At 37.8% G+C, this 288,358-nt stretch overlaps 3 protein-coding genes across 22 annotated transcripts in view; 1 reads left to right on the top strand and 2 right to left on the bottom strand.

Moving 5' to 3' along the window:
• Positions 1 to 152,402: 152,402 nt before the first annotated feature.
• SYBU (syntabulin) lies at positions 152,403 to 270,464 on the top strand. 17 transcript variants are annotated; one of them, XM_025394295.1, is made up of 9 exons: positions 195,258 to 195,471; positions 198,130 to 198,249; positions 199,440 to 199,520; positions 201,288 to 201,489; positions 225,187 to 225,384; positions 257,985 to 258,087; positions 264,146 to 264,349; positions 266,468 to 266,617; positions 268,439 to 270,271. In XM_025394295.1, the coding sequence occupies exons 3-9, from the start codon at positions 199,497 to 199,499 to the stop codon at positions 269,544 to 269,546; spliced, it is 1,989 nt and encodes a 662-aa protein (XP_025250080.1). In that variant the 5' UTR covers positions 195,258 to 195,471; positions 198,130 to 198,249; positions 199,440 to 199,496; the 3' UTR covers positions 269,547 to 270,271. The 17 variants fall into 17 exon arrangements, with proteins under 17 accessions (XP_025250082.1, XP_025250076.1, XP_025250083.1 ...); XM_025394286.1 differs by having other exon boundaries at positions 201,285 to 201,489; XM_025394297.1 differs by lacking the exons at positions 195,258 to 195,471; positions 198,130 to 198,249 and adding an exon at positions 152,403 to 153,060.
• Positions 196,035 to 200,039, bottom strand: LOC112630124. Its single transcript, XM_025394305.1, has 2 exons — positions 199,938 to 200,039; positions 196,035 to 199,040 (listed from the first exon to the last, which is right to left on the bottom strand). The coding sequence occupies exons 1-2, from the start codon at positions 200,032 to 200,034 to the stop codon at positions 198,640 to 198,642; spliced, it is 498 nt and encodes a 165-aa protein (XP_025250090.1). The 5' UTR covers positions 200,035 to 200,039; the 3' UTR covers positions 196,035 to 198,639.
• An 8,743-nt stretch (positions 270,465 to 279,207) lies between the features above and the next one.
• EBAG9 (estrogen receptor binding site associated, antigen, 9) overlaps positions 279,208 to 288,358 on the bottom strand; it is a 25,184-nt gene continuing 16,033 nt past the window's right edge. For 3 of the 4 annotated variants that reach the window (XM_025395221.1, XM_025395223.1, XM_025395224.1), the window contains exons 5-7: positions 287,358 to 287,465; positions 283,442 to 283,533; positions 279,208 to 279,926 (exon numbers count right to left, since the gene is read on the bottom strand). In XM_025395221.1, the coding sequence (XP_025251006.1) occupies positions 279,806 to 279,926; positions 283,442 to 283,533; positions 287,358 to 287,465 (321 nt within the window). In that variant the 3' untranslated portion in view covers positions 279,208 to 279,805. The remainder of the gene's footprint in view (positions 279,927 to 283,441; positions 283,534 to 287,357; positions 287,466 to 288,358) is intronic. The other variant, XM_025395222.1, reaches the window with a different exon arrangement.

Below are 288,358 nucleotides of genomic sequence, written 5' to 3'. Positions count from 1 at the left end.
ATCAGATGGCTTTACTGCTGAATTCTATCAAATTTGTGAAGAAAAACTAACACCAATTTTCTCATACTGTTCCAAAATAATGAAGATGAAGGAATTCTTCTTAACTCATTCTGTGAGGCCAGCATTATCCTGGTACCAAAAACAGACAAGAACGCAACTAAAAAAGGAAACCAGAGGCCAAAATACCTGTGAATATGTGTAAAAATTCTCAAAAAAATACTAGCATACTGAAATCAACAACATATCAAAAAGATAATACACCATGATCAAGTGGGGCTTATCCCAGGGATGCAAGGATGGTCCAACATATGCAAATCAATTAATGTGATACATCACATCAACAGAATGAAGGACAAAAACCATATGATTATCCCAATAGACACAGAAAAGGCATTTGATAAAATTCAACATCCCTTCATAATAAAGCTCTCAACAAATTAGGCATAGGAGGAACATATTTCGATGTAATAAATGGCCTATATGACAAACCCACAGTTAGTATCATACTGAATACAGAAAAGCTGAAAGATGTTTTTCCTCTAAGAATTGGAACAGGACAAGAATGTCCACTTTTATTACTCTTATTCAGCTTAGTATTGGAAGTCCCAGCCAGAGTAATCAGGCAAGATGAAAAACTAAGGCATTCAAACAGGAAAAAAGGAAGTCAAATTGTTTCTCTTTGCAGATGACATGATATTTTATATTGGAAACCTATAGACTCCAATATATCAATGTTATATATTGAAAAACCTAAGGAGTCCACCAAAAAATTCTTAGAAGTAATAAATAAAGTCAATAAAGATGCATGATAAAAATCAACATACAAAAATCAGTAATAATTTTATGTAGCAATAACAAGCTTTGTAAGAAAGAAATCAAGAAAACAGTCTCATTTACAATAGTCATAAAATAATAATAATACCTAGGAATAAGTTTAACCAAAGAAGTAAAAGACTTCTACAACAAAAACTATAAAACACTGATGAAAGAAATTGAAAAGGAGACAAATGAATAGAAAGTCACCCCATGCTCAAAAACTGGAAGAATTATTATAGTTAAAATGACCACACCACCTAAAGCGATCTACAGATTTAATGCAATCCTTATCAAAATTCCAACATTCTTCACAGAAATAGGAAAAACAATTCTGAAATTCATAGGAAATTACAAAAGACTATAAATAAAGCAATCCTAAGCATAAAGAAAAAAACCGGAGGTTTTGTAATGTCTGACTTCAAATTTACGACAAAGCTTTAGTAGTTGAAACTTTAGTATGCATGATATTGCTGTAAAATAGACACATAGATCAACGGAGCAGAGTAGAGAACCCAGAAATAAATCCACATATTTACAGCTAACTGATGTTCACCAAAGGTGCCAAGAACATGCATTAGAGAAAGGGAAACCTCTTCAATAACTAGTGCTGAGAAAACGGAATATCGATATGCAGAAGAATGAGACCAGGCCCCTATATCTCACTATCTACAAAAACCAATAAATTGGATTGAAGATTTAAACACAAGACCTGCAATTATAAAACTACCAGAAGAAAATCTAGAAGATATGTTTCAGGACAACAGTATAGGCAAAGATTTTGTGACTAAGACTTCAAAAGCACAGGCAACAAAAACAAAAACAGACAAATGAAACTGTATTAAACTAAAAAGCCTCTGCACAGCAAATGAAACAATATAGTAAAGAAACAATCTGTAGAATGGGAGAAAATATTTGCAAACTATTAATATGACAAAAGACTAACATAAAGAATATATAAGCAACTCAAACATCTCAACAGCCAAAAAAAAAAAAAAAAAAACTTATTAAAAAGTGAGCCAAGTAAAAATGGCCATACTGCCCAAGGTAATTTAGAGATTCAATGCCATCCCCATTAAGCTACCAATGACTTTCTTCACAGAATTGGAAAAAGCTGCTTTAAAGTTCATATGGAACCAAAAAAGACCCCGCATTGCCAAGACAATCCTAAGTCAAAAGAACAAAGCTGGAGGCATCACGCTACCTGACTTCAAACTATACTACAAGGCCACAGTAACCAAAACAGCACGGTACTGGTACAAAAACAGAGATATAGACCAATGGAACAGAACAGAGCCCTCAGAAATAATACCACACATCTACAGCCATCTGATCTTTGACAAACCTGACAAAAACAATAAATGGGGAAAGGATTCCCTACTTAATGAATGGTGCTGGGAAAATTGGCTAGCCATAAGTAGAAAGCTGAAACTGGATCCTTTCCTTACTCCTTATATGAAAATTAATTCAAGATGGATTAGAGACTTAAATATTAGACCTAAAACCATAAAAACCCTAGAAGAAAACCTAGGGAATACCATTCAGGACATAGGCATGGGCCAGGACTTCATGTTTAAAACACCAAAAGCAACGGCAACAAAAGCCAAAATTGACAAATGGGATCTCATTAAACTAAAGAGCTTCTGCACAGCAAAAGAAACTACCATCAGAGGGAACAGGCAACCTACAGAATGGGAGAACATTTTTGCAATCTACTCATCTGACAATGGGCTAATATCCAGAACCTATAAAGAACTCAAACAAATTTACAAGAAAAAAACAAACAACCCCATCAAAAAGTGGGCAAAGGATATGAACAGACATTTCTCAAAAGAAGACATTCATACAGCCAACAGACACATGAAAAAATGCTCATCATCACTCGCCATCAGAGAAATGCAAATCAAAACCACAATGAGATACCATCTCACACCAGTTAGAATGGCAATCATTAAAAAGTCAGGAAACAACAGGTGCTAGAGAGGATGTGGAGAAATAGGAACACTTTTACACTGTTGGTGGGACTGTAAACTAGTTCAACCATTGTGGAAAACAGTGTGGCGATTCCTCAAGGATCTAGAACTAGACATACCATATGACCCAGCCATCCCATTACTGGGGATATACCCGAAGGATTATAAATCATGCTGCTATAAAGACACATGCACATGTATGTTTATTGCGGCACTATTCACAATAGCAAAGACTTGGAATAAACCCGAATGTCCATCAGTGACGACTGGATTAAGAAAATGTGGCACATATACACCATGGAACACTATGCAGCCATAAAAAAGGATGAGTTTGTGTCCTTTGTAGGGACAGGGATGCAGCTGGAAACCATCATTCTCAGCAAACTATCACAAGAACAGAAAACCAAATACTGCGTGTTCTCACTCATAGGTGAGAACTGAACAATAAGATCACTTGGACACAGGAAGGGGAGCATCACACACTAGGTCCTATTGTGAGGAGGAAGTAGAGGAGAGGGATAGCATTAGGAGATATACCTAATGTAAATGATGAGTTAATGGTGCAGCACACCAACATGGCACATGTATATATATGTAACAAACCTGCACGTTGTGCACATGTACCCTAGAACTTAAAGTATAATAATAATTAAAAAAAACTGAGCCAAGGATCTTAATAGACATTTCTCAAAAGAAGACATACAAATGGTCAACAGGTATATGAAAAAAATGCTCAACATCACTAATCATCAGGAAAATGCAAATTAAAATCCCAATGAGATATCACTCCAATGTCTTAAGATGGCTATTAACAAAAAGATTAAAAAAAAAAAAAGTGTTGATGAGGATGGGCAGAAAAGGGAACCCTTGTACACTTTTGGTGGATGTATAAAGTAGTACAACCATTATGAAAAAAAGTATGGAGGTTTCTCAAAAACCTAAAAATAGAACTACCGTCTGATCCAGCAGTCCCAGTACTGGATATTTATCCAAAGAAAAGGAAATCAGTGTATCAGAGAAGTACTTGTACCTTCATGTTTATTGTACCAGTATTAACAAAAGCCAAGATATGCAATCAACCTAAGTGTCCATCAAAACATGAATGGGATACTATTCAGCCATAAAAAGAATGAAATTCTGTAATTTGCGAAACATTAATGAAACTGGAGGTCATTATGTTTAGTGAAATAAGCCACGCACAGAAAAGCAAATATCACATGATCTCACTCATATGTGGGAGCTAAAAAAGTGGATAACATTGAGCTAAAGAGTAGAAAGGTCATTACTAGAGGCAAGGAAGGGGAGTGGAGATGAGAGGTTGGTTAATGAGTACAAACACACATTATATAGAAGGAATAAGTTCTAGTGTTTGGTGGCACAGTAGGGTGTCAATAGTTAGAAATGATAATGTATTGAATATTTCAAAATCACTAGAAAGGAAAATATGAAATATTTTAACACAAAGAAATGATCAATGTTTCAGGTGATGTATATCCTAATTACTCTGATTTGACCAAAACATGTTATATGCATATATCAAAATATCAAAGAGCCCCCATAAATATGTACAATTATTTTGTATCAATAAAAATGCTCACTGTCAACACTTCTATTTATTTGGTATACTTGAGATCCTAGTGCAGTAATGTCAGAAAAATAAACCTAAAAACCTCTACAAAGAAGTTATTGCAATTAGTAAGTAAACAATTGAGCCAGGTGCGGTGGCTCAAGCCTGTAATCCCAGCACTTTGGGAGGCCGAGACAGGCGGATCACGAGGTCAGGAGATCGAGACCATCCTAACATGGGCTAACATGGTGAAACCCCGTCTCCATTAAAAAATACAAAAAACTAGCCGGGCGAGGTGGCAGGCGCCCGTAGTCCCAGCTACTCGGGAGGCTGAGGCAGGAGAATGGCATAAACCTGGGAGGCGGAGCTTGCAGTGAGCTGAGATCCGGCCACTGCACTCCAGCCTGGGCAACAGAGCGAGACTCCGTCTCAAAAAAAAAAAAATAAAATAAAATAAAAAAAAAAACAATTGAAACACATTTTTAAAAGACAGCACTTGTAATTACATTAAGAAGTCAAATATCTAAGAATAAACCTAATTTAATATCTGCAAGACCTCTACACAAAAAATAACACATCATTGAAAGAAACTAAAGAAACCTAAATAAATGGAAGACTATACCATATGTTAGAAGATTCAATAAAGATATCAATTTCCCCCAAAACGTTCACACGTTTAATGCAATTCCAATCAAAATCCAGCACGAATTTTTGTGAAAACTTTCAAATTATTTGTAAAATAAATACAGAAATACAATGAGTCAAAAACAGTTATGATCTGATCCTCTTACTGAAGATAAACCTGAAAGATTTCCCCTCTCAGATATCAAAACTTGTTTAAAAGCTACAGTAATTATAATAGTGTGGTGTTGGTGCAAGGATGGACTAGTAGACAATGAAATAGAATAGAGAGCCCAGAAATAGACATACTTGTTTTCAGTCATATGACTCACAACAAAGGTGCCACTACAATTCAGTAGGGAAAGGTTGTATTCTAAATAAAGGTTACTGGGCCAATTAGATATCCATATGGGGAAAAGCATAAACCTTGAATCCTACCTTATAACATACACAAAAATCAATTCCAGGTGGATTGTAGACATAAATGTGAAAAGGTAAAAATAAAGTTTCAAAGTCATCATTATCTAACAGAAACATAATGCAACCCACATAATGCAATTCTCAGATCTATGCATAAAAAGATAAAAAGAAACAGTGCATTAAATTTTAATAATGTATTTCATAGATTATAAATTAATATATTTATTGTTAATAATGAAATTATTATATTAATATTTAATTGATTAGGTTATAATTATTAATTATGTTACTATAATAAATTGTTATATTAATATATTTATATATTTAATATATTAAATAATATAACACATCAAAAATGTTATTTCTAAACATAGTCAATGTTAAAATGTTAACAAAATATTTTGTTTATTATTCATATTGTCTTTGAAATGTACATTTTATAATTATAGTGCACGATTAAACATATTTCAAATATTCAACAACCCTTGTGACTAGTGACTACCATATTGAATAGCACAGCACAATGCAACCTAGAAAAATATCATGGTGGCCTTAGAGTGGGGAGAAGCTTCTCAAATAAGCTCCAGAATAACTGGAGATAAATAAATTGCATTTAAATTATTTAACTTTTGTAAAATGAAATTTAACATAAAAGTGTGAAAAGGCAAACTGTGGGATGGGTGGAGATATTTTCAACACTTATAACTGATTAAATGTTCCCCAGATTATATAGGAAATCCATAAATCAAAAGAAAAATAAAAAATCAGATTACTTGATATAAAAGAAAAAAATAGGCCAGGCATGGTGGTTCACACCTGCAATCCCAGCACTTTGGGAGGCCTAGGCAGGTAGATCACCTGAGGTCAGGAGTTCAAGACCAGCCTGACCAACACGGAGAAACCCCATCTCTACTAAAAATACAAAATTAGCTGGGCATGGAGGCGCATGCCTGTAATCCCAGATACTGGGGAGGCTGAAGCAAGGGAATCACTTGAACCCAGGAGGCAGAGGTTGCAGTGAGCCGAGAATGCGTCACTGCACTCCAGCCTGGCAGCAGAGCAAGACTCCCTCTCAAAGAAAAAAAAAAAAAAAAGAAAGAAAAAAGAAAAAAATAAGAGATTTAAGAGGGCTGTATTAGTCAGCTAGCTATCATGAAAAAATACCTCAGACTACATGGCTTATACAACAGAAATCAATTTCCTCACAATTCTGTGGCTGGGAAGCCCAAGATCAAGGTGTTGGCCAATTTGGTTTCTCGTAAGGGCTTTCTTCTTCCTGGCTTTCAAATGGCCTCCTCACTGTGTCCTTACATAACAGAGAAAGAGAGCTCTGTTTACACGTCTTGTAAGTCTTGTAAGGACACTAATTCTATTGGTTCAGGGACCCTCCTTTAGGACCTCATTCACTCTTAACTACCTTCATACCCTGTCTCCAAATTCTGTCACATTGGGGGTTGGGGCTTCAACATATGAATTTTAGGGATACACAAACATTCAGTTCATAACAAAACACTTCACAAAAGAGAATATCCAAATGATAAATATGAATATAAAATATGAAAATGTGTTCAACATCATTTATCTTCAAAGTAATGTAAATTAAAACACAATAAATACCACTGTGCACCTAGAATGACTAAAATGAAAAGGAAAGACAACAACAAACATTGACAAAGATATGCAACAACTGGAAGTCTCATACACATTTCATGGGAGTATAAATTATTTCAGCCACTTTGAAAAATATCACCTACTAAAGTTGAATATGTGTGTATACTCTGACTCAGAAATTTCACAATCGTATGTTTACCAAAAGACTAACAATAGCCACATTCAAAAGCAATGCAAACGTCCACTGACATAATAACATACAAATAATTTAAGGTATATTCATATAACAGTATGCCACAGAACAATGAAAATGATTAAGCTATTTGTTATTCGATTGAATTCCCAGAAGCAGACTCAGAGACAAGAACTCAAGTTCAACTGATTTGTATAGAAGATGACTCCAGGAAATATTACTAGAGGGGTGGAGAAATTAGACAGGAAAGGGAATCCAGCCAATAAAACATACATTAGCAAGCCAGTTATCATTGCGAGTAAGTGGAACTTAATCCCACTGGGGAACTCTGAGACTCATTGTCAAACACTTGCCTCAGAGTTATGTTACCCATGGAGTGGGGGAGCTAGGGTATTTATACACAAACTTTTGTCAGGCTTTGATTGAGATCTGCTAGATGGTCATTAATTTCTCTGTATTTCTGGCTTTCAGGTGCAAGAGGTGAGGCAAGACAGCCCCCAGGCAGGTACAATTTGGCCTCACTCACTATAACAGTGGCCTGAAAAAATGTAGGTAGAGAGTAATGTTAGTCTCTGCCATACTTCTGCCACGTATGCTAACATAGATGAATCTCACAAATATTACATTGGAAAAAAAGTCAAAAACAAAAGAGTACATAGGTATGTTTCCATTTATATAAAGTTCAAAACTAGGGCTGGGTGTGGTGGCTCACACTTGTAATCCCAACACTTTGGGAGGTCAAGGCAGGAAGATGGCTTAAGCCCAGGCATTCGAGACAAGCCTGGGCAACAAGGTGACGCCTCATCTCTACAAGAAAAGTAAAAAATGAGCAGGGCGTGATGGTGTGCACCTGTGATCCCACCTACTTGGAAGGCTGAAGTGGGAGGATTGCTTGAGCCTGGGTGGTGGAGGCTCAAGCAATCCTCCCAGTCTCAAAAAAAAAAAAAAAAAAAAAAAGGCAAACCCAGGCAAAACAAAAGTGGTAGAAGTCAGGATAGAGGGAAGGAAGGAGAGGAGATTGGAAGAGGGCACAGGGAGACTTAGGGATGTGTATGATTATTTATTTTTTGACTTGGGTGGAGAGTACACAGAAGTATTCACAGTATGACAGATAACTCGTTGAGCTATACACTTATAAACTGTGCATATTTATATACGCTTGTTATTTCCAATTTAAAAGTTGACCTTTTTTAATGGAAGAGGAAATAGGGAAATCAAGTCAGCATTTCAATGCAGGCTGCCTATGTAATAGCAGTCACAGTTAAGGCAGACATTTGTATCACGAAATAGTGTCTGGAAAATGAAAATCTCTATCAACACCTCTCACTCAGCTCACTTTTTCTTGTTCATCAGAGCAAGTAGTTGGGGGCAGAAATGTGGCATTCCATTTACAGAGGAACTAAAATCACATTTCCTACTCAGTGGCTGTGGTAACTCCTGAACCATAAACAAAAACAAGAAAACAAGGCACTCCCTCTTTCTACCTATGGCAGGAGTCGCTTCTGTGCATGTTCAGCCAATATTTATTTCACTGATTCACATCTAAACCAATATCTTGCTCCACAGGTATTATGCTTGGTCTGAGTTGAGCTGGGAAGGCTGGAGCTAATAGACTCACCAGGTTTTTCCAATTCTGAGATTGATAAGTTGGGAAGAAATGTGAAGAGAGGGTTCTTAAAGCTCAGGTTGTTGAAATCAGCCAGGATGGGACAAGGATTCTACTAAAGAGCCTTAGTAAAGAAACACCCACTTCCAGCTGAGTCTGGAAGCTAAGCAACTAATAAAACATTTTGTTTTTCCAAAGCCAAGATAATTAAGTCCATGTATGGTCCACAGTTTATTTATCTAGGTAAGTCTCAGTTTCTTGCCAGTAATAATATGCTTTGATTCTAGTCCCTCGCTTGGCTTTTCTCTCTAGTTTGTCTAAAAGTCAAAAGCAGCTGTGGGCACACCAACATGGCGCATGTATACATATGTAACAAACCTGCACGTTGTGCACATGTACCCTAGAACATAAAGTATAATAATAAAAAAAGCAGCTGTCAGGAACTTTGAGTTTACAAGGACCATAGCACTAAGACTAGACTAGACATAGCGCTAAGACTAGACCTGAGTTAGCTCCTACCTGGAGGTTCTAAGACATCATTATAACCCTGCCTCTTGGTCTCTTTTCCTTTCTGTTCAACAGAAAATATTCAGGCATTTCACCATCTCCACTGTGCTTCAGGTAAGGAGAAAAGCATATAGTGTCTATACACAGAGTCAGTGTGACATGAGGCTTTTAGACATTTGGTAAACTCTGGTCTGGGATAGAACATAGTTTAGAGGAAGAAGAGGGGTTCAGGAGTTGGAATGTGAAGCAGCCACAGGAATTACTTATTTTTAATTTTTAACAGTTTAGCTCGTGGCCAACTCCCAAAATAAAATATCCGTGCCTACCACACCCTTCCTGAAGTTAATCCCTGTGTCACTAATTTCCTGATTTTGCGTTGCTTTCTCATCCAAAAAAAGAAAAATCGACTTGAAACCAACTTGCTGTGCAGTCATCCTCACTCTTCAAGCACCAGTTAAGAGCATTTAGAATACAGGGAGCACGGAGGAAGGAATGTTGTCTGTTCATTGCTGTGTCACTAACTCCTAGAACAGTGGCTGGGACATAGGAGATATGAAATATTAGTTTAAATAAATAGTTAAACTATTAAAGTATATAGTATAATTTTCTGATTTAAAATACATTTTAAATAAAAATCTTCCATCATTCTCCATTCCTCCTGAGTCAAATATAAAATTACTCTCCAAAAAAAGGTGGGGGGATTGAATTATCAATACAGAAAGAGACTCGAACTATTTCATGATTCTATGAGCTTATTTCAAAGATGAGATGCTAGTACTTAAAGAAGGCGTGCAGACTGTGCAAAGTTCCTTGGCTACTAAAGTCCAGGCCTATAGGCAATTCCAGGCTCTCTAATTCCAGACAAAAGGTTTTTGCATCTTGCCTCCTGGGCTTTTCCTCTGTAAGTTACCTGACCTACTCAGCACACAATGCCACTTACTGTTTCTAATTATTTCTGAATTTAAATAATACTTCAATCATGTTGACCTTCTCTAACTTGCAGTTGAAATGTTATATAAATCTTCTACTTGCTGCAAACACTGTGGAAGAGCAATTTTATAGCTAAAACAGTCCTGATTTTTACCCAAAAATGCAAATCTCATCCGAGGTTATTAAATATTGAAGATGAAAAATATAATTCAGTTCCATTACCCGTGTTTTCAGTTTTCTGAGTTGACCTAGAAAAGTTAGAAATTATTAAACTCTGGAGGAACCTCCAGAAGAGGAACTCACACCAAGATAATTTGTCTTTCAAAAACAAACATCACTCTATTACTTTCTTAAAAGATTTCCTCTTGAATACAGAATTTTGAGTGCAGTAAGAAAAGGCATCAGAAGCCCATACATTAGTAATTCTCTAACTTCTGAATGTTTAGTTTATTTCAAATGTGAAATATATCACTGTGAAAAAAACATTTATTTTAATGAGAAAATTCCCCAAGAGAAGAAATGTTTCTTAGTAGCATACTGATCATTTAGAACTCCCAGACACTGTACTGTACATAACTTTTGACACTCTATGTACAATTCTGAAATTTCTAAGAACCATAACATGAAAAACTATTGAGCAAATGTTATAGTCTCTACATTTTGTTTTCTGCAATCTCTATTCTAACCTAACTTGATTATTTTGTTGTCATTGTTCATGCATTTTTGCTAGCTTTTACATTTCTTTTTTTTTTTTTTTAATTATACTTTAAGTTCTGGGATACAAGTGCAGAACATGCAGGTTTGTTACATAGGTATACATGTGCCATGGTGGTTTGCTGCACCCATCAACCCATCATCTACATTAGGTATTTCTCCTAATGCTATCCCTCCCCTAGCACCCCACTTGCTGACTGGCTCCAGTGTGTGATGTTCCCCTCCCTGTGTCCATGTGTTCCCATTGTTAACTCCCACTTATGAGTGAGAACATGCAGTGTTTGGTTTTCTGTTCCTGTGTTAATTTTCTGAGAAAGATGATTTTCAGCTTTATCCATGTCCCTGCAAAGGACATGAACTCATCCTTTTTTATGACTGCATAGTATTCCACGGTGTATATGTGCCACATTTTCTTTATCCAGTCTATCATTGATGGGCATTTGGGTTGGTTCCAAGTCTTTGCTATTGTGACTAGTGCTGCAATAAACATATGCATGCATGTGTCTTTATTTAGAATGATTTATAATCCTTTGGGTATATACCCAGTAATGGGATTGCTGGGTCAAATGGTATTTCTAGTTCTAGATCCTTGAGGAATTGCCACACTGTCTTCCACAATGGTTGAACTAATTTACACTCCCACCAACAGTGTAAAAGAACTCCTATTTCTCCACATCCTCTCCAGCATCTGTTGTTTCCTGACTTTTTAATGATTGCCATTCTATCTGGAATGAGATGGTATCTCATTGTGGTTTTGATTTGCATTTCTCTGATGACCAGTGATGATGAGCTTTTTTTCATGTTTGTTGGCTGCATAAATGTCTTCTTTTGAGGAATGTCTGTTCATATTCTTCACCCACTTTTTGATGTGTTTTTTTTTCTTGTAAATTTGTTTAAATTTCTTGTAGATTCTGGATATTAGCCCTTTGTCAGATGCAAAAATTTTCTGTCATTCTGTAGGTTGCCTGTTCACTCTGATGATACTTTCTTTTGGTGTGCAGAAGCTCTTTCGTTTAATTAGATCCGATTTGTCAGTTTTGGCTTTTGTTTCCATTGCTTTTGGTATTTTAGTCATGAAGTCTTTGCCTATGCCTATACACTGAATGGTATTGCCTAGGTTTTCTTCTAGGGTTTTTATGGTTTTAGGTCTACGTTTCAGTCTTTAATCCATCTTGAGTTAATTTTTGTGTAAGGTGTAAGAAAGGGAAACTTGATCTTAATTCCATTTACTATAACTATAATGATGAAGCAAAAGATATTATTTTTATTAGTAATAAACTACGTTCAAGATGAAGAGGATCAAATCCAAGATGTAGCTCCATCAGAAAAGAGAAAATGTGTCTCCCTATCTTAGAGAGTCGGATCGTGAGTGGTCTTGTAAGTTACTGGTACAATGTTCATTTTAGATATAATGAAGCTGAATCTGGTGTTCAGAGAGTTGAACTGACTTTCTCTCCAAAGATGACAAAATCTTTAAAGCAGCATTTAATGACTAAAACGACAACCAACTGTTCCCTCCCTGCTTCCTCTCTCTTATGTAGTTTTAAAACTTATGAATTTTTATTTCCTTACACCTTCTTTAACAAATTGGACCTATCTCCATTTAAAAAAGATCTCGGCAAAGATGACAGGAAATGCTCAGTTTTGTTTCATCAAATCGTGATAGCCAGACACATTTCCTAGCAATCTATATTAAACACAGAGCCGTAGTGTTTGCGTTTAAAATTAACTATGAACAGTTCTGACACATAAAGAGGTGCTGGTTGTGCTATTGCTGATTCCCAAATGGGATGACAGGAGAAATCAACTCACAAAATTGGATGCTTTTGGATTTTTCCTAATAGTCTAGAAAAATACTGTGGAAGAGATAGTACACAGTAAGTAGCTGATCCAATAAACAAGACCACTTTGATACTTCTCTCATGTGACATATAAGCAGAAAATGATGATTTAAAATAGGAAACAGCCAGTCTTAGTCCCTTTTCCTTCTACCTGAGTTGCCCCTAATGATTTCTCTTTTTCTTGGAGCCCCAGAAAACTTGAACTCTCACAGCTTTTAGATACTTGACTGTCATTTATTTCCTGGCCAAAGAGTTTATTGCACAGGAATTGAATAATACTGAGGAGCAAATAGTACTCTAGCTCACATACCTTATTTTCATGTTTGTACCATATATGGTCAGTATTTATATTAGACCAATACAGTGGGGAAAATATAATCATAAATAAAACAATTACTCTGCCCTGAGGAATCTCAGGCTACCAAATAGATAGAAAGAGGAGAAAATAATACTCATAGCAGCAAGATGGGAGGATAAAAACAATTCTTCTTGAGGGAGTCAGGGAAATCTGCACAGAAAAGATGATATCTGAGTTTCGAGTTTAACATTAAGAAGGGCTTTGTCAGGTTAAGAAAGATAGCATAATGCAGTGCAGTGGACATTAAAAAAAGTCAGCTGGGTGATGCTCAGAGAGGGTGAATGTACAGATAGGGAAGAAAATCAAAGTTAGGTTGGGAACAATTTTTCATACCCTATTCAGTTCAGGGGCATAATGTTTGTTTCAAATCCTTCATGATACATTCAGCTGGGGAAGAAATAAACTCAAAATGGCTTAACTAAATAGTTATCTCATGTAATGAGAAAGATGGAGACAGGCCCTTTTCAACATAATTAATCTGAAGACTCATCAACACCATCAAATACCTTGGCTCTTTTCTTCTTTCGTTTTAGCTGTCTTTAACATATTGGCTTTGGCCTTGAAACTAGTCCCCTCATAGTTTCAAGATGGCTGTCCTCAACAGATATTCCTCTATGGCCATGACCAAGAATTGTGTCATATAACTATTATTCCTAAGTCAATTAATAGCCAAGGGAAATGGAATTAACGTGATTAGCTTGAACTAACCAAGATTTTCCCAGTTTATATTGAAATATATTACCTTCAAATACCAAATTAAAATTTAAGTTTTGGTAGGTAGCAAGGAAGAAATACAAGAAAAGTTAAGTGTGTTACCTTCAAATACAATATTAAAATCTAAGTTTTGGCAGATAGCAAGGAGGAAACAGAGGAAAAGTTATCAGACAGTGAAAAGATAGTATTTGCTAGAAGACCTTAGCCAGGGAGAAGAGAGCGACGAGCAATGACCAGCCAGACTCTCATTTAAAAACAAGGTAGGTTCTGGTGAGGGATGTTGATAATGGGGGAGGCTATTCATGTGTGGGGACTGAGGAGTAAAAGGGAAATCTCTACCTCCTCTCAATTTTGCTGTGAACCTAAAACTGTTAAAAAAAATAAAGTCTTTAAATAAAAAAAAAAAAAACTAGTAGGAATCATATCTGGATACAGCCCATTTCGCTGAAAAGCCAAGTTGTATAGAAATTTAATTATCTTAATGTAATATAGCTAATTAATAATGCAAATAAAGACACTTTGGACTAAAATATGATTTAGTAAACTTGCCAAGTTTCACAAGAAGATTCAGTCCTCTTTAAGTTTATTTATTGTACTTTTAGGAGTAGTTTTCTACTTTTTTTTCTAATTTTAACTGTTGCAGAAATGTTGCATGTAAGGTTTCACTTGGGCATTAATTTTCTACTTTACTAAGTATTTGTAGAACGTAATACATTTAGATACAATACACCTTAAATTATTTTTGCATACTATTGTTTATTTTGTTTAAAGTGGTTTTGTAATAGCTTTATTGGGGTGTAATTGGCATGTAATAAATTGTACATATTGAATCTGTATAATTTTATAAGTTTTGATATATGTCTATCTGTGATGCTATCCTTTTTTCAGAAATGTTATGATTTGGGGTTTTATATTTAGGTCTATAATCAATTTTAAGTTACTTTTGTTATAATACAAAATATAAATCAAGGGTTTTGTTGTATATAGATAACTAGTTGTTCCAATACCTTTTGTTGAAAAACCATCTTTTCTCCTATTGAATTACCTTGGCATGTTTGACAATAATCCCTGGATTTTTGGATAGTTTCTACTGCTACGTCTTCAAGTTTACTAATCTTTTCTTCATCAACATCAAATCTTCTTTTAATCCAAGGAAATGTGTTTCTCATATCAGATATTATATTGTTCATTTCTAGAAGTTCTACTTTGGGTCCTTTTTATTTTCTATATTTTTATATAACAAGCTCCATATTTCCTCTATATTCTTGAATATATAGAGTATTGTTAGCATAGCTAATTTATGTCTTTGTTCACTATTTCTAACATCTGTGTCATATTTGGATCTCTTTTACTGATTATTTTCCTTTGCTCATTATAGGTTGTATTTTAAAGTTTGTTTCCACAATGGGTAATTTTTCATTTGATACCCAATTTTTTTTTTTACACTTACTAGATGTTGAGTAATTTTATGTCCCTATAAATATTATTGAACTTTACTCTGCTAAGCAGTAAGTTGCTTGGAAAGAATTTGATTATTCTGAGACTTCCTTTTAAACTATTTTAGCCTGGACCGTGCAGCCTATAATCTAGAACAAATGTGGCTCCATTAGGGAGGAAAGGCCATTCTGAGTTCTCTATGTGTCCCATAAATTATGTAGTTTCCCACTTTGACTGGTAGATATACCAACTACTCCCAAACCTGTGTGAGACCTCAAGATTGTTTTCCCTGCTTATTTTAGGTATTTTAAGGTTTTCACCCACCCCCTACCCCTTGAATAAAGTAGTTTCATTATATGCATGTGCTAATGCAGTACTCAGCTGAAGACTCAAGGGAGACCCTCTGCAGTTTACCTGTGAGTTCTGTCTATCTCTTGCCTCTCCAGTATTCTTTTCTTTTTTTTAAACTTTTATTTTAGGTTCAGGGGTACATGTGCAAGCTTGACATATAGGTAAACTCATGTCATGGGAGTTTGGAGTACAGATTATTTGATCATCCAGTTACTAAGCACAGTACTTAATAGTTATTTTTTCTGATCCTCTTGCTCCTCCCACCCTTCACCCTCGAGTAGGCTCCAGAGTCTGTTTTTCTGTTTGTCTCCATGTGTTCTTATCATTTAGCTCCCACTTAAAAGTAAGAACATGCAGTATTTGGTTTTCTATTCCTGAATTCGTTTTCTAAAGAAAATAGCCTCCAGCTCCATTCATGTTCCTGCAAAGGACATGATCTCATTCTTTTTTTATGGCTGCATAGTATTCCATGGTATATATGTGCCACATTTTCTTTATCTATCTATTGATGGGTATTTAGGTTGATTCCATGTCTTTGCAATTGCAAATAGTGCTATAATGAATGTACGTATGCGTGTGTCTTTATGGTAGAATGAGTTATATTCTTTTGGGGATGTACCCCGCAATGGGATTTCTGGGTCAAATGGCAGTTCTGTTTTAACTTCTTTGAGGAATCACCACACTACTTTACACAATGGGTAAATGAATTTGCACTTTCACCAGCATTGCATAAGCATTCCCTTTTCTCTGTAACCTTGCCAGCATCTGTTATTTTTTGACTTTCTAATAATAGTCATTCTGACTGGTGTGAGATGGTATCTCATTGTGGTTTTAATTTGCATTTCTCTAATGATTAGTTATGTTGAGCTTTTTTCCATGTGCTTGTTGGCCACATGTATGTCTTCTTTTGAAAAGTGTCTGTCAATTTCATTTGCCCAATTTTTAATGGGGTTGCTTGGTTTTTGCTTGTAAATGTGTTTAAGTTCCTTATACATTCTGAATATTAGACCTTTGTCAGAAGCATAGTTTGCAAATATTTTCTCCCATTATGTAGGTTGTCTGTCTACTTTGTTGACAGTTTCATTTGCTGTGCGGAAGCTCTTTAGTTTAATCAGATCCATTTGTCAATGTTTTTGCTATTGCTGCAATTGCTTTTGGCATCTTTGTCATGAAATCTTTGCCAGTTCCTATGTCCAGAATGCTATTTCCTAGGTTGTCTTCCAGAGTTTTTATGGTTTTCAGTTTTACATTTAAGTCTTTAATCCATCTCAAGTTGATTCCTGTATATGGTGTAAAGAAGGGGTTCAGTTTCGATCTTCTGCATGTGGCTAGCCAGTTATCCCAGCACCATTTATTAAATAGAGAGTCCTTTCCCCATTGCCTGTTTTTGTCATCTTTTTCATCCCCCTAGTATTGTGCCTTGTGAACTGTAGCCACACTGGCCTCCCCAGACTCCCAAACTCCTTAACTCAAGATGACTGCCTCATTCCACTTGGCTTCCACCTTCCTGAGCAGAAGCTTGAAAACTCTTTCCAAGTGGTAAGCTGGGTCTGTTGTAGGAGGCACCTTATTTGTTTCCCCTTCCTCAGGGAATCACTCTTCTGGACTACCTGATGCCCAGTGTCTAATAACTACTGCTTCATATATATTTTTACAGATCTTTTTACTTGTTTCAGCCGAAAGGGTAAATCTGGTCCATTTTGTCTGAAAGGGGAAGTCTACTCTAGACAGTTTCAATAATTAGTCTAACTGCTTAAAGCCATGTCTGTATTATTCTATTTGTAATGTATAGTTATCATTCATATTATTTCTTATGGATTCATTAAGTTAGTCTATTTCAGTATTCTTGCTTTTTTGTGAATTTTATGTTATTTCGATTTTATATTATTTTGTTTCATCTGTAGGCTTTGTGTACTATGTAAATTTATTAGCTAGCCAATATCTATGAACATGTAGTAGGGTCTTATGGTTTGGATACTAATCAAGAAAGGTATTCTCCAGGACAGAACTAATAGGATATATGTATATATGAAAGGGAGTTTATTAGGGATAATTGGCTCACATGATTACAAGCAAAGTTCCATGGTAGGCAGTCTTCAAGCTGGGGAAGAAAGAAGCCAGCAGGGGCTCAGTCGGAGTATAAAAGCCTCAAAAGCAGGGAAGCCGATAGAGCAACTTTCAATTGAGCCCCCAGCAAATTCCTGGTATAAGTCCAAGAGGTAAAAGGCCAAAGAAGCTGGAGTTTGATGTCCAAGGGCAGGAGAAATTGAAGGAAGCATCCACCATGGGAGAAAGATGAAAACCAGAAGCAATATTATCCCACCTTTTTCTGCCTGCTTTGCTCTAGCTATGCTTGCAGCCAATTGGATGGTGCCCACCCACATTCTGTCAGAGAAGGATCCCAGGAATAGTGAAAAGAATAGCCAAGAATAGTGTGCCTGAAGTCAAACCATCATACCTGTGTATGTAGATAGTCAAAGGGGAATCTATTTGCTGATTGTTGACAAATACTGAGTCTGAGAAGCAAGTTTCATCAGAGAATGATAAATATAAACAACAAAAAACACTGATTAACCTCTTAGTAACACCCTGTGTTTTGTTGTGAAAGGTAATTCAAAGGATGAGATGTCTCTAAAAGCTATTTCAAGATTGAGGACATTTCAGGAACACATTTGGTGTTCTTGGGAGAACACAGATATGGTACGTGTGAAAAAAAGTCTAAGTTATAAAGATCAAACTGAGATGACAAGACAACTGAATCAGATAAAAAGAAAGATAAGAAATAAAAGCAGGAAAATCTCTCAACCTATGTGATGATCTACAGTGGAAAATTTTTCTAACATCAGCTCATCCTTTCATTCTTGAAATGAATCCTACTTGTCCATAATGTTTTGTTCTTTTATTATGCAATATTTTTACAATAAAATTGCTGGTGTTTTAATTGAATTTCTACAATTGAAATATTTTCATTTGAGTAGACATTGTTTTCCATTTTTGCACAAATTTTCAGATTTTAATATTAGAATTACATTAGATTTCTAAAAGAATTGTGAATCTTTTATAGTTTCTTTATACTTTGAGACAATTTAAATATCAGAAATTGTTCCTTGAAGGTTTACAGTCAGAGCTGGATGATGTTTTTTGTTTGTTTGTAGAATATGGAAAAGAGGTATTTATTTGTCATTTTTATCAATTCTGTTTATAGTTTTATTTTAGTCACATTTTGAACATTGCTTACTGTTAATTCTGGATAACTCATCTTCTCTGAAAATCACCCATATAATCAAATTAATTTAAATTTGGCACAGAGTAAACTATTTTCTTATAATTTGAAAATGTAACACAGTGTGTGGTTATTTTCTCTTTTCTATTCAAAATATTATGCATTATTGTTTTTTATTGGTAGTCCTAAAAGTTTGTTCAATTGGCCTTGTCACAAATCTAGTTCTTAGATTTCTTAATTCTATTTATCAATTATTTTCTAATTTACACAGTTCTGTTTTTATCTTTCTGAATTCTTTCATTATGTTCTTCTTAAAATCTTCTTATATAAGCAAAATATCAAAATTTTTTATTTTCTTCTTTCTTTTAAGTAGCTAAGTTTTAAAAGCCATGAATGCATCTCTTTGCCAGCATCTTATAAGAAAGCTTGTCATTTTCATTAACTTCTTTGCATCCTGTAATAATGATTTTTATTTCCCTTTTGGTCCAACAGTTATTAAAATTATTTAAGATAATTCTTAAATTTAATTTTAACTTTAAGTTTGTTATAATCATTAAATTTTGGTAGCCAAAAAATACATCCAATATGGGTTCTAATTTTTGGTATTATCGGGTTTTCTTTTAAAATAAATTTTATGTATATTTGAGGTTCACAAAACAAAGTTATGAGATATATATAGTAGTTAAATTATTACTACAGTGAAGCAAATTAACATGTCTATAATCCGACATACATTTTTGGGGACAAGAGCAAGAAAATTTACTTATTTAACAAAAACACCTAATAAATTGTATAAACTGTCATCGCATTTTGTGCATTAAATCTCTAGATTTGCTTATCCTACATATATGCTACTTTGTAATTTTAACCTACATCTCCTTATTTTATTCAAGTTTTCTTCGAAGGCAAGATTTATCCTATCTGTCACTCTCTTGCCACACACTATTTTCTTCATCACATTATCCTATTTAACTTCTTTCACAACGTTAATTAATTTTTGAAAATAACATTCTTCTATACTTGTTTATATGTATGTTTTCAATCACATTTCATTATAAAAGAGCCTTGCTCATACTACTATGTAACAATATAGTGACTATTCATAATGAATAGTTATTGCTGAAGTGAATATGGACAATCTTGTTTTATTTCTATAGACAATTTAAAGTAATACAAATTTCTTGTTCATTGTGTAACTATTGTCTTTAAACTATGTGTATAATTTGTGAGACATATGAAGTCATCAGAGGAAAGAAAGCAGAGAAGACAAAAAGAGAAGGGTGCAAAGACATGGAATAAACCTAAATGTCCATCAATGATAAATTGGATAAAGAAAATGTGGTACAGCTACACCATGGGATACTATGCAGTCATACAAAAGAATAAGATCATGTCCTTTGCAGGGACATGGATGGAACTGGAGGTCATTATCCTTAGCAAACTAACACAAGAACAGAAAACCAACTACTACATGTGCTCATTTATAAGTGGGAGCTAAATGATGAGAACACATGGACACATGGAGGGGAATAACACATACTTTCAGAGGGTGTAGGGTCTTTCAGAGGGTGTAGGGTGGAAGGAGGGAGAGGATCAGGAAAAATAACTAATGGATACTATGCTTAATACCTGGTTGATGAAATAATCTGTACAACAAACCCCCTTGACCCACATTTACTTATGTAACAAAGCTGCACTTGTACCCTTGAACTTAAAAATTGAAAAAAAGTTTTAAGTTAAAAAAAAAAGTATGGGAGGATTCTCTCCTAAGGTAAGATTTCAATCTGGCAATCAAAAGTGCAGCTTGGAATGGACTTGAACCCTGGAGGCAGAAGTTGCAATGAGCCAAGATGGCGCCACTGCACTCCAGCCTGGGCAACAAGAATGAAACTCTGTTAAAAAAAAAAAAAAAACTAGTAAACAAGACCCAATGATCTATTCCTTACAAAAAACACACTTTACCTATAAAGACACACATAGATTGAAAATAAAGGGATGAGCAAAGATATTCTCTGCAAATGGAAACCAAAAAACAGCGGTAGTAGCTACACTTATATCAGAAAAAATGGATTTCAAGACAACAAGTGTAAGAAGAGACAAAGAAGGTAAGCATATGATTATGAAGAGGTCAATTCAGTAAAAGGACATAACAATTTTAAATGTATATGTACCCAACACTGGCACACCCACATATATAAAGTGAACTTTAGAACTAAACAGAGACATAGACGGGACTTTAATACCCCACATTCATCATTGGACTGAGTTTCCAGAGAGAAAATCAGCAAAGAAACACTGGACTTAATCTGCACTATAGACCAAATGGACCTAATAGATATTTATGGAATATTTCATCCAATGGCTACAGAATATACATTCTTTTACTCAGCATGTGGACCATACTCAAGGATAGACCACATGGTAGATCACAAAATAAGTCTTAAAACATTCCAAAAAATGAAGTAATATTAAGTGACTTCTCTGACCACAAGACAATAAAACTAGAAATCAATAACAAGAAGATTTTTTGAAACTGTGCAGTCACACAGAAATTTAAAAATATGGTCTGAATGACCATGGGTCAATGAAGAAATTAAGAGGGAAATTGAAAAATGTCTCAAAAATGATAATGGAAATAAAACATATCAAAACCTATGGGATACAGCAAAAGCAGTACTAAGAGGGAAGTTTGCAGCTATAGGTGTCCACATCCAAAAAGAACAGAAACTTCAAATAAACAACCTAATGATACATTTTATAGAACTAGAAAAACACAAACAAAACCCAAAATTAGCAGAAGAAAAGACATAATAAAATTAAGAGCAGAAATAAATAAAATTGAAATTTAAAAATACAAAAGATCAATGAATGAAAAAGTTGGTTTTTTAAAAGATTTTTTAAAAAATCATGAACTTTTAGCCAGACTGAGAAAAAATGAAAGAAGTCACAAATAAATAAAATCTGAGATGAAAAAGCAGACATTAAAATTGATACTACAGAAACTAAAAAGATTATTAGTGGCTACTATGAGCAACTATATGCCAATAAACTGAATAATCTAGAAGAAATAGACAAATGCTTAGACACATAGAACTGGCTAATTGAACCATGAAGAAGTTCAAAACCTGAACAGACCAGTAACTAGTAACAAGGCTGAAGTCGTAATGAAAAGTCTCCCAGTAAAGAAAAGCCCAGGACCCAATGGCCTCACTACCTTATTATACCAAACATTTAGGGAAGAACTAATACCAATCCTACTCAAAGTATTCCAAAAAATACAGGAGAAGGGAACACTTCCAAATGCATTCTGTAAGGCCAGTATTACCCTGATACCAAAACCAGACAAAGACACATCAAAAAAAGAAAACTACAGGCCAATATCTCTGAAGAACATTGATGCAAAAATCCTTAACACTCAAAATTCAAATTTGACACTACATTAAAAAATTATTCATCATGATGAACTGGGATTTATCCCTGGGATGCAAGAATCATTCAACATATCCAAAGCAATTAATGTGATACATCATATCAACAGAATGAAGGACAAAAACATTATGGTCATTTTAAACGATGCTGAAAAAGCACTTGATAAGATTCAACATCCTTTCATGATAAAAACCCTGAAAAAACTAGGCATTGAAGGAACATACCTCAGCATAATAAAAGCCATATATGACAGACCACAGTTAGTATAATACTAAATTAGGAAAAAAATTAAAGTCTTTCCTGTAAGATCTGGATGGAACATGACAAGTTTTCCCACTTTGACCACTTTTACTCAACAGAGTTCTGGAAGTCTTAGTTAGAGCAATCAGATAAGAGAAAGAAATAAAGGGAATCCAAATTAGAAAGAAAGAAGTCAAATTATCCTTGTTTGCTGATGATATAATTTTATATTTGGAAAAACCTAAAGAATCTCCTAGAAAACTATTAGAACTGTTAAAGAAATTCAGTAAAGTTGCGGGATAGAAAATCAACATACAAAAATCAGTAGCATTTCCATATACCAATAGTGAACACTCTGAAAAGAAATTTTAAAAAGTAATCCCATTTGGCCGGGCACGATGGCTTAAGCCTGTAATCTCTACACTTTGGGAGGCCGAGACAAGCGGATCACGAGGTCAGGAGATCAAGACCATCCTGGCTAACATGGTGAAACCCCGTCTCTACTAAAAAATACAAAAAACTAGCCGGGCGCAGTGGCGGGCGCCTGTAGTCCCAGCTACTCAGGAGGCCGAGGCAGGAGAATGGTGTAAACCCGGGAGGTGGAGCTTGCAGTGAGCTGTGATCTGGCCACTGCACTCCAGCCTGGGCAACAGAGCAAGACTCCGTCTCAAAAAAAAAAAAAAAAAAAAAAGTAATCCCATTTATAATAGCCACAAATAAAATTAAATATCTAGGAATTAACCAAAAAAATGAAAAGTCTCTATAATGAAAACTATAAAACACTGATGAAAGAAATTGAACAGGACACACAAAAAAATGGAAAGAAATTCGTGTTCATGGATTGGATGAATCAATAATATAAAATGTCCATGCTACAGATTCAATGAAATCCCTATCAAAATACCAATCTACAGATTCAATGACATCTACAGCAGTCTACAGATTTAATAAAATCACTATCAAAATATCAATGACATGATTTACAGCAATAGATAAACAATCCTAAAATGTATATGGAAATCCAAAAGGCCCAGAATAGCCAAAGCTATTTTTAACAAAAAACATAAAACTGGAGGAAATACATCACCTAACTTCAAATTATACTACAGAGCTATAGTAACCAAAACAGCATTGTAACGGCATGAAAAAAGAAACATAGACCAGTGGAAAAGAATAGACAACATAGAAACAAATCCACGTATCTACACTGAACTCATTTTCAACAAAAGTGCCAAAAATATACACTAGGGAAAAGACAGTCTCTTCAATTAGTTGTGCTTGGAAAACAGAATATACATATGCAGAAGAATGAAACTAGACTCCTATCTCTTACCATACACAAAAATCAAATCAAAATAGATTAAAAACTTAAATCTCTCAAACTATGAAATCATTACAAAAAAACATTGGGGAAACTCTCCAGGACTTTAGTCTGGGCAAACATTTTTTGAGTAATACTCCATAATCACAGGCAACCAAAGCAAAAATGGACAAATGGGATCACAACCAATTTAAAAGCTTCTGCACAATGAAAAAAGTGAAGACACAACCAAAAGAACGGGAGAAAATATTTGCAAATTAGCCATCTGGCAAGGGATTATTAATCAGAATATATAAGGTCCTCAAACAGCTCTATAGGAAAAACTCAAATAATCCAATGAAAAAACATGCAAAAGATTTAAATAGACATTTCTCAAAAAAGAAAACACAAATGAATGGCAAATAGGCATATGAAAAGGGGCTCAACATCATTGATCATCAGAGGAATGAAAATCAAAACTATAATGAGATATCATCTCACCCCAGTTAAAATAGCTTTTATCCAAAAGACAGACAATAACAAATGCTGGTGAGGATGCAGAGAAAAAGGAACCCTTGTACACTGTTGGTGGCAATACAAGTTAGTACAACCACTATGGAGAACAGTTTGGAGGTTCCTCAAAAAAACTAGAAGTAGAGCTAACATATGATCTAGCAATCCCACTGCTGGGTATATACCCAAAAGAAAGGAAATCACTATGCCAAAGAGATATCTGCACTCCCATGTTTGTTGCAGCTCTGTTCACAATAGCCCAGATTTGGAAGCAATCTAAGTGCCCATCGACAGATGAGCAGATAAAGAAAATGTGGTACTTATACACATTAGAATACTATTCAGCCATAAAAAAGAATGAAGTTCGGCCAGGCGCAGTGGCTCACGCCTGTAATCCCAGCACTCTGGGAAGCCGAGGCAGGCGGATCACAAGGTCAGGAGATCAAGACCATCCTGGCTAACACGGTAAAACCCCGTCTCCACTAAAAATACAAAAAATTAGCCAGGCATGGCAGCGTGTGCCTGTAGTTCCAGATACTCAGGAGGCTGAGGCAGAAGGATGGCGTGAACCCGGGAGGTGGAGCTTGCAGTGAGCCAAGATCACACCACTGCACTCCAGCATGGGCAGCAGAGCGAGACTCTCTCAAAAAAAAAAAAAAAAGAAAAAAAAAAGAAATTCTTCATTTGCAACAACATGGATGAAACTGGTGATCATTATGTTAAGTGAAATAATCCAGGCACAGATCTCACTTATTTTTTGGAGATAAAAATAAAAACAATTGAACTCAATAAGATATATAGAGAATAGAAGGATGGTTACCAGAGGTTGGGAAGGGTAGTTGGGGAGTGGGAAGGAGGTGAGAATGGCTAAGGGGTACAAAAAAAATAGAAAGAATGAATAAGGCCTAGTATTTGATAGCACAACAGGGTGACCATAGGCAATAATAATTTAATTGTACATTTTTAAATAACTAAAACTATAATTGGATTGTTTGTAACACAAAGGATAAATGCTTGAGGAGATGGATAATCATCACCATGTGATTATTATGCACTGTACTCCTGTATCAAAACATCTCGTGTACTCCATAAATATATACACCTGTCATGTACCCACAAAAATAAAATAAAAATAATAAACAAGTGCAGCTGGTTTTTTTAGTTTTAAATCTTTGTCTCTTCTAGACACAATATCAATAAGGAACCTAAAGCTCTAACTTTTCCAGCTGAAAGGGTATGTGGTTAATGGCTTCAATTACCAACTACAGAGATGAATTCATATTTACTACACAACAAATTTGGGCACCAGGGTGAGTAAGAGTATCATAAGTCATATACTACTTAGTCATGATCAACCTTCAATACCACATTAGCTATTGCAATCTCCTGCTATGACAGGCTACTCTGAATGATTTGATTTCAGTTTGTCACACAGAACAAATTCTAACATAACCTTTGTCTTGTACCTCCCACCAAAGCTGAACTCATTGTCAAATATAATAATAGTGTGAAGAAAAGTCTTCATTTATTCTGAGTCAGAATACCATAACTGTGGAGAGAAGGACTGGTATCCCAAATATTAAGCAATTAATTTCAAAAGTTCTTTGACATTCTACCTACAATTTCAAAATCAGTTGATCAGCTTGGGGCTGTCATAAGTGTCTTAGAAAAATGCATGGCTACCTTCATAGTAATAATGAGAAAAATAACTGACAATTTACGAGAATTTAGGAAGTACCAGGTACTATTCTCAGAAATAATTTAGTTAATCCTCACAGCAACTCTATGCAATTAGTTCCATTTGATATAGAACAAAAACGAAACTGTGGAGCAGAGATGTCACAGAATTTGTCAAAAGTTAGAGTAAGTGGCAGTGACAAGGCCCAAACCCAAGAGCCTGGCTCTAGAATCCCTGCTCTTATCTATTACACAATTGTCTTTCAATTTCTCAATTGAATTATTGCCAATGAAGTCATGATAAAAGCAAGCTCTAAAAAGAGAAAAACATTTCATGTAAAGTTGTTTACTATTCTTCTGATTTTGAAAGTAAAGCAGAGAAGGGTAAACAACGCCTAGTGGGAGGGGGCAAGAAGGCTTCTTCCAATCTTTTCTTCTTTGAACAATTTTCATAAGAGTTCTCACCAGTGACCTTAGGCTTGTATTGAACAATCAATTTTTTTTCAAAATCTCTTCCACATACAAGACTCACTCGATAATGTAAGAAAATTTTAGTAAAATGTATAAGTTTATTTTACAGATATATAGTGTATCTACGTAAATATGTAGACAGATGTAGGAATCCCAAATCCACATTCTGTCTCTAACCAGACATCCCTCCATGAAGCATCTCTCAGTGATGATATTTATGCACAAAATACAAGGAAAGGGAGATAAATGCTTTACTTTTCATCTGGGGCTTTGATTTCAAACTAATTTAGTCTCCTAATCTACTAACTGGATGCAGAGAAAACTACTTTTGCTGTATCTAGAGGCAGATCCATGTCTGGAAACTAAATCAGGCTAAACACACTCCTTGATCCCTTCACACCTAAATTCACACCCAAATCCTCAATCTTACCATTTAATGGCAAGCCTTATTTAGGACCCCCCTTTTATTGTTACTATTGCTCTTATACTTCCACCTGGGTAAATAAAATGGAAAATGTCATCTTCAAAGGCTTTATTTATAGTTCTCTGATATTATACCAGAAGCTTCCAGAATGTGCCAGGATTGAATAATTCAATTAACTTCATCCCCGAAGTTGCTCTACTAAGTTGAAAATTAATTTCATAATCTGCTTCTCTACTAGAATAAGGTGCAACTAATTTGCCCAACCAAGTTTAGCAGACAATGTGAACCAGATGATAGAATGTCCCAAATAACAGGATGCCCATTAAACAAAAGGCCCCGACCTTTATTGTTCATTGTAAAATTTAACCATATAAGCTCTTTTCTATTGTCAAGCTAATCTTTGTTTTTATGGAGAATAAGTTCTAACTGTGGATTTTCTTTTTCTGTAATTTCAAAGTATCCAAGAGAAACATCCTTAATTATCTCCAGTGAGTTCCAGGTATATGAAACTTAATAATAAAAACATCAATATCATACTTTGCATGATGACTTTGGCAAGCACTGTACTCATCACAGCAATCTGTCCAATTAGGTATTATTATCCTTATTTCACAAATAAAGAGAATCAGAGGGTATAAACTACTTTCAATGCCACATAGCTAATTTAATCTTACTCCCAAATTTTTTTCTTTCCCTTTGATTTTACTGCTTCATTTCAGCAATGTAATAACTCCCTTTATGTACTCAGAAGTATTTTTCCTCCTTCTCCCCTATTGAATTGATGAATGGAAAAGCCTATTCTCAATCACAGCATTTGTAAATGGAGGCAGACTATTTCTTCACCTTTGTGGCATCGAATAGAAACACTCTAAGAAACAGTAGAAAACTGGACTTAGCTATTTTCTTAGCAAACATAAAAATTATAACATAAAGTTCAAAATTTTAAATTTTGAAAATGCCCAATAAGAGGGTTTATCTAGTTTATTTCAATTAATTACATTTACTCTGTGGTGATTTTAGATATTTCCCCATTAGTATTCTAAAGTGTCCCAAATTATCACATTATGAAGACTAATTTTATATCATAAAGTTAATTCATTTTTTTAAAAAAGTCAATTTACCTTACTGAAGAAACTCATCATGAGTTGACATGTGCTCTATGTTATTTTTATAACTCGTTGGTGTTAGGTACTTTCCCATTAGATTTTCTTTTTACCTTGTCTGTGTTCTAGAGCTACGGGTACTTTTCTTCAGTGACACCTAGCCATTGAAAGTTGACATCCAGTCTCGATAAATCATCAGTCTTCCAATTTAGAGGTGACCACTGTGACTCTGGATTCATCTTCTAGTCAAACTTTAATGACTTTATGTGGTGGTTTTTCATTTCTTTCAACAACAGGTAAAGCATTTTACATATTCCCTTATTCCATCTAAAACTTCTGAGTCAAGCTAAGCATCTGCATTTACTCTCTAGTTGTGGATAAAATGTTTCAAAAGATGAATACAATTCAAATAAGAAAATAACCTTGTTCTCTACCAAATTCTGCTAGGCAGTGTATAGATTCACTCTATATGATCTCTCATGCTTCTTGAAAAAATAAAGTATAGGTATAAAGGAAGCACTTTCGGCCTTTAAAAAGAATTATCTGGCTTGCATATTGCTTAATTTTAATGTTCCCTTAAGAACCGAAACAGCACTGGGGAGTTTCCAAAATCCCACTTAGTTTGAGAGTTAGTCTGCACAAATCTACACTTAAATGGAGATTTTGGATATGGACTTCCTTAATGGAAGTTCTATATCAAGGACATATTAGGAAGAGGCTGAAGTTTGATGGCACAATATAATACTCTCTAAGAAGAAGCTTTTGATTAGAAATCTTCTTACAAGTTGAAGTAAGGCTTAATTAATTCTGAATCCTGTTTTTTATGATATTCCAGGATATAACTGCTTTTCTCGTATCAGGCCAGGTCTCCTTAAGTTTGAATAGGATTATATCAGTTTATTTAAAAATATGAGTCTTTTGTTTGTTTTATTTTAAAAGGTAAGTATATATGAATGAAGATAATTTTAATGCATTTTTAAGGTCTGCTTATTCACTTGGAATTTAGCTGCAAAAGTAGAGAAATCACAATCTATTTGTGAAGATTCATTTAAAATACAGTCTAATTTATATAGTTTCTAAGATTATGCAGTGTTAATAGAAGGGTTAAAACCACTATCTTCAGACTTAAGTTGTTCCAGTATAATGAATGTTTTTTAACTGAACCAATAAAATGTATTAGCTCTGAAGAGGATCTCTCAAGAATTATCAGAAAAAGAGAAAAATTAAGCTCCCCAGCTTTCAAGTGGGAGGAAAGTACTGTTTCTGGAAATTATCCATCTCCTTCTTGCTGTTTAATTAATTATCTACCTACTTTCATTTTTCTTTTCTTCTTTCATACTATTTCCTTACACAAATTATCTTTTTCCCTTGTTAGTTCTTTATCTTTCCATAATCTCTCTGCTGGGAAATGTGGACTTCAAGCTTGATTAGTAATTCCACGTGGAAATTTTCTTGTTATGTTACTTACAGACACATGCTGGAGTGTTGTATTTAAAGACAGATGGCAAAAATCATATGAGCACACCATGTGGCTAGTTCCGAATCCATCCATTTTCAGCTGAGGAGGCTAGTTTAAGCATCTGCAATCACTGGTCGACGAGAAAATAAAAATGGAGAAGACTGGAAATTTTCACTTGTTGAAGATGTGGTTTTATTTGTTCTGATACCAAAATATACTGAATTTGAAAGTTCTTCAGATGGTTGTAGTATAAAGCACTCCTACAGAGAAGCGACTGTTTTCTAAATATACATACCTTCTTTCTTCAGAGTGGGAATTTAAACAAGGAGCCATGAACTTATACAGTCACCTTAATGTTTTATAGTGCCAGCCAACAGAGGTACCCATCGTATAGGATTCTTCATGACTTCACTCCTGTAGTGACAGATTTAAAACTAATAATATCACCCACAGGCTCTTCCTTCTAATTGTCCTCACCTGGATCTTTAAAATTTGCTACTGCTGTTACATATGTAGTCCTGCCCTCATTGTGGCAAGAGTCAGAGACTCTCACCAAATAAAACAAAAACAAAAACAAACAAAAACCAAAACCTCTCCTCTGTTTCTGAGACTTATCCAGATTAACTTCTTTCTGAGGAAGTCCATTCCATCTGTGAAATCTTAACTACAAGGAAGGCCTCTCCAAAAAAGCTCCTTGCTCCACTGAGTTCCCAGGCTCTTTCAAGGGCATGCGTATCGCAGGCATCACTTACTCCGGCCATGACTCAGGTGACCCTGACTTCTCCATCTCAGTGTGAAAGAAGGCCTATGTACCCCATCACACAAATGTAAAGCCATCTGATTGTAACACACTAAGTTTATACACTGACATAAGCATACAGGTACACAGACATGCACACACAGAGTCACACACACACTCTCTCAATATTGATGCAAGTAATAATCCTGAGAGATGGAATAATAGACTATGAGAGACAAATATTAGAAGAGTTGAAATGATAAAATGAAAGAAAAGCCAAACTGTGGGAAGAGGTTATGAGCAAGAAAGACAAAAAGCATGAGAGATGGAGAGCTGAGGAAACGAGAAAAAAAGGGATAAAGAAGATCATCCTTAGGAGGAGACACATGTCGGTGATCAGCAAGGGTGTCAGAATGCACTTACAACCAGTTACTTTCAGTCCTAACTGATGTCTTTTACTTAGCCTTCTAGACTCTGCTAGTATAAAGCCTTGAACCTGCTCAATGACCTCAGAAGCTCTGAATTAAGTTTACCAAGAATGTTCTTGGAATACTTGAAGCATGAGTGCTTGGGGAATGTAAGACACAATCAGATGGGAACAAATCTTTCTCCAAACTCTCTCTTTTATATATCTTCTCTAGTCAAAATAATCTTTTCTGCAGTTCATTAATTCTGTACCTACTCTGTGCCGAACTGGTTCTAGATGTCATCTATAACATAAGTGAAAGGGCTCTTTATCTCAGAACTTTATAAAGACAACTAAAGAAATTTGTGACAATAACTGAGCCCATATTAGAGAACAAAACCTTAAAAAACATAGTTTTAAACATTTTGGCAGACACATCCTAAAATAACCCCCAATACGTTTTTAAGGATGTGTGATCCCCTTCCCAATTTACATAATCCCCTCGCTTTGAGTGTAGGCAGAACCTGTGATTTCTTGTCTATAGAATATAGTAAAAGTGATGGAATGCCATTCCCTTGACTAGATTACATATATGACAAAGATGATGGGATATCACTCCCATGATGACTCCACCTTAGCCAACTGAGTCAAGTCTCCAGGTGAGACCACAGCACTGCTGACACCTCAATTTCATGCCAGTTAGACCCTGAATGAAGGACCCAGCTAACCTATGCCCTAAGTCCTAACACAGGGAAAGCATGAGGTAATAATGTGTTGTCTTAATCTGCTAAGCTTGTTGTAATTTGTTACGCACCAATAGAAAACTAAAACAAACATAGTTATACATAAACCCATTATGAGTTGTTTAATGACAACCATCCTTGACGAGAGGCTGTCTTAATTTTAAAAGTTTCACTGCATATCATATCAAGCATATTTTGCAATGCTTACATCATGCATTAAGAATATTGTTATTGTAACATTTTTAGAGAGAATTTTTATAATATTACTTATTTGAGAATAAATATTTCATATTTTCCTTGTTATTTATTATCTATCATAAGATACAGCAGTTAAGTTGCAGTTAAACAAGTAAAATAATGTTATGCTTTGTGGATATTTCATTAAGTATTAATTCCTTTTGATTTTGCAGTTTTGTTTTCATATTATAGAGTTATTAAGTCATTTTTCAGGTTGCACATATATTTGTAGACCTTCCAAAAGTTTTCAGCCCTAGGAATTGTGCCTATATCACATAATGGATAAAATGGTCTCCCACAAAAACAAATTGTAAAAAAAATAAAAGGCAAGGTTGAGAAATACACTTCTAATTATACTTCAATAAGGATTTGTTGAAACATTTCCAAAAGTTTGGCTAAGAAAAAATTTTTCACTATTTGTTCTCCTCTTACCCATTTTCTCCTTCATAGCCTGACATAGTAGAATTGGCAGGTCATCCTTTGGGTGCAATCCCGATCCTTCTCCCATGTGAGTCTGCACTGGAATGATAGCACAATTGCAAAGGCATTCCATTCTTTCTGAATATAATGCTCAACATGATCACCCCAAGTTGAGTTTTTATGAATTACTTATGGCCCAGCTGTTCCTACTCCCATTAGTTCCTTCACAGATATGTTCAAAAGCTGAAGTGATGGAGATCTTGTCCCTTTTAATTCTCTGAAAAATGACTGCCTTAGTTACCAGTTTTCCTGGAAATGACTTTTCTAACTGGGCTACATCTTTCAGGCTTTCTGAACATTGCTTCTCTTTTAGGAGAAGAACTTGCTGTATGGAAGATTTTTATAAGGCTTTGGTAGGAAGAAAAAACCCTTCCATGGTTCTAAGTACCCCACCATCAAGTCACCTCCTACTTTCAATATAAACCCAATTCAGAAGTTATTAATTCCATAATGCCTTCCTCATTGTGATAGCAAATATCATCCTCCCACTATCCAAGCCAGGATCTTACTGTTTATATTTTTTGGTCAAATCTGTGTGGCCATGCTTTCTCAATCTTTCTTTAAAATCATGAATAAAAAATTAGAAACAAAAGAGACCTCTTGCGGCAGTTATCATGTACCAAAAGACAGAAACTAAACAGAACCTTCCCATTCAAACAACTAAACAGAAAGATATGGCAATAGATAATAAACTTGAAGATCATGAAGAGAAAGAGAGTAGCAAATGCATTTGAAGTACAACTTGAAGGAACAAAGCATGGCAGAAGATTGTTAGAAAGTGCCAGGAAGTTTTTGCTACATTCTAAAAAAGGATTGTTGGATGTGTTTCCCCATATGTCAGTAAGAGGCATACATTTCTCCTGGGTTGTACACCAAGTTACATATGGAGATAGGCCTTGAAATCATTCTTGGCAGTAAAGGCAAGATGTGGCAAAACACTTGCGCTATCAAATTGTCAGGCAAAAATATGAATAATAGAGTTTTAAAACATGCATTTTTTAAAATTACGTATGCTCTTGGTCAAAATTAAATATTCAACTACATCAAAAACCTTTGATAATAATTCTACAGCAATTATAATAATGATAGTCATTTGTTACATTATTTTACTTAGTAATAAAAGGCAGTATAATGCAATGACTAATCAACATGAATTTTAGAATCAGATAAATCTACATTGGAAATCAATTTCCTCCATTTACTAGAGAAGAGCCACTAGTTGGGTCAATTTGCTTGTTTCTAAGCCTTAGTATTATCATTTGTAAAATATAGGAAATGATACCTTTTGGGCAAAAAATAAAAGAGATAATAGATAGTGCTTATCACAGGGCCTAACATGTAGTAAGACTTCAAAATATGGTAGCAATTATTATCTACCTGAAATATCTTATAGAAAACAATTATTTTCCATTTAGATATAGTATCACCTCATTCCAAAAATTATGTAGTTTTTAAAACACATGTAGCACACGAAAAGGGAAAAGTGAAGAAATCATGAACAAAAGGAAAATATAGCCAAAAATAACAAGTTGAAGACATTGGTGAGGCAAAATGAATATTATAAAGTCATGTATATTTAGCTAGATATAATTCATGGATTTAACTCAGAACTGCCTAGAAGCCAGTGTAAAGAGGAAAACACAGTAAGTTATATATGACTTTAAAAATAAATACAGAAAGTTGTTGTTTAAAAGTAATTGAGATATTCTGAGAAAAATGCGCCATGTCTCTAGGTATTTATTAAAAAGGATACTGTAAGAGGCATAAAAACTTTCCCCAATTACTTTTCAACACTAAGGTGAATAGAAAAGTGTTTTAATTTTTTTATCACGTGCCTCAAGTTTGGTTAATAGATGCCAAAATGCAGTTCAGTAAAATTAAAACAGTGCAGTTTGGGTGTGTGGTTTTCTGATGAAAAACAATACATCAATAAGTCAGTCTTAGTAATAACCAACTTTGTATAGCACTTTAAAATCCTCAATTACTTTTAATTTTAATAGCTAGGTCAACCATGCATGTTATTCTCATTTTACATATAGGAAAACAGTCTCAAACAGGCTCAACGATTTCCCCAAATTTACGCAGAAGACAAGTAGCAAAGCAGAGCCTTGAACTCCATCATCTGTTTCTTAATTCCCTGCCATTTTCACAGCCCTGCTATTGAGCATCAGAAAAGCTGATGAGCTGAGCATCAGAAAAGCATAGAAAGAACTTCAGCCCCTATTGCTCATGGGATAGAAACCATTTCCAAGAGCGTTGTTTCCATACACAAAAACAAGATTTGAAAATCTTGCCCTGGCAGAGTCGTTTTCATGACACCAAATTTGGAGGGATTCCCAAAGCTAATTCTTAAAATGGGGGTCACCTATAAGCTATAAGAAAATAAGAACAATCATGTTTTTGTTATTTTCATGACACTTTATATTTCTCAAAAGATGTGTATATGATACTTTGTAGTTCCCTAGAGAAGTTTGCACCTGCAAAACAAAACAAGTAGTTTACACCAAATGAGATGTTCATCAAGCTTTTTTTTTTTTTTTTTTTTTTTTTTTGTAGAGAACTGCAGATAAGCAAGAGAAATTAAAATCTGATCATGGATGCTCTTAAATAAGATCCTTGTGCACAGAATAACCTTAATCAGTGGCCTTTTACAAATGCATCCACGTGGCATAGAAATTACTCATACATTGAGGGAAAATAGTAGGTAGCAGCTCACCAACTTGCAAGCTGACATTTCACGCACATGAAAGAAGAAATGGCAAAAGTGGGCAAAGATTAAACATTTTAAAAAGAAAAAAGAGCTAACAATCCATGCTCAGACCTCAGAAAGCATAAAGGTTCCCAACTGTAGTTTGAAAATTTCATACTGCTATTCTTAAATGCAACCCACAATAAAGTACAAAATCTGGTTTTAGGGAAAATATTTGCTAAGTTCTTAAATTATAGAATATTCCTGTTTCCACAAGATGCAAATATTTAGTCTGTCAATAATTAAGTTTCTGTGCTTCCTGTAGGCAGTTGGTACAGAGATAAGAGGTGGTGGTGTGAAACTCAACAGTTACTAAAACTGAGCCGCTCAGAATGAAAATGGGCTTTTTAAATGTTATTATCTAATACAGCTCTGAATATGACAATGACCTAAGGATTATTAATATAGAAAACATGTCATTTGACTCTAATATTTTGATCCTAGCACCTCATCTTCTACCAAGAAAATAACATAATGAGGTTGAGAGAATACATACAGAGAATTTAGCCAATTTTAACTAATGCTTTCCGGAACGGGTGTGCAGTGTACAAAAGGGATTTTCATTATCTGGGTGATTTGCACCTGATGACAGGAACCTGACTTCGCTGATTATTGCAGGCTTCCATCTGGTGGCAAAGCGCATTCCTTGTTCGTCTCATTCAGACTGAGCTCTTATGCCAGGGTCTGTTGGGAAACTATCTTGAAAACAATCAATCTGCCAAAGCCAAACACATAGCCTCTCAGCCAAGGTAAATAATTTCTTTGTGGTAAATCAAAACACCAAAGGATGCCTTAAAAATTTTTTTTAGTCATTGAATTTTCAAATAAGAAAATAGACCTCCTTTAGTAGGTATTTGGACCTACTATAATTGCATTTTGGAAGTTATTATTTTACTATTCAGACTGTAAGCTCAATTTTTTAAAGGTATGTGTTGAGTTTCTGCTTAAACAACATGGCAAAATATAATACTCAGTGTATAGCAATTATTGTGGTAATATATCCTGAAGTACCATACCTCCTCATGATTCTATATTTAACATGAGACATATGGGAATATAATGTCTTCTTTGCCTGTTATCTTCTTCGGCTTTGTTCCTTATTCATCTATGAACAAAGTTATATAATTAACAAAGAGTAAATTTATGGAAAATGTAATATTTTTATCTAAATGCTCAAGAATTTGGTTCCAATGGTGATGGAAAAGTTTATAGAAACACACTTGGTTCATTTTTTACTCACAAATTATTTTAGTTACCAAATATTGTTTTGACATATGGTACAACTTCTCGGTCTAAATGCAGACTATGCTCCTATGACAACCTAAGAACAAACACTTTTTCTTCTCTTGCCATTAAAATAGGTGCTGAGGACTCAGTGCCCGGCAGTGCCATTATTCTCATGGGCTCTGGATTGGAATGATAATATGTTGATGACAACTTAAAGCCTGATGACATTCTTTAGATTTTGTTTCTTTTCAAATTTGACAAGCATGGCTTTTAAGTTAATTCCTTCTTGTTCGTGTGTGTGTGTGTGTGTGTATGAGTGTGTCAGTTCATTTTACTTCGGTTCAACAAACATGTACAGACCATTCACCATACCCCAAAGATGGGGTTAGATCCTAGGGAAACCAAGACTGCGCTAGACCCTAGGGAACATAGTTTTTGTCCTTGAAGTGCTAACATTCTAAGAAGCAGATGGATATATAAACAGAAAGCTTTAATACAATGTGATAACTGCTACAATAGGAGGCTTTGGGAAATGCTACTCTCCCTTCGCTGAAGACAAGCAACTAAAGATAGAAGAGAAGCATTTAATTCAAACATGTATCTGAACAAGCACACACTTGGCCTTCCATGTAACTTCAGGGCTGCCATTAATCTGTATTTTCTTCTTGATGGTGCCTTGAAATATTTTCACTTGATCAAGTGATATGCCTTGTCTTACCTATGAAAGTAATTGCAGATGTAGATGTTTAGGGCATAATGGAAATTTAAGATATCACATAATCCAACTTCTTCATTTTAAAATTGAGGTAACTTAAGGTTAGAGAAGTCCCACCCAAATTCCTGTCCAACCCAGTTTAGTACAACTTTGATCTATCTTAGCAGCCCACCATCCATGTATCTACTCACCAGTTCCAAGTCTCCTTCCTAAGCAGGTTGTTATCTTCAGACCTGGACCATGACCATCCTGACCAAACTTGACAAAGCCCCCATCTTTATGTTCAAACTGAATTAATGTATAAATCATCCTTTTTCATTTTATTCTCACTTTCATTGCTGATGATAGTCATATATTGGCCTGATTAGATTCACAAATCTTTGACTTGCATGTGAATTTTTCTGTATGTGAATGTGTGTTTTTCTGAAGGAAGCCATAGATTTATTCAGACTCTCAAAGGTTTAATCACTCCCAAATATTAAGAATCAACTTACTTAAAATATTAAAAGTTGGAAGAATATGATTATTTGTGATCTCAGAAGTGAAACTGGCTCAAAGAACAAAATGCAATATTTTATAGCAAAAACCTGTGTGACCATGGAAAGAGTATTTGACTAGCCCATATTATATCATATCACTTTCTCTCTCTCTCTCTGTCATAGTCCTTTTAGTCCTGAGTATTCTCATCTGAAAAACTTAAGTAACATCTGGGAAATTTGGAAAAGTCACCATATTTCTATAAGCTTCCTATATAATAGAAAAAATAATCATTATTCAATGGACTGATCTAGTTATCTAAAAAATATTTACTGAGTAAAGATGATTATGGACCATCTTTGCAGATATATCAGTGAACAAAAAAAACCCCAAGATTCTTTTTCTCATAAATCTTATATTATAGGCTGTGAATAAATAGAAGACTAAACGTATAGGTAAAGATGTAGAAAGGCTGTAAATTGGGTATTGGAAAGTTTACAGAATTTTTATCTAATTGATCTTACTTAAAGTATGAGGCAAGATCTTCAGCTGAAAATAAAGTGTGAGAAAGCGGGTACAAGAAAGAAAAAGAAGAGAAAATGTAACATATTCATTTTGTAGCATGTGAGAGTAAAGTGTAGCAAAAATAGACAAGCAATATCAAGGAATCATTGGAGTTTTGTGGTTAAAAGTTTATAAATCTGCATGGTTTAAGACAAAGAAACAGAAAAAAGAGAGAGAAAAAGAAGAAAAGGAAAGGAAAAACAGGAGTTTTCACAACATACAGCTGTTTAGGTTCTGTTAGACAATAAGAGAATAACTGGATTTAGGCACAATTAGAATTCTGATAGATGCACACAACAGAGGAAAAGGGGCGCTATAATTTGAACTTCCCTTCAAAATTCATATTGAAATTTAATTGCCATTGTAACAGTGTTGAGAGGTGATTCTGCCAGAAGGGCTCCACCTTTGTGAATGGTTTAATGCCTTTATTGCAGGAGTGAGCTCTGATTAAAACTTGAATTTGGCTCATTGTCTTTCTCTCCAACTCATGTGCTTGCTTGCCTTTCTGTCATGGGATAACACAGCAGGCAGGCCTTTGCCAGATGCTGGCACCATGCTCTTGAACTTTCCAGGCTCTAGAACTGTGAAAAATAATTTTAAAAAATGTATCCAGTCTCTGGCATTCTATTATAAAAACAGAAAATCAGCTAAATTGGGGGCAAGAGAGTTGGATATTGCAAGAGATTGATTACAGTGATGCACTGTGGACAATTAGTAGGAAGAGAAAGGGGGGAAATTAGTGTAAGAAGAGTGAATGAGATGTTCCTATGAGGTCGAAGAATTGAATGAGTCATTTTTATCATTTTTAGAGGTGTTACAGTTCTCACAATAACAAGGTCTAATGACAAAAATAAACATGGGATTTGGCAGCTAAGGAAGAGTAGAAGAAAAAACCATCAGAGGTAAAGAGGTCAAAGAACTGAGAGGAAAGAATAACAGCCATTAAAATATGTCCCACAAATCTCCAGCTGAGGGGATCATAATTAACAGATGACCCCAGCTCCTGTGTACCAAAATCCATCACCATGCCACAACAAAGCCATACTTCCCACAGTTTTCTTAAAGCCAATGACTGAGTGCAGCAGGGATAAAAAGGCAGGCCCATTCCTGGGAGATGAAAGACCTCTCTGACAGGCAATTTTACCTCAAGCCTTCCCCCATTGTCCTTGAAAAGCTTTCCTTACAGCTGAACTGCAATTTAAGTTACTGTTATCAAACCTCTCTTCTTTCCCTCTTTCCTCGTTTGGGGTCAAACCTGTAGTATAGTCTGATGACTCTCAAAATTTCTCTTGAGTTCTTCCACAAATTTTACTCTCAAAAGCATTCATTCCCCTAATAAATTTTTATATGTTTAATCCTATTTTAGCTTCTTTTTGGAGGACCCAGACTAACACAGCAGTGTATTAGCTGAATCTTCCACTTGGATTTTGAAATAACAAAGAATAGTAAATAGTTAAGAAGATATAGAGGGAGACAGTTATCCGCATAGTAAAGTCTGCAAAAAAATAAAGACATATAATAAAGATTAAGAAAATGTCAAAGTAACAGAGAAAGGGCAAATAGTAGCAAAGTCTGATGGCATAAACTTTCAAGGAGGTAGGGACTCAAAAGTGTTAGAACAGTGGGTGAGATGTCTCTTATGAAGTCAAATAATTGACTGAGATAGGAAGAAAAAAGGTGTTAAATAAACAGACAAATTGTAAAGGTAAAACATTTACCCCAATTATAGGCACTGAGATAAGAATGTTAGGAAGAAAACACATCACCCATTAAAAAGGACCTAAGGAATAAATGGCACCAAGGGAAAGCCTGGATTTCTACTAGAAAAATAAGATTAAGGGAACAGGAAAAGACAAAAGTAGGATGAGGATAAAGAGAATATTCCTAATGACAGAAAGCACATGGGAAGAGTTTGGTAAGCCTATGAGGAAAGGAAGACTGGGTCAGAAAATGGAGAAAGATGGCAAGGGGGTTGGAGCAGTGCAGTGACGAGAGTACTAGTGATGTATGACATGAGGAGCTGAGTTTCTAATGGTGACCAGAGGAGGGAGAGATATGAATAATGATAGTATCTGACCTGAGAAAGTCTGCGATAAGGCAGATAAGTGGTTCGTGTTGGATGTTTCAAGACCAAGGGATAAGTGAACATCTGCTCAAAGAACTTTGGCCAGAACCATCAGTGGCTAAAGGACCTCTTCTCTCTAACACCTAAGTGGTGCTGCAGTCTGGGAAGGGGTAGATCTTCATGAAGCAGAAAACCAGGATAAATCTCTTTCATTAGTGACGGTAGTGTGGTGGCTGAAGAAGTTGTAGCACAGGAGTGATGGGAAAAATAAATAAAATCCTTACCAGATGACTTATTGTTGTGTTAATGTACATTATACATTATTTTTACTGCTATTGGATATTCAAAATAATGAGTGTTCATGCTACCATCCCTTTTTTCCCCAAAGTAACCAAGACTTAGTACTCTGCTTCTGGGCTCCACTGCCTCAGAGAATCACAGATTAGAAAGTGAAATCTACTGTACACAAGTGGTAACTTCTCCACAGACTTAATTTGAGGAGAAGATGCTTAAAGGAAACACGGGTGAAGGCTGGTGCTGAGAGAAGAAAACAATGAAGAAGAAATGTTCCCAGGCAGGGCAGGGTCTAGTGGTTTGTGGAGTACTATGAATGTAGATCCTTGATGGGTAATTCCTTGTGATATAACCATGGAGACCAAGAATGGATCATTAAGGGTCTTTAGTAACAAAGTATGTGGTCCCTGGACAGGATCTCTGGAGAATTCACTTCTAAGTTTGCAGAGAGCATCAGTGCTTGGTAAGCGATGGAGAGGAAAATGGAAGGTAAATTTTCCAGCAAAAGGAGCTATAAGAACAAGGAGGCCCACTCCACCTCCCACATCTTTCTATATCCACATAAGTACCCAAATTTGGAATATAAGGAGTGAGAAGACACTAAAACCCTTGACTGAGATTTAATTCCTTACCTCCTTGGAGAGCAGGGGCACATAGACATTTTATTTGACTTAGAAAATTAAACCAAAATAACATTTCTTGTACTGATGTATAAGGAGGAAATACTTATCTGTTAAACATATGAAAAGTCCTTGTAAGTTATTGATGTTGGTCAGTACTCCAACTCCTTCTCAGTCTTCCAAGGTTATTATCAAACTAGAATGTATTGAACAATTTTGATGTTCCAGGAGTAGGACATACATTATGTAATTTAATCTCCCCAACTTCCCTAAATAAGTAGCATCACCTCTATTTTTGATTCAAGGAAATGAGCTCAGACAGGTCAAGAAACTTAACCAAGACCACCCAGATAGCAGGATGCCAGTTAGGATTTAAGCCTACGGTTGTCTAACTCAAAAATTCATGCTTTCATTTCACCAGGGTGCTACAAAAAGCACATGTGAAAGTATTTTTGATGCATAAAAGATCCTCAAATGTAGCATCATTATTATGTTCAAGGCTCGGAGGATGACAGAACATAGGCACAGCATTGTCAGAGCTTTTTTATTCACTTCCAGGAATAACGAGGGGGCCTGCACTTTTGAAGTATATAACTTTGGGAGTAGCATGTAAAGAAATTCTATTTTTGTCTTAAAATATTATCATGTAATGGTCAAATTTGATTTTATAAAGTTAGTTATTCAGATAGGCTGTCATTAAACAAGCCTTAATTTTTTTAAGTGATCAGAGACAATAATAGAAGCGAAGTTATGTAAAACTAAATTTATTAGTAAACTTGTTTCTAATCTAAGGTGAAGAAAAAATAATGAGATAAAAATTGCCCTTTGCTGATTGGAAGAAAGTTTAGGGGAAGATATGTTGATCAATGTGTGGGATACATGTAAGAGCTATCATTGTTCTTCCAGATTTAATAATAAAAAGAAGTTTTTCACTTCAGAAAGGCTTATGAAATTGACAAGGTTTCAGTGAAATTAAACTTAAGGTTCAGACAGAGATTCAAAATTGTGTTTTAATTAAGTCTAGAAGTTAAAACTTGGTGTTAGTAAAAAGCAAATTTTTATGACACTAAAAATTAAAATGAATACTAATATTTATCCAACAGATGATTGAAAACCTATAACAGTGAAGTACTGTGCTGATACCAATTTTGCTGATATTAGCTGTATGGGAAATACAACTTGCCATTAGTGAGTCTTTAGTCCTTAGGACATTGCCTGGAATAGAGTAAGTACTTCATAAGTATGTATGTGTTGAAAGACAGAGAAATCTACCTCCTTCCCCTAAACCCATTTTCTGCTCTTAGATATCTTCGACTGGGCCCAAATTATAACTTAGATCAGTGAAGTTCCTAGTATCTTGAAGAATAAATACATCAAACCTTTGAATAAATTGTCCCATTCAAAATAGAATTTAAACAGCATGGCTTATTCACAGTAAGCATTATTGAATGTCAGCTATATAGAAGAATCTGTTACATTATAAACACAGCACAACATGTTCAACAATATCATCTATCTGGGCAGTCTCAGACATAAGAGATTCTCAAGAACATAGGGCCAGAGGAAGATGGGGAGAAAGAGGAGAGGGCAAAATCAGTACCAAACTGAGGAAGGAGTGAGTCCATTTAATATTTAATAAATAGATTCTCATCAAAATTGTCACAAAGATGATGCCCATGTGGTTATGACATGGTGTTTTGGGACCCAACTGTCACAACTGAGGTTCTGGAACTAGTAGCACCATAATCTCCAACCAGGAAGATACATAGAGCAATCAGAAGATTCCTGTATACTTGGTTGTCAAGGAAGAAATAGCTAATTTGCATGAGATCTATAAAAAAAAAAGATAAGGCCCTCAGGAAGATGATCCAATCTCAAGGAAACTGATCCAGCCCAATGATATATGGTTAGGGTCAGGACTCCAAGTCTAGAGAGGAGGGACACCATACAGAGTCACTACTAACACTGAGTGAGAAGAGAACCTGAGTCAAAATCCAGACCAGGAGCCTAAACAAAAAAGAAATGGAACGAGATAACACATGAAAATGTTTGGTGTTTTGAGCTACTCAGAAACCCAGAGTCTTGTCCTTGTATACTAGATTCCAAGTCTATGTGCAGAAAAGAACATAGTGGGACGGAGGACAATGGTGGTAGGGTAGGGCAGGAAGTATGAAACAGAAATAAGTCAAAATCAAGGGTCCAGTGGTCATTTCTAGAAAATCAGATTTATTCCAGTCTCCTAAGAGCCGTGTAGAAGATGAAAGAGGGTATAGAGAGGGGTCCTTTGATGAGGGTTACAAAGACATACACAGGCCCTGTGAAAATTAATTCAGACTCCATGGAGAAAATGGGTTCATAGCCAAAAACTGACAAGGGTCTCAATTTGGAATAGCTGGATAAGACAGAGACTGACAACAAATGTATTAATACCAATATAAATGAACCCACATCTAAACATGTTCTTTCCCCTTCAGAAATTGCCCACCCTAGACACTATATTTGTTTAAACTGAACTTCCTTATTTTCTCCCATTCAAATATAAAAGTAGACTGAAGAAATATAAAGGCAACCACTCATAACTGCTGTGTTACAAAGAAGGTGTAACAGAATAGGTTCAGAGTTGGCGACGAGAATGGAAGGTTTAGAGGCTCTCCGTGAAAACCAAACATGGCACAAGTATACATATGTAACAAACCTGCACGTTATGCACATGTACCCTAGAACTTAAAGTATAATAAAAAAAAATAATTAAAAAAAAAAAAAACAGAAAACCAAGGTCAGAAGCCGTGCCTCAGACTCCAGCTTCTGACTTCAATCCAGCTGTCAAGATTTGTTCATTCCTGGGACCTGCCCTCTATCTTGTCCAGAATGGATTATCATTTTCAGGGTATTATTATGCTTTTTTAAAAAAACTTTTTTATCACAATAACTTTCCTCCATAAAAGAAAACTCTTGCTGACATAAATGTTTGATTAGAAGCTTTCATATATTCCAATATGAAATGTTCCCTCTCAACCAGGGCTCATGAAATATACATCAAACAAGTTCTTTATGCAGCATAAAACAAATTTCAATACTCCTCTTCAAATAAAATAGTAACAATTTTAGACTACCTCTAATTCTTATCATTGGCCTCAGGAGGTAGCTATTATAGCCCATGGATATATAAGCGAATTTGGATTTTCAGTAAACTGATTCTGCCAGTCCTGTGAATCCAAATATAATCGATAACATTTTTTGTTTGTCTTTTGGTCAAATTATCCTAATGGGACATTTACCTGGGCGATTTTTCAGTCATCTTATAAGATTTTGCTAAACAATTCTTGACAATCCACTTTATTAATAATAACCTTAGTTCTCAATTACACTAAAAGTTCTGGTGCAATAGGATTCACCCTTCAGATATCATCAGCACTCATCCTTAAGTAATCTCTTCCGGTGTCAGAATTTTAAACATCATTTGTGGGGATATAACCGGGCATTTACATTTTTAACCCAGACCATCTTTTGAACTCCAGATTCACAGATCCAGACACCTATTCATCATCTCTGTTTGAGATACTAAGGCTTAATATGTCCCAAATTACACTCTAGATTTTTTTCACCAAGACTTTCTCCCCTCTCAATATTTTCTGATTCATAATATGGGAACTCTATGTTACCAATTGAGGCAAAAATCTTTGGGGACATTCTTGACCCTGAGTCTTTTCTCTTTCTTATCCAATCCATCATTATATCCTGCCAATTCTTATTTGAAAATAGCCCTAGAACCTAACCACTTCTCCCCAAACCCTACACATCTCTTCCTGAATTGCAATAACATTTATTTATTTACTTACTTACTTACTTTGAGACAGGGTATCACTCTGTAACCTAGGCTGGCTGGAGTGCATTGGTGCAATCTCGGCTCATAATGGCCTTGACCTCCCCAGGCTCAGGTGATTCTCACATCTCAGCTTCCTGAGTAGCTGGGACTACAGGCACGAGCTGCCACACCTGGCCAATTGTTGTATTTTTCTGTAGAGATGGGATTTCATCATGTTGCCCAGGCTGGTCTCAAACTCCAGGACTCAAGCAATCCACCTGCCTTGGCCTCCTAAAGTGCTGGGATTAAAGGTGTGAGCCACTTCACCAGGCTCTGAATTACAATAACCTCTAACATGTGTTCTTGCTTTCCTCATACTTCCATTCCATCTACACTGCACAAAGCAAGCAGAGTAAACATAATATAAGTCAGTTAATGGCATCTGTCAGTTCAGAACACTCCAGTGGCTCTTGATAGCTCTCAGAGTAAAAATTAATTCACCCAAATGCCCATCAATGATAGACTGGATAAGGAAATGTGGTACATATATGTTATGGAGTACTATACAGCCATAGTGGGTTTAAGCCTAAGGTTGGGAATGAGATCATGTTCTTTGCTGGGACATGGTTGGAGCTGGTAGCCATTATCCTCTGCAAACTAACACACAAACAAAAAACCAAACACTACGTGTTCTCACTTACAAGTGGGAGCTGAACAATGAGAACACATGGACTTGGAGGTGGGGAATATCACACACTGGGGCCTGTTGGGTGACAGGAAGGAGCAGGGTGAGCATCAGGAAAAATAGTTAATGCATGCTGGGCTTAATACCTAGGTGATGGGTTGACAGGTGCAGCAAACCACCATGGTACAGATTTACCTATGTAACAAACCTGCACAGCCTGCACATGTATCCTGGAACTTAAAATAAAATAAAGTAAAAATAAAATAAATAAAATGAAATGAAATTTACTATGACCAATCTTCTCTGCATACACTGGCACCTCGCTACTCTTCTTACTTTGTCTTTTTCTACTCTCCTACTTTTTCACTCTGCTCCAGCCACTGGTCTCCCTGCTGTTTCCTGATCAAACTAAGCAAGTTCCAGCTTCATGGCATTTGTACTTCTGTTCTCAGCCTTAATTCATTTAATTAGCAGAATAACCCTACTGGATAAGTACTACAATCAATTTCCTTACTTAGAATGTTTAGGAAAGCAAATTCTCAGGTCCCATTTGGAGGTAGGACTCCATCATCTGCTTTAACAAGGGCTTCCAGTGATTCTGATGCATAATAAAAGTTTGACAACCACTACAACACCTGGAGGCATTTTTAGTTCTTGCTACAGTAGAGCAGGGTGAAGAAGGCTACTAGCATCTCGTGGCCACAGATGCTGCTAAACATTGTATAATGCACAGAACATCCTCCACAACAAAGATGATCTGGCCCAAAATGTCAATAGTGCTGTCAATGTCAAACCCTGATGTAGTGTCTAGACCAGGCTTCTCAATGTCTTTTTTTATTATCATCTACCTAAGGCACCTTAGATATTTTTCCCCTAATTAACTAGCCCCCTATAAAATGTTAATACCACAGATACACAGTATATCTCTTTATGATCTGTCATCCTTTGAAGGGCCAAAAATCATTCTAATATCTAAGAAATGTTTTATGCTCCTAAAACCAATTTTCACTCCCATTTAGAACGCATGGTCTACCAATAACTAGAATCAAGTTTTAGCATAGCTTGAACAGAGAGGTTCTATGTGAAGAAAGACTTATTCTCTAGTAGATCTGCAGCACTCAGCTAATATGTAATAGCAAGAAATTGGGAAATGAGTTTGAATAGACTGTCAGATTGAGGGCTGAGAGTTTATTGATATAGTGGTACTCTCCCTTGACATTATGGTGGCCTTAGAGTTTGAATATGATGATGACCTGTGGTAATCAAGGTTGAAATGCAGAACTGCCTTGGCAGGGTAATGAGGAAAGGGTCAGAAAGGTGAACAAGTCAAAATGAAATCAGAAATCCATCGGCTAGCTATGTTCCATAAAAGGGCCTCAACAACACCTCCTTCACTAAAGCAATAAGGAGTGCATGAGTGAGGAAGATACCAGATTCACTGAAAAGCCTCATGGTCTCCTGTAAGCCAGGGTGATGGTAGGAAATAATCCTTGAAAACAGGCTTCGTAGTGTCAATGAGAATAACAGGATTCTGGTGAACATATTTTATTGCCCGGGAAAACAGAGGAGCAAGGCCAGAGAGGAAACCAGGGGGTCTTGACCACATGGATTAGTGACAATGGCTGATAAACCATGGTGTTCTTTGGAACAAGATGAATAGGCAGCCAATAAGGGCACTTCTTGACTTAACAATAACAACAACAAAAGGCCAAAGATACTTCAGGAAAGGGTTGCTGTAATGACAAGTAATTATTTCTTACCAGTTTCCAAATCTGAGCTGGTTATTGAGTCCCATCACTTAAAGATGAGGTCCACTTAAAAAAGAATCCTGGAATGCCACACCAAGTATATGCAAAAATATTCTCCTAATTCTTTCTCATAGAAAAGTATGGCCATTTAACAGAATAATTATACACTAGAAGAGGGATAATACCCAGATATTTTGAGGGCTATGATAAAGAGTTTGAGTTGACGTTGTTACCAGGAGACCCAAAGTACTATGATAACTCCTATTAGAGTCAGGGTCTATGGAGACCAACAACATCATACAGTGTGTCCAGTGGACTTTTCTGTCATCACTTCCCTAGGTCATTAGTGCAGCTGGCAGAACACTCATTGTTTTCTCAGTCTATGGATTAAGACCCATTATGATGGGAAAAGTCAAATGGAAACCCTAGAACTTTCCCCTAAAATAGTAAATCTCTAAAATTTAATTTTCTGGAGTAAAATTATAGAAACTAGTGTCAACTTCAGTGACTGAAAGTTTAATTCACTGATATGGTCATTGAAAGTTCCGATAAATCATGGCAGATGATGGTGATCCATGATAAGTCAGCTGTAGTGCCAGTCATATCTCCTGTGCAAAATATGATATCCTGACTAGAACAATCTACCCAGCTCTGACAATGGATGGGTATTTGTTGATCTGAGCAAAACATTTTTTAAATTCAAGCTGTTTGTATTCATCTAGGATATATACTTACTTTTTTGGCCCAGAGCTGTGTTAACTCTCTTGCTTCCTTTTGTTCACAAAAGGGACCTGGATTATTTTAACATTCTATAGAATATCAGATTTGTTTACATATTGATGGCACACTAATTGGACTTGGCAAACAGGAAGTGAAAATTACTCTGTATGTCCTTGTAAGACACATGCATGCCAAAAGATTGAGATAAACTCTATAAAGATCCAAAAGCCTTATGCTTTGGTGAAGTTTTCAGAGGTATGGTTTCCTTGGGCATTTGAGATATTCTCTATAAAGAAAAAGGCAAGTTAGTAAACATCATAACTCCTACAACCAGGCACAGCACTGAAAGGATTGCCCTGAATTTTGGAGGCAACATATTTCATGCTTGGAAACACTATTCCAACTCATTTATTGGGTGACTCGGAAAACTACCAGTTTTTGAGTGGGTCCTACAGCAAGAGAAGACTTGCAGTGAAAGCTTCACATTCTTTCAGGCCAGCAGATACAACAGTACCAGAGATACCTGTGGTAGATATGGACATTGTGTGGAGTCTCTGTCAAGCCCTCGAGGACACGCTCTGTAACATAGATTTTCTAAGATTCTCGAGCAAGACCATGCTTTCTGTAGCACTGATCACTTGCCACTTGAAAAGGATTACCTGGCATATGACTGAGCCCTAATAGAAACTAACCATAGTTAAGTGAGCGTGCAACTGGAACTACTCACCGTGGAAAGGGTATTTTCAAAACTACCAATCACGAGATCAGGGAGGCATAGCAGCAATCCATCATACAATAAAAAAGATAGTCAGCATTAGGCCTGAGTAGTTCCAACAGACAAAAGTAAAATAGAAAAAGAGGCAATACAGACCTTACTTCTATTGTATTAGATCAGCAGCAGTACTGACCAAGAGCAAGGGGAACCTACAATGAGTAGAAGAGGAGGAAGATAATGCCTATCAAATATGTGTCAAGACCAGCTGCCACAGCAACAACTGTCTCTTAGTCCACGAAACCTTCAGTTATAAGTCTTTTTTAGAGATGATTCCAGGCTAATCTCTTGAAGAGTCAGTAACTGAGTGGACTTACAGAGAGACATGAACCAATTTGGGTAGAGATGTTGATGCCATGTCCCAGAATCTCTCAGTCTACTCAGATTACCTGCAGTTGTAATTGAGATGGTCCCTAAAACACAAAAGGTTCCTACCTCAAGTGCTGATTCTTTCTGCTTTTCTGGCTGAGGACTTTCTTCAGGACAACAAAGCCTGCTGAACCTATACACAGGGTGTTGCTGAAAGCCAGGTAATTCTAAACCAAAGAGCGATGAGAGCTGATGGATAAATAAACCAATTTCCTCTTCCATTGGTGAAACAATACTGAATATTCTACATGGTTTCTCAAAAGATCCCCAGAGAAATTGAGTTAAGTATTTTTATGACTAGGTATTTTTCCTTAGTTACAGCTAAGGAAAGCATTCTAGGAGAAGTTCAGAAATACAGTGTAGGCCCAGTTCAGCACCTAAATGCAGATAGTTTTAATCAAGGTTTCATAGACTATTTTTGTATCAAATGTCTTCAAGATTAGTTCTATAGATATGAGGATCTTAGTCTCTGACATTTTGCCTCTGAAACTGTAAAGTTTAAGCTACCATTTAGCATAAAGAAAAATTTTAAATGTTCCGGGAACTATTACCATGAATTTGAGAAGACTATGCTTTGGGGAACCAAAAGATTTATATTGCTTTCTGTACATCCTTGTTTCAATCATTTTAGGAGGTATGTCATTATCTGTGGGGGGTGGCATTGCTCTGCTAGGCCTTTCCAAAGCCAACGGAAAATGGAGACCACTTTAAATTTTCATTAGCTTCATCATGCCTTATCCTGCTTGTCATACTGCTTGCCTGCTATTAGAGGGCAATTACTTGATAAGTTCTTTTAGAGGAATGGAAATTATAAATGATGTTCACTTAGTGGCAACTTAAAAATCTGACCTCATTTCAGGCCTAGAGTTCTTGCTACAGGAGAAGTCCAGAGAAAGAGGTTAGAGGCACCTCATCAAGACGGAAAGAAGTTAAGTTCCCGCTGGGACAGAACACTGTAAAAATTCCTAAATGACATCTTTCTCTCAAAACATCTGACATTTTGTTATTCTCACTCTTCAAGCGAGTAATCCTCACATTGATTTTTAGATTATTTAAACTACCTTCTAATATTAAAGTGACAAGACTTTACTGCTAAAATACATCTTCATTCTATCTCTACTTTAAAAAGACTTATCTGGGTTTGCAAATCATCATTTTTACTTTCATATGACTTTCTGTGGCTCTTCCAGAATACTCCCCACATTTTTACTGTTGAATTCCATGCCCATACTGACATCCCTTCTTCTTTAAGGCATAATAAACAGAAATAGCTAAGCCAAATGATAGCAGAGGAATCAAAATCAAAATTGTAAGAAGACTTTTCAGAATCTGCTCAGATAAAATAAAAACGTTGCTCCACCAAGTTGGACAGATGCTATGAACCATTAACATATTTAAACTTTGGGTAAACCCATTTAAGTGTTTGTTGCTTGCTTAAACTTGCCTAGAGGACTCAGAATTAAACACATATGCACAATAAATAGCCACTTCATTTGGGAGACAGGCATTTTACAACCAGAGAAGGAAATGAAATCAGGGTTCAGATCCAATGAATAAACGATATGTGCAAGGTGTATGCCATCACTGGAGAGACTCCTTAAAGAGATGCCACTCACAATCATACAAAAATTATACTAACCCTGTGCCTACCCAACCTCTCTGCTCCTCCCAGTATTTCTAGTCAACTAAATACAAGAAACACCATTTCATTTGGAGTAGGATTTCTGAGCCAGAGTCTCATCCTAGATGTTACTATTTTTTAAGGCAGTGATCTAAACACGCCGTGTTAGCATAGACTGGTGATTATACCAACAGCTCGAGCCAAGCTAGAGAGGCTGAAGTGATTGCACATCTGCTCTGACTTTAATGCCAGCTTTCATTTCTGATACTAAGTCCTCAGAAAGCTGAGTGTGAGTGCTTAAATCAGGTACCACATAAATTAATTGAAGTCAGCTAGTTGCAAAAAAACTCATCTAATCTGATATACCTCCATTTTTATTAGAAAGTAAAAAATGAAAATAAACTATCAATGGTATTCTGTTCTGTAAAATATGTTATTCATCTTTATGTTATTTTAACATTGGATAGTTGCAATTCAAATTTTTTACACATTTGAAAAATCATTTTCCTTTTATTAGATAAATCTGTATAAATGAGCTAATGGGGGGAAAATTCTGAGTCATTCTTTTATCCAAGAATGAGCTGAAGTGGAGTACCCTACTTCACTACTCCCTAGTTGTACAACCATGGACAGTCATCTAATCCCTCAAGGATTAGATACCTTGTTTTCAAAGAGAGGAGATTGTCCTAGGTCATTTACATGGGCCCTTCTAGCTCTACCATTCATGATTAGTCAATAATTATAAATTTTCTATTTTGACATCAGATTTCAAGTTATTGTATTGTATTCCAAGGCAGAGACAGAAGTTTCCTTATAAAAATGAGAACATAGAATTAAATGTTCACCCAGAAATATCTGTCCAAATTATTTCCCCTTGGTTTTGATACAGAACAAACCACTCAGATTTTCTAGTTAAAGCTGTAATTCAAGAGAGGCATAACTCATTTGTGCCACTATGTGCCTGGCACCATGCAATGTACTTTACACATATTGGCTCATTTGATCTGCATGACAACTCTGTGAGGATATCTACTCAGAAAAAATGAACAACTCATCATTTATCTTGCCTGAAAAAAGTGACTGAGGCCAGAACGGCTGACCAAAGCCCAGGCTCTTCAGTGCTGCATTATAGTGACTTAATTAGGGAAAAGAACACAGCATTACACTGGCACAGCCTTTCAGCAGGAAAATTCAGAAGCTTGTTTGGAAAAGTGTGTGTTGGTATTTCCCAAGGAGCAAAGAAGTATTAATGGATGTGCAGCAAAACCATGACAAACATCCTTGATGATTTACTGTTCTCCCAGTACACAAAGAGTAAGTGATTGCTTTAAGGACAGAAAACAAGTCTTATTTTAAAAATTCTTCTGATTTTTAATTTTTGTGAGTACATAGCAGGTGTATATATTTATGAGATACATGAGATGTTTGAGATGCATGCAATGTGAAAGAAGCACATGATGGTGAATGGGGTATCTACCCTCTCAAGCATCTATCCTTTGAGTTACAAACAATTCAGTGACAATCTTTAAGTTATTTAAAAATACACAATTAAGTTATTGACTACAGTCACCCTGTTGTGCTATAAAATAGTAGGTCTTATTCATTCTGGGGTTTTCTTTGTACTATCCCCAGTACCACCACCACCGCCATACCCCCACTACCCTCCCCAGCCTCTGGTAACCATCCTTCTACCTTCTATGCCTATGAGTTCCATTGTTTTGAATTTTAGATCCCATGAATAAGTGAGAATATGTGATGTTGGACTTTCTGTGTCTGGCTTATTTCACTTAACACAATGACTTTCAGTTCTATCAGTGTTGTTGCAAATGACTAGATCTTATTTTTATAGCTAAATAGTACTCCATTGGCTATACGTACCACGTTTTCTTTATCCATGCATCTGCTGATGGACACTTAGGTTGCTTCCAAATCTTAACTGTTGTAAACAGTGCAGCAACAAATATAGGGGTGTAGATATCTCTAAAACATACTGATTCCCTTTCTTTTGGGTATATACCCAGCAGTGGAGTTGCTAGATCATATGGTAGCTCTATTTTTAATGTTTTGAGTAACTGCCAGACTGTTCTCCATAGTAGTTGTACTAATTTAAATTTCCACGAACAGGGTACGAGGGTTCCCCTTTTTCCACCTCCTTGCCAACATTTGTCATTGCCTGTCTTTTGGATATAAGCCATTGTACCTGGGTTGAGATGATATCTCATTGTAGTTTTGATTTACATTTATCTGATGTTAAATGATGTTTGTTGAGCACTTTTTCATATGCCTCTTTGCCATTTGTATCTTTTTTGGAGAAACACCTATTCAAATCCTTTGCCCATTTTTTGATCAGATTATTAGATTTTTCCCTTTAGAGTTGTTTGAGCACCTTTTATATTCTGGTTTTTAATCTCTTGTCAGATGGGTAATTTGCAAATATTTTTCTCCTGTTCTTTGGGTTGTCTCTTCATTTTGTTGATCGTATCCTTTGTTGTGTACAAGCTTTTTCACTTGATGTGATCTCGTTTGTCCATTTTTGCTTTGGTTGCCTGTGCTTGTGGGGTATTGCTCAAGAAACTTTTGCCCAGACCAATGTCTTGGAGATTTTCCCCAATGTTTTCTCCCAGTAGTTTCATCGTTTGAGGTCTTAGATTTTAATCCATTTTGATCTGAGTTTTGCATATGGTGAGAGATAGGGGTCTATTTCATTCTTCTGCATAGGGATATTCAGTTTTCCCAGCCCCATTTATTAAAGAGGCTGTCTTTACTAAAGGCCTTAAGAGCAAAACTGTGGTCTCTCTGAGAAAAAAAAAAAAGTTCTGTCTCAAAACTACAGTATCAGCTCCAGCTCCTACCCAAGAGTTTCCAGCCTGCCAGCCTGCCCTACAGATTTCAGACTTGCCATCCATAAGTTAATTCCTTGAAATGAATACACACACACACACACACACACACACCCCACACATACATATATTTATAAATTATTTTCATTGAGGGAGATGATGGAACTAGTGTTGCAGTATTTCAAACTTAATAAGCTAAATTTCATTTGTCAAGATAAAGACAGCAAGGAAGAAGGCTAGTTGAGGTAGAAATAATGACTTTACTTGTAGACATCTTGAATTTCAGATACAGTCATGAATCACTTAATGACAGGGATATGTTATGAGAAATGCATTGTTAGGTGATTTTTTTCATTTTGCAAACATCATAGTGTACTTACACAAACCTAAATTGTATAGCCTAATACACACCTACGCTATGTGGTATAGCCCACCTCTCCTAAGCTACATACCTGTACAACATGTTACTGTACTGAATACTGTAAGCAATTGTAATACAATGGTATTCGTGTATCTTAACATATGAACATGAAAAGGTACGGCAGAAATATAATATAAAAGATTTAAAAAAAAGATATACTTATATATGGCATTTACCATGAGTGAAGCTTGCAAGACTAGAAGTTGCTCTGGATAAGTCAGTGAATGAGTGGTAAGTGACTATGAAGGCCTAGAACATTAATGTACACTACTGTAGACCCTATAATACACTGTGAACTTTAAAAACACCAACCCTTAAGGCTACACTAAATTTATTTTAAATTTTTTTCTTTCTTCAATAACATACTACTTAGATCACTGTATTTTTTTATTTCATAAACTTTAATTTTTAAAACTTTGATTCTTTTGTAATAATATTTAGCTTAAAACACATATCACACAACTGTACAAAATATTTTAAAATCTTTATTCCATAAACTTTTATTCTATTTTAAAAAATTTATTTCTCTTTTTAGTTTTTAAACTTATTTGTTAAAACTAAGACACAAACACACACATTAGCCTAGGCCTACACAGGGTCAGATTCGTCAGTATCACTGTCTTCCACCTCCACATCCTGTCCCACTGGAAGCCCTTTAGGGGCAATAACACGCATGAAGCTGTCATCTACCATGAAGACAATAACTTCTTCAGGAATACCTCCTGAAGGACCTGCCTGAGGTTCTTTTACACTTAACTTTTTTTTAGTAAGTAGGAGTACATGCTAAAGAAACAATCAAAAGCACAGTGTAGTAAATACATAAACTGGTAACAGCCATTTACTCTCAAGTATTATGTGCTAATTTTTTTGTTAACAACTAAGACACAAACACACACACATCAGCCTAGGCCTATACAGGATTATCAAGACACCAATGGGCAATAGGAATTTTTCAGCTCAATTATCTTATGGGACTATCATTGTATATGCAGTCTGTCATTGATGAAAATGTCATTATGTGGCACATGATTGCATATGGAAAATTCCAGCAGATATACTGAGGAGGCAGATAGAAATTTGAGTCTTATGTTCATCAGAGAAGTTATTCCAGTCAAAATATTATATTCAACCACAGTAAATGTAGTTTCTGGCTGCATAGATAGCCCATGTAACCTATATCTCTACAGAGACTGAAATTTACACATTACAACTCACATGCAAAACAAATGTCTAGTTCTAATTATTGTTTGAACATAACTTACCTTCAAACCAATTTTACCCTAAATGCAAAATTTGCCTAGTAAAGATAATTCACTGTCTTCCTATTTAAGGCTGTTTCTTCTTAAATAGCCTCTCAAGTCAGAGTTGAAACCTCCTGTCAAAGCTGTTTCCTCCCTCTTCTAACTTTTCTTTCCCTAGAGCACCTGGATAAAGGTGCAAGTTTAAGCATCATCATGACAGTAAGAAGGGGGAAGAGAGAGGGTTGTTTCTGTGGCCCACAAGGTACACTCTAGATTCTACCTGCCCTTCACTGAGACATCATCTTCCTGCCTTGCTACTGAATGTTCCATGCTTTTGTTTGCTTATAAATGAACTAGATTTACTCAAGAGCCTGATAAATCTGGAATGAAATATTAGGTAAGTCATGTAGTAGCTGCATGTCTTTGGAAAAGCTGCTTAACTTGACGAGTTTTATCTCACTCATCTGCAAAATAAGGTTCTTTCCTACATTCTAGGGTATAATGAAAGAAACCAATTGACTCATAGAGGTCCTCTTCCTACCATAACCATCTAAGCTATTAGCAATAGCCATGACTAGTGACAAACTTTCATGTATTAAACAGCATTCTCCCTATCAGAAAATCATGTGATAATAAAAAAAGCTTCTAAGTTATTTTCCTCAGCAGAGCCTCTATAAAAATACTAAGATTTAGGTACTGCACTGCTTAATATGTTCTTGTGTTTTTATAACATTATTTTTTAAATCATACTTCACTTTTTATTTATACACAAGATTGATAAAATAAAATAAATTGGTCATCTCTTTATAACATTTTATAACATTCTTCATATACATGACGAAGAGAGGAGAAAACTATGAGAAGACTAAATCTCTTAGTAGACAAACCTTTTTCCACAATCCCATGCACTTAGGCTGAAAGACAATTTTAGAAGACAAACACTTTTAGGATGACTAGACACAAGTAATCTTAGAGGTTTCATTAAAGGACTTCACCTGGGTGGTTCAACTGCCAAAGGCTGACTTCAATGGTTCTCATCTGCCAAGTAAACCAAATGAAGTCCAATCATTTAACAATAAAATGTTCTCTTTCCCTTTATCTCGTAGCTCTTCTACAGATTAAGCAAGATTTTTTTCATGGCAACCGATAATTAGCAAATCATACAAGAGACATCTGTGACATGAGTCGTGAAGTCATAGCAATGACATCTTCAAGACACCCTAGTGCTTCTCAGTGTTTTTCTAAATCCATTCTAGGGATGTCTGCTGATGGCTAACTGAACATCTTCAGTTTCAAAACACCTACCAGGAAAAGAAAAGAAATATCGTAGAATACAAAGAGGGGTGTGCTTTCTTAGGAAGCATGATTCTTGCATATAATAAAATTTTTTTAAATCAGGAGAATTATGGTTGTTTAGTTGCTGCTACCATTGTTGTTTTCTGAGAGCATGTCTTGCCTGCATCAGCATCACAGCTGCCAAAGCATTTTTAAATGACCCATTTTTAGGGGTGAGGATGAGAGTGGAATTGGGTTCCAGGCTTGAATGAACCAAAATCCACTATGAGATCTATTATGTTGACAGTAAGTACAGCCCTAGATTTTCTTGCCCAACCTCATTCATATTATTAGACTAGCACCTTCCAAATGTAATTCAGAGCCTGCCATCCAAACATTTTGAAGGGAGAATCTTCCACAGTAATAAATTATCACTTTTTCCTATGTGAAAATGCCAAATATCTCCCACCAGAAAGACAACTATGTTTGCATTTTTTCAAAATAATGTACTCTTGTTCTTTTATTCTCTTTTGCTCCCCTGCATATTTTCAGCTATTTTTCCTCCTTCTCAAGCCATCAGTTTTACCAGTTCCTTCATATGCATTTAACACTGAGCCTGGCAGTTTGCAGCAAGCAAAGCAGAAGATACAGGGGCAGTCAACTATCTGATTAAGGTGCGTATTTAGGTCCAATTAAATTTGCACTCTCACATACTCTTGGTGTAGTTGCAGATTATGACAATAAGAAATTTTAAAAATACAGAAATTCAATTTTAAAATGAAAAGGAATATGGCCAAAAAATTAAAATTAACACATCTATTAAGCTATTAAGTTCAGTCTCTCACAGTCAATAATACAATAATTTCACATATCAAATTAGCAAGCAAAAATTTCTCTGAATTGAAAATAGTGAAATATGCACACTTATATGGTTGGGAGTAAGAATTCATAAAATCTTAGTGTCATTATGATTTAGCATAATTTTTAGTATTATTAAGGTCCTTGATCTATTTTTACCCTTGACCTCAGTAATTCTACTTCTAGGAATGTATTCTAATAATCAAAGACACATATAAAAATTTATTTTTATTATTTGTAGCAGAAAAAAATTCAAAAATTGAAGAATGGTAAAGTAAATTCTGGTATATCCATATAATATATATTTTTTTAATTCTGGGGTACATGTGCAGGATATGCAGGTTTGTTACATAGGTAAACATGTGCCATGGTGGTTTGCTGCACCTATTAATTGATTACCTAGGTATTAAGTTTTACATGCATTACCTTTTTCCTAATGCTCTCCCCACCACTGCCCTGCCCCAACAGGCTCCCATGTGTGTTGTTCCCCTCCCTGTGTCCATGTGTTCTCATTGTTCAGCTCCCACTTATAAATGAGAACATGTGGTGTTTGGTTTTCTTTTCCTGCATTAGATTGCTGAGGATAATTGCTTCCAAATTCAACCATGTCCCTGCAAAGGATATGATCTCATTCCTTTTTATGGCTGCATAGTGTTCCACAGTGTATATCTACCACATTTTCTTTATCCAGTCTATCAATGATGGGCATTTGGGTTGATTCCACATCCTTGCTATTTTGAGTAGTGCTGCAATTAAAATACGTGTGCATGTATCCTTATAATGGAATGATTTATATTCCTTTGGGTATACACTCAGTAATGGTATTGCTGGGTCAAATGGTATTTCTGGTTCTAAATCTTTGAGGAATCACCACAGTGTCTTCCACAATGGTTGAACTCACTTACATTCCTGCCAACAGTATAAATGCATTCCTATTCCTCTGCATCCTTGCCAGCATCTGTTGTTTGCTAACTTTTTAATAATTGCCATTCTGACTGGCATGAGATGGTATCTCATTGTGGTTTTGATTTGCATTTCTCTAATGATCAGTGATGATGAGCTTTTTTTCATATGTTTGTTGGCTGCCAGTATGTCTTCTTTTGAAAACTCTTCATATCCTTTGCCCATTTTTTAATGGGGTTGTTTTTCTCTTGTAAATTTGCTTAAGTTCCTTGTAGACTCTGGATATTAGACCTTTGTCAGATGGATAGATTGCAACAATTTTCTCCCATTCTGTAGGTTGTCTGTTTGCTCTGACAATAGTTTCTTTTGCTGTGAAGAAGCTTTTTAGTTTAATTAGATCCCATTCATCAATTTTTGCTTTTGTTTCAATTGCTTTTGGCAATTTCATCATAAAGTGTTTGCCCATGCCTATGTCCTGAATGGTATTGCTTAGACTTTTTTTCTAGGCTTTTTATAGTTTTGGGTTTTAAATTTAAGTCTTTAATCCATCTTGAATTAATTTTTGTATAAGGTGTAAGGAAGGGGTCCAGTTTCAATTTTCTGCATGTGGCTAGCCAGTTCTCCCAGCACCATTTGTTAAACATGGAATACTTTCCCATTGCTTGTTTTTGTCAGGTTTTCCAAAGATCAGATGGTTGTAGATCTGCGGTTTTACTTCTGAGTTCTCTATTCTATTCCATCGGTCTATAGGCCTGTTTATGCACCAGTACCCAGCTGTTTTGATTACTGTAGCCTTATAGTATAGTTTGAAGTCACGTAGTGTGATGCCTCCAGCTTTGTTCTTTTTGCTTAAGATTGTCCTGGCTATACAAGATCTTTTTTGTTCCATATGAATTTTTAAATAGTTTTTTTATAATTCCGTAAAGAATGTCAATGGTAGTTTAATGGGAATAGCATTGAATGTCTAAATTGCTTTGGGTAGTATGGCCATTTTCATGATATTGATTCTTCCTATCCGTGAGCATGGAATATTTTTCCACCTATAATGATTTTTTAAAATCGTCTTTTAAGAGAATAAATATGTAAGAAAATGATCATATTTGGTGAAAAATACAGGCTATAAAATTATATAGAATGTTTATTTCCTTTTTGGAAATAAATTATTTTCTTGGTAATGTCTCTTAAAAAGTTATACTTATTTGTATATATGCATCTGTAATATAATATAATAATATAATGGTATATATACATATGTGTATAATTATGCATTTTAACTCAGTAAATAAATTTCTGCACATCTGTCTTAAGAAATGAATTCTTCCATATAAAAATATCTTTATTAATAATTATTAATTACTAATAATACTAAAAATATTAGAAATATGAATACTTGAGCAAGCAATAATAGAATGCAACCATCAAAGAAGCAATAAAGATAATACAATAACAAATGTTTGTAATTCAAATAATACTAGGCTGAAAAGATGCTTAATGAATATAATTACAACTAAGAAAAACAAGTATGCAGAGGAAACATAATAGGCTATAAATAACAACTCAAACCAACAAAAGTGGTTATATTAAAAATAAATTACCTTTGGGTTTTTTTTTCTATTTTTCTTTAGTTTGTTGAAATTTTCCTAATAAATATAGTACAATGCCAAAAATATTTAAGAAAAACATTGAGAAGAAATGACAGAAGGTTTAACTGAAACAGAAAGGCTTAGCTTAGAGCATCTGAGATATATGATGAGAACCCGAGAGTGAGGAAAAAACCACATGTGGAATTTCTCTGCTTATAAGGGGAGCAATGGGATCTGAAGCTCAGTTAGTGAAGGGTGCATCAGCACAAAGGGGACTGCAAATGCCCAAAAACTTGGGACCCTAAAAAAGTATTAAGTTTGGTTTTGAAATGTGTTGATCTATCATGGAAGAAAATTAGGAATTGGCAAATTAGGGGTTGGCAAAAACATTGATGTTAATACTTTTAACATACTTCAGTCAGATAAGGTTGTGGATTTTAACTTTTATCCGGTTTTTTTAGGACTCGCATCTAAGTTTTGCTAATTGTGGAAAATGAATTACTTCCTGAGGTGCATACCAAGTAGGAAAATGAGGAAAAGTCCCCAAAGATAATTTCATGGTAACCAAAGTTAAAAAAATTGAGCAAATGTAGAAAAAATTGCCAATATTAAACCATGAAATACCTATTCCCAGATTTCAAAAGCAGAACTGTATGTGTCAATCCTTGGAGCTATCACTATCATGCTTGGTTAGACAAAGAAAAAAAAAAAGGTATACCATAGCAGTCTTGGCTACTAACTCAGTTCTAGCTAAAAGTAAAACCTGAACTAAGTATAGAATAAGGTTAAGACATGGCCAAGAATTGCAATGGAATCCTTCACCCTGATAACTAATTTTAGATTTATATTTATTGAGTTGTCACAGATGGCAGAGACCTACCTTAGGTAGTAGGCATGGTCTCATCATAAAGCAACTTTTAAAGTAGCAATTTCATGTCAAAAAACAGGCTAAGCAAATTAGTGTACTACTTAGCTATATCTGGACTTGGGAATGCTTCCTGAACTTGCTGCTTTACCATAAGAACACTATGCACTGAGTTACCCTGATTTTGAGATTTTTTTCAGATAGAAAACAAGGTTTCAAGCCAAGATGACAAAGAAGAAAACATGAAGGCCTCTGAAGACTGAACACTAAAACTCTACCCATAAGTGGATACAAATATTCATTTACACAATGCTTACCGTGAACATTTGGTACTTACTCAAGAGAGAGAAACAAATTGAGTTTGATTCATAAGTGCTGAAGGAGTAGACAGAAGAGAGACTGACCATGTCATCTGATCATCTTCCACTCTCTTTGGAAGTGCTGGACGTTCTTGATCTCCACACCCCAGTGCCAAATACAGAGGGTATAAGAAGTTCCTAGGGTTGTCCAAACAGATGCTGATGATGATAGACACAATGCTGCTGGAATTGAGTGTCCCTGGCCTGGATAAGTCCAGCAGACCTTTGCAGAAGTCAAGAATGTTATAGAGGTCCCAGGTATCAGAGTCTGGCCTGGTCATCCTGGACCTCACAAACCTCTCAAACACAAAGGGCTGGCATAGAATGTACTGATTCTCTCTCTTCAGTTCACCCTCTAGGAGGCTGATGGCTGCCCAGGCCCTGTGGTCTTCTCTCCTCGGGACATACACTGTGATGAGCACAATCTTGGGTATGATAAGGGTAAATTTACCAGAGGTGGCGAGTTGCTGTATGATTTCAAGATGCTCACAGAAGGCCCAGAGTTTGTGCAACAGGTAAGGGGTCAAGGCTGACTGATCTGGAGGCCCTTGAGGTCTTCATGAATTGTGCCACTTCATGCTAAAGCCAGAGCTGGACCATATCTTTGGAAAACCGAGTCCCTGAAGTTCTCCCTGGAAGCTGCCGAGATGAGTTTTCTGCTCCTTCAAGTATAGTGCTCACAAAGACACCCAGCTTAGGGTCGAAATCAGGAACTGTCCAGGGAATCTAGTTGCAAAGTAGCTGAAGCTTCAGAGGAAACAGAGGCACACAGCAGCTTCATCCTGACTCCTGAATGGAGGTGGGACCTGCCCTAAATCCACCCTCTCCTGTGAAGCCTGCAGGGGAGACAGCCAGCACAGAGCAATATCCTCAAGGAGTGGCAGCAACCTGGGGATGTTGGAAACTTTATAGCTCTGCAATAGGTCATGCAGATGGTGGGACAGGCCCTGGCCTGGCTCCTGAAGGCCTCCCACTGAGAAGCAGGTTCAGAAGCATCAACAGGTGGTCCCACAGGCTACATGGACTCTGCTAATGTGAGTTGAAGAGGTTGTGGTTGGTGCAGAGCCAGCCCAGCATCACTTTGATGGTGGGCAGTAGTCCCTCCTACAGAAAGGATCTTCAATTTATTTTTAATGGTCTGGAGAGTATTGTGAAACTGGACAATGGAGGCATTCTGCCCCAAATAGGAGCCAATTGGAGGCTCTAGCTCAAAAAACCTGCTCATATCATCCTTGTCCTTAGTGCCAGATGCACTGCTAGAGATAGGGCTCAGCTGAGTCTGAGGCCTCACAATACTGTGACTGAAGATAGGAGCCAAGTGCAAGCCAGGTTTCACTTGGAGCTTTTGACTCAATGGGGCTGGCAGGGTGGCAGAAATTGTTGTTTTCAGCAGATGTGGGAGATGATGGAGAGGTTTCTATGCCCACCACTTTTCCCTGGGATAAACAGCTTTACATTTGGGTGTGGCCCCACTTTCCAGTACTGCTTCTGGATTTGGGAAACCAGTCTCTCCTTCATCAGTTGTACCTGAATGAAAGTCTCTCTTTGCTTGTTTCTGAGTGGACCTGCGAACTTGAGGATTTGTTTTCCTATTCATCTGTCTTATCTGACTCACAGCAAGAATGAAAATTAGCTTCTGAGTTGTAGCCCTCACTAGAAACACAAAAACCTGTGGTTTTTCTGCGATTTTCTGTAGTGGGGTCCAGGACAGGGAGCTGAAAATCTTGTTGCTCCTCCCCAGACTTTTCAATCCTGACTTCCATCACCAGGGACAGTGACCTCTGCAGCCAGCTTGTTTATCTGAATCTCAGCCTGGATTCGTGCATCCACATGTTGAATGAGATGAGAGACAGTCAAGGTGAAGATGACTGCTGACCTGTGCTGTTTCAAGCCTGTTTTCCTCAGGTTGTTCACATTCATGAGTCAGAGGAGCACTACGTGGAAGATGAGGAGGTCTGGGAGAAACAAATCGCCTCTTAGGAGCTTTCGCTTCATGGACACTCAGCTTGTGTAAGATGGACATGGCCGATAGGAAAGACAGAGACAAGAGTCTTCCAGAAGTGGCAGAACTGGCTATCAACTTGACTGCCGTGAATTTCCTTTGAGGCTATAGAAGTCTCTGAAGATAGAGGAAGCTAACCAGCGCCTTTGGTTATCCCAACACTGCCTCTGCTTGGGAGACACTTTCTTTCCCTGGTACATTTTCAGATGGCTGTACCTTTTCCCTGCATGATCAAAGAGCCCTTTGAGGTTCCAAGATGCCCCTTTAAAAGGCACTTCTGAGTAGAGCCAGTGCTGATAGAAGTACATGGCTTCAATGTCATGGTATTTGCTCCCTGTGATAGCTCCCAACTGGTTGAAGGGCATTCCCGTGTGCAGGGCCACTGACAGGGCTCTATAATAATATCTCTCTGCCAAGTTCTTGGTGACCAGAGGTAGGAACTCCCTCTGGTAGCAGAACAAATCTCTCAGGTACAGCAGGCAGTAATGGCAGGTCATTCAAGCCCAGGTCGCCTCTTCCTCTGAGGTGGGCCCTACTTTCTTACAATCAAATGGATTGTGCTGTGAGGCCAATCTATATAGCTCTGTAACTTCAGCTCGCAGTGATCCTAAAGGAATAGGAAGATATGATCATAGAATGTGTGGCTACCCTTCAGATGAGTCCGCAAGGGGTCTTTCACTGTTAGAAAGTGCCCGTGTGTCAGAATGCTGGTCACTAGCAGCATGACAGTCTCAGAGTACATTTTCCTCCATAACAGCTCTTCTGTTCTCCTCCATAAGGCATGGGGTACTAGAACACAAATTTAATGCAGATGTGCTGAACCACATCCCTAAGGGCCAGGATGTGAGGCTTGAGTGACACTTTGTAAACATTTCCTTTTAGAAGAAACAGGTCAAGACACTGAGCTGTCAAGCAAATCTCCTAGTAGAGGAGTTTGGCATTCAGGGCCTCTGCCTGGCTTCTCTCCATGGACCTGGACTCTTTTCTTGTGATGCTTAAGTTTGCCTTCTGAGAAAATACAGAAACGACCTACTAATACTCACCCACAGAGGCTAAAAATAACCATCATCATCACCATCAGAACAAAAGAGTGGGAATACATAAGGCCCAGTTAGATAGAGCAGGTAACTCCTGCTCCTCCTTTAGCTCTCAGCTAAAGTTAAATGAAATGCTTCCCTTTCACACTGCACTGGCCTCCTTTGGGTGTCTTGGACTCAACTGGTTGTGAATTTTTCTTGATTTTGTTTCTCCTACCATGGCACATCTATTTATATTATTTATTATTCTTTCTCATAACCTAGATCACAAAGTTCCTGGAGGACATGGTCTGAGCCATTTCACCATTGTGTCTTCAGTACTTAACAATACCTGATTCAAGTGAATACTCAGTAAATACCAGTTAATGATGATCCTGCTGAATGTCAGTTCCTTAAATATAGTTATCAATTACATGGTTACAATGTATAAAAGGACTTCATTTTACTATTTAATATACATGTCTAAGAGTGAGGTAAAATTGTAGGTAATTTACATAAACTGCAATGCAAAAGAAAGAGGGGAAAATAACTCTCATACCAAAATTTAAGTTTAATCAATGTTGTGGGTTCTCTGGAAAATTCAACCTAGATTCTAGTTAAATATATTTATAATATAAATAATATTTAATGCAAAAATTATAAAATTACTTATCCCTGAGTAAAATTTGCTTTTAGACTCTTGGGAGAGAGGGAAAAGAGAAATACATACCTTGTAATAAAACAGAATTCATACAAAATAAAATACAAAGAGTAGAGGGTCCATTCCAAGATGGCTGAATAGGAACAGCTCTAGTCTGCAGCTCCAAGCATGATCGATGTAGAAGACAGTTGAGTTCTCATTTTCAACTGAGGTACCTGGTTCATCTCATTAGAACTGGTTGGACAGTGAGAGCAGCCTATAGAGGGTGAGCTGAAGCAGGGCAGGGCTTCACCACACCTGGGAAGTGGAAGCACAAGGGGTCAAGGGATTTCCCTTTCCTAGCCAAGGGAAGCTGTAACAGACTGTACCTGGAAAAATTGGACACTGCCACCCAAATACTGTGCTTTTCCCACAGTCTTAGTAACCAGCAGACCAGGAAATTCTGTCCTGTGCCTGGCTTGACGGGTTCCACGCCCACAGAGCCTTGCTCACTGCTAGTGCAGCAGTCTGAGATTGACCTGCAAGGCTGCAGCGTGATGGCGGGAGGGACATCCACCATTGCTGAGGCTTGAATATGTAAACAAAACAACTGGGAAGCTCGAACTGGGCAGAGCCCACCGCAGCTCAGCAAGGCCTACTGCCTCTAAAGACTACACCTCTGTGGGCAGGGCATAGCTGAACAAAATACAGCAGAAACTTCTTCAGACTTAAATGTCCTTGTCTGACAGCTCTGAAGAGGGCAGTGGTTCTCCCAGAATGGCATTTAGCTCTTAGGATGGACAGACTGCCTCTTCAAGTGGGTCCCTGGACCCCGTGTAGCCTAACTTGGAGACACCTCCCAATATGGGCCGACAGACACCTCATACTGGTGGGTGCCCCTCTGGGACGAAGCTTCCAGAGGAAGGATCAGACAGCAATATTTTCTATTCTGCAATATTTGCTGTTCTACAGCCTCTGCTGGTGATACCCAGGCAAACAGGGTCCGAAGTGGACCTCCAGCAGACTCCAACAGATCTGCAGCTGAGGGACCTGACTGTTAGAAGGAAAACTAACAAACAGAAAGGAAGAGCATCAGCATCAACAAAAAGGACATCTACACCAAAACCCCATTTTTAGGTCACCAACATCAAAGACCAAAGGTAGATTAAACCACAAAGATGGGGAGAAACCAGAGCAGAAAAGCTGAAAATTCTAAAAACCAGAGTGTCTATTCTCCTTCAAAGAATTGCAGCTCCTTGCCAGCAACAGAACAAAGCTGAATGGAGAATGACTTTGACAAGTTGACAGAAGTAGGCTTCAGAAGGTCGGTAATAACAAACTTCTCCAAGCTAAAGGAACATGTTCTAACCCATCGCAAGGAGGCTAAAAACCTTGGAAAAAAGTTAGATGAATGGCTATCTAGAATAAATAGTGTAGAGAAGACCTTATATGACCAGTTGGAGCTGAAAACCATGACAAGAGAACTTCATGACTCTTGCACAAGCTTCAATAGCCAATTCGATCAAGTAGAAGAAAGGGTATCAGTGATTGAAGATCAAATTAATGAAATAAAGCAAAAAGACAAGATTAGAGAAAAAAAAATAAAAAGAAATGAACAAAGCCTCCAAGAAATATGAAACTACGTGAAAAGACCAAATCTACATTTGATTGGTGTACCTGAAAGTGACAGGGAAAATGGAATCAAATTGGAAAACACTTTTCAGGATATTATCCAGGAGAACTTCCCTAACCTAGCAAGGCAGACCAACATTCAAATTCAGGAAATACAGAGAACACCACAAAGACACTCTTTGAGAAGACCAACCCCAAGACACATAATTGTCAGATTCACCAAGGTTGAAATGAAGGAAACAATGTTAGGGGCAGCCAGAGAGAAAAGTCGGGTTACATACAAAGGGAAGCCCATCAGACTAAGAGTGGATCTCTCAGCAAAAACCCTACAAGCCAGAAGAGAGTGGGGGCCAATATTCAACATTCTTAAAGAAAAGAATTTTCAACCCAGAATTTCATATCCAGCCAAACTAAGCTTCATAAGTGAAGGAGAAATGAAATCCTTTACAGACAAGCAAATGCTGAGAGATTTTGTCACCACCAGGCCTACCTTACAAGAGCTCCTTAAGGAAGCACTAAACATGGAAAGGAATAACTGGAACCAGCCACTGCAAAAACATGCCAAATTGTAAAGAACATTGATGCTAGGAAGAAACTGCATCAACAAACGGGCAAAATAACCAACTAACATCATAATGACAGGATCAAATTCACACATAACAATATTAACCTTAAATTTAAAAGGTCTAAATTCCCCAAATTAAGACACAGACTGGCAAATTGGATGAAGAGTCAAGACCCATCAGTGTGCTGTATTCAGGAGACCCATCTTGCGTGCAGAGACACACATAGGCTCAAAATAAAGGGATGGAGGAAGATATACCAGATGAATAGAATGCAAAAAAAGCAGGGGTTGCAATCCTAGTCTCTGATAAAACAGACTGTAAACCAACAAAGATCAAAAGAAGAAAGAAAGCCATTATATAATAGTAAAGGGATCAATTCAACAAGAAGAGCTAACTCTCCTAAATATATATGCACCCAATACAGGAGCATTCAGATTCATAAAGCAAGTCCTTAGAGACCTACAAAGAGACTTAGACTCTCACACAATAATAATGGGAGACTTTAACACCCCACTGTCAATATTAGACAAATCAGCAAGATAGAAGATTAACAAGGATATCCAGGACTTGAACTCAGCTCTGCACCAAGTGGACCTAATAGACATCTACAGAACTCTCCACCCCAAATCAACAGTATATACATTCTTCTTAGCACCACATCACACTTATTCTAAAATTAACAACGTAATTGGAAGTAAGCACTCCCCAGCAAATGTAAAAGAACAGAAATCACAACAAACTGTCTCTCAGACCACAGTGCAATCAAATTAGAACTCATGATTAAGAAACCCTCTCAAAACTGCACAACTACATGGAAACTGAATAACCTGCTCCTGAATAACTACTGGGTAAATAACGAAATGAAGGCAGAAATAAAGATGTTCTTTGAAACCAATGAGAACAAAGACACAACATACCAGAATCTCTGGGACACATTTAAAGCAACGTGTAGAGGGAAATTTGTAGCACTAAATGCTGACAAAAGAAAGCAGGAAACATCTAAAATTGACACCCTAACATCACAATTAAAAGAACTAGAGAAGCAAGAGCAAACACATTCAAAAGCTAGCAGAAGTCAAGAAATAACTAAGATAAGAGCAGAACTAAAGGAGATAGAGACACAAAAAAATCTTCAAAAATCAATGAATCCAGGAGCTGGTTTTTTAAAAGATCAACAAATTTGATAGACTGCTAGCAAGACTAATAAAGAGGAAAAGAGAGAAGAATCTAATAGATGCAATAAAAAATGATAAAGGGGATATCACCACTGATCCCACAGAAATACCAACTACCATCAGAGAATACTATAAACACCTCTATAAAAATAAACTAGAAAATCTAGAAGAAATGGATAAATTCCTGGACACATACACTCTCCTAAGACTAAACCAGGAAGAAGTTGAATCTCTGAATAGACCAATAACAGGCTCTGAAATTGAGGGAATAATTAATAGCCTACGAACCAAAAAAAATCCAGGACCAGATGGATTCACAGCCAAATTCTATCAGAGGTACAAAGAAGAGCTGGTATCATTCTTTCTGAAACTATTCCAATCAACAGAAAATGAAGGAATTCTCCCTAACTCATTTTATGAGGCCAGCATCATCCTGATACCAAAGCCTGGCAGAGATATAACAAAAAAATAGAATTTTAGACCAGTATCGCTGAAGAACATCGATGTGAAAATCCTTAATAAAATACTGGCAAACTGAATCCAGCAGCACATCAAAAAGCTTATCCACCACAATCAATTCAGCTTCATCACTAGGATGCAAGGCTCATTCAACATATGCAAATCAATAAACATAATCCATCACATAAACAGAACCAATGACAAAAACCACATGATTATCTCAATATATGCAGAAAAGGCCTTCAACAAAATTCAACAGCCCTTCATGCTAAAAATTTTCAATAAACTAGGTATTGATGGAACATATCTCAAAATAATAAGAGCTATTTATGACAAACCCAGAGCCAATATCATACTGAATGGGCAAAAACTGGAAGCATTCCCTTTGAAAATCAGCACAAGGCAATGATGCCCTCTCTCACCACTCATATTCAACATAGTTTTGGAAGTTCTGGACAGGACAATCAGGCAAGAGAAAGAAATAAACAGTATTCAATTAGGAAAAGAGGAAGTCAAATTATCCCTGTTTGCAGATGACATGATTGCATATTTAGAAAACCCCATGGTCTCAGCCCAAAATCTCCTTAAGCTGATAAGCAACTGCAGCCAAGTCTCAGGATACAAGATCAATGTGCAAAAATCACAAGCATCCCTATACACCAGTAACAGACAAACAGAGAGCCTAATCATGAGTGAATTCCCATTCACAATTGCTACAAAGTGAATAAAATACCTAGGAATCCAGCTTACAAGGGATGTGAAGGACTTCTTCAAGGGGAACTTGACTGCTCAACAAAGTAAAAGAGGACACAAACAAATGGAAGAACATTCCATGCTCGTGGATAGGAATAATCAATATCATGAAAATGGCCATACTGACCAAGGTAATTTATAGATTCAATGCCATCCCCATGAAACTACCAATGACTTTCTTCACAGAATTGGAAAAAACTACTTTGAAGTTGATATGGAACCATAAAAGAGCCCACATTGCCAAGACAATCCGAAGCAAAAAGAATAAAGCTGGAGGCATCATGCTACCTGACTTTGAACTATACTACAAGGCTACAGTAACCAAAACAGTATGGTACTGATTCCAAAACAGATATATAGACCAACGGTACAGAACAGAGGCCTCAGAAATAACACCACACATCTACAACCATCTGATCTTTGACAAATCTGACAAAAACAAGAAATGGGGAAAGGATTCCCTATCTAATAAATGGTGCTGGGAAAACTGGCTAGCCATATGTAGAAAGTTGAAACTGGATCCCTTCCTTACACCTGATATAAAAATTAATTCAAGATGAATTAAAGACTTAAATGTTAAACCTAAAACTTTATGAAAGAAAACCTAGGCAATATCATTCAGGACATAGGCATGGGCAAGGACTTCATGACTAAAACACCAAAAGCAATGGAAACAAAAGCCAAAATTGACAAACCAGATCTAATTAAACTAAAGAGCTTCTGCACGGCAAAAGAAACTACCATCAGCGTGAACAGGCAACCTACAGATTGGGAGAAAATTTTTGCAATCTATGCCCCGTCTGACAAAGGGCTACAAAGAACTTAAACAAATTTACAAGAAAAAAACAAACAACCCCATCAAAAAGTGGGCAAAGGGTATGAACAGGTACTTCTCAAAAGAAGACATTTATGCAGCCAACAGACACATGAAAAAATGCTCATTATCACTGGTCATCAGAGTAATGCAAATCAAAACCACAATGAGATACTATCTCATGCCAGTTAGAATGGCGATCATTAAAAAGTCAGGAAACAACAGATGCTGGAGAGGATGTGGAGAAAAAAGAACACTTTTACACTGTTGGTGGGAGTGTAAATTAGTTCAACCATTGTGGAAGACAGTGTGGCAATTCCTCAAGGATCTAGAACTAGAAATATCATTTGACCCAGTGATCCCATTACTGGGTATATACCCAAAGGCTTATAAATCATGCTACTATAAAGACACATGCATACATATGTTTATTGTGGCAATATTCACAATAGTAATGACTTGGAACCAACCCAAATGCCCATCAATGATAGACTGGATTAAGAAGATGTGGCACATATACACCATGGAATACAATGAAGCCATAAAAAAGGAACAGTTCGAGTTCTTTGCAGGGACATGGTGAAGCTGGAAAGCATCATTCTCAGCAAACTGTCACAAGGACAGAAAACCAAACACCGCATGTTCTCACTCACAGGTGGGAATTGAACAATGAGAACACTTGGACACAGGGTGGGGAACATCACACACTGGGGCCTGTTGTGGGTTGGAGGGCTGGGGGAGGGATAGCATTAGGATAAACACCTAATGTAAATGATGAGTTGATGGGTGTAGCAAACCAACATGGCACATGTATACCTATGTAACAAACCTGCATGTTGTACACATGTACCCTAGAACTTAAAGTATAAAAATAAATAAATACTGAAGGAAAAAGTTTTTAAAAAAGACAATACAAAGAGTAAACGCAAAATAGAAAATGTCTTGCTTTTCCTCATAATAAAAAAGCAAATTATAGCAAACTTGAGGTAACAATTTAATCATATCAAAGTATTAAAATATATTTTAAATTATAATATTTGATACTTAAGGCCAAGGTGAAACTTTATTATATACTTACACAGCTTGTAGCATTGAAAGTTTCAAAATTATTCATTTATAAAAACATTTATGTGTATGTCCTTTTACCCAACAGCCCTACCTATAGAAATGGTTCCTAAAGAAACACACTTAACAAAAGCCAAACCCATATTAACAAAAGGTCTATTCCAAATGTCTCTTTAATAAGAAGGAAGGAAGGAAATTAAAATTAACTTAATATTCCACAATGAATGAATTGCTTATATATATTTATGTATAAAGTCACTAAGTCCATTATATTTAATAATTAATGTAGAATTATAGAAACCACAGGAACTTGGAAAAAGAGTGGAACACAAAACAACATATACACTGAAAAACCACATCTTCAAAAACTAAAATCTAATCTGTAAAAATTAAGTTAGTGTGATAATGGCTTGTCCTCCCCCTGCCAAAAGATTCTTGGAACTGTTATTATAGATCATTCTTTTGGTTTTTTTACCATTATAATATCTAGTTTAATTCCAATCCTGTTTTCCTCCAGACTTATCTGATAAGCCTATCTAAACAGTGTATGTTATGGTAGTCATAGGTGTACTTTACCAGATGCTAATAACTGCATCTGATCATGATTTCTAAGTTTATCTGAGAATGTGCAGCATTCTCAGAAGTGAGTCCCAAAAAGCCTCCCAGCACCCTCATCCAACCCACACATCAAATCCACTAACAGAAAATAAGAGAAAAATCTCAGCTATTTTTCCTACAGAGCCCAAACTTTTTGGTTTTGTCTAAATTTAATATGCACTAGAATATAATTCTGCTTGGTTTGTTGTTGCTGTTTTTTAAAATTTTTATTTATTTAAATATTTTAACTTTTATTATAGGTTCGGAGGTACATATACTGGTTTGTTATATAGATAAACTCATAACTTATTAGTTACTATAATTTATTAATATACATTTTAAAATAACTAGCATAAGAGGAAAAATAATAATTAATCACCTGCCATAAAGATTTGATTCAATAGCTAAATAGCCTTAAATGTCTGCTACATAAGACTCATTGAATATGTACAATATCCATTTGGTTTTAGCAGAGCTAGAACAGCATATAAAAGTGCCTATGGTCTGTTTATTACTAGGGTGTGAAAAGTTGAGAAGAAAGAGAGCTGGGAGCAGAGAGAGAGGGGGGATTTGGACAGGAGGGCAAGGACACAGCCAGAACACAGAGTTGAACCAGCAGTTTGGAGTTCACAATCTCCAAAGCAGCCCAGAGGTCTTTCCTGGACAAGGAAATAAATAGCTAACCTGGCATTTCTCAGTTCTGAGAAAGCTGACTGAAGGAAGGGGAAGAACCTACTGAATAGATATCTGGAGAAGACAGACCTGTGTTAGATTAAAACACACATACATTCGCACACACAAATTTTACTAAAAGAAAATGTAGTTTTCTATCAAGCCTAGGAGTCAGAGGTTAGAAGGCACAAGCTAGAGAGAAAAAAAGTTTAAACCCTAAAATCTATTAGAACATTTTAGGATAAATGGATTTTACTTGAAAGCAGATAAGAATAGGAACTGACTGAAGTCTTTTATACCACCTTCTTCTCCTTTCCCCTTAAACTCTCAACACACCTAGTGACTTCAAATGGTGATGTTTTTATGTAGCCCTACTGGGACCCTACCTGGGCAGCTGTGGAAAATCTGTTTGCAAAGAGTGTAGGCCTAGAGCCACTCCATTTGAACTGGGCTCACAAGAGGAATAGAGACCTTCTTTCCCATCCCCAACCCCATCTTTGCCAGCTCCGATGCAAAGACAGGACCTCAGATGTTAGAACAATTTTGTAATCCTCATAACCCTGAACTGGGATGAAACATGGATGTAGATACACTTAGATTACATCAAACTCGTGGACATAGGGTATACTAGGAAGAAAGACAGTTCCAAAATAGTTTTCAAGGGTTTGCCTAAATAATTCTCTCTGAGAACTATAAAAAAGCCTTAGATAAAATAATTCACTCATAAATGTGATAAAATGAAGGTAAGATTTTCTTAACATAATCCTACCTCTTAGAGATTATTTAATTCAGGAAATTTCCTCCATTCAACATGTTGAGACAAAGCAGAAAACTGATCATCTTGAATCTATTTTATCAGATTTTAATACATCCAAATAATGTTTGTGAATAGTTATCAATTCTCCATTAAGTTCGGTAAACAACAGCAAGCCATGAAGTCTGGTCACTGCACTCAAAGATCATGCACACAAAAACACCATAGGGTACGTAAAAAATCCCTGGTACTCTACACATCTAGGCATAAATCTATGAAGTTAAAATATAATGATTTTCTCACAGTTAAACATTTCCAGACTGAACAATTCATGGGAGTTGTTCATTCTCTGAATAAACATGAATGCAGCCTGGCTCCCTACCCCACTTCACTCTAACACTAATGACTAGGCCCATTTAATTACTAACTTCCAGGACCTCTTTCTTCTTTTAAGGACATTAGGATAAATTTCCCAGCATGCTTACTGACGCAAGGCAACCCAGCACAGCTATCTCTAATAAAGCCCTAGACCAATCACAATTCTCTGAATTTTGATGTTCCCTGAACTAAAGCTCCAAGAAGCCCAGAATCTTGTTTATTGCAGGGATAAAATTAAATCTCTTTGCTGAAATGAATCCATAGAACCTCTCTGCACCCTGCCTCTGAACTCACCAGGAAGCTGGGGCCCCTAGAGTTTACTCCCACTCAGCCTTCTGGCTCCCTAGGCTTGAATCCCCTACACTAGATTCTCAAAGTAGCTGGAATCAATCGCTCTATGTAGGCATCTGAATTGGCGCTGTATGATTGACATCTGCCGGGTACACTGTGGCCAGGAAGGCTGATTCAGGCTGCTTCCCGAGGCAAGCAGTGCAAAACTAGATATGACCCAGACAATACAGAGACAGTAGAAGAGGCAAAGAGCAGAAGCTGAGATAAATTAGAAAAGGACTATAGAAACAAGAAAATTAAAATCATTCTAATGTACATAACAAAATATTTTTTATTCTCTTGAGAAATAGGGCAAGCTAATTACTTGCAACCCAGATAAGTAGGAGAGTACAGGGATTGCTTTATAATGATGCCTGGTCACTAAGAATTAAGCCCTAAAGGATAAAGTCTTCCCCATCAATACTACAGGGCCATCCCTACTTCCAATGCTAGATCCACCTTGGGGATGTGAGAGTCCACACTCTCCTTGGGAGAACTAGCTAGTTGTAGTCCCCACAATGCCTTCAGACTCAAGTATATTTTGTACTTGCTTCTCAGCACCTTGATCACTGTTTCTGAACACTAGTAAAGAAGAATATTCCCAAAGATGCTCTTTTATGGCTTAAGTTCAATAAAGAGATCCCAAGCCCAGGTATAGAGGTGTCATAGATTCCTAGGGAGCTGGACATCAATGTGCTTGAAAATTATTTGGACATCTTAAAATGCAGATTCTTATTCAGAGAGTCTGGGGTGGGGCCTGAGAATTTTTACATTTCTAACTTTCAGGTAATTCCAGTGCTGCTGGTCTGATGAGCACACTCTGAATGGCTAGGCTTTCAATATTTTAAAGAGTATAGTAGGTGCTCACAGGACATCTTCTTTGCCTTAGAGCCAGTAAATAGTATTTCTAATTTCTGCCTTAGGCCTAGAATTAACTCCGTTCATGACAAGTCCTCCTGTAAATTCCATTTCAGGCCTGATTCTTTTTTTTTTTTTTTTTTTTTTTTTTTTTTGAGATGGAGTCTGGCTCTGTCACCCAGGCTGGAGTGCAGTGGCGCGATCTCGGCTCACTGCAAGCTCCGCCTTCTGGGTTTTTACGCCATTCTCCTGCCTCAGCCTCCCGACTAGCTGGGACTACAGGCGCCCGCCACCTCGCCCGGCTAATTTTTTGTACTTTTTAGTAGAGATGGGGTTTCACCGTGTTAGCCAGGATGGTCTCGATCTCCTGACCTCGTGATCCGCCCATCTCGGCCTCCCAAAGTGCTGGGATTACAGGCTTGAGCCACCGCGCCCGGCCTCAGGCCTGATTCTTAAGAACTAGGGTCAACTTTCACATTAGAGCCACTCCTAGTAAAGTCAACACAACTGAAATGAGATTAAAATCCATAATGAAAAGCACCTATTCTCATCCCTTTAGTGTCCATGGTGATGAGATTGATCTGGAGCCTCCACATCCCTAAGCCATACTAGAGGCTAATGCTGTGTAAAATGCATTTATGTAACCCAAAAAGCTGTCTATGCCTTACATGAGAAGGCTGATGAAAATAAGCCTTCTTCCATAAAGACAGCACCATAGCTGTTTTGTCTTCACCCAGCCTACTCTAGTCATTAAAACTGGTTCTCTAGAGTCTTGTATAATTATGGGAATCAGGAAATCCTTGACATAAACCTTAGAAAAAGAATCATAGAAAGAAACCTCCCAAGCAGATTCTGAACATAAGTGCCTCATCTTGCTCCCTTGGTCATCCTCTGCAGAGCCCGGAGTAGTACAGACTGTAGTTTCTAAAGACAGGAGGCAACACACAGGCATAATAGGATTATAGCAGTTTAGGTTGTTAGGCTTGATTTGGTGTTTTTTTAACCAAACCTCATTCCAGTTAACTGTTGCGTGCCCTCATTTAACTTCAAAATGCCATAAAGAAAATATCCCATAAGAGTTAATCCACTGACAAATTAGATAACTTAGATGAAATTTTAAAATTCCTAGAAAGACAGAAACTACTAAAATTGACTCCAGATAAAGTTCAAAGTCTACATAGACCTATACAAGCAAATATATTGGATTAATTTTAAAACTTATCACAAAGAATAGCCCAGATGAGTTCACTGGTTAATTCTATCAAACATTTGGAGAAGAATTAATACCAATATTTCACAAGCTCTTCCAAAAAATAGAAGTGATAACAGATGTGATGAAAATAGAAGGTGAGCATACTTCCCAACTTATTCTATGAGGTCAATATTACTCTGATACCAAAACCAGAAGAAGACATTACAAGAAAACCACCAACCAGGTGGCAGAGCAAGATGGCAGAATAAAAGCTTGCACTGTTTGTGACCCCCACAGGAACACCAAATTTTAACAACTATCTGCACACGGACAAGCACTGTGACAGGAACCAAAAATCAGGTGAGTAATCACAGTACCTTGTTTTTACTTCATATTGCTGAAAGAGGCATTATAGAGTATAGAAGAGACAGTCTTGAATTGCCTATACCACCCCTCCCTCATCTTCCAGCAGAAGCCCTGCAGTGCAGAAAGAGTCTGTGTACCTGGAGGAGAGAGAGTGCAGAAAGGACTTTACATTGAACACACTGCTGTCCTGTCACAGCTGAGAGCAAGGCCATGCTGGGCTCAGTCAGCATCCATGCACAGAGGGATCATTTGAACCAGACCCAGACAAGGGAAATCACCCATCCCAGCAGCTGGAACTTGAGCTTCTCAGCAAGCCTTGCCACTGTGGGCCCAAGTGCTCTGGGTTCCTAGGCTTGAAAAGCAGCCTAGGATACAAGGGCTGCAATTCCTAGGCAACTCTTAGTGCTAGACTGGACTCAGAGACAGTGGACTAGGGTGGCACATGACCTAGGGAGACACCAATCGGGTTGGCTAAGGGAATGCTTGTGTCACCCCTGCCCCAGGCTCAGACAGTGCAGCTTGCAGCAAAGAAAATGACTCCCTCCTTCTGCTTAAGGAGAGGAGAGCAAACAGTAAAGAGGACTTTGTCTTGTATCTTAGATACCAGCTCAGCTGCAGTAGGATAAGGCAGAGTCATGACGCTTTGCCAAGCCCAGCTCATGGATTACATTTCTAGACACACCCTGGGCCAAAAGCAAAACTGCTGCCTTGAAGGGAAGGACCCAGACCTAGTAGGATTAATCACCTGCCGACAAAAGAGCGCTTGGGTCCTGAATAACAAGCAGTGATACCCGGGTAGTACAGCCTTGGGCTCTGAGAAGTGCTGACTTACAGTGTGACCCAGCACATTCTTAGCTGTGGTGGTTATGTTGAAAGACTCTGTTGGAGAAAAGCAAGGAAAAAAGAAAAGGGGACTTTGTCTTGCACCTTAGGTACCAGTTTGGCCACAGTGGGGTAGAGCAACAAACAGTCTCTTGGGATCCACAAGTCCAGGCTGAGGCTCTTGGACAGTATTTTGGGACCTGCCCTGGACCAGAGTGGAGCCCACTGCTCTGAAGGATGAGACCCAAGTCTGGCAGCATTCACCATAAGCTGACAAAAGAGCCATTGAGATTTATGGAATATCGGCAGTGGCCTGGCAGAACCACACCATGGGCCAGTGGTGATGTAACCGCAGAGAGAGAGGCTCCTCTCCCTTTGGAAAGGGGAAGAAAGAGCAGGAAGGATTTGTATTGTGGTTTGAGTTCCAGTTTAGCCACTGTAGAATAAAACAAAAGGTAAATTTCTAAGGTATTTTACTCCAATTTCTGGCTACCAGATAGCATCTCTGGACCCAATCAAGACCTGGGGGAACTCTCCATCCTGAAGGGAAGAACACAAAACTGGCTGACATCACCAGCTGCTAATTGTGAAGCCCTAAGGCTTTGAGTAAACATAAGCAGTAGCCTGGTAGTGGTTACAGTGGACCTTAGGTGAGACCCAGTGCTGTGCTGGCTTCAGGCCTAACCCAGCACAGACCCAGTGGTGGTGGCCACAAGGGTGCATGCATCACCACACTCCCAGTTCCAGGTAACTAAGCACAGAGAAAGACAAACTTCATTTTGCAGAGAAAGTAAGGGAAAAGAACAAGTCTTTGCCTGGTAATCCAGATAATTCTTCCAGATCTTATCCAAGACCACCAAGGGAGTACCTCTATGAGTCTGCAAAAACCACAGTGCCATTGAGCTTAGGGCCCAAGCCGCTTCAAATACCTGAAAAGCCTTCTCAAGAAGGATGAGCACAAACAAGCCCAGACTATGAAGACTACAATAAAAACCTAACTCTTTAATGACCAGACACCAAAGAATACTTGCATCAGCACCAACCAGGAATACATGACCTCACCATATGAACTAATTAAGGCACCAGGAATCAAACCTGGAGAAACATATATGTGACCTTTGTGACAGAGAATTCAGAGTAAGTGTTTTGAGAAAACTCAAAAAATTCAAGATAGCACAAAGGAAGAATTCAGAATTCAATAACACAAAGAAGGAATCCAGAATTATATCAGATAACATTAACAAAGAGATAGAAATAATTAAAAAGAAGCAGAAATTCTGGAGTTGAAAAATGCAATTGACATACTGAAGAATGCATCAGTCTCTTAACAGCAGAACTGACCAAGTAGAAGCAAGAATAAATAAGCTTGAAGACAAGCTGTTTGAAAATAGTCAGAAAATTTTAAAAAAAGAATTGAAAAAACCAATGAAGCAAAACTCCGAATCAAAAAAAAAAAAAAAAAAGAGAAAGAAAGAAAAGAAAATAGCCTCAATGGGGCAAATCTAAGAGGAAGTAGAGAGAGATAGGTGTAGAAAGTTCATTCAAACAGATAATATTAAAGAACTTCTCAAACCTAAAGAAAGACATCAACATTTGAATACAAGAAAGTTATAGAACTCCAAGCAGATTTAACTCAAAGAAGACTACTTCAAGACATTTAATAATCAAGCTCTCAAAGTTTACAGATGAAGAAAGAACCCTAAAACCAGCAAGAGAAAAGAAACAAATAACATACCCTGGAGCTCTAATATGTCTTGCAGCAGAGTTTTCAGTGGAAACCTTACAGGCAAGGAGAGAGCGAATGACATACTTAAAATGGTGAGGGAAAAAACTTTTATCCTATAATAGTATATCCAGTGAAAATATCCTTCAAGCATGAAGGAGAAATAAAGACCCTCCCAGACAAACAAAAGCTGAGAGATTTCATTAACACCAGACCAGTCTTATAAGAAATGCTAAAGAGAGTTCTTCATTTTGGAAAAAAAAAAAAAAGGATGTTAATAAGCAGGAAGAAATCATCAGAAGGTAAAACATTTGCTGGTAATAGTAAACAAACAGAAAAACACAGAATATTATAACACTGATGTTGTGGTGTGTAAACTACTCTTATTTTAAGTAGAAAGGCTTACAGGGTTAGGGATTAGGGAACCAATAAAAATAATAACTATAATTGTTCAAGACATAGACAGTACAATAAAACATAAAGAGAAACAACACAAAGTTTAAAAATAGGGAGACAAGGTTAAAGTGCAGAGTTTTTATTAGTTTCCTGTGTGTGTGTGTGTGTATGTGTGTAAGCATGTGTGTTGGTGTGTATGTTTGCTTACGTAATCAGTGTTAACTTCTCATCAGTTTAAAATAATGGATTATAAGGTAGTATTTGCAAGCCTCATAGGAACCCCAAATCAAAAAACATACAATGGACACACAAAACATAACAGTAAGAAATTAAATTATACCACTATAGAAAATCAGCTTCCCTAAAAGAAGACAGGAAGGAAGAAAATGAAGGAAGAGAAGACCAGAAAACAAATAACAAAACGACAAGAGTAATACTCTACTTATCAATAATAATGCTGAATAATAATGGACTAAATTATCCAATCAAAAGTCATAGAGTGACTGAATGAATGAAAAAGTAAGACCCATTGACCTGTGGCCTGTAAGAAACACACTTCACCTATAGACACACATAGTTTGAAAATAAAAAGAGGGAAAAAGATATTACATGCCAAAGGAAACCAAAAAATAGAAGAAGTTGCTGTACGTATATCAGAAAAAAAAAAAAAAGCTTTCGAGGCAAAAACTTTAAGAGGAGACAAACACGGACATTATGTAATGATAAAGGAGTCCATTCAACAAGAAGACCTAACGATTTTAAATATATATGCACCCAACACTGGAGCACCAATATATATAAAGCAAATATTATTAGAGATACACAGAGAGATAGACCTCAATACAATAATAGCTGCGGACTTCAACACCCCACTTTCAACATTGAATAGATGTCCCAGACTGAAAATCAACAAAGAAACATTGGACTTAATCTGCACTGTAGACAAAATGGACCTAATAGGTATTTACAGAACATTTTATCTAATGACTACAGAATACATATTCTTTTCCACTGCACATGGATCATTTTCAAGGATAGACCACATGGTAGATCACAAAACAAGTCTTAAAACATTTAAAAATTGAAATAATATCAAGCATCTTCACTGACTACAATGGCATAGAACTACAAATCAATAACAAGAAGAATTTTAGAAACTATACAAACACATGGAAATTAAACAATACGCTCCTGAGCGGCCAGTGAAGAAATTAAGAAGGACATTGAACAATTTTTTGAAACAAGTAACAGAAACACAACATACCAAAACCTGTGAGATAGAGCAAAAGCAGTACTAAGAGGAAAGTTTGTAGCTATAAGAGCTTGCATCAAACAAGAAGAAAAACTTCAAATAAATGACCTAACAATGCATCTTAAAGAACTAGAAAAACAAGAGCAGACCAAACTCAAAATTAGTGAGAGAAAAGAAATAATAAAACCAGAGCAGAAACAAATGAAATTGAAATGAAAAAATGCAAGAGATTATTGAAAAAAAATTGTTTATTTTTAAGTGAGGTAAACTTGACAAACCTTTAGCCAGACTAATGTAGAAAAAAAGAAAGATGATCAAAATAAATAAAATCAAAGATGAAAAAGGAAACATTACAACTGATACTTCAGAAATTCAAAGGATCATTATTGGCTACTTCAAGCAATTATATGTCAATAAACTGGGAAATCTAGAGGAAATGGATAAATTCCTAGACACATAAAACCTACCAAGAAGGAACTGTGAAGACACCCAAAACCTAAACAAACCAATAGCAAGTAATGAGATGGAAGCTGTCACACACACACAAAACAAATCTCCCAGTAAAGAAAATCTTGGTATCTAATGGCTTCACTACTGAATTCCACCAAACATTTAAGGAAGAACTAATAACAAACTATTTGTCCTCAGACTATTCTGAAAAATAGGGACTACTTCCAACTCATCTTACAAGGCCAATTTTATCCTCATACCAAAACCAGACGAAGACACATCAAAAAAGAAACTTATAGACCAATATTTCTGATGAATATTGATGCAAAAATCCTTAACATAATACTAGCAAGCTGAATTCAACAATACATTGAAAAGATCATCTATCATGACCAAGTGGGATTTATCCCTGAAATGCAAGAATGGTTCAACCTATGCAAATTAGTCAATGTGATATATCATATCAACAGAATGAAGAATATGGATCCTTCGGTTCAACTTATGCTGAAAAGCATTTGATAAAATTCAACATACCTTCATAATAAAAACCCTAAAAAAAAACTTGGTATAGAAAGAACACACCTCAACATAATAACAGTCATATACAACAGACCCACAACTAGTTTACTGAATTGGGAAAGACTAAAAGCCTTTCCTGTAATATGTGGAACATGACAAGGAGGCCCACTTTCACCACTGTTATTCAACATAGTACTGGAGTTCCTAGCTAGGGCAATCAGACAGGAGAACGAAATAAAAGGCATGAAAATTGGAAAGGAAGAAGTCAAATTATCCTTGTTTGCTGATGATATAATCTTATAATTGGAAAAACCTAAAAACTTAACCAAAAAACTATTAGAACTTAAAAACAAATTCTGTAAAGTTGCAGGATACAAAATCAACATACAAAAAAGAATATCATCTCTGTATGCCAAAAGTGAACAATTTGAAAGAGAAATAAAAAAGTAACCCCATTTACAATAGCCACAAATAAAATTAAATACCTAGGAATTAACTATAGAAATGAAAGATCTATATAATAAAAACTATAAAACACTGATGAAAGAAATTAAAGAGTACACCAAAAAATGGAGACAGAGTCCAGGTTCATGGATTAGAAGATTCAATACTATTAAAATGTCCATACCGCCCAAAGTAATCTATAGATTCAATGCAATTCCTATCAAAATACCAATAACATTCATCAGAGAAATAGAAAAAATAGTCCCGAAACGTATATGGAATTACAAAAAGATCCAGAATAGCCAAAGCTATTCCAAGCAAAAGAACAAAACTGGAGGAATCATATTACCTGACTTCAAATTATACTACAGAGTCATAGTAACCAAAACAACGTGGTACTGGCATAAAAACAGGCACATACGCCAATGGAACAGAAGAGAGAACCCAGAAACAAATCCACACAACTACAGTGAACTCATTTTCAACAAAAGTGCCAAGAACATATGTTGGAGAAAAGACAGTCTCTTTAATAAATGGTCCTGGAAAAACCAGATATCTATATGCAGAAAAATGAAACTAGACCCCTATCTCTTGCCATATACAAAAATCAAATCAAAATGGATTAAAAGCTTAAATCTCTGAAACTATGAAACCTATACAAGAAAACGTTGGGGAAACTTTCCAGGATTTTAGTCTCAGCAAACATTTTTTGAGTAATACTCCACAAGCACAGGCAACCAAAGCATAAATGGACAAATGGGATCACACCAAGTTAAGAAACTTCTGCATAATGAAGAAAGTTAAGAGACAACCCACGGAATGGGAGAAAATATTTGCGAACTACCGTATCTGACAAGGGATTAATAACCATAATATGTAAGGAGCTCAAACAACTCTATAGAGAAAAATTTAATAATCCAGTCAAACATGGGTAAAAGATTTGAATAGACATATCTCAAAAGAAAACACACAAAAGGCAAACAGGTGTATGAAAAGCTGCTCAATATCAATGATCATCAAAGAAATGCACATCAAAACTACAATGAGCTATCTCCTCACCTCAGTTAAAATGGCTTATATCCAAAAGACAGGCAATAACAAATGCTGGCAAAGATGTGAAGAAAAGGGAACACTTGTACACTGTTGATGGGAACCTAAATTAGTACAATGACTATGGAGAACAGTTTGGAGGTTTCTCAAGAGACCAAAAATAGGGGTACCATACAATCCAGCAATCCCACTGTTGGGTATATATCTGAAAGAAAGGAAGTCAGTATATCGAAGAGATAGCTGCATGCTCATGTTTGTTGCAGCACTGTTTACAATAGCCAAGATTTGAAAGCAATCTAAGTGTTCATCAACAGATGAATGGATAAGGAAAATGTGGTACTTCTATACAATGGAGTACTATTCAGCCATAAAAAGAATGAGATCCTGTCATTTGCAACAACATGGATGGAACTGCAAGTATTTATGTTAAGTGGCAATAAGCTAGGCACAGAAAGACCAAAACCACATGTTCTCACTTATTTGTGAGATCTAAAAATCAAAACAATTGATTTCATGGAGATAGAGAGTAGAAGGGTAATTACCAGACACTGGTAGGGTAGTAATGGAGTGGTTGAAAGGTTGGGATGGTTAATGGGTACACAAAAATAGGAGAATGAATAAGACCTTCTATTTGATAGCACAACAGGGTGGCTATTGTCAATAATAACTTAATTGTACATTTTAAAAATGACTAAAAAAGTACAACTCGATATTGTATAACACAAAAAATAAAAATTGGAGGGGATGGGTACCCCATTTTCCATGATGCAATTATTATGTATTGCATGCCTATATCAAAATATCTCATGTACCTCATAAATACATATACCTACTATGGATCCACAAAAATTAAAAATATTTTTAAACTACCAACTAATATCTCTTATGAATGTAAATGTAAATCTCCTTAACAAAACACTATCAAACTGAATCTAACAACATTAAAAAGACATATATACCATGACTAAGTGGCATTTGCCACAATAATTCAAGGTTGCTGTAACATCTGAATATCAGTTATTGTAACACACCACATCAATATAATAAAGGGGAAAATATTCTTATTTCATAATGTGAAAAAGTATTTGACAAAATTCAACACCCTTTCATGATGAAAACACTCAGTGAAGGAGGAATAGATGGAAATTTCATCAATCTGACAAACAGCATCTAGAAAAATCTCATAGCTAACAGCATGCTTAATAATGAAGGACAATGTTTTCCCTCTAAGAGCGGGAACAACACAAGATGTCTACTTTTGCCACTTCTGTTCGATGTTGTCCTGGAAGGTCTAGCCAGGACAATAGGGCAAGAAAAAATAAAAGGCATCCAGGTGGGGAAAGAAAGGTTAAAACTATCTCTATTTGCAGATGGCGTAATTTTGTATACAGAAAACACAAAGGAACCCACAAAAATTATTAGAACTAATGAATGAGTTCAGCAGTATGATAACACAAAATCAATTGCTCTTATACACTAGCAATGAACAATCTGAAAGTGAAATTAATAAAACAATTTAATTTACAGTATCATCAAAAAAATACCTGGGAACAAATTTAACAGAAGTACACATTTGTACTCTGAAAACTATAAAACAGTGTTGGAATTAAGACATCCACATTTGTGAATCAGACAACTTAATATTGTAAGATGACAATAGTCCCAAGTTGATCTATAGATTCAACACAGTGTCTATCACAATCCCAGCTAACTTCCTTTGAGAATTTATAAGCCTATCCTTAAATTAAAATGGAAACACAACAGATCAACAATAACTAGAACACTCTTGAAAAAGAAGAACAAAAGTGGAAGACTCACATTGACCGATTTCAAACTTAGAACAAAACTAAAATATTCAGATAGTATGAAAATAAAAATAGACATACAGATCAGTGAAATAGAAAAGTTCAGAAATAAACTCTTAAATTTATAGTTAATTTTCGACAAGGGTACCAAAACAACGTAATAGGGAATTTTCTTTTCAACAAATTGTGCTGGAACAAATGAATATCCATATGGGAAAGAATAAAGTTGGACCCCTTCCTATACCATACACAAGAGAAATGAACTCAAAATGGATCACAGGCTAAATATAACAGCTGAAACTTTAAGATTCTATGAAAAAAAACCTAGGAAAAAATGTTTGTGACCTTGAGTCAGGCAAAGCATCATTAGACACGATACCAAAATCTAACAGACCATACTAAACCTGTTGTTTACCTCTTCTGAGATATGTTTTCATTAACTTAAATGCTAATTCTAATTCTGTATACTAAGAGAATATTATTCATCATCACCTGAATATAAAAATTAAAACAATGAGAAGTTCCCCTCCAGTAGTGACACCAGTTGTCAGATGTTCTGGCTTTCAGTGTGATTTTAGAAAGTGTTTGTGTGTACCTGACAGAATGATACCTTAATGTACTGAAATATTCAGGGAAGAAAGTGTTCTGCTCAATGTGGAGATGCTGTGTCCTAGCACAATCCAGAAATTTTTAGGTGCTGTGAAATAGAACAATAGGTATTAAGAGAATTAAATATTTCTTTGAATTCTTTTCTAAGCAGTTAAAACATACATACAGAAAAATTAGAAACACCTCAGAAACAGATTATACTTATAAATTGTGTTTTTAAACACTAAACAGAACAGTAGATCTTTTTCAAAAATACAAAATGTTCTATGTTTAGAACAAATAAATGGGAATATTTTCTTGTTTTAATTTGTCCACATATGTCGTAGATGGATATAATTCCTGGCACTCAAAAACATGTAGCAATTGAAGGCAAAGCAATAAAGCTTTTAGAATATAATAAATAGAGATTATTTTCACACCCTCAGGGTAAAGAATAAATTTTGAAAAGGATTCAATATTCAAAATGCACTGACCAAAAGAGAAAAGATTGAAGTAATTCAATTGCATTAAAATTAAGATCTTAAATTCAAAAATCTTTAATGTAGTAAATATTTTATTAGCACTGTATATGTGTAACATTCATAATAATAAAGAATTAATATCAAGAATATTCTTTTTAAGTTTATTAATCAGAAAGAAAAAAGACAATCTAATCAAGAACTTTAAAGAAAGGACAGTCACAAAAAATAACAGATGCTGGTGAGGTTGCCAAGAAAAGGAAATGCTTATACACCGCTGGTGGGAATTTAAATTAGTTCAACCACTGTGAAAAGCAGTTTGGAGATTTCTCAAAGAAGTAAACACAAACTACCATTCGACCCAGCAATCCCATTACTGGGTATACACCCAAAGGAATATAAATCGCTCCATCATGAAGACACATGCATGTATATGTTTCTCACAACACTATTCACCACAGCAAAGACATGGAATCAACCTAAATGCCCATCAATGGTAGACTGAAATATATATATTTATGTATATGTATATATGTATATAAATGGTACATATACTCCATGGAATAAACACAGCCATAAACAAGAATGAGCTTATATCCTTTTCAGCAAAATGGATGGAGCTAGAGGCCATTATCCTAAGCAAATCAATGCAGGAACAGACAACCAAACACTACACATTCTCACTTATAGGTGGGAGATAAATATTGACTGCACATGGACATAAAGAAGGGGACAACAGACACCATGGCCTACTTGAGAAGGGGGGAGGAGTATGAGGATCAAGACACTACCTATTGGGTACTATGCTTATTAGCTGGGTGGCGAAATAATCTGAACACCAAATCCCCATGACACACAATTGACCTATATAGCAAACCTGCACATGGACCCCTGAACCTAAACTAAAAGTTGGAGGAAAAAAAAAAAAAAAAAAAAAAGGACAATCAAATGACCAATAAACATTTGAAAATATGCGGAATCTCAGTAATCAGAGATTTACAAATTAAAATCAGAATGAAGTACAGGACACCTCCAGTTGGCAGAAATACCTAAAGCCTGATGAAACCTAATATTTGCAAAGAGTAAGAAGATCTTTCACATATTGCTGATATGATTACTTTAAAATGGTTTAGGCGCATCTACTAATGTTAAACATTCACATACCTTACAATAGAGCACCTTCAGTTTTGGGTTTACATGGCAGAAATCTCTTGCACCTGTGCATGATTTGACACGTGAAGCATATTTCTAGTAGCACAGCCTGTAATAGATTAAAAAATAAATAAAAAAGCAAAAATTAGGAACAACCTAATTGTACATAAACAGTGGGTTGAATAAATAAATTGTAACATATCCATACAGCATTAAAAATAAATGGCAGTCCTCTTCTAGACTACTAAAAGAATAGAAATAAAAATAAAAATAAATGAACTACACAACGCACATCCATGTGATTCTATCACATGAACATAGTGTTGAACAAAAGCAGCTAGAAAATGGAAAAATATATAAAACATCATAGTATTTATACCAAGGTCCAAAATAGGAAAAACTGAGCAATGTATTGTTTATGCTTAGCAAAACCACAAAAGGGTAGTTATATAGTTTTATATGTAAATTTAACAATGAAAAAATCTTCAGATATAATTATTTATATTAAAAAGCCTAGACACTAAGTATACCGTAATTTTTATTTTTATATCTTCAAAGAATAGATTGACTCTTGTGACTAATTTGAATAATAAATGTCATTAACCATCAACTACTTTTATTTTCTTTTAAATAGACTGAATCTAATCAAGATGTTTAAAATTATCAAAATGATTATCTGTGTAGAGTAGGAACTAGGAAAAAAAGAAATACGTTTTTTTAAAAAGTAGAATCGCCTCTCAACTCATCTTTCAAATTACAAGTGATTCCCAGGTAGGTGGGATGAATTAGCTCAGTCACCTGTGTGGTTAGGAGGGTATGATGTATAAGATTCTATCAGTGTAAGTCAGATTCTTTACAAATATTTTAGAAAGACACACTGCCTATTTTTCTACTTGTAGCATATTTAAAAATTAATTTTTCTATTTGATTTTTCTCTCATTATTGGCCCTTAAATTGAAGCTGTAATTAAAGATTAGCTCTCAGGTATAAATGATTATCTTTTAATCTATCATTATAAACTGTATTCCTGTTGAAAACACTATGGCTTTGTGAATATGCCCTCATAAAACAGTTCTGACCAATTTAAATGTTATCTCATAATAAATGTGCCATCTCTCAGCAACTGTGTTCTAGAATAAGACTGCCGGAAATAATATGTACCTCTAGCTATATCACAGAGAAATACCGCATGATAATAACTTTGGACAAAGCCTCTAAGATACTTGTAAAGCAACATATCTCAAGTCAAGACCACAGGAAGAGAAAGCGGTTCCACTGTGTGTTGTAGCCACTATGTTCTCCCTAGAACCATTATTTTAAGAATATGGACAAACTGGAAAATATCCAGGAAAGTATTTGAGATGATTAGGGGTGTAAGCATCATAATGTTTTTTTAAAAAGAAAAGAAAAAAGGAAACAGAAAAAGAAAATCCTGAATGGCCTAAAGATGTTTATCTCAAAGAGGAGAGAAAATACTGAAAGGAGACCAAATAGACATCTTCAAATATTAGAAGGACTGTGATGAGGAGAAACATACCTTTTTCTGTAACACTTCAAAAGGAAGCCAGTGTATCTTTAAGTAGATTTTAAAAGGACAGGTATTAATTTAAAAAAAAAAAAAAGAGAGAGAGAACTTTTAATTTCAGCTGTCCAAAAATAATGGGCTTTCTAACAAGGTAGGGATCTTCCAGCCATGAAAGGGCTCTGATCAAAACTAATAGACCATTAACACACTACAGATAAGTTTTGCTTTGGGGTAGGAGATTGACTTAAAGGACTGCTCACATCCTTTTTTAAATGAACAATTTTCAAGTTCCCATGATGATTCATTAACTATTTTCAGATGCTGCTTACCAAAATACTATGGGTCTATATAAAAACTAAAATTGTGTTATCTGAACATACATTTTGGCCAAATAAGTTAGAAAAGAAGTATTCTCTCTTCATTTGATTGCTTCAGTTGCACTGTACAGTATAATGATCACTATCAAATCTGGACAGGATTAATCTGGAGCATAATTTTTGCCTTTCAGATAAGATCTGCCATAGTTTAAAAATAGCCCAGATGAACAAAGGAAATTACAATTTCAATTCAAAGGAGAACCGACGTGAACAAGTACCAGAGTGTTGATGGAAGAGTGTAGACAATCATTGTCTAAAGGCAAATACTTCAGTCAGAGAGAACTTCAAGGACAGACTTCTGTTCTCTTTACAGTATGAGAATGAAATCTGAACTTTTCTGTCAGTGACAAGGTTAAGGCAGTACACTACCCACACAGATAATGAATCAGACACAAAGAACCAGATTCTCCCAGAACTTAAAGCACTTTCAGGAGCTGCCCTAACTCTTTCAGAATACTGAGAAACAACAAAACAAGGAAAGTGCACAGTAATATACTTTTGTACTTATACAAAATTTATCCATCTAATGCTATTAATAATGTTGAGACAATGCAAAGAATCCCAAGTGCCTAACAGTAGGGGATAACTAGACGAATTATAGTTTACCCAAGTAATGTATTATTATTATATTCTTCTATCATTATGCTCATTATGCATCATAATTATAAACCATAAGGTACAATGACAGCTGCTAGGTAGACAAAAAAAATTACAAAACTCTAAGTGGGCAATATTTTTAAAAATTATGTAGAAACTGTAGGATGCCTGACAAGATACCGAATTACCAAAAGATGCTGGATCTGCCCTTGTGCTGCACAAATGATCTGCACAAATGAGAGGAAGACTGATTAATTTCAGATCATAAAACTATGACAACCTCTGAGGAAACAGAAGTTGGTTAGGTCCAAGTCAGGCAGGACAGTGAGGTAAAGGGAAAACTTCTGTAGCAGTATAAGGGGTATAAAAACATGAATAGACTAAAATGTCCTTCTTATACCTTTTATCCTAGCTCATGTGGTCCTGGATCACAGCCCAGCCAATTACCAACTCCAAGCAGTTTAACAGCAGGAGGGCCAACCAGAGCTAGCCAGAGACCTCAGAGCAACATCCAAGTTCAGATAGATCGTGGAACCAGTGAAAAAAGGAAGCAAAAAACCATAACGGCCATGTAGGTGGGCCAACACCTAATTATTTGTTTTCTTCCCTCTCTTTAATCCCATTGTCTAAGTCAGTAGCTCTCAAAGTGTAGTTCCTGATTAGCAGTATCAGCATCATCTCATAAATTGTTAGATATCCAAATACTTTTCTCCTCCCCAGACTTATTGAAACTCTGGGACGCAAACTTACGTGCTTTAAAGGGCATGTCTGATGATTTTGATGCGTGCAAACATTATAGAACCACTGGTCTAGGTGATTTAATCCAAAGAAAGCAGCTCTTAGAATAGAACCATTCCCTGGGAAAGATATGGAGTGGATTAATGAGAAATAGCACCAAGGGCATTAAAGGTGAGAGAGGAAAGGATGGGAGGAGGCAGTGGTCTAGCCCAAGTGGTAACATCAGCGGCTCACCACCCTGAGGTGCTACCCCTTAATCTACTCCCTAAATTCAGCAGGAGCAGAAGCCCTACAGGAGGAAGACAACAAATTCAATACTCTGTAATGCAGGAAGCCAAATTGATGGTATGAATTAAATAAGAATTTTAAGTAAAAATTTTAAAATACATATCCTCAAAGAAACAAGGGAGAGTATTCAAAACATGAAGCAGGAATAGAAATAAGGAGGTAATATCTGGAGATAACCAGCATGAAAAATATAACAGTTAAAATTAAACACCCAAAATGGCCATTGAAGAACAGAAAGGATAGCTATGAAGAAATTACTTTTAAAATATAGGGTGGCGACTGGGTGCAGTGGCTCACACCTGTAATCCCAGCACTTTGGGAGGCTGGGGCAGGTGGATCACCTGAGGTCAGGAGTTTGGACCAGCCTGGCCAACATGGCAAAACCCTATCTCCACTAAAAATACAAAAATTAGCCAGGCGTAGTGGCACATGCCTGTAATCCCAGCCCCTAGGGAAGCTGAGGCAGGAGAATGGCTTGAACCTGGGAGGCCGAGGTTGCAGTGAGCCGAGATCACGCCATCGCACTCCAGCCTGGGCAATACAGCGACACTCCGTCTCAAAAAAAAAAAAAAAAAAGTACGGTGGAGTGAAGGAGATCTGTATGATATTGTTTATATAAATTAAAAGCATAGATTAATGAAACAACACTACGTATCTTTCCAGAATGTGTATATGCATGCATCTCAATGAATATATAAAAAAAAAAAGTGACTATTTGGGGAGTGGGGGGCATGAAATTAGAGTGGGATTCAAATGAAGCAGAATAAAAAGGCCTTGAATAGAACATTTATCTGTTCTGCTATGAGAAAGAATATGATAAACTAATTTTCCGCCTCAGAGAATCAAAAATAAGATTCTTTTCAAAAAGAAGTCTAGCTATTTAAAAAGAAACTGTAAGGAAGAGAATATACAAAATAACAATAGCTGTGTTCATATTGGATACATTTATGAGTATGCTTTTCCATAATTTCAAAATTTACTGTAATTTTGTTTATATAATAATATTTAAATAAAAAATGAATGCTTTCCTCTTGGAAGTAGTTTAAGTACTGAGATAATCTGACCCTAATCAGTTTATACATTTGCAGTATTAGACTCATTTTATTTTGGTTGTGAGTCACATGAAAAGTGGTACATTCAACAGTGCAATGCCATTTTAAGATATTAATACTCAAGATGAAAATACAGACCTTTCAGTCAGTAAATGTCATCAAAAACAGCTATCTTCATTAAAATACTAAGCTTCTTGAATTTAATGTCAGATATGTTTTATTTAATAAAAATTCCTATTGTAGTGTTCAACCAGGTTAACAACAAACAACCTTTATATTGTGAGATTAAATTGTCTGATATTTCTTTCTAGACATATATGAAAATTAGAATAGCCCTAATCTGCATTCTTAACAGGACATATAATTTTTAAGCATTTTATTTATAATTTGAATCATTCCAATATATTTTAATTGAGAGGAAATTCACATAATACAAAATTAACCAGTTTAAAATGCACAGTTGGGTGGCATTTAGTTCATTCACAGTGGTGTGCAACCATCACCTCTGTCTGGTTTCAAAACATCACCACCCCCCATAAAGATCTCAGGCCCATTAAGCAGTCACTCCTATTCCCCTTCCTCTCTGTCCCTGGCAACCACTAATCTGCTTTCTGTCTCTACAGATTTAGCTTTTCTTGATGTTTCATATAAATATAACTATACAATATATTTTCATATTATCTTTTATATCACTTCTAAAGGAAATGATTTTAATACATTAGTCATTAAAATTTCTGATTAGGACAGGTCTAATGATTTAATCTATATTGCTTTTCAAATAAATATTATTGTTCATATCTGTAAACGCTAAACTTAATGAACTGTTAAGAAAAAGCTAAACAATAAGGCAAATGACACACGTCTAAGTCTAGCCTTAGGAGTCTAGCCATCTCCTTCCCCTACTTTTTAAACTCTGTAATCCAGTAAGTCAAATTCCTTGCAATGCCCTGAATCTCATGAACATGCCTTGTGTGTTGACCCCTCCATGTCTCTGCACATATTCATCCCTAGAACACATTTCCCCGTTTTGACCAGCTAAAGAATCCTGACTCATAACTAAGTTAAACACCACCTGTGTTTCAAAAGTCCCCATTCAAAACCCCTCTTACCTCTTTACCATGTTGCCGCTTTGCCTTGTCCATGCCTCTCCTATTGTACTTACACTTTGGACTATAAATAATATGTTTACATGCAAATCTTCTACTAGATACTGCATGCCTCATACCTAGCATAATGCCTGTAACTTTATAATACATCAGTCAATTACTGAATAGATAAAAATTAAAGAATGGATTAGGTGCTCACAAATATTCTGTGGACCACAGTTAGATTGATAACAGTGGTTCTCATATTTCAGTCTCTGAACAAGCAGCATGAGCACCAGCATGAATAACCTGGGAGCCTGATCAAAGTGCAATTTCCTGGGTCAAACTCTAGACCTACTGAGTCAGAAACTCTGTAGGCGGCCTCCCAGCAATTTGTGGTTTAACAAGCCGTCCAGGTGATTGTGATATACACTCAAGTTTGAGAACCATTAAACTAGAGAACTGATAACAGTGGACAGCTGTTTTAACTTGACCTCTGAAAAACATACCTCCTGATTTTCCTGGGATCAGAGACCGCTCATTCCAAGTATACTCTATGGAACTTTCTCCAGTTGCCCACCTCTAAATGCTGGAATGCCGCTGGTCTCCTGCTTCAGGCTACTTTTCTGTGTACACTCACTCTAGACCCAAGTACACCTTCTGTATATTGATGAAATTCTCATGTATGTCTCCAACCCCTACCTCTCTGAACTTGTCTCATGTCAATCTGCTTTCTCAGTTTTTCTACTTGAATGCCTACCAGGCATTTACTGAACTCACTCTTCCCCATAAGCCTGTGGCTCCCCACCTTCCCCATCTCAGCAGATGGAAACAATTCAGGCTAACAGATAGGCTTACACTGAGCTAAAGAGTAGAATATCTGAAAAGAATCTTAGATGACTGTAACTGTAAGACAAGAGTATGTTTAAGAGGTTACATGCAGAGATTTAGATCTGGGGTGTGCCTGCACGGAGATAATAACTGAAATTATGAAAGTGGAAAAGTCCGTGAAAAGAAAATCTGTACAGAGAAAAAGGAAAAATCCTCACAACTCAAAAAACGAATGTGTTGTTGATTTCTCTGTGTTCTTCACTCTTAGTACCTAGAAACAATCTTAATGTAAATCATAAAGTGTTAGAGTTAGAAGAAATCTTGGGGACCCTCTTTATGCCACTAAGGAAAATAAAGGCCTAAAGGTTAAGTGCCTCTCCCAAAGACAACTCTGCTAAATGCCGGCAGAGACGGATTCCAATTACAGTATTTTTTTTCACCACTACCAATTGTCTGAAATAATGTTAGTTATATGTTTTAAAGAAACAGGAATATTTTTAAGGACTTTGAATTTTATATGGGCTTAATATAGGTAAGTTTTATGTAGATGGCTATGAATGAAGTCTGAATATGTCGTCTAGACCTGTGCTATTCAATACCGAAGCTGCTAGTCACATGGGCATAAATTTAAATCATTAAAATTTAATAAAACTAAAAAGTAAATGTTTCTGTTTTACTAGCCATATTTCAAGTGCCACATAGCCATGTGTGGTTAGTGCCCCCTATATTGGACAGCATAGATATAGAATAGTTTTACCATTGCACAACATTCTATTGGATAGTTGCAGTCCAGCACATTCTAAAACTCAGGAGATACTTCTTTCAGAAAGTTTGAGGAAGCTCAGTTTATAGTTCTCTCAAATAGCAGGTGGTGGCTTGTTTCAACTACACACACCCCTATATGTTCTTTGGCAAAAAAAAAAAAAAAATTTCCAACTTTTACTTCATATTTTTCAACTTCCCATTGTTTTTATTCAAATAAGGCTAATTTGATTTTTGAAAGGTCAAAAACAATAAAGACACGTTGCTGATTTTAATCAATTTTAAGTATTTTGAACAACCTAAAAATAGTTCAGCACAAAGTTTAGATTATTCCAAAAACTCTCCTTTTCTCAAGAAACTCTGTAGATTCTTCTTCCATTTCTGAAACACTATGGTCAAGTGTGAATAGTAGGTGATTACTAATTATTTGATGTAAATGTTGAATTATCCATGAGAAATTCCTTCACCCTTATGCAAATTTTAAACAAAGTAATTCAGACAGTTTCTAAACTCACAAGGAGCTACATAATATGAAAACCACAAAAATGTATCCCTTATTTTTGAACAAGAATGCAGTTTGATGAGGTTTATGTTTGTACAGAGATAAATTAATCATATTAGAGGTAGAAGAGCACATTGGAAAAGTGACTGTTGAGTGCGATTTGTCTTAAGAGCAGGTTTGAAACCCTCAGTTTCTCGGCAGGTGCTATGAGCTTTCCCAGAAGCACCAGAGAGGCTTGTCTAAAATTGAAGACTCCAGAACTCCTCCCCAAACCTACAAAATCAAAATATCTGTAGACAGTACTGGGATCTGCATTTTTAATGTATTTCTCACGTAATTCTCCTCCCTACTAAAGCTTAAGGAGAATATAAATGCTGAATCTAATTGAAGTCTCATAGATTTGCTGTAATATCTGTACAAATTATTAGATGTTCTGGCCATAGGAGTTCTGCAGCAAAATGTGAAACAATCCCTTATAAGCAGATATCATTAAGTGTCCTTTTTTGTTGTTTAGTTTTGAAACACCAATACTGACAGTGGTTTCAATTATAATTAGAAAGTCAGAATATCTTACATACTACTGAAGAGCTATATAACCTGCATATCCAATTCTGTGATCCTTCTGGATAAATAGAATTGGGATAAACAACTTCTGAAGGACCTTTTTAAGTCTTGTGATTTTATATTCACACTTAAATTAATTTACAATTGTTTTAACTTTAAAGGTCAGGCTAAAAAAAATCTGGGCAAAAAAATATGTCTAAAGAATTGAAACCAAAAGTCAAATATTAATAGAGAAGGCATTAAATTTTCAAAACACTAATCTGTTGTTTATAAAGAAAAAAAATAGTAAGATGTATCACTTGAGTTAACATGTTAAAAAAGTCCAAAATTAACCTACTGAGTTTATCTAATATTTGGTCCAATAGCAAAAAGAAACAAAAAGGAAGTGAATTCACTAATGAGATTGATCTTCTCCAGTGACTGCTATGTTAGGAATGCACTTGAATTTGGGGAAAGGTGATTCAATATTTTTTCAGCATAAAATGTTTTCATAAAAAGGCAAATTTGTATCACATGTATATGCCACATGTAATATATAGATGCACATAGATATTTCATGACTTATTTTACAAGGTTGCAATCTTAAAATCTGTGACCCCACATAATTATTGGGGCCTTTTTCAATTTTGCTTTCTTCTCAGTACAATGCCTCTTTTGTTCTTTTATGTATCTGCAATGGTTGAGAAGGCAGTTGAAGAGCTTCAAGGGATATGAATGAAGAATATACACTACAACTTCCATAAAAGTTAACTGAGCACCTACTATATGCCTGGCATTTATTCATGCCCTTTTTACATACTTCAGCACCTCTCATAAACACAGCCAATGCAACACTGAGCTCCATCTTCTACCAATGAGCAAACAGGAAGAAATGCCCAGAGAATCTCATTTATGCTGAGATACTCCTGGTGTCTGAGTCATCACTTACTTTTGGGGGAAAGGGGTGGAAATTGCACTTATAAACTACTTTGCACCTGCTAAATCATCTTATTTGGCAACCACTCTCAGTGTTGCTGACATGCCCAAAGATGACTGAGTAATAAGGAAATATTTTTTCCTTCTTTTTTTGAAGTCTAAGCCCTCTTCATCAGTTGATCGCTGCTCAAATAAAGTGAAATGATGGGAGGAACAGGTAAAGGGGGATCATTCTATTCATTTTCTCTCTCTCTCTCTCTCTCTTTCTCTCTCTCATTCTGGCAAGATGATCTATCATCCATCTGAAAGACATTCAGTCCCTGAAAACAAGATCTTAGATTCATCAAAGCTTGAGGAAGCCTGAGGATGTGTTGGAAGTTAGCCAATTAGGTGTGCCTGCAGGGTGTCCTGCTTACTTTTTCACTTTCTTTTATCCTTGGCTGTCTGGATTCTTTTATCCTTCCCTAAACAGCAGCCAATGAGCCTGAGGCAGTAAACAGGACCTGAAAAATACAGGTTAAATTGACTAAAGGACAACTCCTTTACATACATAGCACATCACAGAATTTACCCTGATCCTGGCCGGTCAGTTTATAACTAAACAAACACTATTAAGCACAACCCCCAGGGGGAAAAAAATTGAGAATTGTTAGAGAAAATGTATGTCTCTACTAGGAAAAAATGAAAGATCCTCTAAAGGTATGTAACTGTTGGGTTATTTTTCTGTCTCCCTTCTTAGACCATGAGCTCCTTGGAGGCAAAATCATCATTTCATTTATCTCCCAAACTCTGGTAGTCACATGGCCTGGCACATGGTAAATATTCAAAAACTGTTCAAGGAATATATGGGAATAAATAAGTGCATGCAAGTATTTTTCTTACATTACTTGAAGTATCTCTTTTTAATGTTTGTGATCTTAGAGCCAAGAATGTCAACTTTCATTCTAGTTTATTCCTCAGACTATTGCAACTGTCCTCTACTTGAATGCCCAGAGGTTTCCTATCCTCAGTACTATATACTGCCACTGAGTTCAAGTTACTGTAATATTGCTTTAATTATGCTAATCCCCTACAGGGAAGCCTTGCATAGTTCTTCATTCTTTGACAAATGAATTCACCCATAAATGAATTCGCCCATCCAGCCAAATTTCTTGTTGCAGCTCCCTTCCACCATTCAACTAATGTTCTTCCAGACATAGATAGGCACTGATTGCATCCGTCTGCAAATATGTCTTTGGATATCTATTTCTCCATTATTTTTCTCTTCTCAGAAGAGCTTCCTTCCCTCCATTTTATCATTGAAATGTTGGCTCAGGCACCAGATCCCTTGTGACACCAGCCAAAAAATAATCTTTCCCTATCTGAAACCATAATTTGTTGGTAACCTTCCCATTATGTTTATAGCATACACCGTTAAAATTAATTATTAGGAATGCCTTGTCTAACCCACCAGGCCATAAGGGGAAGAGACTATGATGTGTCCATCTTTGTAGCATCCTTAGGCACCTCGTGTGATATCTTGCACACAGTTTGCTCCAATATTTTTGCATGAGTGAATGAATAAAAAGGATTTTGCAGAGTCTCAAAATATTGGATTTTCTACTTTTTCATTCATCCCCCAGTGGGCATTGCATATATTTTGTTTTTAAGTATGGTAGAGACAACAATAAGAAGAAATGGGTATAAAAGAAAACCAACAGAACTGCCACCTAAATATGAGGATTGAGGGAAAATGAGGACTCAAAAATAAATAGAAGAAAGATGTCATATTATTAACCAAAAATACAATTTAAGAAAACTGGCAATTTGAAGGGAATTGGTGATTTTATTTCGGGACTTCAGTAAGCATTTCTTGAGGGCTACTAGCAACAGGAAGCAGTTCTAAATTCTGTTTTTAGACACAGTGCATATTCCCCTGGGCACACAAAATGACAACAATTAAATACACAATACACTTGTTGAGAGGAAAATTCTCTATCTTTTCCAATCTCACTGCAAATTGTCAGAAGTTTTGACAGGTATGTCACTAAAAAAAATTTTAAACAACCATTTCTGTTTAAGAAGGAAAGCCTCTCATAGGATAATGGGAACTTACTAGTTTTATCAATAAGTTTCAAAATCTTAATTCCATCAGTTTGAACTGCAGAGGCAAAAGTCATGCTAAGCACTCATACCTAAGCCCCCTCTGTGATGCGGAGAAAGCAGGGAAATTAAAGGAAATGTGATCTCTTGTGAAAAAGATAGGAGCATTTTTGCCCTCAACTTAGAGCTGCTCTAGAAAGTGTACAGACTCCAAGCAATGTGAACAATATTCTTAGACACATCCGGCTTTACCCATTTTATTTCTTGGGCAACAAAGATTTACCCAGTACCTATTACTAGCAAAGAGCTATGCTACACATCCGTGTTCTTTAGAACTTAAATATACTTTAAGTTTTCATCAGTAAAATCACATCTTATAGTTATTAATGTCATTTGATTTAAAGGGGATCTACTCTGAATCCATTTATAGATAAATAGCCCTTTTGTATTTATTCCCTTATGCCTCCATGTATATGTCTCTCTCCTTTTTAACTTAATTTTTCACCTAATACAATGCTATGGAAAAGGCATTGTGAAGAGGATTTTATTTATCAAATATATGAAAATGTTAGAAAATTGAAATTGTTTTTATCCTAGAAACTGACTGTGAATCAATAAAAATGAAAATCTATTTCCATTTAAATGGAAATTTAAAGACAGGGCTAGAGGAAAAATATTTCTATACTTTCACATCATGATATATTATATCAGGTATCATGATTTGTAACCTTTGAAATCTTTTGTAACAATGTAAAAATTACAATTGTCAAAAATAAAGACCTTTATAATCTACTCAACAAGCAAGAGAATTTTCAATATTGAATTACTCAGAATTCTAAAACAAACATTTATTAGCAAGGGATATCAGTTGTATTAAACACCAAAGAAAAATTTAGCATATTTTCTTTACTTGTACCAATTATTGTTTGCAGACTTATTTCTAAGTGAAATAAAATAAGTGTACATTGCAGTAATAATTAACAACTGTACAACAGTTATAAATTGTATACAGTGGTACCAGGAGTTATTATTAAGAAGTACTAGTGATACCAATTATTTTCCTAGCAACCAGCTTCATTTTCAAAGCTGTGGCTTTCATGACTCTTTGTAGGCTGTAAGAAAATCTCTGGATATATAAATCGGTTTTCAAACTATAAACACGACTGAACCAAACACCACCAGAAGTCCAAAATATTCTTTATTTGTGAGTTTCTAAAAGCTGTGAAGGATGTTTATCAATCCAATTGATTTAGCAAACATTTATTTAACATCTATTATGTCCAAGCACGACGCTAAAATATAGTTTCCATTTTCAAAGAGCTTACTATTCAGTGTGATAAGTATAGACTAATGAGATAGTGACGGTGGTCATATTTGAACAATGAGCTTTTGGCCCACTGGGAATATCTATACATCAGAGCACTATAATTAAAAGCATCAACTCTGTACTCAGTTATAAGGAGTTCAAAAGCTGATTCTTACTCTTACTATCCGTGGGACCTAGACAACGCACTTAATCTCTCTGGTCTACTGAGTTTCTTCACCCAAAAGATAAAGATTTAAGAACACCTTTCTTGTAGGGTTGTTTTGGTGATGAAGCATTTCCTGGCACAAAGTAATTGCTCTGTAAACAATTGTTGTTCCGGTTGTGGTTTTTATTGTTGTTAGTACTGTGGGTATTAGTATTATAGAAGTAGTGCTGGACTCTGAAGAAGTTATGAGATTTTACCTAACCAAAAGAAAGGGAAGTGTATCTCAGGTAAAAGAAACTGTACATGAAAAGAGGTTTGAAAAGTATATATATTCAAAAAAAGTAATTTTGTATTCTCATATTGAGTACCAATTAGGCCAGTGGCCAGAGAAGAGGTGAAAGATAGGATAAAATTAAAATGGTTATACTGTCCATCTAATACAAATTTGGGATGTTTTAGTTATTAGCTATTAGACTAGGTAAACATTGGTGCCTAAAATAGTTACTGAACTCAAATACAAGCAACAGAAAGTTTATTGGGAGGAAAAAAAAAAGCACATTGTAAAGTCAATTCCTCAAGGTATGAATCATACGCACTTGAAAGAAGTCTTCCTCTCTCTCTCTCACAAACACACACCCACACCCACACACACACACACCACACACAAAGAGAGAGAGGGAGAGGGAGAGAGAGAGAGAGGGAGAGGGAGAGAGAGAATATCCTGTACATCAAATGGGAACCTCTAAATTAAGAACTACTTCCATTAACTGGCAGCAGATGGGGAGAATTCCTTTTGAAATAATTAAAATCGGTTCTAGTCTCATCATTTCCCCTTTTTAGAAATGTTATTGCTATTTACAAAAGGTAAAAAATGAAAACAAAATCATTTCTGTCTGATAGAACTCTGTAGACAGAAGTATTAATACATATTCATTTGAAAAATTAACAGCTCAAAAAAATATTGTGCCAATATACTTCATTTTCAAAACAAAACTTCTACTCTATGATAATGCTCTGAAAAGTATAGCAATCAAAAAGAATATATTGAAGTCATTAGGTAGCTCTACCTCTTTTCAAAATTGATGTACCCTAAATGGACCTGGGGTACATCAAACAAAATAAACTCTGCTTAAAGACAAAGAACAAAATATATTCGGGATAGGAGGTCTCTGAGCTAAGTAACAAAAACAAGAAACCAAAAACTCCCCCGTGTGTGAATACTCAAAAATTAAGAGAAGGGAGGAACATCCATGTATCCAGCGTCATTACTTACAGATGTTTCAACCAGATATCCACCATCTTCGGAAAAAAGTCAGACTTAAGCTGGACTTCTGGCTGTGTTAGGTGAGCTCACACAAATCATCTAGTATCTTTGGGCATTGTTTTCCAATTTCAGACTAACTGCAACTGCATCATCTAGAATGCTTATTTAAAAACAAAGATTAATGGGCTCCATTCCACTTTTACAGATTTAAAATAACAGCATAAGAGCCCCCATAAATCTGAATTTATTACAAACTTTCTTTGATAATTCTCATGGCCCTGCACGAGCTGCCTGTTCCCTTCAACTCTCAATCCCGTAATCATCTGTCTCCAACCTCAGCTTTTCCAGCTTTCCCCACTGTTGTCTCAATGGCAGCCACTCTAGCCTCCTTGCTATTTCTCCAACATTATGAATATGCTTCTGCCTGAGAGCCTTTGGATCTGCAGTTCCCTGAGGCTTGAATGTTATTTCTCGGGACATCCGTGCGAGTCACTCCCTCATCTACTTTGCTCAGCTAACAACTTCCCATGAGGGCTTCTCAGTGAGGTGTTCCCTGTCCACCCTATTTAAAATTGTAATCTGCCCCAGGACTGCCTTTTCTCCACCCTTGTTATTTTCCTCCATAGGAAGTCACTAACTCCATCCGAGTTACTATCTCCATACAAGTTCCCACACCTGCAAATCTTACTCATCCTTCAAAACCCTCCAGGACTTTACCATTCCTCCAGGCCCATCCCAAAAATGGTGGCTCCCAACATTCTCTCCCTTTTCTGAAATCGACCAGACTTGATTATGTAGGATGTCATTTATTACTGACACTTAGTTATTTTACATGGTTACTTTAGGCAACCATATTTTCACCTGTCTTTTTTTCCTCCTCAACAAAGCTATAAACCTCTTGAAAGCAAGTGCTATCATATGACTTTTGTGTATATTCCTTGTTAGCACTCAACGTAGTGCTAAACAGATAACATGGTTTGGTTTCAATAAATACTTTAAGGAATGAACAGGCAATGTCAATAATACTAGTTGACATTTGCAGAATTATTACCAAGTGCCAGAAACAGTAACCCAGTAAACAATGTGACATTATCATCATTTTACAGCTGAGAGTTGATAGCTCACCCCAAATCTTGCAACCTGTAAGAGAGGAAGTGTAGGATTTAAACCAAGTCCTGTTGAACTCCACTGTCCACATTCTACTATTTCTCTATCATTGTTTCCAAATTAATACCTTCTATTTATTAAGCACTTACTATGAGCCAGGCACAGTGCCAAACACTTTACATATGGTATCTCAGTTTACTCCAGAACAACACTGTGGGGTGGATGCTACCAAACTTATTTTACAAATGAGAAATCTGTCGCTCAGAATGGTTAAGTATCTTGGATAAAAACCTACATCTAGTAAGTGACCGTATCAGAGTATTAACTAGTCACCTCAGCCAAAACAATCACACTTATTTGCATATGCCACTTCACAATTCCGACCTACATAGAACTATTGGAATAAACTACTATACCCTGAATTCTCTGAGTTTTATTAGGGCAAATATACCTCTTACCAGTGAGTTTGTGGTCCCAGAAATTGCGTCAGTCTGTAGTCTGTTCTTTGCTTTTAGTCTCCCATCAAGGACTGGTATTTAACTTCTATTAAATACATCGGGGTAAAAGTGAGTCAGCACATCAGTGATAGCCACAGAGGGGATTTTTCATAATCTCATTTAGTATGGACAGGTTTAATTTTAAGCTAGCATAAGTATGTTTTCTTCTTTTATTTGTATGTTTATGGGAATAGCGTGTGTGTGTGTGTGTGTGTGTGTGTATGTGTGTGTGTGTGTGTGAAAGAGAGACAGAGAGGGCGAGGCAGGGAGGGAAACACCTCTTCCTTGATGCCTTAATTCTCCAGAGTTTGAAAAAATATGACAACTGGACCTCTCAAAACCCATGGCTTACCAGCAGTGCCCAAGAAGCACCCCCCAAATGCTACCGCTAACCTCTGAGAAACTCTATGAAGCCTGCCTCTGAATGATTGAAGGATTTGGGCACAAAATTCTACTTCTGTGCTTAAGAAACCAGAAGCCAGTCTTCAAAAGGAGAAGCCTTTGAGAATGGAAACATTTTTAAGAAAGAAAGGAAGATTTACTTGGCAGAGAACAATGACTCCAAGAAGGAGAGAGACCAGGAAGCCTAAATCACACTCGCAAGCATGAGGCTCAATTACACGGCTGTTATTCAAACCGATGGCGACTCTTCTAGGGAATGGATTAGTAAAATGGTAGCTCATTTTTCAATGCTGTCCACAGCCAAGTTATGTTGTTGATTTTGTTTATTTCTTTAAGAATGACTTCAGGCCGGGCGCGGTGGCTCAAGCCTGTAATCCCAGCACTTTGGGAGGCCGAGACGGGTGGATCACGAGGTCAGGAGATCGAGACCATCCTGGCTAACATGGTGAAACCCCGTCTCTACTAAAAATACAAAAACTAGCCGGGCGTGATGGCGGGCGCCTGTAGTCCCAGCTACTCGGAGGCTGAGGCGGGAGAATGGCGTGAACCCGGGAGGCGGAGCTTGCAGTGAGCCGAGATCGCGCCACTGCACTCCAGCCTGGGCGACACAGCGAGACTCCGTCTCAAAAAAAAAAAAAAAAAAAAAAAAAAAAGAATGACTTCAGCACAGCACCTTAATCATTATCAAATCACCCCTGTGATAATGTCACAGAAACGTGAGTATGGCTGATGGATTTAGACAGGGCTGCAAAGATCGTTGAGCCTCTTTCTCTGTCCTGCTCTTCCTCACACCCGCCCTCCCCTGCCACCTGCCCGAGCATGAGAGCGCAGGGCTGAAAGCATAAGGCTTTCTGAGCCTTGAGATCCTCTGAAGATTTATCCCAGCTCAAGAATAAAGCAGTTATGAAAGACCTCTTGAATTCGAGAAAATACTTTGTGCATTTTTAGTATTCAAATTACAAGTATGCATGACGGGTTTTCAGATCCAATTCTGAAGAATCAGATAGAGTTATTTAAAATTATAACTAAAAACACAAATACAGTGTGGAACTGAGAGAAGAGACGTGGTAGAATAAGAGAAGATAAGCACTTCTAAGAAGTGGGAAGACTGGGGAAAGGAAAGGAGAAACACAAAAACTAGTTATTTTTACTGTTAGAGGCCGCAGTTTGTATTTTATGTTGTTCACTCCTGCCATCTAGTGGTTATTATGTAGTAATGCTAAAGCCAGCTCTGAAGTCACCAAACTTAAAGATACATCAGTCACCTGAGTGTTTACCTCCGCGACAAGTCCCCTGCGTTCCTCTCTGGTATGAACATAATTGTGGATGTTCAACATCTGTTAATGTCCATAGCATTTCAATAAGAAGCCACAGCTACTAACCTGGAATGAATGTGAAAAGTTCCAAGATATCCCCCCTCACTCACTCAGTATCCCACTTTGGGCAAGTCGTCTCCACGCAAAAAAAAAAAAAACAAAACAAAACAAAAAAAACAAAACAAAACAAAACAAAAAAAAACAAAACACTGTTCCATTCTGAAATTCCAGCATTGTAACAAGTTTCTTTTTTTCTAAATATTGGATGATCCAATATAACTGTTTCTTGCAAGATACTCTTAAAGAGTTAAATATACTAATGAAATAGAACTGTAGTCTCTAAATAGTGATCCAATCATCAAAAACATCCCCTGCCTTTTTAAAAAGCTTGATATAAAGAGAAAATTCAAATGTGTATTATGTAGTCTCTAGATTTAATGTTGTAAGTTGCTTTTAGAGGAATATGGTTCAAAACTTTTTTCCCAAACGCAAGCCTTTTCCATTTCTCTGATTATCGGTATGGGGTAGGAGGTTCCATTGCAAACTCAGCGGCTCAGGCTTGGATGCTGTGCTGGGGGTTCCCAGTAGCACTGTAAGAAAAGGTAGTGCACTGCCAAGTGGCTAAAGAGGTCAAGAACAAAGCCGCTGTGAGATAAGAAAGTTTTTTAAGAGTTGGAAACCTGCCGTGAGAGGTCTGATCTTGGCAATCATAATATCAAAGGCAGTGGTTCTACATTTTTTAAGGTGGAAAAAAACACAAGGGAAGATCTGTCTGAGAAGTAATGAGCTGCAAGCATGACTGGCTTTCTGGAAGAGAGTTTCGCAATAGCATAAAACATTCCCAGGTCTAGATGTGTGGATGACAAGCACAGAGATGGAAAGTGGCAGGCTGAAACAGAGACGCTCAAGGCGTATTTTTAAAAAGATAATTTGGAGGTGAGGGGATGTTTGACCCACACTTTCAAAAAACATAAAGAAATTTTTTTAAATATAGCTCTTTTTTTTCCAGTAACGAGGAAATTATTACTGATCCATTGTCTTTCTGGAGTCTCTGTGTAGGTAGGGAGAAAAATCTGGTATATATAACGAAGCAATCTTGGCGCATGTACATGACTATCCAGATCTCCACCGGGGCTGTCTTCACTAGCGCTAGGCTGGGCGTTGTGACACATGGTCCCTTTCATGTGCTCCTTACTTCCTGCTCCTCCGCCTGGAACTCACTGTGTCCAGCCATCCTGGCCTTCTCTGTCTCTGTTCTTTCTCATTCCTACCTCAGGACCTTTGTGCTAGTGATTATCTTCCACTCGCACATTATTCTCCCCCCTCACTTTGGCAGTCAGGTCTCAAATATCACCTCCTTTAAAACGTTTTCTCTGCTATCCTCTCTAATGTTGCACCCCACCCAACACCCTAGTTTCTTTCTATCAAATAAACTTTAATTTTTTTCACAAAGATAATTTTTCTGTTCTTATCTTGATTGTTTTTGTTTAATTGTTGATCTTCTGTCTTTCTCCTCTAGAATCTAAGCTCCCTATGAGCAAAGTCTTTCATATCTTGTTTATTGCTTACATCAATCAGGGCCCCAACAGGAAACAGATGAATGATTAGGAGATGCTTAGTAAGGGACTGTTTAGGAGGCCACTGTTGCATGGCTCCTGTCGGTAGTGCAATATTTCGGTGCCACTAGTAGGCCTGAAGACCAAGGTAGGTGCATTACCAGGACACCTAACAAGAAAAGAGACCTGCAGTGGAGAGACACAATCAGTCTGTGGTCCCCCTCCAAAGAGAGCTGGGAAAATCGATGTCTCAACTTCCTTCCCCTTCATCTCTCAGATTGCCCGCTGAGGCTTATACTTCTGTGTTCTTATGCTTAATAGTTATGTGTATAATCCATGAATAGCATACGGACTAGAAATTCAAAACTGAATGACCTTTGGCTTTAGAAAAAACAAGTGATTTTCCCTGAAGATTGCTTTCAGCCACCAGCAAACTAAAGAGACCCACTTCTGCTTCTCAGCATGGCAGGAAGGAGACAGACTAACCGGTATGCCAAGGACAAATGTTTAGTCGTGAAGTGCATTACAGAGATAATGGAAAGCTTTTAGAGATATCAGATTGTGAGACTTCAAAATTGGAAGAAGTACATACATTAGAGAGTAGTATAGGCAGTTCATTAATACTTTATAAGCCTTTACAGAAGGCTCCACAGTTCACAGAGAGCTCCACATATCCTATCTCATTCAAGTCTCAAAGTCTTCAGACAGATAGCAAGTAATGTCTTCATTTTAGAGACAAGGAAAATTTGCCTTAGCAAATGAAGTGTATTGCCCAAGGTCATACAGCTATCAGGGGCAGAACACAAATTCAGAGAAAGGGAAAAGAATCTTTTGGGGAAAAAAATCCTCTAAAAGGTGTGGGAGATGAGTCTGAGGGAATTTGATGAACTAATCTGATAAATAATTTTGATAAATTGTTACTCTATTGCAACAATTGCCTGTTTCTGTGGGAGCCTTTGCCCCAAGTGTATTAGTAGGTGAAATAAAAATGAAATAACAAGACAACATAACAGAAGAAAAAGTCAAGGATCTGCATAATCCATCTGAATAATACACAGCCTAGGGAGATGACACATAAATGATCAAAGCACCTCTAAAACTATTGCTCTTCTTCCTACCACCTAAATCTTAGCCTGGGAAGAGAAAGTAAGGTACAAAAAAGGCAATTCCAAATGACAGCAATTCCCATGAAATACGAAGAAAACAGAGCTTTCACTTCTCAAATATTAAATCTCTCCGGATAGTGGAATTCTGAACTAGCAGGAGTTGAGTGATGAAACGGACTGCTAATTTTTAACTTCTTGTATTCATTCACCTTCTGTTAACATATTTAATCTCTTTACTCATTATTTTACCCTAAAATCAGAATGTTAGTTTTCACGTGCTACTTGTAGAAGAAAAGTAAGATATTCTTACTAGGAATAAAAGTGGTTAGCCTTTATAGAAGAGTTTCACCTCTCCTGCCTGCCTCTTGGCAGACATAATAAAGCCAAGGTAAAGTCAGTGCCAGAAAACCTTAACGAGATGGGAGACAAGAATGAAATGTTATCAGAGGTACGGTATTCCTGGAGATTTTTAAAGCAATGGCAATGAGCCATGTTCTTAGCTACAATTAAAGATGGTCTTTAGAGGTACCTCAGTCAGTTTCAGACGTCTTGCAGCAGACCTCCAGGGCCAGATTTAGATTTTAGTGCACCAGGCTTGTGGGTAAACACTTAAATGTTTTGTTTTTGTTTTTGTTTTTCATTGTTTTTTGTTATTTGTTTGTTTGTTTTTTGAGACTTAGTCTCGCTCCATCGCCCAGGCTGGAGTGCAATGGTGCGATCTCAGCTCACTGCAACCTCGACCTCCTGGGTTCAAGCGATTCTCCTGCCTCAGCCTCCTTTGTAGCTGGGATTACAGGGTGCCCACTACGATGCTCGGCTAATTTTTGTATTTTCAGTAGAAATGAGGTTTTGCCATGTTGGCCAGGCTGGTCTCAAACTCCTGACCTCAGGTGATCCACTCACCTCGGCATCCTAAAGTGCTGGGATTACAGGCACGAGCCACTGCACCCGGCCAAGACACTTAAATGTTCAGCCATCAGTGAAAACTATTTATGTGGCTAATACTGAATAATGAAAAAATGATGGTACAATTGCAGTTTTGTTACATGGATGTATTGCATGGTGGTGAAGTCCCGGCTTTTAGTGTGCGCATCACCCAAACAGTGAACATTGTACCCAATAGATACTTCTTCAACCCTCAACTTTCTCCTACCCTTCCCCTTTCTGGAATCTCCAGTGTCTAACATTCCCCTCTGTTTTTCAATGTGTTCTCATTGTTTAGCTCCCATTTATAAGTGAGAATGCACCATATTTGACTTTCCAAAACAGTATTATTAAAATGCAGTTTTTAAAGTTGGGGGTTGAATCCTTAAGGACATCGTTTAAAATCTACTTTTCAAAGGATCCAATGAAAGTATTTCCCCATGAGTAATGCAGCCACTAATCTGCATTATTCAATATGCTCTATCGCAATTAATCCGAAATTCTTCAGCAATGGAATAGAACAACCGGAAGAAGAATCCTCTCACTTTATTATTCACAAGCTGTGTTCTGTAGTTGTTATTCATAAACAACTTTCTTCTGAGACCAAAAACAATTAAGTGGACAGAAAATTCTGTAGCATATGCAAGAGAATTAAATAGTCTACCTCATAAGTAAGCAAAACCCTATACTGGCTTGGCTGCTCTAAAAATGGGATTTGGAGTTGAGCGAAGTTTGGTGTTAAAAACCTTCTCTACCAGTTACCAGCGGTGTAGTTTTGAAAACTTACTTATTAGTCACCCCCTCAGCCTCAGTTTCCACACCTGTAAAAAGAAGATAATCATAGGACTTGATTCACTGGGTGACTGAGAGAAGAGAATGAGAGAACATGTGTAAAGTGTGTAGTTCAGCGTCTGGCATATCATAGGCCCTCAGAGCACATAAGCTGGGTACTGCTGTCTGCACACTTGGAATAGGAAGCCACGCTTCCGCCTTGTGGCTTCTCTAGGTCTTTCCACTCGCAATGCTTTGTCCCCTCTTCTCTCTCACCATTTGCTCTTCCATATCATTGCTTATATCCTACTTTCTCCAAGAGTCTTAAGGTGGAGGGCTACAGGTACCTGGAAGACTCATCTTCCGCTAACCCTGTGTAACCTTTGGAGCTTTGCAAATAGGAGCATAAGAGTAAAAGTCATAAACACGTAGAGCCCTAGAGCAGGAATGTGGAAGAAAGACTGAAGCTTCAATAAAACATGAAACCACCAAATTGAGCAGAACACCACGCCCTTACTTCCTAAGGAAGTCCTTCATCGCACCTATAGCTTTTGTTATTCAAGTTGTTCCAGCAACTCAACACTATGATTGTTTGTGTGCCTATTTGATGTTCATTCTTATATTTTCATTGGTTTTTGCCATTCCTCTCTCATTCAGCTATAACACTTTTAAGCCAGTGTATATTATTTTAACAACAACAACAACAACAAAAACTAGTGGCCTAAAATAATTGATATGCTTCTGCTATGTTCTGCCAAATTCTCACTTCCCCTACTCGAATAATTATCACTTTGTATTGTTATTGAGTAAGTTATCCATCTGTCTGCCTCCCCATCTTTCAAAGGCCCCCTTCATCTAGTGTATATGATCCGTATCCACTCCTGAGTCACTGTGCCTTATAGCTCTCCTTTACCTACTGCCAGAGCCATATTCACCACCTCAGGGGCTGATTCCCCAGACTAGCTTTTTCCCTCCTCCCCCTCTTCCTCCTTCTCTTTCTTCCTTTCTTCCCCCAAGCATTATCAATTCAAGGCAGTAGAATGGGGCAAAAGAGTTCTAAAAGTTTAGGAAAAGATACCCAGAGTACACTCTGGGGAGTGGAATGCACATCAGCAGACCTGGAAGAAAGCCACGTGTCACTGCTGTGCTTAGGGCACAATCTGAATCCTCAGATTGCTTGGTCCTGGAGAGGCTGTTTGGTAGTGCACAGAGCATGCTTCCTGTGGACAGACTGCTTGACATCTCTCTCTTTACCAGCCTGACTAGTCACTGGGGCAACTTTAGAAAAGTTGCTTAACCTCGGTGCACTTTCTCAACTACCTGGTCTCTACAGTGATAGAGACATTAGATAGCTTTTATAAATGCATTATTGTGCATAAACCCTGGCTCCAATAATCACTAGAGAAGTATTTGCTATTATTATTGCCTGGACCTTCCCAAGCTATCTGCTGCTTACTTCTTCAGCCTCTCCTCTTGCTACTTCTCTTTTGTACTCTATGCTATAGCCATGAAGAGCAATTTGAGGTCACCCTAAATGTACCCAAGATTTATCTCGCCCTTGACTCATTGCTTAGACTGTTCCCTCTGTAAAAAAGATATTTGCTCTCCCTGTTCCCTTCACTTAGGTCGTAGTCATTCTCAGGTCTCAACTTCCAAATTACATCTTACATCTTAAAAAAAAAAAAAGAAAAAAAAAAAAATCTTCCTAGATCCTCCAAGCCAGAGTCCCTTCTATGTGCTCACATATCATGATGCACTTAACATGCATAATGCGTAGTTACTTACAAGTGACTCCTTTTCTTTTCTGTATTTGTCTTGGTCATACCAGACTGCAAATTCTTTGAAAGCAGGAAGCATCTATCATGATTCTCTTCCTAGTACCAGCACAATGATAGCACTTACTAGATGCTCCATAAATACGTTTTCAATACAAGTTGAAAGCAAAGAAATTAAACAACATGAGAGCAAATTTTACCACTTATTCATACTTTTCATATTGGACACAAAGGTTTATAAAACTCTAGTAGTTCAAGCCTTCATATTTTGAATTGTAACATCTTCAAAATGGAGTTATATGATCATTATTTCTGAACATGGTGTCAGCTTGGTAAATAGAATAAAAACAAATTTTCCCAGATAAGCAAAAAGCTCTGCACTTCTTTCAGCTATGTACAAGGGATATAGGGCGGACTGGTTCAGGCATCCCTTCCAGGTGGGATTTGAGATAGCAGAAAGGGACAAAAATGATATATTTTTTAGAGCACCTCGTGCCACTTGGAGATTTATAAATGTTTCTCGATGATGCTAATGATAGTGACGATGAAAATTCTGAAACAGTGAAAATAATGTTTAGTAGAATAAAGGTCCTAGATGTTCCCATTGGTTATAAATTGAGATTTGATAGAAAGATGAAGAAGGAAAATCAAAAATTGAATCCTCTCCTACCTTCTGAAGACTTTATATTACATTAATAATTATTGCTTTAATGTTTGATCTTCTTTAAAATGTTTATAATTCTCTGCAATTGAGAGAGAGAGAAATATAAATCTCTCAAACACACATCTCTCTACTTTTTTTATTTTTATAGATTTAGGGAGTACAAGTACAGTTTTATTACATAAACATATTATGTAGTGGTAAACGCTGGGTTTTTAGTGTAACCATCACCAAAATAGTATACATTGTACCCAATAGATAGTTTCTTATTCCTCACACCCCTCCCACCTTCCTACCTTCTGGAGTCTCCATGTGTATTATTTCACTCTTTAAGTCCATATGAAGCCATTGTTTATCTCCCACTTATGAGAATAGGTGATATTTTGCTTTCTGTTTCTGAGTTATTTCAGTTAAAATAATGGTCTCCAGTTCCATCCAAGTTTCTGCAAAATACATGATTTCATACTTTTCCTGCCTAAGTAGTATTTCATGGGATATATATATATATATACACACACACACACACACACACACACATACACACACATATACACATACACATGGTGGTATATGTGATTATATATATACCACAGTTTCTTTAATTATCCATCAATTATCCATCGATGAACACTTAGGTTGATTCCATCACTGCTATAGTGCATAGCGTTGCTATAAACCTGCAAGTTCAGGTATCATTTGATATAATAATTTATTTTCTTTTGGGTAGATACCCAGTAGCGAGGTTGCTGGATCAAATCGTTTCTTTGAGACATCTCCATACTGTTTTCCATTTACATACCACTAACAGCATATAAGCATTCCCTATTTTCTGCATCATTGCCAATATCTGTTGGTTCTTGACTTTTTAATAATAGCCATTCTGACTGGTGTGAAATGGTATCTCATTGTGGTTTTGATTTGCATTTATCTGATGATTAGTGATGTTGAGCATTTTTTCACGTTCGTTGGCCACTTGTATGTCTTCTTTTGAAAAATGTCTGTTCATGCCCTTTGCTCACTTTTTAATGGGATTATTTGGCTTCTTTCTTGTTGAATTTCTTGAATTCTTGGTAGATTCTAGATGTTAGTCTTTTCTCAGATGCATAGTTTGCAAATATTTTCTCCCATTCTGTAGGTTGTCTGTTTACTCTCTTGATTGTTTCTTGTGCTGTGCAGAAGCTTTTTAGTTTAATTAAATCCCATTTGTCTATTTTTGGTTTTGTTACATTTGCTTTTGATGTCTTAGTCATAAATTCTTTGCCTATGCTACTCTCCAGAGAGTTTTTCTTAGGTTTTCTCCTAGAATTTTTATAGATTAAAGTCTCGTGTTTAAGTCTTTAATCCATCTTGAATTAATTTTTGTATATGGTGAGAGATAGGGATCCAGTTTCATTATTCTGCATACAGTTACAGTTTTCCCAGCACCCTTTATTGAATAGGGTATCCTTTCTCAGTGTATATTTTTTTTCAACTTTGTTGGCGACAAGTTGGTTACAGGTATATAGCCTTTCTGGATTCTCTATCCTGTTCCATTTGTTTATGTTTCTATTTTTATACCAGTACCAGGCTGATTTGGTTACTATAGCCTTGTAGTATAATTTGAAGTCAAGTAATGTGATGCCTCCAGCTTTGTCTTTTTGCTTAGGATTGCTTTGACTATTTGGGCTTCTTTTTTTTTTTTTTAATTCCATATGAATTGTTAGATTGTTTTTTCTAATTCTGTGATAAATGATGTTGATATTTTGATAGGGATTACATTGAATCTATAGATTACTTTGGGCAGTATGGTCTTTTCAATGACATTGATTCTTCCAATATACAAGCATGGGATATTTCTTCATTTGTTTGTGTCACCTGTGATTTCTTTCATCAGCATTTTGTAGTTCTCCTTGTAGAGATCTTTCACCTCCTTGGTTAAATGTATTCCTAGGTACTTTATTTTTATTTTTAGTAGCTATTGTAAATGGGATTCAGTTTTTGATTTTGTTCTCAGCTTCATTGCTATTGGTGTATAGAAATGTTACTAACTTTTGTACATTGATTTTTGTATCCTAAGACTATACTGAAGTCATTTATCAAATCTAGGAGTCTATTGCTGGAGTTTTTAACATTTTCTTGGTATAAGATTATATAATCAGCAAACAGAGATAATTTGACATCCTCTTTTCCAATCTGGATGCTTTTTATCTCTTTCTCTTGCCTGATTGCTCTAGCTAGGACTTCCAGCATTATCTGGAATGGAATGGTAGTGGTAAAAGTGGGCATGGTTGTTTTGTTCTAGTTCCCAGGGGAAATGATTTCAACTTTTCCCCATTCAGTACAATGTCAGCTGTGGGTTTGTCTCATGTGACTTTTATTATTTTGAGGTATGTTAGGTTTATGCTTAGTTTGTTGAGGGTTTTTATCATGAAGTGATGCTTAACTATATCAAATTCTTTTTCTGCATATATGGATATGATCATGTGGTTTTTGCTTTTATTTCTGTTTATGTGGTAAATAACATTTATTGATTTGCATATATTGAACCATTCTTATATTCTTAAAATAAAACCCACCGATTGTGGTGTATTATCTTTTTTATATGCTGGTTGATTCAGTTTGCTAGTATTTTGTTGATTTTTACATCTTCATTCATAAGAGATATCAACTTCTGATTTTCTTGTGTACATCTGTGTGTGTGTATGTGTGTGTGTGTATGTGTGTGTGTATGTGTGTGTGCGCGGGTGTGTCCTTGACTGACTTTGGAATTAGGGTGATACTGACTTTGTAGAATGAGTTAGGGAGGATTCCCTCTGTCTCAGTTTTTTTGCCTTGGTTTTTCAGTATGATTGGTTCCAGTTCTTCCTTACACATCTGGTAGAATTCAGCTGTGAACCTATCTGGTCGTGGGCTTTCTTTTGTTGGCGGAGATGGAGTTTTTATACAGATTCAATCTCGCTACCCATTATTGGTCTGTTCAGAATTTCAATTTCTTCCTAGTTCAATCTAGGGAGGTTGTATGTTTCCAAGAATTTATCCATTTCCTCTAGACTTTCTAGCTTGAGTGTAGAGATGTTCATAGTGGTCTCTGGGTGATTTTCTGTATTTCTGTGTTAGCAGTTGGAATATTTCCCTTTTCATTTCTGATTGTGCTAATTTGAATCTTCTCTTTTTTTCTTGGTTAATCTAGCTAGGGGGTCTATCCATTTTGTTTATGTTTTCAATCAGTCAACTTTTTGTTTCATTGATTCTTTGTATTTTTTGTGTCAATTTCACTTAGTTCTCATCTGGTCTTTGTTATTTCTCTTCTGGAGTTTTAAGCTTGATTTGTTCTTGTTTTTCTAATTCCTTGAGGTATGACATTAGGCTATTAATTTGTGATCTTTCTATATTCTTGATATAGGCATTTAACACTATAAACTTTCTTCTTAGCACTGCTTTTGCTGTATGTCAGAAATTTTGGTATGTTGTCTCTTTATATTCATTCATTTCAAAAACCTTTCTGATTTCCATCTTAATTTCATCATTGACCCAGAGGTTATTTAGGAGCATGTTGTTTAATTTCCAGGTATTTTCATAGTTTTGAGAGTTCCCCCTTGGTATTGATTTCTAATTATATTTTACTGTGATCCGAAAAATACTTCATCTCATTTTAATTTTTTAAATTTTATTGAGACTTGATTTGTGGCCTAATAGATGGTCTATTTTGCAAAATAGTTCAAGCACTGATGAAAATAATGTATATTCTTCAGTTTTGGATACAATCTTCCATAAATATCTGTTATGTCCATTTGGTCTAGAATCCAATTGAAGTCTAGTGTTTCCTTGTTGGCTGTCTACATCGATAATCTGTTTAGTGCTGTCCCTGAGGTGTTGACGTCCCTTGCTATTATTGTGTTGCCATCTATCTCTTTTCTTAGGTCCAGAAGTATTTGCTTAATGAATCTGGGCGCTCTGGTGTTGGGTACATACATATTTAGGATTGTTATATCTTCTTGTTGATTCTATCCCTTTATCTTTATATAATGACTGTTCTTTCTTACTGTTGTTAAGTTAAAGTCTGTTTTATCTGATATCAGTGTAGTAACACCTGTTCATTTTTTGTTTCTGTTCGTGTAGAACATCTTTTTCCACCTCTTTACCTTGATCGACTCTGTCATAACCAGTTAGGTGTGTTCCTTCTAAGCAGCGTATGGTTGGATCTTGTTTTTTATTCATTTTGCAAATCTATATCTTTTAAGTGGAGTATTTAATCCATTTACATTTAGGGTTAATATTAATATATGAAGTTTTGTTTTTGTCATAATATTTATAGTTACCTAGTTGCTTTTTCCTGTCAGTTGTGTAATTGTTTTATAATACCTTTGAGTTATATACTTTTGTATACTTTAATGATAGTGAGTATTGACCTTTCATTTTCATGTTTAGAATTTCTTTGAGCATTTTTGTAGGGCTAGTTTAGTGGTGACAAACTCCCTCAGAGTTTTCTTGTCTGGGAAATAAATTATTTCTCCTTCATTTATGAAACTTGGTTTAGTAGGATGCAAAATTCTCAGTTTTTTTTTTTTTTCCCCCCAAGGCTAAAAGTAGGATCCCAATTTCTTCTGGCCTGTAGAGTTTTTACTGAGAAGTCCACAGTGAGTCTGACAGGATTTCATTTACAGGTGATTGGATGCTTTTCTTCTGATGCTTTTAGGATGTTTTCCCTCACATTCACTTTAGATAGTCTGGTGTCTATATGTCCTGGTGATATCCATCTTATAATGTACCTTCCTGGAGATATCTGAGAATCTTGCATCTACAAGTCTAAATCTCTAGACTAGGAAAGTTTTCCTCAGTTATTGCCTCAAATAGGTTTTCCAAACTTTTTATTTTTTCTTCTGACTTGTAGGTTTGGACGTTTTACATAATCCCATGTTTCTCAGAGGCTTTGTTTTTTAAATTCTTTTTTCTTTATTTTTGTCTGGGTTAATTTGTAAAACCTGCCTTTAAGCTCTGAAATTCCTTCCTCTGCTTGGTCTAGCCTATTATTAAAGATTTCGGCTGTATTTTATAGTTCCTTCCATAAATTTTTCATGTCAGAAGTTCTGTTTGGTTGCTTTTTAAAATCCATCTCTGTAATGAATTTTTCATTCATATCCTGAATTGTTTTTTGATTTCTTTGTTTTGGTTTTCAACTTTCTCTTGGATTTCATAACTTCTTTAAAGTAAATATTTTTAATTCTTTTTCTGGCTTTTCAAAGATTTCATTTTAATTATAATTCTTTACTGGAGAGTTAGTGTGATCCTTTGGGGGTGTTATAACACTGTTTTGTTTTGTTTTGTTTTGTTTTGAACAAAATTGTTTCCCTGATTTCCTCTCATCTGAATAACCTCTCATTATTTTTCTAATTTACTTTCATTTGAATGAAATTTTTCCCGCTTGAGGTGTGACTATGATATATGTTTTGTAATCATTTGGCTTCAATTCTGGGTGCTTTCAGTGGTAAAGACTCTGTATGAGTTCCTTGGTTATAGACAGCCTTTGTGCAATGGCTTTCTCAAATGCTGGTTTTAGTAGCAATGTACTGGGCATATGAGCAGGGTCACTGCCTTCTGCAGGGCAGGGAGTGTGGAGGTCTCAAGAAGCTTATCTCATGCCCTAAAGCTGTGCACTACTGTGAGCAACTTTGCATTAGGTTGTGCATTTCAACCTCCAGGCCAGTAAATGGCACTTAGGAGTAAGAGCTGGCTGTGTAAGAAGCAGATGGGTATATGCATGATTTTTGTTTACCAAGAGGAATTCTTTTTTGCTACACACAACGGGCTGGTCTGTGGAATATCCAGTGTCCTGAGTTCCTTGCTCAGTCCCAGAGTGGGGGACAAAGCTGAACAGAGCTGGACAGCCAATCTCGGTCTCAGATACTTCAATGATGAGCACAAGCGCTGGCCCTGAGGAGGATATGGGAAGGTCCTGGTGAAATGCACTGAGGTCTTCATGGAGGGAGGGGGCTGCACCATCTCCACCTCCTAGGCAGGTAGGAATGTATCCCACTTCCCTACCCTGCCCCTTGTCCTGGGCTCATGACTCAGTTTAGGTAGTCAGTGCCGTGTATCTCCAGGCCACGGCGTAGTTGACAGCTGCGGGGAAAAAAAAAATGCCTGTCTTGTGGCTTTGAGATGAAACTTCTTCCCTCAGCCCAAAACAGAAAGCTTTGTGGCTTGCCTGTTCTGCTGCAGGAATGCTGCCACTCCATATGGAGACCTCTTGTGACTTCTAACATTATATTTTCTCTCTCTTTCACAGAAAAATTTCTCAAATGAGCAATCTATCTGGGATCACCTCTCACTCTTCAGACATCTCTGGCATGGCTTTTGTCACCATCTGTCTAGCATATTAACTATTCTAATGAATATTTTTCAGTCTCCTCTTCCTTAACCTCTTAGGATTACACTTTTCACCCCAGCATCCTCCAAATGGACCTTTCCTTAGCACATGTACACTAGCAAATGGACTCCTTTCCTCAGCACATTCTAATCTGGCTTCCATCATCCCTACTCCACTGTAACTTTCTTGCTAAGATCATCTAAGACCTCCATGTAGCTAAATCCAATGGACATTTCCATTTTTCACTTTTCTTGACACTCAGCACATTTGATACAGCTGACTGCATCCCTGTTTTTGAAATAGATCCTTTCCTTAAGGATCTATAACCCCTGTGATACCATTCCTCAATTTTCCCTACTTTTCAATGCTTTCTGTCTCTTTTTAACAAGCTCACCTTCCCTTATCTGGCCATTAAATGTTAGAGTACTTCAAGACTAATCTAGACCTTCTACGTACTGTGTATACTCTCCCTAGGCAATCTCATCTATGCCTATTTACATATAAGTGATTAAAGTTTTCATTCCCTGCTTTCTCTCTCTCAAACTCTGGTTGCTCAAACCCAGCTACCTCCTTGGCTTCATCACTTGAAGTCCAAAATGGAGCTCTACCACCCCATTCCCTAAGACCCTTCCAATAGTCATTATGAGAGGTGACAACGTGCTAGGAGCCCTCGCTCGCTCTCAGCACCTCCTCGGCCTCGGCATTCGCTCTGGTCGTGCTCGAGGAGCCCTTCAGCCCGCCGCTGCACTGTGACAGTCCCTCTCCGGGGGTGACCGAGGCCTGAGGGGGCTCCCTCTGCTCGCGGGGAGGTGTGGAGGGAGAGGTGCGGGCGGGAACTGGCGCTGCGCTGCCGGCATGGGTTCCGGGTGGGCAAGGGCTCCGGCCCCCTGCACTCTCCGTGGCAGGCCGGCGCCTACCGGGCTTGATTGGAGGCTGGGTCCCTTGCCTGGACCGCCTATGCCTCTTCTCCTGGTCTCTGGCCACGATGGTGGATCTCCATTTCTTTCCCAATTCCCCTCTTTTCTTCTTGGTTGTCTGGGAGGAGCTCCTTCTGGGCTGCTGGAGTGCCCAAGCTAGGTGCCACAAAGTCCCCCGGCAAGTGCCAGTGAGAGGTGAAGCCGGCTGGGCTTCTGGGACAGGTGGGGACTTGGAGAACTTTTCTGTCTAGCTAAAGGCTTTTAAACGCACCAATCAGCACTCTGTGTCTAGCTAAAGGTTTGTAAATGCACCAATCAGCACTCTGTGTCTAGCTAATCTGGTGGGGACTTGGAGAACTTTTGTGTCTAGCTAAAGGATTGTAAACGCACCAATCAGCACTCTGTGTCTAGCTAAAGGTTTGTAAACGCACCAATCAGGACTCTGTCAAAATGGACCAATCAGCTCTCTGTAAAATGGACCAATCAGCAGGATGTGGGTGGGGCCACATTCCAGATAAAGGAATAAAAGCAGGCCCCTGAGCCAGTAGCGGCAAGCCCGTGGGGTTCCTTTCTCTGTTGTGGAAGATGTGTTTGTTTGATCTTTGCAATAAATCTTGCTGCAGCTCACTCTCTGTGTCCGTGCCACCTTTATAAGCTGTAACACTCACCGCAAACGTCTGCAGCTTCACTCCTGAAGTCAGTGAGACCACGAACCCACCGGAGGAAGAAACTCCGGACACACCATCAGTAAGATTTGTAACACACACTGCGAGGGTCCACAGCTTCATTCTTGAAGTCAGCGAGACCAGTAACCCACCAATTCTGGACACAATTACTTAAATGAAGTATGACACTCTCAATTGAATTGCATTTCAAGAAAACAAAAGTATTCCTTGACAATCTCTTCTTTCATAACTTGTCACTTACCAAGTCTTGTACAGTTTATCACTCAAGTATCTATTAAGTTCATTTACTTTTCTGTTTCACCTCTACTATGATCCGAAACATCTGCCATCCAGTACTGGAAAGGCACCTTCTGGTTACAGTCTCATCAATGCTCCTTTCCAGTCTGTTCTTCAAACTGTAACAAGGTTAATACACACACACACACACACACACACACACACACACACACACACACCGGTTTGAAGCCATTCAGTCATTCTCCATGATCCACTGTCTGTACTTCATCTCAGCTTGTATTCTCCTGCTTTCTAGTGCTCCAGTCACAGTCCTTTCAGTTCCTTAATGAGGTCATATTTCCTCATGTCATAGTTTTTGCATATGCTAGTCCCTCATCCTGAAATGACCTTTCTACTCCCAGTCCATTTACCCTTCACTCATTTAATTTTTACTTGCCCTTCTGCTTTTAGCTCTCACGTTGTTTCCTCAGAAAACCTTATTTAATCATCCATGTGCAGATGGGCCCCACTGTTAGACTCTCTCATATCCTTTTTGTATGGCAATTATCACATTCGCCTTTGTGATCAATTAATTAATACTCATGTTCTCCTTAAGAATGTAAGCACCATGAGTGCAGGGATCACATCTCTCTTGGACATCAAGGTAATCTCAGTCCTCAGTTATTTTACTAAAAAGACATTCAGTAATATTAGTTGACTTTTGAATAAAAAGGGAGTGTCTTCACATTGTCCTCTCTCTGCTGTTGAGAAGAGAGAACAAATGTCTTAGCATACGTTTTTCTCCACTATTATGACGAAGTAGAATACAAATTAAGTACGCATCTGCTGCAATAATAACTTCATTTTGATAGTATAAGGACTCTTAATAAAGTTACATTGTAAGTCTAAAAAGAAATGAAGAGACCATCTATTTTCCTGCATAAGATAGAGGCATGCATAATAGAGAAGATATGGTGTGTTGTGTCATAGTCAGAAGATGGGCTTCAGCGTGAACACTAGATGCACCCCTAAAGGTAGTTTAGTGAAGCAGAAAGGACTCAAATGACCCTGGCTGCTAAGGTCAAATTCCGGACCGCCACTTACATTTGTATGATCACAGCAGGTTAACCTCTCTAGTCCTCAACTTCCTCATCTATGCATGGAATTAAATTGGGACTGCTTCACTGGGTTGTTGTGAATGTTAAAGGAGAGATCTACGTAAAACACTTAAAACAGGTAACAGTTATTATTTAACATTTTCTGGACCATTGTTGTGTGTATTAGTTCAGATGCATTTATTCCACCAGGAAGTAGAATGGGTTTTTTAAAGATCCTTTTGAGTTTCACCATTTCAATGATTTTAGGCAAACTATGCCATGCCTAATAATAGCTCCTGTGATTTTATTGTTATCTGTTGTCATTTGCATGTTGTAGCTCCTATGATGCTATTGTAATCTGACATCGTTTAGATGTTTGTCCCCTCCAAATCTCATGTTAAAATGTGATCCCCAGTGTTGAAGGTGGGGCCTGGTGGGAGGTGTTTGAGTCATGTGGGTGGATCCCTCATGAATGGCTTGGTGCCCTCCCTGTGGTAATGAGTGAGTTCTCCCTCGATTAGTTACCATGATAAAAGAGCCTGACAGCTTTCTTGCTCCCTCTTTTGCTTTGTAACACATCTGCTTCCCCTCTTCCTTCTGCCATGAGTAAAAGCTTCCTGAGGCCTTACCAGAGTCCAAGAAAATGTTTGCACCATGCTTGTACAGCCTGTAGAACTGTGAACCCAAAAAAAGATATTTTCTTTATAAATTACTCAGCTTCAGATATTCCTTTATAGCAAGGCAAATGGAATAATACATTATCTCTAGTCTGCAGAGGAGAAAATTGACTGTCTGAGGAGCTAAAGGACTTGTTGAACACCAAGCAATAAAACCAAGCCCCAGACCCAGAGGTTTTGTGTGCAAGTTGGTGCTCTTGACCCAACGTGCACTGCCTCTCTGCTACATCGCTTAATAATTCCACTTCCTTGTGTTTGTACTGAATATCACTTAAAGCACTTCCTGTGCCTTGTCTTCTTTGGTGTTCACAACAACTCTTTAAGAAGAAATATAACAGAAAGGCCACGGAGTAGAATGGATAAAGGGCTGGCCAGACGCTCACAAGTTTTTTATGATTTATTGGCATTTTTGCTTGGGAAAGTCACTTAATTTCTCTGATCTTGAGTCTCCACACTTGTGACATAGAATAATTGAGTTAGACAATCCTTATTGTTTTCTCTGGATCAAAAATGCAAAAACCCATCAGTCTTCAACCATATTCTCCATCCTTTAAATCATCATTTAAAGGCCATCCTCTTCTGAAGATTGCCTCTCAAGTAATACCACCATTTCTCTCGTCAACTAGAACAAGAATTTACCTATACCTATATGGATCTATTGTAAAGTGATTTCGTTGTGGATGCTGTGGGCTTCAAGCCCAAACTATTTCTATGAATCTAATAATGTTAGATATAATTTTGTATATATCATATAATAATTCCTGTGAGTCTAATAACAACTAATACTGAGTTCTGTACATTCTGTTTGAAAAGATAAGTGGATAATGAGAATAGCATTAGGCCAGGCTCACAACATCTAAAAAATCTGAAAACATCTTTATCATACTATCACATTATTCCTCCAAAATATATACAAGTATAATTTGTCACTTTACAACAAAATAAAACACAAAGTAAGTCCTCGAAGAAAAAGCTTGCCCTGTAACTTTAAGATTTACCACAAGAGGGCAGGGTTGATTCAGTTCTGGACTTCATCCTTTTCTTTTTGTCTTTCTTAAAGGTGTTGAATACACAGATGTAGTGTAGATGAGACTATAAATCAGTAAAATAAATAAATAAATAAATAAATAAACAAAATCCCCTAAATAGAATGATTCTTTTCAAAAGAATCATAAAAATTATCATACGCTTTGACCTGTTGAAATGTTTCCATGAATAATAAGCTCTAAAGAAGTAAAAAGCTGTATATGAGAATAATCCTTGTAACACTATCTAAATTTTCTCTTCAAAGTGGAAATAATCTAGATGTCTAACATTGTAGATTTAAATAAATAAATATTATATAAATCTGGTGGCATATACTGCAACTCTTTTAAATGAATATTTAGAAGATTGGGCAGAAAGAGATTAAAATACACATGATTTATTAAGCAAAACTGCAAAGAATATGTAATGTAATCTATTCTGGATTAAAGGTATGTAGAAGTCATAATTGCGTATTCAGTGGGACCAGAAAGAGCCACAGAAAAACAAAAACAGTACTTTTTAAAGGAAGGTATAGTTATAGGCAATTCCTTATTTACAGTATTTTTGTACAGTGTTGTATACACCATGCATTTTAATCCCTTTGCCTATAACAGGATCAAGGATAAATCAACCACATTTTTAGGGCCTTCTTCAATACATTATCACCTGAGTTGCCAAGTACAGCAGAAACAGCTGGTTTCAACTCAGTCTATCAGTTTCCATTTTTCCCTCCATCTTTATTAACGAAACTGATAATCTAGTCTCAAAGGGCCTTGTATAGTATGCTCATCTTCTGTCTCCTTGCAACTAGGAATGACCATGGATCCTAGTTCTGGAAAATAAGATGTTAACTGGAGGTCACTGGTTGATGTTTCTGGGAAAGCTCTTTAAAAAGTGCTGACCTTGAGTGGTTGATTTGGGAAAAGGTCTTTTGTCCTTTGGCCAAACTCTCTCTCTTCTGGTCTAGCATGCAGATGTCATGCCTGTAGGCACAGCAGACATTTTCCAGGCATGAGGTTGAAAGTGACATGAAAAGGATGGCAGAACAGGAAGATAGAAGGACCCCAGGCCCCTAGTGGTGTCATGGAGCTTGTCATGCTTGCTCTGGACAGATGGCCTCTGAGCTTGTTTTGTAAGAAAATGTAATTTATTTGGGTAAATTTTGTTGAGAGTGCTACATGCAGTCAGAAACTTTTTATCTGATATGCCATGAAGGGAAACAACAAAAATATGAAGTTATCCCATATTTTTATAACATGAAGAGTTCCACAATCAGCTTGAAGGGCTGCAGTGGGCATATGTAAAGGATTCGAAGGGTAATTCTAGAGACTTCCTTCAAAGAATACATCATATTTATTATTTGATGAAGTACATCATATGTATCATTTATTTCATTATTTATACCATAGGATGAACTGAGGCTGCCAATTTTAAAACCTTTAAGATCTCAGCGCGCCTCTGATTCAAATCTAGTTGTAGTCCATTTTTCTTGTTTTTTGTCCAGTGAAAAGAGTATGCCACTTTTAGAACTCCATTCCTAAGTAAATGGTTGCACAAACAGACAATTATTATGTAAAATAATTTTTCATACAGCCTTGTTTTAATAACAAAAATGACAACATTTAAATTTCTAATATGGTAGTAAGAAAATAAATTATGGGTTATATACAAGCATATTATTTAAAAACATAAACATGAGCATTTAAATAACTAAAATTAAATGTGATTCAAGTAGGTGCGGGGTGAATGAGGCAAATGCAAAAATGCTAAATCTCACATCTTTTGTAGTAATGTATTAGTAAATTTATTTATATTTGGTGTGTTTATATCCCGACTCTATCTCTGTATATTCATGAGCCTGCATTATTCTTTGTGTTTTTCTACCATCATTTCAGGGAGGTTTTGAGAGAGAGGAGAAGAAAACCCATGTGTTAATCGCTACCTAAAACATCAGCCAACCTTGGACTTACCCTGTGGGCAACTGAGTCCACTGAGGGATATTAATAAGGGTAACTAGATTTGCATCGCTGGTTTAGTGTCAGTAAGAAAAAATCAGAACACAAGGTTAATTATCTTCAAAGGATTGGTGTTCATTTATTCATCAATTCAGTAAATATTAGTTAAGACCTACAAAAGGCCAGAAATGATGCTTAATGTTTTCATACGGGAAATGAAAGACAGTTCTTGCTCTCAGGAAGCCACAGCTTTGTGCCCACTGCAGTCAAGTAAACTTACAGTGATATTATGTGAGGTATCAAGAAAGGCTTCTAGAAGAAATGACATTTGCGAGTGGCCAGCATAGCAGAGCAGGTGTTATTCTGCAAAAGGAAAGGGGAAAGACTGTGAAAGAGAATGGGGTATGTGTGAAACTTTGGTTATTTAATTGTGCCCAAGGATAAATACATGGGAGGATCAGAGAAAAGGCTAAAAGCTAGCAGAAGTCAAAACTCACCAGAATGTCAAACTGAGAAGTCTAAACATAGTCTTGATCGTGATAAAATGAGACTGACATATTTCCAGTAGGGAAATAATATGATCAAATTTCCATTTGATAGTGATTAACACAATCGTATTCTGGAGAATAAATTGAAGGTGCTGGTAAGGCGAGATATGATGCTGTTAACGATAACTGGAGGCATATGTAAAACTTACTTGACACTTCCATTGCACCAACTAGAGACAATATGTATGTAAAGCATTTTCTATTGTGGTAAGAACAAAGAAGTCATTCAATAATGATCATGGTGTACAAACTTTATTCTATTTTGTTCTTATAAAAATTATGTGAAGTATTATTAAGCTTGGATTATTGATGAGGACACTGAGGCTCAGGAAGTTAAGTGACTTATCTAAGGACTCCGAGCTAGCAAGTGGCAGAGTCAGAGCTAGCAAGTGGCAGAGTCAGAGCTAGCAAGTGGCAAAGTCTGAAATCAGATACAAATTGGTCTGATCCCCAAATCAGAGCTCTCTGAGCCATCATACCATATTGTTCACTGTCTCTGAACAATTCATTTGAGATTCAGAAGTCCACTTAGCAGAGATACAGATGAAATTCAGACAGATGAGTACAAACTCCATCAAAACTTTCAGTTTTATGATTCCATTGTTCTTCAAAACAGAGGCAAACCTACAGAACCGAAGCTAATCCAGACCAAACCTGACAGCAGGGAGTGCAAGCAATGTTGTGGGCACTGCAGGTTCCTGACATGACTTTATTTCCATTCCCATTAACTGGCAGCATGTACCACATTATTTAGGATAATTAACTAAGAGTCTCAAAGGAATATGCCCATTCCCTCTCTCCTGTCTCCCTGATGGACATAAAAATGACTTTAGGAGAAATGACAAAATATCTCTATGAAAATGAACCCTTAAGTCTGAGCTCCCACTGTAAACCCATCTTATTTTTTTTCTCTCCCATTTTCCAACACCTTGATAATGTCATCATTTTATTATGATTTCTGAGGATAAAGAGCTCTTAGGAACTTGTATTAAGCAATTACCCCAGGGATCGGCAAACACAAGCTCATGATATTTACTTAAAATTTTCAATTCTGTGAATATGTCAAGGTCTTTATAAACAAAACTGACTTTTCGAGGGTTGGCAAATTAGCACCGTGTCCAGAATAATCATTTCTACAAGGAGAACGACATGTCCTTATTTTCCATCCCTGTTCACTGGTGACAAGTGCCATTTCAAGCAATTTGCCAAATAAATTCTGAAGATTGCATGGGAATAATGCCTAGAATGTATTTTTCATGAAGTAAAACATTCTTTATGTGGCATGAATGTTGAAAAAGAAGAGAGCGGGATCTATACTCAATATCAGTTGTAAATAACTATATTATTCTTGGATGGATTTTGTTTCCAAGTGCTTTGCAAGGCAATAATATGAGAAAAGTTCTTACAATATGGAAACAGGGTAATTGCAGAGACCACCTAGGTGAATTCGTATCAGAGGAATTACATACATCAAACTGACTAGGGAACAACTTGAATAGTTCTATGGCAAAATCTTTTCTTGATGGTGAAAAGAAGAAACTGATTTAAAATGTTTAATCTAATAAAGATAGATCTTGCCAGCAATTTCACTCCTGGATATATATCCAAAATAATTGAAAGCAGGGATTCAAACAGATATTTGTCTGCCCATGTTTATAGCAGCATTATTCACAGTAGCCAAAAGGTGGAAAGGTGGAAACAATCAAGTGTCTATCCACAAATGAATAAATGAGTGCATGAACCCAATGTGGAATATACATGCAATAGATTATCATTTATCCATAAAAGGGAATAAAAATTGTATGTGTCTACAACATGAGTGGTCCTTGTAACTCTTATGCTTAGTGAAATAAGCCAGACACAGGACAAATATGCATTCCATGTAAGTGGAATCGTATACACTTAGGCAAATTCAGAGTCAGATAATGAAATTGCTGTGATCAGGGCTGAGAGAATGGAGGTGGAGGAGGGAAAGGGGATTATTATTTAATGGCTACAGAGTCTTTGTTGGGGATGATGAAAAGTTGTAGATATACATACTGGTAATGGTTACACAATGTTGTAAATGTATTTAATACCACAGAATTGTACACTGACAAATGGTTGGAATGATAAATATGATGTATAGTCTACCACAATATTTTTTAAAAGAAGTCTTTCAGGTTTCACCCTAAAAATATTTGGAGCTTACATAAGGTGCTCTCAGTTGCTCTAGGACTATAAATTACAACAAAATGAAGTACCGCAAAACCCTTTTTAAAAAAATTAATGGATCCTTAAAGAATTTTCTGGAAGCTATGGAATCTCTCTCTAAGTGAAGGGAGATAACCCATAATCATGTGCAATGTTGTTACAAACAGGGAGACAGGGGACTGTGGCACTCAGAAACCTCCACATTGACCTCTGATTCAGAGAGCAGCGGTATTGTGAAATTCAAGTTTATGGCCAGTTGCTGAGGATGTCAGAGGGCTCTCACCAAAGGAAGGAGAATCTCACTTGTATATGATCTCCATCTTCAGCTAAAGGCCCAGAGAAACACTAAAATCACAAACTGAATAACAGAGCAAATAAGACAATCATTATCAAGCCAAACACTTATGAACTCATGGATGCAATTTCAGCTTTGTTTAAGATGAATGCCTTTCTCGCAGCCTGAGATCACAAATGGTGAATGGTAATAAAGCTAACACGAAGGATAAAGAATTAAATAATACAACTTCATCTCATTAAAATACTGAACCTTGTTAATAAGCTATTGCATTCATCTTTGGGACTATTTTTGAGACCAGCCTTTACACAGTTGTATTTTTTTTTCTTTTTTAAAGGAAAGCTTAATAACATCCTTTCTGGGTGAAAAGAGGTTTCTGTATTCGGATGCAATTTGAAAAGGAACAACTAAAATTATACATTTCAGAGTAATGTAAGAAATAAACACCCCTTCATTACTGGGTACAACGTTCTATTTTTATACTACTATTTAATGTTTACTGTTCTCTCGGAAATGTTAAAGATTGGCAGCATTTTTGTGCATTTAGTAGAAACTGGTACTTTATAATCCTGGAATGAGAGGTGTAACAAATTTGTAAAGTTTAAAATAATACCTTTTTTTGGCTTTCACCTTATTAAATGTTGAGCTTCCTTGCTGACCCATTCTTAGAAAATAAAATAATAGGAAACATTTGGAAGCAGACTTTCTATTGCACCTCTATCAAATGTACAAATCAGCATCTAGAGATTAGAAAAGAGAGAGAGAGAATAATGGAAAGTAATGTGAATTGCGTATTTAAACTTTTAGGAAAAACAACGGATCCTTTCGAGATTTTTATGAATATAGAATACCACAAAGTCAAATGACACATGTAATTAAATCTAGCCTGGCAATAGTCCTTAATCACTCCCACATCTAAATATAATATTGTGTTTTCTTCTAAGTCACATTCATTCTACCATAGAATCTAGCAAATTAAGCCTGACAGACAGAGTTTTCTGTAACAACATCTGCCCCAGGAGACCCAACATCCCATTTTCATTGCCCTGCTGATTTCATTTTCCTTTATCTCTATTTAATACTTTCTCTCCTGAATTAAGACAAATGCCACTAAATAGATTGGCTAAGAAACCCTTTTAAAACTTTTCATCACAGTCTGTTTGTTTGTAATTCAGTCAGTACGTGGTGAGCCAAGACTTGCTCCATTTGCACATGGTAAAGATTAACACCTTTTAGGTTGATAAATAACTAGAAAGAAATGCGAGTATCCAAAGATCTGTTCAAACTCTTACCAATTTACGTATTTTTATAAGCTATGACTGTGCAATGATCTATAAATATACAACAGAAACTATGTCTCCTAAAAGTCTGCCTGTTGATAATTTAATAAATGATAAAATTGAGCAGTGCTTTACAAAAGGTAGCATGTGTATAAATGTTGATGTGCAAGATGATTTTGGGTGGAGCACAGGTAGATTTTTGTAGTAGTTATGCTTTTGTGAGGGCTTTTGGTATAAATTTTGGAGTCCAGGTGTTATTTTGTTACATGCATATATTACTGTATAGTGGCGAAGACAGGATTTTTGTGCATCTATCACCTGAATAATGTACATTGTACCCACTAAGTGATTTCTTATCTCCTTCTCCCTTCCCACCCCTGCAACCTTCCAAGTCTCCATTGTCTATCATTCCACATTCTGTTTTCATTTTAATGGTTTTCTCCTATCTATTGCAAGTAATATGGTATCTCCATTTACAGTAGAGATATGCAATTTTTAGTAGTTACATTTAAATTAAGAATAGTATGTATTAAAAGGAGCATTTATGTAAATAAGACTACAGGAACATTGGTACAGCAAAAATTGGTAACACAGTGCAAAAGAGGAATATTTACTGTGTCATCACATTTTTAAAAAGGAATAATCAATGCACCCAAGCCTGGAAAAATAAATAGAAATTCCTAACAGGTCAAGGAAAGGGGAAAGTCATTCCAGACGAAGGGGGACCACATACAAAAACTCTAACATGAATTGCACCCATGGTGTATCTGAGCTCTGTTGGGCTAATGTGGCTGATTAATTACATGGTGGGGGCATATGATAGACTGTGTGTTGAATTGGCATAAAGGTACTAGATCTCTAAAAACCTTTGCCATGCTGAAATCAATGTAGACAATGGGAAGTCATGGAAAGGTTGGAAGCAGGAAATAACAGGGCTGATTTATGTTGTGAAAAGATAACTCTGTGACAAATTGGAGTGCACAGGAAGGATGAGGAGACCATGGGAGAGAAACTAGTTAGAACTATGTTGCAGAGACATACAGGAAAAGACCAGGAGTTAAGACTACATGAAAAATATTTCTGAATCACAAAAGGGAACATAAACATTATCAAAAGGCAAGTAGCCAAGTGAAAGAGAAAAAGTACTACACATGCACCAATACCCCAGAAAAGGTTAATATGCTTATTACATAAAGAGGTCCTTTGAGTCAATAGAAATGTTATTTAAAGTTTATGATGATGATGATGAAAATTCATGAGTATAATAGGTAATTCACGTTTAAAAATGATAAAGATACAAAAATGCTCAAACATGTTAATAGTCATAAAAATACAACTTAAAAGAGAATAAAATACAGCTTTTGCCCATCAGATTGTTAGAAACAGATGATATTTAGAGTTGGCAAGAATGTGCATGAAAGGACTTTCATATAATGTTCGTGGAAGTATAAATTAATGGAATTACAAATTGATGCAAAGGACATGTCATCATCAGATAAACCATCATCATGATTTGTCTTTAAACTTGAACTAATTTACAACCTTTTTTTTTGTTTTGTTTTTTTGTTTTTTTTTTTTTTTTGAGACGGAGTCTCGCTCTGTCCCCCAGGCTGGAGTGCAGTGGCCAGATCTCAGCTCACTGCAAGCTCCGCCTCCCGGGTTCCCGCCATTCTCCTGCCTCAGCCTCCCAAGTAGCTGGGACCACAGGCGCCGCCACCTCGCCCGGCTAATTTTTTGTGTTTTTAGTAGAGACGGGGTTTCGCCGTGTTAGCCAGGATGGTCTCGATCTCCTGACCTTGTGATCCGCCCGTCTCGGCCTCCCAAAGTGCTGGGATTACAGGCTTGAGCCACCGCGCCCGGCCTACAACCTTTTAAAATTATATTCACAAAGCAATGTAAGAAGGAAAAAATTGGGGATGTTAATACATTCAGTTTCCATCCTATCCTGACAGAGTGTGCACCACGTCAATGAAAACACTTATCTCCCTGTCCACTCACTTCCCTCCTCTATGAAATATTAAAGAAATCCCCTACCTTGACTGATGTTGTGGAAGTAGTCATGGAAAAGAGGGGAGAAATCTGAGATGTATTTAGAAGATGAAATTTGCAGAATTTAGTGACCTGGAATGTGAGAGATGACAAGAGGGAAGAAGTCATTATGACTTCATTTTTGGCAATTGGATGTGTCATTCTCATAGATCAGAAACACAAAAGAAGACATATTTGGGAATAAATACAATAGTTCATTTTGGGACCTGATGGGTTTGAGGAACCAAAGACATATCCAAATTAAGATATAGAGCAAGGTGCTGAATAAGATGAATATTTGGATCTGGATCTCAGGAGAGGGTCTGGTGTGATGATATATTTTTGGAGCCATTAGGAGATGATGAGAATCATGGATTTGGTAAAAATTACCAGCGAGTATGTAGCATAAAAAGAGAGAATAACAAAGGAGGAACTTTGGGAACACCAGCGTATAAAGGGAGAGCAGAGGAAGGAAGCACACCAAGAAGGAGTTTGCGGGGCAGCCTCGTGGACACACACCCAGGCTCAGACAGAGGGCCTGTCTCCCCCTCTGCCAGCTGGTCTGGATACCCAGGCCTCAGCTCTGCCACAGTAGTGGCCAGATGGTAATCTGAGTCTGTGACTACAAGCCCCTCATCACTACTGGAAAAAGAGGCGTGAGTGAAAGTGAACTGTTGTGTCCTCTTTGTGTTGGAGAATGAATCCTTGTTTCCAGAGAAAGCAGGAGCACTGTTTGTAAGGAAGTCTTAGCAGCCACATGGATTTTTAGCCCAGAGACACTTTCTCCTCCAAATGCATATGTAAAGAAGCTGGGAGGAGAATAGTCACCTCTCTTTTCTCATATATTATTGAACAATCTATGCACTTCTGCATACACACAAAAAATAATCATATTAGTCCAATTGGATTAGTTCAATGCATATCATTTGTAAACCTCCTGGGAAAGGATGGGGAGTATTTTTCTTTGTTTTCAGAAAATCTGATTGAAGCAGATCATACATATGTTTACAAAGGATAAAGAGCCAGATTAATTTAAATAGGTGAAGCTACAGGGAGCATTAGTCACAGACATCATTCATTAACAAAAGCCATCTGAAAAATTAGAATAAACCATTGTCGAGGGGTAGTTGAAATTCATTAAAATATACCCTAATCTACAGTCCTTACATAATAAATCCCAAGGTAAATTTATTTATGAAATCAAATCCTGTGCTACTATCCTTTTATACTAAATCCCAGGGTAGATTTAGTTATAAAATCAAACTCTAGTAGGAGAAAAAATATTAAACATATTTAAAATTAAGGTTAAATTTAGTAAAGATGAAGTATAAAGTAGAATAGGTAACAGAAATAAAATCAAATATTCTGACTATTTTTTTTCTATTTCTAAAAGTAAAATCCACACTTTTATGTATCTCAATTTTAGTATTTGCTGTTAAATTAAGTAATACCTAAATATAAAAATGTCAATGTTAGAACTGTGTTTATTCATAAATCATCTGGCCTCTTTTAATAGAGTCTAGTAAAATCAGAACTATGGAATCTTGTAGTTTCTGGGTCATTGGAAAGGACCCTGAAATCTTTTATTACATAGGGATGTTTGTTGTATTGCTCCTTATTATAACTGCACTTAATTCATGTTTCAAATCTTCATGAAAAGAAAGATTTTTTTAAATCCAGGAACATATTGAATTCCATGTCCAATTATATATTTTTTCTGAGAACACAGATACAGAATATTTTTAACCCAACTTAACCAAAAAGTACAGTATTGCAAAATCTCAGGAAGGGAAGACAATGGATTTTCATCTGCATTGGATGATATTTAAAATCTCTATGCCCTCTGTGCCTTCCAAATAAATGCGGTTCACAGCATGAAAAAAGGAATCAGAAATGAAATAAAGACTATGGGAAAAAATTGAGGCAGGATGACAGGCTCATTAAAATGTGCAGGAAGCATCCCCGACTCCCTCGAGAAAGCTGTTATCGTGAAATAATCACATTGACGAATACGGAAAGAGTGGACTCCGGCAGGGCCTTATATTGCACCCAAGAAGTTGGTGATTATATCCTGGAAATGTGACCCTGTGAAAGCCTTGCTTCTTTGTTGCTTAATAGAGTTCACAGAAAACGCTTGTGTCCAAAATGAGATTTCTCCCCCATTCACTGTGCAGCTCAGGAGTCTTGACAGGATGAGCAGGGGGCCATTTCTCCTAATCAAGGGGGGATGCAAACCCCTGTGTGTGGAAGATTTTAAGCAATCAAGCTCAACTGTTGCAGGGAAGAGCCACTGCCCTCTGCTCCTTGTCAAGTGGTCATAAAGGAAAGGGTAAGAAAGCTGCTAGAATTTGGTAGAAATAAGGGATAATAGGTCGGAGGGACCTATTTTTCTCAGCAATTATCCCATTTCCATCTCTGAAGCTATGAGAAATACTTCCTTGCTGTCTATGCAGCCAATCTATATAGAGTATTTAGCTTTTAATTAAAATCTTTGTTAGCATTTCCATTTTCTCACCCTGTTGGTTCAAAAATTGCATGTATACTTTAATCTGAAGACACAAGCAAGGCTTTCTAAATTGTTGCACTGATTTGAATGTCTTTTCTCTTGATGCAGCTGAACTGTGAGACAATGGGAATGGCAGTGGGAGTGAAATCAAATAGTACAGAAAGGAGGGAGTCTGAGGGAGGCCTTTAGGAAACTTCTTCAAATCTGGGTTTGCAGACAGGGATGCATTCCCAAGCCCTGATAATTTCTGACTTAAATGTACTTAATTTATATTTTTAAGTAAAAGTGCAAATAGCAAAAAATGCATACTGTATGATTTATTTAATATTTACTAAACTATGTATTTGTATACATTCATATACATATGAATATAAATGCATTAAAAATATCAGAAAAAAGATATTTTGCTACAAATAATGGCTACTTTTACAGTTGAATCATCTGGAATGGGATTACAGGCAGGAATGAAGGATGACTAACTCTTTAATCCCAAATATTGTTTTCCAACAATATTTTGTTGTTGGAAAAGTTTCCACAAGCATGTATTCATGTGTTGCCTGTATAAGCTAATGAGTACTTTTTAAAAGATGAAAAACTGTGGTTAGTTCATGACTGTACTGGGATTGGCTGTGGAATATAATTGCATCCTAGACTCAGGGACTTCCAGATACAGATATAATCAAGGGAAATCTAAAATGAATACTCACCAGTGAGGGATGTGTCTCCTCCACAGGGTCTTTAAGGTAAGGCCTATAGTGCTTAAAGACCACTTGTTTTATCAAAATAATCATTTTTCCCCTGGCATCTCCCAAAATGTTCTGGAGGCCATTCTAAAAGAGATCTTTAAATGTTTTCTAATTTTATATATAATATGCCAACCCTAGCAAGCTGTGAAAATTGTGGCCCAACCTTGACATGCTGATTAAGTTACTAGTAGAATTGGTGTAATTTCCCTGTTGTGTATATACATTCTCTGCATTAGAGATTTAGAAAAAAGGAACTCAGAAATGTCATGTTTCTTATACTAAAACTTTACTAACACAATATGCTGAACAGTTGAGGCCATGTGGGAATTCAGGCACAGCTCACTTCCTAACATAAGACTAAAAACTGCCTAACAAATCTTACTTGGAAATGACAACGTTTGGAAATGTGAACTAAGAAACCAAATGAAAATACTCTTGATTGTGGATTTTCAGCCTGACAAGCTCTGGATTTAGCACTCCCTGGAGTCAGTAACTTCCCACAGATCATTTTGTTTGTTAGAGGTTGACCTGCCCTAAGTCCTGCACACAAAAGCTAGCAATGTCTAGGGTGGCACATGTGTCAGGAAATGTTAGTAACTAAAGGCAGGCATGTGGTTATTCACATCATCCTCTCTCCAATTTCAAGGGGTAAGTTCATTCCATGCCACGTGCAGCTTCTAGAACAGAGGGCCAAATTAGCCCAAATGTCTAAAATCCTTTTAGCTGAATCCATTATACTAATATCTGACAATTATGAACTAAGTCTCATTTAATATGGTTGGATGCTGTCCCTTAAAGGCAATAATTACCAAAAAGAGTTAGCTGTATAAACCCGTTTCCCAGCACATTGGTTGACAAGACACCCCACTGGTTATAATTCGACCATCAGGCAGAGCTTTTTATATTTAATGTTGCAGAGATTATCTTTTGTAAATGGAAAACTGAAGACTCTCACTGTCAATCTTGCCTTGTACTCAGCTACATTTCCATTTCACAGAACATCTTGAATTTAGCTGAGGGAGGTAGTGGTCCCTAAAAATACAGAGCAAGAATAAATCCAAAAGGAAGAGGGAAGACTAGTAAGAACCTTTCTGCTAAATCTATGACAGGAAAGTATCCTTTTGGCAATACTCCTTCAAAGAGTGACTTCTAAAACCCTAAGGTGAATTTTTGCTCTACATCCATGGCAAGAATATTAAGAGGAGTAGGGTTAGGAGGATTTCATCTCCAGGGGAAGAATTGTGTCTGCACTATAGGAAACGCCTTACATTGCAAAAAAAAAAAAAAAAAAAAAAAAAGGTGTACAATTTAAAGCTGTAAGACACTGTTAGAAGTCAGAAAATCTGACCCACTGTTGAAATTTCCATCCAGATGGAAATTCAAACTCCACGTGATTACCCTTAATAATGGGTCACTCGCAGCCTCAAGGAGCAAGTCTTTGCATTGTTGGATAGTTCTTTCCCCATATTCTTCTTAGTCATGAGGCACAACCTGCAGCCTTTAATTTCAGCCCCACTCTCCTCCCAGAGCAATATATTCCAGCTGATTTTGAACAATAAACCTCTCCCACTAAAATACAAAATCTCAAAAATCTCCCTTAAAAATGTTTGAAATCATGTCATCATTTTGTGAGGATTAAGATTTAAAAATTTTTAAATGACTTTTTTCATTTTATATGAAGATATTATTGAGCATTCTATTAGAACATTTATTTTGTTTTAATTGTGAATACAGAGCAAATATCTGAAGATAAATTTTTGCTTTCCTCTATTTATCAAGTTCTATTAAATGTGTTTAATCATGTAAGAGAATATATTCAAATTATAGTATATATGGTTTGGTGAAAGAATGGATTGTGAGCTAAAGATTAAATTTTAAATACCTGTTTTAATGTCAAGAATATTACTTACTAGGCACTGGGGATCCAATAATGAACAATATGTAGCACCAGTCCCAACCCCCAGATTTGGATTCAATTGTTCAGGAACGATGCACTGACATTGGTGTTTTTGAAAATCACCTCAGCATTCTATAGTACACTAGCTTGACACAACCAGTAGTTGACCCACGTGGAGTATCTGTACTCTGAATGGACTGCAGGTTAAAATTGTTCACACAGAAAATATTTGTAATACCTATACTTGACAAAGAAGTCATATCCAGAATATATAAAGAACTCTTACAAAAAAAAAAAAAAAGGAAATAAATCTACCCACCCCCTAAAAGTGCAAAATCTTAGGCACTTCATACAAGCAACAACCAGTGAAAACAAAATAAGACAAAAATGCATACCATAGGTATGCAAATTAAAATACACTATAATACCACCATACCCCGCCAGAACGGCTAAAATGAAACCAAGTGTTGTCTAGAACGAAGAGCAACTGAACTCTCATATGTTGCCGATGATAATATAACTAAGTATAAATTTTTGGGAAGATTGGCAGTATGCTAATTAAATCTAAATATATCTATACTCATCATCTATCTCCCTTCTAGGTATGTCTGTAATGGAAATATGTGCATATGTTCACCAAAAGACGTGTAGAAGAATATTCATTGTACTTTCATCATAACCCGAAACTGGAAGCAACCCAAATGTCCCTCAGTAGTAGAAAGGATAAATATACTTCGGTATATTCATACAGAGAGGTATATGATACAGCAATGAGAATGAACAAGTGATAGCTACATCCTAAAACATGAATGGACTGCACAAACTTGATACTGAGCAGAAATAGTGAGACACAGAAAGTACATTCTGTATGATTCCATTTTATGAAATTCAAAAACAGGCAAAATGAATCCTTAGTGTTGGAAGTCAGAATAGTGGTTAAGTTTGGGAGAAGCAGTGACTGAAAGGGACATAAGTGGGACTTCTAGGATGTGGTAATGTTTTGTCTTTGATTTGGGGGCTGATTACATGAGTTTATTCACACTTATGATATTGTATTTTTCTGAATGTAGTCAAACTTCAAAAACATTTTTTAAATTATTCATAACAGTAAATATAATATTAATCTCTTATTATTAGGGCAGCATTTTATATTTACAAGCTGTTTTTGTACATGCTGTCCCATCCAATTATCTCTTTAATTTATTAATTCACTCATTCATATCCAGAAATTTAGTATCTCATATATGCAGGGAATTGTGCTAGGTGATGCAAGCAACTCAAAGGTTAATAAGACATGGTTATTAGTCTCTAAGAGCTTATAGAACTAAAAATTTGAAGACATGTCTGTAGTGCAGCTACAATAATTCATTGTTTAAAACAACAATAATTTATTGTGTTGCCTAGGTACCAGGCATTGTACCTTACTATGGACATTACTGGTAGTCTCTCATATTTAATAACTTCAAGTAAAATATATTTTTAATGTCATGTTTACTTTCCCCTTAAAATATTTAATACTATATGAAGGAAAATATAATAAAATTTACTGGAGAAAAGAAAAGAAATTTGCCTCCTGAGGGGCAATATAAAATGCAGCACGACAGCCTTCTATCTTCAGTGATTCCATTAACTAGTTCAGGGGATCAGATGATGAAATAAATTGACTTACAGATGCAGGAATATTATATAACTGTAAATTCCATTCCAATATTTGTTTTAATTTGATTATTTCACATCACAGCACCTAAAAAGAACCGTATACTAGTTAAAGCTTATTCCCCGAAATTCAACGAATTTCAACTTTTCAAATAAAAATGCTGCAAGAAATATGAGGAAATAAGTGAATTAATGCAGGAATGAAGAAGCAAATACAGCATGTTCTCACTTATAAGTGGGAGCTAAACCTTGGGTATTCATAGACATAAAAATGGAAAAATAGACACTGGGGACTACTAGATGGGGGAGGAATGGAAGGGAGCAAGGGTTGAAAACCTAACTCTTGGGTACCCTGCTAAGTACCTTGGTGACAATCAATCACACCACAAATCTCAGGGTCACGCAATATACCCAGGTAATAAACCCGCATGTGCAACCCCAAATCTAAAATAAAAGTTGAAAAAAAATTGGCAGAAGAAGAGAAATATGAGGAAAGCTATAAAACTTGACTATGAAGATGATAATATAGCATAAGTATTTCCAAGAAAAGTTTAAGTATTTCATTTAATAAAATGTGGGTTTTACAAATGCATAAATCTCCCCTGAGTGGGTTTCAAAGAATGTGACAGTTTGCAAGTTTTATAGCATTTTAAATGACACTTTCAAAAGTATATGAACATATTTTACAAGATAAATCCTGTAAAGCCCATGGAATTTCAGATTCCCAACTCTGTACATTTTGCTGGATATTTGAGTGGTTCTATTTGCTCTATTGGTAACATTTCATTGATTTTACCCATGTTTGGTCCATTCTTAAAGTATATGTTTTCTACTGTGAGTTTAGTCCAATACCTTGAAACAAAATGGTAGTCTATAAACGTCATATGAAGTCATCTGCTGTAACTACACCATTTACTCGGATTTTATTATGTGATGTTTCAGGCACTGTGCTAGTCACAGATAAAGCCACTGAATCATTGTAGGTACCTTCTATAGGGACAGGGCAACTTGGAGCCATCATGCTTTGGAGGGGCACTCTTAAGCCCTGAGAGGAGAGAACACAAAGTTCCATGCACTGTGCTTAGCACTGGAAGATATAAAACTGAGGGTTTCTGCTTCAGAAAAGCTCACAGTAACTGGAAGTGAGTGGCATACAAATGCATAAATATGTGTGGGATAAGTATATTATTTAAAAATATTATTAAGAAGATATAATAGAAATCAGAAAGATTTCCAAGAAGCAACACTGGAACTGATGGTGAAGGCAGACAAGGCCATTCACAGCAGAGAAAACTGCATATGAAAAGTGCAGAGGAAGTTACCCACTCTCTCTTTGGAAGTTCCTGTTTCAGATCATCAACGGGGACCTCAGAAACTGAAACATGACTGAAAAATATGTCAGATAATATGATTTTAAAAGAATAATGAAACTTGGAGAGCGATTTCATCCACTCATTGATTCACTCAAGCAAATAACAATGTTTGAATGTCTTTGATTGTCAAGCCTTGTGCTAGACACTGGGTATACCAGGATAAAAACAAAGTCCCCAACAATCTTATTGTCTAGTACAGGCGATAAAGATAGAATTATTACAATATGATGCACTAAGTCCTATGATACAGTTAACATCAGGGTGTCAAGGAGGACTTCCTAAAGAAGATGAAGTCTTGAAGAATTCATATGAGTTCTCTCGCCATTTTGTGAGAGAAGATGTGGTGTGGTTGAGGATTTGGAAGTAATTCAATATGGCTGGAGCATATGTTGTGAGGTTGGGAAGAATGGAAATTTGAGCCTGGTGAGACAGACAAGAAAACTAATGAAAAACCATGTTAAAATGTCTGGATTTTATTCAAAATATAAATTTCTCTGACTTCAAATAATTTCAAGTGCTACATCCAAGAATCTGCAGCAGAAAATGCAAGGTGACATAGAATGCCAAATAACCCATATGAATACAGCCTCATGTTTCTCCATGTATGATCAAAGATTCTGGTTAAAAATAAACTGGTTTAGACCCAATCCTGAAAATATAGGAGACCTCTTATTGAAGGGGCAGATACAGCTCCAAATGTTTACATCAAATTTATTTTGTCCGTTGCAGGCGTTGTTGTTAATGAATCATCTCAAGAAAGTCTACAAAGATCACATTAAGGGATCTAGACAAATCTAACTCTATACCATATTAATTTAAAATAATAAATGTAAAACCTACAAATATTTTTAAATCATGGATGAGTAAAATAAAGAATTACCACACTAAACAAGAACAGTATTTTGTTCTCACTACAAAATAGTTAGGGGTGACTATCCCTTAATAACCATGCCCTCTAACTATTTGATTATATGATTCCTGGTTAAGGGAATAGTCATAGTGAAGACTGTAAGGAAAAACATTTAAATATTCTGTCCTTTTTTTCTAGCCACATTTCCACATATTTAATTTTTTTCATATTCTTAGGATGTTGGACAAAAAAATCTACAACTGAGTGGTTCAAGACACCACACATTTACTATCTGCAGTCTCAACTAGGCTAGGCTCCATGCCCTGACCAGAATGTCTTAGCTCCCTTTCTTACTTCCCTCAGCAGCTTTGCCAAACTTTCACTTCTTTACCCCAATTTTTTTTATTCATCTGCATCAAATTGCCCTGCTCTTATTCACTGGATGTAGGAATTGAGTATGAGAGGTTACATTTGCAGTCACCTAAATGTTGCGAGAACAGCAGACAGCCAGGGAAAACCACATTTAAGGGGTTACTGGATTGTGGTTTGCCCTTAGAAAAGACTGAAAAAGGAGAGGATAGAAAATTAGAAGGTAACCAGAAGTTTTATTATTATGGAACCAAAGGAAAATGAATATTTTAAGAAGGAAGTAGAAAACAGAACCAAAGGCTGCAATGAGATCAAGTGAGTTAAGGTCCAAAAGTGTTCACTGAATGTAGCAATGTTGTGATCATGGAAAGTAGTGAATTTATTTTAAATAATTTCAATTGAGTGGTGAGAATAGAAACCAGTGTTTAGTTGGCTAAGCAACAAATAAGAGTAACAAATGAGGAAAGGCAACGTGATACTACTCTTTCAAGAAGGTTGTCGTGAAACAAGGTGATGTAATGACTGATGAGAGGAATGGAGAACTAAAGGAAGGTTATGGATATGGCAATGGTGGTGATTGTGATAAAGCTGGCAAAGGAGATAGCAGAGTTGATGTTGGAGGTAATGGTGGAGGTGGTATAGGTGGAGATGGTAGCAGCAGGGTGGCCTTGGAGGTGATAAAAGTAGTGGTAATGAGCATGGTGGAGGTGGTGGAGGTACAGTGGTCATGGGGAGGTGATGGTTTAAGTGATGAGGAAGGTGGTCAAAGCAATGATAGTTAAGGCAAAGGTAATGGAAACAGTCAAGGCAGAGGTGATAGTGGTAGTGGTAGTGATGGTAGTAATGATAGTATAAATGAAAACAGTAGTTTAAAATATAGGAAACTCTTGAGTATGTTTATCCGCTAAGGTAAAAGAGCCAGTAAGAGAGACAGAATAAAGAGAAAAAGAATAATTGAGTAGGCCCCAGAGGAAAATAGACAAAGAAGTTATAACACAGATAGAAGAACTAAACTGCAAAACTATCTTCCATAGTTAAAATTCCCATACCAAATTACTTGCAGCTCTCCAAATGTATCATGGGGTCCCACGCCTGCCTCTCTGCCTTTGTACGTGGTGCTATATCCTCTGCCTACAACACCTTTCTCCCTGTCATGTCACCATATAACTCTTACTCTTTCTTCAAAATAGAACTCAGAAGCCACCTCTTCCAGGAAGTCCTTCTAATTCTCTCTCCCAGTTTAATTAGGATGCCTGTTCTCTGGGCTTTCAGAATACATTGCACATGGTCCATCACAGGACTTTTCATACTATATTGTAATTGTTTCCATCTCCACTGGAATCTAAGATTCATGAAAGCGAATATTGTGCCATGTTTCATTATGTTTTCATTTATTCACTTAACAAAACTGATGCATCACTATTCCTAACGATAAAAACCTATTGAGCATTTATCATATGCCAAGCAATGGAGGGAAAATTTCAACCCATGGCCTGTTTTTATAAATAAAGTTTTGCTGGAACACAGTCACACCTATTCATTTTCATATTGTCTATGGCTACTTTCACCCTGCAATGATGAGGTGAGTATTTGTTACAGAAACTGTGTGTTCAGATCCTAAAATGTTTACCATATGACCCTTTACAGAAAAAGTTTGATAATTCACGGTTTAACCAATAAAGGTATAATAATGACTCAAAAAAACCCACCAGCAATTATAACATAATGTGATATGTATTTTGGTAGTGGAAAATAAAGTGCTATGGTAGCACATAGGAAAAGAACTTAATCTACACTTTGAAATATCAGATGTGTTTCTAGCATCTAGCACTGTCTAGCATATTACTAGATGCTCTACAAGTGCACCTTTTTTTTTTAGATGGAAAAGTGCACTTAGGACATTATCAGGGGAGCCCCCACCCCTGATATTTAACATGGGTTCTTTTCTATTTCCCTAAACATCAGCTGGTCTGAGAAATAAAGGGAAAGAGTACAAAAGAGAGAAATTTTCAAGCTGGGTGTTCAGGGGAGACATCATATGTCGGCAGGTTCCATGATGCTCCCTGAGTCATAAAACCAGTAAGTTTTATTAGCGATTTTCAAAAGGGGAGGGAGTGTACGAATAGGATGTGGGTCACAGAGATCACATGCTTCACAGGGTAATAAAATATCACAAAGCAAATGGAGGCAGGGTGAGATCACAGGACCACAGGACGGGGTGAAATTAAAATTACTAATGAAGTTTTGGGCACGCATTGTCATTGATGACATCTTATCAGGAGACAGGGTTTGAGAGCAGACAACCTGTCTGACCAAAATTTATTAGGTGGGAATTTCCTCATCCTAATAAGCTGGGGAGCACTGCAGGAGACAGGGGCTTATTTCATCCCTTCGGCTTCTACCGTAAAAGACAGTTGCACCCAAAGGGGCCATTTCAGAGGCCTACCCTCAGGGGCCATTCTCTTTCTCAGGGATGTTCCTTGCTGAGAAAAAGAATCAGTGATATTTCTCCTATTTGCTTTTGAAAGAAGAGAAATATGACTGTTCCGCCTGGCTCACTGGCAGTCAGAGTTTCAGGTTATCTCCCTTGTTGCCTGAACATTGCTGTTATCCTGTTCTTTTTTCAAGGTGCCCAGAATTCATATTGTTCAAACACACATGCTCTACAAACAATTCGTGCAGTTAACACAATCATCACAGGGTCCTGAGGCAACATACATCCTCCTCAGTTTATGAAGATGACAGGATTAAGAGATTCAAGTAAAGACAGGCATAGGAAATCACAAGGGTATTGATTGGGGAAGTGATAAGCGTCCATGAAATCTTCACAATTTATGTTCAGAGATTGCAGTAAAGACAGGCATAAGAAATTATAAAAGTATTAATTTGGGGAACTAATAAATGTCCATGAAATTTTCACAATTATGTTCTTCTGCCATGGCTTCAGCTGGTCCCTTCATTCAGGGTCCCTGAGTTCCCACAACAGGACATGAAATACTTGACTAAGATGCTAAGGGAGATGACTGAGACACCATTCCAAAAAACTGTTGGTATTTCTACCACAAAGGAACTAAACTAGGATCTTATTTAGTTATAGCATACAGTTCATTGTAAAGCTAAGTCATTCAGATATTTTAGGCTTGTGTGCTGTTTCAAATAAAAAAGACTCCATCTTGGGTCTCCCAATGGGAACTCTGGTTCTGGTGCCTGGATCAGAGAGGGCAACCGTAACACTTGTTGACAGCTGGAAGACCTACAAAGTCTTCATATTGTTCTTTAAAATCCTTTGAGAAGCTTTTATTGTGAATTTTTACATTAAAGTCTATCTTAAAAATTTGACCTTGAAACCCCCTTGGTTTCTCTTTATTTTACACATACATCTACCCACCCACCTCCACACACACATTTTATGGCCTATATCATCTAACATATAACATGTACATCCATATATATACACATCCCATATATCCTTCACACATATAATATACAGTTGATCCTTCAACAACTAGGAAGTTAGGGGTGCCAACTCCCATGCAGTCAAAAATGTATGCATAAGCTTTGGCTCCCCTAGACTTAACTACTAATAGCCTACCATTGGTTAGGAGCCTTATAAATAACATAAACAGTTGATTAACACATATTTTGTATGTAGTATGTATTATATACTGTATTTTTACAATGAAGTAAGCTAGAGAAAAGAAAATGTTATTAGTAAAATCATAAAGAAGAGAAAACACATTTCCTATTCATTATGTGGAATATATATCATTACAAAGGTCTTCATCTTCATCATCTTCACACTTAGTTGGCTAAGAAGGAGGAGGAGGAGGGATTGGTCTTGTTGTCTCAGGGGTGGCAGAGGCAGAAGAAAAACACGTATAAGTGGACCTATACAGTTCAAACCCATGTCATTTGAGGGTCAACTGTAATCTCATATGTTTAAGAATATATATATGTATATATATGAATGTAAATAACTCAAATCTAATGCATGCAAACTTCTAGATTTATTCATCAGAGATGGAAGATAGGGTTTTATAGAAGGGTCAATGCCAATTTATTTCAGGGGTTGCCTGTCATGCTGTGTTGAAAAAGCTTGTGAGGCCGCCTTTGATTGCGTAAGAACTAGAACTATCATTCACTATTGATGTTTGCCTTGGATAACAGAGGTGAAATGGTGGACATGAGTCAACATATTTGCCATCTCATTCCTTAAGGATATCACACATTGACAGATTTCTTAAATGTAATGTACTCTTGCCCCAAGCTTACCCCAAGACAGTGATTAGCTCTCTTAAGAACTGAGGCAGGTGAAAAAGTTTGTGATGGTTACCACCTTGATGAAGAGGATAAGAGTAATAATAACTTAGATTTGCAAAGCACTTCATTAATTTCAAAGTATCCTCGTGGGTTTTATCTCATTGAATCTCTGCAACTTTCTCTATTTTGCAGATTACAAAGCTGAAGTCAGTAGGGCTTAATGAAGTCAGTGGGGCTTAGTAACTCATCTGTGATTATGTGGAATTCTTGACAGAGATAAAACACAGAGGTTCTGACTCCTAAATGTGACTCCTGTCCTTCAGGAACAGAAGACAGTCTCCTAGGAATTGGAGGTAGCTTACTGCTCTGAGGTAAGAGTGATTAAGTTTCATCACATATTTTTTAACACATTCATGTAGTTAATATTCATTAACTGTCTACTACATTCATTAAGTGCCTACTGTATGCAAGGAATAATCACAGAAATTACGAGATTGTTTCAAAGTTTTTACAAGATATTTTGGAAAAAAATGTTATAATACAGCAAGAACTTAATAAAACATTAGAAATATTGAAACAAACAGTCAATAACAAATATAACCATTACTTTCCATGGGCCAGGCAATGACAGAGATATAAATAAGAAAAAAACAAAATGCCTAATGCTAAGGAGCTCAAAGAAATTTTTTTCTTAATTCTCTGAATTGATTCCCTTAATTCTCAGTCTTTTCAATAATTTGGTGTCCATACAATCACCTGGGAAGTGTGTTGAAATTGAGGATTTGATTTGATGGAGGGTAGGCTCCAAAATTTATCTAATGCATATGGTATTGATCTATGACCCTCACTGTAAAATACATTATGAACCCATTTAAAGAGCCACACTGATCGGATAAAATGTAGGAACTGGTTTACTGGTTCCTGATTTGCTGGTCTCCAGTCTAGTCCTCAATATTCAGTGCCAGTGTGTAAACTGAAAGTATTAGTCTCATAAAACTCAATCATTCGTGATGATGTTCTAAAGTGGTAACTTTTACAATTATAAAAATTAAATCACGAAGCACATTTTGGAACCAGGTAGCTAGGAGAGCCACCAAGTTTAACATGATTATACCAAGTTAAAGAAAAACCACAGGCCGGGTGTGGTGGCTCACTACTGTAATCCCAACACTTTGTGAGGCCAAGGCGGGTGGATCACGAGGTCAGGAGATCGAGACCATCCTGGCGAACACGGTGAAACCCCATCTTTACTAAAAATACAAAAGAATTAGCCGGACCTGGTGGCAGGCGCCTGTAGTCCCAGCTACTCGGGAGACTGGGGCAGGAGAATGTCGTCAACCCGAGAGGCGGAGCTTGCAGTGAGCCAAGATCATGCCACTGCACTCCAGCCTGGGTGACAGAGCGATACTCCACCTCAAAAAAATAATAATAATAACAATAATAATAATAATTTTAGTAAACATCCTTGAAATATATCTAAGTTAGTTCAAGCTGCTACATCTTTTCCAGCCTGGGCCACAGCACGAGACTCTAACCCCCACCAAAAAAAAAAAAAAGAAAAGCCACAGCTGGCCTTCCTTTTAGGGTTGCCATTCATCTCTCTGTATCTTTACATATAATATTTATATCTTCTATATCTATCTTTATGTATATGTGTATAATCACACTGTGAAAAAAAATACATTGTTCCTTTAACATTGTTCAATACCTTTACCATAACCTTTATAACTATAGATGACCTACCATATAATGCCCTGATGACAGCCCTACACACATATATGCATCATCAAAACACTGGGGGTGAAGGACTGACCTAAGCCTTTCATATCCATAACTTTAAAACTCACTAGTTTGCTACTGAGTTTTCCCTTAACAATTGCCTTAATAGCCTTGATTTATGGTACATTATTATCTTGATTTGCTGTGCATAAACTTGTTAAAGACATTCATTTCAATTTGATATGAACTTACTCGTTTGCATGAAGACACGACACTGTCTAAGTGTATCTACATTGTGACAGAAGCTGTATAGTATGGCCTCATTATTATGAAGCTGTTAAAATAATGTAGCAGAATATCCACTAATAGATATAATTACATGTAATGTTTGATGGGAAAATCAAGCTGCAAAACAGGGAATAACATTTAAAAATATATGTATGTCATTAGAATATATACATATGTCATATATATAAAATTTATATTCATAGAATAATATAGAAAAAAATATAATTATGATTACTGCAGAGAATGTGATAAGTAATTTTTATTTTCTATTTTTTATCTTACATTTTCTATGCTTTCTATAATGTATAATCTTGTGACAAAAAATATTATTTAACATAGTATATTCATTAACTTTCTATTTTACTTAAAAGTTATATGAAAAAGACTGGGCACAGTGGCTCATGCCTGTAACCCCAGCCCTTTGGGAGGTGAAAGTGGGCAGATCACTCGAGGTTAGGAGTGCAAGACTAGCCTGGCCACCATGGTAAAACCCCGTCTCTACTAAAAACACAAAAATTAGCCAGGCATAGTGGCGGGCACCTGTAATCCCAGCTACTCGGGAGGCTGAGGCAGGAGAATTGTTTGAGCCCAGGAGGAAGAGGTTGCAGTGAGCTGAGACTGGCCACCGCCCTCCAGCCTGGGTGACAGAGTAAGACTTTGCTCCCCGCCCCCAGAAAAAAAGTTATATGGAAAAGATACATATTATTAGTATTTATCTTTGAGTGAGAGATTACAAAGGATTTTTTCTTCTTTATGCTTTTCTGCATTTTAAAACTTTCCACAATGTACTTGTTTTTCTTTACTTTAGAAAATCAAATAGAACTATAAGGCAAACCCAGTGCCAATTGATAGAAATTATTCTCTAAAGGTAGAACATAAAGTCGTCTTGAAACCTAGGTGTTCCGGGGCATTACAGGGCCTTTTTGATCATAGACTATACCTTGAGGAAGACGATACCAAAAGTCTATAATCTTTGGCTTCATTATTTCTTCTCTAAATTCAAAGATTTTTTTTAACCTGAGAAGAACTTACAGTAATTGCTACCACAGCACTAAATAAAGATTATGGGAGTTATATTTTCCAACACACCATAAAAAAATTGCATGATAAGCAAAAATAGACACTCTAGATAATTTTGATGAGAAAATCTAAATTGAGTGATAGTTTGCACACATATCTTAAACAGAGACATATGAAGAAGCCATTATCAAGTTCAGCTCAGAAGTTGGGGATATTTGGACACATAACACACTAATAAAAGCATGTGCCTCCAGGGAAGCCACGAGTCCCGTCTCATCAGCGACCACTGAAATGGATTTGAGGCACATTTGTTGGCCTTAACACAAGGAATAGAATTGTGGCCATAAATACCTTCATTTTATGATGGCAGACATATGATTAAAGCCTCAAAACAGGAAAAGATTCACTCTCCTCTGACAAGATCCGTTGCTATGGTGATGGTCTGCTCGGCCATGGCTGAGCGGCTTCAGGTGGCTTCAGTTTTGGAAAACAAACTAGGCCATGTTTGAACCACCTTGCTTACACAGCAACCGGACAAAAGAAAATCGCTTACATTAATTTAAGTGAATTATTCACCTAAAAATTCCATTGCTGTAAAATTTTCTATGTGATGAAGACTGAAATGTTTACCTCCAGCATGGAAATTTCTGAGCTCCAGGCTTCCACTTAACAACTCCATCTCCCATTTTAACTTCTTTAAAACAATGTTAGTGCCTGAAATGACCTTGTTTTCTCCCACTCCTTTTATCTAACTCTCTCTGTTAGAATATCATTTATTTGAGGGCAAAGATGCTATTTTGTTCATCACTATAGTCCTAGCATCTAAAACTGTGCCTGACATATAATAGTCACTCAATAAATTTTAATTGACTGACACTGCCTGTTCTCATGATATCACTTTTTTATTTTATTTTGAGACAGGGTCCAGCTCTGTCACCCATGCTGGAGTGCAGTGACACAATTGTAGCTCACTGAAGCCTCACCTTCCTGAGCTCCACTGATCCTCCCGCTTTGGCTTCTGGAGTAGCTGAGACGAAAGGCATGTGCCAAATGCCAGGCTTTTTTTTTTTTTTCTTGAGATGGAGCTTTACTCTTGTTGACCAGGCTGGGTGCAGTGGCGCGATCTTGGCTCACTGCAACCTCCACCTCCCAGGTTCAACCGATTCTCCTGCCTCAGCCTCCCAAGTAGCTGGGAGGGACTACAAGCATGTGCCACCATGCCCAGCTAATTTTTTGTATTTTTGGTAGAGACGGGGTTTCTCCACCTTGGTCAGGCTGGTCTCGAACTCCCAACCTCAGGTGATCCAACTGCCTCAACCTCCCGAAGGGCTGGAATTACAGACATGAGCCAACATCCCCAGCCCCACTTTCTTATTTTAGAATTTTCAACAATATTCTTAAAAATGTAAGGTGATTGGAGATAATCCACTTTCTGTGGGCATTTGTTTCCTCATTTATAAAACAGGGGAAATTAACTAATCTATACATTTCTTATCTATACTAAAATTTCATGACTTATGTGTTCAAAGCTTACTTGAATTATAAAATATTCCTTTTCCACTTCATTCACTGTGTTTCTAAGGAGCTCTTTTCTTATTTTCATGTACAATAATGTATGCATAGTTACAGCTCACAAAGTACTTTTGTTTCCATTATTTCCTTTGACACTTACTTCAAACTCCCGACCCATGATGGTACTTACTATTTCTGTTTTCTGGATAAGGATTATAAGCTCAGAGAGGGCATATGACTTGCTTCAATTCACCGTGCATCTCATTTCACTAAATGTGTCTGTCACAAATAAAAGTTGTTCATGTCAGTCGCAGTGGCTCACACGTGTAATCCCAGCACTTTGACAGGCTGAGGCAAGTGTATATCAAGGTCAGGAGATCGAGACCATCCTGGTCAACATGGTGAAACCTTGTCTCTATCAAGAATACAAAAATTAGCTGGGTGTGGTGGCGTGAGCCTGTAATCCCAGCCACCCAGAGGTTGAGACAGGAGAATTTCTGGAACCCAGAGGTGGAGGTTGCAGTGAGCCGAGCTTGCGCCACTGCACTCCAACCTGGCCAAAGTGCAGGACTCTGTCTCAGAGAAAAAAGAAAAAGAAAAAGTTATTGGCTAATATTTTAATATTTGTGCAGTCATGATGTAGACCCAGGAATTTTAATAAATAATATTTTCCAAAATATGTTTTCAATAAATATTAGTCATCATATGTGTGATTTAAGGGAATCTAACACTACTGCATGTTTAATACACAAAAGACCTACTGTATTCCTAGCACATGACCAAATCTACTCCCCCCACATCCCACAGTAGCATCTAATATTTCTCCCATTCGACTTACTCCTTTGAGTGAAAGCATTGCCTCCAGAAAGCCTCTATAGTGGATAGGAATACAAAATAATCATAAGTATTTAGCTTCAAATCCCCATTGGAAAATTTAATAGCTTTATAATTGTCAACAAGTCATGGGTCTCCTTTTTTGCATCAGCAAAGTGTATAAGAATAACTACTTCTTAAGAAAAATGTAATAATTAAATTAGACAACGTAAATTAGTGCTTAGTTTACAGTATATACTCAGCAAATGTGAATTCTTCCCCATTCTGTTACCTTGGAGGAATAACATATCAATCACACTTTAGCGAACAAGTCTTAAGGAAATACAGAGAGAGAAAGGAAAGATAAGATAGGTTTGGAATATGGTACTGGATATAGATTACTGAATAAGTAAATTATATATAGATATTAAATATTAATTCTATTAATTATTAATAGAATATTATTAATATTATTGATTATATTAATTATATATGAATAATATTAATGATGATTAATATTCATATTTTTGATAGAAGCAATGAAAACTGAATTTTAAGTATTCTTAGAACCAGAAAATTACACTTTAGCTCTAGATAAGAAAGGCTAGCATTTCTATGCAATCATTTTAACTGAATTTGTTTTCCTTCAACTTTGGATTTCTTATATGAGCATGTGGCTTCTGGGCATCATTTGACCCCTCCAACTTGTGAGCTGCTTATTTAGCACCCTTCTCGGTCTTAGGAAGTTAAAAGAGGGATTTTCTTTAGTCTAGTTCCAATCTAAAATCTAGGGTAAAACAAATAGGTATGGGGAAGGTTTGTAGTTGTTGTGTTGTGTTGTATTAATAGCCATGAGGAATAAGTCCTGGTTTGGAAACATATGAGTTTTGGGAAGAAGTTGCGAGTTAAAAAGGAGAAAAAAAATGAAACCCAAAACTAAGGAAGCATGACTGATATATAACATCTAAAAACCTGATTACATCATCTTTTAAAGTCCTGCAATCTCCACTCCACTCTGCAATCTCCAATTGCATAAACCCCCCGATTTAAACCTTCTTCGTAAATGATTTCTACAATTACATTGTATTCTTGGAATTTCAGGAAAATTTGAGTTCAATTATTTGTGTTTTCATATTCATCGAGAGGTATTTACTATATTCTCAGTTTCAGAAGGTTCTCTTATAGAAGATACATCGTGGAGGACGTATGCAGACAAAGAGCAAGGAAGAAAGCACCTACATATCAGCCTCCTCCTTTTATGCCACAGTACAGTCAGGACTGTGGCCAGTCTGATGAAAACCAAAAACAAGATTTTTTCCTTTCCTCTTCTTACCTTCTAGTCCACTCGACCCTTCCCACTCAGGAGCTCCATGTCCGCCCTTTCCTCTTCCCTACTTTACCACCCTCACCCCCACCCCACCCCCACCTCTCTCACATACACCCTCTCGGTGCCCTTAAGTCTTCACAATAAAAACAGAATGACATTTCCTTCCAGATAGGTAGCAATCCCCATTCTAAAGGAAATTGTTTATTTGCAAGGGCATGAGACTGGTTATCTTTAACCTAATAGTCTTACATTTTCATAGCACTTTGTGTACACTTTTTTTTTTTTAGCTTCACGAATGATCTTATAAATAACTAGTTGGAATTCTATAAGAACAATCCAGGAATACCTGATGCAGAGGACCTGGAAGCCTGGATTATGGATAGAAGGAAGACAGAAAGCCGAGTTCCTAGAACATAGTTCCAAGAGAACATAAGCTAATCTGGTGAAGGAAATATTGGGCAGAGAGAAGTTTTGACCAAAAGCCAAAGGAGGGCGCTTACATCCCTTTAAGGCCAAAGGAAGATTAAACTCAATGGTTGAACTTTGAATAGAGGTAGAAGTGGAGGGGTGGGGAGAGAGGGAAGGAACATACTAAGACCTCCTATGTCACAGTTTGGCAAAGAGGGAAGGGAAGGGAAGGGGAGGGGAGGGGAGGAGTAGGGAGGGGAGGAAAGGAGAAAGAAAGGAGAACAGAAAAAGAAAAAGAAATTGTTGGGATGTGTGGCATTGTGTTATGAATATGTATTTTCAATGCGGGAAGGATTTCCAGGGCTTAGAAAACACTAGAGAGAAGAAATCTTCACGTCTAAGCCTTACAGTGAGAAGTAGAAGAGATGACCAGAAAACGAAAATGAACTGGAACAAAAAATAAAATGCTTAATGCATTTGACATGTGCCAAGTTAAGTAGGCACATGAGACTGTCGTTTCCATTGCATAAACTTGTGCTGCCAAGTTTCCTCACACATGAATGTAAGTAGGTTGGACTTTAAGCTAACTGTGTGCTAACGGCTAGTGAATACAATAAGGAAGGGAGGCAGGGAAAGGAGAAGGGGTAGGATGAGGAAAGGGATGCTACTCTCCAGAAGCATCCTTTCCTTCTGTACAGAGAGTTCCCTTCAGGGGTAAAAATTAAGAGTAATCTCAGAGTAAGCGAACAACATCGCAAGAATCTCACCTAGAAGAGTCTTCAGCCAAACTGTGGTAGCGACTCTTTCACCCTTAGCTATGATAGGATGATGCAACTGGTTTCATCATGAAGAGCCTTAGGAAAGTTAGGAGTTCTTGATGAGGCTACCTAGCTGCGACTCTGGCAATTCTGAGGGAAGAAAGGCCCTTTGCAATAGTCTCTTCAGAACCCTTCAGAAAAGCAGGCAGTGGCGTTGATGATTAAGTTTGCATTTGGACTAAGAAATTAGCACACAGTACCCTTTCCAGTCTTGGATTCCCGTCAGCCCTACCTAAAGTCACAACAAATTATATCTCTATTGCACTTGCTATTAAAGAAGTCTGGAGTATTTTTGTTAAACCCAATTGCTGTTATCTCCTGAGAACTAGAAAGTGAACAGCCACGTTTATCCCCAGATCAAAGATCAGGAAACTCAGACAGAGACACACTGTTCAGATGAGGAGCCCAAGGTCACTGGTGAAGTTAGAAAGAGCTTGAAGCTGCAGGTAAGTCTTCGCCCCCCAGTTTTGAGTCGTGCCTCCTTAGCTGTCGCCAGACAGGCAGGCTATGGTAGCGAGAGAAATTTTCCCAGGGAGACTATCCTAAAGGGCACCTTAGGTTCACGCTGCAGTCAGTGTTCAGGGCTCTTCCTCTCCAGTTTGAGGACAAGGGTACTCCTTAGCAGGGGGGTGAGTAAAGACCTCGAGGGAGACTGGGGTTCCAGGCCCGCAACCGCCCCCGGGGATCCGCTCCGGATTGTGCAACGCAAGCCCTCCCAGCCTCCACTGGGGCTCCCTCATCTGTGAGGAGCCCAGAGCCTCTGCAGCGCGCCACCCCCGCTGAGAGCCGCTTCAAGAAACAGATCCTGCAGCATAATCTGCCAGGGCCCTGGCAACAGGAGCCGGTCCTTCAGGCAGCGAGCCGCGGGAGCAGAATCCTGGCGCCCCCGGCGCGCGGCCCTCACCGTGCCCACGCCGCTGCGCCCCAGCCAGCGGTGCTGGCCCTTTGGTCCCCCGCCCTTCTCTCTATTTCCTCCTCAGCCCCAGCAGCCGCCGGGCTGGCTGCAGAGGCCAAGCGGCCGCCGGCACCAGAGCGCAAGGGATTCCGCGGCACCACGTGTCCGAGCCGGGCTAAGGCGGGCGGAGCGGGCCGGGCCCGGCTCCCCGGGCCTGAGCGCAAACCAGCAGCGACGCGGGGTCCCGTCCGCACCGGCACCCGGCCCAGCCGGGGCCCGGTCTCCCGGGCGCACGTAGGTGCCTCCTCTTGGACAGCGCGATGGGGCCCTTCTGGGCAAGAAAGGGTAAGACTGGGGCGCCTATGCGGGCTCTGCTGTCAGTGCCCGCGGACATGGGTGGGTGACTGATGGGCTTGGGTCCAATGAGGGCAGTGATGGGGCGCTCCGGACCCCAGGACCACCTTTTCCAGCGCGGGAGGTATCCAGGGTGCTCGGCGATGCACAGAAGAAGGTCATGGAAAATGGGGAATCAAGGGCACTCTCAGCACATAGAGGCCAAGGGAAGGGCATTCCTGTTTGATTGGTTGTTGAGATGGTCAGGCTGGACTCCTGGTTGCAGCAAGCAAGATTGGCCAGGCCAATGTACAGGCCGTCGGTTTTGAATCTCCCTTTACTGGTTGTTCTCTGGAGTGGTTTTGGAAATGGTGGCTTTTGATAAGGAAAGTGCATTAAGAATAGGTGTTCTCCAGGAAGCCTTCACTGAGCTCTCCAAAGAGGGAGACAGTCCCAAGTCCCCAGAGGACACTTTTCAAGTTTCTACTTCCTGGAGAAACTTTCGTAAAGACTATTCCAGGTGAGAAAGGATGATCCATTTTCCATTAATGTGTTCTCGAAGGGCTGCATTGATGAGCTCAAAACCTCCTCATGGTGGGTGGCATCAACAGGTTTGGATTTAAAATAGAGGTAAATTCTACAGTAAAAGAGACCTGTAAGCTTAATTTAGTATGTGGAAAAAGATTCTGAATGAATCTTTTTAAATGAAAGAAGCTACTGCTGAAAATCGTTGCTTTTATCTTCCCCAGTGTCCAGCAGGTAGTGCTATCAAGGAAAACAGGAGACTCCACTGCTAGGTTCCTCTTGGGTCCTCTGGCCTTGACCCCAGAGCCTGTGCAGCAGAAGCAAAGGGCAGCTGTGACATCTGGATATCTCTTCTCAGAAAAGGGCCACATTTCAACCCTACAGATCAGAATCTGCAACTTAAAATTTCTGCCAGATCAGATTCTTCAGTAGGCACATTTTAGGAATGTTTGCCTTTTCCTCCCCACAGGGTGCCCTTGGGGCAAAAGGAGTCAGGTATTCTTTACACCAAGTTTTCTCCACTTGTACATTTGGGAGAGCAGTAGCACCTGTCTCTGAGAGATGAGCCCAAGTGAAATCACTTTTTTTTTTATGTGCTTCAGATTTTAGAGCAGCAATGTATTATCATAGAGCAGATTTTGGTCACTTAATTTATTTTACAATAGCACTATTTTAATGCAGAATATATTTAAAGTACACTGTTCAATTCATAATGATCCGTACGTATTTAAATAATACTTTATTCACTTGATTTGTATGTAATAGTCTTTACAGTGATCTCATAATTGAAACTAAATAATTGTATGCATTCTTAAATGCTGATGCACTGAACAAAAAACAAAAAATGAGTCCAAAATTTATTTTTACAGATGATCTACTGAGCCTTGCAGAGAGTAAGTGAGTAATTTAGCCAGTGGCACACTTAGAACCAGCTGTCTCCTAATAGTCATTTTTTTTTTTTTTCATATTGTAGTAAGAGTAGGTAGAAGATAAGTTCAAAAGAGTAATACTGCAAACTAGTGGTTGACAAGGTTTGGAGACGGGATGAGGGTGAGAAGAGTGTGACACTAAAAGGGTAGCATGAAGGAGATCTTTGTGAGGATGGCATAGCTAGGTATCTTGATTTTGTGGTTACACAAGTCTACATATAAGATAAAATATCAGGCCTGGCGCGGTGGCTCGCGCCTGTAATCCCAGAACTTTGGGAGGCTGAGAAGGACAGGTTACTTGAGTCCAGTAGTTTGAGACCAGCCTGGGCAACATGGTGGGACCCCATCTCCACTAAAAATACAAAATATAAAAAAAGTAGGTAGATATGGCAGTAGGTGCCTGTAGTTCCAGCTACCCAGGAGGATGCGGCAGGAGGATTGCTGGAGCCCAGGGTGTAGGGAGATGTGATAGCACCACTGCACTCCAGCCTAGGTAACAGAGAAAGACCTTGTATCAAAAATAAATAAATTAATTAAAGAAAAGAAAAAAATCATAGAGCTGTAAACAGACATTGCACCAATGTCAATTTCCTGACTTTGATATGATACTGTAGTTATATGATATAACTTTTGGGGAAAACTGGGTGAGGGGTGTGTAGGATCTCTCTCTACTATCTTTACAACTTCCTGTGAATCTATAAAAATTTCAAAATAAAGAAATTTCCTTTACAGTAATTTTGTAAGTATATCGAATTCCAACATTGGCCATTTTTCTGAATCTGAATGTATACAAAATATTGCATTTTACTATATATGCTATTTTAAGTAGGTAATACAAACTTAAAATACTTGTGGTACAAACTAACACCTGCACATAACTTTATCAATATTTAAAAGACCATACACACCATTAAGATGTAACTAATCATGCTAGAGTATCAAATAGCATCTTGGCAATAGATATTAATTTCAGTTTAGTTAATTTCTGTTTATTTAAAATTTTGGAAAACAAAGAGAAAGTGGTTTATTTAAGTACTACTTGTGCGAAAATAACAGCTGGTGTTTTTCTTTTCTTCTCTCTCTCTCTCTCTTTTTTTTTTTTTTTTTTGTCTGTGTAAAAATACTGAGGTTTTGAGTCTACAGTTGGTCTTTTCTCTTCTTCTTAGCAGGATGTTTTCTGTGGTTCAGGTGACAGAACCCAGCGATATGACCAAGCAGACATGATAGAGCGGATAGGATAGAAAAAAGAGAACAAAACTGATGTTCATAAAGATCTCTCATTGAGAGAAATTATGAAAATAAATTAAGTTATTTTAAATATCTGAACAGTCTTTTGTGGATGTTCAGAGCCACCGTCACCAACATTAGGGTGTTTTTTCTTTGGGGTTGGCCACCAATGGCAGAAGTCCCAGAATATCTAAATGTATCCCCAAAGGAAGCAGGGAACTAAAGCTTCCGTGGTCTTGTAGACTGACAGCAGGTGCTGGCAAAGGAAAGAAAGGTTCCTGTGTACATACTTCTGACAAAAGAAATATTCTTTTGCATGGGAGAAGGCAGTATTTCCAGAACTTCAGTTTTTCTAGTATATGTCACAATTTTTATCATCTCTGAATATGAATCATACTACTATTTACTTATTCTTACTTAAATTAACGTATTATTTTTTACTCGGACTTTATCAAAGGAATAATGCCCACCTATGAAATACCATGTTTCATATGTTAATTATATTTCTCCTAATGTGTACAAATAAATACATATTACAGCTTTACAGAAGACATCCATGAACCACCTAAAATTATCTGTGTACCACCTAACGTATCAGGAAACACTGTACAATGACACAACCTTGGGAGGTGCTCCAGGGCCTGATGCTGAGGGAAAGCCTAGCTATATAGGGTAAGCAGAGAAAATATTAAATTAAAAATTTACCTCTAGATTATTTTTCCTATATGGTCTTGTGAATTGTCAAAATATAGTTAGAATTAGTACTTCCAGTGTTAGAACAATCCATTTAATTATTGGGAAGATCCATTTATCCTTATATTGAGAGTAGATGTGAACTCACCAAATTACCTCTACTGTATCTCTACTGTCACCCAACCAAACATTCTCTATAATAATTCCATGTGACACTTTGCCAGAAGCCTCATCAGAGTCCATATGCTCTGCCAATTCCAATCCTATCTGTAATAAGAAAAAAAAATCTAGACTTGGTCCAAGTAATTCTTAGAAGCTGAGGATGATCTCTGTCACTTTTTTCTTTTCTAAGCACCCAGAAACCAACATTTTATTAACTTGTGCCAAAATATTGTCCAATGTTTCATTTCAGTCTCATCAATCAGGTTTTACTGGCTTTCCCTTCTCTCTGGTTTTTGAAAATCAGAACTATATGCTTGGCTTCTATATTTCTAATAACTTGGAATCTAATGTTCAGGGTTCTTCATAGACATTAACAATGGTACCATAATTCCATTTGTATGAGATGGAATTGTAAAGCCCAGTTCATAACTTGTTAAATGTCTTAAGAGAAGCTAGTGACATGACTTGACTTGAGCTTTATTCTCTTTTGCCAAGTTTTATTTTTTCCTTTTTAGTTTGGAAATAATTTTTACTTGACTGAGAAGCAAAAGAGTCACTAGACAGTTATGTGTTCTCTTATTCATCAGTATTAAATGAACTGTAACAAGTAGTGAGTTTATACTTTTCTTTGGTTCTTACATAAAACATAAAGTGAATATTTTTCTATTTCTTATTATTTTTGTAAGTCATAGTTCAAAATTAGAGTTCAGTCTTCTTGAAACTGTGAACTGAAGATTTACCGTATCAAATGTTCTTGGGATCAGAACCTTAGATTATTCAGTTTTTTGCATTAATAGTAATGGTATTTATTATCATAATATTTAATTCAGCTTTTAAATTAACCAAACATCTTTATTTGATTTGAAAATGGTGGGATGTGAGAGAGATTACAAAATAAGAATATTCTGAATGACCTTCCAAGTAAAGATATGCAAGTAGAATACAGAAAGAGAAAGAAGTAAGAAATTATATATTTCTCTGAAAAGAAGGAATTAAATATGAATTTAATCTCAGAAGAGTACATATTTTCTTATTCCCTAAAGAAAACTGTGAACTTTTGATGACCCAACTAAAGACAGTTTCCTGACTTAAAACCCTAAAAATCAATTTAGGTTCAGCTTACTAACTGTGAGAGTTTTCTTCCCAAGGACAGAGCTGACATCTTTTGTAGTATAAATGAAGAATGGGTGGAAGGTAATATTAACCGGTTCTCTTCCTTCTTTCTTGATTTAACCTGTACCTGGAGAAACTCAATTCATAATTTCATCAATTTTGTACCATCAATACACACCAAATTAACTTTAAATGGTATGGAATGATAGTCTAAGTGAGTAGGAGCCATTAAACCTGATGACACTTAAATGCATTCATCACATTGATGTATGTGATGTATGTCTTTTAAAGGGCCATTATGTTTTTCTGTGAGAGAAGGGGTTTGAAAGTGTAAACTTTATATTACCTATATGAACATTCTTTAGTATCCATTTGGTTCTTAAAACATATTAAAATGGAAGGTGGCTATAATAAAGTTATTTTTAAATTTTAATCAAAGGTGAACATTTCCTGTAGCTCCCAAGAGTAAGGTTGTCGGGGGTGCTTTGTCCATGGTGCTGAAACGGGCTCTTCCTCGGTGACCTCACTACAGAATTAGGTACAGAAAGAAAAAAAAAATGGCATTTCTTCCAGTTAATGACTTACAGGAATACAAATGCTGACTTTAAAAATTATCTGTTCTTCAGTTTTATAATCAGCATGCAAAGAGAATTTGCAGACATTACTAGTTTGTATATTTGAGTGATGTGCTTGTAGGAGGAATTGACAAATATTTGTTCTTACCCTATTTGAAGTACAGCTTGGAAATTTTTATCACTTTACTCCTACAATTTCTTTATTCATTAAACTAATAATATTTAATAGTTGTCAATTTCTATTTGTTTTCTAAAAACTCTTCAGTTTGTAATTTTTAGTCCCATAGTATTGCTTTCTCTCTGACTTTTATTACAGTAGATACTTTGGGCATTTTTCATATAATTTTAAATAAGAAAAATTATGTCTCTTCAAATAACGAGCCATTATTTCCATTACCATTTATATGTTTGCAGAATACTTATTATCCACAACAAATTGTCAAGAAATACTTAATGCATATAATTGTGAGGATTATGAAGAATTTTTATACATGGTCTTTGCCCCTGAGAAACCTTAAATATAATAATTACTGCATTTGCATAAAAAATAAAATAATAACAACACAAAGCAGTGTATATTACTAGAATTTAAGATCATTGAGGGACTGGACCTGTTTGATTTTTTTATAGATTTATCTCAAGTATGTAACACAGTTCCTAACTCATAGTGAGTGCACAAAAAGTATTTGTTAAATGCTTTAGAACATTAGTGAATGAATACATGCAAAAAGAGCTACAATTGGTGGCACCAATCAGATGGTGTTGATTTACAGCTACCCACTTAAGAAGGAGTATGCATTGTCTAATTATAATGTTACAGAAATTGATATACATTTATCTGTTTTCCTCCATGCATTAAATTATGAAAAGCAAAAATAAGTCTAACATGTTTTAGGTGTATTAAATGTTAGGTATGTTTTAAGTGTTTTACACATGCCCTTCACTTATTGGTCACTACAATTATTACAATTTCCTTATTACAAATGAGGAAAATTAAGAGACTGTTTTAAATAACCCAGTCAGTAATGAGCAATTCAGAATAAAACTCAGCCTGTCTAATTCTGAGTTTTTAACTATTACTATGCCAAAACTCCAACCTATCCTTGAGCATTTAAGAGCTTTTATAATTTTCATGCCATCATGTAAATTCTAGCCCTTTAGGAATCTTTCCCTTGATCTCTTTATGGAAGATCTGTTACCTAAGCAACCTTGCTTTTCTAATTAACAGTAAAGAAGTCACTTTCATCCCTCTTTATAATAGCAAAAGGAAACTTTATTCATGGGAAAAAGCATAAAATCCCAGAACCAGAGCCATCCTTTGGGTTTATGTAGAAAGCGGAGGAAGAAAAATGACAGAGTGGGAAAAGAATAGATAGTCCTCTCTACCCTGTGCCCTAAGTTGAAAAAGTTTTGTAGGGACTCCACAAGTAGAGTGTTCTCCACTACTTCTTTTTGAAGTGAAATAGCTGTGGCATGAGGTTTAGCCAAAGTCTTTTGAAACAATGTTCCAGACAGAGGCTTATTTTTTCAGTTTCCAACAAGACCAATAACAAACACCCTGAGCAAGACTGATAATGTTTTATACAATAATATTAAACTTATGTACAGATGTTTAATAAGCCCAGTATATAATTTCCTCACAGTATTTCCCAGTCTGATATTTCCTATCTTTATGTCACATTTTTGCAATCAAAACTTTTAAATCCAGCATCTATTATTTAGCTGTCACCACTAATCATCACTGAAGTTTGTCCAGAAAAGTTATCAATCATCTTGAATTTAACTCACTTATGATCACTTTTCATAAAGAAGTACAAAAAGAATAGATTTAGTAGCTTTGCTGTGTTAATCACATAAAATTCTTACCATTCTTAAATTTGCATCTGGACATCCAGCTTGAAACTTAAAAATGAAAGTTAACTAAGCCCAATAGTTCTGAAAACATTCCACGTACTGACAATACCTAAACACTTATTTTCCTTGTTGGAAAACACCAAAGACAACCTGATTTTCCTTGCTGAAATAATAATAAAGGTATGCATTAGGTGAAGTGTATTGGTTTATTCTCCCAGTAGTAATAAAGACATGTCTGAAACTGGGTAATTTATAAAGGAAAGAGGTTTAACTGACTCACAGTCCTGCATGGCTGGGGAGGCATCAGGAAACTTATAATCATAGTAGAAGAGGAGACAAACACATCCTTCTTCACATGGTGGCAGTAAGGAGAAGGGCAAAGCAAAAGGGGTGAAAGTTCCTTATAAAACCATCAGATCTTGTGAGAACACACTCACTATCATGAGAACGGTATGGAGGTAACTGCCCCCATGATTAAATTACCTCCTACTCGATAACTCCCATGACATGTTGAGATTATGGGAACTACAATTTAAGATAGGATATGAGCAGTCGACACAGACCCAAACCCTATCATTCTTCCCTGACCCCTCCCGAATCTCATGTCCTCACATTTCAAATCACAATCATGACTTTCCAATAGTCCCCCAAAGTCTTAACTCATTCCAGCATTAACCCAAAAGTCCAAGTCCAAAGTCTCATCTGAAACAAAGCAAGTCCCTTCTGCCTATGAGCCTGCAAAATTAAAAGCAAGATAGTTATTTCCCAGATACAATGGGGGTACAGGCATTGGACAAATAGACTCATTCCAAACAGGAGAAATTGGCAAAAACAAAGGGGTTACAGGTCCCATCCAAGTTCAAAATCCAATATGGCAGTCATTAAACCTTAAAGTTCCAAAATGCTCTCCTTTGACTTCATGTCTCACATCCAGGTCATGTTGATGCAAGAGGTGAGCTCCCATGATCTTAGGCAGCTCTGCCCCTGTGGCTTTGCATGAGACAGCCCAACTTCTGGCTGCTTTCACAGCCTGGTGTTGTCTTTGGCTTTTCCAGGCACACAGTACAAGCTGTCAGTGGATCTACCATTCTGTGATCTGGAGGACAGTGGCCCTCTTCTCACAGTTCTACTAGGCAGTGCCCGCAACCCCACATTTTCCTTCCACACTGCCCTAACAGAGGTTTTCCATGAATGTTCCACCCCAGCAGCAAACCTCCATACATCCTCTGAAATCTATGTGGAGGTTCCCAAACCTCAGTTCTTGACTTCTGTGCACCCACAGGCTCAACACCATATGGAAACTGCCAAGGTTTGGGGCTTGCACCTTTTGAAGTCATGCCCAGAGCTGTGCCTTGACCCCTTTTAGCTATGGGTAGAACAGCTGGGATGCAGGACACCATGTCCTGAGGCTGAACACAGCAGGGGGGCCCTGGGCCTGGCCCACGAAACCATTTTTTCCTACTAGGTCTCTGGGTCTGAGATAGGAGGGACTGCTGCAAAGATCTCTGACATGCCCTGGAGATATTTTCCCCTTTGTCTTGGTGATTAACATTGGGCTCCTTGTTACTTGTGCAAATTTCTGCAGCTGCCTTGAATATCTCCCCAGAAAATGGGTTTTTCTTTTCTATTGCATCATCAGGCTGCAAATTTTCCAAACTTTTATGCTCTGCTTCCCCTTGAATGCTTTGCCACTTAGAAATTTCTTCCACCAGATACCCTAAATCGTCACTCTCAAGTTCAAAGTTTCACAGATCTCTAGGGCAGGGACAAAAATCCCACCGGTCTCTTTGCTAAAACACAGGAAGCGTGACCTTTACTCTAGGCCCCAAAAAGTTTCTCATCTCCATCTGAAACCACCTCAGCCTGTACTTAATTGTCTATATCATTATCAGTATTTTGGCCAAAGCCATTCAACAAGTCTCTAGGAAGCTGCAAACTTTCCCACATCTTCCTGTCTTCTGAGCCCTCCAAGTCTCTAGGAAGTTTCAAACTTTCCCACATTTTCCTGTCTTCTTCTGAGTCCTCCAAACTGTTTTAACCTCTGCCTGCTACCAATTTCCAAAGTTACTTTCACATTTTCAGGTATCCTCATAGCAGCACCCCACTCCTGGTACCAATTTACTGTATTAGTCCATTCTCATGCTGCTAATAAAGACACACCTGACACTAGGTAATTTATAAAGGAAAAAGGTTTAATTGACTCACAGTTTCAGATGGCTTGGGAAACCTCAGGAAACTTAAAATCATGGTGGAAGGGGAAGTAAGCATGTCCTTCTTCACATAGCAGCAGTAAGAAGTGCCAAGCAAAAAGAGGAAAAGCCCCTTATGAAACTATCAGATTTCATGAGAACTCACTCAGTATCACAGGAACAGCATAGAAGTAACAGACACCATGATTCAATTACCTCCCACCAGGCCCCTCCCATGACATGTGCGGTTTATGGGAATTACAATTCAAGATGAGATTTGGGTGGGGACACAGCCAAACCATATCATGAAGTGACTGACATATTATTGATATACTTTCCAGTCCTGTATATATCAGTAAATATCTGGAGGCTTGTAAATTAAATGACTGCTTGCTCCAAAATAGTTTTTTCCCAGTTATTGAATTATGTATACTGTTATCCAACTATTGTATATAAAAAGAAGAAAATAAACTTCATAATTTATAAACGCCCTAGGAGAAGGGATGAGATATCACATAAAACACCTTAAATTTCTTCTTAAAAATTTGAGATTACATAGCAATCCCTGCTTTACATTCCCTCTGTAAAATAAAAAACAATATTAAACATAATTTGAAATTAAATTTTCCCTATACTTTAAAATATATCATGTTAACACATGAATAAATTGCACTGCTAGGTTTTCTTTTTCTCTTTATGTCCTTAACTTTTTCTCATTATTTTTCATCCTATTATACTAAGCTTAATCTATATTTCACTGCCCTAAGTAATTTCTTTCTCCTTTTATACTAACTGCTTTTATGTATTTTACTTAAAATTTTGCACGCCAAGAAGTAAGAGGTGAAAACATTCAGACACACACTCTTGACTTCCTTAATGGACATTCACAAGAAGTGAAACATTTCTTTTCCTAGTGTCTCTAATATATGTTACAAATGAGATCAGGTAACATTAATGGGACCACAAACGTCCAGTTGCTCAAATTTACACATTCTTCGTGTTGCTTGTTTTACTAGCGCACAAGGGAAATACTGTCTTCTGGGACTTTTTTCCCTCCATCAGGATATTTAAGCTGGAAGCTTTGTCAGACTGCATCAGTGTTCCCTGAGTAAGCAGGAATGCAAACTGCAATTTTAGCATTAGCATTCTACTTAGAACAAAGGGAGGTGCCCGGAAGCAGTACACACTAATGCAGAGCTTTCTGGCTTCCCTTTAAAGAGTAGACAGAGCCCTTTGACTCTTGGACTTATTTAAACAAGTCTCCAGTCCTTGACTCCAGAACTGAAGCCTTATATATTTCTTTCTATTTGGCCGAGCCAGTGATTTTTGATCACTTCTTCTTCCCAAGAGGTAAGTTTGCTTGCTGTGGTAAGGGAGGTATATTTGTTTTGCTAAGGGGTTATATTCTTGTCAAAGATTTGTCATAAAAATATTAAGGAAGATGTGGTTAACTAAATCACATTTTGTAATGTTGCTGATATTCCAAATAAGCCTAGTTTTGGAGTTACAAATGATCGGGAGAAAATTTAAGTTTTCAAGAGAGCATTTAAATAGCAAAGAATTTGTATTGTCTGACTTATGATTCCTGCAAAGAAATTGTAAATCATGTATTATAAAATTATTCCTACTTTGTCATTAGTGCAGAAAGCTGTTTTCCTTTTATCAAACTGTACGAAACTAATTTCTGTGGGTTCTTCACTCTGAGTCCCTCTGATCTGATTGACCAGGAGAGAGCTGCTAACTAGAGTAGCATGCCGCCGTTCCTACACTTGGCAGGTTGAGACAGTAGTTGAGCAAAGGAGTTTAAATTAGTTTCTATTTAGAGTTTATTCCAGATTATATAATAATTTTGTACTGCAGGCTTTGCTCTAGAATGTAAGTGAAAATTAATGCTCTTGATCTAGAATCATTTTAAATTGAATTAATTTGAATGTGATATGCTAGTTGTTTTGTGGTTGTACAAATTGAATACATCTGTAGTATATAAGAGTTTATACATGTTCTCCTGGTTGGGAGCTTTCACAGGTTAGGGTTGAAGTGCCATCTCTGCTCTTAAGTAAATGTGTTGTATTATTTATTGCTAAACTATCAAGTATGTACATTTTCAAAAATAGCTACCATGAAGGTAATGGTTTAGTTTACAACTTGGAGACTCTTGCAGGTGAAACTGGATTTAAATACAGCTATTTTTCTTATTGTCTCCAATACTATTTGGCATTAAGTGGGTACCAGTTAAACTCCCACCTCAGCAAAAGACAAAAGATTGTTGTCCAGTGCTCTAAAGGCAGTTTTATCTCTAGCAAGACTTATAATATTTTTTCAGTTCAGAAATCTATCCTGAAATGGTGGTAGTTACTGTTACTGTCAGAGTCATCTCATTCCTAATAACACAGAGAGCTGTCTTACTTGTGCTGTCCTTAATTCCTCACACCTAGCTGATGTCCCAAACCTCACCTTATTTGAGGTCACTTAGGTGTAATAGCAAAGCAATTACATAAGAATAATGCCATTACTGTACGGACAAACTAAGAGCAATGTTTTCCAACCTAACCTTAACTGCACCTTGGAAGATGTTACAGGAAAGGGGTCCTGATCCAGACTCCAAGGGAGAGTTTTTGGATCTTGCACAGGAAAGAATTCAAGACGAATTCATAGAGTAAAATGAAAGCCAGTTTATTAGAGAAGTAAAGAAACAAAGGAATGGCTACTCCATAGGCAGAGCAGCAGCATAAGCTACTCATTGGCTATTTTTATGGCTATTTCTTGATTACATGCTAAACAAGGGGTAGATTATTCATGAGTTTTCTGGGAAAGGGGTGTGCAATTCCCAGAACTTAGGGTTCCTCCCCATTTTTAGACCATATAGGATGACTTCCTTATATTGCCATGGCATTTGTAAACTGTTATGGCCCTGATAGGAGTGTGTTTTAGCATGCTAATGAATTATAATTAGCACATAATGATCAGTAAGGATGACCAGAGGTCACTTTCATGGCCATCTTGGTTTTGGTGGGTTTAGACCAGTTTCTTTACCGCATCCTGTTTAATCAGCAAGGTCTTTGTGACCTGTACTTTGTGCCAACCTCCATCTTGTGACTTAAAATGTCTAACCTCCTGGGAATATAGCCCAATAGGTCTCAGTTCTATTTTACCCAGCCCCTGTTCAAGATGGAGTTGCTCTAGCTCAAACACCTCTGACAGAATCACATGGTGGGCTTCCTGCATCAGTTTTTTTTTTTTTTTTTTGAGACGGAGTCTAGCTCTGTTGCCCAGGCTGGAGTGCAGTGGCCAGATCTCAGCTCACTGCAAGCTCCGCCTCCCAGGTTTACACCATTCTCCTGGCTCAGCCTCCCGAGTAGCTGGGACTACAGGCGCCTGCCACTTCGCCCGGCTAGGTTTTTTTTTTTTTTTTTTTTTTTTTTGTTTTTTTTAGTAGAGACGGGGTTTCACCGTGTTAACCAGGATGGTCTCGATCTCCTGACCTTGTGATCCGCCCGTCTCGGCCTCCCAAAGTGCTGGGATTACAGGCTTGAGCCACTGCGCCCGGCCTGCATCAGTATTTTTTAAAGGTCTTCTGGTAATTCTAAGATTTATCAAGGTTGAGAATCTCTGCCTTAGAAAGAATTGTCTTTCTTCATGATTTTAAAAGTTATTTGAAACTGCTCTTGCACCCCATCCCCAGACAGCAATATCAGGTAGTACATTATTTATCTACTTATAAGACAAAGTGAGAAGTGGGGTCTCAAGGTTAACCTAACAATCTTGAGTTACGGGATATGACATAAAATTCATAGGGGTACAAATGTGATGCTTTATCTAAATGCTAATATACTTGAGGTAAACTCTGGAAAAGTAAACTTTAAAAGGATGTGACTTTTAAAGTTTTACTTTTTTTTTTTTACTTTAAATGTTACTTTTCCTTTTTTTTTTTTTTTTTTTTTTTTTTTTTTTGAGGTGGAGTTTCACTCTTGTTGCCTAGGCTGGAGTGCAATGTCATGATCTCGGCTCACCACAACCTCGGCCTCCTGGGTTCAAGAGATTCTCCTGCCTCAGCCTCCCAAATACCTGGGATTACAGGCATGCACCACCATGCCCAGCTAATTTTATATTTTTAGTAGAGACTGGGTTTTTCCATGTTGGTCAGGGTGGTCTCGAACTCCTGACCTCAGGTAATCCACCCACCTCGGCCTGCCAAAGTGCTCAGATTACAGGCGTAAGCCACTGCTCCTGGACTTACTTTCCCATATCTAAATGTAATAAAGTTGTGCTTGAGTTATTCGGCAATGTTTATCACACTTCCGTCTCTGAGACCCATCTTAGTCTGAAGTTTGGAAAACACCTACTCCAGCCAGTTTGCTCAGGTAGAAAAAGTGGCTAGAATACTGCATTTATAGGGTGCTGAAAGAATTGAAGATATAATGCATGATAAAATCTAGCATAGTACCTGACATACAGAAGGTATTTAATATGTTAGTTTTCAGCTTCCTCCCTCGGCTTATTAATTTTAACATTAAAGTGTCTCAGGATAACCTTAAGGCAATGAGTAGAGAAAAACTATTATTTCCCATATATTATGATGGTTCATCTGTTGTTTCTTAAAAAGGATTAATTCAAAGCTTTGCCTGGAACATGAGGTATATTTTTTGCAATTTACTTCAAATAATTATATAAATTCAAAGTCATTTAAAAATCATGCAGAAAGTGTAAAGTGTATTAATTTGTCTAAATGTTAAAGAAAAAGAAATAACTAAAATATGTCCTTATTTTGGTCATTGGTAAATATACTGCAGAATGCATTTCAAATTATTTGAGTGTGTTCATATTTTTTAATTGAAAAGGTACCACAGGTTAACTTGTATGTATTACTTTTAAAGTACCTTAATTTTTTTTAGTTTTGTAAATGACTATTGTCACTTATTGGCACAAGTTCTTTAAAAGCCTCTCACAAATCTTAATACACGTGCATAACCCTCGCTTCTATGCAATAAACCAACTACAGATTTCTAACTCTTTTTTTCCTGTATCTTCCTTAACACACACACACACACACACACACACACACACACACACCCTGAAAGCCAGAGAGAGAGAAAAGAGAAATGGAGATTCAGAGACAGAGAGACAAAGAGCGAGCGAGAGATTTTTCCCACAACATATATTCCAAGATCTTAGCCAACGTAAGTGATCACAACTGACTACTGTGAAAGTAATCCAATAAATACCAAAGTATTTTAACAAGTAACAAATAACAAAGTGACATGTTCTTCATTATGCAGAAAATACCATTCCCTTTTGGGTGCCATGTCCATAGCTCAATTTATGAAGAAAATATTTAAGCCATTTTTAATCATACAACTTCTGGACATTAGACTATGAATCCAATCCAGAAATTTCTAATACTTTTTCTATTCCAGTTGACTTCTCAGTAATTTATATTTGTATACAAAAATCCTGATGCTATACTGTGAAATTGGAGTTAAGCAACTGCTATTTGTAATGAAAACCTGGATTCCAAGTTGCTAGACTACAGTTAATTAAATGCACAGCAGCCTTAAAATGACTTACATTTGCTATATTCTTTCCAATAATGATAACCAACTACACGATAACTTAATTTAATAATGACAGTAAGTATTTTCCTGAGATAAGAATGCTTTCGATTTTTGCACATTGATTTTGTATCCTGAGACTTTGCTGAAGTTGCTTATCAGCTTAAGGAGATTTTGGGCTGAGATGATGGGGTTTTCTAAATATACAATCATGTCAACTGCAAACAGAGACAATTTGACTTCCTCTCTTCCTAGTTGAATACACTTTATTTCTTTCTCTCGCCTGATTGCCCTGGCCAAAACGTCCAACACTATGCTGAATAGGAGTGGTGAGAGAGGGCATCCTTGTCTTGTGCTGGTTTTCAAATGGAATGCTTCCAGCTTTTCCACATTCAGTATGATATTGGCTGCGGGTTTGTCATAAATAGCTCTTATTATTTGGAGATATGTTCCATCAATACCTAGTTTGTTGTGAGTTTTTAGCATGAAGGGGTGTTGAATTTTATCGAAGGCCTTTTCTGCATCTGTTGAGATAATCACGTGGTTTTTGTCATGGGCTCTGTTTATGTGGTGGATTATGTTTATTGATTTGCATATGTTAAACCAGCCTTGCATCCCAGGGATGAAACTGACTTGATCATGGTGGATAAGCTTTTTGATGTGCTGCTGGATTTGGTTTGACAGTATTTTATTAAGGATTTTTGCATTGATGTTCATCAGGGATATTGGCCTGAAATTTTCTTTTTTGGTTGTGTCTCTGCCAGGTTTTGGTATCAGGATGATGCTGGCCTCATAAAATGAGGTTGGGAGAAGTCCCTCTTTTTCTGTTGTTTGGAATAATTTCAGAAGGAATGGTACCAGCTCCTCTTTGTACCTCTGTTAGAATTCAGCTGTGAATCCTTCTGGTCCTGGGCTTTTTTGTTGTTAGTTTTAGGCTATTAATTACTGCTTCAATTTCAGAACTTGCTATTGGTCTATTCAGGGATTAGAATTCTTCTGGTTTAGTCTTGGGAGGGTGTATGTGTCCAGGAATTTATCCATTTCTTCTAGATTTTCTAGTTTATTTGTGTAGAGGTGTTTATGGTATTCTCTGATGGTGGATGGTGGTCTGTAGTTCTGTGGGATCAGTGGTGATCCCCCTTTATCATTTTTATTGTGTCTATTTGATTCCTCTCTTTTCTTCTTTATTAGACTGGCTAGAGGTCTACCTATTTTGTTAACCTTTTCAAAACACCAACTCCTGAATTTATTGATTTTTTGAGGGGTTTTTATTGTCTCTATCTACTTCAGTTCTGCTCTGATCTTAGTTATTTCTTGCCTTCTGCTAGCTTTTGAATGTGTTTGCTCTTGCTTCTCTGGTTCTTTTCATTGTGATGTTAAGGTGTCAATTTTAGATCTGTCCTGCTTTCTCCTGTGGGCATTTAGTGCTATAAATTTCCCTCTACACACTGTTTTAGCTATGTCCCAGAGATTCTGATACATTGTGTCTTCGTTCTCATTGGTTTCAAAGAACTTATTTATTTTTGCCTTAATTTCGTTACCCAGTAGTCATCTAGGAGCAGGTTGTTCAGTTTTCATGTAGTTGTGCAGTTTTTAGTGAGTTTCCTAATCCTGAGGTCTAATTTGATTGCACTGTGGTCTGAGAGACTGTTATGATTTTTGTCATTTTGCATTTGCTGAGGAGTGTTTTACTTCCAATTACATGGTCAATTTTAGAATAAGTGCGATGTGGTGCTGAGAAGAATGTATATTCTGTTGATTTGGGGTGGAGAGTTCTGTAGATGTCTATTATGTCTGCTTGGTCCAGAGCTGAGTTCAAGTCCTGAATATCCTTGTTAATTTTCTGCCTCATTGATCTGTATAATATTGAGAGTGGAGTGTTAAAAGTCTCCCACTATTATTGTGTGGGAGTCTAAGTTTCTTTGTAGTTCTCTAAGAACTTGCTTTATTTTGCTCATTAGTTGATGCAGTTTCTTCATAGTGTTGATGGCCTTTACAATTTGGTATGTTTTTGTAGTGACTGGTACCAGTTTTTCCTTTCCATATTTAGTGCTTCCTTCAGGAGCTCTTGTAAGGCAGGCCGGGTGGTGACAAAAATCTCAGCATTTGCTTGTCTGTAAAGGGTTTTATTTATCCTTTGCTTATGAAGCTTAGTTTGGCTGGATATGAAATTCTGGGTTGAAAAATGTTTTCTTTAAGAATGTTGAATATTGACCCCCACTCTCTTCTGACTTGTAGGGTTTCTGCAGGGAGATCCGCTGTTAGTCTGATGGGTTTCCCTTTGTAAGTAACCTGACATTTCTCTCTAGCTACCCTTAACATTTTTTTTTTTTTTTTCATTTCAACCTTGGTGAATCTGATGATTATGTGTCTTGGGGTTGCCCTTCTTGAGGAGTATCTTTGTGGTGTTCTCTGTATTTCTTGAATTTGAATGTTGGCCTGTCTTGCTAGGTTGGGGAAGTTCTCCTGGATAATATCCTGAAGAGTGTTTTACAACTTAGTTCCATTCTCTCCATCACTTTCAGATGCACCAATCAAAAGTAGGTTTGATCTTTTCACATAGTACCATATTTCTTAGAGTCTTTGTTCATTCCTTTTCATTCTTTTTTCTCTAATCTTGTCTTCATGCTTTATTTCATTAAGTTGATCTTCAATCTCTGATATTTCTTCTTTTGCTATATCAGTTTGGCTATTTATACTTGTGTATGCTTCACAGAGTTCTTGTGCTGTGTTTTTCAGCTCCGTTGGGTCATTCATGTTCTTCTCTAAACTGGTTATTCGAGTTACCAATTCCTCTAACCCTTTTTCAAGGTTCTTAGCTTCCTTCAGTGGGTTAGAACATACTCCTTTAGCTTGGAGGAGTTTCTCATTACCAACCTTCTGAAGGCTATTTCTGTCAATTCATCAAACATATTCTCCATCCAGTTTTGTTCCCTTGCTGGTGAGGAGTTGTGATCCTTTGGAGAAGAAAAGACGATCTGGTTTTTGGAATTTTCAGCCTTTTTGCACTATTTTTCCTTCATCTAGGTGGATTTATCTACCTTTGGTCTTTGATGTTGGTGACCCTTGGATGGTGTTTTTGTGTGGATGTTCTTTAAGTTGATGTTGATGCTATTTCTTTCTGTTAGTTTTTCTTCTAACAGTCAGGCCTCTCTGTTGCAGGTCTGCTGGAGTTTGCTGGAGGTCCACTCCAGAGTCTGTTTGCCTGGGTATCACCAGCAGAGGCTGCAGAACAGCAAAGATTGCTACCTGTTCCTTCCCCTGGAAGTTTCATCCTAGAGGGGCACCCGCCAAACACCTCCTTTATGAGGTGTCTGTCGGCCCCTGCTGGGACGTGTCTCCCAGTCAGGAGGCATGGGGGTCAGGAACCCACTTGAGGAGGCAGTCTGTCCCTTAGCAGAGCTCGAGTACTGTGCTGGGAGATCCACTGCTCTCTTCAGAGCCAGCAGGTAGGAACGTTTAAGTCTGCTGAAGCTGTGCCCACAGCCGCCCCTTCCCCCAGGTGCTTTGTCCCAGGGAGTTGGGAGTTTCATCTATAAGCCCCTGACTGGGGCTGCTGCCTTTCTTTCAGAGATACCCTTTCCAGAGAGGAGGAATCTAGAGAGGCAGTCTGGCTACAGCAGGTCTGTGGTGCTGTGGTGAGTCCCACCCAGTCCAAACTTCCCAGTGGCTTTGTTTACACTGTGTGGAGAAAACCACCTACTCAAGCCTCAGTAAGGGCAGACGCCCCTCCCCTCACCAAGCTGGAGCATCCTACCTTGACTTCAGACTGCTGTGCTGGCAGCGAGAATTTAAAGCCAGTGGATCTCAGCTTGCTGGGCTCCATGGCGGTGGGATCTGCTGAGCTAGACCACTTGGGTCCCTGGCTTCAGCCCCCTTTCCAGGGGAGGTGTTTCTGTCTCGCAGGCATTCCAGGAGCCACTGGGTTTGAAAAAATGACTCCTCCAGTTAGCTTGCTGTCTCCCCAAACAGCCACCCAGTTTTGTGCTTGAAACCTAGGGCCCTGGTAATGTAGGCATCCAAGGGAATCTCCTAGTCTGTGGGTTGTGAAGACCATGGGAAAAGTGTAGTATCTGCACTACAATGTACGGGTCCTCACCACACAGTCCCTCACAGCTTCCATTAGCTAATGGAGGGAGTTCCCCAACCCCTTGTGCTTCCCAGGTGAGGCAATGCCCCACCCTGCTTTAGATTGCCCTCTGCGGGCTGCACCACTGTCTAACTAGTCCCAATGAGATGAGCAGGGTACCTCAGTTGGAAATGCAGAAATCACCCACCTTCTGCGTTGATTTCACTGGGAGCTGCAGACCGGAGCTGTTCCTATTCGGCCATTTTGCCAGCCACCCCCAACTTTTAAATTACATAATGTATTTTGGCTGGGCTTAGTGGCTCACACCTGTAATCCCAGCACTTTGGGAGGCCAAGGCAGGCGGATCACCTGAGGTCGGGATTTCAAAACCAGTCTGAGAAACGTGGAGAAACTCCACCTCTACTAAAAATACGAAATTAGCTGGGCGTGGTGGCACATGTATATAATCCCAGCTACTCAGGAGGCTGAGGCAGGAGAATCGCTTGAAACTGGGAGGCAGAGATTGCGATGAGCTGAGATCCTGCCATTGCACTCCAGCCTGGGCAACAAGAGCGAAACTCTGTCTCAAAATCAAAACAAAAAAATTCATTTTGACTTCATAAATGAGTTTTTCAAAAAGGTTTACACTAATAACTCATTTTTAATTCAAGTAGGGAGAAACACGCCATCCTCATTTTTATAATTAAATATTTATAAAGTACTCATAGGCCTAAATCAGTTGTACCTTCTTGCAAGAAGCCTAAATCCAATTTAAATAAATGATGTTAGCCCCACCAAAATTGAATTAGAGATTGATTTATTTTCATATTTCAGAAAATAATATTTCTGAAACACATTGAACAAAACTAGTTTGAAACATTTCAAATGCTTTAATCACTCAAAGTATTTTAGGGTAAGGTAATGTTGGCCTAATTCATGTGGCCAAAAACTAAATTGCAGTGGAACTTAGAACCCACAAGAACATTACTATAGGAATATATCTGAGGAGGGCCATCTGCCATCCTCAGTGAGCTTCCCTCCAGCCCCCACTGAAAAAGACTCTTTGAGGTTTAGGCTGAGTGTACTTCTCAGAGGACACATCTGAGAAAATGCCCCATGTGTATATACTCCTTCTATCTCTAATGGCATGAATAATGAATAAGAAGCTTATGAAACATGCACTCAAATAGCCTTCCTCTCTTTTTAAGAAAACACTATGCCACACCCATAGTAAGGGGAAAAAAACTGGAAATGATGAAATAAGATTTGTCTTGAATTTAACGATTTTGACATAAATAAATTTTTTTGCATGGAAATTTGAGTTCATTTTTTCTGAAAGAATTATTATGGGGGTAGGAAACCAACATTACAAATTTGAAATCAGCATTTTCATACCCAATTACTATGCTATAAATTAGAAAGAGCAAGTAACTTCATCTAGAAAATCATAATTTGAGAGATGTTGACTCTGTCTTTTAAAAAGAACCAATTTTTTATCCCTTTAGCACAAAGAGGAGCAATTCTATATTAGGGTTCTCTTTCATGCCCACATAAAGCAAAGTCAGTCTCTCTCTCTCTCTCTCTCTCTCCCTCCCCCATTCTAACTCTATTTCTACCTCTCCCTCCCTCCTTCCCTCTTATTTCTTTAGAGAAAACAGTTAAATTATCCTCCTAGAATTCTATTATAAATGGAAGAAATAAAGGGAGATGGAGAGGGAAGAAAAGAAAGAAAGGTATCAGGCTTGTTTGGCAAAAGCTGATATTCTGGCAGAAATAAAGCAAATCCTGTTTAATTTAAAATTTAATTAAAGATCTTATGTTTAAACAATAATGAATGATAAATTATAGACGTGAATGACCATTTATATCTTCATTCAGTAGTATTCACAAAAACATAAATTATTACACAATAGCCTTATCAAAATAGTCTTATAGGGAAAACATCACAGTAAAGGTCAGGAGGTATTTAGAAATTCAGTGAGCTAGTATACATGAAAATTATTTGTAAAACTAAAATATATAAGGTAATAGTATTAAAAATTTATTTTTCTAAACTTTTTTTGTAAATATGAAAAGTCTAATTGTTAAAGTTTTAGAGTAGAATTTAAACTGCTTAGTACTCAGTTTGGTATGTGGATACATACACATATACGCTGGAAACAGCTAATAACAGAATAATAAAACAGAAGCTAATTTCTACATCATGAAATTGAATTTATTAGAGTTCTGCTCATAATTCTGTTACCGTCACTGACCTTTTTTTGTTTGACCTAAGCCTGCTAAAACCTCTACATTTATACTGAAAATAAATGTGACTCTGATGAGCATTCATCGGTTTTTGAAAGATTAAAGTGCCTCGATTGCTCACGCATGTATGGATTTTTTATTTTACATAGGTAGCTAGGATCCAGGTTATGTCAATGTCACTTGAACAAAGACAATTGTAATCAAGGAATAAACATTTATTTAAACTCACAAATAAATGTTCATCGTATGGGAACCATAAAATCGATGAACATATTCTTCTCTATTATGAAATAGTAGCCTCTGACTGCATCAAATTTTCCTTGGACAGGCTGGGGAAGAGAAGTGGGGAAAGGAAAGAATCAACCCAAAGAAGCATTTCATTGATATAAGTGAATTCACATTTTTCTTACTTGCACTCCAGATAACAAAACATACAGTGTTTGAACCAAACCTGACATAGGATTAAATCAGAAATGACAATAAAATGCTTTAGCAGCTAAACTTCAACACGTTGATATGTTTTATATTATAATACCTCATACACGTAATCTATTAAGTCAGATTTTACAAGTATCTGTGATAGAGACAATAAATATCTTCAAATTAATAGATTAGTTGCTTTTTTTGTTTGTTTGTTTGTTTGTTTTTGAGATGGAGTCTCACTCTGCTGCCCAGGCTGGAGTGCAGTGGCATGATCTTGGCTCACTGCAAGCTCCATCTCCCGGGTTCTTGCCATTCTCCTGCCTCGGCCTCCCGAGTAGCTGGGACTACAGGTGCCCGCCGCCACACCCGCCTAATTTTTTGTATTTTTTGTAGAGACGGGGTTTCACCATGTTAGCCAGGATGGTGTCGATCTCCTGACCTCATGATCCACCCGCCTCGGCCTCCCAAAGTGCTGGGATTACAGGTGTGAGCCGCCGCACCTAGCCGATCAGTTCCTTTTTAAAGTAATTCAGTGTCAGAGAAATAAACCTAAATTTTCAGTCTAGTAAAATTTTTGCTGTTTTCCATGTCTCCCCTTTCATAGGCACTTAAAAATTTGGCATGTGGATGAATTTCAACCTATTTGTATGTACAATTTAACATGATTGAATTAAATACTTGTGTTTACTAATTTTCGTAAATATTCATCATACAAATTAAGAGGAATTTTAAGTTATAAGGTATTGAGCTTGAGTTACTAGCCCAATCTTTTTCACTGAGACTCCTTTGAAGGATTGTCAAGTTTGAAAATAAAACATTTGCCATCCAGTGTTCACCCTGAGATGCTCTGAAATATGTTTATCTTTGCCAGCAATGATCTGAAATAGCAGGATACTATTTTGCTATTTTTAGTGATACCATGAATAATATGTTTTCAGGTTTCATTTTTCCTGTTGGAAAATTGTGTGGCAACATCCCCTCAAAATTATTCCTTACCCCCTACTCTCCAAAGCACACATACATGCAGACAGACACAGGTGGAAGAATCATATTACATGTTGGTTTAGGTTTTAAGGAAAGCAAGTCATAGTAATATAGTTAAAATATCTTTGAAATATTTTAAATTGCCTATTAAGTTACCTAGCCAGTTTCCCTCTAGCATCAGAACAGGTCAATTTTTTAAAAATGCCAGATGAAGTTGTTGATGTGTAATTAGAATCTTAATGTACAAATAATTGGATCTTAAAACACTAGCAACAAATGGTTCAGCAAGACGTGAGAGCCGAGGAGACGGCAGATCCACACCTCGCTTTTCACTTTAAATCTCAGGTCTTAACTGGAAATGCCTACACTATTAAAAGTCTCTCTCTCTCTCTTTCTCTCTCTCTCTCTCCCCTTTCTTTCTCTCACTCTCTCCCCCCTCCCTCTCTGCCTCTTCTTCCTTACCCACCTCCCTCCCTTATTCTAAACTTGAATAAGTGTGACTTGTGTTTGCTTAATTTCAAGGAAAATATGACAAGACTCTACTTTTTTGCCAAAAAGTCCATTAGCCTCCTCTAATTACAAACCTTGTGGTATCACGCCAGCTCTCACTAAGAGTTGCCCAGGAAGCAGTAAAACATACAGAATGAACTTGACTTCTGTCATTTTAAAATAAGCTAATAAGCTTTAAAATATGGAATATGCTTCTACTTAAACTGTTCAAATTTTTCATATGACAATGAATAGGCTGGGCTAAGGTGTTTTTTTAATCTGGTCTGGTTTTAAAAAACAAAACAAATAATCAACAACAACAACAACAAAAGCCTGTAATCCCAACACTTTGGGATGCTGAGGTGGAAGGATTGCTTGACACCAGAAGGTCAAGGCTAAAATGAGCTGTGATCGTGTCACTGCACTCTGGGCAACAGAGCAAGACTCTGTCTCAAACAACCACCAACAACAGAACAATAAAAAATAAACAAGAAATGTAAAATTTGCTTTGAAGCATTTTATTTATGCACAGTATTTTATGTGGTAGGAGAGGTTTTAGATACTATTTAAAACACAAATTACTGGGTTTTTTGTTTTGTTTTGGCACTACTGAAAAATTCCAAATTTATAGCAGTGGTGTTTTATTGTTCTTGTTTATTTTTAGGGAGTACGGGTTATTATAAAAATAACTTTAGTAGGGGCCAGGTGCAGTGGCTCACATCAGTAATCCCAGCACTTTGGGAGGCCAAGGTGGGCAGATCACAAGGTCAGGAGATCAAGACCATCCTGGCTAACATGGTGAAACTCCGTCTCTACTAAAAATACAAAAGATTAGCTGGGCGTGGTGGTGGGCACCTGTAGTTCCAGCTACTCGGGAGGCTGAGGCAGGAAAATGGCGTGAACCCGGGAGCTGGAGGTTTCAGTAAGCCAAGATCGTGCCATCGCACTCCAGCCTGGGTGACAGAGGGAGACTCTGTCTCAAAAATATAAATAATAACAATAATAATAATAATTTTAGTAAACATCCTTGAAATATATCTAAGTTAGTTCAAGCTGCTACATCTTTTCACTCTGTTGTATGTAATAATTAATTTTGCATGAAAGTTGGCATTTTATTATGGTATGCCAATTCCATGTAAAAATGAGATGGGATATTTAAAATAGAGGATAAGCTAAAACAAGATCGTTGAGATTGAGAAGGTGGGATACAAGAGAATCTCATATGAATCTAATACATTTTCCTAAGGCTATACGTTCTTTTAAAAAGTAAATGTAGTATAGTTTATTATTAATATATTAGTAGTCTGAGATTAAAGCTCATACTATAATTTTAAATATATATTTTCCAGACTTCTTTTTTTTTTTTTTTCTGAAGTGGAGTCTCACTCTGTTGCCTAGGCTGGGGTGCAATGGTGTGATCTCCATTCACTGCAACCTCTGCCAACCCCCACCACTGGCATGCAAGTGATCAAGCCTTGGCCTCCCAAATAGCAAGGATTGCAGGCATGCATCACCATGCCTGGCTCATTTTTGTATTATTAGTAGAGACAGGGTTTCACCGTTTTGGCCAGGTTGGTCTCAAACTCCTGACCTCAAGTGATCCCCCCGCTCAGCCTCCCAAATTTCTGGGATTACAGGCATGAGCAGTGGTTCTCAATGGATGATCTTGTCTCCTAGGAGATGTCTGGCAATGTCTGGAGACATTTTTTATTTGTAATGACCTGGGTCAGGGGTAGGGGGAGCTGCTACTGGCATCTAGTGAGTGAGTGGAGGCTGGAGAAGCTGCTAAACATCCTACAAAGCAAAGGACAGCCCCTACCACAAGAATTATCCAGCCCAATAAGTTAATAGTGTCCAGGTTCGGAAACTCAGGAATAAAGCCATGAACTTTCAAAGAATATGTTGCGTGGTTGGATATTTTCCGTTCGTAATCCACATCCACGTTGGTCAAGTGGAGCTCCCTATTCAGAAACACAGCAGTTGCCATGGTATTCTTCTCCATCTGAAAGCAGCAATTTTCCAGAGCGTCCATTTACAGAATGTGCCATATTTACTCAGATTCTAATGTGTATTAAATATGCTTTGGAAACTTAACAAGAAACGTGCAAGCTCTCAGTAAAGAAAAGTTGTAGAAAACAAAAACTGAACAGCAGGCTTCTAGTTTCTCCTCTCCCAAAATGGCCTTAGTGGATTCAAAAATGGGAAGTGTGAATAAAACTGCTTTGTATTTTAAATAGAAGCATTTGGTAAGTATTGGTATAATGCCTTCAGGACATGAAATCTTCACTTGTTACATGATTGCTTATTTAGAAATGTGATGAAGTGTGAAGAGACTGCACCAGCAGGAGGAATCATTTAAATTTTAAAAAATCTAAAAAATAGTTTCTTAGAATATGTACATGGTTACCAGTCAACTGGAATCTGCAATAGAGCCTTCTTGTTTCAGTGTCACAAATGCAGTGACCATTAACTCATTAATAGACTAAAGAGAGTTTCATGGTCATTCATTTACATTAATTAGCTTATTTGAAGTCGAAAGTGAAGCTTTTCACCTTTACCCTATAATTTGCCTATTTTTAATCCAACCAAAAAAAATCGAAACATAAATTTCAGAAACTGGCCAAGCAGGTATGCCTTACCCATTTAATTTTAAATAATTTAAAACTTTTGATCATGGTGAAAGCTATCAGAAAACTACCCAAATCAACTCTGCTTTACCCAGTTGATATATGCTAACTGGTAGACCTTTGCTGTCCAATATGGTAGTACAAGGCACACAGTCATCAAGCACTTGAAATATGGCTAACCTGAACTGAGATGTGTTGTAAGTGTAACATACAAACGAGGTTGAAGGCTTGGCCGAAAAAAGTCAACTAATTTTAATTTTTATATTGATTACATACTGAAATAATATTTTGAATATGTTAAAATACATTGTTAAATTAATTTTACTTGTTGCTTTTTACTTTTTTGATGTTACTGGTAGGAAGTTTAAAAGTGCATTGTATATTATATTATAGACTTATAATTGGCTCATTATATTTCTGTTGGACAGCATTGGCCTAGACCATTCAAGTGTTAATTAACCAATAACTTTCCTCATCAAATAAGCATTTAAAAAAGGATATCGATGAAGGGAAATTAGAACATATCATTTGCTAATCACTTCACTGGTGGCATGGATTTCACAGTGTTAAAGCACCATTTCCCCATTTATGCCCTATAGGAACCTTCTGCTTCCTCAGAAGGAGGGTTTTATTATCAGAAATGGTTCTTCTGCCCTCCAGGTACCTTCTACTTCCCTAGCAGGTTCTTCCAAACCATTCCTCCCAACAGCCAGTAGTCTCTTTTCTGTGTTTTCGATCGCAGTGTTCCCTGTTTGGGATGCCTCACCTGCTCATCTTCCTTCAGGCTTCAAGGTCTCACTCAAATTTGTCCTTCTTCAGAATGGTTTTTCCCAGTTGCAAGTAGACTCTCCCTCTTCTAATCTCTTTGGTACTTAATCAATACCTGCTTTTCTCAAAGTGTGTTTCTTCTAACACTGGGACTGCCAGGTGTTATATTTTCTGAGGAAAAAAAAATAGATTTGTGGTTAAATGAGTTAGATAAATACTGAGTTAAATGTAGTCAAATTGGTGTCTTTACTGGAGGATTTCTTAGGGCCGTTAATAGCTTCATCTGGATTGAGCCATATGGTATAGAGCATTTCCTAGTCTTTTCTTGTTGTTGTTTTTGTTCCATTTATTTATTTGTGTGTTTATTCATTTAAAAACACTCTCATTCTTCTATATATCCTAGGCTCGTTCTTCCCCACCTCATAAAACGACCTACACTCTCCCTCACATAATGGAGCATTTTTGTTTCTCCAAGCATGTTACAGGACTGAGTTTCTGGCAATGCACTTTGAGAAACCATGTCATAGGTCATTAATCAGTACATACTTCTTTTGTGACATTTTTCCCTCTCAATTGGAGCCATTATATAAATCTTATTCATTTACTTAAACTTTCCAATTTTTTTCTTCTTTCCTAAATATATTGTATGTGATTTATTGAAGCCAGAAATTATCATAATTAGCATTGTGCAAAATTAGTCATTACCTATTTATTTAGCTTAATATATCAAATGATCATACCACATTTGTATTAGTCCTGTTAATAGTAATAGCAACACTAATTGGACATACACAGTAAGCTGAACCTATGGTTCTTACTGTTGCACAATACTTTTAAATTTTAACACCGATTTAAATTTTAAATCAGAAGTATAGGACAACCTGCAACCTGTTTAGTATGAAATAGCATCCGAAACAATAAGCAAAGCCAAAAAGTACCATTGACATGTTTTTTGCTGGCAAAAGGAGTAAAATCACTGTAAAATACATGTCAGGGTTGCATAGATTATTAGAAAATGAGCAAATGAAAAAAAAGAGAACTTAACATTTTAAAAAATGTACTAAGGGTAAGGCAAGACTAAAAGAAATAATGAAGTACCACCAGAAATATTTTCATTGTGAAACAAAAATTGCCCACTTCTATCAAATATTGGCATGGTTGTATGTTAACTATAATTTATTTTTTCAAAGATATGCACTTATCGACCAGTTTCCAAAGCCTAATTGATTCATTACTATTATACACACTGCACTGACAAACCAAAATTGGAATATTTATGCAAGTAATGAGATAAAAATGAAAGATATTACCTAGGAAATATGATGTGAATTCTGACCCAGAAACTATCTTGTATTGACCCATTATATCTTTTATTGTCCTGATCAAAATCAGCCCTACTGCAGCCTTTATTCTATTGATATCTATCTATCTATCTATCTATCTATCTATCTATCTATCTATCTGTATTTTTATTAAACTGACCCTTCCACACACATAAGAGATGACTGAGAGAGCCTATGTTGTATGTCCCTTTGTATTTCTTGTGCTTGATATAATTCACTCAATATTTGTGGAAACTCTGACAGTGGCATTAAACTAAACATTATATTAAAGAAAGAAGTAGCTATCTTCTTGATTTCCACCTCAAAAATCAAGAGTATATCTTAGGATCCAGGTTTCTCTTAATGACACATTTAAATATCATTCGTGACTTTGTGACATCATACAATGTCTTAACAGTGTGCATCTACAATTTGTTTACTGTGTTTGGGGCCAGGTCTTAGGGAGAACAAAAAGAAAGTGAGACATATACTTTCTTTACCTTCAGGATCTTGATCTGGTTGGGAATAAAAGACAAACATGTAATTTGAAAATAAATGGAGAGTGAATGCTAAATTTTGTGGAACCTATACTCGAGTTCAGAAAAGTGGAACAGAAGGCAAGCTGGAATAACCAAGAAAACTTGTAAAAGAAAGCCAATTTTGAAAAGCTATTGAAGCCCAAGGCATGGTTTACATTATATCCTGATAGATACTAGAGAACCCAAGAAAAATTTTGAGGAGAGGGTCTACAGGATAAATCCTATACTAAAATTAGATTGATATAGTCCAATGTGGAAACAGGTTAGAGTCTGGGAGAGTCTGCAGAGTGAAGACCGTATCAGAGATTCTTGGCTTTAGCCTACGTTGGAAAGATGAGTGGGCGGTGGCCATGGGATGAGAGCAGTGGCCGTGGGACTAGACCAAGAGTAGTTTTTGAGAGGAGCAGACAGGACCTGGTGACTTACTGGAAACAGCAGGTAAAAAAGTATGGATGAGATGGTCAAAAATGACCCCAGGGTTTTGAGAGCTGATGAAAAAGTAACAGTAGCCAATTTGCTCTGTGCAGTGTTTTGTGTGCTTTTACTGGATTTTCCCAAGTTTCAAGATGCATTTATTGATGTAAGTAGCAATAGTTCCCCCATTTTATAAGAAAGCTAAAATTCATGGAGGAAATGTAAATTTTCCAAAGTCACAGCTGAGCAGAAATTTTAATTTAGGCAGCCTAGATCCAATGGTCTTAACTTCTATGTTATTCTCTGACTCACTTCCTTGTTATTCTCTGACTCACTTCCTAAAGGAATAATGGTAACATAGATACATTTGGGATGATGAGCTAATTGGGGGAGAATTTTTAAAAATGACATATAATTTGAAATTAGTTTGGGTTTGGGACAACAGCATCCAGGTGAGATTTGAAGATAAAAGACCTCAGCTTGGACAAGCTGGAGATCTAAATTCCACAGTAAGCATGAGAAAGAAGTTAAAAGCATGAAGGAAAGAGAACCTAACAGAGGTACAGAAGATGTCAGTTTTAAATATTTCTTGGAGGTAATAAAGTTGGTAAACATGCATATTGATATTTCATGTTATGTGACCCTAGACCAGTGCTCTACCAACTTTTTTGATCACACATCTCTATAATAACAGAACTGTTGAGCACATACTCTTAATATTTAATATCTGTGACTTATTCTCCATTGTTTCTACTTGATAATGTTGCTAATGAAGAGTTCATACTGGGAAAAGAGGCAGCTCCATAATTTTCTGGTTTGCTTCTTCTTGCACTATTGACATTAACTTCAATCTGCATTTCCTTTGCTGAGCACTTTTTAAAGTCATTTCTCCATTTTGTTGAGTTAAAACTGTTCTGTATGGTCCAGGCACATGCAAACTGTGCTCTGCTACAATACCCTGTGAATGAAAGAGGGGCATCCCTGTCTAAGCCTGCAGAATGGATCTCTCATTCTCATTGCATTTACATAGATGACACTAGGTATCTCCAGTTAGAAGCTAAATGAGATTACAGGTATCATTCTACATATTAAACCTCATATTTATTTTTTATTTATCAAGTGCAACTCTAGCATTTCTTTTCTATGCCCAATAGTTTCTTTAACTGCTCTCCACTCTGATAGGGAGCTTCTCTGCACTTTGGAGACCACAGACTTCATCTTAAGTTCCTCAGGAGTCAAAAGGCACTCTCTCATGCTCATATTCCAGCATTTGCTGAGTGGGCAAGTGTGATATAACTGTGTTTACACACTGTATGGTGCACACACTTCTGTCCAAAATCTATTCAGCCTTTGCCTTTCCAGATTTGAATCCTTACAATTTTAGACTTCTCAGGAAACATCCTCGCTTCTTTATGGTCATTTTAGTTTCCCTTGCTCCTTTTAATCACTGTAACCTCAACCTTCTCCTGCTTATCTTATAATTATTGGGTGTGACACAGAATTTCTTAGTATTTCCAGAGTAAGCCACTATGGATTTGTAGGTGGACAAACTCATGTTTCTAAAATCTTTTTGGATAATACTCAGCGATTCATGTATTTTCCAGCTCCACTCACTGTGGAATAAGGACCTCATTTTTATTTGTCATAAGTAAAAAAGTTACCAGAGTCAGAATAAACACCCAATAAATATTTGCTTAGTGAGAAATAATGTAGACAACAAAGTCAAAGAGAAATGTCAAAAATATTTATTTATCATTGTAAAATGAGTAGAAAATAGTATTAATAGATGTGTTTGTTTTTTATTTAGGATATTGCCTTTTACTTCTTTCAGCTCCCATATTTTCTTGTTAACCACTTTAATCTTTTCCTTAGCCTGAATTAAAGGTTTCCCTATGTTTGGATAGATAGTAATCTGGTAAACAGTTAGGCAGGCTAGCCACACTACACTTGGAAATATATTCTCATGTGAGACATAGAAAATAAACCTTAGCTTTGAAAAATGGCCAGTGTGAATATTAAGATATCAGACAACAGTCATGAACTCCAATTTTTATTATTTGAGTTAAGACACAATACTAACGTAGTTAAATATGCAGTTCAAAAGTTTAAACTCAACTCTCCAATATGTATAAATAATGAAATAAATGTTAAAATAACTTGTAACTTGTCAACATAGTACTGATGGAAGTTATTGATTACAACTAGGAATGTAAACAATTTAAAGAACTTATGAGCTGCTGTGAGCCAACTTCCTTCCTAGGTTAACAAGTAAAAGGACTTTTACTTTTGATTTGTAAACAAAACTACGGTTCTAGTTTTATTTTAAATTTGAAATCAGTGTGGAAAGATGTCTTTCTAGATATTTGCTATTAAAATAAATTAAGCTAAATAGACACTGTCAGAAGATGGCTCAAAATTAGAAACATTTTACAGTCATTTCATTAGTGCTATTTGGCTAATTGGCTGCTTGACTCATAAATATTAAGGTTGATAGAAAGGCAAATATTTTTGTTATTTTCTAGAAACATTTATATTTGCACATATTAAATTTACTTAGGATCTGGCCAGTAAATTTTAAAAACTGCCTTAAGCAATAATTTTACAAAAATATCCACCTCTATTTCTAAAACTAATTAATAATAGTAAATATATATTTTCCCCTCCTAATACTCAGTTCATTAAAGTGTACCTACTTACAGAAAACTGCAAAAGATCTGTAAGATTTGGGGGAAAAGACACACAAAAAGACTAAGTGGAAAAACAGTAGTAGAAGGGAACAACTGAATTGCTCTCAGTGTGGGAGAGTTTTAAACGGCAGGCAGAACTGAAGAGCTCTTATGAATGTGGTGATGGAGTTGTGGTGAGTAAAATGTATTGTTCTCTGTGTACAAAAGAAAAACTTCAAATTGGACCAATGTGAAATATAATGCTTTTGTCAATGGCATCATGGGCCTCTCATTAAAAATGAACAATGTAAATAAACATTAGGCAGTGAAATGCAACAAAAAGCCATCAGCTTTGAAAAATCCCTACCCTGCAACATTGGAGAACTTCAATTTGATCATCATGAATAGAAGTTTTGTAGGTGCTGAGGCCAAGAAGAAGCATCAGATTGTCAAATTGTTTGATATTGCCTACACATTGGCTAAACCAGAAATTCCCTTTGGCTAATTTTCTCACATTGCCACACTAGAAGTTCATCTCAGAATGAAATTGGAGCAAGACTGTCTTTCTGAAAGTAAATGTAAGCTGAGCCACATTACTGGAAAAATCATCGCACAGTTCTAATGACCACTGTTCAGCAAGCCCAGTTCTTTTTCATCGTTATTGGAAAACACAAGAGTCCAAAACCACAAATGCTAATATCCTTGAAATGATATATAAGTTATATGTGAGTGATATTGCTAAAAATGTTTAATTATTGAGTTTCAAAGAGGCCAAGCAGATGAATGCAGAAGGTTTTACTTTATCTTATTTTAATTTTGAGACAGAGTCTCGCTGTGTCTCCCAGGCCGGAATGCAGTGTGGCACAATTTCTGCTCACTGCAATCTCCACCTCTCCGGTTCAACCGATTCTCCTGCCTCAGCCTCCCAGGTAGCTGGGATTACAGGCGCTTGCCACCACGCCCAGCTAATTTTTGTATTTTTCATAGAGATGAGGTTTCACCCTGTTGGCCAGGCTAGACTCAGACTCCTGACCTCAGGTGATCTGCCCACCTTTCCCTCCAAAGTGCTGGGATTACAGGCGTGAGCCACCATGCCCGGCCATGAATATAATTCTTAATATAGTCTCAAGCTTAGAGTGGATGTAAATAGCAAGCATATTGACTTAATGGATGAAAGCATTGGCCCCAATATCTAAATGAAGAGAGAAGCTTCTGACCTACTCAAGCAGGGAAGGTCCTTCATTCACATACCTTGTCTTAGTCATTTCAAGAGCTACCAACTATGAACACGTTTAAACATATTTAAAATACTGGCTTTGTTTACATTTTTGCCACACTCATTTCTCCTTATAACTTATATTGAACATCCCCAGTTTGTCTTCGTGAATTGAGAAGTTTGTAGAAGAAACTTTAACACCACCAAAGGAAGCAGATGGAATGCATTCATTATAGCAGAAAAAATAGGACAGGCAAAACCCTCCTTTATATATTTCCTCCTTTATATATATTAGTGCCTCAACTTAAAAGTAAGGTCAGTGAGAAAATCACAAAAGACCAAAAAGTGAGAATCCAGAGCCTCCTGAGCATGCTTAATTAGCCTAAAACTTGTCCTACCCATCCTACTCTTAGTTAAGATATTAGATCTGGCACTGTCTTCCGGAAGGACAATGTGATTTGCTACAGTACCTTCAAGAGGATCAAGAAAGGGACCTTGTATGGTGCACTTAGTAGCTTACTGGTGAATGAAGAACGAACCCACAGGTAGTGTCATTCAGTAGGATCAGACTAATTGGAGGACAGTATTGTGATAAACATTTTAGGGAAAGAGTCCATTTATGCTAATGCTATTCAAACCATGTGCATCACATTTGAGCATCTCCATAAAGAAGATGCATCCCAGTGTTTGAAATTATTGAGTATAAATATATGGCCAACAAATGAACACCCTTAGAAAAATATGGAGTCAAAGAACATGAAATGTTTATTAAACGTTTTGAAGGACTGCTGCAATTAAAACATGTGGATGCTTCCCAGTTGGCTACAGAAGGGGATTGCTCAAAGGTTTCAGATTGAAAAGCCTCACACAGCTCTCTAGGCAAGAAGTTTGGCAGTGGTTCTGAAAAACTACAAAGACAAATTCCCAAATATTTATCATATGATTTGTATTCTGCAGTCATTTCCAGTTTCAGTGGCAACAGTGGAAAGAAAAGGATGAAGTCAGGTTACAGGAATAGAATGCTTAAGAAAGGAGTTGAATATTTCATGTGCATTTCTATGGAAGGCCCAATGCCAGAAGTATATAACTACAGACCTGCTGTCAGCCTTTTTAAATTAAAGCTCTCTAGAACAAACAAATTTCCTTTGGGCAAAAGACTACCAGAAAACCTTGGTGTTAAAGGAGTGTCATATTCTTTCTGATTTAAAAGGAAAGGGAAAAAAAAAACTTAGAATTTTCTGCTCAAACCACCTCTGTAAATGATCTTTTGCTATATTTTTAAATTATGGGACAGTGACTGGTCAATAATAAAGTGCAATAATAGAGTCACTGTGGCAAAATAGTGAAGAAATAAGTACATTTTCTACCACTAAGAAAATTTTGTATGTCTACTTAGTTTTCAATGTTTATAAAAACAGCGGTACTCTGTGGAAAAGATTCAAATGATTCAACCAAGGAGAAAAAAAAAGAGATACTTAATTTTCATTTAACCATATTTCTTAATTAGAAAGAAAAAGATACACCTGTATCTTGTCCTGTATTAATAAATAGGATTCTTTTGTAATGTCTTTATGTGTTTTTATTCTTAGTTTATATTAAAATATAGTTTAAAGCTAGAAATATAATTTCTCTATATTAATATTAAATGAGTCATGGGTTTACCTTAAGTGTCAAAATAATACTTTATTTTATTATTTAAAATTAATAATAGTATTTGGGTGAAGCTCATTATTCTGCCTTTATTTTCCATGGCCATATAGCAGTTCAAACACTGCTTATTCCAAAATAAGACATCACACCTATTTGTACTGCCAAAGCAAACTACTTAAATGTCTCCCAACATTCATGAGAGTTCTTGGTACACAGCAAGGGTTCAATTAATATTTATTGTATAAATAACATCACTTACGTATAAAAAGCCTGGAATTCAAGGGGTAGGATTTACAATTAGTAAAAGTGTAAGTCTGTAAGGCAATTCTTAAATGAGCATTAGGAAACTTGCCCAATTATTGTTTGCTTCATTTCCTGGTTTTTAGCTATGAATAATCTCCACATTTTAAGATAATATTTTCAGATATATGTTACATAATCAAAAGGCAAAAATGACAAACAGAAGTTTCTTAACTCTATATCTATTCCCCATACTCAACATTTCTATTCCTATAGAGGTATTTCTGAATTTAGAACTCTGAGGAGAGGACTGCTGACATTAGTGTAGGCAGAAAAAAATATATGCACAAATTCCAGGTGTTCACTAAGGGAGATATAAGCACATTGGTTTTAACAAACTTACAGTTCTATACTTAGTGTCTCAAGCATTAGGAAATTGGCTACTCTCAAAGTATATTTAAAGCAGGTTTGCAGTATGAAGTTTTCTAATACTCTCTTGCCAAAGTAACCATTTTCAAGTTTACAAATAGGTCTACCTAGATGGTGTATAATTTTTTTTTTTTGAGATGGAGTCTCACTCTGTTGCCCAGTCTGGAGTGCAGTGGCATGATCTCGGCTCACTGCAACCTCCGCTTCCTGGGTTCAAGCAATTCTCCTGCCTCAGCCTCCAGAGTAGCTGAGATTACAGGCACGTGCCACCACGCCTGGCTAATTTTTTATGTTTTTAGTAGAGATGGGGTTTCCCCGTGTTGGCCAGGCTGGTCTCAAACTCCTGACCTCAAATGATCCACCCACCTCGGCCTCCCAAAATGCTGGGATTACAGGCATGAGCCACCGCGCCTGGCCTAGATCATATATAAATTCAAAACTACACATTATCCTGAGTTTGTTAGAACAAGAAAAATATAGCAATGCAACCATATGAATATGTGAAAATATAAATGACAGTGTCCTTTGTAAAATAAATTCTTAGAATTGTTTTCTATTTTAATACAAAAAGTCAAATAAGTGATAGAAGAAAGCAGGAGGAGAAACTATAACAAGGAATCATGGGGATACTTTTTCAAAGAGTATTCTTTGAATTCTCACTCAAGAGAAATGAGTCCATTAAAATAATGAAGCTAAGATTAATATTTTATAATACATAGGATGAAATGTATGTATTTTCTTTGGCAGAAGCTTTTCAAGTTATGCCAATTTGGAAGTCATTATTTCACTTGGTCGCTTAAAAATTCTTTTGAATTGCTATTCAACTCATGTTACAAGCCCAAAAGTAAACACAGCTTCTATGTTCATCATAGCTTTAATGTAACTTTATCTTTCCATTATACAATACACCCATATAGTTCCCCAAAAAGTATTTTCAAAGCCAAAAATAATTTTATCCTATTTCACACTCAACACAGGAGCAAATTCCATGACTGACAAATCAAATTATCCAGTGAATATACCCGAAAGGCAAAAGGAACTAGATGGTGCTGGGAGATGGAGGTTGAAGATTGGTGTATTCAAGGTAGAGGGAACATTTGTGAAGGTCAAAGGTGGAATGCGAGGATTAAATCATGAGGGATCTTGTAAGCTAAGCATTAGTGGATGAAGTTTATCTTGAGACCGGTAGTGAGCATTGAAAGATTTCATTTGGGGCTAGGGAGATGGGGTGGGGAAGGAATGATCAGATCTGCACTTTAAAGAGAACATTGTGGCCACTGTTCGAAAATGAACTGAACAGGACAAGTCTGGGGGGTAGGTTAGAAATCTAGACAGGAAGAGGTGGTAGATAAATGAACACATTTTAAAGATAATTAGGAAGTGGAACAGATAGGACTTCAGTTCCAATTAGTTGTAATGGTTAAGGGGAGACAGAAAAGGTAAAACTGTCACCGAGGTGTCAGGGTCTTCATGATGATATCATTTATCAACTCAGGGAACACAGAAGTAAAATCAGCTTTTAGAGGAAGTACAATGAATTCAATTTGGAATGTAGTGAGTTTATGGACGCTGTGAGATATAAAATTGAGATATCCAAATACACTATGGGATAATCATGGAATAGAGATATGCACTTATATAATTTCTATAAGATTTGCCTATAAATAGCAATTGAAGCAATTGGAAAGAAAGATATTACCCCAGGAGGGAAGGATGGATGAAAGAATAAAAGGGTGAGGGCTTGAAAGTGAGCAAAAGCAACATTTAAGAAACTAGCTGAACAGATACCAAGAAGTAGGGGAAGATCAGGAGGGCAATGTTCCAGAAAAAATAAAAATGCTTTTCAAAAATGTAGGAGTATTTCACTATGCCAAAGCCTGATGAGAAGGCAAGATTAAGATCAAAACTAGCCATCAGATTAAACCAAATGGAAGAATTTGTGACTTTGGGCAAGAGCTATTTGGTAGAGTAGTGGGTACATGAGTGGAGTGAATTGGTTCAAGGAGCAGGGAGGTGTGAGACGTATACCGTAGACAAGTAACTTTTTCAGATGTTTGGTGATGAATGGGGATAAGAAATCAGGTTGTACTAGAAATATATGAGAACTTTGGCACATCATTTATTTCATTGGGAGTTTTTGGCATGTTTAAATGCATATATGAAATGTACAGGAGAAAAAATGGATTAAAGTTATCAAAAAAATAGCTAATATTCATGGAGTGCTTAGTGTGTGCAGGGTGCTCTTCCATGTTCTTTGTGGTTATTAACTCCTCTGATATTCTCAATAATCCTATGAGGGACTAACTGATAGGATAATATGCCTTAAGAGGTGGGAAAGAATGGGATCCAGAGCTCAAGTAAATGACTTTTCCTTGTATAGGAAGAAACACAACTTCCATCCTAAAGAACCAGAAATGGGAAGGATGGAGTGGAGGCAGGTGAATTTACAGGTTTGGAGGCAGGAGATTCAGAGAGTTCTCTTAATACCTCCTATTTTTGTCTGTCAATCGGGAGAAATGGCCATCTGTACAACACGAGGGCAGGGGTGGTAGGCTGGTAGGTTTGAAGTATGGAGGAGATTTAAAATAGACATTGTGGAGAATAGGAGAGAACACTCACTAGAAACCCAAAATGATTGCCAGGCAGCACTGAGGCCTACTGCAGGTGAAAAGCAGGAACATACAGCCTCATTCATTCACAGGGTTGTGGGGTTTTCCCACTGTGCTCAGCTTCAGGTCATAGGAGAGGCAGTGCTGTTAAGACTTTTGGGAAACTTATAGGAGTCTTGGCATTGAATCCATCATGGGAGACAGAGAAGACTTTGGAGACAAATCCAAAGGTAGTAGGCAGGCAAAGGGTAGGGAAAGATGGGAGATATAGGTCCATTTGATGGGCACTTATTTACACCTCTTCAAAAGCCAGAGTATAATCATACCTAACTAATCAGGCAGATTGGGATAGATCTCGGTAAGGGGGTATATAGGAACTCTCTCTAACTTTTCGTTAATTTTTTTGTAAACCTAAAACTACTCAAAAACATAAAGTTTATTATTTAAAAAAAATAACATAGATGCCTAGGAATAGATAATGTAGTGACCATATGAATATCATTTGTCATTATTGTTTTGGAAGATTTACCTGACTGTTCGGCTGAAATGAAATTATGTAGTTTATCTTCCTCTGGGTCATTGTGAATTGAGGAAGCACAGAAGAAAGGAGAGCAAGAAATCTATTGTTAAATCCCCAGTTTGTACAAGAGACTATGCTAGGCTTATTACGAGTGTTATAGAATTTAATCCTCAAAATAGACCTATGAAGTAGAACCACGCATGTATTTTACTAATAAGAATACCAAGATACAGAGATGTTACCTAGCTTGCCTAAAGTGGTTCAGCAGGTAAACAGAAGAAAGGAGTTTGGAACTATTGTCTATCAAAGCACCTGCTCATTATTTCATACCCACTAAATAATATTCTGTTTATTGACATCCAGTTTTGTATAGCCATATATTTTGAAAGTTTTCTGAAATAGCCCTGAGATTAACCCTTACTACGTTTCAGGCCGAGACTTTACCTGTCAAAAGAAAATTTCACGAACAAACCCGTAGGTGGCAGTATAACATGGTGTTCTTAAAATGTCAACTATTGCTAATTAACAAAACACCAGGTATTGTCTTGATGCTGTCCTAGGTGATCAAGATTTGAGAAAAATCTCTTTCTTCTAGAAGGTTATATCCAGGCAGTAAAGACTCAAGGGGAAGCCCAAAAGCTGTTTTCCTCTGCATCAATCCTTGGGGCTTGGATTGTGGCAGAAGTATCTCAAAGTAGGGGGGGAAAAAGGGAGAGAGAGAAGAAAAAGAAAAGAGGGGGAGGAGAAAGAAGAGGAGGAGGAAGAGAGGAGAGGAACAATAAAGAGAAAGGAACTCTGAAGAAACCAGATTATAATAGGATGTATTCAATGCTTCAAAATTCATCTTAAAACTCACCCCAGAACATCTCAGACCCCAGTCTAATTTAGATACTGGCAAGCCCTCTGTGTGTCCCGATCTCATGCAAACACACTGAATAGTTTACCATCTGATGGTCATGCCCATTATCTCTGTTAGACCTTTGGGATACTTGGGGCAGAAATCATTGTTCATCTTTGAATACTCTGGAACCAGTGGCTGAGGCAGTGCATGGCTCAGAATAGGAATGAAGTAAGAAGTGATGGATGAATGAATGAATGAATGAGTGATAGGTGTCGGTGCATTCATCATGTCTTCTACTCTACTTTCTGGAGGAAAAGTCCTGGCAATATCTTTTCTAATGAGAAATTCAGTGTCCTTCTTTACATGCCATAAGTCATCGAGAGAAAACTTATTGCTTCCCTTTAATAAAAATTAAGATGAAAGTTTTTAGGATGAGGCAAGTGTGAAACAAGCAAGCAGGAAGCAGCAATGGTGGCTGGAGTTGTTTGATCCTGAGGGACGGAAGATATCTATTAAGCTCTAACCATGTGCCAGATATAAACGCTAGGCTTTGCGTGTGTTCTAGTGTAACCCCTATAACTGCATTATGAACTGTTATTACTGTTAAGTTTATTTTCTAGGTGTGAAAATGAGGCACAGAAAAGTTAATTTGCCCAAAGACATTAACTAGTGCAACTGGTTCTTCTTTCCTTTTTAACTAATGTGCATATACTGAATGTTGAGTCCTAGAGGGGTTAAATAACTTGCCTGGAGTAGCACTGTCAGAGGCAAAAAAAAAAAAAAAAAAGTCTCCACTCCAGGCCTATGAGACTCAAGAATTCATGTTCTTTATTAAACTACATTTTCTCATCACAGATCTTTTTCCAGACTCGGGAAACTCATTTCACTTTTCTGTGCTTCCCTGAATTAGCTTCACATTATGGCAAGCTAGTAGCTGGGCTTCTGATTAGAAAGGGACACAAGTACTTTTCTACCAGTCTCTGAGTTAAGGTCATTTCTCCAGCCTTAGCTTTGCTAATTCCCCACCAGCAACTTTTTCTGAAGCTTCAGATGGGTCAGGTCTCCATCAGGACCAGATATCTGGGAAATCATCCTGAAACGTCCAGGCTTCCTGCAGCAGCCTCAGCTGTTTGTCAGTAGTGATAAGAAGGCCCGAGATCCCTGTATCTCAGATCAGTCCCTGATAATCAGAGAAAAGACAGAGGGGAGTAGTAACTTCACTCACCATATGTCACTTAGAATTTCATTCTTATTTTAACATGCTGGTTTTGATGCACAGTAGATAAGCCTGTAAGTAAATACATGAAACTGCTAACAGAAGGAATATGGATAATTGATGTTAAGGCAATGAGATAATGAGTATTCTTTTTCTTTTCTAAAATTTTGATAACATGGTTTAGTTTTTTTTTTAAGAAAAAAATAGTTATCATTTCAAAAAGGCATATTTTTTCTCTTGATTAGCAGAAGTAGCTAAAGAGGACACATGGGCGAATGAAACGACAGGCCAGATTCCCAAATTCTAGGTTTATTTTCCTACAAATTCTTCTGCAGTGGATTACAGCGGAGCTGGGAGTACACAGCAAAGGCTAGCTTTACTCACAAGGTCACGAGATTTCAGGTGTAAAGAAAAGTGGTTCACAGGAATAACCTAGGAAGTGGGAATAAAGCAGCAATCAAAACTATCCTCAGCTCTACAACTGCACAAGTGACCCCCACACCAACAGCCCAACCATTCCCTGCTGTAGTTGGTTGGCCTCTGGGGGCGCTCGGCTCCATTTGGCAGTAGTGTCCTTGCTCTTTGAGAAGAGACACAATCTTACTCTTTTGCTCCTGCTCTCATTTTCCTAGCAGAAATAAAGACAAAGTTATTTTTTAAGATGTTTACTAGAAAATGGAAGCAACAAATAAAAAATCATGGAAATAAAGTATATTATGGAGAACACACTGTTTTTAATGTAACTCAAATCTACCACTGATCTGCTTTCTGGGAACCCAGATTACAATTTTTTTTCTAAGCCTAGACTGCTATGGATGCTGAGTGAACCCCTCAGAGCCTCCAGCCTGTATATCTGCTCTGTGCCTGGCATGTCTCAGAAGCATCCTCTCTCTATAGCCACCCTGCTGGGTTCAGGCAACTTTCAGCTGCTTTTCCCACACCTTCTGGTTTCTTGGGGAAGGAAGGTGCTTCTCTATTAGCCCTAGAATTCAACTACTGGATTTAGGCTTTCCTTTTCATGTCTTACAGTTAACTTTACCTTTTCTGTACATCTGCGAGACCAACAAATTGTTCCATCATATGAAGCATTTCACGAGGTAAATGTCAAGTCTCAGTTTCCCCTACTTAGATGGCAACCTTTACACGCATACTTTCCAGAGCCTCTTAGTTTCAGTCATTCTGATTCATTGTCCTAATAAGTATACACCTACTTGTCCAACCATGTGTCCCCATTTTGTTTAATGCAGTCACCATGCCTGTGTTTTTGATGAGTATCCAACCCTATTTTCAAACCCTATTTTCAAAGATGAACCAAAGGCCACAAACAAAAAGCCATTTTGGGGGAGGCTCTCTCATGTCTGCTACCCCATAAGGCAAGCAGAGGATTAGACCCTTATCATTCTTCAGCGTTCCAAGCCCCCAACCTCTGCCTCTTCCCCTAGACTTGCCCTTAATTTCTGTTCTTCACTGAGAGAACACTCTGACTGAACACTCATTTGTCAGGCAGAGATAATTGACACACTCTGAGCCCAATGAATGAATGTTCAAGCATGCCCTGCCTCAGGTTACCCACTACCCTCTCTGCCCCAAGCACCCTCTAGGCCCCCTTCTGGGGGAGTGATCTTGTGCAATTCTAGTCATTTCAGTTCTACAACATCAAAGTACCTCAACCCTATCATAACAATAACACACATACATTAAGAGGAGGATTGGACTGGGTGCGGTGGCTCACACCTGTAATCCTAGCACTTTGGGAGGCCGAGGTGGGTGGATCACATGGTCAGGAGTTGGAGACCACCCTGACCAACATGGTGAAACTCCCCATCTCTACTAAAAATAACAAAAATTAGCTGATGTGGTGGCACGTGCCTGTAGTCCCGGCTACTCAGGAGGCTAAGGCAGGGGAATCGCTTGAACCCAGGAGGCAGAGGTTGCAGTGAGCTGAGATCACACTGCACTGCACTCCAGCCTGGGCGACAGAGCGAGACTCCGTCTCCAAAAAAAAAAAAAAAAAAAAAAAAAAAACAAGGGAGGAGGGTTGATCACTCACACATGCTCTTATGGGAAAACAGGCAGCTCTCTCCCTGGTAAGAAAAATATGGGTCTCCACCCCACCCCACCACACACACACACACAAAAATCCCACGATGCCCCAGAATGCAGTTTCTTTCCTTCATGACGTGTGGTGAAGCACGTCAGCTGCTCCTTGTTGCTGTGCAGATCACCCAACATCAGGTCACCGAGAGAGACGGCAGCACTTGCTCACACAGCTGATAGGATTAGGAGATGGTGCTTTGTCAGCCCTGATTGAGCCCAAGAAAGCCCCCAGCATACACAGGTGAGATGCGAGGAAGAGTGGATGTGAGGAACCGTGATGTGTCTGGGTTGTTTGGTGCAGGCGTTTTCTTTTCGGCAGTGCATTTTATTGTCTTCTCTGTGAAGTCTGCAGTCTGGGGGATTCCTATTAATAAAAATCTGTGCTTTTTCAGTTATCTGGTCTCAGAGATTGGCCACATGTATCTCACAGGATTTTTGTGAGGCTCAGATAAAATTGAATATGTGAAAGAGTTCTGAAAATATAAAGTTGTGTGCATAAGAAAGGTAGGAATCATTTAATTACAAATTTCACTTAAACAATCAAATAACTTATCCTGGATTTGGGGGAATAATTATATAAAGACATTGCCTTCCTTCCCAGTCTACAGTACACTGTTTCTCCTGTGCTTTGCCAGGCCTGGACAGGTATGTTATTTATAATCTTTCAAGGTTCAATCCTGAAGCAACTGATATTTTCCAAAAGCCAGAAATACATTAATTTTTAAAGAAGCTACGAGATGATAAAATAAGATCATAAAATATGTCTTTAAGTAAAAAAATGAAAATTATGCATAAGACTATTTTAAAGCAGGGGAAAGGAGACCATATTCTGTATTAGATTATATCTCTTTGATGGTATAATCCAAATGTTACACGACATTTCTCCTAATGACATGAGAAACACTTGAATGAAATCAAGGCAGCGTAGATATTATCATCGGTAAAACTTGCCTTTTAGAACAGTGGGAAAACAGGCTTAGGTTCTAAAAGTACAGAGCTAAGAGGCATCTGAACACTAAATCATCAGCCTTTCCCTCTTCTAGGTTGCTATGGCGACAGCAAGGCTACTGCACAGCCTCTCAGTGCCTGCACTTCTGCAGTAAAAGCTGTCACTGAACACATGTTGGATTTTTTAGGCACACACCCAATCATCAGACACAAATACATTGCGGAGGCAGCTTTATCTGAATCATTTTCAAAACAAGTTGTATCTGTGTTCTTTATCCTGCACTGATGGGCCTCTTATAGGGTTATAGAATTCACTTGTTCAGGCACTAATTCATTTGACAGTTGTGTATTGAGTGCCTACCGTGTAACAGGAATTGTACTAGGCACTGCCTACAAGCTTCGGTGAAAATAAACAAGTAAATGGGGAATTCTGAGGAGATCATAACAGCTCTCTTGGGGGTAAAAATAAGCGTCCTGGAATCATCAGGGGAGGTTTCCTAGAAGAAGCCATCTAAAATGAAATGTAATGTATCTTTAAGAGTTGAGGAGGATAGGCGATGTAGTGCAAGAAATGTTCCAGACAGAGGCAGGTGCAGCAGTCTCGAGGAAAAAGAGAACACAAAACCTCCACCTGCGAGAACTGAAAGTGCTACAGTTTGAGCAGTATCCATTGTATATAGGAGAAAAGTGGCAAGGACCAAAGGGGCAGGCTAGGGAGGGGAGGGAGTATCTATAAAAGAGAGGAGCGGCAAGAAATAAGATTGGAGAGGTAAACAAGGTGGCCAGATCAGGAAAGCCTTGTGTGCCACATTAAGGAGTTTCAGTATTACCTGGAGGACAATCAGGAAATCATTAATGAGTTTTCATGGAGAAGTATGACTTGATTTAGCTTTTCATAAAGGCTTGTGGAAAAATGGAAATACTGATTGGAGAGAAATGAATAAGAGGCAAGGCTGAAAGCAAGAGACCTTGAGTTAGCAAGAGACCACTATTGCAATAATCTAGGCTGACTGTGGTTTACACTCTACATGAAGATAATAGAGACAAGTGGTGGACAGAATTAATCAGATTCAGGACGGTTACTACCTGGGTAGCATGGACATCACTTGGTGGTTTATGCTATGTGTCAGTCAGGTGAGTGACAGAAAAAAGTCCACAATGACAATGAGGTTCTGACTTGGCTAACTCAGTGGAAGGTGTTTCTGCTATTAGGTCCCCAGTGTCAATTCTCAATTCTAAGTAGGGAACTCAGAAGCATCCATTAACTTTAAAAGTTTGTTTTTATCTCACAGTATATGATCCCAGGCTCATAATTTTAGGAATAATAGGTTGTATGAATCATCCTGGACAATCACTTTCCTGAGGTCCATGTTTGAAACAGCTGTGGGTGTAGAAAGTATAAATTAATCACCTCTTCTTCCCAAAAAAAGAATCCTAAAATTACCAACCTCACTGCTTGAGAGAACTAAGTAGATTGAAAAGGCATGAAGATTTATGGAGGAAGCTCTTTTTTGGAGTTATAGGAAGAAGGGAAATTTGATTCCACTAATCCTCTGGCTTCAGGCTCTCCCTAGACTCACAACATACATTCTTAGGCTTGAGAGTTGAGGCCTCAGAGAAATGTTGTTTGGAGGATGGACAAAAGGGGACAGTGACCCTCAGTTTTCGAGGAGCACTGTCCTCCCATGTAGGATGCTGGTGCCTAAGGATCAGAGTGTTGACCTGTCGCACTGCTGCTTGGAATATTCTCCAATTCTGAATAAAGGGTATATGCCACTATACATAGTGAATTCCATCACCAGATAAGATTTAAGGGTAGCAACTGTAATAAATCAGGGCCCTTGACCCAGCTGATGTACCCTATTCTAAGTCCGCAGTTGGACAGATATTCAAGCTTTCTTGAACAAAGTTGTGTGCATCACAAATGCTTTTTCTGCCTGTCATGTAAAAGGCATCAACAAATATTGACTGGATCACCTGGACCTGACTTAGCTGCCTTTGGAAAGTTCTGTTCAATCAGCTGGATAGAGCAGTTTATTTTCCTCATCTAATCCTCACAGCTATCCTAGAGGTAGGTATCACTATTATTATCTCTCAATTTAACAAGGGTAAATTTGAAGTTCAGAAGGGTCAAGAACCGTAGGCGTAGGCCACGCATGAAAAGGCACCCGCATGTAATTCGAGCACTTTGAGAGGCCTAGACGGGAGGATCCCTTGATCCCAGGAGTTAGAGGTTGCAGTGAACCCTCATCCCACCACTGTACTACTGCCTGGGCCACAGAACGAGATGCGTTTCAACAACAATGGGAAAAAAAAACAAAAAAAAAAAAAACAAAAAAAAAAACAACAACAACGACAAAACAACAACGAAAACTTTAGGCATAAAGGCACTCAGGCTGAAGGGACTGATTGGAGTGCTGGCTTGACTCATTTTTCTGAGTTCAGTTGCAGTGCTCTTCCCTTAGCAGTGTGCCTGAGCTCCTTCCTGGCGCCGGGCAGCTGCAGGGCAGCGCTGGGGAAAAGGCTGTTCTCCCGCTGCATAGCAGCCTGGCTTCCCCAAGCCGGAGGGAGCTGCGCTGACCACTGAAGACCCTTCTGATGCAACCCCCCAAGTAGAATCCATCGCAGCCTTTGAGATCCCGGAACCCAGAGGCTGTGTCAGTCGTGCCGCACAGGCTTGGCTGGGGTCCGGTATGAGAGGGATCTCCGCCGCTCTCCGGCGAGGCGGTTGTGCGGAGCTGTAGGCTGACTTAAGACCCGGAGGCCAAGAAGGGATCGCCAGGGGAAAACTTTCTCTATTTTGCCTCTCTGTGATGTCGCAGCTTTTCTCAGTCACTCCATCCAACGCCACCCACTTCAAACCTGAGATCAAGTGAAAGAAAAAAAAAAAAAAGAGGGTGCGGGCTGGAGATGCCACTAGCCGCAGCCTGCCCCTACCGGGCCGAGCTCCTTGGAGAGGGAGGACACGGGCTCTGGCTGGGGGGGCGGGGGGGAGTGCCGTGGCGAAATCAGGCGGATGGGGCGCGCCCAGGCGCGGTCGAGTTGCCCCAAGGCCGCAGGTGAGGGAGGGCGTGGGAGGCGCCCCAGGAGCTGCCTCTAGCTACTGCAGCACCACGTGTCCGGCCCGGGAGGGGCCGGGCGCGCCCTCGGAGCCCAGCGCAATCGGCGGCAGTGGCGGCGGCGGCGCGTTGGAGCCTCACCAGCAGCCGCCGCCCGCAGCCCGCGCCGGCTCAGCGCAGTCTCCTCGCTCCGTGCTCGCAGGTGCCTCCTCCTGGAAGGCGGCAGCGGCGGCGCGAGGAGTCGGCGGGCAGCCGCGCGATGGGGCCCCTCCGCGAGAGCAAGGTAAGGAACGCTGGGCAGCGCGGGCACTGGAGGGCGGGGAAGGCGGGCACTGAGGGGCGAGAAGCGGGCGGGATGAGAGCTGGAGGGGGGACGTTTAGAGTCTGGGGAAAGATGGGAGAGGTAGTGGTGGGGTCCGGAGAAGGCAGCAGGCATTGCTTAGGAGTGGAGATCCAGGAGATGGGGAGGGAGGTGGTACTGGAGGAACAGATTTTGGAGAATGACATGATTGGAGGGTTAATCCCACCTCCTGAAACTGGGACTGTGGGGTGTAGCTTTCAGTTGATGTCCTGTATGTGTGATGTGAATGAAAGGAATTTGATGCATTCGCGACTGGGAAATGAGGACTCGCGCGTGTCAGTGACCCTGCTTTGGCTCAGGGTCTGCGGTGTGCCCGGCGGAGTGGCTGGCGCGTGGTACCTGCTGGGCGGCAGATGTTCAGGGCGAATCCGAGGCTGGGTGCGGCTGGCGGCCCCCGGGTAGAGGGGATGCCTGAGGGCCCTCCGAAGTTCCCCATTGCTGGGGTTTACCCTTCAATTTATGCCATGTGCCGGCCTCCCAGAAGTGTTTATTTTGGCCGTAACCCTTCCTGGTAAACCGGTGGAAGGAACAGTAGGTCATGTTTCGAAACGGTGTTTGTTACCTAAGCCAAAGAGTCCCTTTTCAGTGGCAGAGGTTGGAGGAAGCAGTGGAATTTTTGCAAAACGCTCCTCCTAGGAATCCATTTCAATAAGGCAGGGTGGTGGTGACCCTGCAAAGCACTGGATTTGAATTTCGTTCTACTTCTGGCATGATGTGCAGAATTGCCTCAGCATCTCTTACCCCATTTAGCCTGCTTCCTCATCTGAAAATAGGGACATTCATTGGTGTCCTCTCTATGTACAGTCTGGTGTGTAAAGATCAAACGAGAAAATGGTTGGAAAAGCACTTCATAAGTTGAAAAACATTGTGAAAATATTAGTTATGCATTTTTAAAACCAAGACATGGCAGGGTACTTCATGCTGCATTTTTAAGGAGAGAGAAAAATCTCTTCTTTCGGATGTCCTGTAAGGAAAACAAAAATTAAAGATGATGTAAAAGGTGGAGCCATCTTCCCGAGTATCGGATTTGTGTTTGCTTTTCTGTTGGCAACAAGCCTTGTGTACCAGGATATTAATGAATAATTAAAATCCTGTCCAGAGGAGGGGGGATTTTAAAGATAATTGTGTGTGAGCTATCAGGAAATAACTGTTCCAGGTATAGGGTTCAACTTTGTGAGGACACAAGAAAACAGAAGTCAGATTGTCACAGCTAATTTACGGAAAGCAAAATGGAAGTCTGAAGGCTGTCGAGTGAGCCAAACTGTGGTGTAATAAAGAGCCTTTGGGAGGCAGAAGCTTGAATGTGATAGAAGAAGTCAGGGTGGGAAGATGAGTCAGGACTGGCATAGGGAAGTAGGATGGCCTTCCAGCTAGTGAGTGGAGGTGTGTCTATGTGTGGTGTGTGTGTGTGTGGTGTGTATATGTGTGGTGTGTGTGTGTGTGGTGTGTATATGTGTGGTGTGTGTGTGTATGTGCCACACAGACATGTGCTATTCAGTGGATTAGAAAGGTTAGCTCCGTGGAAGAGTTTTGAAGCTCATTTCAGCAACTGAGATAAGGACTACTCTGTGAAGACTCAATACTCAGAAATGTGTATCTTAGAAACTGATCCTTGAAGGAACCGACAGGAGTTAAGAGAGGGAAACGCGTTTCCTTTTGTTTTCTTTTTTGATGTCCAATTTTGAGAAGGAGCACAGAGTCCAGCATCATGACAAGGAGATTTCTCGAAGCCGAATTCCCCGGTTGATTCTTCGGCCCCATATGCCCCAACAACAGCACAAAGTGTCCCCAGCCTCTGAGTCTCCTTTCTCTGAGGAAGAGAGCAGAGAGTTCAACCCCAGCAGCTCTGGGCGCTCAGCGAGGACGGTTAGCAGCAACAGCTTCTGCTCAGGTACAGTACCCTTGGGAGGCCACCAGAGGCATGAAGCATGTGCACTGCAGGTGCATTGTGAATGGGCCCCTACGGGGTTCCTTATAGTCTAAAACTACACTTCTGCTATTAGGATGAATTGTAGAAGGCGGCACATTTCTGGCTCTTGTGACCTACAAACACAGCAGTTTCATATAGTTCAGTTTATTGGAATCTCACACCTGAATTTTCATATGTTATTCTAGCTTATAATTTCGAACGTAAAATCTAACTTCTTGTTTCTATGACTTTTTTTCTTTTGTTTTATTAACTTTAAGTTCTAGGATACATGTGCAGAATGTGCAGGTTTGTTACATAAGTATACACGTGCCATGGTGGTTTGCTGCACCCATCAACCCATCAACCCATCATCTACATTAAGTATTTCTCCTAATGCTTTCCCTCTCCTAGCCCCCCACCCACTGACAGGCCCTGGTATATGATGTTCCCCTCCCTGTGTCTGTGTGTTCAACTCCTACTTATGAGTGAGAACATGTGGTATTTGTTTTTCTGTTCCTGTGTTTAGTTTGCTGAGAATGATGGTTTCCAGCTTCATCTGTGTCCCTGAAAAGGACATTAACTCACCCTGTTTTATGGCTGTATAGTATTCCATGGTGTATATGTGCCACATTTTCTTTATCCAGTCTATCATTGATGGGCATTTGGGTTGGTTCCAAGTCTTTGCTGTTGTGAACAGTGCTGCACTAAACATACACGTGCATGTGTCTTTATAGTGGAATGATTTATAATTCTTTGGGTATATACCCAGTAATGGGATTGCTGGGTCAAATGGTATTTCTGGTTCTAGATCCTTGAGGAATCGCCACACTGTCTTCCACAATGGTTGAACTAATTTACACTCCCACCAACAGTGTAAAAACGTTCCTATTTCTCCACATCCTCTCCAGCATCTGTCGTTTCCTGACCTTTTAATGATTGCCATTCTATGACTGTTTTTAAAAATGCATTCCTTTTTTAAATCTAGAAAAAATATTGGATTGAATTTTATGCTAGCAACCTCTAGAAGCCTGTGTACCTCTAATTATAAAATTCCCCAAAGATAAAGCAATTCCTAATAAATGAGGTCAAGATCAAGGAGAGTTATAGACCAAGGCTGGCCTGGCCTTATGGTTTAGTGGGAAAGAGCCCAGGCTTTGTGATCTGTCGAGCCTGAAGGGCTGGAATCCCTGGCCCTTTCACCATCACATACTGTGTCACCTTCAGCAAGTTGCCTAACCTCCTTAAGCCTCAGTTGTTACATCCATAAAATGAGGTTATAATACTTGCCTTGTAGAGTGGCTGTGAAGTTGAATGAGACCAGGTACCTAAATGTTCACCTAGCACAGTGCCTGGCTTACAGAAGTGCTTAATAAATGATGGTTCTTAATACAATGGACTATGGATGTCCGTTTGGGCACATGATTAAGAAAGTTTCCTTAAAGTTGTGAGCATGTTTGGTAAGGGCACAAATCTCTTGATAATTCCTGTAGGTGCCACCAGTATCACTTGACAGAGCTTGTTATTCCCATTGAAGTACATGACTTAGAAGGACTTACATTCCTTGAGAACTATTAGGAATTTGGGTAAAATTTAAAGGAGTGACTGTCTTATGACTAGTGAAGAATGTCTCACAGTGGATAATGTTTTCAGACTTATTTAGGGAACATGGAACTTGAAGATTAACACATGTATGAGAAGAAACACGTGAATCAAGATGCTATGATTAATGCTCTAATTTAGCAGGACCTAACATTCCACTGCATTTAGGGCTCGCAGCTACATTTTTCAAGGATTTTATAAATGCAGCTTTGGATTTATTACATACTTTCACAAAGTTATTCTGTCCTCTGCATAAGTTGTATTTTGGAAATTCTGCACTGCCTTTTTTTTTTTTTTTTTTTTTTTTTTTTTTTTTTTTTTTTTTTTTTTTGCTAACTAACTCAAATCGTCTGCTTGATTCTGAAAAAAGCTATCAAAATGCTATGTTTTAAAACTTATTTCTTTCTATTTGAATCACATGAATCTAGTTTAAGATGGAAACCCACCGCTTTGCTTACTATTGTCTCAAGAAGAAAACAAAAGGATAACTGAGAAGCTATCACAGTTAATATTCCTAGAATCTAGAGTCGTATTTGCAGAATGTAATGCTGTTTACTTTAACTCTGTTTTGGAGCCCAGAGCTCACTCTGGTGAGTGTGGATGAACTCTGGGCACATCATTCCAAACTGACAGAGCTTTGTGTACATAACTCAGTTCCACATTTATTCCTGGTATTCTCTCCATGTAGTCAATCGCTCTGTGCCTGATTTCGGGGTGAGTAGTGTTATCAGAAAAAAAGAAAAGGTTGTTCAAAACAACAACAAAAAGGAAAACCCCAAATATATTTTAGAAAAAATGAAGGTAAACCAATATGATTATTGATTTTGGTTATGAATCATTCTTCCCCGGAACCACTCCCTGAATCATCCTCCTTCCTAGGAGACCTGTCTCCGGCTGAGGCTATAATGCTGTACATGAAAATCAAAAGTAGATATTGATTTTTTTTGCCATTAACTAGCTGAAAATTGAGTGGCAGAAGCATATAATTGTGGGTGTCTTTGAACAACCTTTCAATCTTGAGCCTTGCACCCTGCCTGCAGATAGGATTTCCTCCATTCCTGAGCCTCTCCCTCATCTCTCTTCATCTTCCTGTGTTGTCAGTTCCCCAAGGTTTGAGTCTAATGCCTTTCCCTTCCTTTCCTACAGAACTCTGATAAACCCCACAAAAGCTTTTGAGTGCTTGTGCGGGCTAAAATTGACAGCAGCAAGGCCTTTGGGGGCATGTTAATGATGCTTTAGGAGGCTGGTTGGTGGGTGGAAAATAAATGGGTTTGGTACTATGGGAAGTGTTAATGCTGCAGGCAGTGAGATAGAGAATGTAAGACTTGTTCAACCAGCAGGGGAAAATCGCTTGTTTTAATCCAGCCACTCCAACACTGAGGCCAGAATGTGTGTTCATTTGCTTAATCATGGCAATTAAGTCAGAGAGCAAGGTGCATACAAATATTTAAAAATATCATCCTTTACTAGAACAAAACTAAAATAATTTAGAGAGATCTATAGTCATCATAGCTTCACAACCTTCCGGTAATCCCCCTGTATTAGCTTATCTTTTTTATAAATCACATTCACTCATGTAAAAGGAGCCATGCATTGTTAGGGGAATTCTTACAATCTGGTAATGAAATTATAGAGGAAGGTGTCACCTCAAACACAATTAAATTTAATTTGAAAATTGCATTTTCAGAACTGCAAACTGGAGACTCTTTCCCCAAATCTATATCAAAAGCATTAATTATGAAGAGCATCATATGTTCTAAAATTTTTATTTTTTTAAAAAAAGATAATGTAATGAGCTTCATAAACATTTACTTAATACAAAGAATTATCCTCTATTCTGAGAATCTGGCTTTTCTATCATTTGTAATGAAACAAAACTCATGATAGTGGATGGTAGTTCTACTTTGGCAAAATAAATGACAACTCAGTGTTGATGTTTTCTCTACTCCACCCCCAAGTTTTTCTTATAATTTTACTGGCCTGTGAAATGAAAAGAATGGAAATATTTCCAAAGCGATCTGTCCGTTTTTACCCACTTTCAGTTTTCCTTCCGCACTCCACTGCCTCCCTCTTGCTTTCCCATGGGAGCTTTGGCAAGGAACACTTAATGACTTGATATTCTATATGCTAATTTGTATGTTGTCTCTGCCTTATTTCAGAGGGAAGAAGTTGTGTGTGACCTTTTGCAATTCATTTGGGGTGTGTCCCCAAAGAGCTCTTTTTCTTTATTTTTTTTTAATCACTTCTTCATAGCGGAATTTCTTTGAAGATCTGCATGTGTTTTGTGCATTTCATCAGCACATGAGTGTTTTTGTGCTTGGACATCATTCTAGTCTTCAAACAGTATTCCTCACAGTTTGTACTCAGTCTTGGTCACTATGACCTTAGTTGGAGACAGTTAAGTTTATACTGTATCAGAGGCCAGGCCCTATTTTGTGTGCACAGCAAGTAGAACATTGTACATTATTAATAAATATTAAGTAATGCTTTATTTTAAAAATATGTAAGGAAGTACAGTTAATAGAAAGTTAATAGAAACAAAACATCTCCTTTCCCGTCCCCTTTAAAAAAATGTTTTTTGTTTGTTTGTTTGTTTAAACCAGTGTTTTGGCATAAAGTTAACCTGTCTTTTCTCCCCCATGTTTCTTGTTTTTAACATAAGAAGTGGTAAAGCCCACATTGTTGGTTTGTGTTCTGGGTTTGGCCCATTGAATATAGTCTCTATCCATTTTTCTCCCCCTTTTCTGTAAGTAGTGAATTGTGTCTGTTACTGTACCATGACCCCAGCCACTATTAGAAAAGCCGATGACCTGGGTGAGTGTGTCAGGCACATACATCAGTCACCTGACATGGTTAGCAGCATGCTGTGCATTCCTCTTTGCTTAGTTGAGGCAATAATTACCCCCTTAGAACTGAGAGGCAGATGGATTGCTGGCTTTTAAGCTAGTTCTCCTTGGGGCGCCTTGTAAACATGGCAGGTGGAACAAATTATGCAGATAGAAGACTAGTTGTTTTATGGGAGAACAGTAATTTATCTGAGTTATTTTCATGTTTGTAATGTGCACACACAGATACACAGGCAAGCGTGCAACTCAACACATTAAAAACATGTACCAGGTCAATTTTTTTAAGTGGTCAAAATCTGAGATTCTTTGCAGTCTAATCCCAAGTAAGGTGTTTGCAGAAAGTATTTTGTTGCTTACCGTAGCTGGGAAGAAATCTTTCTTTGAGTGCCAATGACCTAGAGGTAATTATTGTTGCTGTTTGCGGCACAAGCAATTAAGGCAAATTATAACCTGACTGGTGCCCTGTTGAGGCATGACAATGCCTCCAAAAATTTGCCAGGCCTTGCCAAACAGAAATATTTCTCCTGTGCTTTTGTACAGTTGGGGAAACTTGGCATCTGGATAGAGTGAAGCTTTGAACATAATGATTAGAACTGAGATGAACTGCTTAAAATGAAGTGAGCTGCAATACCAAATTATACTACAGTTGAATGACTGCTACCCTGCTGTGAATTAAAAAAAAAAAAAAGACCCTATCAATTTAGTATCACTTTAATGAGTATGAGACCTAGGAAATGTTGTATAATAAATATTTCAAATGCTTAGCCGCCTCACCACAGAAGCATGTAACTAATGAAATAGATTATAAACGAAAGGCATATAGTATTTCTTTGAGAATGTAGTAACTGCAGTTTGCCAAGAGCAAAATTTTTGTCATCTAATAAACAATTCTTAGCAGTAGGAATGGTGAAAGGTAACACGTGATGGAACTGGACTATGTCTGAAAGCAAATTAAGGTACTTAACCTGAAAAATCTTTCAGGTTCTAAAACACCTGTCTTTATGAGAATGTTTTCCAATTTTAGAGTATGGTGTTTGCCTACTTTTGAATCCTCAGTGAAACTTGTTTAAAACTCAGATACAATGGCCTTAGCCCAAAACTATTGTCTTGAAATGAAAAGGCTCAGGAATCTGCGTTTTACAGGCTTTCCAGGCAACTCTTGTGCACTCTGAAGGCTGAGCCTCACTTCTTTGTGGTCTGTGTGTATCTGAGGATTTGGTATGAGGTGTATGAGGGGCATGCCCAAAATAGCATCGCAAAATGAATAAGGATCAAAGATGGTAGAAATGGTGGCCAGCCAGGCTGTTTAAACCAATGAGCATGGGGCAAGGTGGATATGGAAGGATGCCTCCACAGTCCCCGGAAATTATAGCTTCTGACTCTACATTCGCTGGTCCCATGTCATTAGTCTTAGCCATAATATTATTTATGTCTACATAATAGGTTTAACTTGTGTTCAGATGGTAGCAAAGTAAGGGGAAGGAGAAAGAATTTCCTTTTTTATTTTCCTATTAATCTTCTCTCTGAATTCACTATATCTATACTTTTTACTATTTTGCATATTCTTTTGTGATATTGGGATGATTTGGGGGTACACAAAAAGGGGGTATACTGATACCAAGATTGTACCCTGAACACCCAGTAGATACACTGAAGGAGGCAGAAAAAAAAGAAGCCGAGGCCTGGAAGTGATAGGACATTCAGCGTTTTGCAAGCCTTCACCAAAACATGTTTATTCAGTAAGCATCTCTTAAATGCCTGCAAAGGACCAGGAATTGTGCTTAGGCTACAAAAACGAGTGATACACAGGAATTAGAAAAATCAATTGTTTTACTGCCTTAACCTGGACACTGAAATAAATGGGGTGACAATTTATCCCGTCTGGATGGGATTCCCACACTACTGCTTTTACTCACCTGTGTCCCAGTCCCTTTCATTGACACCCTACCTTATACACTCCTACCTTATAATTTGAGTTTGCTGTTCCATTTATTATTTGCATTGTTCCATGTATTATTTGCACTTCTCACATTTCATAAGCCCAAGGAAGAAAAGAAGTAACATTAGTTAGTATGGTGTAGTAGATAAACATGAGCCTTGGCGTCAGCAAACTCGAGTTAAAAGCATGAAATGAGACGGAAGGGCAGGCAGGCCAGATCATGCAAGACCTCCTATGCCATGCCCAGAGCTTCTTCCATGAGCTCAAGGGTCCATACAGGAACTACGCAAGTAATGTAAAGAGTGAGGCCACCTGGATAGAAGACAACAGCGAGAACTCTAGAACTGCACATGTGTGCCATCACGAAACATATTATGAATTTTAAAAATGCAGCTTTTAAACTAACCCTGTGGGACAAATAGCATGTGTGCATAGGTGAATATGGATCATGGGCTGCCATTTTGCAATTTCTAAAGATCTTGCAGAGCTAGTGGAGGGTTTTCAGCAAGGAAGTGTTAGATCACATTTATAATTTAGAAAATCTTCCTATTTCTGTGTTGGACAGGGAGGGGGCAGGAGTCTGCCTGCTTTGAAGGACACTGCTACAGTCTAAGTGAAGAACTGATAAATGACATGTGTGAGATTTGGGACTAGAACAGATGGGCCTTAGTCACCAATTGCAAATGGAAGGTGAAGGGGAAGGATTGTATCTAAATCTCCACTGGATGAATAATATGGAAAGCAGGACTGGAGAGAAGGGCAGGGAGTCAAGTTAATTAGCTCAGTTTAGGCTTTGTAGAATTTTAGACAAAAGTCTGGAGCCCTAAAGAAAATTCTAAGATAGTGACCAGCAGAAGTCAAGGGTTTTGATAATATTACTTTTGGGGAGTGCATGGGGAAGAAAATTAGAGGACCAGGGGAAGGACTCTGAGGTATAGCAGGAGGAGGCAGGAAAAGGAAATCAAGACACCTGAGAATGAGCATTCAGGAATAAAGCACGAGACCCAGGTGTGACGAAGTCTCCACTTCCAAAGGAAAAGAGTTTCAAGAATTAAGTAGCCAAGAGGTTCAGATATCATGGCAAGATTAAGTAAAATGTGCATTAAATAGTGCTCAAGGATCAGACCATTAGGTTATCAGTGATCTTCAGCAGAAACAGTTGCAGCGGAAACAGTTGCAGCAAATTGGTGGTGAGCAGGAGATGGAATGTATCAAACTCCCATCAACTGGGACATGAGTGAGAGGTAACAAAGTATAGACAACTTTTTAAAAAAGGGCTTAACTGGGATGGGGAACAGATAATAGAATAAAACCAAATATTGCATTTACAGTGAAAATCAGGTGTTTATCAAGTGGCAGATATTTGATAACGTTTTGAACTGAGAAGTAAACAGTAAAGAATAAAACAGAGAGAAAGAAATCAAGGGAGAGATAAATAATAACAATAGTGGAGAAGTATTAACTAACAAGGCCGAGGTAGACCAAAAAAAAGATACAGAAATTAGAAGAAAAGAAGTAAGACTGGATGTGACTACAAATAAGTATATTTATAGATCAGAGTAAGAAGCTGAGGGATCAATTTCAGTGTCCAGGTTAGGTGCTTTCCACATTATCTGGTTTTAAAATTTCTTGCTTGCATGCTTGCTTGCTTGCTTGCTTGCTTGCTTCAGCCTCCCAAAGTGCTGGGATTACAGCACCAGCGACCATGCCCAGCCTATTTTTAAAATTTCTTATTTGGTTACCTGACTCCCCAAGACTGTAAACCCTATGAAGGCAGGAACGATATAGTCCCCTGCACTCCTAGCAGTTGCTTAGTAAGCATTTGTTGGAATTTGGTAGAAATTATAATTATGAGAACAGAACAAGTGAATAATTCTCTCATTTATAAAATACATTGAGAGCATGGCACTATCTTAGTAGTTGGGGAAATAAAACAACTAGAAAAGTACTCGGTACTCTATTAAATAGCTTGGTTAGATGAAGAAAACATCCGTGTCCTGAGGAGTTTAGCGTCTCTAAATGTCAAAAAGAGTAAGCTCCACAATAGAACCATGACTCTGGTGTTGTGGGCATCTAGAAGAGAGGTGTCTTGCTAAGAAAACCAGAAAATGCCCCACTCAAGAGCTGGCAAATAAGCAAGGTTTTGAAGGTTGTGTAGGAGTTTGAGAAGCAAAGCATAAAATGGTAAAAAGAGAGATCAATGTGGGTAAAAGCAGAGTCTTAAAAGTGCAGGGCATATTGAGGGAGCAGTGAGGAGTACTGTCTTCTCTAATTGTTATTTTTCAGTCACAAAAACCATCAGAAAAATGAGTAGCCCAGATTACAATCTAAAAGGTAATTACAACCAGTTGCAGTGGCTCATGCCTGTAATCCTAGCACTTTGAGAAGCTGAGGCTGGCAGGTCACATGAGGCCAGGAGTTAGAGATCAGCCTGGCCAACATGGTGAAACCCCATCTCTACAAAAAAAAAAAAAAAAAAAAAAAAAATGCAAAAATTAGCAGGGTGTGGTGGCACACACCTGTAATTCCAGCCACTTGGGACGCTGAGGCATGAGAATCACATCAGCTTGGAAGGTGGAGGCTGCAGTGAGCTAAGATTGTGCCACTGTGCTCCAGCCTGGGTGACAGAGCAAGACTTTGTCTCAAAAGGAAAAAAAGAAAGAAAGAAAGAAAGAAATTACACCTACATTTATTCAGGCCTGTCCCATAATATTATTCTTGTGGCCTTTCATTAGTCTTTGAAAGGCAGCTTTTGGTCCCTGAGCAAGGAGGGTGTTAGTGTCAGGAAGGGACTATTAACATCCTTGATTTCAAGTTGAATTACAAACGAAATTCCTCCATGGTTAGCTTGGCCTACGCCCAGGAATGAGCAAGAACCGCTAGAGATTCAGAAGCAAGGTGGAGTCTACTCTGTCTGATTTCTCCGACTGTCACCATTTTTCAAAGGCAGTTTCAAGACACCTGTGAAAGGAAAATAAATCTCGGGACCCCCAAATCACTAAGCCAAGGGAAGAGTCAAGCTGGGAACCATGTTAGGAAAACTGCCTCCCATTCTACTCCTAAATAAAATAGGTACAAAGATAAGAAAATATGTATCTCCTTCACAATTTGCTCATAAGGAAACTCCTGTGGACAGCCGACAGACAACTCAGTCATCCCTCTGAGGTTCCCCTGAGACAAATGCACATCTGATGGCTTCCTCTGCCCTATTGTTTATGTAAAANAAGGAAGGAAGAAAGAAAGAAAGATAATTAGTATAGGCCATATTTTCGTGTTTCCCAGGAGTCTCATTTGACACTAGTCACCACCCTACCCCACCCTCCAGGTGGTTTTTATTCTGAGAAAGTCCCAGTCTCTTCCCACTGACTAGAGCAGAAAATGCCTCCTAACCTGGTGCCCTGGCCACTGCTGGATACAGTCCTCATGCTCTGAAGCTTCCCTGGCAGCTGCTAGGCTTCTCTGGCTCCAGAAGGAGACCTGTTATTTCAGGTTGACTGTTCCCTCTTTTTAGGGAACCCAAACCAAGTTTTCAAATGCACACCTGTGCTATTGTTGAGATCACACAGCATTCACCCATCACACTAGAAATCATATGCTTCAACCTTTCCCTGCTCAGTGTGGATTTTCTCTGGGCTCTGCCTCTTTACCAGCTGGCTCAGTCTTTATTCTTTTTGTGTGTGGGTGACCAGTCAGATAGGATCACTGTTAGAGACTGACCTAACTCAGAATTCTTAAGACCCTCTGGATCTTAGGCTACCCTTTGATTGATTCCGGAGTGTTTGTGAGGATTATATTTTCTTTAATGCTAATTATATTTTTATTTTTAAATTCAGAAGTAACAAAAACATATTTGTTATAAAATATACAAACTCATATATGAGACGGGAGGTAGTCACATTTATGTGATGTATTTTGCTTTGCTTTTTGCCAAAGTGAAATCATGCTATATTGATCTGTGATCCTTTCTGTTCATTAAGCAAATATTTATTGAATACTTATTCTGTGCAAGGCAGTTTTCTAGTTGCTGAGCTAGAGCAATGAACACTACTGGCATGGCTCTTCCTGCCCTCAAGGAATGCATATTCCAGGCAGGACCTGCACCTGTCATTGCTTGTCAGCACAAGGAAGACCCCCTCATTCATGGTAATGACAGCATGGCGTGTCACTCTACGGAGGACCATAATTTGTTCAACTATTCTTCTGTGGGTGAACATTTTGTCTATGAGACTAATTTTCATAATTTAGAATTTTGTATTATGAATGTCACTGTAATTAGACTATATTTTTTCTTTGACTCTGCTTTCTTCCTTTGTTCTTTTTTCTAAAAAAGAAGTAAATTCCATGATATAAATGTTATCTAAAACAATTCTTTTTTTCAAAATAGAAAAAACTCAGATGTAGCAATTACGTAAACTGTATGATGAACAGTGCTTTTTATTTTTTTATTTTTTCATTTTTATCCCTTACCCTATCTTAACCATTACCATTTTCAGATACTTACTGTGAAGAAAAATGGAAAGGAAAGGAAAAAATACTCACATTGCTACAAGACAGCTCACCTTAATTCAGATGCCTTTAAAGTGGTTTGTAGTTATTTTATTATAAGTTTTTCAAGAGGTTAAGAACTAGCTTCTTGGGGCTGGGCATGGTGGCTCACGCCTGTAATCCCAACACTTTGGGAGGCCGAGGCGGGCAGATCATCTGAAGTCAGGAGTTTGAGACCAGCCTGGCCAACATGGCAAAACCCCGACTTTACTAAAATTAACCAGGCATGGTGGCAGGCACCTGTAATTCCAGCTATTCAGGAGGCTTAGGCAGGAGAATCGCTTGAACCCTGGAGAGGGAGGTTACAGTGAGCCAAGATCACGTCACTGCACTACAGTCTGGGCAACAAGAGTGACACTCTGTCTCAAAAAAAGAAGAGAAATAACTTCTTGGGCTCTGTCTCTCTGTCTCTCTTTCTCTCTTCTTCCCTTCCTACCTTTCTAGTTCTCTTTCTTCTCCCTCTCCTTTATCTTCTCCTACCAAGGAAACTTAAAAAAGAAACAGCCTTTAAAAAGGCATGGCCTAGAAACTGCAAATAAACCCATAATGCTAAGGAGAGGGAAGGTCAGAAAGATTTGTAACATGCCTATTTTGGAAAGATCATAACCGTATGAAAGAAAAAATAAGATAAAGTTCTTCTGAAAGACAAATTCACCACCCCCATGCCAGGGCTCAGTTTTCTTCTGTCACCCTCTGTTTCCCAGTTTCAACACCAACTCCTCCCTCACCAGAACATCTAGGTAGATTCATTACTCATTCTATATTAAATATTTGGACCAAATATTTTCTCCTCCAGATTCCTTCTTCATGGGCTGCTAGTCCAAATCAAACAAATTGATGCTTGGTAGAAACCAAGTACTCGGCCCATGTTCCAGAGAGAAAGCACGCAGTCGTCTGCAGAGATGGAGCTTACCTCACCTGGCCCTGCGTCCTCCTTTACTGCCCAGGGCTTCACCAGAGTGACTTTTATGGGAGCACTCGAAGCTCCAAAATAGCTCAGAAATCCTGGGAATGTTTATCCGTGAAGTGATTATTTTGTCTCCAAGAAACAAGGAAGGCACTCGGTAAATAATTACTCCACTCTCCACTCTGTTTTTGTGGATGTAAGTTACATGTCTTAGTGTGAGGTGTTCATTTCAGTCACTCTGACAAGCTAATTTCCATTAGCACCTACGCACGCCCCATCTATAAAGAAAAAAGAGCTCCCTTCCTTCTTTACAACTGCCCTTCATTTGCAAAAGACCCCCCCATTTCTTTGCAACTGCCATCCTGTTTCTCTGCTCCTCTTCATGGCAAAAGCTCTCCAAAATCCTGGCTCCACAATGTGTCCTGGCAAGCACGTGAGTGACCACGTTGGCAAATCTAATATTCCCCTTGTCTGCCCTCATTTTCCTTGACCTCTCAGCAGCACTCAGCATAATTGAATAAGCCCCCCTCCTAGGAAAGATTTTCCTCCGTGGCTTCTGTGAACCGCTCTGCTGAGCGTTCCTCCTGCCTTTCAAGTCACCTTGTTGGCCTCTTCTCCTGTCCTCCCCAAGGGCTTGTATCCAGGCCTGTGTCTTTCAAAGTCTCACCTGTAGGGTGGTGATGCTCCAGACTTCCCCCCTGGGTCCCAGGCTCACTTATCCAAGTGCCTACTTGATATCTCCAAGGTCATGTTTAATTTGTGTCTCAAATGTAACATAGCAAAACCATAATTCTTGATTTCACCCCCACACACTCATAAACGCATTTTTCTCCAATTCAGAAATGACTGCCATGTACCTACTTGTTTAGGAAAAAAACCTAGAAGACATTCTTAATCCTTTCCCATTTTTCATTACTATAAATAAATGCTTTCAATTATTTTTCCAAATTTATCTCAAACATGTCTACTTTTCTCAATTTTCACTACTACCACTTGAGTCAAGCCATTGTTACCTCTCATTTCTACTATGGTAGTGGCCTCCAAATGGGTTTATTTGCTTCTCTCCTTTCATTCTTAAAGGAGCCATGCAACATAGTGGTTAACAAAGAGGCTCTGATGTTAGCTTGTCTGGATTCATACTACAACTCTGTCACTTACTGATTATAAGCTTGGACAGGTGGCATAAACACTAGTGCTAGTTTTGTATGACCCCTGCCAATCAGGATGACAACATTGCCTATCTCGGAGGGATATTAGATTAAGTTAGTTAAGACGTGTTTAAGAACAGTGTTTAGAAGTAAAGTGTTTAGAACAGTGCTTGGTAGTTAATAGGCACTTAGTAAATATTAGCTAGATATATTATCACTGATTCAGTCTGTTCTCCATTATAAGCACAGGCTAAATTTTTGTTATCTCATGCGTAGTGCACACTGCAGTTTCTGTTGCACTTCCGATGAAAGTCAAGATAACTGACCTAAAATTTTTCACTACTTGGGCTGCTGCATCCCTTTGGCCGCATCATCATTCTCTCCCCACCGCTCTTCTTCTTTTTGGTTTCCTTAATGCACCATATTCCTGCCTATCTCAGAGCTTTTTGTACTTATTCTCTGTACCTGGAATTCTTTTCCTTGTTTTCTCTGCCTTTTGTGTGATTATTTCCTTCTCATTTTTTTGGTTTAGAGTCAAATGACCTCTTCAGGAGCCTTGTATGACAATACATGTAATGAAGTAGCTTCCCACCTCCCACCTAGTCTAAATAATATCATCGGGTATACTTCATTAACAGTAAATCCCAAATATCTTTTTTTTTTTTTTGAGATGGATGTCACTCTGTCTCCCAGGCTGCAGTGCAGTGGCATGACCTCAGCTCACTGCAGCCTTGACCTCCTGGGTTTGAGCAGTCCTCCCACTTCAGTCTCTTGCGCAGTTGGGACTATAGACATGACCAGCTAGCTTTAATTTTTTTTTTTTTTTTTTTTTTGTAGATATGAGGGTCTCTGGCTGGGTGCAATGGCTCATGCCTATAATCCCAGGACTTTGAAAGGCCAAGGTGGAAGGATCACTTAAGCCCAGGAGTTGGAGACCAGCCTGGGCAACATAGTGAGATCCCATTTACAAAAAAAGAAAAAGAAAAAGAAAAAATTAGCTGGCTGTTGTGGCACACACCTTTGGTCCCAGTTACATGGGAGCCTGAGGTGGGAGAATCACCTGAGCCCAGAAGACGGGGGCTGCAGTGAGCCCTGATCACTACACTCCAGCGTGGGTGACAGAGTGAGACCCTGTCTCAGAAAAAAAAAAAAAAAGAGAGATGTGGTTTCCCTGCATTTCTAAGGCTGATCTCAAAGTCCTGGCTCAAGCTATCCTCCCACTATGGCCTCCCAAAGTGCTGCAATTACAGGCATGAGCTATCACTACCTCACCTGGCCCCAAAATATCTTTTTATGTATTTTTTTTAACTTATTAACTGTTTCTCCTCATCACTAGAATGTGAACTTGTTAAGAACAAGGATCTTAGTGTCTCACTCAGCATTACCTCCCTAATATCTAGAACAATACCTGACACACGTAGGGAATCAATAATTATTTGTAGAAAAAAATAAGTGGATGAAAGGATGAGATGTATACACTTCAACATCAGCCACTGGTGAGTGACATGTTGTATAATACTGAAGCAGATTTTAGAGCTCTGTAGATCTCTGAGTTCTCACTACAAAAAGATGCTAAAATTGAGTGAAGGAATAGAAATTCAATGTGTGCTATTGAAAACCTAGAATTCAAAATTATCAAAATGGCACACATTTTATATGGCTACATGTGTTGAGGCAGGAATACTGGAAACAACTAGAAAGAGTTTCTTGCCTCCAATTTCTGTGGGCTGTTTATTATGGGATGAGTTCTTTCTAACAGCTTCCTTTGTCTGTTTTTAATTTGGGCATTCCCAGAATTGCTGATGTTTCCTCTTGGAACAAACATAAGTTGAAAACTTTAGAAAACAGCTAGCTTATGGTGGTGAGCAAACAGGCACTTTGTCAGACAAACCTGACTTTCAATCCTGAGTCAATTGCCCAGCAGCTCTGGGCCCATGAAATTTTTAACCTCTCTGAGCCTCCATTTTCCAACAGTAACATATTATTAAAATTATATGATAATAATTAATGCATTTGCCACATGACAGGTACTTAATAAATGTTAGTCTTCTTGCCTTATAAATGCACTGAAAGGTTTGTGATAAGAATTTCACATGGTTTATATTAATCATGAGTTTAAGTTGTGACATGTTATCTATCTCCATTAAACTATCTTCAAAAATGCCAGTATCTGGAGCAATAAGCATAATAAGAGCTATGTTAGTGTCTGACACATGGTAGATATTCAATAAATATTTGTTGAATGGATGAATAAGCAGTCAGTAAATGCTTCCATTGTTCATGAGAATCAACTAGATTTCCATATAGTTTAAAATAATGTTTCTTTAAACTAGCAATAACTTCCCCCCAAAAAATAATTATACAACTGAACATCGAACAGAATCAAACCATAAGTGAATGTTTCAAAACATTATGGCACAAAATCATATTTTCTTCCATTGATGTTATTTTTAAGTGTCTTCTGGAATTGTTTAGTTCAACATCTTTGAAAGCCAGTGGGCTCTGAGATCTACATTCAAAAAGGAGCCCGCAGTTTTAGAGATGCTTCTTGGACTTTGAAGACATATTTTATTAATAGTTGTAATTTTTTGAACTTGGTGTTTTATTCTTACCTGTAATTGGTGTAAGAAGATTATTTCTGAGGCAGGGTCTTACTCGGACACCCAGGCTAGAGTGCAGTGGTGCAATTGTGGCTCACTGCAACCTCCTCTGGGACTACAGGTATGCACCACTATGCCCAGCTAATTTTTGTATTTTTTGTAGAGACTAGGTTTCACCATGTTTCCTAGGCTGTTCTCAAACTCCTGGATTCAAGCGATCTGCCAGCCTCAGCTAGAAGATTTTAATAGGGACTTGGTCATCATAATTGCCACCAAATGTGTTTGATGGCACTGGTTTTTAGGCATTTTTGTTTAATTATCAGGAAAGTTTATGATACATACACACTTTGGGCAATCTAATGTTTTGAAATATATAAATGAATTATGCAAAAAGTATTTGTTGCTTTCAAATTTTCATCATAAAAGCATTGCAAAGTAATGTGGTAGACTTCCTTAAAATTACAATATTAATAATAAAGTTAGCATCTAACCCTCATACCACATTTTAAAATGGATTCCAGATAGATTTAATTTAAATGAAAGTGAAACTATAAATATCTAGGAGAAAGTACAGGCAAATATTTAGTTGATCTTTAAGTAATAAAAGAACATTCTAAGCATAAAAGTATTGGAAGAAATCACAAAGAAACGTATGGAGAGATTTGACAGAATAGAGCAAGGTTTGAATGTCAAAAACATTATAAAGTCAAAAGCAAACAATATACAGTGAAATATGACAAAGGGTTGATGCTTTTAATATATAAAGAGTTCTTACAGATTGGTAAGAAAACCTGAACATCCAAACAGAAAAATTATCACGGATTTGAACAATTCATAGAATAAATTTAAAAGGTCAATGAACATACAAAGACATTGAGCTTCACAAACAATTAAATACATGTAAATTAAGACATCAAAATTTTATTTTTAATTAACTTAAAAAATGAAAAGCAAATAATATTTAGTATTGGCAGGTATTTAATAAGTGGAGTATGTTCATACAATAATGGGAATATAAGTTGTCTCAAACTTCTTGGAAGTTTTAGTAATTCCATTAGACATACATTTTGTGAGCTCATCAAAGATTTGACCAAGGATGTATCTATAAAATGTGTAGTAAAGCAATTTTAATAATAGTGAGAAAAATTAAAACAAACTAATACTTCCTACAGGAAGCATTGGTCTTTAAAACTGCTGTGTTTGGCTGGGAGCAGTGACTCACACCTGTAATCCCAGCATTTTGGGAGCCAAGGTGGGAGGACCACTTAAGTTCAGGAGTTTGAGACCAGCCTGTCCAACAAAGCAAGATTCTGTCTCTTAAAAAAATATATAAATAAAAACAAGCTGAACACAGTGACCTGAGCCTGTAGTTCCAGCTACTAGGGAGGCTGAGGTGGAATAATCGCATGAGCCAGGAATTGGAGTCTGCAGCGAGATATGATTGTTCCACTGCACTCCAGCCTGGGCAACAGAGTGAGACTCTGTCTGAAAATAAACAAACACATTTTAAAAGTGATGTTTATGTCTATTTTAAATCAGTACTCCTTTAGGATAATGCTTTCCAGAAATCAAATAAAATATTTTGAAACTTTTAAAAAGCATACTCAACAACAGAGAACAGTGCAGTGAACTCTCATGTGCTTATTACCCACTTATCTAGATCAAATGATAGCAAGATATTCCTGTATTTGTTATGTCTCTCTTTTCTTTGTGGAAGCATTTTAAAGCAAATCTCCAGACATCATGTCATTTCTTGTCTACCAACGTACCTCAGCATGCATAACTTTTTTTTTTTTTTTTAAAAAAGCACATTTTCTTACATAATCACAGTGCCCTTTTACTTTCTAACATGATTAACATAATTCCTTGGTATGACAGAGAATGATGAAATATCCCAGATTTCCTCAAAAGTGCCTATTTGCTTCCCTGTAGTATCATTTAACCCAGAAGTCAACAAACTTTTTCTATAAAGGGCCAGATAGCAAATATTTTTTATTTCATTGGCTAGATAGCCTCTGTTGCAATTATTCAACTCTCTGCCATTGTAGCCTTGAAAGTCACCATAGACAATATATAAAGGGTTGGGCATGGCTGTGTTCCAATAACAATTTATTTACAAAAACAGGCAGTGAACCAAATTTGCCCTGCAGGCTGCAGTTTGCCAATCTCTAATTTAACTCATTATTCTGTTTTCTATATATTTCATAAAGTGAACATTATTAGCTTTAAAGCCTTGATTGGATTTGGGGGCAATTGTGTGTTTGTGTGTGTCAAGAATTCTTCATAGGGAGTGCTGCATGCCTCATCTCACATCCCGTCAAAGGGGTTTTCCCACTGTTGGTGATGGGAAGACGACTCAATGGGTACATTTGGGTAAGGCCTGATCCCTCCACTGTAAACTCTCTATTAGACTTTGTCTAATGGTTTTATCTTTTACGGGTTGTTGCTTAAATCAATTATTTCATTCGAGGTTGCAGAATAGCAACTTTATATTTCTGTTATTCCATCTGCTTTCATTAGCCAGAATGCTTTTGTAAGGACAAACTTTCCAATAACAATGAATGATTTCAGTTCTACTGAGATACAGTTTATATAGGAACACTTTTTACAATAAAAATATATGCTAATTATTTCCTTTTAATTGCCAATTTTCAATATAAAGAATTGGTCCTTAGATCATTTCCATTGATTTCCAGGGATTTAGGCATTTTGGGGGTGAAAGGGGCCTTTCTCTATCTCCATAATGTGTTTTTATATGACCATGAACTCAGATTTTTTTATATATCCAGTGATTATCAGTCATTTGAATTTATTGTTCTTTTTGGTACTCAAATTATTTCATTGTTGAACAATGAGGCCTCCTTTGCGTTGGTTCTCGTTAGTCTTTAATAGCTTCTTTCTTTCTAGCCTAGCAAGTTCCAGGGAGAAATTTTCGATGACAGATAATGAAACTGTCTAAAATATATGTTGAAAATTGGATAAAACAAAAAGCAAACAGAAAATATTTTTCTGGGTAACACAATTATAGGAGAATAGTGTGTCTTTATTTTATTCTTTACTTCTTTATACTCTTCTGTACTTCAAATTTCACACAATGAGAATTACATGTTTTATAATTTAAAAGTTAAGCTAAAATTTTAACAACCTCAACAGATTTAATTTAATTTAGCAAGTACATTTAAAATGAGATTCAAAGTATTTTTAAAGTACTTAGGCACATATTTTTCAGAATTATAAGTAATTGCATAATTATTAACTATATCCTATATTTCAAAGACCTTGTAATGTAAAGAGAGAGGAAATACAGATTTTTAACATCATTTTTTAACAACATCTAGGCTACAAAATTGTAATAGTTGCTGGTTTTTCCCATCTATCTTTATAGAACTTGGCATGTTTTTTATTTTCTTGATGACAATTTGGAAACTATTCCATTCCACAGGCATATATTTTTAACAGTACTTTAGATAGCCCACAACCTCTGAGATTCCTGGATCTGTGAGTATTCTTGCTACTACCCTTAATCCTGTGTGTTCACCAATTTTAAGCAAATGAACAAGAACAACAACAAAAGAACCAATTTCTAATAAAATCAAGGAGACATGTAAATTAGTCTCCTTTACTTAGAAGGTGATCATTTAGATGTAGCCTTGAGGAGGGTAATGTTTACCTGAGTTCCACCAGAGGCTATGCGGGACCTGTCTAAGGAGGATTTAAAATAGCAGCCCCTGGAAGGAAATTGCCCCATATTTTCAAATGGATCACACTGTATAAAGCATGTAAAGTGGTCCCATGTTTTTTAAGTAAAGTTATACTTACCTCGAATAATGGAGAAAGAAATGTAAAAACTCAACTCTGCAAGAGTTTTATACACCCCCTCTGTAAGAGGGGTGTGTATGTGTGTGTGCGCGCACACACACATGTCTGTGATGTAAATTCTTCTCTCTCTAATAGACCAACAGTCTTCTACATCTTCTTCCCTAAAACCTTGGAGCAAAGCTTCCCTATGGCAAAACCATACTAAAATGTTCATAGTTTTGCCAGTCATTCTTCTGGAAATTTGAAACATCCTGCACTTTGGGGGCAGATTATTCAGTATTTCTGCAATTTCCTGCCTAGAGTTTTCTCACATTAGAAATTTTATATCATTCATATAAAGAAATCTATAATTTCTTTATACTAACATAACTTATAAAAGCTAAAATTATAAATCTATCTTTATAAATCGATAGATTGTACAGGAAAATTCAGCAGTTAGGCAGCAGCAGGAAACAGAAGACACATTCACATAGTTTAACTGAAACAGGTTTAATAAATCTCTTTAATATGTGCTTGGTCTACATGTAGTTTAGTATGGTAAGATTAGATCTAAACAACAAAAGAACATCAGCTTGGCTTTACTATTCTTAGAATCTCAGAGTAAATGTGGCCAGGCACGCTGGCTCACACCTATAATCCCAGCACTTTGAGAGGCTGAGGCAGGCGGATCACTTGAGGCCAGGAGTTCAAGACCAGCCTGGCCAACATGGAGAAACCACATCTCTACTAAAAATACAAAAATTAGCTAAGTGTGGTGGCACACGCTTGTAATCCCAGCTACTCGGGAGGCTGGGGCAGGAGAATCACTTGAACCCAGGAGGTGGAAGCTGCAGTGAGCCAAGATCACACCACTGCACTCCAGCCTAGTCGACAGAGTGAGACTCTGTCTTAAAAAAATCTGATAGATAGATAGATAGATAGATAGATAGATAGAATAGATAGATAGGTGGTAGATAGATACTTAAATTATTTCATTGTTTAATGAAGCAGAAGTCATTTAGGTCTTGAAAAAAAATCTCAGATAAATTGGAACTAAGAATATTTTTCATAGAATTTTGAAAAGGAGTGTTATCTTAATTTGAACTGGTGGTCAGCTTGCAACTGGCCATGAAGAGGAAGAAAGGAGGAGGGAGAACAGAGAAGGAGCCCTAAACAAGACTTGTAAAGATAACTTCTTTCGTGTTGCACAAAGAAAAATACCTCAGATTACTCCCTAGCACATGAAGCTCTGTGCCTTTGCTGGGGTCTTACTTCACATAGCTCAAGTGTGCCCTCTGTAGTAGGAAAATTCATGGCCCTGCCCTTTCTGAAACTAGATTCCTTTGTTAGTGTCGGGTGCACAAAACAGGCAAATGCCCCAGGCTTCCCACATAACCCACAGATTTTCTTGGATATGGATTAACTTTATCAGACTTGCCAGTTTACAAGAACTGTGCATTGTGAGTGACATGTACCCAGATCCTTTTGGCTTTTTTATAAACTCCACCAGGATGGGGCCTGGGTACAGTGCCTGTGGGCTGGCTCAGTGCCAGGACTTGATACATATTCATTTAACCAATGAAAGACCATGTCTTATATTCCTATTATTCCCCCCCACATACACCATATGAAGCACAAGAGTAGAAAGTTAAGAGATTTTTTGTAGTAATTTGAATCCTGTAAGATGGATCCAAAGTTCAGGATTTATTTAGGTTTTTTTTTTTTTTTTTTAAATACTTTAAGTTCTAGGGTACATGTGCATAACGTGCATGTTTGTTACATATGTATACTTGTGCCATGTTGGTGTGCTGCACCCATCAACTCGTCAGCACCCATCACCTTGTCATTTACATCAGGTATAACTCCCAATGCAATCCCTCCCCCGTCCCCGTGACAGGCCCTGGTGTGTGATGTTCCTTCCCTGCTTCTGGAGATCCTGGCTGTAAATACTGATGACAGGTGAGGTATCACACTCCAGGGTAAAAATTGCTACTACCTCTTCCACACTGCCACCACTCTAAATAATTTCAGTCCTCAAATTTTAACCAGACCCCAGCACTTAATCCTTGAAAGGAATAGCACTAAAAACATGGTGCGCACACATTCTTTCTCATTTAACTGCAGAAAATGTAATAGAACTGAAGGTACAATTTTGACAGCATTTCTCAATGCTGGAAATTGTTTAATTTTATCCTTGTGAGTCTGAGAGTTTTCAGGAAAACTGAGTTTTTTAGGGTACACACTCTGAAGCATAGACTTTTATTTTGTGGGGACATCTCTCTTTCAAAAGAAGTGATTTATGGAACTGATTCATAAGGAAATAATGTTAAAGACAACAGGGAATGTTGAATGATTAGATTTCATTCATTTATCTGCTTTGGGATAGGAATTAAGAGAGGCTCTCCTGAGACATTTGCAGACCTGTTGTGCCTTGTAAAATTGCTGGAATCTGTGTCTGAGTAATTAACAGCTTTGCACCTTTAAAAAGGAGCTCAAATATCTTTGGGTTGAAGCCTGGGGTGTGTGAGTGTAAGGGAAAGGCAAGGGCAGTGAATGATGAAAGAACCGAGCAACAGCCACCAGGAAGGGTTCTCATCACCCTGTCATTCAGGGCCAGAGTTTCTTCAGTTCAGGAAGAACGCAGCATGTTTAAAAGAGCCCAAAGACTGCAGGCATGAGTAGCACACTAAAAACCATTCACTTCCAGAAACAGACCACAGAGGTCCTGCATCTGCTAATACACCGAAAAGTCAAAACACTATTATCGAGAGAAATAAGTCATTTTATTAGTGCCAAGTTCACTCTGTTCCAGGAATTGGGATATTTTGTAATTGAAAAATGAAATAAAGTCCAAAAAATGAAGTAATGGTAATTCTTTCTTTAGATGGATTCTATATTCAGGCCTAATTCTGTTTCTATCTTTATTTAAGCTGTAGAGTTTTAAGATAGCCATTGGTAGATGGCATGTTATTTTAGCTCCCTTAATATTCACAAGATGTCTGAAAAGTTATTAGTACTAAATGTCTTTATTTGTTGTTTTGTCTAATGAGTTACTAAAGTAACTCTGGCGTCAAAACATCTTCATATAATAAAGATTATTTAGTAATGTAAATTTACCACTAATTGATCAGTTTGAGTAGATGATCTTTTAAGTAATATTGATTTGACTTTGAGGTCCAATTCAGTTCTGCTCATTAAAATACAAATGAATTAACCAACTATCATAAGTACTTTAATAAATATGGAAAGCATTTCTAGGAGTCAGCAGTATGACTTTCCTGTTTCAATAATAAGCATCTACACAGGTCACTTCCTATCGTGCATATTAACTTAATATAATCACCCTGGTAATAATCTGTTACTTGAAAGTTAAAGGAATGTTTCTAATCTGAATATCATTTTCATCTTACCAGTTTACTCCAGACAGCAATATATCTGATTTATGTATTTTTGGTTGTGTGTGTATGATAAAACAGGATCACTTCTCTCTGCTTCTTTGAACCCTGAAGTCAGATGACTTATCTTTCAAACTCTGTTAACCAACTGATGGGTCAAGTGATCCAAAACTGGATGTGGTCAATAATATTCAAGTAACTTTACCTTCCAGACATAAACTCTGAAGAGTTCACCCTAAAGATCCTAGTTGTTCTGGTGAACTTCTTATTGCTAAACACTTCCAAAAATCTATAGACACATATGACCCAAAAACACACTATATAAAGTGTTGAAACAGATGTGACTTTATGTTTGACAAAATGAGTGTTACAGAAATATTTGTGTCAAAAAGCTTACAAGGGGGCAGGCGTGGTGGCTCATGCTTGTAATCCCAGCACTTTGGGAGGCCGAGGCAGGTGGAACGCTTGAGGCCAGGAGTTTGAGACCTGCCTGGCCAACATGGTGAAATGCTGTCTGTACTAAAATATACACAAAAAAATACCCGGGCCTGGTGGCATACATCTGTAATCCCAGCTACTTAGGAGGCTGAGGCACAAGAATTGCTTGAACCTGGGATGCGGAGGTTGCAATGAACTGAGATCGCACCACTGCACTTCAGCCTCGGTGACACAGCGAGACTGTCTGGAAAAAAAAAAAAAAAAAGGTTTTGTATGAAAATATGGAGAAATGAAGGAGCGTCATGAAGGGAGAGTCCCCACAGCAGTTAACCTGGGCTTCATAAGCAGAGTGGATGTGTGCGAGAGCACGTGTGTGTGTGTGTGTGTGGCGCACCGCATGGCTTCTCATCGTCATCATTGATTTCCTCCTCATCAATTAACACCTATTGATTCCTGTCTTCTAGATGACACAGGCTGTCCTAGCAGCCAGTCAGTGTCTCCTGTGAAGACACCCTCAGATGCTGGAAACAGCCCCATTGGCTTTTGCCCTGGAAGTGATGAAGACTTCACCAGAAAGAAATGCACGATTGGAATGGTTGGTGAAGGAAACATTCAGTCCTCTCGATATAAGAAGGAATCAAAGTCAGGCCTTGTGAAACCAGGTCAGTGAACTTACTCGCCATGCTTTCATTAGAACAATGTGATGGGAGAAGTTTCACGTTTGAAACTAGACACCTGTATATCGAGTTGGGGATCACTAATACTGCACCCCGCATCCAAAGCATCATTTTGAAAGGAGGCAGGGTAGAAAGTGGACTATTGTCTGAAATGGTTTTTAATAACTGAGTAACTATAGTGACCTACAGTGACATGTGTATTCATTATAAAGAGTTTTTTTTTATGAAAAGAAACAAAAGTTGAAGAAATATAAGCTAGGTGTTTTAACAAACATTGAAACTATATGAGCAATTCTGGATTCAATTATACTAAGCAATTAGTTAGTACTATCATAAGTGACCACAAACTGTGAAGAGAACAGGTTATCTCGATGCAAATCTCTGTAGAGCTGGGCATTATCTTGATGCAAATATGTAGAGCTGGGCATACTTGCTAACTTAGTTATAGTCTTTTCTTTTAGAGATTTAAATATGAATGTGATATGTATATACACCCATAAATGTTCAATAATTACAAAATATTAGAAGCTATAAGATGAAATGGAGGTCATTACTGCAGTGAATGAAATGCCAGCAGCATCAGAAAAGGTCAATTCTTAGAGTCTGCACTATGTAAATGAATACTTTGTATCTCAGAAATATACATGCAGTAGATAAACAAAGATAGTTTTAGAGAAGCTGAAGTGATAACTTTAAAGTAAAAGGATGTGTTCATCGTCATTGGGAGGTATCCTCTATATTGCATTATTCTCTTTAACCGTCACAGTTATGTTATTCGTATTTACAAGCTGAAAAGACAGATTACTGGCTTGCATGAGTCCTCGTTTCTTACATTTGTCTTCTAAGTTTTTGTTTGTTTGTTTGTTTTTTTGTTTTTTTGCTTTTTGTTTTTTTGGTGCTGACGTTATTGTGCAAGGAGCTACAGATGGTTTATTGTGATGAGGCCAAGGCCTGGCCCTGTGTCCTCTTCCATAGGATGCTAGCATCTCTTTCTGCTTCTGTTCTTCCTGAGTCGTTGATGTACGCAATACATCATAATGAATTATTCTTCATCTTGCTTTTGTCAGCCAAATATTAGGTCTTTTTGTCACCAAGGAAAACTTAAACTGTGAAAAAGAAATCCCCTGTTTCCTAGTGGTGCCTGATAAACGTTAGTTGTAATGAATTCGTTAATAGTCTCCCACTTTGGAATAACATGTAAAAGAAAAGGAATGCTACACAATGAAGAAGGAAAGACAGCCTATACATGAGAAAGATGGGGATGATACAAAGGGTGTTGAGTACCCTTGATATTTAAGAAAGAGACAGTGAGTTAAAGAATGTCATGAAATTTTAGCCAATAAATAAAACAATTACCTTGTGTACCCAAGGGCCAGGACTGTCTCCCTTAGCTCAACTGCCTTTTTGAAAAATTGAGATATGATTCATATACCATAAAACTCACCCTATAAAGTGTACAATTCAATAGTTTTTAGTCTATTCAAACTATTGTGCAAACATCACCATTTACTAATTCTAAAAAGTTTGTATCACTCCCAAAAAGAAACCCCAAGTCCATCAGCACTCTGTTCCCCCTTTCCCCAGTCCCTGAAAAGCACTAACCTACTCTCCGCCTCTATTTGCCGATTGTCAACATCTCAAACAAATGGAATTATACAATATGGGGGCTTTTGTACATGGCTTCTTTCCCTTAGAATAATGTTTACAATGTTCACCCATGTAGTGTGCATCAGTACTTCATACGTTTTTATTTTATTTTATTTTATTTTTTGAGACAGAGTCTCACTCTGTTGCCCAGACGAGTGCATTGGCACGATTTCGGCTCACTGCAACCTCCACCTCCCAGGTTCAACGGATTCTCCTGCCTCAGCCTCCCAAGTAGCTGGGACTACAGGCAAGCGCCACCATGCCTGACTAATTTTTTCTTTTTTTCTTTTTTTTTTTTTTTTAGTAGAGATGGTGTTTCCCCATTTTGGTCAGACTGGTCTCAAATTCCTGACCTCAAATGATCTGCCCGCCTCAGCCTCCCAAAGTGCTGGGATTACAGGCATGAGCCTCTGTGCCCGGCCCTCCCATCATCTTTTGCATTCCCAGAACACAGGCTCTAGTGCACATTAGGGACTCAGTCAACATTTGTCCACCTCAACAGCAAAGGTAGGCTATGGGATTCAAAAGATAAAATGATGTAGGAAAGAATGTCAGCTTCATAGATTGAAAAAAAAAAAAAAGTATGTTTCATCGTGAAGCTATTGTAGGGTTTGAACATAACCTTAATGATTTTAGTTTTGTTATCCTCATCCTACCCCCACCACCTCATTCCCAAAACATTTTATGGTGATGGCAATAAAAGGAAACAGTAAAACAGTAGACAAGTATGGCACAGTAAGAACAAACTACATCTATATGAGAATTAATATTATCATGGCCCTTCCTTGTTTCAATAATCATAATAATTATATGTTAACAAAATACTTAAAACTCTGTGTATATATACAGAACTCACACTGAACATTTCCCTAATCCTGTAGAAAATACTCATTTGCTAAAGATCAGCCACTCATCTTGATGAGAAGTATTATGACTCTCCATCTTCATGAAGAAATTAAAGGGAATAGGCCAGGCGTGGTGGCTCACGCCTATAATCCCAGTACTTTGGGAGGCCGAGGCGGGTATATCAGGAGGTCAGGAGTTCAAGACCAGCTTGGCCAATGTGGTGAAACCGCATCTCTACTAAAATTACAAAAATTAGCCAGGCATGGTGGTGTGCACCTGTAATCCCAGCTACTCAGGAGGCTGAGGCAGGAGAATCGCTTGAACCCTGGAGGCGGAGGTTGCAGTGAGCCGAGATCATGTCACTGCACTCCAGCCTGGGCAACAGAGAGACTCTGTCTCAAAAAAAAAAAAAAAAAAATATTACAAGGAATAAAGGAAGGATAACAGGATGGAAGGAAGGAAAGAAAACAAAAACAGTTTTTCTTAATGCTGTTTTGATTCATGGATCGTTGAGAATCATTAAAACTAGGCACCCATACTCCAGAAGAGTGTCCATATGCACAAAATATCACATACCGTATCAGGGGGTTCATGGATCTCATTTGTTAGCATTTATGAATCCTAGTTCAATGACCCTTCCCCAAAGCCAAAGCCTCAAACAACCACTTTTGTCAACTTTGTCAACTGCTTCTAATATAATTGCTCAGAGGCATAAATATCACCCGAGCAGTTTTTAGCTGGTGATCTTTTTATTTATTCATATTTAACCAAGGTAAAGGGGTCCTTAAAGCTTATTTTTTTGGTCGCTTAAAATTTCTAATGTCATCACTGAAAAGGTTGCTACAACTTTTTTGAGTGTGACCCAATTCTGCACAGTAAGTTCTTTGACAAAAATCTGCACCATGACCTATAGTTCTCTGAACTTTTAGCAGAAAAACTGTCAGTCTCATAAATATGAAGAGAGGAAATCCTGGAAGCGAGGCCCCTAGATGACTCTGAAATTTATAGAATCCAGAGACATAATCTGTTAAAACACAAGAGGATACTGCTCTCAGGTTAAAATGTCCTGCCTCCTCCATAGCCCCAAGCGACCATCTCCTCTCAGCCAAAACGGATCTTCAACTCTTGATGCATGCTCTACTTTTTAAAAAATAAGTCAACTCATTAATAACAATACCAATTTATTAAAATAGCAAGCAATTAGTGGCTCTTATACAGAGGCTCAGGGACTCTTTAACATTAAGTAACCTAAGCCCATTTAATTTTAGGTCTCTTGCTCTAGATTCTGGAACACTGCTGTTCACCTCAGGAAGGAGTTATTAAAATGCCCCTTTGGTCATTAAGATAAAGAGATAATAATGTTCCCTGACTGTATGATGCAGAAGAAGAAGGGAAATATGTCACAGGACATCGGGGAAGGGCTTGGAAAGGTGAACCGAGCAAGCCTGTACCTTGCCAACAGGGCCCGGCAGCACACGCAGCAGGAAAGCCCTTCCTGTTTCCAGGCAGGAACTGGTTCTGGAAACTTCTTGGAGGCAGTGAGCCTTCTGTCATTTTGGCTTCTATCACTTAATGCCTATGCAGATTTAATTAAAAATTGCCACCAAGGAGCAAAAGAAAAACAGTCCTACAGTCCAGTTGGATAGTGGCTTTGTGTTTTCATGTTTCTCTTTTGTCTACAACTCTGCAAAACACGCAAGGCTGAATCTGCAGAGCCTAATATTGTGTCTGTCATAAAGTATTAACGCTGTCCAATAAATACTTAAATGAGAAGTACAGTTTATACTTTGTGCAAGAGATTATGTTTTGTGTGGGAGGAGCGTGGGGAAGTGGTGACAAAGAACATCCTCCACAGCATCCCTGCTTTTAGGGAGCTTGTAACTTAAGGCAGAATACTGTATGATAAGTTTGGACTGTGGTACAGATTAAAAGAAGAGGAATGAAGGCTTTACAACTGGTAAACTTTTTAGGAATCTGGGGTGTTCCTTCTCCTGGGTGCTCCTCCCGTATTTAGTTTGCAGTCAGTTTCCTGATGAAACTCTTTTTACCCAGAAATGAAAGACCTACCTAATTGGATTACTTCCTTAGAATATTAAATGACAGTGCTGGGCCTCATTTAAGGCTTGACTTCCTACTTGGGGAATATCTTAAAGCAAGGAAGAAAAAGATCTAATGTCATTGTTTTACAAAGGGAAGTACTAAATCTTTTTGTCCACAAGGTTAATTAGAGAGGTGGGAAAACCATTACATAATTTAAACAAATAAGTAGAAAATGTGAAAGGAGAAAAGCACTGGAGGCGATTAAGGAGATTGGCAAAGAGCAAATGGTTAGAGTCACTAAAATTTAAAACAATCCACATTTAGAAACTGAAATGTTAAAATCTGCATGTGAAAGATGTCACTGTATCTCCTTAGCATTCAAACTAAGTTAGTATCCCCTTGTCATCAGACACTACCCCTGCTACTGAAATTGGAGACCTAGCTAAGCTGAACTCTAATAACCTTACAACAATAGCAGAGGATTGGTTACTTTAAAAAACCTTATTTCCCACATTCAGAAGCATTTGCTGGAAAACTCAAAAGGCACCAACGAGGTTAGTGATTAATCAACACTGATTCCCTTAATAGAGGCTCATGCACACACAGTGAAGCCGACAAATGTTTCTGTTCTTATCATGAGCATCACTTTCACTTCAAAGTTAGTTCTGTGAAATAAAACACAGCTAGACAACTTACCTAGAGTAGGCCATTCTTGCAATAACTTGAAACAACCTAGAGGGGAGTTGAGAGCATAGATTTACACAGCCTCTCCCCAGATTACCCAACTTGTCCTATCTTGAGGGAAAAAAAAAAAAGTACATTTGTGTTATTGGGTGCAGGTGGAGGAGGACTTTCTAACCACCAGACTCTAGAGTCCAGCATACTAGGTTCAAATCTTTATACCACTATTTTGTAGCTGTGTGATCTTTAGCTACTTGCTGTCTTCTTGAGCCTCTGTGTTCTGCGTCTGTATAATGGGTTATCGAAAATATTAAATAGATGAAATTAGTGAATATCAAGTGCTCTGTGTTGGACCTGGCAGAAAGTAATTCCTCACTAAATGTTACTGATGGTCACTTGTAATCTTAAAATAGATGCCATACATTCTGTGCACTTTATGTACAGGAAAACTCCTAAAACTCTCACGCACAATTTGCGTGTACTTGAAACAAAAATCTAGCAGGTTATGTTATCCCAGTTCGCATAAAAGGAGAGGAATACTTGCTCTAGGAGGACAGGCAGGAGTATGAATTTACAGCTGATGGCTGACAATGAACAGAGATGGGAAAATATAAGTGAGCAGACAGAGACCACTAAAAAGCTGGGTCGGTCCTTCCTTCCTTCCTTCCTTCCTTCCTTCCTTCCTTCCTTCCTTCCTTCCTTCCTTCCTTCCTTCCTTCCTTCCTTCCTTCTTTCCTTCCTTTCTTTTTTTAACAGAGTCTTGCTCTGTCATTCAGGCTGGAGTGCAGTGGTGCAGTCTCAGCTCGCTGCAACCTCTGTCTCCCACGTTCAAAGCAATTCTCCCACTTCAGCCTCCTGAGTAGCTGGGGTTACAGGTGCCTGCCACCACGGCAGGCTAATTTTTGTATTTTTAGTAGAGACAGGGTTTCACCATGCCGGTCAGGCTGGTCTCAAACTCCAGACCTCAGGTGATCCGCACGTCTTGGCCTCTGAAAGTGCTGGGATTACAGGCGTGAGCCACCACACTCGGCCTGGGTGGCCTTTTAAGTGTTTTAGGCCATCGAAGGCTTTTATTACTTGTAGCACTTAGTGCAGTAATTGATGTAAAAGCAGATTGAATCAATGTGGTGGTGGAGCTGGCAAAACACAATGCATATGAAGGCAGAAAAAATGTGTCAAGCATTTTAATAGTGTCTCCGTAAAGTGGCAAAAAATTAAAATTTTAGTGCTAAAAGGGAAGATTTGGGTTATATGAAGACATTCTGCATACTTTGGCAAGGCATTATTTTTCTAATAGCTCACAAGTTGTAAGCTAAGGTCTTCTAGCAGCAAACCCCACCCTCAAATACAGGCTGTAAGCTCTTTCAAATACTATGAGCCTTATGAAAATATTTGGAAGGATATATTAAGTGTAATTGTGGGCTGGAATAACACTCTGAAATTTGATTAGTTTTTTTAAATGAATGGTTATTGAGCACTGTCTGTCCCAAGCAAAATTCCAAGCACTTAACTCATTTCATCCTAATATCGGTGCAGGAAAAGGATATCATTATCCCTCATTTTACAGATAAGAAAACTGGGGCACAACGAGGTTAAGTAACTCATCCAAGGTCACACAGCTTGTAAATGGATTTTAAACGGGGTAGCCTTGCTCCTAACTCTTAACCGCTGCCACAGTAGTAAAGTCCACCTTCAAAGGAGTAATTTCAATTGCACTAGGAGAGTGTTAATTAAGAAAGATGTGTTGATATAAAACACAATTTTTAAAAATGTTTGTAGAGCTCTAAAAATTCCTACTAATTTTTATAAATTAGCTGATACAGTCCATATGTACATTATGTTGACAGTTGCCAGTAACAAAATCAGTGAGCCTCAATGTAACTGCAATGAAGTACAGAAAGGTGAACATACAAGGCCATTTGGATGCAAATCAGTAAAATAAACCATAAAGATATGAATATAAAAAAATTAAGGTCTTCAGTGTTTTTCTACTTAATCATGAGCTAGTCCTTTCTTCACATGTCAAAATGTTTTATGTGCTACCCTGCATATCATGAATATTTTCTTAAACGAAAATCATTGGAGTTTGTCAGCTTAAGCAAGAGCTTTTGTGTTTATGCTGAAATAGATCTCTAAAACTTTCTTTCACCCTGAGAGAAAGAACGTTCCCCTAGGATACAGCAGATCATGCTTTATGGCAGGCCGTTTTATAGTTTATCACATCTCCCCAGCAGGGACCAAACCAGTAAAATAAAGCTTAACTGTGATAAGTGGACTTACGTGTTTATCTTTATGGCAGGGTTACATGTTTTCTCTCATGCCTTTCTCCCATCTGTGTTTTCGATGATGCACCCAAATGATGTAATGGTGCCAAATGGCCCTTTAATGGTTTTTCCCTAAGAATTAGTGAATTATAATCCTCTTCTTTCCAAAGGTAACTGCCATCCAAATCCTGGGTCTACTGGGATTTATTGCATGCACAGTGTTCTTAGCCACTGATTTGGGGGCCTGCCAAATGCTTACTCAGTACTCTAATGTGTTGAGAAGGAAGCGTTATAGGTCTCTCAAAAGTAGTGGAAGCTCCAGCAGACCAGATACCTACCATTCAACATATTTATCAACTGTCAGCATAACAGAAATAAACCTGGAAACTTCTTTTACACACAGACTTCTAAACCAAGCATTGTGAATCATGCAGGTATATGCTTTAGGTTGGGCTTTCCCCACCTCCCTAATTGAGGAGCATTTATTGAAGAGACTGCCTGCAAAGGTATGTGCATGATTAAGGGGATCTGACAAACTATGGTGAAATACTGAGTGCTGGCAACAGCTTGGGGCCATTCCTGCATCCTGAAGGAGCAAGAGGAGGGTAGAGTTACCAACCTAGAGAGAGAACTTCAAGGCCACCTGTGAAGTAACTATGGACTCTGGCAGAGGAACACAGCCACCAGCAGAAAAGGAGCCAGAGGAATAAGTACCTGGACCTCACTGTCTGCTGGTACAATCTGTTGCATGGCATTTTGGTGAACTGTAGGATTATTTACAGAAAGTTACTTGTTGAACAGCATAGTATGTTCACTTGGGCAATTCGATGGGTTAATTTCTTCCACCACCTAAGCCTATATCTGAGAGCAGCCAAGTAAGCTATATGAATGCCGACTGCGGTCAAGTGGGGTAATGCTTCAGCAACACAGCTGCAATAGGCTTGTATTCCAACATACACGGACTGGCATGTTTGTAGCACTGCAAGAAGGTGATCGCTCTGGAAAGGGAACCCTCATTTCACCACGTAATCAAGAAGAGATTTCCGTTAAACATAGATTCACTCCTGGCTGTACATTTACTAGCTTTCATTCATTCATTTGGTGAATATTTATTAAGTGTTTGCTCTATGCTGACACCATTGTTCCAGGCATTAGGATAGAGGAGTGAAAAAACAAGATGCCTACCTTTAACGTGGGGAGATGGCTGATACTTGCACACAAGCAAGGTAAGTTCAGATGGTGACAAGTAAAACAAGGTAACTGGAGAATGATGGGGGATGGTCAGGGGAGTGTCTAGGGTGGTGACATTTGAGCTGAGACTTTAACCTTATTGTTCCTTGCTTAGGGAGGGTTGGGGATGGGGTGGCAGGTGGTGGGCAGAGCGGTGAGTTAGGAAGGGAGAAGAGTGGTAGCAGCTGAAGTCTATATCCTTAGAGTAATGTGAAGACATTGGACGGTTTTAAGAAGGGAGAAATGATTTGATTTACATGTTTGGGATCCCTCTGATGACTCTGTTGAGCTTCGATTGAGGTGAAACTGGAAGCAAGACACTAAATTTGGATGGCTTAGCCTAGGATGGAGGTGGTGGAAATACAGAAAAGTATAGGGAGACTATATATATACACACACACATATATATATATATATATATAATCCCCTAATTTTCCTAATGAGATTTTTAGGTGTTTTATTTATTTATTATTTTGGAGAGACAGTGTCTTGCTCTGTCCCCCAGGCTGGAGTTCAGTGGTGTGATCATAACTCACTGTAGCCTTGAACTCCATGGCCCATGTCATTTCCAGTTACAGCTAGGACATCATAGTCAAATGAGTACTTGCTATGGAAAAAGAGAATAGAGAGGGACATTAGTGTGCAACTAGCAAGCAGGTTGTCACTAGATAGCATGGGACAGCTGGTTTTTCTGTACATTCATATATGTCTTCTATACATATATGAGTATCCTTCCTTATCCAAAGCTATTCAGTCCCTGAATTCAGAGAGCAAAAAAAGGAATATAGGTTTTTGTGATTGCTACAACTTAACCACTGACTGTATTTCTATTTAAAGTGATCATTAAAAGGCTGGAAGAGTCATACCATACAAATAATTACAAAATCTGTTTTTAAATTTCTTTGTCTCTTCCATTTTAAACAATTCTGTCAGTTGGATCTCCAAAGGGAACCAAAACTAGCACTGATTGCAGCCAATTCAGAAGGATATGTCTTTTGCAAATGGCACTTTTTGTTCAAAGAAGGTAATTATGAGAGAGCCCTGTAATAAGAGGCTTTGGAAGGACTCTAATGTAAGGGGATTTCTTAGTTTCTGAGAGATAATTGCGGGAGGAGGGGTTCTTCACCTTATATTTAGACATTAAGGTAGGGTGGACCAGGTCACCTGCAGAGCAGCGCCGGTTGGGGGGAGTTTATTTGGTAACATAAGGAAATATTCTCTCTTTTTCTTTAACTGTAATATGAGGGGATAATTAATATGTAGCTTTCTTTGCATGATTGTGAAAATCATGAAAGGTGTTAGATATGTAGCAGAATATATGCATCACCTAATATGCACTACACAACATTGAGAGGTAAACATGCACATCCTCTATCTTTGCAAAAATCGGTGTTGGCATTTGACAGTCAGCTGTGTTTGTAGTGACAATATTTGCCTGGCATACAGTACGTGCTCAATAAATGATCACTTTTATTGTTATAAAATGGGAAATAAGGAAAGTCTATGAATAGCACAACTTTAAGGCATTTGAATGTTCACTCATCATCTCATCTGCATTAGTCCTATTCTGTCACGGATGCCTTCTTAGTAAGAATTATTCTGAAATAATAGAGAGCTTTGGTGGAAGCTTATTAAACATTTTTTCTGAGCAAACTTCTATTTAGAGGGAATCTGCCTTGAATTGTTCCAGAGAGCTCTGTATTCCATTTTCTCTCAGAATAATAAGGCTCCCCTGTTCCTCTCTTCTGGGCAGTGCTGTGAACTGTCGTGCATATTTAAATAGCTGGAATTCATTGGAGTACACCAAGCATTTTTCTCAAAATGTTGTGTTTGCCATAAAATTTCGGGCTCTGTGGGGTTTGATATAATGTCTTGCTTGCCCATTGGGATATTATAATCATTGTGGAAAGATTCTATACGTTTTGCTCCAATATTGTCCAAAGATTCATCTTGACTGTTGTGTAGGCATTTACTTCTATTTGACAATTTGGTATTTCTTCAAATGCTTTGTGTCCATTCATGAGGGCGATGGTTTCATTGGAACACTGCAGTCACCAGGGAGAAGGCCCTGTGCTCTTCCCTGATAGGCTGGCTTTCCCTCTGCCTCCTGTTGCTATGGTGCCAGCAGAGTAACTTCCTTGCCCTGCACATGCAGAAGGCTCAGTCTCCATGGATACCCCACTCTGAGACTGTACTCTACTGAGATATGAGCTGCACACACTGTATTTCTGCAAAAGACATACCCCAGTCTGTGCTGGGAGGTTGTTTGCAGAGGCAATGTTTGCCATGAAAGTCTACGGAGCTTACCTTCTAAGTAAGTAGTATTAGTCACAGTAAGTAAATAATTATATTGGATCACAGAAGCTAGACTGTGTGTGTGTGTGTATGTGTGTGTGTGTGTGTGTGAGTGTGTGTGTAAGTGAGTGATGGTAGGCCAAAATGGAGCCTAAAACAAGTTTTCATCTTCACCTCTCAGATATTCTGAATGTATGGTTTTATAACTAAACTTTAAAAAATATACATGTGTTATTTTAAATACTCTTTGTCATTTATGAGTCTATTTGTGCAATTGTAAGTCAATTTGCTGCCACAATGAAAAAGACTGACCATTGGCAATTACATTTAGAATGCTCTTCTAACCATGAGCATTGCATGTTGCATTTGTAAATGAAAAGCCTGGCCTTACCAGTGGTGTGCTAAGGGAATAGATGAACACAGCCACAATTAACGCTAATTGGCACTGCACATAGTTTGAAATGGGCCTCTGTGTAGGCTGAAACACGACGTATTTATCATCAAGAGAGAGCCTGCGCATGTGATTAGGAAAGGGAATACCCATGTCTGCCTGATTACCATGAAAATTACTGAGAGCACATCTCTCTGGCCAGTTTTAATTTACTTTTCTCACATGGCATCCAGTAGAAATTCTGAAACAGTTAATGTTCATGGAATTGGGATGTGGAACATTTTTATTTTTATTAACTGATCTGACCTAACACTTCTTCTTTACTGTACATTCCAAGAGCATAAAGGTTGGGTTTGTAGTGTTGTAAAACGCGTGAGTCATCTTAAAGTATTTTCATCTGCTGGGCAAATGATTAATGCCTGTGGTGGTAAAATTAATTAGTAGAAACAAAAGAAAGACTATGTTTATGGCAACTCCAACTTTAGTTCGGTAACTTTAAAATTGTGTAAAATTAAGATATTTAGATTGCTCACATATATAGCTGACATCTGGCAGCTCTAAACAAAAAGCAAAACATATGCTATATTAGTATAGATAAATTCATCTTTAATCATATAAAAAAGTGAACACAGCATTATGCTAGATTGTTAACTTTGTTTACTTGTTTGTGCTCATGACTACTTAGGCAAAGGACATACTGTGTTCATGTCATCTTTTCCAATGGTTAGTCATGGTTCAAGTTTAATTGCTGAGAATGGTGAAAAGATACCACCCTTTGAGAATGTGAATGTACCAAGGACTACTCTGTCCCTGGCTTTGTCATGGGGTCAAGCTTTAGGTGATTAACTTAACATTTCATAAATATAATTTCTAACAGTAGATGGAATAGCAGACAAACATGGGTGTGTGAGAAATTCTATAGAGATCATGATTTTGGAACCCTGGAAACCATGTGGATGACACTTTCTCCAAACTTTTACTGCACCAATAGTATAAAGCCCCATATCCCTTTCTCAGTATATCTGCAATGAAGTCCCCCACCCACCTCTAAAACCCAGCATAGTATGGGATTTCTTTTTAACCTCAAAATATCTGACTCTTCCCTCTAAAACTTTTCTTTCATCTATGTAGTGGAGATACTAAGAGTACCACTCATATAAGGCTGCTTTGAAAATTCAGTGAAATAATCAATGGCATATGATTATAGGAATAGAATATATATGAATAGAAGCATACAAAAAATAGCTTCTATTGTATTATGAATACTATAAACATTATCACCATTTTTACAACACCTAGTAGTCAAGGGAGGCATTAGCTAATAGCTTGAACAATTATTTGTTTCAATTTGATTCAGCCTATCAAATTTCTTATCAAATACTAACTAAGAATCTACTATGTGCTTAGCACTTTGATGGGAATTCTGGGATTTTATGTTCATGAGAATGTACCTAACAAAAAGTGAAATATACAGTAGTAGTTTTTTATCTTTTCAAATGTGTGGCTTTGTTGTTTTGCTAAATATATATATATATATATGTGTGTGTGTGTGTATGTATGTATATATATGAAATTGTGTTGCTATTAACAAAATGGATATGTAAGATATCACAGTAAATGTTTAATATAAAAGAGGCTGAGCCATAGCATAAGTCTAGTTAATATTTATAACTTGAATTTAAAATGTGATGATTAAAATCTAGGTTCAAATATTAAGTTAGCTTTTTTTCCTAAAAGGATTTCCATGACTTAGTTTGAAAAAAAGCAATTTCATTTTTCATTAAGTTCAAAGTTTGGGGAATGATGGGAGAGAAGGAGATGGGAAATGATTGATTAATCTGTATAAAAATAGGCCCCATGCTGGGATTTTTCCTTTTGCACTAATTCTGTGTGACATCTGAGCCAAAAAAATACATAAAACCAATGCCATATGTGCTGAGCCTGCTGGTGCTTATTTTAAAACTCATGAAGAGTTGACCCAGATTATATTTTGCAGCTTTATTTTTATTTTAATGCCACTTTAATTTCCACTTCTTCCTGGCATATTCTCTTCTTTCCTTCTGTTTTCCCTGGAAAAAACATGGCATGTGCATCAAGGACTATACCAAGTCACTTGAATGAAGAAAAGGAGCGGGCGGGGTTGGGGGGCGGGTAGCATTTGTAGTGGTTTAAAATGAGGTCTTGAGAGGCTGGGAACTTGGAATCAACGTATGTTCATACATGCTGAATATGTTTAGCTAAACATAATTTCAGATGCAATATCACTCAGATGGCCTAGCTAGAATAAGCCTTCTATTTTAAAGTTGCAATGGAACAATTAAATCCTTAATGATATCCTCACTAGCATGGTGACCTTTTACTTACATTCTGCTAGTCTGTGAACAAAATAATGCCCCACTTTCTATTCCATTGTTATTAGTCACGCATGCACATGCTTTGATGGTGCACAGTTCGTCAGTTGTTTGTTAGGTACTTGGTGCTTCTGTCATGATATTCGGGTCATATCTGGGGAGCTTTCCGAGGTCTCAGTTGACATTTCTATTTGTTGCATCCTTTTCTGTCAGGAGAGTTTGTGGCACTTTCAGAGGAAGGGATGCTTCCTTGTCTTACATGGCAGCAACATTATTCAGGGAAACTGGATCTTCCTGAGTGTTTGGCTTCTTGTACTCACCTCTGAGGTTGAGATAGGCAGGCTCTGCAAGCCTCTGCCAAGAAGATCTGATTTCTGCAGAGACTACTGGCGGGCCTGACTGTTCTTGAAAGATGAAGGCTATGCATGTATCTGATACTGGGTTACTGCCTGACATCCAATGCCTTTTCCCTCATCGTTAGAGGAAGAAGTGAAAGATCCAAGCCACGAGCTTAGAAGCACTAGTGCATACAGGGCAATGGTTAGAATCTGCAGATTGCTCCATAGCCTCCTATACTGCCCAGCTCGGAGAACCAGGGACAGTAAAGGGATTTTTCCCATGCAACACTGGGTCATTCTCAAGTTTTGGATAAGATTCTCCAACTCAGCGTTTCCACCCTTCCTTTTCTTCTCAGTCTCAGCTACCATTTAAAACAACTGAACCTGGTAATGCTGCTCATTTGTTTTTTAAAAATGTTTATTAATGTGCTAGGCAGTGACCCAGGCACTGGGTACAACAGTAAACCAGGGATCCCTGTACATTGTGATATGTTCAGGAGGAAACGCAGTGTCCAGTGGGAGCCCAGAGGACGACCATGTTACCTAGACTCTGGGGTGTGGGAAGGGTCCCAGGAAATGTAATGCAATATTGATACTTATGAAGGGTAAAATTATATTTTTAAGGCAAAGACACTTAGGGATTTGAAATTTACATGCACTCGTTGTTAATTTAAATACTATGTATGCCCTTAGAGGCAGTGTTTTTTTTTTTTAAATTCTGTTGTTATGGTCACCATGTTATATTTAATAACAATTTTTTTAGATGGCTCTTTTCTCTACTAGAATGTGAACCTCTCTAGGAACAAAAACATGTTATCTTTTCTCTTTCCTTCTCTCTTTATTTCTCTCTGATAATCACTGTATTAACTTTTGTTTTACATTCAGTTTTGCTGCTTCCCTTACTTCTTTATAAATACTACATATAATGTGATGCATAAAGAGAATGTATGTGACATGCGTGAACTGGGTAGAATAATAATAAAGCAAAACTTGTGATTTCACCGTCTACTTTAAGAGTTGCCGCCAGGGAAGGTGCCTGCACACTCCTCCCAGATCCTATTCTCTGACTCCCACAAGGGTAACCACTGTACTGAAATGTGTGTTTTAACATTTCCTTGCACTTTAAAAATAATGTTACAACCTTAGATATATGCCCTTTAAAATATGTTAGGGGTATTTTCAAAACTACTGTTTCCAAAGCCTACTTCTTCCCTTTTTTTTAATGCCATGCAAACACTCTCTGATGATCCTAAAAAGAATGGCCTTTTTAAATTTATTTTTCGTAATACTCTGCTTTGCTTTTCCATTTTATTTTGGTTTTTCACAGAACAGTGTGGGCTGGAGAGGGAAGGGGTGGAGAAAGTAGAGAACACTGAGTACACTTGAATTTAAAAGTTAGTTTGTGTAGGGGGGTGGGGCAGAGTAGCTGGGCAAGCGAAGGGTTGGCCTGGGAACATGTGCTTTGTGCCAGACGTCACTGACAGTGAGATCCTGGGGAAGGTTCCACTAAAGGAGTCCAAGGAAATGCAGAGCATAATTTGTGTGCAGAGCAAAATCCAATCGTGAGTATGCTTCGTGCATTTCAAGTGCTATAAACCAAACCAGGATTTGTAGAAATGTTTCTGGAAGGATGAGTGGGAATTCAAAAACATTTTGTTCAGAAGCTTGAGAGATAGAATCATTTTCAATTGATAGACAATGGTATGAGGTGAAATGTTGTTGCCTGCTGCTGGAGACAGAGCTCTTTGCCTCTCATCAGCTTCTGCCCCAGCTCAAGAAGGAAGACAAGTAGAACGAGGCATCCCAAGTGCATTTCCCTTCCTGGGGTGGACGCTGGGCTCTGTGATCCTTGCACAGGTGTCCCAGGGCAGGTGTGCAGGAGCTGTTCTGCCTGCTTTCCACCTGCTTTCCTTTGACCACATCACCTGATCCAGACACTTCTCTGTTGTGCTGCCAGCACTTATCTTGAAAATATTTTCTCATGACTTCATTATTCTGTTTCTTCCTTTCTCTTTTGAGTTTCTTGAACACACGTCAGAGTTAAAAACGCCACTAGGCCTTCCATTTCTCCATTTGCTTTTGTTCTCACACTCCCTGCAGATGCCAGAAATTGCCAAAATTTGCCCAGCTTATTTGTTTTATTGTATTGACATTTGTGCTTGCAAACGAAGTTTACATTAAAGATTACAGACACCTGCAATCCCAGCACTTTGGGAGGCCAAAGCGGGTGGATCACTCGAGGTCAGGAGTTCAATACCAGCCTGGTGAACATGATGAAACCTGTCTCTACCAAAAATGCAAACATTAGCCGGGTGTGGTGGCATGCTCCTGTAGTCCCAATTACTCAGGAGGCTGAGGCAGAATGATCACTTGAGCCCGGGAGGCAGAGGTTGTAGAGAGCTGAGTTTGTGCCACTACACTCTAGCCTGAGCAATGGGAGTGAAACCCTGTCTCAAAAAAAAAAAAAAAAAAAAAAAGGAAAGAAAATTACACAGAGGGTAAATCTAGCATTGACCTTGTAGTACCTCAATCCATTCTTACCAGATTATCCAATTCTTCACAAATTCTTCAGGCAATATATAAGAGACATTGTTCTTTTCATTTGATTGAGGTATTTCTCATTTTGTTTGCTTTTCCAAACATACGTATCTCCATTCAATTGTTCTTTTATGTGGGAACACTGCAATCAAGCATATGGCATAAGATAAAGGTTTTTTTTAATGTTTAACTTGACTTTATCCTTTTTCTATTTTTAATCATTTGGTTCACCTGGAGTGTCAAATGATTTTGAACCTATACAGTTAATTTTGTGAACCTAAGAGCTACCTGGAAAAGGTCTCCCTTTTCAATGTTCCTTCTCCCTTACCTTATGACCCATCTCCAAACTGTAACAGTCACCTGAATTCCCTGCCAGCCTCCAGTCTCTCTTTCAGATATTGCCGTCACGTTGTCTTCATAAAGCGTCACTGTTCATGTTACCACCCCAAACAAAACTCGTCATGGTTCTCTCTTGCCTTCAATATGTCATGGTTCCCTCTTGCCCATAGCATAGTTTTTATGTTTTTCGACCCTCTGGTTAAAACTCACCTTTTTGGCTGCATTTTCTCATTTGATCACTACATTCTAGCCATACAAGGAACTCCATATATATACTAAACATGCCCTGTATTTTTCTTCCTTTGTGTTTTAGTTCATGTGATCTCTTTCACCCAAGGTCAACTCCTGTCCATGCCCCCAACACTACATTATATTCTTCCTGGTGTATCAGGCCCATCTCAAGTGTCATCTCTCCCGTGACGTGTTCCCCTGCCGTCATCCCTTCACCCTAGCTAAGAAGATTTCTTCGTCCTCTGTGTTCTCTGGATGCCCTCCCTCTCTGTGTGCACTCATTGTATTCTGACTTATGTCCTGGTTGTTTGTCTGCATAGCCTAACTCCTCCTAGGAAACCCTTGAGCATTGGAACTGTGTATCTCCATGCCTTCCCAATCCAGTGCCTTAGCATAGAAAGTGTTTAACGCATAGTTGAGATGGGCTAGATTGAACATTGTTGTCTTGGTTTCCTTTCTTAGATCTTTGTGAATACTGATCACAAGGATCAAGCAGAATGATATCAGACAAGCCAGCTCTGTTGCTTATTAGCTCTGTGATTTGGGGTGAGTCTCAGCATCACTCAGAACTTTGGTTTCCTGGTCTTTACTTGTATGTCTTTGGGAGAAAGGATTAAAGGAAATAGCAGCTGTAGAGTTCTTGACAGAGTAGGCTCTGAGTCCACAGTGGCTAGTGGCATTATTATCTGACGCTGTCATCTGATGCATTTGTTATCCCTTCAAGGTTTTGTGTAATCAGGAGTCTGCCGTCAACACCATACCATCCATGATTTCATTCGTGTCATTAATAAAGCATGTTAAATAGGATATGGACAACACCAGGGCCAGGTGATGTGTTACTAGAGATTTCCCTGGAGGTTGATAGACAGTCCATTTGTCAACATCCTGTGAGTACTGGACTGTGCTATCACCCAGTGCACACATGTCAACCTTGTTCATAAGAGTATCCTAAGTGTTTGCATTAAACATCTGCTGAACTCCAGATATGTGATGTATGTGGCTATGATAACTCTGTCAGAAAAAAAAGGAAGTGCAGATTGTTTTTCACATCTGACCCAGTGAACTCTTGCTGGCTCCTTCTTGCCTTATTAAAGGACTTTCTCTACAATTTTACTGGAGATCAACACCAAACAAGTTTGTGATTTTCAGAATTTATCTTTTCTCTACATTCATGACCTGTAGACTTTTTGCTCATTTCCAATCTTCTACCTCCCATCCTTTCCAGTTTCTCAAAAGTTAATGATACCATTTCTGCAATCATATATCTAAGTTCTTTTGGTACCTTTCTTTGCTCATTCATTAAATATTCTTCTGAGTCTCCTATAAGCCAGGTTCTGTGCTCTTGGCTCTGGGGATGCAGTGATGAACAAGACAGAGGTCTTTGCAGTTAGCATGGTTTTTGCATGCTGGTATCCTGCATTGAAAACTTGACTTTTAAGTGGTTTGGGCACACAGGCTGGAAGTAGGAGTGGAAGGGAGTATTTTTGTCCTAATTGGAAATAACACCAGTCTGTTAATCCAACCTAAAGGGCAAAATAGGAGAAAGAGGAGCTATTCCTAAATGCCAATGGTGGAGAAACTTTTAATGCTGTGAAATAACATTTCAAAACAGCAACACCTGCTCTGTGCTAAACGCTGTGTGACACACTGGGGTACAAAAGAACACGCCCTCAAGGAGCTGACAAGCATACTGGAAAATCTGTTAAAGCAAACAGGCAATGGCAGTGCAATGTGATAAATACTTGTTAAATTCTGGGTGGGGTCAGATAAAGGAAGGCCAGCTAATCCCCTTCCTGAAGGAAGTAAAGGTCAAGGCTAGACTGAGACTGAAGAACAGGTAGTAGTTAGCCAGGCCCAGAGGGACAGGAAAATAATCCAGCTAGAGGGAATAGCGTGTGTGAAAACTGGGAGTCTAGAGGATATCATGCCTCCTTCAGGAAACTGTGAATGGTTCCATTGGCAGGGGTTGTGGTATGACAGTCTGAAGAGATTATGGAGGGTTTGTAAATCATGCGAAAGAGTTTGGACTTTATGGACACAGGGCGCCATTGAGGAGTTTCAACAAGGGAATTGCCTAATGAGGTTTCTTCTCTGGAGTAGTGTGGAAGACAAACTGCTCAGGGCCACAAGGAGCAGCTGGGCACAGTGTGATGCTGTTTCAGTAATTCTGGGTGAGAAATGATGGCCTTAGGTGGAGCATTCAGGATGGGAAAGAGCAGACAAATGACACAGTTACTAAACAGACAGATTTGAAAACAAGAACCATTTGTTGTAGTGATTTCACAACATTACCATGCACAGAAGATCACCTGGGCAATTTATGAAGATGGATTATGAGACTGACTTAAAGAAAGTTCAATCAGAGGATCTGGAGTATGAGTCAAGAATCTGTATTTTTAACAAAGAGTCCAGGTGATACTGATGCAGGTGGTCCTCAGACTGTACCATAAAAAACCCTACCTATTTGATGTTTCAAATGGAAACACTTCGTTAAAATATATTTCTATTATGTTAACTTTTTGCTTAAGAATGAAGATTCAATCCTACTATCTTTGTTGAAAGTAGATGAATGACTCAGCCCTACTGTTTACTGTGCAAGGGCAGTCTCCTTGCTAGTAGAGTCTGTGTTCACTAATTGTTTGCTCTCTGGTAGGGCATACAAAATAGAGTAGTGATAATTTTGTTGCGACTCTTTATTGCAGATTGTTTGTAAATGTATTTTCAAAGGTTTCAGTGTGCCCCTTGCAAGAGCAAGCAAACACTTTGGGTGGAATTGGGGAGTGGGGTGCAAAATTGCCCCAAATCTTGAAGTTCCATGCAGGTGTACTTTCATGGTGTTTAAGGCATATTTTGAATCTTATTGTGATGTTTCAGATCCCCACATAAGGGCTGTGTGACCTTCAGCAAGTTACATGTTGTCTACTTTTCTCACCTGTAAAATAGGAATAATAATTGTACCTCTTTCATATGCTTGATATGAAGATTCAATGAGAATGCCTGTAAGGCACTTTGAACAGTGTGTGAACATAACAAGCCATTTCTAACTATTCCTGAGAGAAACCAGGTCATCTATAACTTATCACTTGTATTTAGAGTTTAGTCACTTAATAAATACCTGTCCTTCTTAAATCACATTACTTAAATAGTCTATAGTGCTCATATGCAAGAATTATTGGAAAAGTTTAGTGTTTAGCAGCACACATACCAAACACATGGATAAGTAGGCTGATGATGATGATGATGAATATTTACTGTGCACTTATAGTAGTTCATATTATGACGTTTCATTCTCACAAAAATTCCTGTGATAGGCACTCTTTTAGTCCCTTTTTACAGTGAGTAAACTGAGGTGTAGAGAGGTTAAGTGATTGCCTGAGGTCACACTGTCGTTAATGAAAGAGCAGATATTTGAGCCCTGGATCTGCTGATGCTAGCACCTGCTCTTAACCACAGCTGTTAAATACATATTGTCAATTACATACAGTATGGTTAGTACCACTCAGTATTATGCCAAGTAAATTAAGCAGTTCACTCCTTTTGGATGTGAAATATGTAAAAATGGTTCTCAAAATATATACTACAGTGTGTATCTGTATGTTAAATTACAGACAAGCCGGCTGCTCTCACTTTGTCAGAGGCAGCCATTCAGGAAGCTGCTGGGGGATCTCAGGCATAGGCCAGTCTTAGAGCAGTGGTCCTCAAACTTTAGTGTCCATATTCCTGGAGGGCTTATTAAAACCTACATTACTGGGTCTCGCCTCTACCCATAAGTTACTTAATCTTACAAAATGTCATCTCTGCTCCTAAATTAGTCGTCTTTCTCATTATTCTGAAACAGTGACTCTCAAAGAGTGGTCCCAAACCAGCAGCATCAGCACCACCTGGAAACGTGTTTCTGACTCACTGAGGATGGTTTAAAATCTATCCATAATCGCCTGACTCGCTGAACAGACATTTAACTTCACAAAGACATTTGGAAGTGACAAGTCATCAGCTCTAACACATAGATGCTTAGATAAAAATCAAAAGATAGAAATGTTTACTTTGCCTTTAACATTTATAAAGCATAGCAGTTACTTCCTCATACAGACTTAAAAATTTTTTTTTGAGATAGGGCCTTACTCTGTCACCCAGGCTGGAGTGCAGTGGCATGTTCATGGCTCACTGTAGCCTCAACCTCCGGGGCTCAGTTGCTCTTCCCACCTCAGCCTCCTGAGTAGCTGGGACTATAAGCGCATACCACCATGCCTGGCTACGTTTTTGTATTTTTTTTTTTTTTCGGAGATGGGATTTTACCATTTTATGCAGGCTGGTCTTGAACCCCTGGGCTCAATTGGTCGGCCTATCTCAGCCTCCCAAAATGCTGGGATTACAGACGGGAGCCACTTCACCCAGCTCTAATACAGAGACTTACATGGTGTCTTCCCCTTCTCCAAAACAGCAGGGCTTGCCTTAAAATGAAGATCTTTTCTTCACTTGCAACTTGGAATTAGGCCTTGGAATTAGGAACAAGTTCTGGGCTGCATTAAACACCAGCACATACTGTCAGGGAAGCTTTCTCCCATCACTCTTCCTCCCCATTTTGGGACAAGAGGTTTCTCCCTCGATGAGGCTGTATGCATAATCCAGCAACTCTGGGTCAGCTTCTCACGTTCATGGGCTTCGTCTCCTTGCCAAGGCTAAGTACAGGGTTGTGAAGTGACCTAAGCCAGACTCAACAGGGCATCAGGTAATTCCTGATCTTCTAGGGCTATTCAGGGTCAGAGCTACCATGAGACAAGGGGTCACCCTAGGCATTTTGGACCCTAAAATTGGAATAAGGTAAAACAGAGATTCTAGTTTTATTTTTCTTCTTCATAACTACTTTTAATTATTCATAACGACAGGAAGAAGGGTATAAGTACCAATCTGTAAGGACAGGTGGTCCACAGAGCATTTCTTCTTGCCTATGAAATATATTACTAAGAGTAGATTTCCTCTTGATTTTTTTTTCTTAGACTCCGGAAATGCAAATACATGTTTATTGGAATGGAAAATCTAGCTAAACGAGTAACTGGAATAAAGTCAACTGATTTTCTCATTATCAGGAGAATGAAGTATAAATTATGGATAAAAATCACACACTCTAATATTATATAGCAGTCAAATGAATGCACTACAACTATATGGAGAATTTTAGCAACATAATATTGAATGAAAATTGTCCCAAAAGATTTTATATACATCATGATAACCTATTTATTTTAAAAAGTCAAAAACAAATAAAACCAAAATCCTCAAATTCTACCTTTTAAAAATATATAGATGTGATCATTCTTTGTAAAAGTGAATGCAAGGAAATGGTGAACTGGGGATAAGATGAAGGAAGACCACATAGGTGGATGCAAGTTAGTGTCACTGTTCTAGTTTTTGTGATGGGTTGGTGGTTTCTTCATTTATTATATTAAACATAAACAAAACATAAATACATAAACAGAGCAGTCAGTAAATAAACAAACTAAGGATAGCCTTGCATGGGCCAATGATGAGAGAATGTCAAAAACCAATAATTATGATTAATCCAGTTCTTTGCATCTGAGATTCTTTTAAAAAATACATTGAGAGAACAGCTTTCTAGGTCACAGAAAGAATAATGAAATGTCACTCATCTATAGAAAAATAGTTCCATGCTTAGTTTCATACAGCATTCTCTGACCTGCCACTTCCTCACCTCACACATGTCAGCAGGTTCAACCTCTAAATGGAGATCATGAAGGGCACAGATCAGTAGACCATTAAGGGTTGTCAGGGGAATCACTTCAGACACAATTGTGGCTGTAGGATCCCTAGAATATGAAAAATATGTGCTTCCTTTTCTTTCATTTTCACCTCTCTGAGTAAGGTAATATGTTTGCATATTTTCTTAGAGAAGTGAAAGTGAGAATTTTAGAAAATAAAAGAGACCTATGTGTCAAATATGAGCAACTCTTAACTTGACCAGTGGCAACCACTGGGACCTGTGTCTAAGGAAGATTTTAAATTCACCTGCCTCCCAGTTGCCTTTATTGCCTCATTGCCTGCTGTTGCTTCTAATTCTTTCTGCGTTACCATCTCTGTATGCTGTTCCCTTCACCCCGTGCTGTCTCCACAGCTCTGCATGCTACAGTCATGAATTGTTGTAAATGGCTTCAAAACCTGGCTAGTTCAGTGTGCCTCCTCCACGAAGTCTTCATGCTTCCAGCAGGAAACAGTCTTTCCCATTGTTGACCTCTCTTAGCACCTAACTTGTGTCCCTCCTAAGACATTTGCCTGTCTCTGAAGGCAGAACTATGGTCTCAGCCCACATGTGCTAGCAAAGAGCTGGGGAACACACAAATATGAACTAATGTGGAGATAATAGCTCTCACCATGTGTTATTTGTGAGCCACAGACCCTATAAGAAGGTCTGGATCATTAGCTCCCTGTTGCTTAGTGTGCTGCAGGCCTTCCTATGAAATTGGGATATTCAGTCAATACAGCTAAGGAAGACTTACTCATTGATTTATAATCTAAAAGAAAAATTTTTACCATCCTCTGCCAGGACCATCTTCTATTTCTTTTTTTATTTTCATGCTTGTTTTGAATCCTTTCTTGCCACTCACACCACACAACAGCCTCGCCTCATTCCGTGTCCCTGTTCTAAGTTCTTCCAGATTTTGGCCTCACATGGGTTGGGACCTAGATACGGTTCAAAGAAGGTCATAAGAAGAAAAATAAAAATAATAGTGAAATGTTAAAGTGTTTACTGAGTGCCAGCACTATTTTTCATGTTTTACATATATTATCTTACATTATTCTTACACAACTCTATGAAATAGATACTATTATTATTCTCCTTTCATAGAAAAAAGTGAAAAAAGAGCTTGTATTTCCCAAGGTCACACAGCTAGTAACTGAAACTACTAAACCGTATTACTTTGAAAAAGGCAAAGAGAAATAACTTCATGGAGACTGAAAATGCAAGTGAGAAAGAGAGAGGAGGGTGAAAGCACGTCAAGATATTGGAAGGGGAGCATGGCCGAGTCTGGTGTCGGAACTCTGCTCTGTTTAAATGCAGTGGAGTTGGAGGTCAGTGCTACTGAGAAAATCCAGGGAGTGAGCCACATGTGAGACAGATGCAACCTTCCTGACACTCTGAGTGCCACTGCCAAGGGAAGGAAGGAACCTGTGGGTCAAGAAGATGATGTACCCTGGAGGTTGTCACACAGTGGGGACGAAGATGGGGGTTGAATGGTCAAGGCTGTTAGGTCTTAGAGTCAATTAAGAAAAGCCATGTTTAAGTACAGAAATGAGGTTTAAAAAAAACAACAACATTATTTTAGGGCCCCATTGGATGTCTTGGCAATGAGTTGTGAATTATGTCATCTGTTTCCCAGTAAGTGGGTGTTTTATTCCATTTGTGGTCTAGAATTGCAAGCAGACAGCACCACCTCACTGAGATGAAGAAGAGTGGAGGATGAGGTGACTCCAAAACCTCCTCATCTTTTCCTTCTCCCTTATATTCTGGACTGAGTCATAGACTTAAATCCTATCCCCGTCCTGACCTTCTGTCTTTCCTGGTGTCTCACTCCCCATTTTTCTCTCCCAGCCCTTCATCACCTCCTTCCTCCCCTATGAACGCCTCCTGCAGTGACACCCCTGCTCCGCACCCAGCACCACCATTAGGACTGCTCTTCCTGATTTAGGTTTTCCTGCCAGACAGGAGGGCAGGCATCTCATTTTGGTAAGCACTGGATAAATGCTTCTCCTTAAATAGAAGCAGCAGGCTTTCCAGCTAGTTCTTTTAAAGGGGCAGAAATTCAATTCACTTCAGTACATTTGACAAGAAATCAAAGATAAGTAACATGTTAAAGTCTGGAAAATACTTCAGGGAGGATTTGCTCTGTTTTTACTGGGTCCCCAAGATAATGAGCTAGGATGAAATTTATGACCACAGTGGATGTAACCTTTCCTAGCCCCGTTGGGTGAAACGCAGTGGGGGGAGGGCTGCCCGTTGGACATGCCTGCTACTGGAGTGGTTCCTGAGCTGAGTCAGTGTGGGAGATGATGAATGCCTGTGTGTGGTTCCTTTGATGCTGTGAAGCATGTCTGCCATGGAAAATCCAGGTTGGCACTGATGGAATAACCCCAATGCAGCATATGCTGGATTGTGAAATGTTTTTCTCTGCTGAATGGCATTTGACATGTTCAACTGCACACTGGTTGGCCCCTCCTCTTTTACAACAGGATTATGAGGACTTTGAACCATGAACCAACTGTTAAGTATCCTACTAGCTTTGCAAACCAACATTTGTGTACATGAGTTTGGCTGGAACTGGCCCAGTTTCAAACAACCTGTGCCTTATGTACATTCCATCTTTCCCTCCAGTCCTCTGATAATGTATTCACTCCAGGAAAGTGTTCCTGGAGAGCCGTGAGGGTACAGATCATTCTGTAAATGAAATTCTTCTCTCCTGTGCAGTTTGTCCATGAATTTCTTCCTCATCCTTTCACTGGCCTGTCTGTCTTCGTTTCTGCTCACTCATTGTTCACATCGCACTGAAGAAAGCTCTTGCAATTTGATAGGACTTGCAGAGAAAGTCCAGGCACTTTTTTAGGTTTGGAGCTCTCTTCCTCACAATATGGTTCATGGACCACCTGCTGCACAATCAGCTATTGTAATTATCAAAAATGCAGATGCCTGGCTCACCCTCCTCCCAGATCTTCTGAACTGGAATTCTTGTGAGAGTTTCCCAGAAATCTGCACTATTATTAAACTTCACAGATAATCTTCATGCACAGTTAGGTTTAGGGACCACTGCATTATTAATAATAATTTTAAAATTTGTATTTATGAGTGTGTCAAGCACTTTCTATGCATTAACTCAATTTATTTTCACAGCAACCCAATGGGATGGGAATCATTATCTTTGCACTTAAAACAGGACCTGACACATGGCAGGTGCTCAATAACTTTTTGCTAAATAAATAATAAATTAACCTTTTAAAATGTATGTGTATACATATATAAGTAAGGCTTAGATAAGTTAAAAAAACTTGGTCAAGATATACAACTAGTGACAGGTGGAGCTGGGCTTTATAGCTACTTCTGGTCAGAAACTTTCACTTCCCCTTGTTTATTGGTTTCTTTACACCCTCTTTGCTTATCATTTCTCTCATTCGCTCTTCTTGTTCAGCAGATGGGTTGTCTGTATTTCTGCTTAGACAGGTAGCTGAGCCAGCCCAAGGTACAGGAGTGAACTGGGTGGCGTTGCCTCTGACCCTCTTGGCCTCCTTAAGGCCTCCTCCCTTTCTTAGACCTTCCAAGCTACCTAACTCAGGAGACTAGGCCCTGCAAAGATGAGAACTAGAGTAAATCTACTCATATTTCCCTGGGACTTTCTTAAGGCAGAGTTCTAAACCACAAGAGACTCTAGAACTTTTTGGAGGCATCCATGGGGAGTCTCTTTTAGAATCAGGTTTTTTGAAGACACCCTATTGTACATACACACACACACACACACACACACACCCTGTTGTACACACACAGAAAGAGAATTAAAAAACAGAAACATGCTCTTTGCTGAACAATGGCAAAAGGAAAACCACCTTTTGTAAAAAGTAATTTAAAAATGTATGAGTAGGAAAAAGCATTTCCTATTATAGTTTTTTTTAAGAGATAGATGTAATCAAGACCTTTCTTGAGAAGCCTTCTTCTGGCCTTTGGGCCACTGTACCAGTAGTTTCAACTAAAATGGTACTATTGAGGGCTTGCTATATGTCCGGCATTGTTCTCATTTCTTTGCATGTGTCACCTGAATTTCCACAATCTTTTAGCAATACTTAATATTAATAACTTCATCCCTATTTTATAGATGAGGATGCTAAGGCAGAGAGAGGGTAAATTCATTCCTCAAAGCACCACAGAGAGCAAGTAGAGGAGCCAAGATTCAAACCCAGGTGTCTCAACTCCAGAACTCTCTTAATACTACATAATATGGTGTGACTACTCTTATTATAAAAAGATTTTCCTTAAAAAATTTACATTTTTAGAGGGAAAAAATGGATTGTTCATATGTCAGTGAACTCTTATATATATTTTATAATATGAATAATGTGCACATGGTTAGAGAAGCCAAATGGCTCAGAAAGATAATAAAATGAAAATAAGAGTCTCTTTATATCCACACTTTCCTGTTCCCAAGAGACACCGCTATTAACAGATCATTTTATACCTCAAGAAAAATGTTCTGTGCCTATAGCAGGTTACATATTATCTAAAGATTTATTTACAAAAAAAAAAAAAAAAGCATATTTGCAGTACCCACTTTTCTGCATCTTGTTTTTCTCATCTAATAACAGGTGTTTGATATCTTTTCACTTAGACACACCCAGGATCATGTCACTCCTTTTCACAATGGCGGAGTATTCTGTTAGGCTGTTGCTATACCACCTGATTTAATGGACAACTATTGATGGACAACTAGGTTGCCTTTTTGGGTCCTTATGTGCAGAATAAATTCCTAGCAGTACAGTTTTCCTTTTTATGCATGTAGTGTAGTTCACACTCTTACTCTGTTTTTACAAACCCTTAACAGGGCTGGTATTATCAGACTCTTTTGCCTATCAGATAGATGGAAAAAGTCTCCTTACTTTCATTTATATTTTTAGTGATGTTGATAGATTATATGGCTTTTCATGTGTATCAGTCATTTCTTTTTCTTTTTCTTTCATCTACCTATTATGTCCTTGGCCCATTTTTTTGTTAGGTTTTTTTACCCTAATTTTATGAGCTTTTGGTAAATTAAGGAGATTAACTTTTTATCATGTGTTATAAATATTTTTTCAGTGTATCTATTTGGCTTTGACCTTGCTATTTTCCCATAAGCAGTTTTATAAGTTTGAACTTCTCTTCTTTTGTGTTTAGCTGTTTGTGTGTGTGTATGTGTGTGTATGATTTTAAGTATATGGCAGTTCCATCAATTGAGCATCAATCAGAATGAAGAAAACTATTTTCTGAAACTACGATATAAATGGAAATTACATTTACAATTTTTCAAGAATATTTTTATTCTCAAATTTTAAAAAACCTGTATATGTATCTTATCAATGTATTGATCATTTAACTAAATATTCCCTTTCTGAGATAAATACCTATACAGGGTTTAGGAAAGTAATTTTGCAAAAACTAAAACAAAAACCCTGTTTAGGCTGTGAAGCATTTCTTGGATTCCTTGGCTGGGCCCCCCAAGCCTTAGCAGCTAAGAGTCAGTTCTACTGAATGTACTTTAGAGCAGCTTCTTTTAATAGTATCTTTTATAATTGCATGTGTCCACTGCTTCTGCTGCTCCTTAATAGCTGTGCTTGGCTTCAGTGAAAATGGTTCCTCTCTCCTCCCTGGAGACCTGTAAATTTAAAAATCTGTGTATTTTGGGGGGATGGGTGGAGAAGGAGGATGGGAGAGAAGGGGTGGGAACTAGGTGGGGTTTTTTAATTTAATTTAATTTTTTTTACTGCCTCTATTTGAGGTGGTCCAACCTGAATTAATGTGATAGCTTTGCAGTGATAAAGGATAAGAGAGGGTTTGGGGTTACTTAAATCAGTGTTTTAGAATGGCTTAATACCGCTTAGTAGATCTCAGGATTGCTCTATACTGTGGTGTTCTGATGTATGAGGACTGCTCCATATCTTGAAAACAGGAAAAATTAATAATGTCCTAAGAGACCAGATTACAGGCAGTGCTTTAAAAATAAGTCAGTTAGCTATCGGTTTGGGCACGTATTCTTTTTGTTTTCATTTTTTTCTTCCTTTTCTAATTCCCTGGCGTTAGCATACATGCACAGAACGCTTAATTATCCTAACGTTATAAATAAAAGGAATATCTCTCAAAACAGTTCAGCAGTGCTATGAAACAAAAACCTGCCAGAACTTCTGGAGGTCACTGGGCATAGCTTCTTTAGAGTTGGAAAAATGCCTTCTGCAGCAGGATGCTTAGTCACTAAATGTTTGGCATCAGAGCATTATCTTAAAGGTCATCAAATTCATCCTGTCTGTTCAGTCCTGGAATAACACTCCACTAACCTGGCAGCTGATCGAAAACAATATTGATGAGGAACAAAGACTGTTAATGAGGATGACATTCATTGTTTCCAAGAAACCCATGAAGCAGGCGCTATGAGTATCATCTTTGTTTAACCAATTAGGAAACTGGGACACAAAGAAGTGAAGTAACTTGGCTAAAACTTTCCACCTAATACGGGTTAGGGGCAGGCTTTGAATCCAGGCTGCCTAGCTGAGGTCCTATGTTTTTTCTTTTTGTTTGTTTGTTTTTGTTTTGTTTTGTTTTTTGAGATGGAGTCTTGCTCTGTCACCCAGGCTGGAGTGCAGTGGCATCATCTTGGCTCACTGTAACCTCGGACTCCCTGGTTCAAGTGATTCTCCTGCCTCAGCTTCCCAAGTAGCTAGGATTACAGGCGCTCACCACCACCCAGCTAATTTTTGTATTTTTAGTAGAAACGAGGTTTTGCCAGCCTGGGTGACAGAGCGAGACTCCGTCTCAAAAAAAAAAAAAAAAAAAGACACGAGGTTTCGCCATGTTGGCCAGGCTGGTTTCGATCTCCTGACCTCAGGTGATCCGCCCACCTTGGCCTCCCAAAGTGCTGGGATTGCAAGCGTAAGCCACCATGCCCAGTCGAGGTTTTATGTTTTTAGGTTAGGTACTCTGTGCATGATTTTAATAACCCAAAAGAGCACTGAAAACAATATATTAGTTGCATACACTGTTTAAAGGAAATGAATAAAGAATGCCTCTCCTTCCTTGTATCTTTGTTGCCAGCTAATAGATAAATGGGGGTGCGGTGATTAGGTCTCCAGCTTTTCTCTTAGTTATTTTGCTTAGTATTGAAGGAAGTATATCAGATAATGTATTACATTTAGCTTTCCTGTGTATCCTTTAAAAAGTGTTCACTGATTTTTACACTGCATTAACCAGTTTGTGTTTTTTAAATTCATAAACTGAAATAGTTGTGAAGTAGTATATTCATTTTTCACTATCGTGCTATTCAAATAGTCCTGAATACAGCTGCAGGGACCCGATTGTGCCTTCTAATTTCTTTCAGATGTACAGAAAGTAAGAGAGGAAAGTGCTGAAACAAAGTGACCTTAGGCCCTGCAAATACATAAAAGTCAATATATTGAGTTCCAGTAGCAATAAAATGTAGAACAAAGTTGTCCTTTTAGTTCACAGAACGTAATTACCACAGATCAGAAGCACCATGGGGTAACAATGGATTTTCCACAATTATCTGTTCCTGTTCTAGAATTTCTGCTTTTAGGCAAGCAGTTCAATTATAATTGATGGACTTTTGTGAAAGGAATGAAAGCTGAGTGTTTCAGAGGAATAATTGCACATTAGAAAATAATATCTTAACCTGATGGCTGTAACCACAGGATCTACTTTTGAAAATTGCCTACCTTTATCATTGGATAACAAACGTGATAATTTACTAGCAAACAAAGCTGGCTGAGTTAGGCTGTCAGGAATCTCATGTTGCTGGACTCCATTACCAATCATGAATCCTTGAGATTGAACTACTACAGTTTAACCAGTGCATTCCTTAGAGTCAACTGATGAAGTTTGGGAAGCTTCTAGGAGCTCATTACATCATTAGACAAAATCCAGAAGGAATAGCTGGTCTCAGTTCTGATAAACTGCCATGCTAATCTTCCCAGAATTCTGCTGGGAGCCAGGAGTCACTGCTGTCATCTGGCTAATGGGTCATTCTTGGTCTCTTTCCTAGAGACCTGGACTTCCTAGAGGCTGGGGTTCCTGAGAGCTCCTGGAAACCAGGGAAAGGATGTTTTTTTTTCTCTCTACCTTGTGATTACCTACCTTCCTCTCTAGCAAAACTAATAAAGCCCATCAGAGAGCGAAATCTGTTCCCCAGCAGGCCAAAGTCTGGCCACATCTTGTACCTGTGGTTCGTGTTGGCCTGTTAGGGAGATGGTAATGTATAGTTTCTCTAAGAACTTCTCCTGTTCCGCTGCTTCTTCCTACTGCCTTTCTGAGGATAAAGCATAGTATGGGAGAAGTAGTATGAAGATTTGGTCGTGGACAGAATTTATCACCTACAAGCTTCAGGCAAATCAGCTTCAGTTTTCTCAATAGTAAAACAGTGAGATTAATGTCTATTTTACAAAGATGTCAAGAATAAATAATATATAGCATAGAAAGCATCGCGAATAGGGCCTGAGACCTAGTAAACATTCAATAAATAGTCATTATTATGATAATTATTGTTCACTGCTTGTTAGAAAATCAAGGATTTAGGCTATTCATATTTTCTTCAGCCCAGAAATGTGAGCTGGCTCTGGGTTCTAAACCAGAAGAGGCACAAATTGTGTTGTAGGAGTTGAGCAACAAGGTCAGATTAAACTGTATACCTAGACTTATTTTTCAAAAGCACATGGTACTTCACGTTTTTAAAAAATTCTTTTTCTTCTTCTCATTGTTCTAGCTTGCCTCTTCCACATCCTTTCACTTCCCCAGGCAGTGTATGAGAATGTTTCCATTATCACTCTTTTAGAACTACATATTTTTGTTAGGATTAATTTATATAAATTATTTTACTGCACAGCATGTTTCTATTATAATTACACACCCAACTGTAGTCTGTACTCAACATATCATGTGATCTTTGCAAACTAATGAACATCCCTACCTGTAATCCCACTCTGAAGCTAAAATTCCAAGTTTCAGTGGAATTTACAGGTTCTATCACTGTTAAATTTCTGCTTTTCTGTTAAGGATCTATTCCTTAAAGAAAAACCAAAACTGCAGTCAGAGAAAGTCAGTTCTCAGATAGTGCCAGTGCAGGCAGTCTGGGAGCCCAGGCTTTGCTCTTTCCTGACTGCCTTTCACTGGTTAACTGTCTCCAAACCTAACGTGCCAAATTGAAGTATGACTAGCTGACTACAGAAACCCAAAGATAAACTCTCTTGGAAAAACTGCTCTTGGACTGATCAGTATTTACTTTTTCTTTTTCTTTTGCTTGAAGTAGGGTGAGCCCGTTGTTGTGGAGTGAGAGCCTCACACACGGGAGAACAGTGCATTTCTTGACTCGCTTGGGTCACTGTTGACAGTGTCTGCAGGAAGACCGGCCTCTATATGAAACCAGCCTTACTGTGCATCTTAGCTGTATTTATGAAATGATGTCCTTGTGCTGGGCCTTCTCTTGACTGCTTTGAGGAAAACTCTGTGAGCCTGGAAACTCTGGAATCTTGGCACTTGCCAATAGTGTGCAAATGCAGGGAGCAGGGACCTGGAAGGCAGGGAACTGGCCAGCGTGTTCTCCGGTTTCCTTTCCCTCACGCTTCTCTCTCCCCTGTTGTTTTTCAGGTAGTGAAGCTGATTTTAGCTCCTCGAGCAGCACAGGCAGCATTTCCGCTCCTGAGGTCCATATGTCGACTGCGGGGAGCAAGCGGTCTTCTTCTTCACGCAAGTAGGCACCGTCCCCTACTCTGTAATTAATATGCTTTACACAGGTGACTCACCTGCACCTATGCGTCTGTAGAACTACCCGGATTACTGTTCGTTCATATTTTATTATTCAGTTAGGCTTTTTGTTTTGTTTTCTTACAGTGATTTTTAAATTGGTAGTTTTTCCTACCTTGCCTACTGTGGTCACATGGCTCACCTGTGTTTAGCCATCCATGGCTGTCTCCCATCCAACCTTTGACTCTATGCTCACTCCTCTTTCTGTCCCTTCTCTCTTTCCCTCACTCACCTGTGTACTCATCTGCATAGGAAGCTAGTGCTCTCCCACTTCCCTCCCAACCCCCTCTCTGTGAATCTATGAGTCTCTTAGCTGTGAAGCCTCTGACTTCACCCTTTTTTTCCTCTAGCTGGGCTTCCATTTTTAACCTCTGTGAAGGAAGCAGCTACTCCCTGACCACTCGCAACATTTACCTGGGGAAGGAGTGAAGAAAGTGTAGTAAAGTTCATAGGCATGGTGGCCACCCCATATAGCACACTAGCTGGGTGTGTGGGCTCTGAAGCCAGGCTGCCTTGGCTCAAATGCCAGCACCAACTCCAGGCAGTGTGGCTCTGAGCAAGTTGTTTAACCGTTCCATGCCTCGTTTGCCTCATCTGTGAAATAGCCCTACCCACCTCAGAGCGTTTATTGTTAGGATTAAATAAGTTAATAAAAGTAAAATGCTGAGTCAGAGCATGGAGCATAGCAAACATCAACCAATGCTCTCCATTGATATTATTTGAATTGGTGGAGAGGACTATGAGAACACGGGAGCCACTATTCACATTCAGTGGGAGGGATTGCAAGCCCCAGGATTCTGTGCTTGCCACCAGTGGCTTTGTTTATTCGTTTAACAATTATTTATTGAGCATCTACTATGAGGAAACAAAACTCCACAAAATTATATTCATTGTAGTAGGACAAGAAGGACAATAAATTGAAAAATAATATAATTATTTAAAAAACACTCAGGGGAAGGAGATAGAGAGTAATGTGGTTTGTGATATATTTTAGCTTGGCAGGTCCTAGGATACCTCAGTGATGAACTGAGCTCTGAGGAGAGACTTAAAGGAAGCTATGGAGGGAGCCACGGAACATGAGGGGACCTGGCTTCTGACTTTGTCACGTCACTTGATTCTCCTGGGCCATGGTGTCCAAAAGACAGTTGGACTGTGTGACTTTTTAAGGTTTCTTCCTGGAGAAAATCTAGTTTCCAAAAGCCTACCTTTCCAGGACTCAGCAAGCAAATATGTTCTATTTCTCTTGAGTGAGCCGAAGATTTAGCTGATGTTTATAAGGTGACCTGAGACCCCCCAGGGCACAGTTTTATCATTAAAAATACAGCTGAAGCCAGACAAACTTGTAATGAAAGAGTGAAGTCCACAGTAAAAAAGCACAATTGCTCTATCCCCAGCCCCACCCACCACCCCCATTGTGGCAATAAAGTGCCTCTGGGATTATAGGACATGAATGTAAGCATTCTGTGTACATCAGATGTGGCTTGCTCTGAGAACAAGCCATTTATACAACCCATCCAAGAAATTATGACATACACCTGGAACAAAGTATCAAACAATATAGAAAGGCTAAAAGAAAAAAGGAAGGCCTGTAGATGAAGCCAATTTAAATGTTTCAAAGGAATTTGTATTTGTGGTTAAATTCCAAGGTTGTGTCAATAATACAGAGTGACTAAGAGAAAATATTCTAGTCTAGAATTCATGCTTTCTTTAAGTGATCAAAATTTGATATGTTGAACATAAAATAGCCAAATATAATTATATGCAAATCAGATGAATGCTTATATTAGTAGCCGTTATAGCCAAGCAATAATAGACTTCAAAGGTTTAACAAAAATTAATAGATGGAAAATTGAAAAATGGCAGTGTTCTATCTATTATCCTCAGTTTTTAAAAATCTCGGCCAGGTGCAGTGGCTCGCACCTATAATCCCAGTGCTTTTAGGAGGCCGAGGCAGGTGGATCAATTGAGTTCAGGAGTTCAAGACCAGCCTGGCCAATATGGTGAAACCCTGTCTCTACTAAAAATACAAAAAAAAAAAAAAAAAAAAAAAAAAATTAGCCGGGCATGTAGGTTGGTGCCTGTTATCCCAGCTACTCGGAAGGTTGAGGCAGGAGAATTGCTTGAACCTGACAGGCAGAGGTTGTAGTGAGCCAAGATAGCACCACTGCACTCTAGTCCTGGGCAACAGAGCAAGCCTTTGTTTCAAATAAATAAATAAATAAAGTAAATAAATAAAAGAATCTCACCGAGGCACAGAGTACCATTGGTAGATTTTGGTCATGGACTATCTCAGGCATTTCACATAAATTTTGTGTTCCGGAGGGCCATGCATGGGTGGGCAGCTCCTCAAGAGTAGCCGGCTATGCCTGCCAAACTCTAGTAGTTTGTGATCCTTTCAATTGGCTGCTTCCCCATGTAGAGAATGAATTTTCTCTGTGGAGAATTAGCTCCCTGAAGGAAGGCTAACAGGAAGATTGGTCAGTCGTTGGGAAATGAGAGGAATAGGTGGAGTTGGTGAGAATATTTTTGACAAGTTATTTTTAAAACAAAATTTTAAAGGCGTACAGATTATCTTGTCTCATAGAAGGGCAACTCTGCTGATATTGCTAAGGAATTGTCTTTCTTAACTAAAACACGAATCTGTTTGGAAGATAAAAATGAGACAGAAAAAGAAAACCCTTGGGATTTGGAGTCAGACAGACCTGGGATTGAGGTTAACCTCCATTATTTATCAGGTGTATGACCCCAAGCCTCAGTTTCCTGTTTTGGGATGTGGGATAATAATAGCATCTTACCTCACTGCGTTAAATGAGATGATATATGTGAGTGCTTGACATGATGCCCAGAACTCAGTGAAAGCGTTGGTAAAAGGTGGTTTTTGTCAGTAGGGGTGAAAGTAATACTAAGAGACGTGGTACTGTTGCTGTTGCTGCTGCTACTGGTGGTGGTGGTTATGGTGGTAATCGTGGTGGTGGTGATTATATTAGTCTGCTAGGGCTGCATAACCCAGCACCATAGACTGGATGGCCTAAACAACAGAAATGTATTTACTCACAGTTCTGGAAATGGGAAGTCTGACACCAAGATGTCTGTTGGCTTCTTCTGAGGCTCCTCTCCTTGGCTTGTAGTGGCCATCTTCTCCCTGTGTCTCTACATCATCTTCCTTCTGTTTATGTCTGTTCAAATTCCTTCTTTGTATAAGGACACCAGTTAAACTGGATTAGGGTCCACTCTAACTGCCTCATTTTAACTTAGTCACTTTTTAAAAGCCCCGTTATTCTGTGGTACTGGGAGTTAGGGCTTCAACATACCAATTTGCAGGGGGTGACACGGTTCAACCCTAGATCATGGTGATGATGGTGGTGATGATGCTGGTGATAACAATGATATTACCTGAAGTCCAGAGCCATGGTCAGGGAATCGAAATTCACCTGAGTCACTCATGAGGTTTCTTCTACACTCCTCTGTCTCTGACCTTCTAGTTACATATTCAGGTTTGTAGAAGGGTTCAAGGTCAGCAGAATTTTCTCTCCTTTTTGTGGACTGTGTTTTTCTTGTCCACCAGACCAAAGGATCTGGGATGGGCTGAAGAGAACAGCATTGGGTTTGCCGGTTCATGGCCATGACAAACGTGGAATCTCAGTGTCTCCTTTGAAAATGTTTCCTATCAATGCCTATAATGAGTTTGCACCTATATATGTTAGCATTTGAACTACTAAATGAAGAGAACTGATATTTTTAAGCATGTTGCTTCTTTTTAAAAAGTTAGCTCTTACAAGCTGTCTGATAATTTATTTCCTGATCAATATTCAGAAAGCACCCGAAACAGTGCTAGGGTCACAGAAGGTCCTCAGTGGCAGTTAACTCGTAATAAAATTCCCCAGGTCAAAATATGGGACAGCTCTTTACATTCCCGCCTAACATGTAATAGCTAATCGTCCATATTTCTCATAATCAGATTAAGAAATAGTCTGGTTGATGCCAGACTTAGAATTGAAACATAGAAAAGAAAATGCACACCAGGGTACATGTTCCTTTCAGCTACTCATGAAGTTCTTTCTACTATGGGCTGCTGAAGTTGGTTTTGTCACAAAGCCATCAGCCCATCTGTTCCATATAAAGTGTCCTCACGAAGAGAAGAGCGGCATTCATTTGGATGATTTCAAAAGGAAAGAACTTTAACTTTAGAACTGGGTTACGTTTTATTTATGTATGGTTTGCAAGGTTGACAGCCAGTTGAAATTATATTTGATTGTAAATAAGTAATCATGGTTTCGAAGCCAAGTATACCCACACGCACACTTGCATTCACATTTACACACATTTCTCATTAAGATGTCAGTTGGATACAGCTGTAATTAAAATTGCAAAGAAAGGATTGTCAGAAAGCAGTACTACTATATGAAAGCTATCTTGTTTTCTCTCTTTTTTTTTTTGCCATCAAGTAATATTCCTGACATAGAATTTTTATCCTGTTTAAGTAATTTCAACATTCTCAAGATGCTTCCTTACACTAGTGGGTGTCAAATCTCTGTAACAGGATTAACGGTGAAGTTTGAACAAGTTTATCATCTAATAATACTCTACAGTTGAGTCACCCTTAATAGCTTGTGGAATGTACTCACATGCATTCTTTGATTTGATTTTCACATCAATTCTGTGAGGAAGGTAGGAAAGGTGTGTGTGTGTGGGTGTGTGTGTGTGTGTTTTGATCTCCATGTTAAGTGGCTTACTTGCCTAAGTTCCTACTAAGTGGCAGTGCCAGTGACTCACACCTGGTTTATTTATTTAGCAGTCCTTTAGGGAACACTTACCATGTATCAAAAATAGGAGGGTAGAAAGAACAGGCTGTTCCTGCCCTCAAGGATGCCCTAGGCTAGCAGGAAGGACAAATAAGTATGCAGTTGTGATGCCATGTGATAAGTCCAATGGTAGAAATTTGCACAGAGTTTTAGAGAGCATTAAGGAGTGCCCCTACACTGGCCTAGGAAAGGAAGAATATAGAGAAGGCTCTTTAGAGTAGGTTCCCATCAGTCTCAAAGTAGGAAATATCCTGGTATCCAGGGGCTTAGGGAAGGGAGCAAGAGAACATTCTAAGCAGAGGAGATTATGAGTTCAAAAACCTAAGGATGGTCAAGCATGGATCCTTCAGGAAACTGTAAGTCATTTGGAATGCTGTAGTACAGAGGGAGGAGGGAGGAGTGGTGGAGCATGGGGTTGGGTGGAGTGGTGGGATTAGACCTTGTGAACCATCTTAAGGAGGCTGGCCTTTGTTCTGGGGGCAGTGGGGAACCATGGCAAGGCTTTGAGGAGGACATTGAATCAGACTCCGTTTTGAAAGGCCACTCCAGCCACAAGCCAACCTTCTACTGGAGGGAGCAAAGCAAGAGGCAGGAGAACCAAGATGGGGCTGTTACAGTATTTCAGCAGTTAAATGACAAAGGTTGTCTTAAGTCATTGGGGCTAGAAAGAAATGAAAAAACAATTTAAGTGATCAAAATTACCGATGATGCATTTATGCGTGCTGTTTATCTGCCCTGTTTTCTCCTCCTCCTTTATGTGCTACCACCTTCCCCCATCCTCCAAATGAGCCACATTAATTTTCTTACCCTGACGTGAACCAAACGCAAATATTTCTAAACTGAAACAGGTGGACTAGAACAAAAACCACATCTTGAAAACAGTGTCCAAAATAAACCTGAGCTAAATCAATATTCTACATTGTGTATGTTCTTAGCAGGCTATTGGGTGTAATCCAAAATAAGCTTTATGGCCAGAAACTATTTGAAAGAACAACAGAGGGAGAGGTTGCTTGTGCTGATGACACAAGGCGAGAAAATACCAGGCAGGTGGGAAGAAGGCCGCTCCGAAGGAAAGTCTACACAAATAATTGTATTGCCCCTTTCAACTCCATAAATTGGATTTCCTTAGATTTAGGGAGTAAGACATTAGCCCTTGGGCATCTGTAGCCCCAAGGATTTTAACATTTTTCATGCTTTTCCCAGTCGAGGTCCTCATGGGCGGAGTAATGGAGCTTCGTCACACAAGCCTGGCAGCAGCCCATCATCCCCGCGGGAAAAGGACCTTCTGTCCATGCTGTGCAGGAATCAGCTGAGCCCTGTCAATATCCATCCCAGTTATGCACCTTCTTCCCCAAGCAGTAGCAATTCAGGCTCCTACAAAGGAAGCGACTGTAGCCCCATCATGAGGTGAGTCCTGCTTAATTCATGCATCTTAGTTTGTCCTACTTGGTAAGATTTTCTTTTAAAAAGAAAATAAGGGTGGCCGGGCGCGGTGGCTCAAGCCTGTAATCCCAGCACTTTGGGAGGCCGAGATGGGCGGATCACGAGGTCAGGAGATCGAGACCATCCTGGCTAACACGGTGAAACCCCGTCTCTACTAAGAAATACAAAAAATAGCCGGGCGAGGTGGCGGGCGCCTGTAGTCCCAGCTACTCGGGAGGCTGAGGCCGGAGAATGGCGTGAACCCGGGAGGCGGAGCTTGCAGTGAGCTGAGATCCGGCCACTGCACTCCAGCCTGGGCTACAGAGCGAGACTCCGTCTCAAAAAAAAAAAAAAAAAAAAAAAAAAAAAAAAAAAAAAAAAAAAAAGAAAATAAGGGTTATACAACTGTTGATCCCTTTGCCTGATTCTACAACAAGACACTGCACTTTTCTTTCTGACATTTGGCTGATTCTTCAAGGGCTGCTGCAGAAAGAGCACAAGCCACAATTTCTAACAAGGCGCAGCAATCTAAGCAGTTCCTGGATAGGGAGAGAAAATGCCACAGAAGCAGCAGGAGGCTGAGGCAGAAGAATTGCTTGAACCTGGGAGGCAGAGGTTCCAGTGAACCAAGATCACGCCACTGAACTGCAGCCTGGGCAACAGAGCAAGACTCCATCTCAAACAAACAAACAAACAAAAACAACTTAAGATGATTCTGTAGGCACCTGTTGCTACAGGGGTGTGTGAAAGGTGGGGAGGGGTCCAACTCAGTCTGGAGCGATCCGGGGAGGCCTCCCTGAGAAAGTGAAGTGGAATTGAGGTCTGAAGAGCAAGCAAGAAGTTAATTCATATGAGGTTGTAGGGAGTGTGGAGCAGAAAGAAGGAACTGCATTTCCAAAGAGGCCATGACAGGAGGACTGGACGGTGGGCATGGACACAGGTCATCTTGGAGGCAGGCAGGTGCCCAGGGAGCTGGCAGCACGGTGGCTGGGACTGGGTCCAGAGTCAGGGAAGGAGCTGGCCGCCTTCCTCCTTCAGCCTTCTTCCTGCTGGGCATCCCTATTCTCATCAATCAGCTCTCTTACAGCAGAGATGCCCAGCTCCCAGCCAGGCCTGAGAGGGGCCAAGATTCCAGCAAGGGCTGTTTTGTAAAACATTGAGCCTCTCTTACAAAACACACTGGGGAGAGTTAAGTAGAGGAAGAAACTTCTCCCCTTCAGAAGAAGGACCTTTCCATTTCCTCCAAACTGGCATACTCACAGCAGGGATTGATTTTAGAACAACTTGCATTCAGCAAATAGCCATCAGGATCTTTAGGCAGTGGCACACTGTGCGGAAAGTTAGGTCATCTTGCTTGCTTCCTTCTCTTCTGCCCAGGCCCATCCCCTGACCCTCGCCCATTGTGCTGCCTGTTACTCTGAACTGACAGCTCAGGCATCTGGACAATGGTGCATTATTTTGTATGAGAACATTCCTAAGCCATAGAAAATTCTCCTCCTCCACTGTCCCTATTCTCTCCATAAGTACACCAATACCGCCTTCAATCTTCAAAGTAATTAACAGTCTTAAGATCTGCAGTTCTATTACAGCTCACCTTCTGAAGTGACGTCAGCCATTATTGAGGCTTAAGACCCCAGCACATAGCTGCCATTCCTTCTCAAGCTGTTAGCTGTGTCTGGGTCAATGTGGGTAGCTATAACAAAGTACCCTAGACGTTGGTCCATATCTTTCGAGAACCATGGGCTACATACTGTAGGGTTAGGTCTGAGATCAGGGTGCCAGCAAGGTATGGTTCTGGGGAGGGCTGTCTTCTGGGCTGCAGACTGCTCACCTCTTAGTGTAACCTCACAGGGTGTAAAAAGAAAGCTAGAAAGCTCTCTGGGGTTCCTTTTGTAAGAGCACTAATCCCATTTATGAAGGCTCCACCCTTATGAGCTAATTCCCAAAGTCCTCACTACCTAATACCATCATATTGGGGTAAGAATTTCAACATAGGAATTCTGTAGGGACACAAACATTCAGCTGATAACACTCTGTGTTACTCTTCTTTTTATAGAAAAGGAAATGGCAAAAAGTAACATTTCATTACTTGGATTGTTTCAGGCGTTCCGGAAGGTACATGTCTTGCGGTGAAAATCATGGTGTCAGACCCCCAAACCCAGAGCAGTATTTGACTCCTCTGCAGCAGAAAGAGGTTACAGTGAGACACCTCAAAACCAAGCTGAAGGAATCTGAGCGCCGACTCCATGAAAGGTGAATCTGCCTTCCTTGCACAGTGGGGTGTAGGACAGTTTCTTTCTCCATAAAATGAAACATGAACCCAAACTATAGAAAGATAGAAAAGAAAAAATGATTGTATTCAATTTTTGTCAAATGTTTAAATCAGCCTCTGAAAAGAGCCATTTCATAATTCTGTGTGATTTGGCTGTTCCAGGAGTTCAGGGAGACCCGTCGGTTAGAGGGGATCCTTTTTGTTGTTGTTGTTTTGCAGTGTATACAGCTTTGATGTGAAATAGTCGGGTGTGTGCATTACTATTTTTAAATGGCAAAAACACGTGAGCGAACAATCCCATACTTCCAGCAGAATGGGTCACACACCGTGGACCAATTAAGCCCTGTTTATATCCGTGCACGAATGGATATCTGTGTGCATTGTAATTCCTGCATGCTATTTTTGTGCTGAAGGAAGGGGCTCATTGTTCTTGGCCAAGTGTTAGGGTTGGAAAAAAAAAAAAAAAAGCCCATGCTTAAGAGATCTTATCTGAGGGAGAAGACTTTTGACATCTGGGCAGCAGGCCAGTTTTTCTGCTTGATGGTTTTCCCCTGGAACATTTTGGAACAGACCAGGAAAGCTCTGACCAGGGTAGCTGTGAGCTCAGGGTGAGGGTGGCATTTGCATTCTCTAAGAGTCTGGGCTACCTGATCAGCCCAAACCTGCTCTGCTGCTGCCACAAAGAAATAGAGAAAACTCAATGACCTTGGTTGCTAAAACTGTGGGTAGATAAGGGCGCAGACTGTGAGGAAGGGACATTTTTCATCTTCCGAATTAATCTGGGTCATCATCTGTCTGAAATAGACTTGAGACCCAAACTCTCCTCTGGGGTGAGTCAGACCTTAAGTCTGGAAGTGTTTGGTCTGTGATTTGCCCAGTCCGTCGGAGGATTGGAGCACTCAAGGGAGGAAGGAATAGGAATGCAGTAAAACTTGGGAAAATATTCTAGCCTAAACTTAAATGAACAATATTGATGTCTCTTCATATATATGAGGATCCTGACTATCCTATCTTCATATCCACTGAGAATGTAAGGACTGACTATGAAAAAATTATATGTAAGAAAGAATTTATATGCAAAGATCTTGAAGTAGGGTTGTCCTGTGAAGGATCTAAAAAGTAGGATCGCTTCTCCTTAGTGTAGGATGAATTCAATATTATCCCATCTGAGAGGAGATAGAATAAGCAGCTTGTCAACATGTAAAGTCCCTGCCATGTGTAGCATTTTATGATTTCAAAAATGTTTATCATTGGAATATCATCCGAACAATTTAGCAAGGCTAAAACTTATCAGTCTACCTTCTGTCTTTGATAGGTAATTAAAAGTGAACTGGCCTTTTCTTCCACAAACTATAGACATTTGGAAAGAGTAGGCTATGGAGATAGAAACACGCTAACAGATGCTAAGATGTTCTAATAATAACATTTTAAGTATTAAGGATTGAGTAGATGATAAGACTTGTAACAGTGCAATATCTGACTCATAATGGGTACTCAAAAAAATTGTGGTAGCTATTTTGATTCTGATTCTGATTACTATTATTACTTTAGCCATTCTACAATTAAAGAGAAAGTTCATGGCTAATCTCTGCCAAAGAGAAAATGTACTGTTTCTTTAAGTTTAGGCTGGAGTGTTTTCTCAAGTTTTCTGTGTTCTCTTGAGTTCCCTGCATTCAAAACTGATTTCACATCTGTATTTCAAGTGGAAGAGTATGAGTTCTTGGCTCTGTGCCAGAACTGCCTGTTGCCCAGTTCAAAGTTATTTTATTTTTTTATTAACCATGCTTGTCTTGGCACTCTAGGGAAAGTGAAATCGTGGAGCTTAAGTCCCAGCTGGCCCGCATGCGAGAGGACTGGATTGAGGAGGAGTGCCACCGGGTAGAGGCCCAGTTGGCACTCAAAGAAGCCAGGAAAGAGATTAAACAGCTCAAACAGGTCATCGAAACCATGCGGAGCAGCTTGGCTGATAAAGATAAAGGCATTCAGAAATATTTTGTGGACATAAACATCCAAAACAAGAAGTTGGAGTCTCTCCTTCAGAGCATGGAGATGGCACACAGTGGCTCTCTGAGGGACGAACTGTGCCTAGATTTTCCATGTGATTCCCCAGAGAAGAGTTTAACCCTCAACCCCCCTCTTGACACAATGGCAGATGGGTTATCTCTGGAAGAGCAGGTTGCTGGGGAAGGGGTTGACAGGGAGCTACTGGTGGGAGATAGCATAGCCGATGGCACAGATTTGTTTGATGAGATGGTAACAGCCACCACCACAGAATCTGGTGACCTGGAGCTTGTGCATTCCACCCCTGGGGCTAATGTCCTGGAGCTGCTGCCCATGGTCATGGGTCTGGAGGAGGGCAGTGTGGTGGTGGAGCGAGCCGTACAGACCGACGTGGTGCCCTACAGCCCCGCCATCTCGGAGCTCATTCAGAATGTGCTGCAGAAGCTCCAGGACCCCTGTCCCTCGAGCTTGGCGTCCCCTGATGAGTCTGAACCAGACTCGATGGAGAGCTTCCCAGAGTCCCTCTCTGCCTTAGTGGTTGATTTAACTCCAAGAAATCCAAACTCAGCCATCCTTTTGTCTCCCGTGGAGACCCCGTCCGCCAATGTGGATGCAGAAGTCCATGCAAACCGCCTCATGAGAGAGCTGGATTTTGCAGCCTGCGTGGAAGAGAGGTTGGATGGTGTCATCCCACTGGCTCGCGGGGGCGTCGTGAGGCAGTACTGGAGCAGCAGCTTCCTGGTGGATCTCCTGGCTGTGGCTGCCCCCGTGGTCCCCACGGTTCTGTGGGCATTCAGTACTCAGAGAGGGGGAACGGATCCTGTCTATAACATCGGGGCCTTGCTCAGGGGCTGTTGCGTGGTTGCCCTGCATTCGCTCCGCCGCACCGCCTTCCATATCAAAACCTAAATAGAAGTTGTTGTTACTGTGTGCCAATGTGTCCCATGTGGGTTGTGCCAGGTAGAGAAACAGGAGGTCGATCTGTGACGGTTTCTATTCTGTCGTTTTGCTCCTCGGTATTTGATTTGCACTATATTTAGTTGAAGCCTGTTCACTGTTTAAAACCGGAGGTATCTTCAAAGGCATGGAGACCTGGTTCTAGTAAATGTCCCACCAGTGCGGTATAGAAAGCATGCTCATGACCCTGCCGTGTCGTCTGAGGTACCCGTTCTTATCCTAGTGGTTCAGGAAGAGAAAATGCAGTTTGCACTTTCAAGACAGCTTCTCTAAGGCTGGCATGTTATCTCCTTGCTTTGCTTTGTGCCGTTTTAAAATGTGTAATCGTTCCAGCATTCCAATGGTCTTGTGCATAGCAGGGGACTGTAACCAAAAATAAACATGTATTTGTGTAATTGGTTTGAAGAAGTCTTGAATAGCTCTTTAGTGTCTTACTTGGGGTTGATAAGATTTGAGTGTCTGCAATTTTTTACTAAATGTAGCTACAAAGTCTTAAATGGCTTGTTTGTTCTTAAAGTGTTAATTGATGAAACTGTGCATAAGTTTACAATGTACTAACTTATTTTGCTTATTATATATAGTGTTTTGTTGGAAATTGTAACCACACACTTCAGCATGATGAAAATAAAGATTAGTGTTTCCATTTAAATAAATGTTTTATCCTCCTATAACACAATTATCTCTGTGATTTTACTTCTATGTATAAGAAAGACAATGAATAGCAGATCTAACATCTTTATCAATAGGGGTCTGTAAAAATTGAATTAAATTAGAAAGAGGGAAAAAGAGTTATTAAGTAAAGGTGAAGATTTCCTACCCTTACTTAAAAAGCATCATTTCTGAGTACAAGTAACTTTGTTTACTTTTAAATTGCCCATACGCTAGTTTGTCTACATGTTTATGCAGTAAGTACATCTTGAGTGTTTTCATGAACGTTGGGTTGATTTAAGCATGCTAGGTGTTCAGGAGAGGGAGAATATGGTAGTGACATACAGCTTCCTTCCCCAGAATGATAGGATGAGGGTGGGTGGCTGGGAAGGGATGAGAAGGTATTGGATCTATGTTCATCTAGTGCTTACACCAAAATTTTGAGATTAGTATTTTATACACATAAGAGAGCTAAGCCTCAAAGAGGAAAAATGTTCAGGATCTCAGAACTCATCTCTCCAGAAGCCATGATTTCAAGTGTCTGCAAAAGCAAATGCCTTTTCTAATTTGCCACACAAAGGGAAGAGGCTGGAAAATACCCTAAGTCCTCATCCAGAAACTCTTCTTCCATAGCACTTACCACCTTTAAACATACCACCCTTTTACTTACAATGTCTTGGTTATTACCCATCTTTCCCACTAAGATATTAGCTCCACGAGGGAAAGGATCTGTGTTCTGTTTTGTTCACAGGTGTATGTCAAGAACTTAGAACAAATGAAATAATAAGACTTAGAATTTGATAGCACAACAGGGAACCTATAATCAGTAATAATTTAATTGCATATATTAAAATAATTAAAAGAGTATAATTGGATTGTTTTTAACACAAAGGATGCTTGAGGGGATGGATACCCCATCTTTCATGATGTGACTATTACATGCACATTGCCTGCCTGTACCAAAATCTCATGAGCCCTATATAGGCACCTACTGGGGATGCCCAAAATATTTTAAAAATATTTTAATTTTCTAAAAACAAAATTAAAAAATTTAAAAATAACTTGATACAGTACCTGGTACACAGTGGAAAGTCTAAAAATTGCTGTTGAATGAATTAATTAATCCAGCAAATACCAGGTACTCCGATGCTAACTGGGCACTTTCCAGGATGGGTCTTAAATAGTGAGGGAGACAGACAAGGTTTCTGTCCTCAGGAAGCTTACGTTCTGTGTCTGTGAGGGACACAACATGCCATCAAATAAACAAAAGATAGTTTCAGATAGTGGTAAATGCCTCAAAGGAAATAAGGTGTTTTGACCAAGTGTGGCAGAGGTGAAAATAAGGGACACATCTCTGAAGAAATAACGTTGGTGGGAATGGATGAAAAAGAGTCAATCATGAGAAAATATGGGACAAAATCTTGTTGCAAGAGCAACAAATTCAAAGGCCATCAGATAGAATGGGCTCACCATGTGACGGGAGCATCCTGGAGGTCAGTGTGGCTGGAGCAGAGTGAGAAGGAAGGAGAAAGTTGGAGTAGACAGGAAGCTGCTTCATATGGGGTCACATAAACCATGGTAGAGGTTTCAGTTTATTCAGGGACACCATTTAGGGGTCTATTGTAATGTCCAGATGAGAGATGATGCCAATTTCGAGGTGGAAGTAGATACAGAGATTAAGTTGAATAATTACAGATATAGCTTGAAGATAGAACTAATGTGATTTGCTGATGGATTAAATGTGGAGTAAGGAAAAGAAAAAAAATAGGGATGACTCAGGTTTTTGGCTCGAGCAATTGGATCAGTGGTGGCCGCATTTGCTCAGAATGGGAAGAGTTCAAGAGAAACAAGTTTGGGAAAATAAAACTGAGATGTCTATTAAAATATCTATGTGGAGGCATCAAGAGTAACTATATATAAATGTGAAAATCAAGGGAGCTGTCAGGAGTAGAGTTGTAACACTGAACCTTTCTGGCATTTGTGTGGTAATGAAAACCATGGGAACAAATGAGGTCATCCAGGAAGAATGTAGAGAAGGAAAAAAGGTCAAAAATGGATTTTGAGGTACTTCCACATTTAGGTAGAGGTGGAGGATGAAGAACCAACAAAACAGCCAAAGAAATAACAGCCCAAAATGTAAGAGCAAAACTAGGTGACTAGTAGTATAAAAACCAAGAGAAGAGAGTAATTCAAGAAGAATGGAGCAGTCAATTGTGTTGAAGTCCCACCAAGAGATTGAGTAGTAATATGAGAATAGTTACATAGTCACTGGCTTTGACAGCAAGGTCTTAGTGACTGTGTCAAGATCAGTCCTTGGAGAAATGGGGATGGAAGGCCAATTGGAGCAGGTTGAAGAGTGAATGGAAGAGAGAAAGTGGAAAGAAATATGTGCTGCTGACTTTTTTTAAGTTTTACAATGAAGGAGAATAGGAAATTGAGTGGTAGTTAAAAGGAGATAAAAGGTCAAAGGTTAATTTTTCAATATTGAGAAGAGACAGAACATGTTTGTATGCTTTTGTGATTGGGTCAATGAAGAGAAACAAATTAATGACATAGGAGGGAATAAAATAATAAAAAATTATAAATTAATTGAGGAAGGAGAGCCCTTGAAAAGAAGGGATAGGATCCAGGGCATGGGAATATGTGCGTGAGGAGAGATGGTTTGTCTCTGATAGGACATTTCTACTGGAATACACACGTGTCTCAAGCACACACATTTGTATTTACACATCTTGCAGCTCTCGTCAGCAGTAGAAGGATTTGTTTGAAATGGAAGGGAAACTATTTCTGGAGGTGAATAATCGGAAGTGTCCCAAAATAATGAGCCATGCTGACTCAGGTCCCTTCCTGTAGTCCTGCCCAGATCAATACTTAGATACTGGTATCTTCCTTAAAGTCCCTCCTTGTGCTTATTTTAAGTCATTGCTAAGAGCATTTTTACTTAAAAAAATTATAAGCCTGTTTTGAGTATCTGCTTGTTTCCATATAAACAAATATAACTACACAAACTCAGCATTGTTCTTCATCAATTCAAGTTGGAGGGAAAGGATAGGCTCTGGTTAGAAAGAATTCTCCACAAACCACAAATATTTATTAATTGTCAGATTGGATGCAGCTGATCACCAATAGCAAACAGTTTTATCGTCTTAATGTCCTATATCCTCCTTTACGTAAACCAAAAGATTCAAACAACCCATTGGAGACACTGGACACCCCCTCACCCTCCCTCTCCTCCTTCTTCAGGGTTTCAGCTGTATAGTCTGTGGAAAATTACTGCTTTTATTCAGAACAGTCTCTCACAAATGAGGCCCTTGGAGTAACTAAAAGATGGAACATGTTTGCCTTTTGGAAGCCCAAGGCATTGGCTGGTTTTGTGGATAGGATGATCTGATTCTATAGAAAGAAGTGCCTCGAAGTTGCTTTCAGTAATTAGAGTGCCTGTGATGTACAAACAGGCAGGAAAATGGAAAAAACAAGAACAATCCCACTCTATTGAACAAATTGCTGTCCCATGAAAGCAAATGTTAAACATTTCCTACAGTTACGTGTGCAAACATTCCAATTTATAAGAAAAGATTTTTCCCAAAGGGATATGTTGACCTTTCCAAGTTGAGCTGTTCAGAAAAGAGGGAAAAAAATGCAATGCACTCAGATGCCAAGCGTTTCTGACATTTGTGGCAGAAGAAAAAGGAAGTCTGTGATTTGCATTTATCATTTGCCCTGCCTAAGTAGTGGTTGGGTCTGATATGTCTTCCTCTTGAGGGTTTTTCATTTTGAAAGATTTGGGGTAGTTTCCCATTTCCATTTTGGGTCAGTGAGCACTTGAAAAAATTTTATTTCCTTCCAATCTTGCCGGCAAAATGTGCACAATGAGGCAGTAGCCTAGGAAATTAATAGTTTATAACAAATCTTGAAAGAATGTCATCAGACTCTCAATTGTCCTGAACAAAAACAATTAGAAAGTCCAAATAGAATAAAACAGGCTTGTATCAGGTAATTATTTTAAACCCACTGGATGTACTGCTGTGCACTGATTTTCCCACAATCATAATGATTGTTATAATGGTTACAATAACTTCAAAGAATTTTAAAATTTAAAAAGGTTTAAGTGCTACTTAGAAGAGTTTTTGTTAGAAGATTGAAATATTTTTAGTAGTATTCAAGTTTGTTAAAAGATGTACAACTTTAACGCGTATTTTAGACATTTAAAAACTCCAATATATAAAACACATACAAATGAGCATACAGGCTGGAAGCCCTGCCACTGACCTCCCCCTACCCCCTGCGCAGGTCCTGGTATTACTTCTGAGAATGACTTGCATGTCATTTCCCTATATACTAGGTTCTTTGAAAACTTTCAGTTCATGTAAGATCTCATATATGAAAACTGTTAATTGAAATACTGCTCTGGTTAATGCTGAAGATATGTTTCTCTATTGCCCTAAATAAGGAATGCTTAACAGAATTGTTTTCTAAACCTTTGTTACAAAATTTGTCTGCCAGTGCTCTATTGGTTTAACTATGAAGAGGACCTCATTCTCTCTCCCTCAGATTATAGAAGCCATGTAAGTATCTGGGACTATCATGATACATATAAGATGACGATGCATTATAAAATCAAGTCTGACTCACCTTGTGAATATTAAAAGTAGGTATCATGGCTTCTCTAATTTGATGGTGCAGTTAAGAACCTCCTTCCCCTTCCTCACAATTAAATAGCTCACAGTGTTTGAAATGGTTTGCCAGCCTCACTTTCTACAGTAAACAATAGGTGCTGGCATTTTAAACTGACCTTTAATTTTTCTGAACCAGCACATTATTTCTAGCTTGTTGGTTGTATACAGAAAATGAAAAATGAAAGCAGACAATAATTTTTACATCTCCCACTGGAAGTTGTACATGGACAAGTTTTAAAAATGATCGCCCATGCACTGTCTCACTCTATAAGGGCTCCTTCTAATCAAGACAGATTAGGTAATTACAAGGTTCAGATGCACTGCAAGCAACACAAGCAATAAAAGCACTTGTATTTTCACATTTTAAACTTAAATGTGACAAGTTAAATATATCTGTATTCTTATGCACATCTTCACTTAGCGCTGCAATAAAATGCTGAGTTAATTTCAGAGGCCACTATATCTGATGATGGCGTTTTCTCCATAAAATAGGTAAGCACTGCGTTTATTCAGGAATAGTCAACAGGTTTGGAAATAGCATTGCTGTATAAGAATTCAAGTTAAGGTCTGAATATTTTAACAAATAAAACTAATCATGGGCAGTAGTTAATATCTTATAAAGAGCCAAAATTGCTCCAAGAATTAAGTCAACATACTGATCAGAGTATGTCCTTTGAATTTTCTACACAAGGAGATGTTCTCTTCTGTGCCATTCATTCTCTCAACCAAAATCTAAAGACACTAGCTAATAACTGACAAGGTCAGGGACAGTTTGCAGCAGGAAGGCCTCTAGGTACAATACTGGTCTGCACATGCATAGAACCTGTGGTCTTGACCTCATTATAATTACGACCCCATCAAGTGAGCTAATTGGCTTATTTCTGCAGGTGTGTGAATATAAACCACATTTCATTTTGCCTTATCTGACCCAAATGAACTGCAAATACGTAATTATATGGCACTGATATTCAACAGTTGTCATTTATATGAAAATAAAAACCAAGCTAATTTTCTTCATATTTATTAAATTACTAGAAAACACAAATTGGTATTATCTTCTATAATTTGTAATGCTATCTTCATTAAGAACTAGGAGAAACTTTAAAAGGCTTTTTGGCAGCTCATAGTTCCATCAAGAGAGGCCTTAGAAATCATAGTCCACATAGACTATTGATTAACCACTATTATAACCTCCTCTCAAAAGCTGCTATTTTCCATCCCATTAATCAAGTATACAATTTATTTTCTAAGCCTTGGTTTCCTTATATGTGAAATAAGGGTAATATCTCTCTTACAAGATTGCTAAGAGTCATTGATATAATTAGTCAAAGACTCAGACTTACAATAAATGTTCTGTGTCTTGCTAAATTTCAAGTTCAATTTAAAGATGTGTATAAAATACTGCAAAATTAGGCAACTTCTCCCACTCTTTGCAAGGAAGGCGTTGCCAATACCACTGAATGGTGAGATGTGGGAAGTATACAGGGCCTCATACCAACTTCCAACTATTGAGTGCTTATACTGAACACTTACGTACAGTCTCAATCCTTACAACCACTATTTCCATTTAAAAGACTTGTAAACTCCGGCAATTTGTTTAATGCTGTACTAGCTCTACAGAAGCTCTAAGAACTCTGGGAACCTCTCAGAGCTGGTGTGATCTGATCAATGTACATAAGGAAAGCATCTACCGAAAGACTCCCTGAAAGGAAGTCCCCTGAAAGGGAAGGCTGGGATAATCTTGGACTGGCTGCAGAGTTTCAGTGAGCTTCTCTGCAAAAGTTTCCACTGGTGAACGAGCAGTGTCAGCAGGGGGTATGAAAGGATAGAAACAAATGTGTTGTATGAGGGTAAAAGACGGTCAAGGAGGTCCCTAGAATAGAGTGTTTCTTCAAGCTATAGAAGATCGAAGGTGTCTGGTGAAAAAGCATTTTACTAGCTCTCAAAACTTACTCTGGTTATTGAGTATGCCCAATGGTCATGACCAAGAGGGATGGAAGATAAAAAGTAGAAGGCAATGTAAAAAAATCAAAATACAGTTGAGTACAAAAGGAGTGCCTAGCTGTTGCTGTAAGCTTGGGATAGTTTTGGTTACATTAAAGTGAAAGGAATTACACAAAGAAAAAAGTAAGTCTCTTCATATTGTATTAGGACAGATCAGTTCAAATTTAAAAAAAACTATGTAAATGACAAAACCAAGTGTATTAGCTACTAAATATGCTCTTCATGAAACTACTATCTTCTTCAGCCCTCCAGTTCACCTGAGAGGGTATAAGCTCCTTCCCTGGAACAATCTGTAGGCTCTAGTCCACTCCCAACCTCCCAGCATGGATCCATTCAGAACCCTAACTGTCATGTTTGCTTACACACCTAAAGATTTCCTTTGAGCAAGGGGCTTAAGGAGTATGAAAATCATTGTTGATTATTCCAAATCTGAACTTCATAGGATCAAACAAGTTGAGTATGTTAGCTCTGACTGGCTCAAACCATCCTTTAGGAAACATACCATTCTCAACAAAATTCAAGCTTTTTGGAACACTGACTATGGTTAGGTTTACACCATGGTGGTAGCTTGTAGTGTTGGAAGCTCGATCCAGATGCTGGTTTCTCTAGGTACCTTCTGCCCAGTCACCAATCTTCATCAAGAAACAACCTAGAAATAATCACCCAGAGGCGAGTGCATGTCAAAACTGAGAAATTTGGATGCAGAATTTAAAATTTTCAGTTCTAAAATATCAACTCAATTAAACATGCTACAGGAAATGGCTAGAAACTATGAAATTACATTTAAAAAAAAAAACACAAGGTAAGTTTCACATGTCTTTGATTACTTGTTATCTCAGTACATGAAATGCACAATTTTGGTAATGGTTAAAATGTCACTAATTCTATCTAAGCCTACCAGTATTTCTTATTACTTCTAATAAGCATCTAAACTGACAATTCTTTATTGAAATCAATAAAACAAAAAATAGAAACCGTAAATTTAGTAGCTAAAGGAGACAGTATGCTACCATGAATTGTTTATCATATGCATTTAACTCAGTGACTACTTTTGGGACCAAAATATACCCAAGTTAATACAGGAATTTAGTTTACACAAAGTTTTATCAATAGAGATAAAATAAATTCCAAAATTGTTACCTATTCTTTCCACAAGAAAAATCTATTTTTTCCTAATTAATCATACTAACTATAATTTCTAACATCTTTATTTTTAAATAACCAAAAACCAAAAAGCCAAAAAACAACAACAACAAAAACCTCAAACATATGAAAATCATGACCAAAGCAAACTTAAATACTTTTCAGTTACTGGGGAAAAGCAATACAAGTAATTGAGCTAAAGGAAGTTTTATCCTTTATGAACTCCAAATTTAGACAAGCCATGTTGTATTCCCATAATAACTAAATATAAATACAAAGAAGGAAGAGAATACATTATTAAAACTTTGAGCCCAGTTCTATTTAAGTTGGGAGTTTATTAGCAGAAATTCTAATGAATATAACTGGAAATATAATTTGGGGCTATAACAAACTCTGTATCAAAGTTAAATTTCATCTTATTCTATAATCACATTTAGTCTGGAATCTTAGGCTAAGGGCTTAAAGGGTTCTCATTGTATAACTTATGATTTTTCTATAAAATATCACTTTAAGTAAAATAAATTAGCAAGGTTTGGCCTGTAGAGTATCTATGACATTTTAAAATCTCACAGAGTGTTGATTCTAGGCAGTAACTTAGTAAAAATCTTTAAAAATTCTAAAATGATAGGAAAATCGAGCTGGATGCATTTCAGTTATGATGAAAAGGTTAATGGGATTTTAAACTATCAAGTCTACTTTTCTCCTATAAACACAGTATTTAACTATTTCCTTAAGACTATTTTGGAGCCAATCAACAGCATAAAATTATTATTCCTACCTTTATGATTTAATGAATCAATAATGTTATCCTAACCAATAACACAGGTAACCTACATAATGTCGGACATCTAAAGCTAATACAGAAATCATCTACAAGCTTTGAAATATTTGACCTGATGGCTTTATGCATTTGTAAATTAATGGCTTTTGGGATGGAGGAAGAACTAAGGCACTCAAAGAAACCACACATCTTAAAATCTATAGTGAAAGGAAAAAACTACTAATACTAGTTCTTAAAACTCACAAGTTATAATGTAAAACAAATGTCATTTTAGTTGATTTTCAATGTTTATACATGCGGTATAAATTACATGTATGACATTACAACACCAATCCAAAAGAAAACAATGATGTACAAAATGTTTATGATAAATAAAATTATTGCATTTAATGTCATTTTCATGAAATGAAAATCATCAAATTCCTTAATGTTGTATCAAACGTAAACAATACCAGTTCAAATTAGAAAGAATGTATGTCAACACCAACTTTTGACAAAAATAAGAAAGCTAAAGCCCTACAATTTATCTAATTTAGGTCAGGTAACCATGGAAACAAAAGAATATTAAAATTATTTATTTTATCATTATGCACATTGAAGGAAATCATAACAGACTTTTTCCACCATAAAATTATATACACCCATTTATTTAGCTAGAAACACTAGCTTGAGAGGTACTGATATATTCCATTTGTGATACTTTCTGTACAGCAAACAAATGTCTTATATTTGGAGCACGTTGAAGAAAACATTGTCTCAAGTCTTTTTTGTTTTTTTGAGTCTCAATCACTAAGAGTTCAAGGTACTTTGGGAGAATCCTGGTGTCCTGGATGGCTTGATCAATGTATTAAAATCAAGCAGTGTGTATTCTTAAAATACTCTTACATCCATACAAATGTTGCTAGAGTTGTGGAGCTGAGATTTCTCCTACTGGCATGATAAAATGTGAAGAACATGTGTTATGAAAGTTTCACACCAATCTTATTTTGTTCCTTCTTCATTAGCCGTTGTGCTTCCTTTTCCATTTTCTTCCTTTGTTGTTCGGCTGCTCTCTTTTCTCTGTCTGCTAGTTTCTGCTGTCTGAAAAGAAATATACTTATATTTTTACTTTTAGAAAATACTACACAGGTAAAATGGCAAATAAATTCTAGAAACAAATAGCAGTGCCTTTTTATCACCACCAAATAAAATGTTGAAAGTCTTGAAATCTTCTCACTAACTTGAAAATTCCAAATATTTTCAAAAACAGGATTTCTCTTAGTTCCTAGAACACGACTTGTGAAGTAGAAGAAATATTATCTCTATTTTACAAATAAGTAAAATGAGGCATAAAGGCTACGTGACTGGCCCGAAGTCATAGGATTAAGTACAGGGATAAGAACCCACGTCTTCTGACACTTCTTATTCAGATTATCTCCATTTTGTAAAACAGTACTTCCATTGAACCACATCTTTTTCTGGGGATACCATTCAGAAAAGCTTGATATTGAGCTTGATAATCTCCTGTTAATATAGTAGTTATAAACAGCCAGTATTTAAAGAGAATGATGAACACAGCTGAACAGAACACATGCTCCAAAAAGAAAACGGAAACTTAAGATACACCTTCCACCTAGAATCTAGAAATAAATTTCAAGATTAACATGTGACTAACTCTACCAAAGAGAAGAGTGGTGGGTATTTAATCAAATACTGCATGTTCTCACTTATAAGTGGGCGCTAAATTATGAGAACACATGAACATAGAGAGAACAATGCATACTGGGACCTACCAGAAGGGAGGAGGTTAGACAGAGGGAGAGGATCAGGAAAAATAATGGATATTAGGTTTAATACCTGGCTGATGAAATAATCTGTATGACAAACCCCCTTGACACGTTTACCTATGTAACAAACCTGCACATCCTGCACATGTACCCCTGAACTTAAAAGTTTTTTTTTTAAAAAAGAGAGGTAGGTATTTACTAATTACACTTTGTGAAACACATACCCCTTCCTTACTCTTTCCATAACTCCACTGACCCAGACTCACTCTCTCTATCTTTATTGATTGGTTTATGTAGGGAGTGGAGGTAGGAGTGGGATGATGAAACAGGACAGAGCAGAGTGAACATACGTTGGTCCTGGATCTGAAGGGTTAGGGTGTGAGAAAATCGTTCAAGTATGCAGCGTTGAGGAAGGAAGCTACAGGTCACAATTGGGCATGGAATAGGCAACATTAGGTTATATGCAGAAAAATCCAAAGTGGATTATCTATGTCTGGGGGAGATCAATACTGACTACAGTGTGTGAAAAGTATGTACAGTTCTCAATCATAAACAGGAGTAGGCAGAGTTATGGATGACCAAAATTCAAGAAAGTAAAGAAACTATTTTTGGCAACATTTTGACTTTTGCTATCAATTTCTGAAGAACAGTTTTAAAAAATTTATTTTTTATCACTCTGCTCATGTTCAAGAAAAACTAATAATCTGAACTAAAAATGTCAAACCAGAAGAAAAAAGGAAGGTAAGGAAAAAACTATAAAGGGCTGGCTAGGCTATAAACAAGTGAGATAACAAAGTTTTGACCTGGTTACTAGCTAAAATAATATAAGGGCTGAGCACCTCAAATACAAAAATCCAAAATCTGAAATGCTCCAAAATCTGAAATTTTTTGAGGGCTGACCTGATGCTCAAACGAAATTGTCACTGGAGCATTTCAGATTTTAGATTTTCATATTTGAGATGATGAACCAGTAGTAGAACACAAATACTCTAAGGTTTCAAAAATTTCAAAATCTGAAACACTTCTGGTTCCAAGCATTTTGGAAAGGGATACCCAATCTGTATCAAAAACTAAAACGTAAAAGAGACAACGTAAGAGATAGCTGCAGACGACAATACATTTTACCTATCCAGATTCATGCTGGGAATTATTAAAGTACCAGAATCATCATTCTTAGCAATACTGATCACAGTACTGGCAGCATTTTATAGTGGCAATAGGAAAAAAGCTCAGAGTTAGAAGATACGGAATGTGGATACACTTTTAAAATGCTCAGTGCCTATTCAGGGGCAGTAACAATGTATGGACGCCTCCATTTCTCTTTGGCTCTACCTATGTACTTGCAGCATGAAGCATGTCTATTGCAGATTAACAATCTCACTCTCCCAAGCTGTCCTTAAAGGGTAAAACATTAAGTTTTTAAGTACATTTTTTTCATTTGTCTTGTTTTGTTAGGGGTTAAGAGGCTATAATGAAAAAGAAAAGGTTTTTGTACAATGTTAAGATATTTGTGAACTCATGGCATGAACTCTACAGTGAGATTACCGTATTTAAAAAGGACAGCCCCCTTCCTTTGTCTTTGCAGTTAATGGCACTAATAATTACTAGAATCCCCAAAATGTCTTAAATACTGAGACATCTGTACTTATTATTTACTTTTTAAAATAACACTGAATTTTAAAGAGATGATTTGTCTTTTTTGATGATCCATGCGATATCCTAAGTGTTACAGTTCACAATTTAAAAAATATTCCCTTTATAAAAGATAAGCTATACTGACTAAATAAGAACTAAATTTTAAAAACTCTCACAATTTTCCTGACTGAATTTTGAAATGTGACTTCCCCTAACCAGCAAAAAAACAAACAAACAAAAAAGGACTTGATATATTTCAAACGAAAAAAAACCAAAAACTTCAAACAAAATTCCCAGTTATTTAGCTGCACCCTCTGCTGGTTGTTCAAAATAACTGTAATTTATTGACAAAGCCAAGAAAGGAAAATACAAAAATGAAATCCGTTTTTTTGTTGCGAGTCAGATAAAGAATAATTTGTTTGCTATTCCTATGATAAAAACAATCTAAATTTTAAAATAAAAAAATTATATTGCTGTATCTTACTATACAATTTTAAAAATGCATAAATTATTTAGATGTATTTAAATATCTGACTTTTAAAAATCAGTAGTCACTAGCTCTCCCTTAAGATAAATTTTCTCTTTACTCTTTGACCTAACGTAGCAGGACTAAGAAATATGTTTGCTGCCCACACACAAAAAAGAACAACCAATAAAAATGAACTTTAGAACTTCCAGAATAGTATTTTTTGTAGAATGGGTAGTTCATCTAACACATAGGGCTTTCACGGACATCATTTAAGATATATGTACAAATGTACAGTGTCACATAAGTTATTTTCATTCAAATGAGCAGTGCTGGGCACTATGCCAGATCATGAGGAAATGGAAGTAAAGTTGTAACTTCTGATCTAGAGGAATATCAAGCTTGCAATATGATATGTATCATATGTATATAACCATATATATATATAAAAAACTTTTTATATACATGTATACATAACATTTCATTTGCCATTAATTAAGTTATTTTGTTCCTACAGTACTTAAAATTCTTGGTTTCCGTGAGGTTTTAATCATATAAAATAGTATCTGCAGTCTGAAATACAAAAAAAAAACCAAAAAACTCCATATTATCTAAGGCTCAAATGAAGAAAAATATATTTGGCAGAATAGGCTCCCTTGACTTGAAACACAGGAGGGAAGAAATCTAGTTCTTCTACTCAGGTTGCAATATAAATGCCACTCAAATACCTTAGAACTTCTTCTGCTTGCCAGGCTGCATCTTCTTCTTCTTCCCATGCATTGGTATTTTCTTGCCAGGTATCTAAGTCACCTAATTCAGACTACAATGAAAAGTAAAACAAAATTAAGAGAGTAAAAGTCATCCTTTCTCCACATAGCCGTCAAAAAGAGTATCTTTTAACACGTAACTTAGAACCTGTCATTCTGCTGTGTCTTTTCAGTTTCCTTACCCTGTCCTATACAAGGCACAAATGATTTTGCTTTTGGTTTGCCTAGAACTGATGTATGACTTTCAATGCTCAACAGTCCAAGGCAAGTCCAGCTTTCTTCTTTATTTTATGTTTTATGGGATACGCTCTTAAATTTTCTTCTTTGCTGTACTTTATTTTGAAATGAACAAGAACAGAACATTTCTTTGGTTTCTTTCTCTTCTCAGTAAGATGAGGGAGCTGGGGATAGAGTGACAAGAAATTGATTGATCCCAGACTGAATCAGAAATCCTTGACTGGACTAATCTGTGCTGAAAAGAACTGCAAGCTGAAATGTAAAAACTAGCACAGTCATCTTCATTTAAGCATATGTAACTTACCAGAGATTTTTTATTGGCACTTACTATGTCAATCCTAGGCAAAAATGACAAATCATGCAAAATGTATCTTTATTGAAATACTTCTATGCCATGCTTCCTTTTCCCAGTCTTTCTTACCTGGTATCATCTACTGGTCCCTACCTCTATTTCCCAAGGCAGACCTCCAAAAGTTCTCTGTTTTCTTTCAATAACTAATGAAAATGGTCATGCTGGACTGTTTAGGTAGGTTTGGAAGTGACTGTGTGTAAAATAACTGGTACCAATCTGTGAACAGATTTATTTAATATCATATTGTTTTAAATACTTACCCCTAAAAATGAAATAGAATGTTTTGAGCTTTCTTCTTCTGACAATATATGTAATACCATACTCTGTTAAAAATTATTAAAATATTTCTAATTGTTTAATATACATTTCTGAAAGGAGCATTTTTAAAGCTACTGAAAGTACAAATGACAGCTTTGAAAAGTACCAAGCTATCTTCTTGACTGCAGCAGGTAGAAATCTTGCCTTTTCTTCTCCCCACCTCCTTGTTTTTTTTTGTTTTTTTTTTTTTTTTTTTTTTTAGGAATCAGCATTTCACTTTGCTGCCCAGGCTGGAGTGCATGGTGTGATCATGGCTCACAACAGCTTCAAACTCCCGGGCTCCAGGGATCCTCCCACCTCAGTTGCCCTAGTAGCTGGGACTGCAGGCACATGCCACCACAACTGGCTAATTGTTTTTTACTTTTTTTAGAAATGAGATCTACCTATGTTGCTCAGGTTAGTCTTGAACTCCTGACCTCAAGTGATCCTCCTGCCTCAACCTCCCAAATTGCTGGGATTACAAGTATGAGCCACTGCACTCAGCTGCTTTCTTTTCTCTTTACTAATTTGACAAGATTTAAAATTGTATCTTGTTATTTTACTTTGTTTTGTTTGAGACAGGGTCTCACTCTGTCACCTAGGCTGGAGTGCAGTGGTGTGATCACGGCTCCCTGCAGCCTCGACCTCTTGGGCTCAAGCAATCCTCTTACACCAGCCCCTCCCAAGTAGCTGGGACTATAGGCGCGCACCACCACACCCAGCTAACTTTTTTAGTTTGGTAGAGGGGAGATTTCGCCATGTTGCCCAGGCTGGTCTCGAACTCCTGAGCTCCAGTGACCTGCCCACCTTGGCCTCCCAACGTGCTGAGATTACAGGCATGTACCACCTCACTGGGCCTACTTTGAGCACTAATAAGATCAAGCTTTTCTTCAAATTAGGTTATGTCTATTTCTTATTTGTAAATTTCCCATTCATATTATCTATTCTTCCACTAAAGTAAGTATTTGACTGTTAGAGTAAATAAAATATTTAGATTTTTTAAAAAAGTGAAACTATAGAGACCATTAAAAAGGGTGGTACTGATCCTTTAGTAGAGATGGCCTTAGTAAAAAGAAAAAGGGAGAAAACCATTGATAGATCTGTCTACATAAAAACTAAATACATCTGCCCAACAAAAATACCCAAACCAATTGAACAAACTAAAAAAGTATAAAACGTGACATTTATCTTTAGTATAAAAGAACTCTCACAACAATACGAATGATGAATTCTAGAAAAAAATAAAATGTATAGTTTAAAAGAAGAACCTAATTTGTAGAATGAATGGTAAGATATTTTTGGTATAGAAAACAAAGTCCAATAGGTTACCATCCTCTCCTATGCAATGCCCCTTTATTCTGTCTGCTTGGGAGGAAAATATGTGGAAACAGCAGTGGAGACATTCTCCATCTACCCTACTTACCCCTTCTCAACTCTGTAGGTAGTTGTATATTTACAACTTTACAATGAGCTACGATAGTATTATAGTATTATATAGGTGGCAAATATTGCTAATTCAGCGGGTAGGATTAAAGCATTTCACCAATACGGATCAAACATATATGAATAAAGTTTAATTTTGAGATGTATAAAATAAAAAATTAAACATTATAATGTTACGTTATTCAGCTAAGTATCTATGGTGTATGTTCATAGCATCATGTAACTGCATAGGAATTATCAAAGTTTGTAATTACATTGATATGTGTGATCATTTATTTAATATCATGTCTCCCCTACTAGAATGCATTTTTCTGAGAAAAGACCCTTTAATGCCACAGGGTCTGGCTTTAGTAAAAACAATGTTTTTACTCAATGAATTAAAAATATACATATACATGGGTCACCTGGGGAGAGGGGCCTCAGAAGCAACTATGCAGTTTACACAAATAAATAAAATACATAGATTGACAGACAAATGTAGTTTAAAAATACGTCCACAACTTCTTAGACATTCCTTCCTTCAAGAGGTGGAGGCTTGCGTGTGGGCTGGATTTAGTGGCTTCTAAAGAAATAATGTGGAAGTGACAGTGTATCACTTATAAAACCACATCACAAAAAGGCATTGTGGTGTCACCCTCACCCATGAGCAAGTGCTCTCACTCTCTTATCACTTACTGGGAAAATCAGCAGTTACGTCATAAAGAAATTCAAGCAGCTCCTTGGAGAGGTGCACAGCAAGGAACTGAAGCTTTGTGCAAACAAACAGCATTAATTTGTCAGGTGTAGAAGTGAGCTGTCTTTGAAATGAATCCTTCGACAACAGTCAAGCCTTCAGATGATTGAAGACCCAACCCAATGACTTGTCTGCAAACTCATGAGAAATTCTGAGTTAGAACCACCCAGTTTAGTCAGCTGGATTCCCAATTCACAGAAACTGTGACATTAATATTTGTTATTATTTCAAGTCACTGAATTTGGAGTTGTTACACAACAATAGATAATATAATCAATCAATCAAAGCATGCTTAAAGCTTAGGTAGGTAGGGGTCTGGACATCTGTGCTTTTAAAAAACTTCCAAAGCTGATTTTGATATGCTCCCAAGGTTGAGAACCTCAGCTGTCTACTTCTTTCAAAAATTTTTCCTTTAAAAAGTTTCATTTAAGTCAAATCATTTAAAATTAAGTCATACTTTGAATGAAAATACACTCTGTGAAGAAAACAATTCACAACTCACTTTAAAATAATCTACCATTAGGGTTAATCTCTCATTTTAAGGGTAATCTCTCTGATGTTCATATTTTTAAATAACATTGTGTCTATCTTTCACGTGTACAATGAGACCTTGATCTTAGTATCTAATGTAATTTACAATCTCATAAAAGGTTAGGATTGGTAAAACTCCAGATTAACCTCTCTCAAACTGCTAAACTTGTTTCAAAGTTACAAAAACATAAATACTATGTTAAACTCATTTAGATTTTATTCCTCTGCTTTAAAGAAAACAGAAACAAAACGAAACCTTTCCCTAGAACCATTAACATACTTACAGACTGATGAATAAAAGGCAGATCTTGCGTAGCTGCTAATCTACTAGAAAAACCTGTGCTCCCATCTGGGATGCCAAAATTCAATGGTTCTCTCTTCTTAATAACAATCTGAAAGATTAATTGAAAAAGAATTATAGGGATATTTTACAAATCACTACATAAGAATAGACAACCAAAACATTTTGTAATTACTTAAAATATTTCTTTTTAAAATTTACAACGTAAAAACTAAAAAAAGTCTGTAAAGACCAATTTCCCAGGCAATTGTTGTAAAAATCAGTTACATACTAAGAAAAATTGTATTTCACTTTTAAAAATTAATACAGTCTCATTTTCTTTCTTCCTCTCCTACTTTTCCCAGACCCCAAAATATAATCAATCACTTTTAGTTACTGTATTAAATAAGAACAGGTATCATATCCTGCCAATAGTATAAACAACTCTCCCAGCATGTGAGATACCTATGAATACATTAACTCATTCAGGCCAGTAGCATCAAAATACACTTATATGATATGTTGGTAGCCTTATTCAAAGCATTTCCACTCTAATTAATTTAATAAGGCACTATAGTGTAATATACTAGCTTCCTACTGAGAGCAGCAGTATACTTCCACAATACAAGGTATTCCTCTACTAAGAAACTCACTTAAAGAATCCTTTAAAAATACACAATTTAATGTGTTTTAGCATTGAGAAATTTGGACAACTCAACAAAAAAGAATGTAAATGTTATCAACCTAGACAATGTAAATATAAATGTATAGCTGAAATCAGTTGAGAGAAAGAAGGTGAGGAACAACTGCATTATAAATTGTGAAATAATGTCCTAATTTTTATAAAGTGTGTGTAAATATATATATACACACATATATATATGAGATAACATTTTCTATGTTTGAACAGGAAAGTGAGCTTTAAGTGTGTTTTTCTGATATAGCAGAGTGACTGGGAAATAAATAAGTCTTCATTTACCATAATATTAATGTAATAGACAATGT

Source organism: Theropithecus gelada, chromosome 8, assembly GCF_003255815.1.
Source record: "Theropithecus gelada isolate Dixy chromosome 8, Tgel_1.0, whole genome shotgun sequence".
Taxonomy (NCBI): Eukaryota; Metazoa; Chordata; class Mammalia; order Primates; family Cercopithecidae; genus Theropithecus; species Theropithecus gelada.
This window is presented reverse-complemented; position numbering and strand designations above follow the sequence as displayed.

What these genes read in the sequence shown, in the direction of transcription:
- LOC112630124 (XM_025394305.1), bottom strand. Translation starts at nt 200,034, where the DNA reads ATGGGGAACTTCGGAGGGCCCTCAGGCATCCCCTCTACCCGGGGGCCG. An exon ending in GAACATCTGCCGCCCAGCAG is followed by an intron (nt 199,041 to 199,937) that starts GTACCACGCGCC and finishes ACTTGATCTCAG; the next exon opens with GTTTGAAGTGGGTGGCGTTG.
- SYBU (XM_025394291.1), top strand. Translation starts at nt 199,497, where the DNA reads ATGGGGCCCCTCCGCGAGAGCAAG. An exon ending in CAGCAACAGCTTCTGCTCAG is followed by an intron (nt 201,490 to 225,186) that starts GTACAGTACCCT and finishes CCTGTCTTCTAG; the next exon opens with ATGACACAGGCTGTCCTAGC. An exon ending in CGGTCTTCTTCTTCACGCAA is followed by an intron (nt 258,088 to 264,145) that starts GTAGGCACCGTC and finishes TGCTTTTCCCAG; the next exon opens with TCGAGGTCCTCATGGGCGGA.